This window comes from Somniosus microcephalus, chromosome 3 (assembly GCF_052327205.1).
Source record: "Somniosus microcephalus isolate GS21.2 chromosome 3, FLI_Smic_1.0, whole genome shotgun sequence".
In the NCBI taxonomy this organism is placed as follows: domain Eukaryota; kingdom Metazoa; phylum Chordata; class Chondrichthyes; order Squaliformes; family Somniosidae; genus Somniosus; species Somniosus microcephalus.
In genome coordinates this window covers 34,941,202-35,229,559 of record NC_140989.1, presented here as the reverse complement: position 1 = coordinate 35,229,559, position 288,358 = coordinate 34,941,202, and the positions used below count along the sequence as shown (strand labels likewise).

General features: G+C 47.5%; 1 protein-coding gene across 2 annotated transcripts; it reads right to left on the bottom strand.

The window, feature by feature from the left end:
- Nucleotides 1-136,697: 136,697 nt before the first annotated feature.
- LOC147120970 (proton-coupled folate transporter) lies at nucleotides 136,698-262,389 on the bottom strand. 2 transcript variants are annotated; one of them, XM_085980070.1, is made up of 6 exons: nucleotides 262,018-262,389; nucleotides 250,322-251,057; nucleotides 249,151-249,248; nucleotides 186,094-186,232; nucleotides 145,879-145,962; nucleotides 136,698-136,858 (listed from the first exon to the last, which is right to left on the bottom strand). In XM_085980070.1, exons 1-6 carry the CDS (start codon nucleotides 262,117-262,119, stop codon nucleotides 136,698-136,700), a joined length of 1,320 nt encoding a protein of 439 aa, XP_085836196.1. In that variant the 5' UTR covers nucleotides 262,120-262,389. The 2 variants fall into 2 exon arrangements, with proteins under 2 accessions (XP_085836196.1, XP_085836190.1); XM_085980064.1 differs by lacking the exons at nucleotides 136,698-136,858; nucleotides 145,879-145,962; nucleotides 186,094-186,232 and adding an exon at nucleotides 201,537-208,172 and having other exon boundaries at nucleotides 262,018-262,382.
- Nucleotides 262,390-288,358: the final 25,969 nt, after the last annotated feature.

Genomic DNA, 288,358 nt, shown 5'->3' with positions numbered 1-288,358 from the left:
TTACCCTTTAATCTATTTTCCCAATCCACTCTACTCAATTCCGCTCTCATACCTTCATAGTCTCCTTTATTCAAGCTTAGCATGCTTGTTTGAGATCCAACCTTCTCACCCTCTAATTGAATATGGAATTCAACCATGTTATGGTCACTCATTCCAAGGGGATCCTTTACTAGGACATTTTTAATTAATCCTGTCTCATTACACAGGACCAGATCTAAGGTTGCTTGCCCCCTGGTCGGTTCAGTTACATACTGCTCAAGAAACCCATCCCTAATACACTCAATGAACACATCCTCAAGGCAGCCCTGCCCAATTTGATTTGTCCCATTAATATGATAGTTAAAATCCCCCATAATTATAGATGTTCCCTTATTACAAGCCTCAATTATTTCCTGATTGATACTCCGTCCAACAGAGTTGCAACTGTTCGAAGGCCTATAGACTACGCCCACTAGTGTTTTTTCCCCCTATTATTCCTTACCTCCACCCAAACTGTTTCATTATCCTGATCGTTTGACCCAATATCATTTCTCTGTATTACAGTGATTCCTTCCTTTATTAACATAGCCACCCCACCTCCCCTTCCCTCCTGCCTGTCCTTCCTGATCGTTAAATAACCTGGTATGTTTAATTCCCAGGCATTGTCACCCTGCAGCCATATTTCTGTAATGGCCACAAGATCATACCCATATGTAGTTATTTGTACCATTAACTTGTCTATTTTGTTACAAATGCTACGTGCATTCAGATAGAGAACTTTCAAATATGTTTTGTGACACTTAGTTCCTGCTTTTGCCCTTTTTATTACTTTACCTTTTACTCCATACCTTCTGCCCCTTCCTGACACGCTCTAGTTTTTAATTTCCCCACTGCTACCTAAGTCTATGACCTTCTCTGTTGTCATTTCTATTATTTGCTCTCTAGGAACCTCCCCCCCACTAGTTAGTTTAAAGCCCTCTCTACAGCCCTAGTTATATGATCCGCCAGGACTCTAGTCCCAGCACTGGCCAAGTGAAGCCCATCCCAACGGAACAGCTCCCTCCTGCCCCAGTACTGGTGCCAGTGTCCCAGGAAGCAAAACCCATTTCTCCCACACCAGTCTTTGAGCCACGCATTTAACTCTCTAATTTTATTTTTCCTAGCCAAATTCGCTCGTGGCTCAGGTAATAATCCAGAGATTATTACCCTTGAGGTTCTGTTTTTTAATTTGACCCCTAGCTGCTCATACTCCTTTAACAGAACCGGCTTCCTAGTCCTATCTACTTCGTTTGTACCAACATGGACCACGACAACTGGATCCACCCCCTCCCACTGCAAGTTTCTTTCCAGCCCAGAGGAGATGTCCTTAACCCTGGCATCTCGCTCTCGGCTGCAGAGAACTCTATCTATCCCCCTAATAATACTATCCCATACCACTACAGCATTTCTATTTACTCCCCCCTCTTGAATGGCCCCCCGTTCCACGGTGCTGTGGCCAGGTTGCTCATCCTCCCTGCAGTCCCTGCTCCTGTCTCCACAGGGAGTAAGAACCTCGAACCTGTTGGACAAGATCAAGGGCTGTGGCTCCTCCAGCTCTACCTCTTGGATCCCCGTACCTGCCTCACTCGTAGTCACACCATCCTGTCCCTGGCCATGGGCTACATCTGAATTAATTAACTTCATAGGTGTGACCACCTCCTGATACACAGTGTCCAGGTACTTCTCCCCCTCCCTGATGTGTCGCAGTGTCTGAAACTCAGACTCCAGCTCATCAACACAGAGCTGGAGTTCCTGTAGCAGCAGACACTTGTCACAGACGTAATCACCGTGAGCCTCAATGGGGTTCACCGGCTCCCACGTCTCGCAACAGTAACACATCACCTGCTCCATTCTATGTAATTAATTAAATTTTTTATTGTTAGTTATGGACACCCTCTGCCCGATTTTAGATGCTAGTATCCCCTTTAATTAATTGGATTTAAATTAAATCAATCCCTCTAGTTACACCAGTTAAATGGTTTACCAACAGTCACTCTACACCAGAAAGGCCTTATTAACTACAACCCACAGAGTTAAAGTTTGAAAAGAGCACCTAACACCCCACTTACCCTAACTCACACTTACCCAAACTCACAGCACTCTTTGATGACTCGCACTAGGACTGGTCTTTTTATACTGTTTGTTTGTTTACAGCCAAATGAGTCACCCCTGCTGATTGGTTAGAAAACTGGTTTCCACCGCCTGCTGTGCCAATTTACTCCTACTGCAGTGTAACCTTGTTTTACTCTTCTTAAACCAACAGAATCCCAAATATTTAACTTTTCCCCTTTACTTAAACTGCTTAAGTAATCTTATCAAGAATGATTTAAAGAGAAATAACAATTAAAGAACTCTCACACTTACCCAAACTCAGAGCACTCTTTGATGACTCGCACTCATAACTTATCATCTGCAAACTTCTTAATCATACCCCCAAATTCAAGTCAAGTCAAGTCAAGATCATTGATATATACCACAAAAAGCAAGGGACCTAGTACTGAGCCCTGCAGAACCCCACTGGAAACAGCCTTCTGTAGGCGGGCATCCTTTACCTGGTTTACAGTAATTTACCTGGTCAGGCAGCCTTTGCCACTGCACTGTGACCAATTCCAATCAGCGGTTTCGAATCACTAAACCCACACCTCCAATTCTGACTGGAGGAACTTATAATTAATTATATATTAAAAACGGACAAATGGTCTCGATGCAAGAAAGTCAAATTTTATTAACTAAAGAAACTACGCCACACGATCAAAGTAATCACGGTAAAATTGCTTAAATAGGGGAGTAAAAACGGACACAACGAGGGAAAACGACTAAAATCGCAATTCTAACGAAATTCCCACTTTACTCCCACCCTTATGCCTATCCTAAGTTGCCTTGTGGAAGGCCAGAAAAATATATGCTCACCACTGCAATGCCAGCTCCGTGCCCTATGAACTTAGATCTTCACTGCCCCGAAGTGAAAAAAACACCCGTGTTTTAAAAGGAAACTGCTGATGTTTTACTTCTTCAGACAGACTCCACGCTGTAGAGGCACACGGAGGCAAGGCCAGAGAGAGAGATGCTTCTGGGAAGCTATCTTTTATACCCCTTTTTTTGAGGCCCTCCCAGATCTGATGTTTCTGGGTTAAAACAAAAGAGATCCAAACTGTCCACTTGTCTGGGATGGGTTTGGATAAAGTTGCAGTTAAATGTGTCCATTGTCTGTGATGGCTTTTGAATAAAGCTGCAGTGGTTTGAATGTGTTCTCCCATTCATTTAAACGGTTCCTCCTCAGTTTGGATGTGTCCACTTGATATACAAACAAATGCTAATAGCATTCAATTTCTTTGTAAACAAAGCATTGTCCTGTGGTCATCTGGAACCACAATTGATTGACAGTCTTGAGTGCTTAGCAAACAAAGTCTCTTTGTTCATGCTGGCAGTTTCAAGCACTTGATCGTAGAGTCAATTTCAGTGAATGGATGTGTGTAGACAACCCAGTGTGCTTGCTGTCCAATGATTGGCTGATTCAAACGGGCTACTCCCCAGTGTAAACAAGCAGCTTGTAGGTTACCAGACCCGCCCAATACCACTGGGTGACTGACAGCTCGGGCTCCATTCAAACTTACTACAGGGCGGCGCTGAGCTTTTCATATGCTAACAGCCTGTCTGTCCTCTTCTGCTGCCTTTTAAAATTCTGTTTCCATGAGGTCTGTTCAGCCATTTTTATGCCCTGGGCAAATTAAACAGTCCAAAACTCAAGAGTACATCTTTTAATTAAACTGTACAATCTTAAAGTGTGCGATTTTCACAAAGTTCTTTGATTCCAGTGTCCAAGTGCTGCCTAGCTTACGAGCTTTTTTTTAATGCAGCCTTTTGTGGTTCTGGGTATGTTTTAAAACATTGTCCAACCCAGAGGCAATTTAAATCACACAAGTCTTCGTCCACGATGTGGATTAATATTTCCCGATCTTCGGGGGCTGAGGGGATTTTGCGACCCCTACATTCCGCCTTTGGATACTTCCAATTTGCTTGTAGTATCCTCTTGAAGAAGTGAGCAAAATTTTCTGACCCCCCACAAACAATCATCCCCTGTATTTACCTATAGCTACCTGTCACTGATTACCCGGCCCATCTATTCCCCTCAAATCCGAGAAAAACCGTGGTACGGTAGGCATCTACAGATACATCAATTACAAAATGTTACAATAAGGGGTCTCATACCCCTGCACCACTTGTTACATTATAACATATTACAAAATGTTGCAATCTTGGTTATACAATGTAATCAAAATGATCCCAAGCACGGAGAGGGTCCTACACCTCTGCACCGCTTGGAACTGTAAAACAAAATACAAAGATCTTCATTAAACATGTGAAACAAAGTGCTGAAATAAACCCCGGCCACCCACTAATCCTTCCCAGCCACACTTACACTCTAACTTTGCCCGTGGGCCCTGGGTGAGTTCCTCCCTTCCCCGAACGCACCCACGTGACTCTTGGGTCTCCCCCTCCCCTTTACAATCTTTCCCGGGCCATCACCACCCACTCCCGGGGAACGCATCCCTATCTGACAAGGCGCCCGCGCTTCCCCACCCTGACTCCTCAATAGCGAGGTCTCCCGCAAATGAAATTCGGTCAGGATAGTGCTGGCCAGCTGGGGTCATCTCTTCCACGTAGGATGAGTAGGCAGGTTCCTCCGGTCCCTGTCCGGTTTCTCCAGAAGGTCGCTGCGGGGTCTTCTCCTGGATTTGTCCACTGGCAACGTGATCCCCAACATTCTGTATAACCATATCTTCATTCGATGCCCAGCTCGGGCTGGGCAAACAGGGCTGCTCCTTTGTCCACTATCCTGCAAAAGAACTTAAAAGGATATGCAGCCAGGTCTCTCCCTAACCTGCTGCCTTAGGTGGATATATGGTCGGGTCCCTCGACCTCGGACCAAAATACAAGCATTTGGCACACTTATTAACTTAAACTTTAAACTTAAACTCAAAACTACTAGTTACATTCTAAACTTAAAATTTAAACACCTTAAAAGTAAGCTATAAACATTGGTAACTTAACACAAAGCTATAATACAAATGCTGCCCGTCTCTGGATGGTCAGGCTAATCTCTGGTGTCACTGTTGCAGATTACTGCTGCCTGCAGCGAAGCTGGACTGCCTCCTGCTTCTAGTCCCTGGCAGCTTATGGCTGCTAGTTGGGGACCTCTGTGATCTGTTTCCTCCCGGGCTCGGGAGATTGCTCTTTGTGGCGGGTACTCTGGTGACCATCTTATCTTGGGCTTGCGGACCCGCTGAGACCTTCTGAGGGGCGTCTCTGTGGGGGAAACTTTGGCTGACGGACCCTGAGCCTGGGTCACAGCCCTAGCTGGCTGGGAACCTTCTCCCCCTGATGCAAACAGCCTGCACTGTTTAATATACCTGGCAGCCTGCCAGTAATCTGGATTTGTCTCCTTTTTCCTACCCACGCCCGTACTGGGGGCAGGTATCCCCTCACCACCCGCTGCTGGTGGCTGAAAATCTTCCTCTCCGGGTCTAAAACCTGGCACCGGCTCCTTCCATATGTCCCCTGCAAGAGGAATTGCTATCCCTTCCTCCCCAGAGTCCCACACCATAGGGGGAACCACTCTAGAAGTGGGCTGGGAAGCTTGTCCCTTTAAACAGGCGACTGCGCCTGCATGAACCTCCTCCCCGGAGTCCCACGGCAGAGGCTGTGAAACCTCTGTATTCAAACAAGCGACTGCGCTTGCGTGGGAAAACTGAAGAGGAGCCGCTGTGGTCACGGGCTGGGGAACTGCGCCTGCACAAACCTCCTCCCCGGAGTCCATGGCAGAGGCTGTGAAACCTTTGTATTCAAACAGGTGACTGCGCCTGCGCGGGAAAACTGAAGAGGAGCCGCTGGGGTCACGGGCTGGGGAATTGCGCCTGCGCGAACCTCCTCCCCGGAGTCCCACGGCAGAGGCTGTGAAACCTCTGTATTCAAACAGGTGATTGTGCCTGCGCGGGAAAACTGAAGAGGAGCCACTGTGGTCACGGGCTGGGGAACTGCGCCTGCGCGAACCTCCTCCCCGGAGTCCCACGGCAGAGGCTGTGAAACCTCTGTATTCAAACAGGCGACTGCGCCTGTGCGGGAAAACTGAAGAGGAGCCGCTGTGGTCACGGGCTGGGGAACTGCGGCTGTGCAAACAGGCCATTCAAAAGACTGGGGAATTCCTGTCTCCAGACCAGCGACTATGCATGCGCGGGCAGGCTCTTCAAAGGGTGGCTTCTCCCTAGAGCCCCCAAACGATTTTCTGTGAATGAACTCGCAGCAGCCTGCAGATTTCTACTCTCAGGCTACGGTTTCTCTGTTTCTGAACTAAATAACTGGTTCAAATTTAAACTTTGGCCAAAACTTAGGTCCCACTGGGGCGGTGAAGTGTCCCAATTGGTGGGCTGGACAACTTTTCCCTTGAAACAAGCCACAGCGCCTGTCTTTACAGCCTGTGAACTTGAACTTGTATGGTCAGATTTATACAATTTACATTGGTTGGCGTGGAACCACTTTGTGCACCGGGGTAGTTTTACTGCATAGACCATGGGGCTGGCCCTATCAACTATACTATAGGGTCCCATGTAGAGTGGCTCTAAACTTCCCACCCAGGCATAGTTTCTTACCATCACTAGGTCTCCTATCTCCCACTGGTGGCTCTTGCTCTCCAGCCATTGTGGGGAGGCAGAGGTGGGCGAGGGGCTGCAGCACCACTGATGGCTGCTACATTTCCCTGATTGGCCCTGAGGAAAGATTTTATCGACTCCATGACGGACTCGACTGTATCAGGAGGAGTTTCTGTCTCTGCCTTCTGAGTTGGGGCTGCGGGGGTCCTGGCTTTATCGTCTCTCCCAGGCTTTTCACAATCCCTGCGCCAGTGGCCATCCTCCCCGCACCTGTAACAAGTGACCTTGTTCTGGAAGGGGCGGCTCCCCTCTGGCGCCACTCTTTCTTGTATTGAGCCCCAGGTTTAACCTCGTGGACCTTACCCTTTTGCTGGGGGGTCCCACTATTCCTACCGTTCCTATATGCTACCGTGAGCTGCCGGATTACAGTCTCTTCGGTTGCTAGGGGGTCTCGGTGGTCAAACCAAGTATCAGTCTTTGCTTTTATCTGGGGCAGGCAATTGGACACCAGGCAACAAAACCATTGGGTCCGCTGCCGCTGGTTCAATGTGCCCTATCTTGTCCCCCTGTACACGTGCTGTTGTAGACTGGCCACAGCCTGTATGCAAATGCGTGTGGGGTCTCCCCTTCCTTCTGCAGTGTTTTCCCTATGTGATCGAACGGACTGCCGTCGTTCGCACCCATGGCTTCCAGTATTTCCTCCTTTAGGTCCTCAAAACCCTTCTGCCCTCTCTTAGCCTCATCTGAAAGGGTCTGATAGAGCTTACTATCTACAGAGAAAAGCAACATTTTGGCTTTCTCTTCATCATCACAGCCGTTAACACAGGCTGCCTGTTCTATCTCTTGGAAGTGGATTGAGGGGTCTCCCTTTTCGGAGAGCAGGGGAATATGTTTCAACAGGCCTCTGAGCTGTTGGGTATCATAGGGTACCAGATAGGTATGCTGAACAGCCCTGGGTCATTATCGTTCACGGGCGGACCGTACCTCCATTGTCGGAGGGGGTACACTGGTCCTGGTCCCCGCCTGCCTAGCGGGACCTGCTGGCGTTCTCCTACCACCCCATTGTCCACCCCTTCTTGCTGCCAGAGCTCCTCAAAACTCGGAGCTGTGGGCTGCGGTGTTGGGATCTCTAATTCCCTAGCCAGCTCTGTTCTGGGTGCTGCCTGTGGGGCGGTTTGATTTGGGCTGCTGGTACTGTCCGATGGACTTCGCTTCCGACTTATGAGACATATCATCCCTTTAGTCCTTAGTAACTCCATACCCAAACTCTCTATCTTTCTGTTACATGGGGTATGATCTGCTCCACTAAACCTTTAGTCGCAGGCCAGCTTTTAAGCTGCCTTTACCTCCCTAACCTTTTCCTCCTGCTCTGTTACTTCTGAGGTGAGGCGGGCATTCTCTTCCCGCAGTCTCATCTCGTTACTCTTTGCTTCTGTAATTTGGCACTTTAGGAACTCTATCTTGTGCCTCGCGGGGCTTTTGCCCTCGCTAGCTTCTTGGGTGAGGTGTGCGTTTTCCTCCTGTAGCCTCATCTCACTGTCCCTAGCCTCTGTGACTTCCTGCACAAGGGGCTCTATCTCTGCCTGGCATTTTGTGACCTCTAGTGTGAGGCGTGCATTTTCTTCCCACACTCTCATCCCATTATCTCTGGCCTCATTCACCTCTCTTCGCCTGGCATTTTTCAAATTCTGACTCCCGATTCTTGGCCTCTGTAACCTCCTCCCGCACCCTCATCTCACCCTTCTTAACCCAGCCACCTATACTATAATAGGTCAGCTTACATGCTGCTGCTAACTTCTGCAGGGCTACCCACAGACTGAAAGTGAGAAAAGCAAGTGCTGATGCTTTCTCCAGATCCAGACCACTTATCATATCAAAAACTGCCTCCAGTCCCTTCGTGGTTGCCAATTTGTAGGCGGGCATCCTTTACCTGGTTTACGGTAATTTACCTGGTCAGGCAGCCTTTGCCACTGCACTGTGACCAGTTCCAATCAGCGGTTTCGAATCGCTAAACCCATCCCTCCAGTTCTGACTGGAGGAACTTATAATTAATGATACATTAAAAACGGACAAATGGTCTGGATGCAAGAAAGTCACATTTTATTAACTAAAGAAACTACACCACACGATCAAGGTAATCACAGTAAAATTGCTTAAATAGGGGAGGAAAAACAGACACAACGAGGGAAAATGACTAAAATCGCAATTCTAATGAAATTCCCACTTTACTCCCACCCTTATGCCTATCCTAAGTTGCCTTGTGGAAGGCCAGAAAAATATATGCTCACCACTGCAATGCCAGCTCCGTGCCCTGCGAACTTAGATCTTCACTGCCCCAAAGTGAAAAAAAACCCCCAGTGTTTTAAAAGGAAACTGCTGATGTTCTACTTCTTCAGGCAGACTCCACGCTGTGGAGGCACATGGAGGCAAGGCCAGAGAGAGAGATGCTTCTGGGAAGCTATCTTTTATACCCCTTTTTTGGGGGCTTGCCCAGATCTGATGTTTCTGGGCTAAAACAAAAGAGATCCAAACTGTCCACTTGTCTGGGATGGGTTTGGATAAAGTTGCAGTTTAAATGTGTCCATTGTCTGTGATGGCTATTGAATAAAGCTGCAGTGGTTTGAATGTGTTCTCACATTCATTTAAATGGTTCCTCCTCAGTTTGGATGTGTCCACTTGATATACAAACAAATGCTAATAGCATTCAATTGCTTTGTAAACAAAGCATTGTCCTGTGGTCATCTGGAACCGCAATTGATTGACAGTCTTGAGTGCTTAGCAAACAAAGTCCCTTTGTTCATGCTGGCAGTTTCAAGCACTTGATCTTCGAGTCAATTTCAGTGAATGGATGTGTGTAAACAACCCAGTATGCTTGCTGTCCGATGATTGGCTGATTCAAACGGGCTACTCCCCAGTGTAAACAAGCAGCTTGTAGGTTGCCGGACCCACCCAATACCACAGGGTGACTGACAGCTCGGGCTCCATTCAAACTTACTACAGGGCGGCGCTGAGCTTTTCATATGCTAACAGCCTGTCTGTCCTCTTCTGCTGCCTTTTAAAATTCTGTTTCCATGAGGTCTGTTCAGCCATTTTTATGCCCTGGGCAATTTAAACAGTCCAAAACTCAAGAGTACATCTTTTAATAAACTGTACAATCTTAAAGTGTGCGATTTTCACAAAGTTCTTTGATTCCAGTGTTCAAGTGCTGCCTAGCTTACGAGCCTTTTTTTAATGCAGCCTTTTGCAGTTCTGGGTATGTTTTAAAACATTGTCCAACCCAGAGACAATTTAAATCACACAATTCTTCATCCACGATGTGGATTAATATTTTCCGATCTTCGGGGGTTGAGGGGATTTTGCGACCCCTACACTCCCAGTCACAAAAACACCCATCAACCATTACCGACTGCTTCCTGTCTCCGAGCCAGTTTTGTATCCAAATTGACACTTTGCACTGGATCCCATGGGCTTTTAAATTCATGACCATTCTGTCATGTGGAACCTTATCAAAAGCCTTGCTAAAGTCCATATACACTACATCAAATGCACTACCCTCATCTACCCTCCTTGTTACCTCCTCAAAAAATTCAATCAAGTTTGTCAGACACGACCTTCCCTTAACAAATCTATGCTGACTATCCTTGATTAATCCGTGTCTTTCTAAATGAAGATTTATCCTGGCCTTCAGAATTCTTTCCAATAATTTTCCCACCACCGAGTTTAGGCTGACTGGCCTGTAATTACTCGGTCTATCCTTTTCTCCCTTTTTAAACAAGGGTACCACATTAGCAGTCCTCCAGTCCTCCGGCACCACACCTGAAGCCAGAGAGGATTGGAAAATGATGGTCAGGGCCTCTGTTATTTCCTCTTTTGCTTCGCTTAACAACCTGGGATACATTTCATCCGGGCCTGGGGATTTATCCACTTTTAAAGCTGCTAAATCCCTTAATACTTCCTCTCTCACTATGTTTATTGAATCTAATATTTCGCACTCCTCCCCCGATAACAATGTCTGCTTCGCCCCTTTCCTTTGTGAAAACAGATGCAAAGTATTCATTAAGAACCCTACCGACGTCTCCCGCCTCCACACACAGATTACCCTCATGATCTCTAATAGGCCTTACCCTTTCTTTAGCTATCCTCTTACTCTTAATACATTTATAACACATCTTTGGGTTTTCCTTGATTTTACTTGCCAAGAATTTTTCATGCTCTCTCTTTGCTTTCCTAATATCATTTTTAATTGCACCCCTGCACTTTCTATACTCCTCTAAAGATTCTGCAGTATTTAGCCCTCGGTATCTGTCATACGCCTCCCTTTTTTTCTTTATCCTATCCTGTATGTCTCTAGACATCCAGGGGGCTCTAGATTCGTTAGTCCCACATTTTTTCTTTAAGGGCACATGTATGGTCTGAACCCTCTGGATCGCCTCCTTCAATGCCTCCCACTGCTCTGACACTGATTTACATTCAAGTAGGTCATTCCAGTCCACTATGGCTAAATCCCCTCTGAGCTTAGCAAAATTTGCTTTTCCCCAATTTAGACATTTTATTCCTGGTCTATCCTTGCCCTTTTCCATAACTGCCTTAAATCTAACAGAATTATGGTCACTAGCACCAAAATGCTCCCCCACTGATACGCCTTCCAGCTGCTCAGCTTCATTCCCTAAAATTAAGTCCAGAACCGCCCCCTCTCTTGTTGGGCTTGCTACATACTGGCTAAAAAAGTTCTCCTGGATGCATTTTAGGAATTCAGCACCTTCTATACCCTTCACACTAATATTATCCCAGTTACTACTGGGGTAGTTGAAATCCCCTACTATTACTGTCCTATAGTTTTTGCACTTCTCAGAAATGTGTCGAGATATTTGTTCTTCTATTTCCCTCTCACTGTTTGGCGGTCTGTAGTACACTCCCAGCAGTGTGATCGCCCCTTTTTTGTTTTTCAATTCGACCCATATGACCTCATTTGATGATCCCTCCAACATATCATCCCTCCTCACAGCTGTAATAGTTTCTTTAATTAATACCGCGACCCCCCCGCTTCCCTTTTTACCTCCTTTCTATCCCGTCTGAAAATCCTGTAACCAGGGATGCTGAGCTGCCATACCTGCCCCTCTTTCAGCCACGTCTCTGTAATAGCTATAATATCATAGTCCCAAGTATCTACCTGTGCCCTCAGCTCATCTGCCTTGTTTGCTATACTCCTTGCATTGAAGTATATACCATTTAGTAGAGGCAAACCTCCTTGTTGACTACTATCTAGCCCTTGATTCCTCTGTCCTTACAATTTACTTTCTACGTTTTAGTTTTCCAATTCTAGTTTTTCTTCCCTCCCTATTGCCATGCATCTGCCCAATCACCCAACCTGTCCAAATCATACTGGGGTTTCTCTGCATCCTCCTCACAGCACACACGCCCACTCAACTTTGTGTTGTCTGCAAACTTGGAGATATTACATCTAGTTCCCTCGTCTAGATCATTAATATATATTGTGAATAACTGGGGTCCTAGTATCGATCCCTGCGGTACCCCACTAGTCACTGCCTGCCACTCGGAAAAAGACCCATTTATTCCAACTCTTTGCTTCCTGTCTGCCAACCAGTTCTCTATCCAAGTCAGTACCTTACCCCCAATCCCATGTGCTTTAACTTTGCACGTTAATCTCTTATGCAGGGCTACCATCCTGGAGTCACGTCTGCGGCCGCAGAAACGCCTGTCTGCTCCCCTAACTATTGAATCCCCGATCACTATTGCTCTCCCTCTCCTCTTCCCCACCCCCTGTGCAGCTGAGCCTTCCATGGTGCTGTGGACTTGGCTCTGGCTGCACTCCCCAGAAGAACCATCACCCTCACCAGAACTCAGCACCGAATACTGGTTGGTGAGCAAGATGGGCTCAGGGGATTCCTGCACTACCTGCCTAGTTCTCCTCTTCTGTCTGATGGTCACCCATTGCCTCTCCGCCTGCGCATTCTTAAGCTGCGGGGTGACCACCTCCCGAAATGTGCTATCCACATAGCTCTCAGCCTCGCGGATGCACAGCAGTGAGTGCAACCTCCGCTCAAGCTCCGTAACCCCGTGCTCGAGCTGCTGTAGCTGGCAACACTTCCCGCACATGTGGTCGTCCAGACCATGGGAGGTGTCCAGGACTTCCCACATGGCACAGGATGTGCATTCCATGGGTGTGAGCTGCCCTGCCATACCTCTACTTAACAGACTATTTACTAACCTAGCTGGAATAAACGTAAAAACTTTAAGAAAGCCAAGTAAAAACACCAGATACTCACCAATCAGCCCCCTTCCCTTGTGCTGACGTCACTTTTGACTTCTGACGTCACTCTCTGAAAATTCTGCCGGTGCTGAGCTGGTACCGCCGCTGCCGCCTCAACGCTCCTCCCAGGTCCGCTCTGACGCCGCCGCTGCTGCTGCTGTGGGGCCTACCTGCGCCTCAGGCTCCGTTTATACTGCCGCTGCCAACTCGTCGCTCCTCCCAGGTCCGCTCTGCTGCTGCTGCTGCTGTGGGGCCTACCTGCACCTCTGGATCACTTTATACTGCCGCTGCCAACTCGCCGCTCCTCCCAGGTCCGCTCTGCTGCTGCTGCTGCTGTGGGGCCTACCTGCACCTCGGGATCACTTTATACCACCGCTGCCAACTCACCGCTCCTCCCAGGTCCGCTCTGACGTCGCCGCTGCTGCTGCTGTGGGGCCTACCTGCACCTCGGGATCACTTGATACCGCCGCTGCCGCCTCACCGCTCCTCCCAGGTCCGCTATGCTGCTGCTGCTGCTGTGGGGCCTACCTGCACCTCGGGATCACTTGATACCGCCGCTGCCACCTCACCACTCCTCCCAGGTCTGCTCAGCTGCTGCTGCTGCTGTGGGGCCTACCTGCACCTCGGGATCACTTTATACCGCCGCTGCCGCCTCACCGCTCCTCCCAGGTCCGCTCTGCTGCTGCTGCTGTGGGGCCTACCTGCACCTCGGGATCACTTTATACTGCCGCTGCCGCCTCACCGCTCCTCCCAGGTCCGCTCTGCTGCTGCTGCTGTGGGGCCTACCTGCACCTCGGGATCACTTGATACCACCGCTGCCGCCTCACCGCTCCTCCCAGGTCCGCTCTGCTGCTGCTGCTGTGGGGCCTACCTGCACCTCGGGATCACTTGATACCACCGCTGCCGCCTCACCGCTCCTCCCAGGTCCGCTCTGCTGCTGCTGCTGTGGGGCCTACCTGCACCTCGGGATCACTTTATACCGCCGCTGCCGCCTCACCGCTCCTCCCAGGTCCGCTCTGCTGCTGCTGCTGTGGGGCCTACCTGTGCCTCAGGCTCTCCTTATGCCGCCGCTGCCGCCTCGTCGCTCCTCCCAGGTCCGCACTGCCACCTCTGCTGCTGCTGCTGTAGGCAAACGTGACAACTAACTTGCATAAAGCATAAAGCATGTTGATTGAGGAAGAAATGATGGCCACTGCACCAGGAAAACTACTTGTTCTTCTCCAAATGTTACATATGTGTCAGAATGTTGTGGATTCAAGCTTCAGTGCAGTACTGAGGGAGTGCTACATTGTCAGAGGTGGTCATTTCAGATGAGACATTAAAGTGAGTCCCCATCTGCTCTCTCAGGTGGATGTAAAAGATCCCAGAGCACTATTCGAAGAAGAGCAGGGGTGTTCTCCCCGGTGTCCTGGCCAATATTTATCCCTCAACCAACATCACTAAAAAAACAGATTATCTGATCATTTACCTCAGTGCTGTTTGTGGGAACTTTCTGTGTGCGAATTAGCTGCCATGTTTTTCTACACAAAACCCTAGAAGTGCCAACTTGGAAGCCTCAGCCGAATGGCGACCACAGCGCGCCGATTTTATGTAGGTTAGGCCAGAGGCCCAATTACCAGCGAGCCGATGTCTGGGGGCATGTGTTCCAGATGCGATGGCCATTTTGTGCAGGCATTTCCTGCGCTCCATGGATTCCTCCCCCAGGACCCGGTGAATTCCCGGAACAATAAACCGCCGACAATTCAGTCACCTGTTAGTTTTTGTTTTATTACTATAAGCCAAGTTCCATAATATATCGTTGATATATTTACTGAAATTGTTAAACTGTGGTCATCTGTCATGGGTGGGAGGTGTGCAGCAACATAATGTAAATGAGCAGCACAATGCCAACACGGCGAGACATACGATATACACTACGGTTTTACCCGGTTAGGTTTCCAATGGGTTAGTCAGAACTTTGTGTGTATATTAAGGTGAAAGGTGATGTTACATAAATAACAGTAAGTGTAACAAAATGAAGCATATTGGGTACCTGGAAGTGATTAGATGGCAGTAACTATGAAAGAGTTCGAATCATTTCATAAATCTAGGCCATGAGGTTTGAATGGTTTACAACAAACATCTGAGCCCCAGGGTTGGATTGGTACTTTGAGACCACCCCAGGGTCTCTTCTGTCTCATTATTAATACCTTCTCTTCTTAGGCAGTCCCTCGGAACCGAGGATGACTTGCTTCCACATTAAAAATGAGTTCTCAGGTGACTGATGAGTCCAATGTGGGACCTACAGTCTCTGTCACAGGTGGGGCAGACGATGGTTGAAGGGGCGGGTGGGTGGGGTGCTTGGGTTGACGTGCGCTCCTTCCGCTGTTTGCGCTTGGCTTCCGCTTGCTCCCGGCGAAGAGACTCGAGGTGTTCGGTGCCTTCCCGGATGCTTCTCCTCCACTTTGTGTGGACTTGGGCCAGGGATTCCCAGGTGTTGGTGGGGATGTTACACTTTTTCAAGGAGGCTTTGACGGTGTCCTTGAAGCGTTTCCTCTGCCCACCTGGGGCTCTCTTGCCGTGTCGGAGTTCCGAGTAGAGCGCTTGTTTTGGGAGTCTCGTATCGGGCATGCGGACAATGTGACCCATCCATCGGAGCTGATTGAGCGTGGTCAAAGCTTCGATGCTGGGGATGTTGGCCTGAGCAAGAACACTGACGTTGGTGCGCCTATCCTGCTAATGTGTGAGGGTGCCAGTCAGTTCCTTCTGTAACCTCTAGATGGCACCTTCACTTGTTTGTGTCCTTTGTTAATTGTTTCTAGCCCTTTGTTAATTGTTCCTAGCCTCCTGTGTTAATTCTTAACGGCCTGTTAGCTGTTCATGGGTTTCACCTGGTTTTCTTGGTATATAAGTTCTGTGGTTGCTTTCCTCTGTGCTCAGTCCTAACCGGGGACTAGCCTTTGCTCTGTGGCTGCTGGCTTTGACTAGCTGGCTGCCATGGTTCTCAAGCTCTGTATTTAAGATGTATCTAAGTCTGTGTTCTTGTTGTTCTTTGTCTTGATAAGGTGCTGGGCTGGACTAGCGTGTTGCCATGTGGGCACTTGTCTTGAGCTCTGTATTGATAAGCCTTTACCCCTGTGGTAGCTTGTCTCGAGTCTCGTCTCGGCAAGCCGGTTGCCCTTGTGGTGGCTTGTCTCAGGCTCTGTATGGACAAGTGGGTTGCCTCATGGAAGCTGTCCTGAGTTCCTATCTTGACTAGCCATTTTGTAACTTGTCTCGAGTTCTTATGTATGTTGCTGTGTTCCTTGTGTGAATCTAGTTATGTGTGAATCTAGTAAAGTTCAAACAAAGTACTGTATATTTGCCTCTCGCCTCGTTTCTGCACTTGGGTCCAGAACCTACATTACCCGGAGAGCACGGCCCTGTATCTATACGGCCCCGTGGCTCCCCAACCCCATCACACAATGGATTTGCAGGATCTTGCGGAGGCAGCGTTGGTGGTACCTCTCCAGTGCTTTCAGGTGCCTGCTGTACATGGTCCATGTCTCTGAGGCATACAGCAGGGCGGGTATCACTGCTGCTCTGTAGAACATGAGCTTAGTGCTGGGTTTGAGGTCCTGGTCTTCAAATACTCTCTTCCTCAGGCGACTGAAGGCTGCACTGGCACACTGAAGGCGGTGTTGGACTTGGTCGTCGACGCCTGCCCTTGTTGACATTAGGCTCCCGAGGTATGGAAAGTGGTCCACGTTGTCCAAGGCCTTGTCGTGGATTTTGATAATCGGGGGGCAGTACTGTGTGGCGGGAGCAGGTTGGCAGAGTACCTTTGTCTTATGGATATTTAGTGTAAGGCCCATGCTTTCGTACGCTTCGGTGAAGGTGTTGATGATGGTTTGGAGTTCGACCTCCGAGTGAGCGCAGATGCAAGCGTCGCCTGCATACTGTAATTTAACAACAGAGGATGGGACGACCTTGGATCTGGACTGGAGGCGACGGAGGTTGAACAGTTTCCCGTTTGTTCTGTAAATTAGCTCCACTCCAGTGGGGAGCTTACTGAGGGTGAGATGGAGCATTGCAGCAAGGAAGATCGAGAAGAGAGTTGGTGTGATGACACAGCCTTGCTTGACCCCAGTTCGTACGTGAATTGGATCTGTGGTGGAACCATTGGTCAGGATCAATGCTTGTATGTCATCGTGAAGCAGGCAGAGGATGGTAACAAACTTTTGAGGGCAGCCGAATTTGAGGAAGACACTCCATAATCCCTCACGGTTGACAGTGTCGAAGGCCTTTGTGAGATCAAAGAAGGCCATGTACAGCGGTTGGTGCTGTTCCCTGCATTTCTCTTGTAATTGACGTGCAGTGAAGACCATGTGCATTGTGCCCCTTAGTGGGCAGAATCCACATTGCAACTCTGGGAGGAGCTCTTCGGCCACTGGGAGAAGGCAATTGAGGAGGATTCTTGCGATGACTTTCCCTGTGGCTGACAGCAGGGAAACTACTCTGTAATTACCGCAATCGGACTTGTCACCTTTCTTGAAGATGGTCACAATTATGGCGTCTCTGAAATCCCCTGGCATGCTCTCCTCCTTCCAGATAAGGGAAATGAGTTCATGAATTCGTGCCAGTAATGCTTCTCCACCATGCTTTAGTGCTTCGGCAGGGATTCCATCTGCTCCTGAGGCCTTGTTGTTCTTCAGTTGTCAGATGGCCTTTTCAACCTCATGCCGGGCTGGGCTTGTGCTGAGATGGTGGCGGGTAGCATGCTGTGGGATGAAGTTGAGGACACTCGTGTCGAAGACAGAGTCGTGGTTAAGGAGATCTTCGAAGTGCTCCTTCCAGCGGGCACTGACTGCCTCCCTGTCCTTGATGAGCACCTCTCCATTCTTGGCCCGCAGTGGGGTAGGGCCTTGGGTGCTTGGGCTGTAGGTGGTCTTGACTGCGCTAAAGAATCCACGCACGTCGTGGTTGTCGGCTAGCTGCTGGACCTCCTGCGCTTTCTCCACCCACCATCTGTTCTTTAGGTCACGAGTTTTCTGTTGGACCTCGGCCTTCAGGCTTCTGTAGAGCTGCTTTCTTGCTCTCGAGTTCTGTTGCTGTTTCCAGATCAGGAATGCCTTGCACTTGCGGCTTATTAGCTCCTGGATCTCCTGGTCGTACTCGTCGAACCAGTCTTGGTGTTTCCTGGTCGAGTGACCGAGCGTCTCTTCACAGGTGCTGTCTGATTATTAATACACTGTGAATTTTAATGAGTTGATTTTATTCAGATTGGGGCAGGTTTTTTTTTGTGCTATCGGTGCCAAAGTGACTGCTAGTGCGCTACAAGGTGGTCACACTGAATGCATTAATAATCAGGATATCATTCCTGCAAGGTTTAATTGGGAAATAGCTTACAGTTGATAAGTAGAGGGAGAAAAATACCTCTGGCCATTGTAGTGCATGAATGTATAAAGTTAACAGTGTCTCAGCAGTGTCAACGGTCTGATATATTGCTTGTAAATGTTTTGTGTTATCAATGCAAAATGCTAATCCAAAACTTGTATCTGAACAGATAAGCAGCCCCAGCTAAAAAAGTAATTGCTGTTTGATTTCCTCCAGATTTTTGTTTTTTTTGAAAGGAGAAATTATACAACATAAGCACAAATGCACGAGCCCCAGTTGAACAAGACAGTCATTAGCACTCTCTGACTTAGCATAAATTCTTCATTTACAGCAATGGTCTGTGGCGCGACATCAAACAAATACATCTTTCTTTTACTGATGCAGCGATTTTGGGTGCCAACTTCAAATAAAATTAATATCTCAATAGGAAGATTAAGTACCTCAATCCAAATTGTAAATATGTAACTGGAAGTGCAGGGTTTTGCTGATGGCGTATCTGTTTCAAGTCTCAATTTGTACAGGAAATGTGCCATGAAAAAGAGCTCTGAAGAGCTAATCTGCCAGCATGAATTTTATGAATAGAATTCTATGGGCCTGTTTGACAAGTTCATTGCCTGTGTATTTTTTTTAGTACAAGTCCATTTTGCCAGCTTTATTTTCTTGACTTATTGAGGCGAAGATTATCAGTGCTGTGGAACAAATGTTTTTCTCAGATTAGGCCCTTAGTGTCACTATCATGTCACAGGCCCAACTTCAAGAGAGAGAGTCTTCCAGTATCCCCTTTCTGAATTTTTCTTTTCATTTCCCAATCCTTTTTATCCTTTTCTCTGAATGCGTTTGACAATTACTGTTGGGTTAAAGGGAAATTGTGCTGAGGACCTGTGCCCTCCAGGGACTGGATTGATACCTGCCCAAACTCATTTCAAATGGCCCCCTACCAAAAGCAGACTCGGCTTGAGAGCAGGATTCAAATCCAGATCCCTGAGGTGAAAGGGCAGGGTGTTAACCCACTGCGCTACCCACTCAGACAGGGTTTTAAGTCAAAAACTGGTTATAGTAACTGTATACCATTGTGCTGCTCGTATTAGAAACACTAAAGAGCCGATTTTAACTCCTAGTGGGAGTGGTGGTCAGGGAGTCTTCGTTGGAGGCCTCATTTAACAGCCGGGCCTCAAATTTATATGAGAGTTTTTTGAGGAAGTAACTAGCAGGGTGGATAAAGGGGAACCAGTGGATGTAGTATATTTGGATTTCCAAAAGGCATTCGATAAGGTGTCACATAAACGATTGTAAGATAAGGGCACCTGGGAGAAATGTATTAGCATAGATAGAGAACATAAGAACATAAGAAATAGGAGCAGGAGTAGGCCAATCGGCCCCTCGAGCCTGCTCCACCATTCAATAAGATCATGGCTGATCTGATCCTAACCTCAAATCTTCTATCACTCTGCATCCACCCGAACCCATGTGATCTCCCGGGAGAGGCGAAAAACCAGATAAAGACCCAATGGTTAACCCAGAGGATTGGTTAACAGACAGAAAACAGAGAGTGTGGATAAACGGGTCATTTTCAGGTTGGCAGGCTGTAACTAGTGGGGTGCTGCAAGGATCAGTGCTTGGGCCCCACAATCTTAGTGACATAGATGAAGGGACTGATTGCAATGTATCCAAGTTTGCTGACGTTACAAAGCTAGGTGGAAAAGTAAGCTGTGAGGAGGACACAAAGAGATATTGGCAGGTTAAATGAGTGGGCAATAAGGTGGCAGATGGAGGGGGGAGGGTGAACAGCCAGAGGTCCATATTGGTATCAACAACATAGGTAGAAAGAGGAATGTGGTCCTGCAGGCAGATTTTAAGGAACTATAAAAGAGATTAAAAAGCAGGACCTCAAAGGTAGTAATTTCTGGATTACTCTCGGTGCCATGTGCGAGTGAGTATAGAAATAGGAGGATAGAGCAGATGAATGCATGGCTGGAGAGATGGTGCAGGAGGGAGGGCTTCAGATTCCTAGGGCATTGGGACTGGTTCTGGGGGAAGTGGAACCTGTACAGGCCGGACGGGTTGCACCTCAACAGGGCCGGAACCAATATCCTCGCGGGGAAGTTTGCTGGTGCTGTTGGGGAGGATTTAAACTAATTTGGCAGCGGGGTGAGCACCAGGATGTAACATCAGAAAGAGGAAATAAAGTGCTCAAAGGATTGGGAGAGGCAGAGAGCACTAAAGTAAGAAATAGTAAGGTATTAGGTGGGGTCAAACTAAGAGAGAATACAGGATGGTCTAAGATGGGTTTACAGTGTATGTATGTGAATGCACGAAGCGTAGTAAACAAGGTAAGTGAGCTGCAGGCACAAATAGCCACATGGGAATATGATGTTGTGGCAATAGCTGAGACCTGGCTCAAAAAAGGGCAGGATTGGGTATTAAATATTCCTGGTTATAAAGTGTTCAGGAAAGATAGGGAAGGAAAGAAATGAGGTGGGGAATGTTACAGTGCTGGAGAGAGAGGATGTCCTGGAGGGGTCAAGGACAGAATCTATATGGCTAGAGTTAAGAAATAATAAAGGTGCCATTACGCTACTAGGTGTATTCTATAGACCACCAAATAGTGGGAAAGATATGGAGGAGCAAATTTGCACAGAAATTACAGAGAGGTGCATGAACTATAGAGTAGTAATAATGAGAGACTAAAACTATCCTAATATAGACTGGGGTCATAATAGTGTTAAGGGCAGAGAAGGGGAAGAATTTCTGAAGTGTGTTCAAGAGAATTTTCTTGATCAGTATGCTTCTGGCCCGATAAGGGTGGCGGCATTGCTGGATCTGGTTCTGGGGAGTGAGGTAGATCAAGTGGAGCAAGTGTCAGTAGGTGAACATTTAGGGAACAGTGAGCATAATATCATAAGGTTTAGATTAGCTATGGAAAAGGACAGGGAGCAATCTAGAGTAAGAATGCTTAACTGGGGGAAAGCCAATTTCAGTGGGATGAGAACGGATCTGACCTGGGTAAACTAGAATCCAAGATTGGCAGGCAAAACTGTAATGGAACAATGGGCTGCCTTTAAAGAGGAAGTAGTTTGGGTACAGTCGAGGTATATTCCCACTAGGGGGAAAGGTAGGGCAACTCAAATCAGCGCTCCCTGGATGATGAAAGAGATAGAGAATATGATGAAGCAGAAAAAGAGCGTGTATGACAGATGTCACGTTGCAAATACATCTGAGAGTCAGGCTATATATAGAAAGGTCAGAGGAGAAGTGAAAAAGAAAATAAGTGGGGCAAAGAGGGGATATGAGAATAGAATGGCAGCCAACATAAAAGGTAATTCAAAAGTCTTCTATAGGCTTATAAATAGTAAAAGGGTAGTAAGAGGAGGGGTGGGGCCAATTAGGGACCAAAAAGGAGACCTACGCATGGAGGCAGAGGGTATGGCTGAGGTACTAAACGAGTACTTTCCATCTGTCTTCACCAAAGAAGAGGATGCTGCCATAGACATAGTGAAGGAGGAGGTAGTAGAGACACTTGATAGGATAAACATTGATAAAGAAGAGGTATTAGAAAGGCTGGCTGTACTTAAAGTAGATAAATCACCAGGAGCGGATGGGATGCATAGTATCTCTTTTGAGGGAATTGAGGGCGGAAATCACGGAGATACTGGCCATAATATTCCAATCCTCCATAGATACAAGGGTGGTGCCAGAGGATTGGAGAATTGCAAATGTTACACCATTGTTCAAAAAAAGGTGTAAAGATAAACCCAGCAACTACGGGCCAGTCAGTCTAACTTCGGTAGTGGGGAAGCTTTTAGAAACAGTAATCAGGGACAAAATAAACAGTCACTTGGATAGGTGTGGATTAATTAAGGAAAGCCAGCACAGATTTGTTAAAGGCAAATCGTGTTTAACCAACTTGATCAAGTTTTTTGATGAGGTAACAGAGAGGGTTGATGAGGGCAATGCGGTTGCCATAGTGTACATGGATTTCCAAAAGGCGTTCAACAAAGTGCCACATAATAGGCTTGCCAGCAAAATTGAAGCCCATGGAACAAAAGGGACAGTGGCAGCATGGATACAGAATTGGCTAAGTGACAGGAAACAGAGAGTAGTGGTGAACGGTTGTTTTCCGGACTGGTTCCCCAGGGGTCTGTTCTGGGACCACTGCTTTTCTTGATATATATTAATGACTTGGATGTGGGTGTACAGGGCACAATTTCAAAATTTGCAGATGACACAAAACTTGGAAGTATAGTGAACAGTGAGGAGGAGAGTGATAGGCCTAGAAATTCATTAAGGCGCTGCCAGCTTTGCGCCCAGTTAACGCCTAAAGAGTGATTTTGCGCCAGAAATGAGTTTGCGCAGATATTCAGCGCAGCGGTATTGGCGGCGGTAGCCGTTAGCGCTGCGCTGGCACCGATGACGTCATCGGTGTGCGCAGTGCCCCGGTTCCGCCCCGAAACCGGCCCGATCCCCATATTTAGTTGCGGCCGCCTCCTCCGAAGCGGCCGCAAACAGCGACCAGAAAACAGGGACGTCCTGCTGCCTTAGTGGGGCGCTTTAAAGCGGAAGGTGCGGCCGGCCGCTTGTTCGGCGGCCGCCTGCCCGCACCTCCTTCCCCGGCCTCCTCCACCCTCCTCCCCCCCGCGGCATTGCCGGCTGCTTTCCGCGAGCCCGGCACTTCTCCGTGGTGCCGGGCTCATTTGCCGGCACTATCCAGCGGCGATCTCCCCATTGCAGGCAGCTCCCCCTTAAGAGAAGGAGGAGGCCTGCAGTACCGCAGCCTGCCGCTCCGCAGCGGCTGGCGCAGCGGCGCCAAGAGCGCTGATATTCAGTGTCAGCGCCCCAAGCGGAGGCGGGCACACCCTGGTATAGCGCCCGGTTCCGAATTGGGGCGCTAACAATGAATATCTGACGATCGCTATAGGCTTCCCGCCCAACGCTAACTTTTGGGCGCTAGCCAGCTGGCGGGGCCATAGTGAATTTCTAGGCCATAGACTTCAGGAGGACTTAGACAGGCTGGTGAAATGGGTGGACACATGGCAGATGAAATTTAACGCAGAAAGGTGTGAAGTGATACATTTTGGTAGAAAGAATGGGGAGAGGAAATATAAACTAAATGGTACAAACCTAAAGTGGGTGCACGAACAGAGACACCTGGGGGTATGTGTGCATAAATCGTTGAAGGTGGCAGGGCAGGTTGTGAAAGCAGTTAAAAAGGATGACGGGATCCTTGGTTTCATAAATAGAGGTATAGGGGGAAAAATTTGGTTGCTTAGCGCCTCCCGTTAGCGCCCTAGCTAATGGGGCTCAACGCAACTAGCAACCGGGCGCGGCGACTGTAAAATTTGCATATTGATTTATCATTGGCCTGCAGGCATCTGTAAGGAATACCTATTATATTCACATGTGATCACATGCTGAGTTGTCATTGGCCTGCAGGCATCTGTAAGGACTGCTATTGTTTAGAAGACCCAGTAGGGGTCCGGACTCCATCTTGTCCACACGGTGCTGTACTGTTGTGAGTCAGAACAGACCTGATGCTTCATTAAAATAGTTTAAACTGTAATACTCCATTGCCCTGCAATTTATTAGTTTTGTACAAAGTGTGCAAAACAAGACATGGTGTCAGAACAGGGATTTGAAATGGACATCGTTGGAGCTCCCTTACCTCGAATGAATTGGGAATCTTTGAACTTACATAGAGAATGGCGCAAGTTCAAGCAACACGTGGAGTTGATGTTCTCGGGTCCGTTGAAAAGCAAAGGGGAGGAAGAAAGATGCAGCTACCTACTCTTGTGGATCGGAGAAAAAGGGAGAGACATTTTTAACACATGGTCTCTCACCGCGGATGAAGCAAAGGTACTGAAAAGTTATTTTGACCGTTTTGAAGCATATGTGATGCCCAAGACAAATACGATATTCGCTAGGTACAAGTTTCATGAGAAAGTACAAGGAGCTAGTGAGTCGTTTGAACAGTTCGTGACTGAGTTAAAACTGTTGGTAAAAGACTGTGTATATTCAGATAAAGATGAGATGGTCAGAGACCGTATCGTGTTTGGAATACATTCAGCTAAAGTGAGAGAGAAACTTTTGAATGTTGGGTCCGGGCTAACGCTGGACAAAGCTATAGACATAGCTAGATTGCACGAGATAGCCCAAGCACAGTTGAAAACCATAACTGGCGCCACGAGCAGCTCAAGTGAACAGAAAGTGCATGCAGTTAATAGACACACACCAAAGAACACTGCCCAGAGAGCGTGTTTCAGAACAGAAAGAACAGCGAGAGTTCTAAAAATGGGCGACACAGACATAAAACGCTTCAAAAACTGTGGATATTGTGGAAACAACTGGCATGGAGAAAAGGAGTACTGCCCCGCCAAAGGAAGGCAATGTACTAAATGTGGTAAACGGAACCATTTTGCTAAAGTTTGCAAGACTGTTTTCGGAAAAGCAGTACACACAGTGAGTGACAGCCAAATGCCAGATAGAGAGCCAAATGCAGAGGAACTGTTTATTGATTCTGTGTCACAGAAAAAACAGATTTCAGAGACTGAGCAAGCTTTTGCCGATATTGAGATAGGAAAACAGGGCAAAGAGCTTAAGTTTAAACTAGACACTGGATCTCAGGTTAATGTAATTCCTCTGAGTGAGTATCACAGCTTGAAGGATGAGTGTGAGCTACAGCCCACCTCATGCAGACTGACCAGCTATGGAGGTGAGCAGCTCATTGTAAAAGGCACATGCGTGATAAAATGCAAGTACAAAGAAAGTGACATGATGTTGGATTTTTACATTGTTGACACTCAAGCAGCTCCAGTGCTAGGTCTAAAGGCATGTTTAGACATGGACCTCGTCAAGCTAGTGCTATCATTGACAGCACCAGTTGAGAAGCAGACAGTCATGGAGGAGTTTGCTGACGTTATCAAAGGAATCGGACTATTCCCAGGTGAATGCACTATTCACCTTGACCCAGCAGCAACCCCTGTGGTTTGCCCACCGAGAAGGATACCCCTTGCTCTACATAGTCACCTGAAGGAGGAGCTGCAGAGCATGGAGAATACAGGAATCATCATCCAGAAAACAGAACCGACAGAGTGGGTCAACGCGTTAGTAGTGGTTGAGAAACCACGTACAGGCAAGCTCAGAGTCTGTCTCGACCCCAGAGATTTGAACAAGGCTATCAAACGCCCTCACTACCCTCTACCAACGCTAGATGACATCACACCCAAGCTAGTGGGAGCACGTTACTTCAGTGTAATGGACGCACGATCAGGATACTGGACTATCAAGCTCACGGAAGAGTCATCTAAGCTAACAACGTTCAACACACCATTTGGACGCTACCGATTTCTGTGGTTACCATTTGGTCTTATCTCAGCTCAGGATGAATTCCAGTGGAAGATCGACGAAACCTATGAAGGCCTCGACGGAGTAGTCGCAATCGTAGACGACATCCTCATCTATGGCAGGAATAGAGAGGAACATGACAGGAAGCTTCGTGCGATGCTACAAAGATCACAGGAGAAAGGTATCTGGCTCAACCCCGAGAAAAGCATAATCGGATCCAACGAGATCAGTTATTTCGGGCATCGCCTCTCAACTGATGGCATTAAGCCGGATCCAGAGAAAATCTCCGCCATCAAGAAGATGGAGCCGCCGAAGAACCGCGCAGAGCTAGAGACAGTACTAGGCATGGTTAACTACTTAGCCAAGTTTGCCCCGAGCCTCTCCGAAATCAACGCACCCATGCGTCAGTTGCTCAAGCAATCCAATGAGTTCCTGTGGGACAAACAACATGACACAGCATTTCAGAAAATGAAAGACCTAATCACCAGAGAACCAGGACCAGTTCTTGCCTACTTCGACCCCAACAAAGAGCTCAGACTACAAGCGGATGCATCAAAGTACGGACTAGGTGCAGTATTACTGCAAGAAGGAAAGCCCATCGGCTACGCTTCCAGATCTCTCACAGACAGTGAAATCAACTATGCTCAAATCGAGAAAGAGCTATATGCAATTCTGTTTGGATGCAAGCGTTTCCACCAGTACGTCTATGGCTGACAAGTCATTGTGGAATCCGACCACAAGCCCCTCGAATCAATCATGAGGAAACCACTAGCCGCAGCCCCACCAAGGCTACAGAGAATGATCCTTCAGCTACAGAAGTATGACTTCACAATCATTCACCGTCCAGGCAAAGACATTCCTGTCGCAGACACGCTCTCCAGAAAGTCTCTTAGCTACCTGGACAGCAGCCTCAGTGAAGGCATGGATGTGCAGGTGCACATGGTGTACAACAGCTTACCTGTGAGTGACTCAAAACTGAAGGAGATCCGAGCAGAAACAGAGAAAGATGCACAACTCACACTGCTGAGCAAAGTCATACATGAAGGATGGACTGAGGAAAGGAGGAAATGCCCTCAGAGCATATCTGAATTCTGGAACCACAGAGACGAACTGTCAGAAATCAACAGAATCATCTTCAAAGGGGAGAAAATCATCATTCCTACCAGTCTCAGAGAAGAGATGTTGACAAAAATCCATGCTGGACATATGGGCATGGAAAAATGCAAACAGAGAGCACGTGACATTATGTTTTGGCCCAGAATGTGCAAACACATTGAGGACATTGTCGGAAAATGTTCCATTTGTCTAGAACGCAGCCCATCAAATGTTAAAGAGCCCATGATACCTCACCGTATCCCAGACAGGCCCTGGTAGGTCGTCAGCTGCAAGCAAGTGCATGCAAAACGTGTACAAAGACAGCAACACCAAAAGAGATACTATGACAGGTCAGCTAGACTACTGCTGCTGCTGCACAATGGAGAATCCGTCAGAATCCAGGAGCATGACTACTGGAAACCAGCATTCATCATCCAGCCAGCTGACACTGAGCGATTGTATCACGTCTGCACCCCAGAAGGACAGGTGTACCGCCGCAATCGCAGGCACCTCCTGAACACCAAGGAACAACACCATCATTCCGACGAGAGGTCAAGCCTAGAGTTATCCTTGACTTGTGAACTATCAAAGGGTGTAGGCGGATCGCTGCCCTAAAAGAAACTGTACATCGTTATTGAAACGTTGAGATGTTTTCAGTGCTAGTTAAAAGTTGAGTTTATTACTTATATGTTGATGCTACTGAGAACATTATGTAGAAGAAAGGTTCAAAAGTAATGCACAACATTTTTCTTTTAAAAGAAAGGGGATGTAACATTTGCATATTGATTTATCATTGGCCCGCAGGCATCTGTAAGGAATACCTATTATATTCACATGTGATCACATGTTGAGTTGTCATTGGCCTGCAGGCATCTGTAAGGACTGCTATTGTTTAGAAGACCCAGTAGGGGTCCGGACTCCATCTTGTCCACACGGTGCTGTACTGTTGTGAGTCAGAACAGACCTGATGCTTCATTAAAATAGTTTAAACTGTAATACTCCATTGTCCTGCAATTTATTCGTTTTGTACAAAGTGTGCAAAACAAGACAGCGACGTTTGCGCCGCTCGCGAAATTGACCAGAGTTTTTGCGGCGGCACTAAACTCTACCGCCCTGATCTCCTGCGCCTGCAGGCCGTGACGTCAGTCAAGCGTGCAACGCCTCGGTGGCGCCCTGGATCTGATATTGAGTGGCGCCCCCTGCCTTACCGCCTGTCGCTAGCAACGACGGGGAGGCTGGAACATTTTCCAGTCAGTGAGGGGCTGGGGGGGCCGCTATTTAAAGGCGCCCTCTTCCTGCCTTTTTTTGTGGGAGACATTTTTGCGGCACTCATTCTCACAGAGAGAGATTCTGAGAGAGAGAGAATTCTGCAGAGAGTCAACGCTGTGTGAAGTAATTTTGGCTGCTGAGCATCACTTTTCAGGTTCTTTTGGATTTGACCTTCATTACTTCGATTGTCAAGAGACTATGGGGGCTGCACTGATTTGGTTCCGCTGTCTGGACCACTCAGGAGGAGCCCTGCAGTACTCGCCTGAGCGAGTCTCCCTCTTCATAGTTGTTTGCTGCATTCTTCATAACCTTGCAATCCCCAGGACCCAGCCAATGTCACCAGGCCTTGGTGCACCACTGGAGGAGGAGGAAGAGGAGGAGGAAGAGGAGGAGTATGATCAGCAGCAGCACCACCAAGGCGGGAGGGAGGCCCACAATGTTGAGACTGCAAGGGCCGCCCGTCAAAGACTGTTAACAAGCCGCTTCTAGGCCCTTACTCAGGAAATGGCTTCTGGCATGGAGAACAACATGATGAAAAGCAACCTGCAACCCCTATAGCCGGCCAAGGCAGCAATGATTCCAAAGGCCAAACATGTACATTTTGAATACAACTTTTTTATTTTACAAACTGTGTGTGTGTCATTTATTCATGACAAACTAATAGAAACAAACACAAAAAATCATTAATTAACGTAACTGGTTCTCACAACCTGGAGATAATGGCTAAAATACTAAACAAGTTATCAGACAAACCTTTTTTTTTATTCGTTTATGGGATTTGGCCAGCATTTACCGCCCAATCCCTAATTGTCTTTGAGAAGGTGGTGATGAGCCGCCCTCTTGAACCGCTGCAGTCCGTGTGGTGATGGTACTCCCACAGTGCTGTTAGGTAGGGAGTTCCAGGATTTTGACCCAGCGACGATGAAGGATCGGCGCTATACTTCTAAGTCAGGATGGTTTGTGACTTGGTGCGGAACTTGCAGGTGGTAGTGTTCCCATGCGCCTGCTGCCCTTGTCCTTCCAGGTGGAAGAGGTCGCGGGTTTGGGAGGTGCTGCCGAAGAAGCCTTGGCGAGTTGCTGCAGTGCATCTTGTAGATGGTACACACTGCAGCCGCGGTGCGCCGGTGGTGGAGGGAGTGAATTTTTAAGGTGATGGATGGAGTGCCAATCAAGCGGGCTGCTTTGTCCTGGATAGTGTCGAGCTTCTTGAGTGTTGTTGGAACTGCACTCATCCAGGCAAGTGGAGAGTATTCCATCACACTCCTGACTTGTGCCTTGTAGATGGTGGAAAGACTTTGGGGAGTCAGGAGGTGAGACACTCGCTGCAGAATATCTAGCCTCTGACCTGCTCTTGTTGCCACAGTATTTATGTGGCTGGTCCAGTTAAGTTTCTGGTTAATGGTGACCCCCAGGATGTTGATAGTGGGGGATTTGGCGATGGTAATGCCGTTGAACGTCAAAGGGAGGTGGTTAGACTCTCGATTGTTGGAGAAAGTTTAATAAAAATATTCCCAACATTTCGTCAGACCTCCTACTTTTTGCCCTTTGAGGGTGATCTGCTTCCCTTGCCCACTTGCCCCCTTCCCACCCTACTGCTCCTCCATTATGGGGCCCCAGTGGCTGCAGCAAGGCTGGTGGAAGGCTGCTGAGTGTCAGATCCTGAGACTACAGATACCCTTGAAGGGCGCCCTCGACCAGCTCTGGGCCTGGAGGGCCTGGCTGCAGACTGCACCAACTCTGCAAGGGTGGCAGCAGTCTTGGTTACAGGCGGTGGCAAGTGCTATGGGGAAGTGACAATGGTGGCAGCAGGAATGCTGTCCACTTGAGGGAGGACAGCAACTCCCTGCTCGACCAACACATTGGCACTCCCACGGGGCAGCACCTCAGCATCTGGAGCAATCTGCTGGAGCACAGGCTGCTGGCCTGCTGCGGCGCTGAGAGAGCCCCGGGGCAATGTGGCCGAACCAGCGACGATGGCCTCAATCTGAGACTGCATGAAAGCAGTCTGAGATTGGATCACGGCAGCCAGTGACTGAATTGCAGCACTAAGCATTTGCGTGGCGTCCACCTGTGCTGCAGCGTAGTGCTGCAGCGTAGCTCCTTGCCAGTGCATCAATGCTTTCGGGCATCCTTCCCACTGCACCCATGAGCTGAGTGTGCATGTCCACCGCCTGGGTGTTCATTTCAGCGATGAGCCGCTCCTCCTTTACGTCCAAAGCCAAGTTTGCAGTCGGAGGCGATAATTAGCGCCAGGTGCTAAACTTTGCGCTCGGCGGATAATTGCACCCCAAATGGGGTGATAATGAATTTCTCCCCCATAGGGTACAAAGTATGGAAATTATGATGAGCCTGTATAAAACGCTGGTTCGGCCCCAACTGGAGTACTGTGTCCAATTCTGGGCACCACACTTTAGGAAGGATGTGAAGGCCTTAGAGAGGGTGCAGAAGAGATTTACTAGAATGATTCCAGGAATGAGGGACTTCACTTACGTTGATAGACTGGAGAAGCTGGGATTGTTCTCTTTGGAGCCGAGAAGATTGAGAGGAGATTTGATAGAGGTGTTCAAAATTATGAAGGGTCTGGACAGGGTAGATGGAGAGAAACTGATCCCATTGGCAGAAGGGTCAAAAACCAGAGGACACAGATTTGAGGTGATTGGCAAAAGAACCAAAGGCGACGTAAGCAAAATCTTTTTTACACAGCGAGTGGTTTGGATCTGGAATGCACTGCCTGAAAAGGTGGTGGAGGCAGACTCAATCTTATCTTTCAAAAGGGAGTTGGATAAATATCTGAAGGAAAAAAAATTGCAGGGCTTCAGGGAAAGGGCGGGGGAGTGGGACTAGCTGAGCGTCGGCAGGGGCTTGACTGGTGGAATGGTATTTGATCGGGGAGGTCGGGGATCGGCAGGCAAGAGGGGATCGCAGGAGGAATCGTGATCGTGGTGGGGGGATCGGGGTCGGGATCATGCGGGGGAGATTGGGGATCACGTGGGGGCGGAGGGGGGCAGAGGATCGTGGCTGGCATCATCATCATCGTTGGGGGAAAGTCTCCGATCACGGAGGGTGGGCTAGGTAGGGACCCTGGATCCAGGAGGTGAGTATAAATCCAGCTACCTCCTGGATCCAGCAGTCCCCACCTCTGTTTAACTGCCGGGTTTCACGAACTGTATCAAACCCGTCCCCAGGCAGTTAAATTCAAAATGGACGGGGAAAAAAGGCTTCCAGTCTCATTATAATATTTAAATTACGGTGCCGTCCCCTGGGAGCGGGTTGGTCGCCTGCCCTCCGTCCCGCCTCCGGCAAAACCGAAAGTGGGCGGGTTGGAGACGGGATCAGTTCGGGAATCCCATTTATAACAATTTCACTACCCCCATGCTCCAAACCCACCCGTTTATTTTTATGGGAAAATTCCAGCCAGAGAGTTAGTATACAGGTACAGCAAGCAATTAGGAAGGCAAATGGCAAGTTGGCCTTTATTGCAAGAGGGTTAGAATCATAGAAACATAGAAAGTTACAGCACGGAAGGAGGCCATTTCAGCCCATCGTGTCCGCGCCAGCCAACAAAGAGCTATCCAGACTAATCCCACTTCCCAGCTTTTGGTCCGTAGCCCTGCAGGTTAGAGCATCCCAAGTGCACATCCAAGTACTTTTTAAATGTGGTTAGGGTTCCTGCCTCTACCACCCTTTCAGGTAGTGAGTTCCAGACCTCCACAACCCTCTGGGTGAAGAAATTTCCCCTCAACTCCCCTCTAAACCTTCCACCAATTACTTTAAATCAGTGCCCCCTGGTTTTTGACCCCTCTGCTAAGGGAAATAGGTCCTTTCTATCCACTTTATCTAGGCCCCTCATAATTTTATACACCTCAATAAGGTCTCCCCTCAGCCTCCTCTATTCCAAGGAAAACAGACCCAGCCTATCCAATCTTTCCTCATAGCTAAGATTCTCTACTCCCGGCAACATCCTTGTAAGTCTCCTCTGTACCCTCTCTAGTGCAATCACATCTTTCCTGTAATGTGGTGACCAGAACTGCAAACAGTACTCTAGCTGAGGCCTAACTAGTGTTTTATACAGTTGAAGCATAACCCCCCTGCTCTTGTATTCTATGCCATGGCTAATAAAGGCAAGCATTCCGTATGTCTTCTTAACCACCTTATCTACCTGGCCTGCTACCTTCAGGGATCTGTGGACATGGACTCCAAGGTCCCTTTGTTCCTCTACACTACTCAGTGTCCTACCATTTAATGTGTATTCCCTTTCCTTGTTAGCCCTCCCCAAATGCATTACCTCACACTTCTCTGGATTGAATTCCATGTGCCACTGTTCTGCCCACCTGACCAATTTATTGATATCTTCATGCAGTCTACAGCTTCCTTCTTCAGTATCAACCACACAGCCGATTTTAGTATCCTCTGCAAACTTCTTAATCATACCCCCTATATTTAACACAAGATCATTGATATATACCACAAAAAGCAAGGGACCGAGTACTGAGCCCTGCGGAATGCCACTGGAAATAGCCTTCTAGTCACAAAAACACACATCAATCATTACCCTCTGCTTCCTGCCTCCGAGCCAGTTTTGAATCCAACTTGACACTTTGCCCTAGATTCCATGGGCTTTTAATTTTGTGACCAGTCTGCCATGTGGAACCTTATCAAAAGTCTTGCTAAAGTCCAGATACACTGATGTAAGAAAACTACTAGGCACTTGGTCTAAGCGTTAAACAAAGCTTTAATCAACTGTTTTTCAACATGGAGATCTAGTTGTGTCCTTCACTAGTTCCTGTTAAAGAATGTCCTGAGCAAGCCGGGCCCATGCCAGAGTATTTATACTCTCCCTGAACAGCGCCACCAGCAGGCCACCCAGTATTATTTCATAAGTCATTTCCACATGAATGACAAGATTCATGTCATACACTACATCAAATGCACTACGCTCATCTACCCTCCTTGTTACCTCCACAAAAAATTCAATCAAGTTTGTCAGACACGACCTTCCCTTAACAAATCCATGCTGACTATCCTTGATTAATCCATGTCTTTCTAAATCAAGATTTATCCTGTCCTTCAGAATTGTTTCCAATAATTTTCCCACCACCGAGTTTAGGCTGACTGGCCTGTAATTACTCGGTCTATCCTTTTCTCCCTTTTTAAACAACGGTACCACATTAGCAGTCCTCCATTCCTGCGGCACCACACCTGAAGCCAGAGAGGATTAGAAAATGATGGTCAGGACCTCTGCTATTTCCTCTTTTGCTTCGCTTAACAGCCTGGGATACATTTCATCCAGGCCTGGGGATTTATCGACTTTTAAAGCTGCTAAACCCCTTAATACTTCTTCTCTCACTATGTTTATTTCATCTAATATTTCACACTCCTCCTCCCTGATAGCAATGTCTGCTTCGTCCCTTTCCTTTGTGAAAACAGACGCAAAGTATTCATTAAGAACCCTACCGATGTCTCCCGCTTCCACACACACATTACCCTCATGATCTCTAATAGATCCTACCCTTTCTTTAGTTATCCTCTTACTCTTAATATATTTATAAAACATCTTTGGGTTATCCTTGATTTTACTTGCTGAGAATTTTTCATGCTCTCTCTTTGCTTTCCTAATATCCTGTTTAATTGCACCCCTGCACTTTCTGTACTCCTCTAAAGATTCTGCAGCATTTAGCCCTCGGTATCTGTCATACGCCTCCCTTTTTTTCTCTATCCTACCCTGTATGTCCCTAGACATCCAGGGGGCTCTAGATTTGTTAGTCCCACCTTTTTTCTTTAAGGGCACATGTTTGGTCTGAACCCTCCGGATCTCCTCCTTGAATGCCTCCCACTGCTCTGACACTGATTTACCTTCAAGTAGCTGTTTCCAGTCCACTATGGCTAAATCCCCTCTGAGCTTAGCAAAATTTGCTTTTCCCCAATTTAGAATTTTTATTCCTGGTCTATCCTTGTCCTTTTCCATAATTACCTAATTCTAACTGAATTATGGTCACGAGCACCAAAATGCTCCCCCACTGATACCCCTTCCACCTGCCCAGCTTCATTCCCTAAAACTAAGTCCAGAACCGCCCCCTCCCTTGTTGGGCTTGCTACATACTGGCTAAAAAAAGTTCTCCTGGATGCATTTTAGGAATTCTGCACCCTCTTTACCCTTCATGCTAATTTTATCCCAGCTACTACTGGGGTAGTTGCAATCCCCTACTATTACTGCCCTATAGTTTTTGCACTTCTCAGAAATGTGTCTACATATTTGCTCTTCTATCTCCCTCTCACTGTTTGGGGGTCTATAGTTCACTCCCAGCAGTGGACACTCACCGGCAGCAGCAGCAGCGAGAGTGGCCCTAGGAGGAGCCTGAGCGACAGCAGGAGTATAAGGAGTGGGAGAGAGAGCGAGGCCCAGACTCACCGGCAGCAGCGAGAGCGGCCCTGGGAGGAGCCTGAGCGACAGCGGGGAGTATAAGGAGCGGGAGAGAGAGCGAGGCCCAGACTCACCGGCAGCAGTGAGAGCGGCCCTGGGAGGAGCCTGAGCGACAGTGGGAGTATAAGGAGCGGGAGAGAGAGCGAGGCCCAGACTCACCGGCAGCAGTGAGAGCGGCCCTGGGAGGAGCCTGAGCGACAGCGGGAGTATAAGGAGTGGGAGAGAGAGCAAGGCCCAGACTCACCGGCAGCAGTGAGAGCGGCCCTGGGAGGAGCCTGAGCGACAGCGGGAGTATAAGGAGTGGGAGAGAGAGCGAGGCCCAGACTCACCGGCAGTGGCAGCAGCAAGAGTGGCCCTCAACAGGCAACATTCGAAAGTGACATCAGAGATTAAAAGTGACGTCGGCACAAGGGAAGCAGCTGATTGGTGAGTAGTGGGTGGGTGGGTTTTTTTTTAAAGTTCAAAGCTTATTCTGTTAAGTTAGTTCTTAGTCTTTTAAATAATGGTTAGTACTTAGTCTTTTAAAGAGTCTGTTAGATAAAGGGATGACAGGAATGGCAGGGCAGCTCCGTCTAGCGGAGTACACATCCTGTGGCACGTGGAAAGTCATGGACGCTTCGCGTTGCATGCAGTAAGTGTCAGCAGCTGCAACGACTCGAGCGAAGGTTTACGGAGCTTGAGCGGCGACTGGAGTCACTGTGGTGCATCCGCGAGGCTGAGAACTACGTGGATAGCACGTTTAGTAAGGTGGTCACCCCGCAGCCTAAGAGAGAGTGGAGAGAGAGCAAGTGGGTGACCACCAGACAGAAGAAGACCAGGCAGGCAGTGCAGGAGGCCCCGGAGGGCATCTCGCTCTCCAACCGGTATTCTATTCTGAGTACTGGTGGGGGCGATGGTCCCTCTGAGGAGTGCAGTCAGAGCCAAGTCCTCGGCACCACGGGTGGCTCCGCTGCACAGGGTGGGAGAAAAACTAGTGGAAGAGCAATAGTGGTAGGGGAACCAATAGTGAAGGGAGCAGACAGGTATCTCTGCGGCCGCAGACGTGACTCCAGGATGGTATGTTGCCTCCCTGGTGCCAGGGTCAAGGATGTCACCGAACGGCTGCAGAGTATTCTGGGGGGAGAGGGTGAACAGCCAGATGTCGTGGTCCATATCGGTACCAATGACAGAGGTAGAAAGAGGGATGAGGTCCTGCAGGCAGAGTTTAGGGAGCTAGGAGTCAGATTTAAAAACAGGACCTCAAAGGTAGCAATCTCTGGATTACTCCCGGTGCCACGTGCTAGTGAGTCAAGAAATAGGAGGATAGAGCAGATGAATGCGTGGCTGGAACAATGGTGCAGGAGGGAGGGCTTTAGATTCCTGAGGCATTGGGACCGTTTCTGGGGGAGGTGGGACCTGTACAAGCCAGACGGGTTGCACCTCAACAGAGCTGGGACCAATATCCTTGCGGGGTGGGGGGGTTGTTAGTGCTGTTGGGAAGGGTTTAAACTAGCTTGGCAGGGAATGGGAACCTAAGAATAGAGTCAGTAGGGAGGGAAGAAAAACTGGAATTGGAAAACAAAAATGTAGAAAGTAAATTGGAAGGACAGAGGAATCAAGAGCTAGCTAGTAGTCAACAAGGATGTTTGCCTGTACTAAGTGGTATATACTTCAATGCAAGGAGTATAGCGAACAAGGCAGATGAGCTGAGGGCACAGGTAGATACTTGGGACTATGATATTATAGCTATTACAGAGACGTGGCTGAAAGAGGGGCAGGTATGGCAGCTGGTTACAGGATTTTCAGACAGGATAGAGAGGGAGGTAACAAGGGAGGGGGGTCGCAGTATTGATTAAAGAAACTATTACAGTTGTGAGGAGGGATGATATGTTGGAGGGATCATCAAACGAGGCCAATTGGGTCAAATTGAAAAACAAAAAAGGGGCGATCTGGTGTACAAGAGTAAGGAAGTCTTACTACAATTGTTCAGGGCTTTGGTGAGACCACACCTGGAGTACTGTGCAGAGTTTTGGTCTCCTTATCTGAGGAAGGATATACTTGCCTTGGAGGCAGTGCAACAAAGGTTCACTAGACTGATCCCTGGATTGAGAGTCCTCTGAGGAGAGATTGAGTAGATTGGGCCTATACTCTCTGGAGTTTAGAAGAATGAGAGGTGATTTCATTGAAACATATAAGATTCTGAGGGGGATTGACAGGATAAATGCTGAGAGGTTGTTTCCCCTAGCTGGAGAATCTAGAACTAGGGGGCATAGTCTCAGGATAAGAGGTTGGCCTTTTAAGACTGAGATGAGGAGCAATTTCTTCACTCAGAGGGTTGTGAATCTTTGGATTTATCTGCCCCAAAGAGCTGTGGATGCTGAGTCATTGAGTATATTCAAGGCTGAGATAGAGAGACTTGTGGACTCTAAAGGAATCAAGGGATATGGAGTTGAGGTTGAAGATCAGCCATAATCTTATTGGAAGGCGGAGCAGGCTCGAGGGGGCGTATGGCCTACTCCTGCTCCTAATTCTTATGTTCTTATTTGAATGCCGCCAGTCAGCTGCTCGCCCGTTTCAGGTGGAAACCAGCAGCTGGCCAGCTGGTTGGGGGGGTGGGGGGGTGGGAGGCTGGAGGAAAAAGTTCTGGTGGCCTGGAGGCTGCCTCCCAGCAACAAGAGAAGGTTGCCACAGCATGGTAAGTCCAGGTTTATGGGTAAGGGGGGGGCGATGGGGAGAGGGGGGGTTGCGGCGAGGGAGGGGTGGTGGTGGGTGACCGGGGGGGGGGGGGGGGGAGGTGGTGGATGCCTGGGGCAGTAGAGGCCTAGACTTTCCTTTTGGGGCCTGTAAGAGCGCTCTCACTCCTCCTGGCCTCACTGATTTCCTGACCTCTCCGGAACTGTTCAAAATGCATTCGGGATCACGTGTACGTGACTGGACCCCGATGTGCATTTGTTAATCAGACTCCCGCTGAAGTCCGGCTGGAGCCTCATCCACCACCAGAACCAGTGGGAATCAGCGGGAACAGAGTAGGAAAATGGAGACGCTCCATTTCAACTGCTCCACCGCTCCTTTCTGCCAACTAGGGAGATTTAAAATTCCCCCTGCTACCATCAATTTGATAAATATATGAGGTTGTGGCGGATCGCCACCTAAATGGGCGCAATCCACTTTTCTGTCCGTGGACAATAAATCGGGCACCTTGCCTTTAAGAAGCATGCTGCCTTTAAGGCATGACAAAGGAGCGGGCGTCGCCCTCAGTGTGTACTCAAAAGCGCGGGTGTCGCCCTCAGTCTGTTTTCAGGTTTAGCAGAGAGAGGAGCTGGGGCAGCCATCTCTCAAGAGAATGGAATAAAAGCCATGTGTCCCTCAGATCGGTTCGGCCTCCATTTGTGTTCCGCGGCAGCCGCAACATTGGTGACCCCGACGCTCAGAACGTATTCCGAGCACTACAATGGCGGACACGAACGCAGTTTCCGTGAAACTGCCGGAGTTTTGGGAAAACCAGCCCGAAGCCTGGTTCCTCCAAGCTGAGTCCCGATTCCGGCTGCGACACATCACCACAGATGGGACGAAGTATGACTACCTCGTCGCATCACTCGGTAGCTCCACAATCACGAAGGTCTGGATAGCGCTGCAGAACTCACCAGAGGAGAGCAAGTATGCACATCTTAAGGCCGCGCTCCTTAAAAAATTTACGACCTCGACATACCAGCGAAACTGCTGCCTCCTCGACCTTCCAGGCCTCGGTGACGCCTCACCGTCAGACCTCCTCTCCCACATGCTCTCACTTACTGACGAGAGCCCACCCGGGTCCCTCTTCCGCACGCTGTTCATCCGCCAGCTACCTCCCAGCATCCGCCCAGCGATCGTGGCATCCGGCCTCACGGACCTAGAAGCCCTGGCCGACGAGGCCGACAAGCTGCTGTCCGCTCACTCCAGCCGCGACGTCGCTCCGGACCTGGCAGCCACAGCCTGGGCGCGCCCCTCACCGGCCACCACGCGGCCACAAGGCCCAGCCACGGGGCCCACGGGGCCTTCGCGCCCCACAAACCCGGGCTACTGTTACTACCACGCACGGTTCGGCGCCAGGGCACAACGGTGCACACCTCCCTGCTCCTTCAAGTCCGCCCCCGTACCAGCCCCCACGATGGCCGTGGGCCACGCGGGCTCCCTGCTGTACGTCACGGATGACAAAACCGGCCGCCGGTTCCTGTGCGACACTGGAGCTCAGCACAGCATCATCCCGGCCTCCGCCCTCGACATCCAAAAGGGCGAACGAGGACAGGCGCTGGCTGCCGCTAACGGCTCGGACATCCGGACGTACGGCACCTGCACAGTCACCCTCGACCTCGCTGGTCGCCGCTACCGATGGGAGTTCATCACTGCCAAGGTACTCTCCCCTCTCATCGGCGCAGACTTCCTGTGCACCCACGGCCTACTGGTAGACATCCCTCGACACCGCCTCGTGGACATGAACACCATGTCCCCCATCCTGGGCGCCATGGCCCCCCGACAACCCGCCGACATGGCGTCACAGTGCCACGCCCGGGCCACGGATGACTACTCGGCACTCCTGGCCGAATTCCCGGCCCTCACCAACCCGACCATCTCCGCGGAGGTCGCCAAACACGGGGTGGAACACTTCATCCCCACCACAGGCCCCCCAGTGTACGCCCACGCCCGCAGGCTGGACCCGGCCAAACTGGAGATCGCGCGGACCGAGTTTGCCACTATGGAACAGCTCGGCATCATCCGCCGCTCCAACAGTCCCTGGGCCTCCCCACTCCACATCGCCCCCAAACCAGGCGGGGGTTGGCGCCCCTGCGGGGATTACCGCCGCCTCAACGATGCCACCACCCCTGATCGGTACCCCGTGCCGCACATTCAGGACTTCTCGGCTAGACTGGCCGGTCGCTCAGTCTTTTCCAAAGTCGACCTGGTGCGCAGCTACCACCAAGTCCCCGTCCACCCTGCGGACATCCCCAAGACGGCCGTAATCACCCCCTTCGGGCTTTTCGAGTTCCTGTGGATGCCCTTCGGCCTCAAAAATGCGGCCCAGGCATTCCAACGGCTCATGGACTTGGTCCTTCGGGACCTGAAGTTCCTGTTCGTCTACCTGGACGAGATCCTGGTAGCCAGTTCCTCCAAGCAGGAACACCTCGAACACCTTCGCATCCTGTTCAGGCGCCTCAGCGACCACGGGCTCATCCTCAGCCCAGCCAAGTGCCAGTTCGGCCTGGACAAGATCGACTTCCTCGGCCACCACATCACCCATGCTGGGGCCATTCCCCTGCCCACCAAGGTGCAGGCCGTCCAGCAATTTCCCCACCCCACCACCATCAAAGGACTCCAGGAGTTCCTCGGGATGGTGAATTTCTACAACCGCTTCATCCCCAAAGCGGCGTCCCTCATGAGGCCCCTGTATGAAGCCCTCCGGGGCAGGAGCGGCAAGATGGCGGTCGAATGGACGGCAGACGTATCAGCCGCCTTCAACTCCACCAAGACCGCGCTCGCCGACGCCACCCTGCTCGCGCACCCACGGCCCAATGCCAGAGTAGCGCTCACCACGGATGCCTCCGACCACGCGGTCGGCGCCGTGTACGAGCAGTGGGTCGACGGCGCCTGGCAACCACTTGCCTTCTTCAGCCGCCAACTACGCCCCCCCGGAGGTCAAGTACAGCACCTTCGACCACGAGCTCCTCGCGCTGTACCTGGCGGTCCGCCATTTTCGTTTTTTGCTGGAGGGCCACCCCTTCACTGCATTTGTCGACCACAAACCCCTGACATTCGCAATGGCAAAGAGAACCGACCCCTGGTCCGCCAGGCAGCAGCGCCAGCTCCCGGCAGTGTCCGAGTTCACCACGGACATCCAACACGTCTCCGGCCGAGACAACGTGGTAGCCGACTGCCTCTCCCGCCCCGCCATCCACGCCACACACCTGGCAGTCGACTACGCTCAACTCGCAGCAGACCAGCTCACGGACCCTGATCTGCTCTCCGCACCTACCAACCTGCCAGGGCTACGCCTGGCCGACGTCGCCTGCGGCCCGACCGCAGTCACGGTCAAGTGCGACATATCCCTATCTCAACCTCGGCCCGTCGTCCCAGCGTCCTGGCGCCACCGGGTATTCGAGATTCTCCACAACCTCTCCCACCCCGGCGCCTGCGCATCCATCAAATTGGTAGCCAACCGCTTTGTCTGGCGCGGCCTTCGCAAGGATGTGCGTACTTGGGCCAACTCCTGCCTAGCCTGCCAACGGGTCAAGGTGCAGCAACACACGAAAGCACCCCTCGAGGAGTTCACCGTCCCTTCATGTAGATTCGACCACATCCACGTGGACATCGTCGGGCCCCTGCCGCCGTCGCAAGGCCACACGCACTTGCTGACAATCGTCGACCGCACCACGCGCTGGCCCGAGGCAATTCCACTGACCTCTACCACCACCGCCGACATCGCCAGAGCCTTCGTCAGCACCTGGGTCGCACGGTTCGGCGTCCCCTCCGACATGACGTCGGACAGAGGTCCGCAATTTACCTCTGAACTCTGGACCGCCATCGCACGCAATCTCGGGGTGACCATTCACCGCACCACAGCGTACCACCCCCAAGCCAACGGACTGTGTGAGCGGTTCCACAGATCCTTGAAGGCATCTCTTCGAGCCAGCCTCCAGGACGGCGCCTGGACCGACCGACTCCCGTGGGTCCTCCTCGGCCTGCGCTCCGCGGTTAAAGAAGACCTCCACGCATCGGCAGCAGAGCTCGTGTACAGCCAGCCGCTGCACGTACCCAGCGAGTTCCTGCCCACCGCCACGACACCCTGGTCAGCCGACCAGCAACGCCACGACTTCGCCTCACCGGCGCTACAGTTCGCCCCGGTGCCCATTGCCCGGCACGGTGAATCCACCTCACACGTCCCGCTAAGCCTGCACCAGGCACGGTTCGTTTTCGTCCGGCACGATGCCCACCACGGACCCCTTCAACCCCCGTACGACGGGCCCTACAAAGTGCTACAGGCTGGGGACAAATTTTTCGACCTGCAAGTGGGCGACAGGACTGAAAAAGTGTCGGTTGACCGACTCAAGCCAGCACACTCGGAGCCCGGTGAGCAGGTCCCAGTAGCTCGTCCACCGCCACGCGGCCGACCTGCCCTCAAGCCAGTACACCCGGCTGCTCCACGCCCAGCCGTTCCACGTCCACCGGCGTCCTACAAGAGCCGCTCTGGCCGGCCCATCAGACCGCCGCACCGTCTTGTCCGCACCTCCTAAGCGGATTCTGGGGGGAGCTGTGTGGCGGATCGCCACCTAAACGGGCGCAATCCACTTTTCCGTCCGTGGACAATAAATCGGGCACCTTGCCTTTAAGAAGCATGCTGCCTTTAAGGCATGACAAAGGAGCGGGCGTCGCCCTCAGCATGTACTCAAAAGCGCAGGTGTCGCCCTCAGTCTGTTTTCAGGTTTAGCAGAGAGAGGAGCTGGGGCAGCCATCTCTCAAGAGAATGTAATAAAAGCCATGTGTCCCTCAGATCGGTTCGGCCTCCATTCGTGTTCCGCGGCAGCCGCAACAAGGTAAATATATATAGATATATTTTTTATTTTCAAAGCAGAAAAATGCTTATATTGACCTGCCATTGTAGATGGGCAAGCTAAGTGGGCTGTAACTGTGCATTACCTACCATTACCAGCCCAGTCCCATTCCACCAATGGTGTGTAGTTCAGTAACCGAGGGAGAGGTGAGCCTGTGAACCGTTCTTTCCCACCAATGTGGATGTAGAAGACCATGCGAGAGAGTGAGCTGTACAAGCAGGACTATTTTAAAAGTGAATCATTTTGAGAGAGAGAAAAAAAAATACTTGTAACTCATCTGGAGCCCACGCTTACCTCACGGAGTTAAGGCACTGTCCAGTATAGTACTAGACCAGCATAGACCAGAAAGCCTCACATTGCATCCCTGGTCTCTGCCCACTTAGCTCATCTCATCAGGGCACCAGTTGGGCTCCTGCAACTGGCTTCAGTGTTCCTGGGACTGGGGGGAGAGGAAATCATCCAGAGTTCCCTCTGTTGATCATTCTCTAGGGGGGGGATCATCCAGAGTTCCCTCTGTTGATCATTCTCTAGGGGGGGGAATCATCCAGAGTTCCCTCTGTTGAGTATTGTTTGGGGGGGGGGAATCATCCAGAGTTCCCTCTGTTGATCATTGTTTTGGGGGGGGGGAATCATCCAGAGTTCCCTCTGTTGAGTATTGTTTGGGGGGGGGAATCATCCAGAGCTCCCTCTGTTGATCATTGTTTGGGGGGGGGGGGGAATCATCCAGAGTTCCCTCTGTTGATCATTGTTTGGGGGGGGGGAATCATCCAGAGTTCCCTCTGTTGATCATTGTTTGGGGGGGGGAATAATCCAGAGTTCCCTCTGTTGATCATTGTTTCGGGGGGGGGGGGGAATCATCCAGAGTTCCCTCTGTTGATCATTGTTTGGGGGGGGAATCATCCAGAGTTCCCTCTGTTGATCATTGTTCATTGTACTGGAAAGCTGCCGTGGCCTGACAGCGTAGGGTTGCCTTATCTGGTTGGACGTGTTCCTGGGGGTTTCACTGTCCTGCAGTCCTCCCACCTCCAAAGGCCCTTGCACAGTCAAACAGCCTTTTTTTCCCCCCATTTCCAGTATTTCTATAACTAATGATGTTTCTCCTGTACCACTCGCAGCAGTGTCCTGGAGATTAATCCTCAATTCCTGGAGACTCCAGGGCAATCCTGGAGGGTTGGCAAGTCTATGACAGCAAGGTCAGGCTCATCAATGGTTTCTCCACGTAACCAAATGTCCTGCTGACAGTCACTGTTGAGGTTTACATGTGAAGGGTGGCCATTTAAGAACATAAGAACATAAGAAATAGGAGCAGGAGTCGGCCATTTGGCCCCTCGAGCCTGCTCCGCCATTCAATAAGATCATGGTTGATCCTCTACCTCATCTCCACTTTCCTGCACTATCCCCATATCACTTGATTCCATTAATGTTTAAAAATCTATCAATCTCTGTCTTGAATATACTAACGACTGAGCCTCCACAACCCTCTGGGTAGAGAATTCCAAAGATTCACCACCCTGAGTGAAGACATTTCTCCTCATCTCAGTTCTAAATGGCCGACCCCTTATTCTGTGACTGTGACATTGAAAAAACATAGAAAAATAGGCCCTTCGAGCCTATATGATCATGACTGATCTTCTATCTTCTATCTCAATACCATATTTGTAAAGTCTGTAGGTATTATGGCGAATTAATACACAGACTACAAGAGTAACTTTAACAGGACTTTACTATTCGAAGGTCAGGGCGAATCTGCCCAATAAATCCTGACACAGCACTTATATACCGGTGTGGTCACCGTCGGTATTACAGTATACAGCAGCCAAGATAAAGTAGTGCCACACCTAAAATAGTTCTCTTAAAGGTGGACGGTTACATACAATAGTTCTCTTAAAGGTAGAACAGTTACATACACTACAATCCTCCCTTTTTAGCTTACAACATACTTATTCCCCATTAACATAACATCATAACATATATACAACTTATGCAAAACAGTTCACAGATTCAGTCTCTCTGGAGGCTTCCTGACTCTGTCCGGATAACGCCTCGGTGGTGTAGTAGTTTTCGGCGGGGTAGTAGGTTCTTCTGGCAAGGTCGATTCGGCTTGAAGGACAGTGTCAGGTTCATCTGATTCCAGTATTACCAGATCGGAGGTAGGTGCTCTGGGTATCTCTGCTTCAACATTAGCCGTGTAAGGTTGTGGAGTAGGTTGGTCCTTTGTGGATGACCCTATGATCTGGTCAACATGGCGCCTTATTATGCTGTCACCAATGTCCACGGTATACATCAGCGGCCCTAGCCTTTTCCCAATAGTTCCAGGCTGCCATTTCTCGGTACGGTAGTCCCGGGCCAAAACTTGTTGACCTATCTGAAAGGATCTAGTTGGCCTTTCATTCATGCCCTGAAATTGCCGGTTCTCTACGTCCCTTCTGACGTTTGGCTTAATCAAATCCAGCCGGCATCTTAGTCTTCTATTGAAAAACATCATGGCGGGAGTTTGGTTTGTGACCGCATGTGTTGCATTCCTGTACGCCAACAAGAAGTTATCTACCTTATGTTGTAGGTTGATGTCTTCATTACCCATGGCCTTTATGGCCTTCTTGAAGGTCTGGACAAACCTTTCAGCTAATCCATTGGTGGCGGGATGGTATGGGGCTGACGTGTAGTGCTTGACCCCATTCCATTTTAAGAACTTCCTGAATTCTTCGGACACAAATTGCGGTCCATTATCAGAACAGATCTGTTCCGGCAGCCCATTCCTGGCAAATATGGTCCTTAATACTGTGATGGTTTTTTCCGTGGTGGTGGAGGACATCTTTATTACCTCCGGCCACTTGGAGTGTGCATCCACCGCGATTAGAAACATTGAGTCCATAAATGGACCAGCAAAGTCGACGTGTACCCTTTGCCAAGGAGATGAGGGCCACTCCCATGGATGCAGAGGAGCTTGTGGTGGCGCGTTTTGGACCTTCTGGCATCCTAGACAGCTCTTGGTTATTTCTTCGATGTCTCCATCAATACCTGGCCACCACACAAACGCTCTTGCTAGGTTCTTCATTTTCACTCCACCCAGATGCCCCTCATGAAGCTCCTTTAGCACCTTATGCTGAAGTTTGGGTGGAATCACCACTCTAGATCCACACATCAAAGTTCCTCGGCACACTGACAGCTGTTCTTTTCTTTGCGAAAATGCGGGCAGCGTTGGTTCGCCATGTGCTGGCCATCCCTCCACTGTTAAATTGTAGACTCGTGAGAGAGTCGGGTCATTTCTTGTTTCATTTTCGATCATCGAATTTGTTACTGGTAGACATTCCACTATGGATGAGTGGAACATCTCTACCGGGTCCACTGTAGCCGCCTCTTCTACTACTGGCAACGGTAGGCGCGATAACCCATCAGCATTTCCATGCTGTTTGGACCTTTTGTATTCGATGTCATATTGGCGTGCCCCAAGTAACACGGACCACCTCTGTAGCCTTTGCGCTGTCATAGTGGAAACGGCCTTGTTAGGGTTGAATATGGACACCAACGGCTGGTGGTCTGTCAGTAATGTGAACTTCTTGCCCTGCAGGTAATGATTGCATTTCTTTACTCCCCACACAAGGCTGAGGGCCTCCCTATCTATCTGAGCATAATTTCGCTCAGCGGAGGTCAATGATCGGGACGCAAATGCGACTGGCCTTTCCGAGCCATTTGGTAACTTGTGTGAAAGTACTGCTCCAATTCCATAAGGGGAAGCATCACAAGCTAGACGAAGAGGTAACGTTGGGTTGAAATGAGCCAACACTTCCTCAGAGGCAATCAACGCCTTGCTTCTGCGAAAGGCCTTCTTACAGTCCTCGCTCCACTTCCATGGTACTTCTTTCCACAACAGAGCATTCAGCGGATGCAGCACCGTGCATAGATTTGGCAGAAACTTGTGGTAATAATTAATCAACCCCAGAAACGATCTCAACTGTGATACATTTTCCGGAGCGGGGGCCTTCACGACAGCTTCTATCTTGTCAGGTGACTTGTGCAGCCCCTCTTGGTCAATGACATGGCCGCAGTACGAGATCCGTTTCTGGAAGAACTCACATTTCTGGCGATTAACTCGAAGGCCATATTCCTTCAACCTGGTGAGCACCAGTTTCAAATTTGTGAGGTGTTCCTCCTCGTCTTCTCCCGTAATCAGGATATCGTCCAAGTAACACTGCGTGCTTGGAATACCCTGTAAGACCTGCTCCATGGCCCTCTGCCAAATTGCTGGAGCCGAAGCTACTCCAAAAACCAGTCTATTATAACGATACAAGCCTCTGTGCGTGTTGATTGTGAGATACTGGCGCGACTCTTCCCCGACTTCCATTTGTAAGTATGCTTGTGCCAGGTCTATCTTGGTGAAGTGTTTCCCGCCAGACAATGAAGCAAAGATATCCTCAATCCGCGGAAGCGGGTAGTGTACCGTGTGAAGCACCGGATTAACTGTGATCTTGAAGTCTCCGCAGATGCGGACCTTTCCCGGTCCCCCTGGCTTGTTACTTGATGAAGACTTCATGACGGGAACAATGGGCGTGGCCCACTCACTCCAGTCCACCTTAGACAGTACCCCTGAACGTTCAAGCTCTTCCAGTTCTGCCTCCACAGCAGGTCGTATCGCGTAAGGTATCGATCTGGCTTTGAAAAATTTTGGGCTTGCATGTTCTGCAATCTTGATTTTTGCTTTAATTCCTCTCAGTGTTCCCAGTCCTTGCTGGAATACCTCTTTAGCTTCGTCCAATATTCTGGACAACCGTTCAGGTTTGACATCTTCCTTTCCGGAATCTACCGTCATTGTGTTTAGTGAATGCCAGTCTATCTTTATTTTCCTGATCCACTCCCGTCCCAGAAGTGGTGGACCTCCCTTGGGCAGCACATACATGTCCATCCCTTGGTGATCTTTGTCCTTGTATCTCACCTTGACTTCTATCTTTCCGATGGGGTATACTTTGTGCCCCGTGTATGTCTGCAATACTATCTCCGTATCCCGTAGGGGAATATGTTTGAATAACTTTTTGTAATCTTGCTTATTCATGACCGTCAACGCCGATCCGGTGTCCTCTTCCATCTTCACTTGGACTTTTGCAATCTGTAGTGTGACCCAGATAGTTTGTCGGTCAGCTTCTTTACTCACATTGTGAATCCTCAGACTACCCAGTTCCTTGCTGTTGGAGTCTGAGTCCGAATTCTGTTCATCTGGACTCTTCCCAGTCACCTTATGTACCTTTCTGCACTTCTTCTGCGGTGACTTATTATTGCTGGTCTTCTTTCCTGACCGGCATACCTTAGCTATGTGACCAAGCTTGCCACATTTTCTACATTCCTGGTTTTTAAACCAGCATTGGTTCTGGTCGTGTGTTGTCTTCCCACAACGATAACATTTTGTTGTACCCGAAGTCATTTGATCCACACTGAGTACCGCTGTCTTCCGCTGCATTTCCGCCGTGCCTCTCGCTGCAGCTTCGTGCGATGCTGCAATAAGGACAGCCTTATCAAGTGTAAGATCGTTCTCTTCGAGCAGTCGTTTTTGTGTTCCTTCCTTCGACATCCTGCACACGAACTTGTCTCTCAGTGCCTCTGTCAGATTTACCCCAAACTGACAGTATTTTGCTAGCCTACGCAGTTCAACCAGGTACTCCGCGTTGCTTTCCTCTTTTCGTTGCGTTCTCACGTAAAATTTAGATCGTTCCGCTAACATCAGCGGTGCGGGGTTAAAATGATCCTTCAGGACAGCAACAATATTAGCGAAAGACTGATCCGCCGGTTTAGCTGGTGATAGAAGATGCTTCAATAACCCGTATGTCTTCGCACCCATTGAGTTTAGTAAGGTTAGAGCTTTGTCATAATTTGCTATCTTATTGACCTTACAATATATCTCGATGCGTTCTACATACGTGGCCCAATCTTCCACATCGGAATCGAAACCGTTGATGTTACTACGCTTAGGCATCTTCACACTCTTCCTGAGAAACAACAACGAAATATTTCTTTAACTTTTTTTTTCAAAATGGCGGTTTCCCGCGCTTGTCTTCTTTCCCCGCCCACTTTCAAAATGGCGGTTTCCCGCTTCTGTCTTCTTCCCCGCCTACTGGCGGCTTCCCGGGTTTCTTCCCCTGGCGGGAGGGGTAAGCTTTTCCCTCGGGCGACGACCGCTGGCTTTCGGGGTTCGCAGCCTGCGCGTCGGCTTCAGTGCGTTCCTTGTTCCCTTTTCTCGGCAGGGCAACCGGCACTGGGTACAACCCATTGACGGCGAACAGTTTCAGCTGCTGGGCTGGATCTCGCTCAGTCTCCCTCGCTCGGGCTCTGTCTCTCCCGCTCGCTTGGGCTCTGTCTCTCCCTCAGCGGCTTCCAATCGCGTCTCCCAGCCCTCTCGCAGTCCGGTGCTTTCCTCCCCGGCTGCGGCTGAGTTCTCCGCGATTTATTTATTTTTATATCTTCCCGCGCCTTACGATCCCGGTCGCAGCGCTTCGTGGCCTCGGTCGCTGCCCGGCCTTTTTCACTCCAATCGCGCCTCCCAGCCCTCTCGCAGTCCGGTGCTTTCCTCCCCGGCTGCGGCTGAGTTCACCGCGGTTTATTTATTTTTATATCTTCCCACGCCTTACGATCCCGGTCGCAGCGCCTCGTGGCCTCGGTAGCTGCCCGGCCTTTTTCGCCGGTCGCGGTCTAGCTGTCTCACGACGCCGTTGCGTCTCCCAGCCCGCTTGTACCGCGGCTTCCATGCTCCACGCTGCCCCAGTCTCAGCGCCTCTGGGCCCGACTTCTGTCCGGCTCCTTTCCCCCCCGACCGTGGTCGAGTTCACCGCCCTTATCCTCCGTTTATTTATTTTTTTAATTTTCCCTTTACTCACAGTCACCGTGGCCGACTTGCTTCTCGTGCTGATCGGCTCACTCACCACCGTGGCAGAAGGGACAATCAGTGCCTGTTACTGATGGAAGGCTTCATGTCTGAATTCTTCCTTCTTCCTTGCTCTGCAGACTCGAGTTTTCTCTCAGCAGAACGACGAGGGTGGGTGCCTCTTCTCGACGCTCGTTAACTGCTTCGGAAGTATTGTTGCCGCAGGGTAAGATCGAACTCGTCGCCACTGTAAAGTCTCTAGGTAGTATGGCGAATTAATACACAGACTACAAGAGTAACTTTAACAGGACTTTACTATTCGAAGGTCAGGGCGAATCTGCCCAATAAATCCTGACACAGCACTTATATACCGGTGTGGTCACTGTCGGTATTACAGTATACAGCAGCCAAGATAAAGTAGTGCCACACCTAAAATAGTTCTCTTAAAGGTGGACGGTTACATACAATAGTTCTCTTAAAGGTAGAACAGTTACATACACTACAATATTCCCGCTCTCTCTCTTTACAGTAGAAGACACTAAGAATATCCCAACACTGGACAAACAGGGGGCTATAGGGGGGGAGGAGCTAAACACGATCAAAATCACTAAGAAAGTGGTACTCGGTAAAATAATGGGACTCAAGGCGGATAAATCCCCTGGACCTGATGGCTTACATCCTAGGGTCTTGAGGGAAGTGGCGGTAGGGATTGTGGATGCATTAGTAATAATTTTCCAAAACTCCCTGGACTCAGCAAAGGTCCTGGCAGACTGGAAAACTGCTAATGTAACACCCTTATTTAAAAAGGGCAGTAGACAGAAGGCTGGAAACTATAGCCTAACATCTGTGGTAGGTAAAATTTTGGAGTCCATTATTAAGGAGACAGTAGCAGAACATTTGGATAATCATAATTTAATAGGACAAAGTCAGCATGGTTTTATGAAGGGGAAGTCATGTTTGACAAATTTGCTGGAGTTCTTTGAGGAAGTAATATATAGGGTGGATAAAGGGGAACCAGTGGACGTAGTGTATTTAGACTTCCAAAAGGCAATTGACAAGGTGCCACACAAAAGATTATTGCTTAAGATAAAAAATCACGGGATTGGGGGTAATATTCTGGCATGGATAGAGGATTGGCTATCTAACAGAAGGCAGAGAGTTGGGATAAATGGTTCATTCTCAGACTGGCAATCAGTAACTAGTGGTGTTCCGCAGGGGTCAGTGCTGGGTCCCCAACTCTTTACAATCTATATTAACGATTTGGAGGAGGGGACCGAGTGTAACATATCAAAGTTTGCAGATGATACTAAGATGGGAGGGAAAGTAGTGAGTGAGGAGGACATAAAAAACCTGCAAGGGGACATAGACAGGCTAAGTAAGTGGGCAGAGATTTGGCAGATGGAATACAATACTGGAAAGTGTGAGGTTATGCACTTTGGCAGGAAAAATCATAGAGCAAGTTATTATCTTAATGGCAAGAAACTGGAAAGTACTGAAGTACAAAGGGATCTGGGGGTCCTGGTGCACAAAACTCAAAAGGTTAGTATGCAGTTGCAGCAAGTGATTAAGAAGGCCAATGGAATGTTGGCTTTCATTGCTAGGGGGATAGAATATAAAAATAGGGAGGTATTGCTTCAGTTGTACAAGGTATTGGTGAGACCGCACCTGGAATACTGCATACAGTTTTGGTGTCCATACTTAAGAAAAGACATACTTGCTCTCGAGTCAGTACAAAGAAGGTTCACTCGGTTAATCCCGGGGATGAGGGGATGGACATATGAGGAGAGGTTGAGTAGATTGGGACTCTACTCATTGGAGTTCAGAAGAATGAGAGGCGATCTTATTGAAACATATAAGATTGTGAAGGGGTTGGATCGGGTGGATGCGGGGAGGATGTTCCCGATGATGGGTGAAACTAGAACTAGGGGGCATAGTCTTAGAATAAGGGGCTGCTCTTTCAAAACTGAGATGAGGAGGAACTACTTCACTCAGAGGGTGGTAGGTCCATGGAATATGCTTCCCCAAAAAGCTGTATAAGCTACATCATTACATAAATTTAAAACAGAAATAGACAGTTTCCTAGAAGTAAAGGGAATTAAGGGTTACGGGGAGCGGGCAGGAATTTGGACATGAGTCTAGGTTCGGATCGGACATGGCCCTGTGGGTAGCGGAGCGGGCCCAGGGGCCGTGTAGCCTGATCCTGCTCCTATTTTGTGTGTCTAATTCTGTTAGATTCAGGAGATGGTTCTGTGATAGTAGATTGGCGGTTAGGATCAGATCAGCCATGATCTTATTAAATGGCGGAGCAGGCTCGAGGGGCCGATTGGCCTACTCCTGCTCCTATTTCTTATGTTCTTATGTTCTTATACCCCTTGATGCCTTTTGTGCATGGAAATCTATCTATCTCCTTCTTAAATATATTCAGTGACTTGGCCTCCACAGCCTTCTGTGGTAGAGAATTCCACAGGTTCACCACCCTCTGAGTGAAGAAATTTCTCCTCATCTCAGTCCTAAATGTCCTACCCCTTATCCTGAGATTGTGACCCCTTGTTCTAGACCCCCCCAGCCAGGGGAAACATCCTCCCTGCATCCAGTCTGTCTAGCCCTGTCAGAATTTTATACGTTTCAATGAGATCCCCTCTTATTCTTCTAAACTCTAGTGAATACAAGCCTAGTCGACCCAATCTCTCCTCATACGACAGTCCTGCCACCCCAGGAATCAGTCTGGTGAACCTTCGCTGCACTCCCTCTATGGCAAGTATATCCTTTCTTAGGTAAGGAGACCAAAACTACACACAGTACTCCAGGTGTGGTCTCACCAAGGCCCTGTATAACTGTAGTAAGACATCCTTGCTCCTATACTCAAATCCTCTTGCAATGAAGGCCAACATACCATTTCCCTTCCTAACTGCTTGCTGCACCTGCATGTTTGCTTTCAGTGACTGGTGTACAAGGACACCCAGGTCCCTTTGTACATCAACATTTCCCAATCTATCACCATTTAAATAATACTCTGCCCTTCTGTTTTTCCTACCGAAGTGGATAACTTCACATTTATCCACGTTATACTGCATCTGCCATGTATTTGCCCATTCACTCAACTTGTCTAAATCGCCTTGAAGCCTCTTTGCATCCTCCTCACAACTCACAATCCCACCTAGTTTCATGTCGTCAGCAAACTTGAAAATATTACATTTGGTTCCCTCATCCAAATCATTGATATATATTATGAATATCTGGGGCCCAAGCACTGATCCCTGTGGTACCCCACTAATCACCGCCTGCCACCCCGAAAAAGACCCATTTATTCCTACTCTCTGTTTCCTGTCTGTTTACCAATTTCCAATCCATGCCAGTATATTACCCCCAATCCCATGTGCTTTAATTTTGCACACTAACCTCTTATGTGGGACTTTATCAAAGGCCTTCTGAAAATCCAAATACACATCCACTGGTTCTCCCTTATCTATTCTACCAGTTGCATCCTCAAAAAACTCCAGTAGGTTTGTCAAACACGATTTCCCTTTCATAAATCCATGTTGACTTTGTCTAATCCCGTTGATATTTTCTAAGTAACAACAGAAAATGCTGGAAATACTCAGCAGGCTAGTATATTACCCCCAATCCCATGAGCCCTGCTTCTTCGCCAGCACCTCCCAAACCCGCGACCTCTACCACCTAGAAGGACAAGGGCAGCAGACGCATGGGAACATCACCACCTCCAAGTTTCCCTCCAAGTCACACACAACAACAAATTGTATTTATATAGCGTCTTTAACGTAGGCGCTTCACAGGAGGATTAAAAGACAAAAACAATTTGACACTGAGCCACATAAGGAGAAATTAGGACAGGTGACCAAAAGCTTGGTCAAAGGAGTAGCTTTTGAGGGGCATCTTAAAGGAGGAAAGAGAGGTAATGAGGCAGAGAGGTTTAGGCAGAGAATTCCAGAGCTTAGGGCCCAGGCAACAGAAGGCACAGCCACCAAAGGTTGAGCAATTATAATCAGGGATGCTCAAGAGAGCAGATTTAGAGGAACGCAGATATCTCGGGGAGTTGTGGGGCTGGAGGAGATTACAGAGATAGGGAGGGGCGAGGCTATGGAGGGATTTGAAAGCAAGGGTGAGAATTTTGAAATCGAGGCGTTGCTTAACCGGGAGCCAATGTAGGTCAGCGAGCACAGGGGTGATGGGTGAACGGGACTTGGTGTGAGTAAGGACATGGGTAGCAGAGTTTTGGATGATCTCAAGTTTACGTAGGGTAGAATGTGGGAGGCCAGCCAGGAGTGCATTGCAACAGTCAAGTCTAGAGGTAACAAATGCATGGATGAGGGTTTCAGCAGTGGATGAGCTGAGGCAAGGGCGGAAACGGGCGATGTTATCTAGGTGGAAATAGGCGGTCTTAGTTATGCTGTGGATATGTGGTCAGAAGCTCATTTCAGGGTCAAATATGGCACCAAGGTTGCGAACAGTGTGGTTCAACCTCAGATAGATATTAGGGAGAGGGATGGAGTCGGTGGCTAGGGAACAGAGTTTGTGGCGGGGACCAAAAACAATGGTTTCGGTCTTCCCAATATTTAATTGGAGAAAATTTCTGCCCTTCCAGAACTGGATGTCGGACAAGCAGTCTGACAATTTAGACACCATCCTGACTTGGAAATATATCGCCGTTCCTTCATCGTCGCTGGGTCAAAATCCTGGCACTCCCCACCTAACAGCACTGTGGGAGTACCTTCACCACACGGACTGCAGCGGTTCAAGAGGGCGGCTCACCACCACCTTCTCAAGGGCAATTAGGGATGGGCAATAAATGCTGGCCTTGCCAGCGACGCCCATATGCCATGAACAAATAAAAAGTCTATCCATGAAACTGTAATCCCTCATCCCTGGAACCATTCTAGTAAATCTCTTCTGTACCCTCTCCAAAGCCTTCACGTCCTTCCTAAAGTGTGGTGCCCAGAATTAGACACAATACTCCAGCTCGCGTCGAACTAGCGTCTTATATAGCTTGAGCATAACTTCCTGGCTTTTGTATTCTATGCCTCTATTTATAAAGCCCAGGCTACTATATGCTTTATTAACTGCCTTGTTAACCTGTCCGGCCACCTCTAAAGATTTGTGCACAAACATCCCAAGGCCTCTCTCTTCTTGCACCCCCTTTAAAATTGCACCATTTGGCATGTATTGTCTCTCCTCATTCTTCCTAGCAAAACGTATCAACTCTGTGCTGATTTTCATCTGCCATGACCAGCAAGTTGAAGGAATCAATAGTATTTATCGAGATCAGAGAAACCTAGATTCAGTGCTGACAGGATTTCCCAAGAGCAGATCAAACTGAAAAAAAAACGATACTCTTAGACCTAGTAATATATGGGCAACGTTCTTACTACAGGCAGTAAGGCAAAATGCCTGTTTGCACATCTCCCCCACTTACAATAAGTCTGCTGAGAGGAAAGTTTCTTTGGGGGAGAAATTCATTATAGCCCCATTTGGGGCTCTAAGTTTTAAAAGTTGAAAAAATTAGCGTCAGGCGCTAATGCTTCTCAACTTTTAAAAGATTCAATTTTGCGCTCCAGGAAGGAAGTGGAGCTTTAAATCAAGCGCTCCACTTCCTTCCTGGAGCGCAAGAGGAAGCAGGCGGGGCAGAAGTTGTGCAGCGCTGCACAATGGGCCGTGCAGCGCTGCCGTGTTGGAAAGCTCCTTCCCTCCCTTAAAGGGAAGGGCCATCGCTGCAGGCTCTGCAAGAGGAAAGCAACTTACCTGGTCCCTGAGGGCAGCCGCGATCCGGCCCGATCAGCTGCGGCAGAGTGCCGGGCTGATCGAGCACTGGGGGGAAAAGAAAAAAAGAGCATTTGATTATTTTTTCCCCTACCTCGGCCACCTCGCCTTTAAGTATCGCCCCCGAAGCGCCCAGCCTCCCGATGAACGCCTCCTGCAGCTGCCGGTGTGGTCGCCCGGCGATGCTGCAGGGGGCGAAACCGAAGTTTAGGTCTGAGGCGCAACCAGGGCAAGGCGCAGGGCGACGATGTCACAATCTCCGGGCGAAGGAGATCAAGGCACAACACAATACTGCCGCCGCAAACCTCCCGCTGAATTTCGCGGGAGGCGATAGTCTCGCCGCGCCCGGGATGTAAGTGGTTAGTGCCCAGTTATCACCCCTCCTCCCCCAGGAGGCGATAACGGGAGTCGCAATGGTACCCAATTTCTCCCCCGTACGTGTTCTAAAATATGCACATCCAACTTATCCTCTCTTAACTATTCCACATCCAAGTAAAAAATGAATGTTTAGCTTCAATTATATAATCTTAGATTTTCTTTCTAAAACTTGCATTTGTGACCCCAATCGGCACAAAAAGGGAAGGCAGATGGGCCGATAATTATACTTCAAAAATATTCTGCACGAGAAAGCAGTCTTGGGGCTGACATTTCTGGCATTTATTAATGACAAGGAAAATGTGTCCAAAAATAAATTTCCATCTATCATGTGGGGAGAAGAATAGAACTCTCCCCATCCATTACCACTTCTTGGCAAGAATTTCATGCTGCCATTGTGAAAAATTGCATTCTATTCATCTATTAAATTCAATTCAATTAGAACCACCCAGCCACTGCTGCAAAAGGTGGATAGTTGGAACAAAGCTACATTTTTTTTTGTTGGACCGGTTCCTCGAGATAGATGGGCTTGTACGTTCCACTGGTTTGAATCTGAGGCAAATTTTAACCGGCATCAGAGAAGACTGGCCCACAAAAACTGAGATGGATGTTTCATGCATGAAATGATCAATTATGTACACACTCTAATATTAGTTCTTTTATTTCTTCCTCCCTCCAATTCCCGACCTGGCAATTTTTTTTTTCACCTCAGATGCCATGTTCCAACCCACTGACAGCTCATCAGGAGGAGATGGCACTGCTCCTTGTCTGGCCCACCAAATGCACTGAAGGAGAGTGGGAGGGAATAGCTCAGTAACACTTCAATTATCTAGCATCTGTTCACAACCTCAGGATGTCCCGAAGCGCTTAACAGCCAATGAAGTAGTTTTGAAGAGTAGCCACTGTTGTAAACGTAGGAAATGTGGCAGATCTTTTAGCAAAGTCCCACCAACAGCAATGAGATGAACAACCAGATAATCTGTTTTAATGGTATTTGATGAGGAATGAATATTGGCCATGGGTACTGGGAGAATTCAACTGTTCTTCTTCAAAATATTGCCATGGGATCTCTTCAGTCCATCTGAGATGGCAGATGGGCCTCGGTTTAACGTTGCAGCCAATATACAGCACCTCTGACAGTACAGCACTCCCTCAGTACTGCACTGGAGTGCCAGCCTAAATTTTTGTGCTCAAGTCTCTTGATATGGTGCTTGAATCCACAACCTCCTGACTCAAAGGCAAGAGTGCTGCCACTGAGCTAAGGCTGACATCTAACTTTCCTTACATACAGGAACTATAAATATAGACTTGTAGCAGAGTATTTGATTCAGAGGCTTATTTTTGTAAATTATGTTTTCGTTGCTACAATTTTTCACAGCCAACTTTAAAAAAAATCATGATCCATTTAAAATGTCATCAGCTGAATATATTTTATTAAGGACTTTTTTCTTAATTTATTAAGGAATTGCCAAGGGCAACATATTACAGAGCTCAGTCCATCAGTTCATTTAACACACATTAAGGTGAAATGACATTCAATAAATCTACCAATAAAATGTTGCAGAAAACAGAATGAGCATTTTCAGACAGACATTCATCAGATATGGTTGTCTAGGATAACAAAAATCATTATGCATCTACTTGGACCACTTTTTAATAACTAATTGCTATTGAACAATCACACATGATAAGTTAGGTTCTTCATAGGGTTTTTCATTCAGTCAATGGGATCAATTTTTCACTAAAAGTGCTATTTCGTTTTCAGCATGTTATTTGCAGAGGGGAAAAAATGCAGTTGACATAGCATTACATAGAGTTTTACAGCACAGAAACAGACCATTCAGCCCAACTGATCTGTGCCAGTGTTTATGGTCCCCATAAGCCTCCTTCAACCTTACTTTATCTCACCCTATCAACATATCCTTCTATTCCTTTCTCCCTCGTGTGTTTCTCTAGCTTCCCCTTAAATGCATTTATCATAATCACCTCAACCATTCCATGTGAAAGAAAGAAAGAAAGAATGACTTGCATTTATATAGCACCTTTCACAACCACTGGACATCTCAAAGTGCTTTACAGCCAATGAAGTACTTTTTGAAGTGGGGTCACTGCTGTAATGTGGGAAACGCGGCAGCCAATTTGCGCACAGCAAGCTCCCACAAACAGCAATGTGATAATGACCAGATCATCTGTTTTTGTTATGTTGGTTGAGGGATAAACCAACATAACAAAAACAGGGATTGTTATGTTGGTAGTGGAGTTCCACATTCTCACACAAGTTTACTTTCTTTACTGGGATCTGCAAGTTTCTCCCCTCTCCAAAATGCTACGTTTCTATTATCTGCCTGTGGAAGGAATTCTGCGGATGAAATTAGTCCAATGGTTTCCTTTTTTTCTCCTCTCCTAAAGGCCATGACTCATACTGGGAGTGGCTCTATGGGTGCCAACAGTTCTCCAGAATCTCGCCCAAGAGGCCATTCTACACATAATCTGGAACAGTAAAGTGTCGACAGTCTCTTCAATCACAGGAAACAACACATCAGAAGCCAATTCCATCTTCACATCACAAATGCACAATGTCCAGCAGGAGATAATGACCGGATAATCCAGGTACATAGATCATTAAAATGTCATGAACAAGTACAGAAAATAGTAAAAAAGGCTAATGGGATGCTGGCCTTTATATCTAGAGGACTAGAATACAAGGGGGTAGAAGTTATGCTGCAGCTATACAAAGCCCTGGTTAGATCACACCTGGAGTACTGTGAGCGGTTCTGGGCACCACACCTTAGGAAGGATATATTGGCCTTGGAGGGAGTGCGGCATAGGTTTACCAAAATGATACTCGGACTTCAAGGGTTAAGTTACGAGGAGAGATTACACAAATTAGGGTTGTATTCCCTGGAATTTAGACGGTTAGGGTTGTATTCCCTGGAATTTAGAAGGTTAAGGGGTGATCTGATCGAAGTTTTCAAGATATTAAGGGGAACAGATAGGGTAGATAGAGAGGAACTATTTCCACTGGTTTGGGATTCTAGGACTAGGGGGCAGAGTCTAAAAATTAGAGCCAGACCTTTCAGGAGTGAAATTAGGAAACACTTCTACACACAAAGGGTGGTAGAAGTTTGGAACTCTCTTCCGCAAACGGCAACTGATGCTAGATCAATTATTAATTTTAAATCGGAGATTGGTAGCTTTCTGTTAACCAAAGGTATTAAGGGACATGGGCCAAAGGCGGGTATATGGAGTTAGGTCGCAGATCAGCCATGATCTCATTGAATAGCGGAAGCAGGCTCGAAGGGTTGAATGGCCTACTACTGTTCCTATGTTCCTATGATTAGAAACAGTTATCTTGGTTGCTTTCCCCTTTCCTAGCCCATGAGATGCTCGTTGCTATCATTTAGTTTGCTGGCTTTCATTGTCTACACTCACACATGATCTAGGCTGACACTTTAGTGCGGTACTGAGGGAGCGTCTTTTGGATGCGACGTTAAACCAAGCACCCGTCTTCCCTGTCAGGTGGGCGTAAAAGAGCCCACAGTACTATTCGAAGAACAGCATGAAAGTTTTCCCTGGTGTCCTGGCCAACATTTATCCCTCAACCAACATCTAAAACAGATGATCTAGTCATGTATTTCATTGCTCTTTGTGGGACCTTACTGTGTGCAAATTGGCTGCCGTGTTTCCTACATTACAACAGTAACTACACTTCATAGGAACAGGAGTAGGCCATTCAAATAGATCATGGCTGATCTCTATAAATAACTCCATCTACCCACCTTAGTTCCATAACCTTTAATATCCTGGCCTAACGAAAATCTCAGTTTTGACATTTTCAATCGACCCAGCCTCAAAAGCATTTGTGGGGGGGAGGAGGGGGGAGTGGAGAGAGTTCCAGATTTAATTGGCTGTAAAGCGCTTCAGGATGTCCTGAGGTCATAAAAGGTGGAAGTTCTTTCTTTCAGGGGGGATGGTCACTTTTGTGAAATTGGCAAATTACAGGCAACTCGCTGCTATAGATCTGTTCCCACTAGAAAGTGGATCGAGACCGCCTGATCCTAATTTTTCTTTTTTCAAATATTTTTTTTAATGGTTATGGATTCTGCTTCCTCCAATGCTTTTGATAAAGTATTCCATGCCCCTAGCAACCTACTGCATATAAAAAATCTCTCCTAATTTCTCCCTTCATTATTTTGGTGCTGATTTCAACTTTCTGCCCTCTAGCTACATGTGTTTAATCAGTAGTGAAAAACTGATGGGGAATAAGTTGAAGAATACACTGCTTCATTGCATCTCTCAGAGACACCCTGAAGTGCTTCACATACAATTAATTCTTTTGACATGGAAATGATTGTTGTTTTATAGAAAAATGCAACAGCCAATTTTGCACACATTGCAATTCCACAGACAACAATTGCATGAATAACAAATGAATCTCTTTTTGGTAAGGTTCTAATTGAGGGAGGAATGTCAGCCAGGAGACAAGGAGAACTTCCTGCCCCACTTTTAACATCCGTCGGATCCGACAGAACTTGGTTTAATGTCTCACCTGAAGGATGTCAGCTCTAAGCATTCCTGCAGTACGGCACTGGAGTACTGGTCGCGTTTCACATGCCTAAGTCCGCTTGAACCCGCAGACCTCCTGATTCCAAGGTGGAGTACTGCGAACTGAGCTAAGCTGGCACTCTAATAATATAGGAATGCGAACACAGAGCATTAATGTCACTCTCAGATCTGCTGATGGGAAATACCGCTCCACATTCATTGCAGACTGGCCCAAGAGTGCTGAATGGCACTGTTGTGTGAAGTATGCCTATTTACCATTACTTTTCCAGCCTATAATCAGTACAGCAGGTACGGAAAGACATTTGGCAGAAGTAACTTATTGTTTCTCTATAAAAATCTAGATTAATACACTAAGGTTACTGATGTGCCTCAATAAATCCGAGACTCAATGTTAGCGGAACAAAACAAGGCTTTTATTAACTTAGAAGGTAACACACAGTGGAGAGGTATCTTCCATCCAGAGGTCTGCTGTACTGGATGCGAGGCAGGCTGAGCCAGCTTACATAGGGGCCAGGTATGGGCGGAGCCCTACACACAATACATTACAATACAATACAATGGTGAAGGAACGGAACTGAGGTAAGGGAAATGAAACCGAAACTAAACCACAGTCACAGGCAGAGAATACTGTGAGTGATGAATGGCATATTTCATCACATTCACCCCTTCTATAGATTTAGTCTGTTCGGGGGTTTGATAGTCCTCTGTGACCGACGTGGCTGTTGTGGTGCCGCGGGTGTCGGCTGGGTGTCCCCGGTGGCCTCCTGGGTCTCTGCCGGGGGTGCCGCCAGGGTTGTTGAAGGGGTAGTTGGTGGGGGTACCGTTGGTCGATGTTCTTCCGGGGGTGATGAAAGAGTAGTGGGTGGGTAAGTAGTGGGTGGGTAAGAGTTGCTGTGATCGTTGTTGCTGCTGTTGTCGTGGTTATTGTCGTTACCGGCTGGGGCGACGTCTTTTATGGACACGGTGTCCTCCCTTCCGTCGGCGTGCCGGACATACGCGTATTGGGGGTTGGCGTGGAGTAGGTGCACTGACTCCACGAGAGGGTCAGTCTTGTGGCCCCTCACATGCCTTCGCACGAATACCGGAACTGGGGTAGAGAGCCATGACGGCATGGATACGCCTGAGGTGGATTTCCGGGGAAAGACAAACATTCGTTCATGAGGCGTGGCATTAGTGGCAGTACACAATAGCGACCGTATCGAATGGAGCACATCTGGGAGGACTTCCTGCCAGCGGGAGATAGGGAGGCCCTTGGTCCTTAGAGCTAGAGTGACTGCTTTCCATACTGTCCCGTTCTCTCGCTCCACTTGACCGTTACCCCGGGGGTTGTAGCTGGTGGTACGGCTCGTGGCGATCCCCCTGGACAGCATGTACTGGCGTAGCTCTTCACTCATGAAGGACGCCCCCCTATCCGTATGGATGTAGCTCGGCATACCGAACAGGCAGAACAGGCTGTTGAAGCATTTAATGACCGTGGCGCTGGTCATGTCTGGGCAGGGGAAGGCGAATGGGAACCGGGAGTATTCGTCCACAATGTTCAGGAAGTAAACATTGCGGTCGATGGACAGGAGGGGGCCCTTGAAATCTAAGCTGAGCCGCTCAAAGGGCCGTGTAGCTTTGATTAAGTGGGCTCTATCTGGGCGGTAGAACCGAGGCTTGCACTCAGCGCAAGTGCGGCAGTTCCTGGTCAGAGACCGAACTTCCTCAATCGAGTAGGGTAAGTTGCGGGACTTTATGAAGTGGAACAGCCGCGTGACCCCTGGGTGGCAGAGGTCGTTGTGGAGGGTCTGTAGCCGATCCCCGGTGGCGCTGGCACACATCCCTCGTGAGAGGGCATCAGGGGATTCGTTAAGGGCCCCTGGCCGGTAAATGATGTCATAATCGAAGGTGGAGAGCTCGTTCCGCCACCTAAGAATCTTATCATTTTTAATCTTCCCCCTCTGTTTATTATTGAACATAAACGCTACCGACCGCTGGTCGGTAAGTAGGGTGAAGCGTTTGCCGGCTAGGTAGTGGCGCCAGTGGCGCACTGCCTCCACGATGGCGTGGGCCTCCTTTTCCACGGAGGAGTGTCTGATCTCGGGCCCTTGGAGGGTCCTCGAGAAGAAAGCTACGGGCCGCCCTGCCTGGTTGAGGGTGGCCGCCAAGGCAAAGTAAGACGCATCACTTTCCACTTGAAATGGAGTATTCTCGTCCACTGCCTGTAGCGTGGCCCGCTCAATATCCTGCTTAATGCTTTTGAAGGCGGCGTGGGCCTCAGCAGAGAGCGGAAAAGAGGATGCTTTCAAGAGGGGGCGGGCTTTGTCGGAGTAGTTGGGGACCCATTGGGAATAATAAGAAAATAACCCCAGGCACCTTTTCAGGGCTTTGGGAGTGTTGGGCAGGGGCAGCTCCCGTAGGGGCGCAATCTATCGGGGTCTGGTCCGATTTCCCCATTCTCCACCACGCTGCCTAGTATGCAGAGGCGCGTGGTGTTGAAAACGCACTTGTCCTCGTTGTAGGTGAGGTTGAGTTTTTGTGCGGTTTTCAGGAACCTCTCGAGGTTCGAGTCGTGATCCTGCTGGTTGTGACCGCAGATGGTGACGTTGTCGAGGTAGGGGAAGGTTGCCTGCAAGTGGTGGTCATCGACCATGCGGTCCATCTCCCTCTGGAAGACCGAGACCCCATTCATCACCCCAAAGGGGACTCTGAGGAATTGGTAGAGGCGTCCGTTCGCCTCGAAGGCGGTGTACGGGCGGTCCTCTGGTCTGATAGGGAGCTGGTGGTACGCTGACTTGAGGTCGATGGTGGAGAACACCCGGTATTGGGCGATTTGGTTCACCATTTCTGATATGCGGGGTAGCGGGTAGGCGTCTAGTTGGGTGTACCTGTTGATCGTTTGGCTATAGTCGATCACCATCCGTTTCTTCTCGCTACCCCTTACCACCACCACTTGGGCGCGCCATGGGCTGTTGCTGCGTTCAATAATGCGCTCCTTCAGGAGCCTGTCTACCTCGGTCGCGATAACCCGCCTGTCCCCCCAGCTGTACCTCCTGCTTTTGGTCGCTATTGGCCGGCAGTTGGGAGTAAGGTTCGCAAATAGCGAAGGCGGCTTTACCTTCAGGGTAGCCAGACCGCACACTGTGAGGGGCGGCTGGGACCCACCGTACTTGAGCGTGATGCTTTGGTGGTTGCACTGGAAATCCAGGCCCAAGATCACGCTCGCACATAGATTCTTCATGATTAGTACTTTAAAATTATCGTATACAGTTCCGTTAACGGACAATTGTACCATGCAGTAACCCATAATGGTCGATGTCTGGGTTTTACCAGCCATAGAGATGGTACCCCGAGTAGGGACCACCTTTAGGGAGAGTTGTTGTGCCAGTTCAGGGTGGATAAAACTCTCCGTGCTTCCACTGTCAATTAACCATTTAACCCCGCACCCGTTTACCTCGATGTCCACCATTGATTTGGATAGCGGGTGCGGCCTGGTCTGGTCCACTGTGACCGATGCCACTGTAGGGCCCTGATCGAGACAAGATGGCATCCACGCTGTCTGCTCACAAGATGGCGGACCCCACGAGGTCGGGCAAGATGGCGTCCAAGATGGCCGCTCCCACGGCGCACACGCGGCGGTGGCGGGTTTTCCGGCGGGGTTCCCTCTGCACACCTTCCCGAAGTGCCCCTTCTTACCGCACTTAAAGCAGGTGGTGCCTTTCGCCGGGCACAGGTTTCTGGTGTGCTTCGGCTGCCCGCAGAAGTAGCAGTTGGGTCCCCGACGCGTCGCGGCTGTCGTAGGGCTTCTGGGGGGAGAGCGGGGCCCCGACGGTGTCGGGCTGCCGGGCGGGGAAGATGCCTTCCAAGATGGCGGCGCCCTTGGTGCACACGTGGCGGCGTGGACGGCGCGGGCTGAAGAGTAGGCGTCCGAGTTTCTCTGGGCCACATCCAGGGATCGCGCTGTGTCCACAGCCTGTTTCAAGTCCAATCCTGTTTTTTCCAGCAGTCTCTGCCGGATGTAAGTGGAGCTGAGGCCTGTGATAAAGGCATCGTGAACAAGCTCGTCAGTGTACACTGCGGCTTTTACATCTTGGCACTTGCAGTCTTTGTCAAGCATTTTCAGGGTGCCTAGGAACTCATCCAGCGATTCCCCAGGTCGCTGTGCGCGAGTAGCGAGCAGATGCCTAGTATACACCTCATTCGTAGGCTGCTGGTAATGTGCCTTTAAGATGTCGCAGGCGGCCGGGTACGTGTCGGCGTCTTGGATGAGGGGGTAAACCCGGTGGCTTACCCAATTCCGCAGGATTCCGAGTTTCATACTTGCAGCGTCCGTGGCGCCTTTGACGGCTGCGGAATTGTCCAGGAAGAATTCCATACACATAAACCAGTGTCCGAAGCGTGCCGATGCGTCCGAAGCATGCTGGTCCAAATCCAAACGTTCGGGTTTCAAGAGTTGATCCATTGTGTTGAAAAGTAAGTTAATAAAATTGATGTGCCTCAATAAATCCGAGACTCAATGTTAGCGGAACAAAACAAGGCTTTTATTAACTTAGAAGGTAACACACAGTGGAGAGGTATCTTCCATCCAGAGGTCTGCTGTACTGGATGCGAGGCAGGCTGAGCCAGCTTACATAGGGGCCAGGTATGGGCGGAGCCCTACACACAATACATTACAATACAATACAATGGTGAGGAAACAGAACTGAGGTAAGGGAAATGAAACCGAAACTAAACCACAGTCACAAGCAGAGAATACTGTGAGTGATGAATGGCATATTTCATCACAGTTACGATACCTTACAGGTTAGGAAAAGACAACTCCACCTTAATTATCGGTTCCTGACAGTCAGCTTATTGCAGTGGTGCAAGCCATCTGGCTTGATATACAAAACTGGTGTAAACTTTTACGTGCAAGGAATTAGTTACACACAATGTACTTTATAACCTGTACAAGTCTACCTTACATCACTGCATATATTTCAAATCTTTGCAGTGACACAGAAAACAAATTGCATTTACATATTTCAGTTGCAGTCATTTTGAGATCATAGCTCTTAAGATTAAAAGAAAACTTCCTCAGAGGGAAACGCACTGGAGAATTCACATATACATTAGTTTACTAGTGCATTCAAAATCACATCAAGCAACATCATCTTCAGACACCGACTTCACTCAATTCGGTTTCTAGATTTAAGACAGATAATAATGGTTGAAACTTTATAAAAAATATCAGCCTCGGTTCCATTCCAGACCAGTGCAGAGATAGCTACCGGGTACTGGAAAAAAAAATAACAAGTGTGACACATTCCCTCTACTCTACTGGTACAATATGCTACAGGAAACTCTCTGGTATCCGGCACCGACGGGACCGGGATGGTGCCGGTTGATTAAAAATTCCGGATGACTGAGAGGGTTATCTACCGAGGCTATTTTGAACAAACAAAGAGTCAGACTCCTGTTATTGAGGTGTTCGGACTTCTGACAGTGCCAAGAAGCCAAGTAGTGTCAGTTTGGAGAACTACCCCCACTGACTAACTTGGTCACTGCGGGAGACTCGGACTCGGACTCAGCAACATTTCCAGTTATTGAGGTGTTTTCGGAGTATGCATTTTGCCGGTTAATAGAGAATTCCGGATATTTAGGTGCTGTTTAAACGAGAGTTTCCTGTACATCAGTGAGTAATTTGAGACATGATATATGGCAAGTGTAGCATGCTTTGGAAGTGACTTTGGACCCAAGGTTCTCAAAACGTTCCCATTGATGGGGCTTTTCTTCACCTCACGTCTGGGTCTGTTGTAGACTGATTGATTGAGATTGAGTGCTGTGATTAGTCAACTGCTCTGTCATTGTTGGATCATGCGACTACCAGAATGGTAAAAGGTGAGCAAGATGGACCTTGGTCTTTTTTCATCTAGCATTTCCTACGTTCCTATCAGTCTACAACGTAGAAACAGTTTCTCAACTACAATTGAAAATTACTGGAAACACTCAGCAGGTCATGCAGCATCCGTGGGGAGTGAAAAAAACCAAAATTAACGTTTCAGGTCTGTGACCCTGTCAGAACTGGAAACAGTTAGAGATGTAACAGATTTTAAGCAGGTGCAGGGGCAGGGAAAGGGGGAGGGGTGGGGAGGAAAGAACAAAAGGGACGGTCTGTGATAGAATGGAAGGCAGGAGTGATTAAATGTTGCAAATGGGGGATGGCAGAATCATCAACAGCTGCCGCCTGAAAAAATAGGGGCAGAGGTTATAGTCTGAAATTGTTGCACTCAATGTTGAGTCCAGAAGGCTGTAAAGTGCCTAATAGAAAGATGAGGTGCTGAAGATCTGGTTTCTGGTTATGTTGAAGGAACTTTTCACTTCTTCCTTTGCATTGCTTCTGAATTTTGGACTAGATAACCAAATAGCAAAAGCTTCAAGTCTTTTCAATTTTGTCCCCTGTATTTTCGTCCAATTATTATGAAAAAATATATTCACAGAAATCACAGAAACCCCACAGTGCAGATAGAGGCCATTTCGGCCCATTGAGCCTGCACCGACACATATCCCACCCGATCCCCGTAACCCCTACACCAACACATATCTCACCCTATCCCCGTAACCCCACGTATTTAATCCCCCTAACACTAAGGGTCAATTTATCATAGCCAATCAACCTAACCCGCACATCTTTGGACTGGCCCGGAATTTCCTGGAAATTTCAGCATAACTGGGGCTCAAGAGTGGCATTGTGTCCTTTTTAACCAAGGAAATCTGCGCATAACTGATTTACGCTAAAACATTGTGCGAAGCCCCTCGATCGTTCGCGCTGCATCAGCGATATGTCCGCTGATTCCCTCTGTCGCTCATTTAAATCACTACGCTCCCACCCCCCTCCACCCACCCTAATGCAAAAAGCCATCTCATGCGAGTTTCCTGGATTTACAAGATTAATGAGCTGCCGAAGATTTACACAAACAATTTAGGAGTGGCATGGCCCGAAGTCACCTGACATCAGCGTAACGGATGTCTGGACTTTTATAGCGATTTTCTTGGCTCTATACTTAACCAAAGGGCTGTCAGTGCACTTGACATTTTTCAGAGCTCCACAGCCCCCCCACTCACTCAGGGCTGAAATCACCTTTCCCATGGGCATACCCCTGCTCTGCATATTAATGGAAGAGGAAGAGGGATGGAAGAAAGAAGAGGTTCCGAGAGTGAGGCGGCATGGCAGAAGACAGCAATCCACTTGCTATTATCCCTATTAGTGGCGGTGCATTTGAGCATGTTTTATGTTGGGTTTTTTTAACGTTTTGTAGCAGCAAGTGAGCTCCGCAGGAAATTTGGGCATTAATTCCTCGCAGAAATTGGCATAAATTATTGCAGAATTTCTGCACTAGTGTGATCCAGGAAATTCTGGGCCATTAACTTGTGTCTGCAACAGATGTTCTACTTCAGGAAGTCATGTAAAGGAACTTCCTGTGCACAACTCAGATAGTAAAATGGCTTCCTCCTGAAGTCCAAGAACCCAAGTAAACTACAAATAGCTTAACATATCAGCAGTTTGATCAGTCAACACATTCAATGACTCATACTGTGTTTTTACAGTGATATGTAGATTGGGAATCGTCTTTGAACACAATTAGTATATAGCAATAGCTTTAACATTCATAATTTCCTTGAATACTTAGCCTCAGTTTTTACGGTTGGAATAAGTTAGTTTATTCTTCCTGTATCTTCTGGGGACTTTATCCCTGTAACCTGCCACATATGTCGGCATGTGACTATTAGTTTCTTGTAATTTTGACTTCACATTATGATGCTGAGTTGCCAATGTGTACTGTAATTTATTACAATTGGCTTACTTGCTACTGCAGTTGATTTACTTAATGAAAAGAAAGAAAAAGAAAAGAAAGAAAAATAGAAAGACTTGCATTTCTGTAGCACCTCTCACGACCACCGGACGTTACAGCCAATGAAGTACTTTTTGAAGTGTAGTCACTGTTGTAATGTAGGAAACATGGCAGCCAATTTGCGCACATCAAACTCCCACAAACAAGCAAGCAATGTGATAATGACTAGATAATCTGTTTTGGTGATGTTGATTGAGGGATGAATATTGGCGGGGACACCGGGGATAAGATTTTAAGAGAAGGGAGCACCATCCGTGGCTAACTAAGGAAGTAAAGGATGGTATCAAATTGAAAACGAAGGCATACAATGTTGCCAAGATTGGTGGGAGACCAGAGGATTGGGAAATTTTTGAAAACCAGCAAAGGATGACTAAAAAAATAATGAGAGAGAAGATGAATTATGAGAGTAAGCTGGCAAGAAACATTACAACAGATAGTAAGAGCTTCTACAGGTATATAAAAAGGAAGAGGGTAGCTAAAGTAAACGTTGGTCCCTCAGAGGATGAGACTGGGGAATTAATAATGGGGAACGGGGAAATGGCAGAGACTCTGAACAAATATTTTGCATCTATCTTCACTGTAGAAGACACTAACAACATCCCAACAATGGATAATCAAGGGGCCACAGGGAACTAAAAAGACAATCACTATCACTAAGTAAATAGTACTCGGTAAAATAATGGGACTAAAAGGCGACAAGTCCCCTGGACCAGATGGCCTGCATCCCAAGGTCTTAAAAGAATTGGCTGCAGAGATAGTACTGGGCCAGAAATTCGGGTCAGAGGCATCCCACGGGTGCAAGCCCCCGACCTGCACTTACCTAGCGTGCCTGCCGTTGTGCTGTGGGCCCGCATGGGATTCCGATACTGGGCCTCCTCCAGCTGCCGACGCGCAGTGAACATAAGAACATAAGAAATAGGAGCAGGAGTAGGCCAATCGGCCCCTCGAGCCTGCTCCGCCATTCAATAAGATCATGGCTGATCTGATCCTAACCGCCAATCTACTATCACAGAACCATCTCCTGAATCTAACAGAATTAGACACACGAAATAGGAGCAGGATCAGGCTACATGGCCCCTGGGCCCGCTCCGCTTCCCACAGGGCCATGACCGATCCGAACCTAGACTCATGTCCAAATTCCTGCCCGCTCCCCGTAACCCTTAATTCCCTTTACTTCTAGGAAACTGTCTATTTCTGTTTTAAATTTATGTAATGATGTAGCTTCTACAGCTTTTTGGGGCAGCATATTCCATGGACCTACCACCCTCTGAGTGAAGTAGTTCCTCCTCATCTCAGTTTTGAAAGAGCAGCCCCTTATTCTAAGACTATGCCCCCTAGTTCTAGTTTCACCCATCATCGGGAACATCCTCCCCGCATCCACCCGATCCAACCCTCACAATCTTATATGTTTCAATAAGATCGCCTCTCATTCTTCTGAACTCCAATGAGTAGAGTCCCAATCTACTCAACCTCTCCTCATATGTCCATCCCCTCATCCCCGGGATTAACCGAGTGAACCTTCTTTGTACTGACTCGAGAGCAAGTATGTCTTTTCTTAAGTATGGACACCAAAACTGTATGCAGTATTCCAGGTGCGGTCTCACCAATACCTTGTACAACTGAAGCAACACCTCCCTATTTTTATATTCTATCCCCCTAGCAATGAAAGCCAACATTCCATTGGCCTTCTTAATCACTTGCTGCAACTGCATACTAACCTTTTGAGTTTTGTGCACCAGGACCCCCAGATCCCTTTGTACTTCAGTACTTTCCAGTTTCTTGCCATTAAGGTAATAACTTGCTCTACGATTTTTCCTGCCAAAGTGCATAACCTCACACTTTCCAGTATTGTATTCCATCTGCCAAATCTCTGCCCACTTACTTAGCCTGTCTATGTCCCCTTGCAGGTTTTTTATGTCCTCCTCACTCACTACTTTCCCTCCCATCTTAGTATCATCTGCAAACTTTGATATGTTACACTCGGTCCCCTCCTCCAAATTGTTAATATAGATTGTAAAGAGTTGGGGACCCAGCACTGACCCCTGTGGAACACCACTAGTTACTGATTGCCAGTCCGAGAATGAACCATTTATCCCAACTCTCTGCCTTCTGTTAGATAGCCAATCCTCTATCCATGCCAGAATATTACCCCCAATCCCGTGATTTTTTATCTTAAGCAATAATCTTTTGTGTGGCACCTTGTCAAATGCCTTTTGGAAGTCTAAATACACTACGTCCACTGGTTCCCCTTTATCCACCCTATATGTTACTTCCTCAAAGAACTCCAGCAAATTTGTCAAACATGACTTCCCCTTCATAAAACCATGCTGACTTTGTCCTATTAAATTATGATCATCCAAATGTCCTGTTACTGTCTCCTTAAGAATGGACTCCAATATTTTACCTACCACAGATGTTAGGCTAACCGGTCTATAGATTCCAGCCTTCTGTCTACTGCCCTTTTTAAATAAGGGCGTTACATTAGCAGTTTTCCAGTCTGCCGGGACCTTTGCTGAGTCCAGGGAGTTTTGGAAAATTATTACCAATGCATCCACAATCCCTACCGCCACTTCCCTCAAGACCCTAGGATGTAAGCCATCAGGTCCAGGTGATTTATCCGCCTTGAGTCCCATTATTTTACCGAGTACCACTTCCTTAGTGATTTTGATCGTGTTTAGCGCCTCCCCCCCTATAACCCCCTGTTTGTCTAGTGTTGGGATATTCTTAGTGTCTTCTACTGTAAAGACTGATACAAAATATTCATTCAGTGTTTTTGCCATCTCCATATTTCCCACCATTAATTTCCCGGTCTCATCCTCTAAGGGACCAACATTTACTTTAGCCACCCCTTTTCTTTTTATATAACTATAAAAACTCTTACTATCTGTTTTAATATTTTTTGCTAATTTACTTTCATAATCTATCTTCCCTTTCTTAATCAATCTTTTTGTTATTTTTTGCTGTCTTTTAAAGTTTTCCCAATCCTCTATCCTCCCACTAGATTTGGCTACCTTATATGCCCTTGTTTTTAGTCGAATACTATCCGTAATATCTTTACTTAGCCACGGATGGCTGTCTTTTCTTTTACACCCTTTTCTTCTCAGTGGAATATATATTTTTTGGAAGTTGTAAAATAACTCCTTAAATGTACACCACTGATCATGTATCGTCTTACCCTTTAATCTATTTTCCCAATCCACTCTACTCAATTCCGCTCTCATACCTTCATAGTCTCCTTTATTCAAGCTTAGCACGCTTGTTTGAGATCCAACCTTCTCACCCTCTAATTGAATATGGAATTCAACCATGTTATGGTCACTCATTCCAAGGGGATCCTTTACTAGGACATTTTTAATTAATCCTGTCTCGTTACACAGGACCAGATCTAAGGTTGCTTGCCCCCTGGTCGGTTCAGTTACATACTGCTCAAGAAACCCATCCCTAATACACTCAATGAACTCATCCTCAAGGCAGCCCTGCCCAATTTGATTTGTCCAATTAATATGATAGTTAAAATCCCCCATAATTATAGATGTTCCCTTATTACAAGCCTCAACTATTTCCTGATTGATACTCCTTCCAACAGAGTTGCAACTGTTCGGAGGCCTATAGACTATGCCCACTAGTGTTTTTTTCCCCTTATTATTCCTTACCTCCACCCAAACTGTTTCATTATCCTGATCTTTTGACCCAATATCATTTCTCTGTATTACAGTGATTCCTTCCTTTATTAACATAGCCACCCCACCTCCCCTTCCTTCCTGCCTGTCCTTCCTGATCGTTAAATAACCTGGTATGTTTAATTCCCAGGCATTGTCACCCTGCAGCCATGTTTCTGTAATGGCCACAAGATCATACCCATATGTAGTTATTTGTGCCATTAACTCGTCTATTTTGCTACAAATGCTATGTGCATTCAGATAGAGAACTTTCAAATATGTTTTGTGACACTTAGTTCCTGCTTTTGCCCTTTTTATTACTTTACCTTTTACTCCATACCTTCTGCCCCTTCCTGACACGCTCTGGTTTTTAATTTCCCCACTGCTACCTAAGTCTATGACCTTCTCTGTTGTCATTTTTATTATTTGCTCTCTAGGAACCTCCCCCCCACTAGTTAGTTTAAAGCCCTCTCTACAGCCCTAGTTATATGATCCGCCAGGACTCTAGTCCCAGCACTGGCCAAGTGAAGCCCGTCCCAACGGAACAGCTCCCTCCTGCCCCAGTACTGGTGCCAGTGTCCCAGGAAGCAAAACCCATTTCTCCCACACCAGTCTTTGAGCCACGCATTTAACTCTCTAATTTTATTTGTCCTAGCCAAATTCGCTCGTGGCTCAGGTAATTATTACCCTTGAGGTTCTGTTTTTTAATTTGACCCCTAGCTGCTCATACTCCTTTAACAGAACCGGCTTCCTAGTCCTATCTACGTCGTTTGTACCAACATGGACCACGACAACTGGATCCACCCCCTCCCACTGCAAGTTTCTTTCCAGCCCAGAGGAGATGTCCTTAACCCTGGCACCGGGTAGGCAACACAGCCTTCGGGACTCTCGCTCTCGGCTGCAGAGAACTCTATCTATCCCCCTAATAATACTATCCCCTACCACTACAACATTTCTATTTACTCCCCCCTCTTGAATGGCCTGTGCTGTGGCCAGGTTGCTCATCCTCCCTGCAGTCCCTGCTCCTGTCCCCACAGGGAGTAAGAACCTCGAACCTGTTGGTCAAGAGCAAGGGCTGCGGCTCCTCCAGCTCTACCTCCTGGATCCCCGTACCTGCCTCACTCGTAGTCACACCGTCCTGTCCCTGACCATGGGCTACATCTGAATTAGATAACTTCATAGGTGTGACCACCTCCTCATACACAGAGTCCAGGTACTTCTCCCCCTCCCTGATGTGTCGCAGTGTCTGAAGCACAGACTCCAGCTCATCAACACGGAGCTGGAGTTCCTGTAGCAGCAGACACTTGTCACAGATGTAATCACTGTGAGCCTCAATGGGGTTCACCGGCTCCCACATCTCGCAACAGTAACACATTACCTGCTCGCGTATCCCAGGGGCGCAGTTAGTTCAAAGTGTCCCCTGGAATCACGTGGGCCATGGAGAGCCAATCGTAGCAGGGAAGCTCTATTCATAGATTTGACAGGAAGACCTGTCAAATCTATGAATAGACATCGGCCCCAAAACCTAACTAAAACTTCAAATAAATTTTTTAAGAAACATCACATTTTTAAAATAACTATAAATTACATAAATAACTATTTTAAACAATAATTTAAATTTTTGAAAAAATGTATTACCGTTTTTAACAGGGCTAAAAATAAACTTACCTTTCTTTAAAGTATTTAAAAATAATAAACCTGCGGAAAAAATGTTTTAATTTTACTTAATTCACCACTTACCTTGTTAAAAGCAGGCCTTGCGACTGCTTTTTAAAAGCGTAGCTGCTGGAGACTTACCCTCCCGGAGAAACCTGTAAAGAAACCGGAAGTTCCAGGCATATGTGCTGCCTCTCCGGCGCATGCGTTCGACCTGTGAACCCCTTCCTTCAAGGGAACGGAAGATCCGGTTTCCCATGCATGTGCAGTGCATGCACGAAACCGGCACTTTCGTTGGCCCTACACATGAGTACCCAGCACGTACTCACCTGTGGGGACCCGAATTTCTGGCCCACAGTGGATGCATTGGTTGCAATATACCAAAATTCTCTGGACTCTGGAGAGGTCCCAGCGGATTGGAAAACTGCTAATGTAACACCCCTATTTAAGAAAGGAGGGAGACAGAAAGCAGGAAACTAAAGACCAGTTAGCCTAACATCTGTCATTGGGAAAATGCTGGAGCCCTTCATAAAAGAAGCAGTAGCAGGGCATTTAGAAAAACATAATGCAGTCAAACAAAGTCAGCATGGTTTTAGGAAAGGGAAATCATGTTTAACAAATTTGCTAGAGTCCTTTGAGGATGTAACAAGCAGGGTGGACAAGGGTGAGCCAGTGGATGTGGTGTATTTGGATTTCCAGAAGGCATTTGATAAGGTGCCACATAAAAGGTTACTGCATAAGAAAAGAGCTCACAGAATTGGGGGTAATATATTAGCATGGACAGAGAATTGGCTAACTAACAGAAAGCAGAGAGTCGGGATAAATGGGTCATTTTCTAGTTGGCAAATGGTAACTAGAGGGGTGCCACAAGGATCGGTGCTGGGGCCCCAACTATTTACAATCTACATTAATGACTTGGATGAAGGGATCGAGTGTAATGTCGCCAAGTTTGCAGATGATACAAAGATGGGTGGGAAAGCAAGTTGTGCAGAGGACTCAAAGAATCTGCAAAGGGATATAGACAGGCTAGGTGAGTGGGCAAACATTTGGCAGATGGGGTATAATGTGGGAAAGTGCGAGGTTATACACTTTGGCAGGAAAAATAAAAAAACAAATTATTATTTAAATGGAGAGAGATTACAAAATGCTACAGTTCAGAGGGACATGGGGGTCCTTGTGCATGAAACACAAAAAGTTAGCATGCAGGTTCAGCAAGTAATCAAAAAGGCAAATGGAATGTTGGCCTTTATTTCAAGGGGTTTGGAGTATAAAAGCAGGGAAGTCCTGCTACAACTGTACAGGGTATTGGTGAGGCCACACCCTGAGTACAGTGTACAGTTTTGATCTCATTATTTAAGGAAGGATATACTTGCATTGGAGGCAGTTCAGAGACAATTCACTAGGTTAATTCCAGAGATGAGGGGTTTGACTTATGAGGAAAGGTTGAGCAGGCTGGGCCTATACTCATTGGAATTTAGAAGAATAAGAGGTGATCTTATCGAAACATATACTGAGGGGGCACGACAGGGTAGATGCAGAGAGGATGTTCCCCCCCACGGGGAAATCTAGAACTTGGGGGCACAGTCTCAGAATAAAGGGTCGCCCTTTTAGAACTGAGATGAGGAGGAACAACTTCTCTCAGAGGATCATAAATCTGTGGAATTATCTGCCCCAGAGAGCTGTGGAGGCTGGGTCATTAAATACATTTAAAGTGGAGATAGACAAATTTTTGCAAGATAAGGGAGTGAAGGGTTATGGGGAGTGGGCAGCGAAGTGGCTTTGAGCCCAAGATCAGCCATGATCTTATTGAATGGCGGTGCAGGCTCGAGGGGCCAAGTGGCCTATTCCTGCTCCTATTTCTTATGTTCCCCTACTCTTCTTCGAAATAGTTTTTTTTTTTATTCGTTCCCGAGATGGGGGCATCGCTGGCAAGGCCAGCATTTATTGACCATCCCTAGTTGCCCTTGAGAAGGTGGTGGTGAGCCGCCTTCTTGAACCGCTGCACTCTATGTGGTGAAGGTACTCCCACAGTGCTGTTAGGGAGGGAATTGTAGGATTTTGACCCAGCGACGACGAAGGAATGGCGATATAAGTCAGGATGGTGTCTAAATTATCAGACTGCTTGTTCAACATCCAGTTCTGGATGAGCAGAAATTTTCTCCAATTAAATATTGGGAAAACTGAAGCCATTGTTTTCGGTCCCCACCACAAATCCGTTCCCTAGCCACTGACTCCATCCCTCTCCCTAACATCTGTCTAAGGTTGAACCACACTGTTCACAACCTTGGTGTCATACTTGACCCAGAAATGAGCTTCCGACCACATATCCACAGCATAACTAAGAGCGCCTATTTCCACCTCCGTAACATCGGAGAAACGGCGATATATTTCCAAGTCAGGATGGTGTGCAACTTAGAGGGGAACTTGCAGGTGATGGTGTTCCCATGCACCTGCTGCACCATGTCCTTCTAGGTGGTAGAGTTCGCGGGTTTGGAAGGTGCTGCCGAAGAAGTCTTACCAAGTTGCTGCAGTGCATCTTGTAGATGGTACACATTTCAGACGCGGTGCACCGGTGGTGGAGGGAGTGAATGTTTAAGGTGGTAGATGGGTGCCAATTAAGCGGGCTGCTTTGTCCTGGATGGTGTCGAGCTTCTTGAGTGTTGTTGGAGCTGCACTCATCCAGGCAAGTGGAGAGTATTCCATCACATTCCTGACTTGTGCCTTGTAGATGGTGGAAAAGCTTTGGGGTGTCAGGAGGTGAGACACTCACCACAGAATACCCAGCCTCTGACCTGCTCTTGTTGCCAGAGTATTTATGTGGCTGGGCCAGTTAAGTTTCTGGTCAATGGTGACCTACAGAATGTTGATGGTGGGGGAATTCGGCAATGGTAATACCGTTGAATGTCACAGGGCCGTGGTTAGACTCTCGCTTGTTGGAGATAGTCATTGCCTGGCACTTGTGTGGCGCATATATTACTTGCCACTTATCAGCCCAAGCCTGAATGTCGTCCAGGTCTTGCTGTATACGGGCATGGACTGCTTCATTATTTGAGGAGTTGCGAATGGAACTGAACACTGTACAATCATCAGCGAACATCCCCACTTCTGACCTTATGATGGAAGGAAGGTCATTGATGAAGCAGCTGAAGATGGTTGGGCCTAGGACACTGCCCTGAGGAACCCATGCAGCGATGTCCTGGGGCTGTGATGATTGACCTCCAACAACCACAACCATGGGATCTTTTACGTCCACCTGAGAGAGTAGACAGGTCCTCGGTTTAACGTCTCATCCAAAAGACATTAAAATACTTTGGTATTTTGTTTTTGTAAATGGAGGCAAGAATTGAAAATAATTACTTTTCCATAATTACACATACAGCCTAACCCCCCTCCTCCAATCTATATGTCACTAATTCATCCCGTATTATCAATTAATCTGTAAATATTTTAAGGCAATTTGGGATTTTACTGCACTATAATATTGCTGCAATTACCTTCTTATACAGATATTAAACAATCTTGATTTCAATGCAATTATTTCAGATACTACATTGATAAAGTTTATGACGGGAACACACGTTGGCCCAAATGTAGATAAAAGGAGAGGTATTCCTGAACTGTAATACTAATAATGCTACATTTTGAAATCCATGAAACAACAAAAATAAATTGCAACAATTTCTAGACGAATAGCATTGCTGCTATCCCATCATATCTGGATTAAAACTACCGGTACAGGCACGATGGGCCACATGGCCTCCTTCAGTGCTGTAAGATTCTATGGTTCTATGATACAGGGATGAAAATCTGCACCATTAACTCCAAATACAAGAGTAATTCTGGAGACAATTCTTCATTGGGCTGAAACATGGCGATTCTCACTGGTTGGCAAAAGACGATTCGAAAATGGCATTTCACTAATCCACCTGGGAAGCAAAGGGAAAGAAAGATCATTAGAGTGAGATCTGTATAAAAGCAGGAGAATACTCCAGCTTATTGTCTTATCTGATGTATTAAATATGTTCTTATAGGGTGTTCACTGACTGTTCACTTGATAAATACCCTGCATGGTTGTAGCATTGAGCCATACAGAGCCAGGAATGTCCCAGAATCAGCCTTTGGCTGATCCTGAGTTAGCTGGTCATGGCAGCGAGGGCAAATGTAGTCTCAGCACCTGTGGGCTCAGCATCTGTGAAAATCTCCCTGGGTTGCTGTTCCTGATCATAACCTAGTGCCGTAAGCTGCAACGTTTATGTAATTGGACAGCAGGTAAATACAAGATTGGGCACAGATGTGATGGTGCTTACAGTTTTAAAAACAAACCCTGCCAAAACTCACTGCCTTGGCTCGCACGTGAAGATGGCCACTTGAGACAAAGTACTGAGAAACGGAACACTCTTCCCACTTCGTTGCCAATGTCGGCATCAGGCAGAAGCCAGCTGTAGAGTAAAGCCCTATCTACCTTGCTTCAAACAATGTCTCAACTCAACCTCAAAATAGCACCTCTACTGCACCAGTGTGCTAGTTAAATTTCTTACACTAAACACACTCGCAGTCCTCTCAAGTGAAATTGCCAATTTAGTACCCATCAGTGCTCAATTATAGCTTGCTTTCTGCTGTGGAATCACATCTAGATGCCCAAGGAAAACCTTTCTTGTTAGCCTTAATATAGTCAGCATGTTATAGAACAAGATGCACATGAGCTCCTTATGATGAAAATCATACTGTACTTTTCCAGACACTCTTCCTTCTTTTGGATGGTGACAATTCAGTTCTGAACTCCCACTACTCTGATAAGAATGAAAAGATTATGTTACTGTGAAATCATCAGTTCTGCTTATAGTTAAGGTTGATCATCCATCTGATGGCTACCTCATGGCAAAGAGCCTAAGGGCTAGAAATTCATTATAGCCAAAAAATGGGCATTGTTTAGACTAAAAATGGTTAAGTAGCGCCAGTTGAAAATTGTCTAGGCTGCACGCAAAATTCGTGCTCACTCCTCATTAAAATTATTGCAGTCATGATTCTAGTCTAAAAGCTCGAGCTCATTGGTGTTACACTGAAAAGATGGACCAATATCGAGGGCAGTCTAAAGGCAAGTAATGATTGCCACAGGCTTTTTTCACTACTTAAAGGGGAGTTTCATTGATGCTGCAGCACCTCATTCTCAGCATTGTTGGGTGTGCAGCTGCCTCAACAACCATAAGGAGGAGGAGAAAGGGCACATATTTACAAATCCTGCTGGCAGATCGCTGCCCCAGGGAGAGAACCCGGAGGTTTTCCGATGAAGCTTTGGAGGCATTGGTTTTAGCGGTGGAGAGAAGGTGGGCAGTCCTGGATCCGTCAACTGGCAGGAGGCCCTCACCACAAGTTTGACAGACTATGTGGAGGGAGGTGTCACACCACGTCACGGGCAGCACTGTGGGCTCTAGGACCCACACAGAGTGCAGGAAGAAGTTTAATGAGCTCACACGGGTGGTCAGGGTGAGTGAAGGCTTCAACAAATGCTACATACCACCAGCTGTACCACAAGCTTCACACACTGCTCAATGCACCACACCCCCAGCACTCACCCACCAACAATCTCCACCTAGCAACACTCACACTCACATCTCCCACCTTGCACACAATGACAGCCATTCAACTGTGGCAGGCACAAGGGTGATTAGTTATTAGAATTCATGTGATGTGTGATATGTTTATAGATAAATTTATTGATTGTGTTTGGAATATTTTGTGGTCTCTCTCATTTCACCTTTGCGCCCAGGAGGACGCTGCGATATGGCACAAGACAGGGATTGTATGATGGGGACGTGGTGAACTAGGGGGATCTGGGGTTTCATTCATGCAAATCAGAGTCTGATGAGCCTGCCCTGAAGGCCGACTGTCTCGCTGCTTCTGCTCCCTCCACTGTAGATCCTGGAGGGCGAGGTCCACTGCCAGTGCAGCCCCCATGACTTTTAGCAAGTGTGTAAGTTGGAGCTTTTCAGAAATAATTATGGAGTTTTGTATTTGCCACACTCCCTGATACCAAAGAACCTTGAAATGAATAAAGAAAACTCTCCCAGTAGCAGGAAGCAGCACACAGCCACTCAAACTTCAAAAACCTGTCCGGTCCGAGTGATTGGTGATGATCTCTTTAAATAGCGTCGCTGGAGCCGGCTTGCTGCTGCGCGCCACCGCAACATGTCGTTGCCTTCTCCAGCCGGTAAGTTCAATGGCCAAAACGAAGTTGGAAGATAAGGCGTCAAGTGAATGTTGCACACTCACTGACGTCATGATCTCCGTGACTGCGATGTCCCTGGCGATCGTGTTTACCGGTAGCGCTACCGGCAAGACTGATATGACGTGCAGCACTGAAACCACCAGAAGCTGACGGTAGAGCTCTAAATGGCGTTTTAACGCCATCTCGCTAACCACATAAAATTCTAGCCCTAAGAATTTAAAAAATAATGTCCCATTCTCTCCCAAGCAATTCATAAAAATGGTTAGATTTCATAATTATTTTGTATCCCACAACTCTTGCTATCATAGAAACATAGACGATAGGAGCAGGAGTAGGCCATTCGGCCCCTCAAGCCTGCTCCGCCATTCAATGAGATCATGGCTGATCATCCAAATTCAGTACCCTGTCCCTGCCTTCTCCCCATATCCCTTGATCCCTTTAGCCTTAAGAAATATATCCAACGCCTTCTTGAATATATTTAATGAATTGGCCTCAACTGCCTTCTGTGGTAGAGAATTCCACAGGTTCACCACTCTCTGGGTGAATAAATTCCTCCTCATCTCTGTCCTAAATGGCTTACCCCTTATCCTTAGACTGTGACCCCTGGTTCTGGACTCCCCTGCCATTGGGAACATCCTTCCTGCATCTAGTCTGTCTAGTCCTGTTAGAATTTTATAAGTTTCAATGAGATCCCCTCTGTGCGGCATCAGCTGGTACAATTTGAATTCTTTCAGCAGATAAAAGGCATCCTTGAAACAAAATGTCCTTCATTTCAGAGAGTTCGTTTACCAACTCATTTTAAACAACTGCAGAAATATGCAGCTATAATGTGTACAGCGACACCACCAAAAGTCTACTTAACTCTAGCTGAAGAAGCAAGTTCGTGGGGAGGGGGGGCGTGGTGAGGGAGGGAAGGAGGGAAACAAAACACAAGATCTTCTTTCCACTCTGTGACATACCTCCTCCGTGCTAAGGAGGAGAGGCAAGATACCTGGCCCCAGCTACCTGCTGATAATGGTCCACAACCTGTTGCTGGGAAATGTGCAAGCATCAACTGTGGTGAAAGACACTCGTTTTCCAGTTCTGACGAAAGATCTTCGACCTGAAAACGTTAACTCTGTTTCTCTCTCCACTGATGCTGCCCTGGCCTGCTGAGTTTTTCCAGCATTTTCTGTTGTTATTTCTCGTTTTCTACTTCTGTCCGCAGGGAAGCAGAAAAAAATGCCACTCGATCCCTCTCTGCAACGGCACGGCTGAAATCAGAAAAGTCGCCAGGAAGGGGGAAATCGGTCCTGATGCCGCCGGTCCATGGTACGGTTTGTCGGATTTCCGCAGCATCAGGCCGGCAACCACCCTAAGGAGAGGACTATCCCAAAAACAGTATAATTGTAGAAACAGCAAAGCTATTCCTGGACAGACCAGTAACAGAAGCACCGCAACCCAGCTATGATGTCAAAGGGCTGGATTTTCATTGGGCCGTGGAGGCAGGATTGGAGGCGTGTGGGGGGTTAAAATCACGAAATCGGGGGCCACGAACCCATCCCGCCCCCAACCCGCCTCCATGCCAGTTTCAAAGGAGGCGGCTACCCGACCCACACTGGGACCCGCCTCCCTGAGGTGGGAAGGGGATTAGTGCCAACAGGTAGTTAACAGGCAGTTTTTAGCCTAATTCCTATTTTTATTAGTGAAGTGTGGGATTCCCGACGGCTCCAAACCACGCCAAGTTAGCGAGGCGGGCCGTCGGGATGAAGGGCTTGGAGGGGTCGAGATGTCCGGTGTTCAATGAGTGATGGGTGCATGAGTTCAGAGGTAAGTGTGTTTGGTGTGTGTAAAGTGTTTAAAGAAGTTTTACTTACCTTTACAGCCTTCCTTCCTTCAGGTCTCGGGAGTCCCTCATCTCATCGGCACAAAAAGCAGAATGGCCGCGATCTATCAAAATCTGCAGCATTCAGCTTTCTGTTCCGGAGAGATCTCTAAATCATCCTGAGAGGAAGGAATTAACTTAGAGTACAGATTGTCAGTGTTTGACAGCTTCAAACAGCTGTGAAACGCTGATATTTCATCTGTCAAAAGTTCTTGACAGATGAAATGTCAATCTGTGACGTCACCTGTTGCTGGGTGGCCCTTAATTGGCCTGCTGAGCCCACTGGGCGGGCTCAACAAGGTCAATCAAGTGAAAATCGCGTGGGTTGGCCACAACTCGATGGAGGCGGGACTACAACCCCGAAAGTTGTAGCCCCGCCTCCTACCCGCCTCCGCAATGAAAATCCAGCCCAAAGTCTCTCAGTTCAATGCTTTGGATGTTGCACGTTCTGGGAATTTCTGCATTATTTTGCTTTGGCTGGTGAGAGGATGTATAATACTCCTCAGAGTAATAATGGGCCAGAATTCTCTGCAGCATGGTGTTTGCCGTTAGACAGACTCGCCCCTCCACCAATGTTCCCTGTAATTTTTTCTTGGGCCCATTCAAAATACTGCGTGTGCATGGCTTTTTCTATCGCAGGTCCCCCGGAGCGCGGCGTGGCCACGCAGCTTACAGGGGGCATTGCCCTGCACCCTACAGCTCAAAAAAAAATTTGCCCACAAAGTTGCTGAAAAAGTGTGATCAGGGCATGTGGGACCCGAGAGAGCAGGGTATCCTCCTTAACCAATGAGATTCAAGGATTGGGAAAAAAACACAGGAAGGGTCAATGAAAGGGGTGAATTCAGTGTCAAATCAGGTACAGAAAGAGAGGGAAAGAAAGACTGGATTAAGAGAGAGAGTGAAAAAAAAGACAGAAAGAAAAAGTAAACAAAAAAAGCTAATTTAAAATTTGGCATTTTTTAAAATCGCCCCGACAAATTCAAAATCTGAAGGAATGAGACTCCACACTTGTAATAGTTAATTTTCAGTGCCAGAGAGGTTGATTGGCAGTAATTAATAACTATCACGTCATTAAAAGGCTATTTATGCTAATTACTAGCCCTAAATATCTGCCCTGGGTTTAGTTCGTATCTACCGCACAAATACAGCAACTTCATGACATTCCATGCATGTCAATGGTGAGGCAGGCAGCCAGATGCCGCTTTCGTGAAGGTAATGGCGGAGCGGCGCAACTCGGACAGCAACTTTTAGATATTCACATTTGCCGCGCATCTGCTCCTTGCCTGAAGTTGCTGTACCATTTACGCACAAATAACGGAGAGTGCCGTTACCCTCACCGTTGTTTTGGCAGCAAATTCTGGCCTAACAATAACCCTCAGAGGTATACTGTTTTGGAGCTCCAACTTGCTGCACCATTTTGTTGTGCATCCAGATCATACTTCTGAATCTATCCCATGTGGCACTACCACCGTGCTAAATGGGACAGATTCAGAACAGATCTAGCAACTCAAAACTGGGCATCCATGAGGCGCTGATGGCCATCAGCAGCAGCAGAATTGTATTCCACCACAATCTGTAACCTCATGGCCCGGCATATCCCTCACTCTACTATTACCACCAAGCCAGGGGACCAACCCTGGTTCAATGAAGAGTGTAGAAGAGCATGCCAGGAGCAGCACAAGGCGTACCTAAAAATGCGGTGCCAACCTGGGGAAGCTGCAACACAGGACTACATGCATGCTAAACAGTGGAAGCAGCATGCTATAAACAGGGGTAAGCGATCCCACAATCAACGGATCAGATCAAAGCTCTGCAGTCCTGCCACATCCAGTCATGAATGCTGGTGGACCATTAAACAACTAATGGGAGGAGGAGGCTCCATGAATATCCCCATCCTCAATGACGGTGGAGCCCATCACGTGAGTGCAAAAAACAAGGCTGAAGTGTTTGCAACCATCTTCAGCCAGAAGTGCCGAGTGGACGATTCATATCGGCTTACTCCTGAGGTCCCCACCATCACAGAAGCCAGTCTTCAGCCAATTCGATTCACTCCACGTGATATCAAGAAATGGCTGAGTGCACTGGATACAGCAAAGGCTATGGGCCCCGACAACATCCCAGCTATCGTGCTGAAGACTTGTGCTCCAGAACTAGCCGCGCCTCTAGCCAAGCTGCTCCAGTATAGCGACAAAACTGGCATCTATCCGACAATGTGGAAAACTGCCCAGGTATGTCCTGTCCACAAAAAGCAGAGCAAATTCAACCCAGCCAATTACCGCCTAATCAGTCTACTTTCAATCATCAGCAAAGTGATGGAAGGTGTCATCGACAGTGCTATCAAGTAGCACTTACTCACCAATAACCTGCTCACTGATGCCCAGTTTGGGTTCCACCAAGACCACTTGGCTCCTGACCTCATTACAGCCTTGGTCCAAACATGGACAAAGGAGCTGAAGTCCACAGGTGAGGTGAGCGTGACTGCCCTTGATATCAAGGCAGCATTTGACCAAGTGTGGCATCAAGGAGCCCTAGTGAAACTGAAGTCAATGGGAATCAGGGGGAAAACGCTCCAGTTGCTGGAGTCATACCTAGCACAAAGGAAGATGGTTGTGGTGGTTGAAGGTCAAACATCACAGCCCCAGGACATCGCTGCAGGATTTCCTCAGGGCAGTGTCCTAGGCCCAACCATCTTCAGCTGCTTCATCAATGACCTTCCCTCCAACATAAGGTCAGAAATGGGGATGTTCGCTGATGACTGCACAGTGTTCATCGCCATTCACAACTCCTCAGATAATGAAGCAGTTGATGCCCGCATGCAACAAGACCTGGACGACGTTCAGGTTTGGGCTGATAAGTGGCAGATAACATTCGCGCCACAAAAGTGCCAGGCAATGACTATCTATATATATAAATCGGTACTTCTGTCATTCTATCTGTCTATCTGTCTGTCATCGCGTGTGCGTTGCGGGTATGCACTCGAAAGTTACAGGGCGTACCTATGCGCGCGTTACCTCCAAAGAAAGCTTACGCTTCCGAGACGGTTTTAAGCGTATTTACGTTTCGGCCGGGCTAAAATTGCACCCGCGGTATCCCAAAAACCTTCAACATTCCGCTCATTAGCATCTCATTATCCGCTCATTAGCGACAGAGTGACCTCGAGCTCGACCAATCGTACGCCGGGTTGCTGGCGTGTGCCGCCGGGCCAATCGGTGCGCGTGTGGCCGGGCTTTATCGTTCTGAACCGAGGTGAGTCGCCGCCATCTTGATTCCAAACTTTTCCTTTTTCCCGCTTTCTGCGTCTTAAAAAAAAACGTTGCTTTTAAAACACATATTGTTTTTTAAAAAAATGATTTAGAAAGTAATTAACTTATCTAATCTCATTAATTTTCTTACCTTTCCCCGTTTTTCCAGGTAGGCCTAGAAGCCTCGGCGTCTCCTCCGCACCCACGCCCGAGCTAGGCACCTCCCGGCCCCACTCGAAGGCTGGAGGGCCGAGCCTCAGCCCAGCGCCGCTAGGGTGTGCGCGCAGCAGGAGCTGAGACGTCTCTCTCTGCCGGGGCTTGCTGAGCATCCAGCGTTACCCTGGCAACCGGGCCCGCCGGACGTCTCGCACAGCCGCAATCGGCGGTCTTCACCTCGGGGGGAGGGGGAGGCGGCCGCGACCCTCGGGGGGGGGCGCGACCCTGGGGGGGGGGGCCGCAACCCTCGGGGGGGGCCGCGCGCGCAGCAGGAGCAGCTGAAACGCGGCGTCTCTCTCTCTGGCTTGGTCAGCGTCACGGTTGCCCTGGCAACCGGGCCCGCCGGCCGAGAGAGACGCCGCGTCTCAGCTCCTGCTGCGCGCGCAATCGGCGGTCTTCACCTCGGGGGGGGGGGGGCGGCGCGACCCTCGGGGGGGGCGCCCCCCGCCCTCCATCCCCCCCTCCCCTCCCCCCGCCCTTCCCCCCCGCCGTCCCTTCCTCCCTCCCTTCCCCCCCCCGCCCTCCCTTCCCCGCCTTCCCCCCCCGCCCTCCCTTCCCCTCCCTCCCCTCCCCCCCGCCCTCCCTTCCCCGCCCTCCCCCCCCGCCCTCCCTTCCCCTCCCTCCCCTCCCCCCCGCCCTCCCTTCCCCTCCCTCCCCTCCGCCCTCCCTTCCCCTCCCCTGCCCTCCCTTCCCCCCTCCCTCCCTTCCTTCCCCCCTCCCCTCGCCCTCGCCCTCCCCCTTCCCCGCCCTCCCCCTCCCCCTCCCTCCCCTCCCCCCTCCCTTCCCCTCCCCTCCCTCCCCCCCTCCCCTCCCTCTCTTCCCCCCAGTCGCTCTCTCTCTTCCCCCCAGTCGCTCTCTCTCTTCCCCCCAGTCGCTCTCTCTCTTCCCCCCAGTCGCTCTCTCTCTTCCCCCCAGTCGCTCTCTCTCTCTCTTCCAACAACAACATGCCCTCGAAAAAGCCTCGGCACCGCCGGGCACTTCAGCTAGTCTCCAATAAGCGAGAGTCTAACCATCTCCCCTTGACATTGAATGGCATTACCATCGCCAAATCCCCCACTATCAACATCCTGGGGGTCACCATTGACCAGAAGCTTAACTGGCCCAGCCACATAAATACTGTGGCAACAAGAGCAGGTCAGAGGCTAGGTATCTGTGGCAATTGTCTCACCTCCTGACTACCCAAAGCCTTTCCACCATCTACAAGGCACAAGTAAGGAGTGTGATGGAATACTCTCCACTTGCCTGGATGAATGCAGCTGCAACAACACTCAAGAAGCTCGACACCATCCAGGACAAAGCAACCCGCTTGATTGGCACCCCATCCATCACCTTAAACATTCACTCCCTCCACCACCGGTGTACCATGGCTGCAGTGTGTACCATCTACAAGATGCACTGCAGCAACTCGCCAAGGCTTCTTTGGCAGCACCTCCCAAACTCACGACCTCGTCCACCTAGAAGGACAAGGGCAGCAGGCGCATGGGAACACCGCCACCTCCAAGTTCCCCTCCAAGTCACACACCATCCTGACTTGGAAGTATATCGCCGATCCTTCATTGTCGCTGGGTCAAAATCCGGGAACTCCCTCCCTAACAGCACTGTGGGAGTACCTTCGCCACACGGACTGCAGCGGTTCAAGAAGGCAGCTCACCACCACCTTTTCAAGGGCAATTAGGGATGGGCAATAAATGTCGGCCTTGCCAGCGATGCCCACATCCCCTAACGGAAAAAAAATACTTGCGATTCCCCCCACCCGATGACTTTCCAGCCATGCCATTACGGGGACACGGTGCGGAGACTGGCAAGTCTCAGGCTCTGTTTGTAGCAGGTCTTCAATCCAGTAACTGGTAGAATTTCAATTTATTGGCTCCTTCTTGCAGAGATTACAAATTCTGAGCCCATGCTATGGCATTAGTGTGTAGGGCCATGTGCTTTTTGGAAGGGGAGGTAATGATGCTATCAAGTCACAGGTCAGTCATTGACTAAGCATGCGAGCCAAGATTCAAGAGAGACATTAGCATTGTAAAACTGTGGAAAAATTCTGCAGCTGGTTTCCTCAACCTTGATAATTGAAATAACATAACTAGATCAAAACGACAAGGACCTGAAAGGAGTCGGCAGTAGAGGAAGCAGAGAATAAAGAGTGCGGGACACGAGGACAGTACAGACCTGGAAGGAGTCGGCAGCAGAGGCGGCAGTACAAATCCAGCGAACTTCAACACAACAGCAAAAAGTAAGGAGTGATGTCACTGGACAGCAGGTAAATGATTGGTGGGTGAGTGTTAGTGTTCTTTTTCCTCTCTGAATTAATTAAATAAACTAATTAATATAATTATAAATAATCGTTTGAATTAAGACTGTCACTAAGAAAGCAAGAGAAGTGGCTGGAGATAAAGGTAGGCCCAACTTTTAAGACTCTGAGGGCTAGAAATTCATTATAACCCAGGAATGGGTGGTGCCATTAGAAAAGATGGAAAATTAGCGCCAGGCGCTAATGCTTTAGGCTGCACACAAAATTCAACCTCACTGCTCAAAAAAAGGATTGGAGTCCGAATTCAAATCTTAAAGCCCAAACTCATTGGCATTACACTCAAAGGGTGGACCAATATCAGGTGCAGCCTAATCGCAAGTCATGATTGCCACAGGCTTTTTTCACTACTAAAAGGGTTCACTGATGCCGCAGAACCTCATTCTCAGCATTGTTGGCTGTGCAGCTGCCTCAGCAAGCAGAAACAGGACAAGGAGAAGGAGCCAGAGGACTGAAGCAGCTGTGCTCATGGCAGATCCACACCCCGGGGAGAGAGCCCGCAGATTCTGCGATCAAGCATTGGAGGCAGTGTTCGCTGTGGAGAGATGGAGGGCGGTGCTCTACCCAGCAAGTGGCAGGAGGCCCTCGACTCAAGTCTTCCGCGCCATGTGGAGGGAGGTAGCACAGCATGTCTCAGGCAGCACTGTGGTCTCCAGGACCCACGCACAGTGCAGGAAGAAATTTAACAATTTCACTCAGGTTGTCAGGGTGAGTGAATGCTTCAACAAATGCTACATACCACCATCTATACCACAATCTTCACATACTGCCCAAAGCACCACACCCCCAGCACTCACCCACCAACAATCTCTACCTACCAGCACTCACACCCACATCTCACACCTTGCACACAATGAGAGCTATTCAACTATGGAGGGCACATCACCCAAGCACATTGCTCCACACTCACTCACACACTTTCCTTTCTCCTGCAGGTCAAGGTGGCTCACAACAGGATGGAGCAGGAGCGCACAGGCAGGTCACAAGCAGACACTCAACCACTGTCTGCTCTGGAGAATAGGGTACTGCAGATTATTGGGCACCAGGTGGTGGGTGCCGTGGCCACCGGCGACGTTGACTCCCTTGGGGACAACAATGGTATGTTCATCCTTACGACTCCTTCTCACATCCCACTTCCCCCTCATCCCACAAACGTTTCACAGTTTCCAGCTAATCATGCTGTATGCATGCATTTCTCCCTTCTTGCCCCACTCCCCTCACCTTAATCCAACTCTTGTGCCTTTATGCTTTCAGATAATCAGCAAGCACCTGAGTGGCCTGAGGGCACCGTAGAGAGCGAGGCGAGAGAAGAGGAGGAGGAAGAACGCACCGCGTCACTGCATGTCTTAGCCGCAGGCACGAGCTCAGATATTGGCACTACGCGTTCTTTAGAGACTAGTATGGTAGTGGGATCTGCACAGGGTGAGGCACCGGGGATGAGTGGGCTGTGACAAGGCCAGGGGGAAAAGGGTAGCTCGGGGTCCAGCTCCCCGGAGGGCGAGGTCGTGCGTGAGTTCTGCTGCACAGAACTCAGATGAGGACCTCGATGGGGAGGCCTTTAGAAGAAGGGTGATGGGCATGCACATGGAGATGATAGATGAAATGGCAAGGGTGCCCGAGAGCCTCTCGGCAATGGTAAGATGCGTACAGGAGCCCGCCTCCAACATTGCACAAGCCTCTGCGCACACCATGAAGCCCATCATTTCCAGTCTGCAAAGGATGGTAGACTCCCAGAGAGACCATGGCGACCCAGATCTCTGATGCCGCGTGTGCTGGGTGATCTGGCACCTGCCATTGCAGCACAAGCGGAAGCAACGCAACGTCTTAGTGCTGTAATGCAGTCTATGCTTGGTGGCATCCAATCTCAGACTGTTCTCATGCAGTCTCAGCTTGATGCCATGCAAGCTCTGACTGCTGCCATCGTGGCTGGGTCTACCACCATTGACTGGGGCTTTCACAGTGTCGCAGCAGGCCAGCAATCTGTGCGCCAACAGAATCATAGATAGTTACAGCACCGAAGGAGGCCATTTGGCCCATCTTGTCTGTGCCTAGCTATCCACCCTAATCCCACTTTCCAGCACTTGGTCCGTAGCCTTGTAGGTTACAGCACTTCAAGTGCATATCCAAGTACTTTTTAAATGTGATGAGGTTTTCTGCCTCTACTACCCTTTCAGACAGTGAGTTCCAGACCCCCACCACCCTCTGGGTGAAAATATTTCTCCTCAAATCCCCTCTAAACTGCCTATCAATTACTTTAAATCTATGCCCCTGGTTATTGACCCTTCTGCGAAGGGAAATAGTTCATTCCTATCCACTCTATCTAGGCCCCTCATAATTTTATACACCTCAATTAGGTCTTCCCTCAGCCTCCTCTGTTCCAAAGAAAACAACCCCAGCCTATCCAATCTTTCCTCATAGCTAAAATTCACTAGTCCAGGCAACATCGTCGTAAATCTCCTCTGTACCCCCTCTAGTGCAATCACATCCCTCCTGTAATGTGGTGACCAGAACTGCACGCAGCATTCTAGCTGCGGCCTAACTAGTGTTTTATACAGTTCAAGCATAACCTCCCTGCTCTTATATTCTATGCCACGGCTAATAAAGGCAAGTATCCCGTATGCCTTCTTAACCACCTTATCTACCTGTCCTGCTACCTTCAGGGATCTGTGGACATGCACTCCAAGGTTCCTCTGATCATCTGCATTTCTCAGTGTCCTACCATTTATTGTGCATTCCCTTGCCTTTTTAGCTGTTCCCAAATGCATTACTTCACACTTCTCCAGATTGGATTCCATTTGCCACTGTTCTGCCCACCAGACAAGTCCATTGATATCTTCCTGCAGTCTACAGCTTTCTTCTTCATTATCAACCACACAGCCAATTTTTGTATCATCTGCAAACTTATTAATCATACTTCCTACATTCAAGTCCAAATCATTGATATATACCACAAAAAGCAAAGGACTCAGTACTAAGCCCTGCGGAACCCCACTGGAAACAGCCTTCCAGTCACAAAAACACCCTTCAACCATTACCCTTTGTTTCCTGCCTCTGAGACAATTTTGGATCCAACTTGCCACTTTGCTTTGGATCCCATGGGCTTTTACTTTCATGACCAGTCTGCCATGCAGGACCTTATCAAAAGCCTTGCTAAAATCCATATAGACTACTTCAAACGCACTACCCTCATCGACCCTCCTTGTTACCTCTTCAAAAAACTCTATCAAGTTAGTCAGACACGACCCTTCCCTTAACAAACCCATGCTGACTGTCCCTGATTAATCTGTGTCTTTCTAAATGAAGATTTTTCCTGTCCCTCAGAATTTTTTCCAATAATTTTCCCACCACCGAGGTTAGGCTGGCTGGCCTGTAATTACTCAGTCTATCCCTTTCTCCCTTTTTAAACAACAGTCCTCTGGCACCACACCTGTAGCCATAGAGGATTGGAAAATGATGGTCAGAGCCTCTGCTATTTCCTCTCTTACTTCTCTTAACAGTCTGGGATATATTTTATCCAGGCCTGGGGATTTATCCACTTTGAAAGATGCTAAACCCCTTAATACTTCCTGTAGTGTATGTACCCGTCTACTTTTAAGGGAACTATTGAATGTAACCGTTCACCTTTAAGGGAACTACTTTAGGTGTGGCACTATTTGTTTGGCTTCTGTATACTGTAATACCGATAGTGACCACACCAGTATATAAGTGTTGTAGCAGGATTTCTGGGGCAGATTCGCCCGGACCTTCGAATAGTAAAGACCTGTTTGTTTGTTACTTCTGAAGTCTGTGTATTTATTAACTGCACAACCCACAGGCTTTACAGTGGCGACGAGTCCGATCGTACCCTGCGGCAAGATTACCATAAGCAATGAAGAGCGTCGAAGAGAGACAACCGCCCTCGTCGTGCTACCAAAAGAAAACACGAGGCTGCAACAACAGAAAGCAGGAAGACTAACAACAAAAGCTGTATCAGCAACAGGCACTGACTACCCTTCTGCCACGGTGCGGAGTGAGCCGACCAGCAAGAAACAAGGCGGCCGAAGAGACTGTGAGTAGGGGAAGGTGTAGAGGCATCCGGAGGATAAGGGCAGAGCACTCGACCTCGGTCGAGGGGGAGCTGTGCCGGCCAAAAGTCGGGTCCAACGGCGTCGGGTGACAGCCGGACCGCGATCGGCGGGACAATCGGGGCAGCGACCGCAGCCACGAAGCGCTGAGCCTGCGAGTAGGCGCGGGAAGAGAAACCCAGCCGCAGCCGGGGAGAGAAACACCGGTCTGCGAGAGGGCTGGGGAGGCGAACGGGAACCGTGTGGGTGAGAGCCGGGTGCGGAGAGAGAGACTGCGAGGAGCCGGTCCAGCGGCTGAGCTGTTCTCCACCAACGGGGTAATCAGAGCCGGCAAAACCGAACGTGCGGGAGTGGGTGAGAGACACAGCCGAAAACGGGGTGAGAGACTGCGCAAGAGCCAGTCCAGCGGTGAGCTGTTCTCCACCAACGGGGTACCCAGGGCCGGTAGCATCGAACGTGCAGGTGAGAGAGACAGAGCCGGATACGGAGAGAGAGACTGCGCGAGAGCCAGTCCAGCGGCTGAACTGTCCTCCGCTAACGGAGTGTACCCAGCGCCGGTAGAGCCGTGCGGGCGGGAGGAAAAGACATAGCCGAGTAAGGGGAGCTGTGCGGTAGCCAGCCAGCGGCTGAACCTGTCCGCTGAGGGGGAAGCGTACCCCTTCCACCGGGAAGAAACGCGGGAAGCCGCCATTAGGCGGAGAAGACGCCAGAAGCGGGAAACCGCCATTGAAGTGGGCGGGGCGAGAAAGGAAGAGCGGGAAACCGCCATTTTCGCGGGAAAACCGCCATCTTGATTGACATACCGCCATTGAAGTGGGCGGGGAGAGAAGGAAAGAGCGGGAAACTGCCGATTTCGCGGGAAAACCGCCATCTTAGAAACAAATAAATAAATAAGAAATACTGGTGCTGCTCCCAAGGGAAGAAAGATGCCTAAGCGAGGGAATATTAACGACTTTAATTCTGAAATAGAAGACTGGGCCACGTACGTGGAACGCATAGAGATCTATTGCGAAGCCAACAAAATAGAGGAAGACGACAAGGCGATAACATTGCTAAACTTGATGGGGGCAAAAACATACGGGCTCTTGAAGCATCTAATAGCACCAAATAAACCAGCGGATCAGACCTTCGAAGAGATTGTGGCTGTGCTGAAGGACCACTTGAACCCCACACCGCTGATGCTGGCTGAACGATTCAAATTCTACGCAAGAACGCAGAAGAAAGACGAAAGCAATGCGGAATACTTGGTCGAACTGCGTAGGCTAGCGAAATACTGCCAGTTCGGAGGGAATCTGACAGAAGCGCTGCGGGACAAGTTCGTATGCGGATTGTCCAAAGAAGGGACGCAGAAGCGACTACTGGAAGAGAATGACCTCACACTGGACAGGGCTGTCCTTATAGCTGCATCGCACGAAGCCGCAGCGAAAGGAACGGCGGAAATGCAACTAAAGGCGGCGGCACTCGGGGTGGACCAAATTACTTCAAGCACAACAAAATGCTACCGTTGTGGGAAGACAACGCATGACCAGAATCAATGCTGGTTTAAGAACCAAGAGTGTAGGAAATGTGGCAAACTGGGTCACATCGCGAAGGTATGCCGGTCCGGGAAAAAGATCAATAGTCAAAGGAAGCCACCACCAGAAAAGTACAATAAGGTACACAAGGTGGCTGAGAAGAGTTCAAACGAACAGAATTCAGACTCAGACCCAAACAACCAGGAGCTGGGTAGTCTGAGAATCCACAATGTGGGTAAAGAAACGGATCTACAGGTCATCTGGGTCATACTAAAAATAGCTGGAGTCCAAATAAGAATGGAGCTGGACACTGGATCAGCTCTATTAGTCATCAACCGAAGGGATTACCACCGGCTATTCTCTCACATACCTTTAAGAAATACCAAGTTCGTATTACAGACATACACGGGGCATAACGTATACCCCGTGGGGAAAATAAGAGTCAAGGTGAGAGATAGGGGTAAAGAACACCCAAGAATGAGCTTGTACGTATTACCTGAGGGAGGACCACCACTTCTAGGACGGGAGTGGATTAAGAAAATAGACATGGAATGGCATTACCTAAAAGCCATAAGGAGGGTGGACTCGGTGCAAGCTATTAGCTCAGATTCTGAAATGGATGATGATAAGACCAAGTCGAAAACGAAGACAGGCAGAAGGACTTATGGTACCAAGAAGAATAAAGCTGCAGAGCAGAACTCCAGGTTGACAGAGAATTCTGAGCCTGTTCAAGCAAAGGATTCATCCATGACGGAAGAACACCGAGCTCGGACGCAAACTTATGTCAAAGTACGACAACAATTAGAACAGTTGAGTGATCGTCTCGTACAGGAGATGAAAAATATGGAAAAGTTCTGGGACACCGAATGGGGGAACCTGGAAAGACTACAGAGACAGCTAGCTCAAGCAGAGAGCGACCATAGAGCCATCATGGTCAAATACCAATCACATTCCCCTGATGCTGTTCAGGAACTAGAATATTTACAGAATGAACCAAAGGAAGAGGAATCTTCAGGGAGCCAGGATTTTATTCCAGTTCTTCTTTACGACTCCTTACAAGCAGAGTGTGAGAAGTTGAAAGAACAGTATGAACAGGCCCAGGCTACAATTCAGAAGGGGGTTAACTCGGCAGCCTCCGAAAAGCTAGTTTCAGTAGAAGCATATGAACAACTAAAGGTTGAACATGAGCAAGAAGTCCAAAGGCTGCAGGAAATTCTTGATGAGCTCAAGGCCAAGACAGACTCATCGATAGAAGCTCCATCCATAGATGAGCAAATAGAGGTGAAAATCATGGCAGAGCATGAAAGACAGGATGTCCAAGAACTTATAAAAACATTGAAGGACACCCAAGACAAATATGAGGCAGCAATGTCTGAGGTTCAACAACTTGAAGAACAGATTCAACTGGGAATCCTTGCAGTGGAAGAACAGGACACTGTAAGAATGGTCCCTGAACATGAACTAGAGAGCATCAGGGCGCAACTTTTCCGAGCGCTGAAAGCCAAAGTTCAAGAGGAACGTAAGGTGGAAGTATTGGAGAAAGAGGTGGATGAAATGGAGAAGACTCTGATCCACCGTGTTCCCAGGGAAGAGTTAACGGTCGGCCAACTCCTTCATATGCTGAAGGACAAGACTCTACAAGGGGAACAATCTGAACACGAGCTTCAATCTTCAGGGGGAACGAGTTCGGAGCTCTCAAAAGTCACGGAGATAGCTGAGGTGGCAACACAAATTTTACAAGGATGCCAAAAGTACGTTGAATCATGTCAAGGTGAACAGAAGAAGGTGGAAACCGTTACTTCAGTAGAAGGGTTAAATAGCCTGATAACGCAATTACCGGTGGAAAGGAAAGTATTGAACTCACAAATGAGGTCCGTCGTGAAGGAATGGCAGATAACCCAGGAAGAGCGGGATGAATGTGAATGCATGAAGAAGGCTTTTCAAGAAAGATGTTTAGGGAAGGAACCACCATTAGCTAACGTCCAGACGGGTGAGGAGGAAGAAGAAGTCTCTCTCGCTGGCCTAACTCAGGACGAACCTGAATATTACCATGACCTGTTGAGTGACACTGAATATTATGAGGATGTGGTCTGCCCAGCTTGTGATGAAAACTCTCAAAGTGCTGAAATCCGGATGAAGCACTTAAGGTCTAAGGAACATAGAGAGTTGGTGGCGCTACAGCTGGCAGCCGAGAAAGGAGCTCCGAGAGTTTCAAAAAGGCAGAAAAGAAAAAGAAGAAGCAGAAGATAATAACTGTCTAAAATATTAGCACTTCTACCATTCCAGGCGGGACATTGCGAAAGGAGCTAAATTAGTTGAAAAACTGGTAAATGTCAAGACAGCCAGTTGGTTGTCAAAGTCCGCACTGCTGGTTCAACAGGACGAAAGTTCAAGCTGCTACGTCAAGAAAAAGGCTATGGAGGAGTCACGCTAGCCAGGTGAACCGGCTACCCCAAAGAAATGTTGTTCGGAACGAGTCAAGATCAGAGACTGGATCTATGAACTGTTTCCGCAGAGACGGAACCTGTGAACTGTTTCCACCGAGATTATATTTGTAAATTGTTTTATATGACATTGACTCCACCGAGATTATAGCTGTAATTTGTTTTATAGGAAGTTGAAGATATGTATGTTTAACGGGGACTCTGTAAGTAATAAGCTAAAAAGGGAGGATTGTAGTGTATGTACCCGTCTACCTTTAAGGGAACTATTGAATGTAACCGTTCACCTTTAAGGGAGCTACTTTAGGTGTGGCACTATTTGTTTGGCTTCTGTATACTGTAATACCGATAGTGACCACACCAGTATATAAGTGTTGTAGCAGGATTTCTGGGGCAGATTCGCCCGGACCTTCGAATAGTAAAGACCTGTTTGTTGTTATTTCTGAAGTCTGTGTATTTATTAACTGCACAACCCACAGACTTTACACTTCCTCTTTCACTATGTTTATTTCATCTAATATTTCACACTGCTCCTCCCTGATTGCAATGTCTGAATCGTCCCTCTCTTTTGTGAAAACGGATGCAAAGTATTCATTAAGAACCATACCCATGTCTTCCGGCTCCACACACAGGTTACCTTTATGGTCCCCAATAGGCCCTACTCTTAGTTTAGTTATCCTCTTGCTCTTAATGTACTTATAAAACATATTTGGGTTTTCCTTGATTTTACTTGCCAATATTTTTTCATGCCCTCTCTTTGCTTTCCTAATTTCCTTTTTGATTTCACCCCTGCACTTTCTATACTCCTCTAGGGTTTCTGTAGTATTGAGCCCTCGGTATCTGTCATAAGCTTCCCTTTTTATCTTTATCCTTCCCTGTATGCCATATGACATCCAGGGAGCTCTAGATTTGTTAGTCTCACCCTTTTCCTTTGTCGGGAACATACTTGCTCTGAACCGTGAATGCCTCCCACTGCTCTGACACTGATTTACCTTCAAGTTTCTGTCTCCAGTCCAATTTGACTAAATCATATCTCAGCTTAGTAAAATTAGCTTTTCCGCAATTGAGAACTTTTATTCCTGGTCTATCCTTGTCCTTTGCCATAACTACTCTAAATCTAACTGGATTATGATCACTACCACCAATATGCTCTCCCACTGATACCCTTTCCACCTGCCCAGCCCTGCCCAGCCTCATTCCTTAAAACTAGGTCCAGAACCGCCCCCTCTCTTGTTGGGCTTGCTACATGCTGGCTAAAAAAATTCCCCCGAATGCATTTTAAGAATTTTGCTCTCTCTATACCTTTCACACTAATTTTATCCCAGTTAATATTAGGGAAGTTGAAGTCCCCTACTGCAGTATTACTGCCCTATTTTTGCACGTCTCAGAAATTTGCTTACATATTTGCTCTTCTATCTCCCTTTGACTGTTTGGGGGTCTATAGTACACTCCCAGCAGTGTGATTTTCACTTTTTTGTTTTTTAGTTCAACTCATATAGCCTCATTGGATGATCCTTCTAAGATATCATCCCTCCTCACAGCTGTAATTGTTTCTTTAATCAATATCGCGACCCACCCCCCCCTCCTTTTTTATCCCCCTCTCTATCTCGGCTGAAAACCCTGTAACCAGGAATGTTGAGCTGCCATTCCTGACCTTCTGATGCTCCTCAATAACTTCAAGGCTCAAAGTTAACTGGATAAAACAAGGCTTCTGGGGGGAGAGCAGGGCCCCAACACCGTCGGGGCCCTGCTCTCCCCCCAGAAGCCTTGTTTTATCCAGTTAACTTTGAGCCTTGAAGTTATTGAGGCGCATCAATTTTATTAGCAAACTTTCAATGATGGATCAACTTTTGAAACCGGAACGCTTGGATTTGGACCCGCATGCTTCGGATGCATCGGCACGGTTTGGACACTGGTTCCAGTGCTTGGAATTTTTTATGGCCAACTCCGAAGCCGTCACAGCCTCTAAAGCCACCGGAGATGTGAAACTCGGGATCCTGCAGAATCAGGTAAGCCACCGGGTTTTTCCACTCATCCAAGACGCCACCACCTACCTGGATGCCTGCAACATTCTAAAGGCCCACTATCAGCGGCCTACCAACGAAGTGTACGCCAGGCATCTGCTTGCTGCCTGCACACAGCGACCCGGAGAGTCGCTAGAGGACTTTCTAGTCACCCTAAAAGTGCTTGGCAAAGACTGCAAATGCAAAGACGTGAAAGCCACGGTATACACAGACGAGCTTATTCGGGATGCCTTTATCGCAGGCCTTAGCTCTAATTACATCCGGCAGAGACTGCTAGAGAAAACGGGCCTAAATCTGACACAGGCTGTGGACACAGCGCGATCGCTGGATGTGGCTCAGAAGAACTCTGACTCCTACTCTTCAGGCCGCACGACCCACGCCGCCTCTGCTTCCCCGCCCGGTAGCCCAACACCGTCGGGGCCCTGCTCTCCCCCCAGAAGCCTTGTTTTATCCAGTTAACTTTGAGCCTTGAAGTTATTGAGGCGCATCAATTTTATTAGCAAAGAAAGATGCCTGTGTCTTCACCTAGCTTCACCTAGCATTCTGCTGTTCTGCTGCAAGACAAGCCTGGGCTTGTCTTAAGTAGGGCCAGGTATGGGCGGAGCCGACACACCCAATGGGGAGAAAGGGGGCGGTGCACTATATACAATACAAGGTAAAACACAGGAGCAGGCAATACAAACACAGGAGCAGGCAATACAATATATGTAGCTAAATACAGAGTCTGATGAATGACATATTTCATCACACCTTCTTTCAGCCATGTCTCAGTAATAGCTATAATATATTCCCACGTGTCTACCTGTGCCCTCAGCTCATCTGTTTTATTCCCTAGACTCCTTGCATTGAAGTATATACCATTTAGCACTGCCAAACTCCCTTGTTGTCTATTTTCTAGCCTTTGTTTCCTCTGCCTTCCAAACTCACTTACTAATTTTTTGCCTTCCATTTCCAGCTTTGCTTCTCTCTCTTCTGAATCTACTATCAGATTCCCATCCCCCTGCCAAACCAGTTTAAACCCTCCCCGACAGCACTAGCAACCCCCGCCATGAGGATATTGGTCCTGGTCCTGTTGAGGTGCAACCTGTCCGGCTTGTCCAGGTCCCACCTAGATTGCTAGGGATGCTGAGGTGCTGCCCCGGGGGAGTGGCAATGGGTCAGTGGAGCAGGAACCTGCTGTTCTCTCTCAGGATGACAGCATTCCTGCTCCCACCACTGCCACTCTGCCACTGCCATTGCCATCTGCTAGCCCAGATGCTGCCGCCCATGCTGAGGTGGTACAGTCTACAGTTGGGCTCTTCCAGGCCCGGAGCTGGTCGAGGGCGTCCTGCAAGGCCATCTGAAGGCTCCTGCACAGACACTCAGCAGCCTTCCACCAGCCGTGCTGCAGCTACTGGGCCAACACATCGAAGGAGCACTAGAGTAGGCAAAGGCATAGTAACGAGAGGCACTAAGGGATTGCACAAGGGTGAATAGTTAATATTTTTGTTGTAAATGTGTTCACTGATTTTTGATAAATTTATTAATTCAGTTTGGATTCTTTTGTGGTGTCTCATTTCAGCTTTGCGCTGTGATATGGCCTGCGACAGGGATGGAATGATGGGGATGTAGTGAGCAACGGGGATCTGGGGTTTAATTCATTCGAACCGCAGTCTGATGAGGCGGTCACGGACCGTCCTTCCGGAAGGCTGATTGTGTGGCTGCCTCCTCCCTCGCTCCTGTTCCTCTTCCTCTTCCTGAGATGGTCCCGCAATCCCTGGTGCCAAGGGCTGAACCATCATTATGGTCAAGCTGTGGAGCATGCAGCAGACCACCATGAAATGGGACACCCATTCAGCCGAGTACTGGAGGGCTCCTCCCTCGCTTCTGTTCCTCGTCCTCCTCATCTTCCTCTTCCTCCTATCCCTCCTCCTCCTCCTGAGGTGGTCCCGCAATCGCTGGTGCCAAGGGCTGGGCCCTCATGATGGCCAAGTTGTGGAGCATGCAGCAAACCACCACAAAATGGGACACCCGCTCAGCCAAGTACTGGAGGGCTCCTCCCGAGCGGTCAAGGCAGCAGAACTGTTGCTTCAGCAGGCTGATGGTCTGCTCGATGATGTTCCTGGTGGCAGCATGGCTCTCATTATGAGAGTGCTGGGCAGGAGTGTTGGGGTTGCGGAGGGGAGTCATGAGTCAGGTGGAGAGTGGATAGCCCTTGTCTCCGAGTGGCCAGCCGTGAGCTTGACGTAGTGGCTGGAAGAGTGCTGGCACACCAGTCTGGCGCAGGATGAAGGCATCGTGGCTGCTGCCAGGATAGCGGGCATAGACATTGAGGATTCGCTGTCTGTGGTCACACACCAACTGCACATTAAGTGAGTGGTAGCCTTTGCGGTTACGGAAGATCTCAGGATTGTTACGCGGTGCCCACAAAGCCACGTGCGTGCAGTCAATGGCATCCTGCACCATGGGGAATCCTGCTATCCTGGCAAAGCCACATGCACACTTGTCCTACTTCTTTCTGGTGATGGGGAAGGAAATGTAGTCCCTTCTCCTACTGTAGAGAGCCTCTGTGACCTCCCAGATGCAGCGATGGACGGCAAACTGCGAGATGTTAGCGATGTCTCCTGTTGCAGACTGGAAGAAATTGAGGGTGACGGTGACCTTGACTGCCACTGGGAGAGCTGGGGTCATCCTGATCAGAGGCTGGAGGTCTGGTTGCAGGAGGTGGCAGAATTCTGTGACCACCTCCTTGATGAAGCTGAGCCTTCTAATACACTGCTCCTCACTTAATTGGAGGTAGGAGAAGTGCTCTTGGAATACTCTGAGTAAGGCCTCCTTCTGGTTACATGTTCCAGTCTTTCTTGCTGCCTCCATTCCCTTCACCGTAGATCCTGGAGGGTGAGGTCGAATGTCATTAATGTAACCAAGTGTAGCAGTTTGATTTTTTTAAGAATAAATGTAGCTACTTTTTAGTAGCCACAACACTCCTGATACAAAATAACCTTGAAATTACTGAATTAAACTGTTGGACTATGTGAAACTGACAAGAAACGACTGAAACTCCACTAACCTGACAGCTGCTAGTCATTACTGATGATCTCTTTAAATAACATCCCTGGAGCTGGCTTCCTGATGCTTCATGCCAACTCTCCCTGTTGCTGTTTACTCTAGGCACTAAGGTAGGTGGCGACAATCGCAGATCAAGCAGTCAGTGAGCGTTGCACATTCACTGACATCACGATCCACCTGGCGTTGAGGCTCCCGGCGATAACCATTACCGACGGCGCTACGGGGGGACGGGATTTGCCATGCGGCTCTGGATCGCCTCATCCCAGCAATAATATTCTAGTGCCCCATTAGCGCCATCTGCTGGCACCAGCAGGCGGCGCTAAGGGGATGAATTTTTCTCCTTTAGTCTTAACTTTATTTCTGCAAGTTAGTTAATAGTTGAACAAATAGAACCATGGCAGGGCACCTCAGTCCTGTGGAATGCACATCTTGTGCCATGTGGGAACTCCAGGACGCTTCCAGTGTCCTGGACAACCACATGTGCAGGAAGTGTCATCAGCTGGAGGAGCTCAAGCTTCAGGTTTCGCAGCAGCTGGCATCACTGCGGTGCATCCGTGAGGCTGAAGGCTACGTGGATAGCATGTTTCAGAAGGCAGTCACCCTGCAGAGTAAGAGTGTGCAGGCAGAGAGGGAATGGGTGACCTTCAGACAGACAAGGAGGACCAGGCACGTAGTGCAGGAATCCCCTGAGTGCATCTCACTCTCTAACCAGTACTGGTGAGGGCGAAGGTTCCTCTGGGGAGTACAGCCAGAACCAAGTCGACGGCACAACGGGTGGCTCAGCTGTATGGGGGGGGTTGGGGTGGAGGTAGATTGAGAAAGCAATAGTGGTAGAGGATTCAATAGTGATGGGAATGGATAGGCGTTTCTGCGGCCACAGATGTGATTCCAAGATGGTATGTTGCCTCCCTGGTGCCAGGGTCAAAGATGTCACTGAGCGGTTACAGAAAATTCTGAGGGGGGAGGGCGAACAGCTAGAGGTCGTGGTCCATATCAGTGTCAACAACATAGGTAGAAAGAGGGATGAGGTCCTGCAGGCAGATTTTAGGAAGCTAGGAAAGAGATTAAAAAGCAGGGCCTCAAAGGTAGTAATTTCCAGATTACTCCCAGTGCCACGTGATAGTGAGTACGGGAGTAGAAGAACAGAACAGATGAATGCGTGGCTGGAGAGATGGTGCAGGAGGGAGGGCTTTAGATTCCTGGGACAGTGGGACCTCTTCTGGGGGAGGTGGGACCTGTACAGGCCAGACGGGTTGCACCTCAACAGAGCTGGGACCAATATCCTCGTGGTAGGGGGTTTGCTAGTGCTGTTGGGGAGGGTTTAAACTAATTTGGCAGGGGGGTGGGCATCAGGATGTACCATTAACAGGGGGGGGGAAAGTACACAAAGGATTGGGAGAGACAGATAGCACTAGAGTAAGAAATAGTACGGTATTAAGTGGGGTCAGACTAAGAGAGAATACAAGAAGGTCTAAGATAGGTTTACAGTGCCTGCGTGTAAATGCACGAAGTGTGGTAAATAAGGTTGGTGAGCTGCAGGTGCAAATAGCCACATGGGAATATGATGTCATGGCGATAACGGAAACCTGGCTCAAAAAAGTGCAGGATTGGGTATTAAATATTCCTGGTTATAAGGTGTTCAGGAAAGATAGGGAAAGAAAGAAAGGATGTGGAGAGGCAGTATTGGTTAAAGATGTTACAGTGCTGGATAGAGAGGGTGTCCTGGAGGGGTCAAGGACAGAATCGATTTGATTAGAGTTAAGAAACAATAGAGGTGCCATTACACTACTAGGTGTATTCTATAGGCTGCCAACTAGTGGGAAGGATATAGAGGAAGAGGAGCAAGTTTGCAGGGAAATTACAGAGAGGTGCAAGAACTATAGAGTTGTAATAATGGGTGACTTCAACTATCCTAATATAGACTGGGATAGTAATAGTGTAAAGGGCAGAGAGGGGGAAGAATTTCTGAAGTGTGTTCAGGAGAACTTTATTGATCAGTATGTTTCCGGCCCAACGAGGGAGGAGGCATTGCTGGATCTGGTTCTGGGGAATGAGGTGCGGCAAGTGGAGCAAGTGTCAGTAGGGGAACATTTAGGGAACTGTGTTCATAGAATCATAGAATGGTTACAGCACGGAAGAAGGCCATTCGTCTCATCGAGCCCATGCCGGCTCTCTGCAAGAGCACCTCAGCTAGTCCCACTCCCCCGCCCTTTCCCCGTAGCCTTGCAATTTTTTTTCCCTTCAGATACTTATCCAACTCCCTTTTGAAAGATACGTTTCAGTCTGCCTCCACCACCCTTTCAGGCAGTGCATTCCAGATCTTGCTGTGTAAAAAAGCTTTTTCTTACGTCGCCTTTGGTTCTTTTGCCAATCACTTTAAATCTGTGTCCTCTGGTTCTCGACCCTTCTGCCAATGGGAACAGATTCTCTCTAGCTACCCTGTCCAGACCCCTCATGGTTTTGAACACCTATCAAATCTCTTCTCAATCTTCTCTGCTCCAAGGGAACAACCCCAGCTTCTCCAGTCTATCAAGGTAACTGAAGTCCCTCATTCCTGGAATCATTCTCGTAAATCTTTTCTGCACCTTCTCTAAGGCTTTCACATCCTTCCTAAAGCGCGGTGCCCAGAATTGGACACAGTACTGCAGTTGGGGCCGAACCAGTGTTTTATACAGGTTCATCACAATTTCCACATTTTTGTACTCTATGCCTCTATTATGAAGCCCAGGATGCCGTAAGCCTTTTTAACTGTTTTCTCAATCTTGCCCTGCCACCTTCAACGATTTGTGCACACATACCCCCAGGTCTCTCTGTTCGTGCACCACAGTTAGGATTGTACCATTTAGTTTTATATGTCCTCTCCCCATTCCTTCTACCAAAATGTATTACTTCACACTTTTCTGCGTTAAATTTCATCTGCCACGTGTCCGCCTATTCCACCAGCCTGTCTATGTCTTCCTGAAGTCTATCCCTATCCTCCTCACTGTTCACCATAATTCCAAGTTTTGTGTCATCTGCAAATTTTGAAATTGTGCCCTGTACACCCATGTCTAAGTCATTAATATATATCAAGAAAAGCAGTGGTCCCAGAACCGACCCCTGGAGAACACCACTGTATAACTTCTTCCCGTCCAAAAAACAACCGTTCACCACTACTCTCTCTCTTTCCTATCACTTAGCCAATTTCGTATCCATGCTGCCACTGTCCCTTTTATTCCATGGGCATCAACTTTGCTGCCAAGCCTATTATGCGGCATGTTGTCGAATGCCTTTTAGAAGTCCATGTATGCTACGTCAACTGCATTACCCTCATCAACCCTCTCTGTTATCTCATCAAAAAACTCAATCAAATTGGTTAAACATGATTTAAGAACATAAGAAATAGGAGCAGGAATAGGCCACTTGGCCCCTCGAGCCTGCTCTGTCATTCAATAAGATCATGGCTGATCTAGCACTCAAAGCCACTTCCCAGCCCGCTCCCCATAACCCTTCACTCCCTTATCTTGCAAAAATGTGTCTATGTCCACTTTAAATGTATTTAATGACCCAGCCTCCACAGCTCTCTGGGGCAGAGAATTTCACAAATTTACAACCCGCTGAAAGAAGAAGTTCCTCCTCATCTCAGTTCTAAAAGGGCGACCCTTTATTCTGAGACTGTGCCCCCGAGTTCTAGATTTCCCCACGAGGGGAAACATCCTCTCTGCATCTACCTTGTCGAGCCCCCTCAGTATCTTATATGTTTCGATAAGATCACCTCTCATTCTTCTAAATTCCAATGAGTATAGGCCCAGCCTGCTCAACCCTTCCTCATAAGTCAAACCCCTCATCTCTGGAATTAACCTAGTGAATCGTCTCTGAACTGCCTCCAATGCAAGTATATCCTTCCTTAAATGAGGAGACCAAAACTGTACGCAGTACTCAAGGTGTGGTCTCACCAATACCCTGTACAGTTGTAGCAGGTCTTCCCTGCTTTTATACTCCAACCCCTTTGAAATAAAGGCCAACATTCCATTTGCCTTTGATTACTTGCTGTACCTGCATGCTAACTTTTTGTGTTTCATGCACAAGGACCCCCAGGTCCCTCTGAACTGTAGCATTTTGTAATCTCTCTCCATTTAAATAATAGTTTGCTTTTTTGTTTTTCCTGCCAAAGTGGATAACCTGACACTTTCCCACATTATACTCCATCTGCCAAATGTTTGCCCACTCACTTAGCCTGTCTATATCCCTTTGCAGATTCTTTGAGTCCTCTGCACAACTTGCTTTCCCACCCATCTTTGTATCATCTGCAAACTTGGTTACATTACACTCGATCCCTTCATCCAAGTCATTAATGTAGATTGTAAATAGTTGAGGCCCCAGCACCGATCCTTGTGGCACCCCTCTAGTTACCGTTTGCCAACCAGAAAATGACCCATTTATCCCGACTCTCTGCTTTCTGTTAGTTAGCCAATTCTCTATCCATGCTAATATATTACCCCCAACTCCGTGAGCTCTTATCTTATGCAGTAACCTTTTATGTGGCACCTTATCGAATGCCTTCTGGAAATCCAAATACTCCACATCCACTGGCTCACCCTTGTCCACCCTGCTTGTTACATCCTCAAAGAACTCCAGCAAATTTGTTAAACATGATTTCCCTTCCCTAAAACCATCCTCACTCTGTTTGACTACAGTATGTTTTTCTAAATGCCCTGCTACTGTTTCCTTAATGAAGGACTCCAGCATTTTCCCAACGACAGATGTTAGGCTAACTGGTCTATAGTTTCCTGCTTTCTGTCTCCCTCCTTTCTTAAATAGGGGCGTTACATTAGCAGTTTTCCAATCCGCTGGGACCTCTCCAGAGTCCAGGGAATTTTGGTATATTGCAACCAATACATCCACTATCTCTGCAGCCACTTATTTTAAGACCCTGGGATGCAGGCCATCTGGTCCAGGGGATTTGTCGTCTTTTAGCCCCATTATTTTACCGAGTACTATTTCCTTAGTGATAGTGATTGTCTTTAGTTCCCCACTCCCTGTGGCCCCTTGATTATCCATTATTGGGATGTTATTAGTGTCTTCTACAGCGAAGACAGATGCAAAAATTTGTTCAGAGTCTCTGCCATTTCCCCGATCCCCATTATTAATTCCCCAGTCTCATCCTCTAAGGGACCAATGTTTACTTTAGCTACGCTCTTCCTTTTTATATACCTGTAGAAGCTCTTACTATCTGTTTTAATGTTTCTTGCCAGCTTAGTCTCATAATTCATAATTTGCCTTTAACAAATCCGTGTTGGCTTTTCTTAATTAATCCACACCTATCCAAGTGACTGTTAATTTTGTCCCTGATTACTGTTTCTAAAAGCTTCCCCACTACCAAAGTTAAACTGACTGGCCTGTGGTTGCTGGGTTTATCTTCACATGCTTTTTTAAACAATGGTATAACATTTGCAATTCTCCAGTCCTCTGGCAGGGATGAGGGACTTCAGTTACGTGGATAGACTGGAGAATCTGGGGTTGTTCTCCTTAGAGCAGAAAAGGTTGAGAGGAGATTTGATAGAGTTATTCAAAATCATGAGGGGTCTAGACAGAGTAGATGGAGAGAAACTGATCCCATTGGCAGAAGGGTCGAGAACTAGAGGACACAGATTCAAGGTGATTGGCAAAAGAACAAGTACCTGAATGAAAAAAAATTTGCAGGGCTACGGGGAAAGGACGGGGGAGTGCTCTTGCAGGGAGCTGGCACAGGCTCGACAGGCCGAATGGCCTCTTTCTGTCCTGTAACCATTCTATGATTCTACAACAACTTGCCTTTATAATGAAACATCCCAAGGAGCATCATAAGAATTAGGAGCAGGAGTAGGCTATAGGGCCCTTCGAGCCTGCTCTGCCATTCAATAAGATCAGGGCTGATCTTTGAACTTAACTCCACTTTCCCGCCCAATCCCCATATCCCTTAATTCCCCTAGAGTCCAAAAATCTATCTATCTCAGCCTTGAATATACTCCAACAACTCAGCATCCACAGCCCTTTCGGGCAGAGAATTCCAAAGATTCAGAACAAAGTGAAAAAATTCCTCCTCATCTCAGTCTTAAATGGCCGACCCCTTATCCTGAGACTATGCCCCCTGGTTCTAGACTCTCCAGCCAGGGGAAACAACCTCTCAGTATCTACCCTGTCAATCCCCCTGAGAATCTTATATGTTTCAATGAGATCACCTCTTATTCTTCTAAACTCCAGAGAGTATCGGCCCAATCTACTCAATCTCTCCTCATAGGACAACCCTCTCATCCCAGGGATCAATTTAATGAACCTTCGTTGCACCGCCTCTAAGGCATGTCTGTCCTTTCTCAGATAAGGAGACCAAAACTGTGCACAGTACTCCAGGTGTGGCCTCACCAAAGCCCTGTACAATTCTAGTAAGTCTTCCTTACACTTCAACCCCCTTGCAATAAAGGCCAACATGCCACTTGCCTTCCTAATTGCATGCTAACTCTGTGTTTCCTGTTCGAGGACACCTAAATCTCTCTGATCACAGGAATGTAATCAGACAAAAATTGACACCAAACCAAAGAAGGAGATATTACGTCGTCAAAGTGTTTTAAGGACCCTCTTAAAGGTGGAGCGAGAGAGGGGGAGATGTTTAGCGATGGAATTCCAGGGCTTGGGGCATAGATGACTGAAGGTACAGCCGCCAATGGTGGGGCGAAGTAATAATCAGTTGTGACTAACTCTTCAGATGTTTTCAAAATACATTGGGGTAAAAATTGGGTAGCGCCCCCTTTGGCGCGCTCCCTTTGGCACGCCCCCTTTGGGACGCTACCTTTGCCGGTCGCTAATTTGAACGCCCCGAAAAATTTAGCACCACCGCAGCCGATTTTCCCAGGTAGCACCCCGAGAGGGAGGAGGGGCGCTACTGGAAGCGCCCCGCCTCCCTCTTGGGGCGCTGCAAGGCAATATCGCGGTGCTACGTGCCGCGGTACTGCAACCCTTCCTCCCCTTATTAAAAGGAGGGGCCTGGCGCAGCGCGTCCCGGCGCCCACTGGGCCACCAGGGATCGGAAGTGCCGGCAAACGAGCCCTGCACTCAAGAGGAGTGCCGGGCTCACGGAGAGCAGGGGGACTTCATGGGGGTCGGGAACAGCAACGGGGGAAGGTGCTGGCAGGCGGCCAGCAACAAAAATAGCCGCCCGCCACCTCCCCTTTAACTAGCGCCGCCCCGGCCGCAGGTAGGTCCCCCTGACCCCGGCGGACATAGCGTCCAGCCCTAAGTCGGGGGGCGCGAGCGGGGCGCTGCGCACAGCGATGAAGTCATTGCCGGCGGCACAGCACCACGCAGCGCTAACAATTAGTGCCGCCGCTAACCTCCCGCCCTCTTAGGGCGCTAACGGGAGGCGCAAATCAACCCAATTTAGCCCCCATTATCTTTCTGCCTTGCCAAGCATATTGCATGGACAGTGTTCTTGCTTTCAGTCCACATAACCTGTATTTCCAGATTATGAATAAAATGGCCATGGACCAATTCTCTCAAACCTTCACATAAAAGGAGCCTGAGGGAAAACATGAGCAGCCAGTGTAGCATTTTCTTCTGCTTAGCGCATTTTAAAAAAAATGTGCACATTTTTGCCTGTCTTTCAAAAGCACATGTTACTTGTTTTTAAAGCAGGTGTTTACAATCACCTGTGGTTTTCCACAATGCACTGGGCCAGTCAGGTGCAATATGAAAGCAACTTGTTAGAATACATTTGGAAGCAATCGGCACCCAAATGGGCCACTTCTGCACCGAATCTATTGCAGCATAGGAGAAAATGATACATAGCAAAATTGGTAAATGCACCTTCTGGTACGGTGCAGACTCGGAAGGTTCCACGTTTGGTCTCTGGCCTGTGCCTAGTTCACAGGGGACAACTGACACATGTGTCCCGTGGAGGGCTGGGAGGGATACGTCAGCTGCGGTTCAAAAAATTTTGCTGGAAACTGTAGGTGTGGACTGTGATAAAAATAGAACGTTTGCCCTGTGTGTATTTCTTGCATATGTATAATTGTAAAGCTGTGGTGGCCTTAAGATAGACCCTGAGCACTTCACTGAAAGAATGGCTGCTCAGAGACAAATTTTCCGTCTCGGAGCCTCCGCTGTGGCTCCCACCATTTAATTATCAGTTGCCTTTTAAAGGAGATAATGTGTTTTTAGAAGCTAATTATGCGATCAGTCACACTGATGCTGTTTGCAACCGGATAAATAATGCAGGCAAGGGGGTATGCTCGTGGCTGTGAATTAGCTGCTGGATTCAGAAGGCCCTTTGTCCCATAACCGCTAAGCAACTGAGGATGGTATGTAAAGCATAGCTTACAACTGGCGTCATTGCCACAGGGTTAAGGCACCATTGTTGGTCTTGCTGCTCAAAACTGATGGGTAATAGCAACTTCAAGGAATGTGCTTGAACTTCAGATGGAAAACATGGGTATAATCCAGGGACATTCTCACCAGAAACACCAATCTTTTTAAGAACTTGCTTAGAGATGCTGGAAGAACCTCTGACTTTTTAAAAAAAAAATAAAGCTGTTGAGCCAATTTGTATGTAGTGCACGTTTAATTATTGTACTGCATAATATCTTTTGTATATTATTTTATATGTAAATAAATGTGGGCAGCAGCTTAGCCTGTATGATAGAAACATAGAAAAATAGGAGCAGGAGTAGGCCATTCGGCCCTTCGAGCCTGCTCCACCATTCAATATGATCATGGCTGATCCTCTATCTAAATGTCATATTCCCGCTCTCCCCCCATACCCCTTGATGCCTTTTGCATCTAGAAATCTATCTATCTCCTTCTTAAATATATTCAGTGACTTGGCCTCCACAGCCTTCTGTGGTAGAGAATTCCATAGGTCCACCACCCTCAGTGAAGAAATTTCTCCTCATCTCCGTCCTAAATGTCCTACCCTGTATCCTGAGACTGTGACCCATCGTTCTAGACCCCCCCAGCCAGGGGAAACATCCTCCCTGAATCCAGTCTGTCTAGCCCTGTCAAAATTTTATACGTTTCAATGAGATCCCCTCTCATTCTTCTAAACTCTAGTGAATACAGGCCTAGTCGACATAATCTCTCCTCATACGACAGTCCTGCCACCCCAGGAATCAGTCTGGTGAACCTTCGCTGCACTCCCTCTATGGCAAGTATATCCTTTCTTAGGTAAGGAGACCAAAACTGCACACAGTACTCCAGGTGTGGTCTCACCAAGGCCCTGTATAACTGCAGTAAGACATCCTTGCTCCTGTACTCAAATCCTCTTGAAATGAAGGCCAACATACCATTTGCCTTCCTAACTGCTTGCTGCACCTGCATGTTTGCTTTCAGTGACTGGTGTACAAGGACACCCAGGTCCCTTTGTACATCAGCATTTCCCAATCTATCACCATTTAAATAATACTCTGCCTTTCTGTTTTTCCTACCAAAGTGGATAACTTCACATTTATCCACGTTATACTGCATCTGCCATGTATTTGCCCACTCACTCAACTTGTCTAAATCGCCTTGAAGCCTCTTTGCATCCTCCTCACAACTCACAATCCCGCCTAGTTTTGTGTCGTCAGCAAACTTGGAAATATTACAATTGGTTCCCTCATCCAAATCATTGATATATATTGTGAATAGCTGGGGCCCAAGCACTGATCCCTGCGGTACCCCACTAGTCACCGCCTGCCACCCCGAAAAAGACTCATTTATTCCTTCTCTCCGTTTCCTGTCTGTTAACCAATTTTCAATCCATGCCAGTATATTACCCCCAATCCTATGTGCTTTAAGGTTGCACACTAACTCTTATGTGGGACTTTATGTAATACATCAGCGTGGCATTTCCCCCCCTGAGGTGACAGGAGAACGATGTAGGCATCCCACATAGTCTCTAGAACATTAATTGTTATGTCTGCTACTGTGACCCATACCTGGCAGAGAATAAAAATGCTGGTTTCGCTTCACAAAAGATTCAGTCTGTGCAATGGGCAATGCCAGCCAACTGTAAAAATGAGGAAAGATGGGGAAAAACCCAAACTATAATAAGGACACCGGGCTCAGCTTTAGTGTTGTCCCATGGGTGAACAGCCTGCCACCACATGGCATTCCAGCTCACACAAAGAAAGACCATTTGGATTTTGGCTAAGGAGCTATGAGTGCATCAGCACGACCTTGGACAGGTTGGGTGATTGGGCAGATGCATGGCAGATGCAGTATAATGTGGATAAATGCGAGGTTATCCACTTTGGTGGCAAAAACAGGAAGGCAGATTATTATCTGAACGGCAATAGATTGGGAGAAGGGGAAGTGCAACGAGACCTGGGTGTCCTTGTGCACCAGTCGCTGAAGGTAAGCATGCAGGTGCAGCAGGCAGTTAAGAGGGCAAATGGTATGTTGGCCTTCATAGCGAGAGGATTCGAGTACAGGAACAAGGATGTCTTGCCGCAGTTGTACAGGACCTTGGTGAGACCACACCTTGAGTATTGTGTGCAGTTTTTGTCACCTTATCTGAGGAAGGATGTTCTTGCCATGGAGGGAGTGCAGCAAAGATTCACCAGACTGATACCTGGGATGGCAGGAATGACGTATGAGGAGAGATTGGGTCGATTGGGCTTACACTCGCTGGAGTTTAGAAGAATGAGAAGGGATCTCATTGAAACTTATAAAGTTCTAACAGGACTAGACAGACTAGATGCAGGAAGGATGTTCCCGATGGCGGGGAGTCCAGAACTAGGTGTCACAGTCTAAGGATAAGGGGTAAGCCATTTAGGACAGAGATGAGAAGGAATTTCTTCACCCAGAGAGTGGTGAACCTGTGGAATTCTCTACCACAGAAGGCAGTTGAGGCCAATTAATTAAATATATTCAAGAAGGAGTTAGATATATTTCTTAAGGCTAAAGGGATCAAGGGATATGGGGAGAAGGCAGGGACAGGGTACTGAGTTTGGATGATCAGCCATGATCTCCGAATGGCCTACTCCTGCTCCTATCTTCTATGTTTCATGATGGGGACTGGGGAAGAGAAAGAGAGGGCGGGGAAAGTAAATTGATTCATTAGTCTATCAAGACATCTTTAAAAAAAAAACTCTAAATAACTAACAGTTCAGTTTTGTTCTTCTCAATTTTGCTGAATATTTGTACTTAAACAGCAAATGTCAAGAATCATCAGTGGTACTGTCTTGGAAAGGTTAATGAGCCTGCCAGTGTGCAGGAACTAAGCTACAGTATACAATCAATGCTGAGGAAGCACTTCGGCTAATGACTGTATCGTTACTGATGTGCACTTCCATCACACTGTCCACCTCATTCACTATATCATCACAAACATGAACAGAAATGGAGGGATGAAAATTATATTAAACATAATTCAGATTTTTTTTTAAATAAGGGGCTTTTATGGGGAGACTCCTTTAATATATAATACATTACAGATATAATTAGGGCTGGATGAGATGGGGATCTGGGCGACACACTGAGCCGAGTATTGGTATTTCCCTCTGAAGACTGGGTTGAAATCCAGATTGATGGAATGAAAATCTCCTAAATATGCTGGTTATAAGGGTCCCATCACAAGTCTAAGGGAGCTCCTTGTGGTTGCGAGCACACAGCACAGTACCGCCTCTATTATTATATCAATAATCTATATTTCAGATTATCTGGTCATTATCACATTGCTGTTCGTGGGACCTTGCCATGGACAAATTGGCTGCCGCGTTTCCTACATTACATCTGTGACTACATTTCAAAAGTACCTGATTGGCTGTAAAGCGCTTTGGGATGTCCTAAGGTCATGCAAGGTGCTATATAAATTCAAATCTTTCTTTCTTACTTGACACCTCTTCCAAAGAAACCAGAAGAATGGTTAAAGTGGAGAATAGAAAAATTACCTTCAAAAAGTGGGACTGAGGCACATGGCAGGGGAGATTAAACCCTGCAGTTAGCCGCTGGACCCGTCAGTACTCAATATTGGCATAGTAATAGAACTTGTAAAAGTGTTCCATTCCCAACATGAACAACTTTCACCTGGAATACAAAGTTTGCTCAATTGGTTATTTTTTAATACAATTTTTGTGAAAGGTGTTGTATACACTGTAGGATTAAAGGAGCCGTGTTTCCTATTTGTTGGTGGAATTCCCCCTAGCAGCCTATACAACTGAGGGATTCAACGTAAAGGAGACACAAAAGGAAGTACCATTTGTGCTGCTTGGCCGACAAACCACTCCCCCCCTCCTATACTTAATCTTTTCAGTGCATATCAGCTGCACGCTCACCTCCATCCCTCTATAACATGAACCCATTTCTCAACCAAAACTAAAGAGACAGATGTGATTGGTTCACTATTGCATCTGTTACTGTGCCTGACCCTAAAAAAAAAATCAATTAGGCCAGTGGAAACAAATAAGCAGCACGATACTTTACAAGAGTCAAAATGTTAACAAAATCCAACCATATATTTTCTTTTAAAGGGGGGGGGGGGGGAAATTAGGCCGTAGCCCCAGGTTGAGGACCCTTCCGTGGAGTCCAAAGGCGTAAAATTTGGTTACGACCCTTTTGGGGGCGGAAACCGAGTTAAGGCCGGACATTTAGGGCAGGATTTTCATCGGGTCGTTGAGGCGGGATTGGAGGCGTGTGGGGGGTTAAAATCTCAAAATCGGTGGGCACGAACCCATCCCGCCCCAACCCGTTTCAAAGGCGGCAGATACCAGACCTGTGATGGGAGCCGCCTCCCTGAGGCGGGAAGGGGATTAGTGCCAATTAACTGCCTGTTAACAAGGTCAATCAAGTGAAAATCGAGTGGGTTGGCCACAACTCGATGGAGGCGGGACTACAACCCCGAAAGTTGTAGTCCCGCCTCCTGCACGCCTCCAGTATCAAAATCCAGTCCCATGCGTCTGACGCAGAAGTACCGCCCCGGGCTGCTAAATTCAGCTTACCGCCCCGCACAGAAAGTGGAGCGCAATCTCAGGCGCTCCACTTCCTGGTGGGGCGGTAACCGAGGCGATATCGGCGCATGATCAGCGCTGCCACATTTCAACGCCCCTCCCCTTCAGTTAAAGGGAAGGGCCGCTGTGCATTCTGTCAGGCCTCCGATGGCCCACGCTAGGCCACCAGGGCGGCGTGGTGATGCAGCCACAGCCCGGGACCGAGACACAGTGCCGGGCTGCGCAATGGTGGCCAGGATCATTCCACGGCCCACCAAGGAGGACGGACCTGGAGGTCAACCAAAAAAAAAGAAAAAACAGCGGCGCTTTAAATGCCGCCCCGCGAGCGGAGGTCGGCCCAGTTTGTGACCCACGAGGCTGGCGCGGACATCACCCGCGGCAGCCTCGCGGGGTGCAGCTGAATTTTTGCTGCGGGGCGCTAAGGGGTCGCGGCGCACGGTGGTAATGTCATTGCCGGCAGCGCAGCGGCCCAGGGTGCTACCGGCGGGGACGTGCCGCTACCGGATAGTACCTCAGCAACACTCCGTCTAATTTTTTGGGAGGCGCTTTTTTTTGCTACCCCCCCACCCTCCCCCCACCCCAGGCGATAAGCCCTTTGCGCCCCCTGGAGGCACTAACGGCAGGTGCAACGGAACCGAATTTCTAGCCCGCAGAGTTTAATTATTTAATGGAAGCTGGTGTATTACGGATTGATTGCTTTGATGTTGATAAATTGCACATCCACTTGAGCTCAGTTGTGTTCGCTGTTACTTCATTTTTGAACCTCTTGCTACCAGGTTCTGTGGTTGATTAGCAAAGAACAGGATGAAACACAACAGCATCTCCCCACCCCACCCCACCCCTATTCCATAAATATGGAATACCAGACAATAGCCAGGCCATTGGGTGGGGGTAAAGGGGTAGGAGGCAGCAAGGTACTTTCACAGAAGGAAGGAAGAAAACATCTTTTTGTTTTTTGTATGGAGGGGGAATCAAAAGGTGCATCAATCTATGCCACCCTAGTGATGAGAGAAGGGAGGAAAGAGAAGGGGAAAAGGGAGGAAACAGACTAAAGAATAAAATGAGTGTTCAAGAGAGATTACTGAATGGATTTTTCAGTACAGTTTGCAGTGGTGACATTCTGCAGACATCCTAGTGCCATTTATTCTAGCCCACACCGCAGTGATAATTGCTCTGGCCATTATCCTTTCCAATAATACCTCTTTCTCTACCCGCATGGTAATGTGTAATTAGAGAATCTCGAAACTACACAACACATCACTGCCAAATGCCACTTCCTAAAGAGGGTGTAATTTGTGCTGTCAATGTTGTGGTTAATTACACATCAGTTTCACTTTGGCATTTTATCACTGCACTGTGGAATTAGGGACATTTCTTATGGCAGACCTAGTAACCAAGGCAGGATTTATTGCCATTTTAAAAAGGGAGGTTTTATTTGAGTGTTTGTTAGTTATTGCCATTACCTTTTAATTTGGAACTTGGAAGCCAACATTATTGCACACTTCAGTGAATGATAAATTCTATATTGTTCGTCAAATCCCCAAGTCTTCTGCACTCCACATCACTTCTAGAATAAGATCAACTAACCTGCCCCCAGAAGTCTATTGTTGTCCTGTACACAGCCTGTTTCCATCTTCTAACTTCTATTTGGCTCAACCAGTCCGTGTCAGTGTTTACCCTCCACACGAGTAAATAGACCTAATCACATTTACCCACTCTGTTCTCATAATCCCTTCATCCACCAATCCCGTCTAATTTTGAATGCTGACATAGGGGGTCAACTTCCTTGGGGTTTCTCCTGCTACCGCTAGCAGAAACCACATCTATGCATGTAAACTGGGTCTACCGCCGAAGTCACGACGACGTAGCCTGGGAAGCGCCGAGGAAATTCACTCCCACAGTTTCTGCCTCAGCCACTAACCCTGCAAGTGAACTCCACAGCCTCACAACTCTCTGTGGTAAAGAACTTCCCACTGCTCTCGGTTTGAAATCTTTGCATTTTACTCGTAAGAAAGAAAGGTTTTTTTCCACCTGCATCATGCTTTTTACAGACAAGTTGATCTGGGGCGGGGGGGGGGGGTCATCTCTGCATGCCTACAGATGGCAAAATCTATTCACCTAAAGCTACACAAAAACACACAGGGTCCACCCATAATTGAATTTCTCTTATCACTCTGTCAACACATTTTTAACATTCTGTTGCGCACTTCTCTCCCCCCTCCCCACCACGCCAAAACAAAACAACAGTACAAAGCTGCCGAGCTCCACTGAATGCTGCGTGAGAAGATTTGTTCTGTTGCCAAACCAGGTTTGATAAAAATGAATGCTGCTTTACAGTGAAGGACTCCATCTATGTTTAAAAAAAAAACAGAGCTGCAGCTTCAGGACAAATGCGGTCCTGTTTACGCTGCCATATTTGCATGAACAGGTCACAACCGTGGCCCCCAAAAACGGTACGACCACCATGTATTTTTACAGAAACCCTCAAGTAGAAGTACATCCCGGGAGATTGCATGACGACTAGCGGGAGGGAACACTGGGAGTTGCACCATGACCGGGACAGACTCGATGGACCAGGCAGTCTATTCCTGTCCGTCTTGTCGTACGCTTGTATCTCAGGTTGCTCTATGAGAGGGCAAGGAGAACTCGAAGGAGGAAATAGGAAGCGGGGGTGAAAGTGTGCTCAAAGAGATAGGGTTGGCAAGTGGGTTTAACATAGAAACATAGAAGATAGGAGCAGCAGTAGGCCATTCGGCCCTTCGAGCCTGCTCCGCCATTCAATGCGATCATGGCTGATCATCCAAATTCAGTACCCGGTCCCTGCCTTCTCCCCATACCCCTTGATCCCTTTAGCCTTAAGAAATATATCCAACTCGTTCTTGAATATATTTAATGTATTGGCCTCTACTGCCTTCTGTGGTAGAGAATTCCATAGGTTCACCACTCTCTGGGTGAAGAAATTCCTCCTCATTTCTGTCCTAAATGGCCTACCCCTTATCCTTAGACTGTGACCCCTGGTTCTGGACTCCCCTGACCATCGGGAACATCCTTCCTGCATCTAGTCTGTCCAGTCCTGTCAGAATTTTATAAGTTTCAATGAGATCCCCTCTCATTCTTCTAAACTCCAGCGAGTACAAGCCCAATCGACCCAATCTCTCCTCATACGTCATTCCTGCCATCCCAGGTATCAGCCTTGTGAATCTTCGCTGAACTCCTTCCATGGCAAGAACATCCTTCCTCAGATAAGGCGACCAAAACTGCACACAATACTCAAGATGTGGTCTCACCAAGGCCCTGTATAACTGCAGCAAGACACGCTTGTTCCTGTACTCAAACCCTCTCGCTACGAAGGCCAGCATGCCATTTGCCTTCTTAACCGCCTGCTGCACCTGCATGCTTACCTTCAGCAACTGGCGCACAAGGACACCCAGGTCTCGTTGCACTTCCCCTTCTCCCAATCTATTGCCATTCAGATAATAATCTGCCTTCCTGTTTTTGCCACCAAAGTGGATAACCTCACATTTATCCACATTATATTGCATCTGCCATGCTTTTGCCCAACCTGTCCAAATCATCCTGGAGTTTCTCGGCATCCGCCTCACAGCACACACGCCCACCCAGCTTTGTGTCGTCTGCAAATTTGGAGATATTGGCCTAGAAATTCAGTATAGCCACTTTTGGGGCGGAAAAGTCGGGCGGCCGGTAAAGTTTGCGCCCGGCGCAAAATTGAGGCCACTTCGCCGATATTCAGTAGCTTCGCCCTAAGAGTTTGCTCGAGCGCTAAAACTGGCGTTACACAACTATCTTTAGGCGCAAAGCCGGCGGTGCTGAGCTAAACCGCCGAGGCCGGGCGCAGCACAGGTGCGGTCATTTCTTGATTGACAGCAGACACCCTGGCGCCGGCCAGCTCTTAAAGGGGGAAGGGTTGAGTTCGTCTGCTGCCACGCCCTGGACACTGCAGCCCTCCAGCTAGGCCTAAACACTGCTGCTGAACAGAAATAGCGCCGGGAAAGATGCAGAAGGCCCGTGAACGAGCGCAGCGCTTCACTGGCCATGATTTGAGGGTGCTGGTTAGGGCTTTGGAGAGGAGACGCAAACTCTTGTTCCCGGACAGTGGCAAGAAGCCTGCCACCAGCGTCTACAGGAAAGCCTGGAGGGAGGTCGCCCACAGGGTCACATCCAACAGCGAGGTCCCCAGGACTGGTGTCCAATGCCGGAAAAAGTTCAATGACCTCACAAGGATTGTCAGGGTGAGTCCCCTTTCCAGTGTCCTCCTCATCCTTGCATGTGCACCTCACATTATGGGCAAAGGGACCTAAAAGCCCTAATGGCCAGCCCTCATCCAGCAGCTATGGGACTGGCATGAACATCAATTGCACATTCATCACTTTACACACTGGCCAAGCTATTCGACCATGGGAGGCAGTGCACACAAGATCAGGGCACCACACTGGCCAAGCTATTCGACCATGGGAGGCAGTGCACACAAGATCAGGGCACCACACTGGCCAAGCTAATCGACCATGGGAGGCAGTGCACACAAGATCTGGGCACCACACTGGCCAAGCTATTCGACCATGGGAGGCAGTGCACACAAGATCTGGGCACCACACTGGCCAAGCTATTCGACCATGGGAGGCAGTGCACACAAGATCTGGGCACCACACTGTACTTAGAGGCCGTCCTTTCTCTTGCAGGCCAAGCTGGCACACAATCAGAAGAGCCGGACTGTGACCGGGGGAGGCAGTCCCCAGATCCAGCAGCTCAGTGACCTTGAAGAGCGCGTGGGTAGCCTCATGGGTGCCCGGGTGATTGGCCCCGTTGCATCTGGAGATGCCGACCCTGTTCTGGGCACCAATGGTAAGGACATCACCTTTTGGACCTCTCTCATCCCACTTGCGCTTCAGATCTACATCCTTTGCCACTGTCCGACCAATACGCTGAATGCCACCACTCATGCCTCCCTCGCTGACGCCCTCTCCTCACTCTAAAGCTACTCTTGTGCCTTCCTGCTTTCAGATGGTGAGGAGGAGGTCCCTGAAGCTGCCAGTGACAGCCCCTCGGAAGAGGAGGAGGAGGAGGAGGAAGAGGAAGAGGAAGGCGGCCCATCAGGGGAACCCTCAGCCGCGCCAGGGGATGCCAATGGAGGGGACACGTCTTCCCTGGAGGACAGCCAGGGGGAAGTGTCGCAGGGGAGTGTAGCTCCTGTGCCCAGTGGCGTGCAGCAACGCGGGAAGGGTCGGGCAGTTCGGCGGCCTTCTTCCCAGAGGGGGGAAGGGTCGCAGGGGAGTGTAGTTGCTGGGCCCAGTGGCATCCAGCAACGTGGGAAGGGTCGGCCAGCTCGGCGGCCTTCTCCCCAGAGGGAGAGTCCGGCCTCCAGTCCGGAGACGGTCCTCGCCAAGGAGGTGCGCCTCCTCGATCAAATGTCCGTGGACTCGGATCGCCGGCACACCGAGTTCATGGGGGTTGTGGCCATCGAGTCCCTGGCTCATAGTGTGGCCGATTTCGGTGCCTCACAGGCCAGGAGTTTCGAGCAATTCGAAGCAGCACAGGCCGCGAGTTGGGCCGAATTCGGGGCAGCACAGGCCGCGAGTCGGGCCGAATTCGGGGCAGAACAGTCCGCGAGTCGGGCAGAATTCGGGGCAGAACAGTCCGCGAGTCGGTCCGATTTCAGGGCAGAACAGTCCGCGAGTCGCCAGGTAATCAGTGGTGCCGTGCAGTCACTGGCTGGTCTGATGCGGGCACAGACCAGGGCAGTACGGGCACTCACTGCTGCCACACTCGCTGTGTCAGCCAGGCATCACCAGGGCACCCGCCGCGCTGCAGCAGCACAGCGGTCTGTCCTTCAGCAGATTGCTGCACATGCTGCAGTGCTGGCCCGGGCGAGTGCCAGTGTCTCAGGCGAGCAGCGAGCACCTGCCATCAGCCAGCTTGCCCCCATTCCTGCAGCCGCCACTGCCACTCCCCCAGTGGAGCTGCGACGAGCTGCTGGAGAGACTGCTGCTGCCCAGCCACAGCTGCAGCAGTCACCAGCCGGCCCCTCGAGGGCCAGAGCTCATCTAGGCCGACCCCCAAGGGCATCTGCCGTCACGCCATGTGCCCCTCAGGAGCCTTCCCCCAGCCTTGCAGTAGCCACTGGGCACACTTTGAGGAGCAGCAGGGCGGCCAGGGGCCGCAAAAGGCTGGTCAAGGAATCGCCCTCGCGGGCCACAAAGTAGAGGGTGTGGGCAAATGTGTTTTTATATGGGGATGGTTGTTTTTATATGGGGATGGTTGTTTTGTTTATGGGGATGGTTGTTTTTGTAAGGCTGAGGATGAAGGCCATTTTTGTGGAAATGTTTTGTTATTCCTCCCCAGGTTGTGGGAGTGAGTCATGTGTGTGACAGTTTTTTGGGTGTGTTGTCTGTTTTTGGGTTTCATGTGTGAAGGGCCCTGAGTTTGTTCAATAAAGCATTTTATTTATTCAGCTTGTCCATGTTTGATGTTTGAAGTGGTTGTTGCCTTAACCGGCTGAGGGCTTGCGGAGCGGCTGCATTCAGGTCCCTTCATTGCCACAAGCCATTCCCTGACAGGGGGCCTAGAAGTGACGTTCAATAAGCCGCCGACGGGCGGCCCTTGGACCTTGTGCCTCCCTCCTGGGCTGGTACTCCTCCTCCTCCTCATGCTCCTCCTCCTGAGGTGGTGCTCCAGCGTGAGGTGGCAGTGCCTGAGTCCTGCGGATAGCCAGGTTGTGCAGCATGCAGCAGACGACCACGACCTGGGAGACTCTCTCCGGCGAATACTGCAGAGATCCTCCGGACCGATCCAGGCAGCGGAACCGTTGCTTGAGGACGCCAATCGTTTGTTCTATGATGTTCCTAGTGGCTTGATGGCTTTCGTTGTATGCCTCCTCAGCAGGGGTCCTGGGCGCGCGGAGCGGGGTCATGAGCCAGGTACACAAAGGATAGCCTTTGTCCCCGATAAGCCATCCTCTTGGGGGAGGCTGTGCCTGGAACATGTCAGCCACAGTAGTCTGTCGCAGGATAAATGCATCGTGGCTGCTGCCTGGAAAGCGGGCATTGACAGCTAGGATGCGCTGCCTGTGGTCACACACCAGCTGTACATTGAGGGAATGGTAGCCCTTCCGGTTGCAGTAATCCTCGGCATTGTCGATAGGTGCCCGCAAAGCCACATGCGTGCAGTCAATGGCGCCCTGCACCATGGGGAAGCCCGCTGTTCTCGCAAATCCCACTGCACGCTGCTGCTGCTTCTCCAGGGTCATGGGGAAGGAGATGAATTGGTGTCTCCTTCTGAAAAGGGCATTGGTCACCTGGCGGATGCAGCAATGCACGGCGAACTGGGATATGTTAGCAATGTCCCCAACAGCGGCTTGGAAGGAGCCGCTTGCATAGAAGTTCAGAGCCACCGTGACCTTCACTTCCACCGACAGAGACGTCCTGCACCTCAGCTGTGGGCGCAGATCTTTGTGAAGCAGCTGGCAGATCTCTGCAACCACCTCTCTTCTGAAGCGCAGCCTCCTAACACACTGCGCGGCAGTCATGGTGAGATAGGACACCTGCTGGCGGTATTCCCTGAGTGGGTAAGGCCTAGGTTGCCGACGCCTGTTGCCCCCTCTGCGCCTAGCCAGGGCTGCCCCTCTCACACAGCGTCTGCAAGCCCTTCGCACATAATGCTGAAACTGAGGGTTGGCACCCCATGCAGCCCCCATAATATACTGGCAAACAATGACCTCACAATGAAGGCGAATTGCCAAGCTCTGGCCTGAAGCCAAAAATACCTCTCCTATGTTGGGCCAAAGCAGTAAGCTCTCTTCCTTGGTCTCTGTCCAGAAATCCGTTGCACAAGAAGAAATTGACTCAGAGACTAAGGTCCTGAATTTAAACAAGGGGAATTATGATGCCATGAGACGGGAACTGAGTAGGTCTGATTGGACAACGTTCCTGGGAGGACTGGAGGTAGATAAACAATGGCAAACATTTAAAGATAGAATGACAAAATTGCAAAAATTGTTTATACCAATCTGGCATAAAAGGAAATCTAAAAAGGTGACTCAACCGTGGATAACAGGGGAAATTAGAGACAGCATAAAATCCAAAGATAGGGCGTATAAAATAGCCAAAAAAAGCGCCAGAGCGGAAGATTGGGAACAGTTTAAGATAGAGCAAAGGAGGGCAAAGGGCATGATCAAGAGGGGCAAAATAGCTTACGAAAACAAGCTGGCGGAAAATATAAAAACTAACTCCAAAAGCTTTTATAAATATATCAAAAGGAAAAGACTGGTGAAAACCAAAGTTTGTCCATTGCAGTCAGATACGGGGGAATATATAATGGGAAATAAGGAAATGGCAGATCAACTAAATGCATACTTTGGGTCAGTCTTTACGAAGGAAGACACAAAAAACCTCCCTGGGATATCAGGAAAAATAGGGACATTGGCAAAGGAGGAACTGACGCAAATCAATATCTCTAAGGATATGGTGTTAAGGAAGCTAAAGGGATTGAAGGTGGACAAATCCCCAGGGCCTGATAACATGCATCCTAGGGTACTGAAGGAGGTGGCCCTAGAGATAGCGGATGCACTAAGGATGATTTTTCAGAATTCATTAGACTCGGGAACAGTGCCGATGGATTGGAGGGTAGCTAACGTTACCCCACTATTCAAAAAGGGGGGTAGGGAAAAAGCAGGTAATTACAGACCTGTAAGCCTTACATCAGTTGTGGGCAAAATGCTGGAGTCCATCATTAAGGATGAAATAGCGGAGCACTTAGCAAATGGGGACAGGATAGGACAGAGTCAACATGGATTTACAAAGGGTAAATCGTGCTTGACTAATCTATTGGAATTTTTTGAGGGAGTAACTGGTAGAATAGATGGGGGAGAGCCAGTAGATGTGGTGTACCTGGACTTCCAAAAGGCCTTCGATAAGGTCCCACATAAAAGATTAGCATGGAAAATTGAGGCTCATGGGATAAAGGGGAAAGTTTTGGCGTGGATAGGGAACTGGCTGTCAGATAGAAAACAGAGAGTTGGAATAAACGGCTCATTTTCTGAATGGCAGGCAGTAACAAGTGGGGTACCACAGGGATCTGTCCTGGGCCCCCAGCTGTTCACAATTTACATTAATGACCTGGATCAGGGAGTCGGATGCAGCATTTCCAAATTTGCAGACGACACTAAACTAGGAGGGGGGGTGGGCTCAGAGGAAGAGACCAGGAAGCTCCAGAGCGATTTGGACAGACTGGGCGATTGGGCGGATAAATGGCAGATGCACTATAATGTGGACAAGTGCGAAGTTATCCACCTTGGGTGCAGGAACGGGAGGGCAAATTATTATTTAAATGGCAATAGATTGGGAGAGGGGGGAAGTACAGAGAGACCTGGGTGTTCTTGTACACCAGTCACTGAAGGCGAGCATGCAGGTGCAACAGGCGGTCAAGAAGGCAAACGGTATGCTGGCCTTCATAGCAAAAGGGTTAGAATACAGGAACAGGGATACCTTGCTGCAGCTGTACAGGGCACTGGTGAGACCACACCTCGAGTACTGTGTACAGTTTTGGTCGCCTCATCTGAGGAAGGATGTTCTTGCCATGGAGGGGGTGCAGCGGCGATTCACCAGGCTGATACCAGGAATGGCGGGAATGACCTATGAGGAGAGACTATGTAGTTTAGGGATGTACACACTGGAGTTTAGAAGATTGAGAGGGGACCTCATAGAAGTGTATAAAATTCTGACAGGTCTAGACAGACTGGATGCAGAAGGAATGTTTCCCTTGGCGGGTGAGAACAGAACTAGAGGACATAATTTAAGGATAAGGGCTAAACCATTTAGGACAGAGATGAGGGGGAATTTCTTCACTCAGAGAGTGGTGAACCTGTGGAACTCATTGCCACAGAGGGCAGTGTACGCCAGCTCATTAAATATATTTAAGAGGGAATTAGATATATTTCTACGGGCAAAAGGGGTTAAGGGTTACGGAGAGAAGGCGGGGACGGGATACTGAATTAAAGGATCAGCCATGATCTCATCGAATGGCGGAGCAGGCACGAAGGGCCGAATGGCCTACTCCTGCTCCTATCTTCTATGTATCTATGTATCTATGTAAGAGTGATTGCTGCAAAATGGCTGGCCTTTATAGTTCAGGGTAAGTGCCCTTTAATTTGCGCTCCCCGCGGCCCGCATGGCCTCTGCTGCGTTCCAGTTCACAGTTCATAGGAGCGCCACGCCCACATTGGGCGGGCGCGACTGAAGTTCCGGATTGGGGCGCACAAAGGGCGTTGCACGAGGAAATGACGTCATAATCTGCGCGCGCAGCTGAGCGCGCGCAAACACTTTGCGCCGGCGCTAAATGTCTACTGAAGTTGGCCAAGGCGCAGATCGCGCTGCGCCCGGCCGCTAAGTGCCTAGCGCTCGAGATCTACTCCTCCTAAGGCGCTAACGGCTGACGCACGCAACTGAATTTCTAGGCCATTACATCTAGTTCCCTTGTCTAGATCATTAATATATATTGTGAATAGCTGGGGTCCAAGGACCGATCCCTGCAGTACCCCACTAGTCACTGCCTGCCACTCGGAAAAAGACCCGTTTATTCCAACTCTTTGCTTTCTGTCTGCCAACCAGTTCTCTATCCAAGTCAATACCTTGCCCCCAATCCCATGTGCCTTAACTTTACACGCTAATCTCTTCTGCGGGACCTTATCGAAAGCCTTCTGAAAGTCCAAATACACCACATCCACTGGTTCTCCCTTATCTATTTTACCAGTTACATCCTCAAAAAATTCCAGTAGATTAGTCAAGCACGATTTACCTTTTGTAAATCCATGTTGACTTTGTCCGATCCTGTCACTGTTTTCCAAGTGCTCTGCTATTACATCTTTTATAATGGACTCTAGCATTTTCCCCACTACCGATGTCAGGTTTACCGATCTGTAATTCCCCGTTTTCTCTCTACCAACTTTTTTGAATAGTGGGGTAACATTAGCTACCCTCCAATCCATGGGAACTGTTCCAGATTCCATCGAATGCTGGAAGATGATCAGCAAAGCATCAACTATTTCTAGGGCCACTTCCTTAAGTACCCTAGGATGTAGATTATCAGGCCCTGGGGATTTATCGGCCTTCAATCCCATCAATTTCCCTAACACCATTTCCCTACAAATACTGATTTCTTTCAGTTCACAGAATCACAGAATCACAGAATCTACAGTGCAGATAGAGGCCATTTCGGCCCATCGAGCCTGCACCGACACATATCCCACCCTATCCCTGTAACCCCACGTATTTAATCCCCTAACACTAAGGGTCAATTTATCATAGCCAAATCAACCTAACCTGCACATCTTTGGACTGTGGGAGGAAACCGGAGCACCCGGAGGAAACCCACGCAGACACAGGGAGAATGTGCAAACTCCACACAGACAGTCGCCCGAGGCCAGATTTGAACCCGGGTCCCTGGCGCTGTGAGGCAACAGTGCTAACCACTATGCCACCGTGCCACAAGTTCCTCCCTTTCATCAGACCCTATGTTCCCCGGCATCTCTGGGAGGTTATTTGTGTCCTCCTTTGTGAAGACAGAACCAAAATATGTATTTAATTGGTCTGCCATTTCTTTGTTCCCCATTATAAATTCCCCTGATTCTGACTGCAAGGGACCTACGCTTGACTTCACCAATCTTTTTCTCTTCACATATCTATAAAAGCTTTTACAGTCAGTTTTTATGTTCCCTGCAAGCTTACTCTCATATTCTATTTACTTGGAGGAGAGAAGCAACAGCAGCAACAACAACTTGTATTTATACAGTGCCTTTAACTTAGTGAAACATCCCAGTGCACTTCACAGGAGCGTTTTAAATCAAAATTTGAGACCGAGCCACATAAGGAGGTATTGGGGCAGATGACCCAAAGCTTGGTCAAAGAGATAGGTTTTAAGGAGCATCTGAAAGAAGGAAAGAGAAGTCGAGAGGCAAAAAGGTTTAGGATGGGGATTCCAGAGCCTTTGCAGTTGACGGCCCGACCACCAATAGTGCAGTGATTAAAATCAGGGATGCTCAAGAGGCCAGAATTGGAGGAGTGCAGACATCTCGTAGGGCTGGAGGAGATTACAGAGATAGGGAGGGGGCAAGGATGAGAATTTTAAAATTGAGGCTTGGCTTAACCAGGAGCCTGGGGTGATGGGCGAACGGGACTTGGTGCAAGTTAGGACACTTCTAGTAGGTTTAACGGAGAGAAGCAAGGTAACAAAGCAAAGTGATTCTGGAAAGAGTCTTAAAGAAGGAAAGAGAAGTCAAGAGGCAAAGAGGTTTCGAGAGGCAATTCCAGAGCCTTGGCAGCTGAAGGCCCGGCCACCAATAGTGGAGTGATTAAAATCAGGGATGCTCAAGAGGCCAGAATTGGAGGAGTGCAGCGTTCCAAAGAGTGGGCGGGGGGGGGGGGGGGGCGGAATCATAATACAAACCAACTTTATGTACATTTAGTGAAACATTGAAAGGCTACATTGAGAGTTTGAGAACTTGCTTACGCAAGGAAGAGACAAGTAAAAGTATATCCTAAGCATTCAAAATGATCTGAACGGTAATGTAGCCTACTTCTGGTGAAGGCTGCTTTGAAACATTGCAGCACTTGGAGCCAGGCGGAGGGGAAACTAGTAGAAGGAAGAAGTGAGTATTTTACATGCTCTGAACCAGACCAGGGCCTTGTTAAATTAATTAAATATTGTTAAATCTCTATCTCTATACACATATTGTAGAATGAAGGAATGGCCAGTGATGGAGGAGAGGAGGAACTGAGGAACAATCATCAGGGGAGTAAGGGTGCAAGCAGGGGGCAGATGTCTGGAGGACATCACTCAGGACGTGACCATGGAGAGACCTGAAGATGAGAATCTTGACATCAATTTGGTGGGGACAGCGAATTCGTGCAGCTTGGCAAGAACAGGTTGGATAGTCATGTAGGACTTTAGAAAGAAAGATTTGAATTTTTATAGCAGCTTTCACGACCTCAGGACTTCCAAAGTGCTTTACAACCAAGAAGTACTTTTGAAGTGTAGTCACTGTTGTAATGTAGGAAACGTGGCAGTCAATTTGCGCACAGCAAGCTCCCACAAACAGCAATGTGATAATGACCAGATAATCTGTGTTAGTGATGTTGATTGAGTGAGAAATATTGGCCAGGACACCAGGGAGAACTTCCGTGCTCTTCTTCAAAATAGTGCCACGGAATCTTTTATGCCCACCTGAGAGGACGGACGGGGCCTCGGCTTAAGGTCCCATCCGAAGGGCGGCACCTCCGACAGTGCAGCCATCAGAGAAATCAATCTCGTTAAGTTTAATTGGGTGGACAAGATGCAAAACAGTCAAAACTGTAACAGAGCACAAGGTTACAACACAGCATGGTCACAACATAAAAAAAATTGTATTTTTATTAAACTTTGCCAGTGATCAGATATTGCTGAAGAGAAAACAATTTGAAATTTCATGCACATTTATGCCACATCAGCGGTTTTACTTGTCACTAGTCATTTACCCAGACAGTATTTCTGTGACTTTGCGCCATTGCACAATTATGCTACCAAACAAAAAAGGAATAGATGAGAAAAAAAAATAGGGGCAACCATTTCTATCTAACCTTCACATACACAATGGCCCATAATTTCCGATAGGAGGCTTCCTGCGTGCAGATGCCTCCTATCGGAAAAAAATCTACCAACTTACTTGAGGGCTCCCGAGGTCCAGACACTTCCGCTCCTGGGCCTCTCCACAGTCGAAATGCGCAGGGCCCACGTATCCCAGAGGCACATGCGGCTCGCAAGCATCACGGGGAGCACGTGGGCCAGGCCAGCCAATAGGAGAAGGGAATCTCCCTTCATACTTTTGACAGATAGACCCGTCAAAAGTATGAATGGAGATCACCCCAAAAAGACACTAAAACATTAAATAATTTATTTTTTAAATCACCTTTTTAAAATGAGTTAAAATTACATGAAATTAAATATCTTAAACAAAAATTTAATTTTTTGAAAAAAAATTAAACTTTTTTACGGGGCTAAAAATAAACTTACCTTTTTTAAAAGTATTTTAAAATTGTAAATGAGTGGAAACATTTTTTTAAAAACTTTTTTCAGCTCTTCTGCTGGTAAAAGCAGGCCTTGCTGCAGTTGTACAGGGCCTTGCTGAGACCACACCTTGAGTATTGTGTGCAGTTTTTGTCACCTTATCTGAGGAAGGATGTTCTTGCCATGGAGGGAGTGCAGCGAAGATTCACCAGGCTGATACCTGGGATGGCAGGAATGACGTATGAGGAGAGATTGGGTCGATTGGGCTTATATTCGCTGGAGTTTAGAAGAATGAGAGGGGATCTCATTGAAACTTATAAAATTCCAACAGGACTAGACAGACTAGATACAGGAAGGATGTTCCCGATGGCGGGGGAGTCCAGAACCAGGGGTCACAGTCTAAGGATAAGGGGTAGGCCATTTAGGACAGAAATGAGGAGGAATTTATTCACCCAGAGAGTGGTGAACCTGTGGAATTCTCTATCACACAACGCAGTTGAGGCCAATTCATTAAATATATTCAAGAAGGCATTAGATATATTTCTTAAGGCTAAAGGGATCAAGGGATATGGGGAGAAAGCAGGGACAGGGTGCTGAATTTGGATGATCAGCCATGATCTCATTAAATGGCGGAACAGGCTCGAGGGGCCGAATGGCCTACTCCTGCTCCTATCTTCTATGTTACACCTGCTTTTACCAAGTGTAAAATTTCTAAGGGTTTTCAGCGGGCGGAGGTTCTGCAGAAGGCGGAACTCTCTGCCCGCAGAGGCCCTTCTCCAGGGCAGGCGTCCGATCTGTCAAGAGGATTCGCTTGGCATGCCTGAAGCCGGCATTTCTGATGTCCCTATGGGTGTGTACACAGCTCGTACACGCCCGTAGGCATCGGAAAATATGGGCCAATAGGTCTAAACTGTATTAGAAGTCAGAATATCAAATTAAGCTCACAAAACAAGAGTGCGTGCAGTGTTTCACACCAAGAGACGGGAGTCTAAGGATATTCCAGCCCCACCATTACTGTCAAATTCTGTTGATAATACTCCTGTGACGTGCTTTGGGATGTTTTATTATGTTAAAGGTGCTATATAAATGAAAGGTGTTGTTGTTGTTGATGACGTAGCCCATGAATTTCTACCTATCTTCTTTGAACAAGAGTCAGGGTGATCTCATCATTCTACAACCTCCACCGCCCCACTTTAAATTGTCAATGTTGTTACTGCAGTGGACATAGTTATTCAATATTGGAGTCATTCCCTTGCCTAGACCACAAACTGCAATTATGCTCAGGTCGTCTCCAGTACATAATCGCTGTCAACCCGGGAACACCTTTGTGTTGTACATTGCAGGTGTAACAGATATCACAAGCACAAAGATAACTTAAAAAAGGAGATATCTAAAAGTGGAAGTTGGAATGGTATGTTTGGAAAAGATCATCAGTGTTAAAGCAATGGGAGTGGGGGGTGGGGCGGGGGGGAAGAGAGGAAAACAAACAACTCATCAAAGATTAACATTTACAGAGTTAAGCTGTTTGTGCAATGTATTTCAATTGTATCTGATTCTAAAGTGATCTTATAGATTTCACTGAAGAACATCGTTTATGAAATCACATGCATGCTTTGTGTGCAGTATCTTCTGTTAACGCTTTGCCACAGTTCCAACTGATAAAAGGTGCTCAAGTGAAACAGAAATTTTACTGAATTACTTTTTTTTTTAAATCAGCTGAAACATCTTGGGTGATCCTGTGGGTTACTCCCACCATCCTACATTAGGATCACAAAAGAACAAAAGCCACAATCTTCTGCCATTTCGTGATGAACCGAACTACAATGCATAGAATTACATAGAACGTGAAGCACAGAAAATGGCCATCCGGCCCAACTGGTCCATGCCGGTGTTTATGCTGGACATGAGCCTCCTCCCACCCCTCTTCTTCTAACCCTATCAGCATCGAGAGTGTTCAACTTTCCTTCTAACAGAAGGCTCACGATCTAGGAATATAGGGCAAATTGCTCAAAATCCTCTGCTCTACCTAGCAACACTACAAAGGATGTGCTTACATCATCAGAAACATACAGGGCAAGGGATTCCCCATCTTGCTGCAATGTAATAATTTGCACTTTCTTAAGAGTAAGGTTATTTTCCTTCTTGGTCTCTGTTCTCCCAGCCATACAGGCCCCTAACTTGACCACTACTTCGACGATGCAGAAACCTGGTTTAAAAACAATCTTCCTAAATTTCGAAACAAGCTGAACAAAGTGCCACAAATAATCCCACTAAATGGCGATAAAGAAGTTGCTAACACTAGAAAGAGGGATTACGGTCTCAGGCTGGCCTGAGGGGGTGGGGGGAGCCTCCCAGTCTCGGGCCGTGCGCCGACGGCACACCATGGGTTGTGCGGCCGGAAATGGGCCATAACTTAGGGTATTGAACAAGTTGAGCAGCACCTATATTTGGGAAAAGTGTCCATGGTTGATGGAAGGAATAGGCTCGAGAGCGCAATGGTCTTTTTTCTTCCGATTCTTATTTTCCGTCCAGCCCCACTCTCCAAAAAAAAATCCAAATTTTTGGCTCTTATCATAAATTAAGCTAAGTCAGCTATATCATTATTGAGCTTCACAAGATAATATAGAACAAGAAGTCTATTTGAGCCTTCAAGTCCATTACTTTCAAGGCTACTGACTACTCGTAAAATGTAATTAATCTCTGAGAGAAGTGAAGAATTGCAGGTACAACCTTAAGAAGATAAAACCGTGAAACATGGCCCTGGCTCCATAGTATTCTAGTGAAAAATTCCAGGATATCTAACCAACATTACAACCTATATTGTTCAACCAGTCGTATTACACAGATGACATTTCAATGGTCCTACTAGTACAGAAACCATTATATTTTTACAGTATTTGGTCATCAATCTACTTTTATACTTAATAGTTTTGAATCCCATTCATTAGTAGGTACTGCATAATCATGATCTCGTTGAATAGCAGAGCTGTCTCGAGGGAACTCCTGTTTCATAAGATCCTTTTTAAAAGGAATTAATACAGCATTTATTGCCTTTGCTGAGTGTGTACTCTATTAAATTTACTGCTCAGAGGAGAAAGTCACCCATCATTCTGAATAAAATTGGTGAGGCACAAATTAATGTGTGTGTTGGGAGGGGGGGAGAAAGAGTAGGGTGGCCAGCTTTGGTTGGACGTATTCCTGGAGGTGTCATCACATGACCTCCTGCCTCCAACCACCCCGCCCCACACTCCTGCCATTGGTCGTCCAACATGTCCATACTCGTGGTGCACCGCCTTCCCAAGGCCAATTGGAAAGCGGTTAGACTCTTCAGGTGCGATCTTGCCAGCCCTGGGGAGGCGGGACGGCCAGGAAAATGACAGAATCTGGGTGCCAGGAGGCGGGTAGCCGACCCGCGCCGGGTCCCGTCTCCTTGGAGGCGGGTAGGGGATTAGTTAACAGGCAGATAAGAGGATTATCCCCATTTTGCCCACACAAGTGCGGGCTTCCCGAAGGCTGCGAACCCCGCCAGGGTCACCGAGGCGAGCAGTGGGTCTGCGGGGGTCGGAGGGGTGCAAAAGTGCGCTGTGAAGATAAGTGATGGGTGCAAGTGTGGAGAGGTGAGTATGTGAGGTAAGTGGAAAGTGTTAGTAAAAGTTTACTTACCTTTGTTTCTTCCTGCAGGCTTCAAGAGTTGGGTATGAGGAGAGTCTCGCACCTCCGTGGCAGAGATGACAGATGGCCGCTGCATTCTCCAATGCAGCAACCATCTAATTTCTGCTAAAGAAAGAGGTTTGATGAGTCTTGAATTCAAGAACTCATCAAACTACAGAGAAGGTCAGTGTTTAACAGCTTCACAGAGCTGTCAAACGATGACAATTCATCTGTCTAAAATTTTTGACAAATGAAACGTCATACGTTGACGTTCTCTGTAACCGGCTTTCCCTTAATTGGCCTGCTTATCCCGCTGGGCGGGCTTAACAAGGTCAATCAAGGGAAAATAGCCTGGGTTGGCCAGAAGTTGATGGAGGCGGGACTAAAACCTGACAAGTGGGAGTCCCACCTCCAAAAGCTCCCCATTGGCAAAATCCAGCCCTTCATTACCTGATTGGATGATTCTTGACTGTCAGTCAAACAGACTTTTTACCCCCCGCCGTGCCCAATATTTTTATAACTCGTAAATAAAAGTGTTCAAAGAAAATTTTTTTGAAACAATTTTTAATTGCCTCTATGATTTTTTTCCAGGGTTGCTCCTGGAGATTAGTCTTGAACTCATGGAGACTCCAGGGCAATGCTGGGGGATTGGCAACTCTATTGGGGGAGGGGGGGATGTGGCGGTGTTGGGTTGTGATATAATATTAACAGATACATGGCTCGGACTATGGCAGGACTGGCAACTAAACATTTCTTAGTTACAAAATATTCAGGATAGATAGCAGTATTATCCAAAGTTAACATGGGCCAGAATAATGGGTGACTTAAGTCTCCAAAAGGCAGACTGTAGTAAAAATATGTAAGTGGAAAAGAAGGTTTCTACAATGTGTCCAAGACTGATTTCTGGACCTGTATGTTTTTAAGTTCAACAAGAAGGGAAGCAGTGTTGGATATAGTTTGAAAGAACGGAGACATGTAGGTAATGTAAGGGTAAGGGAATAGCTAAGAACCAATAACCATAACATTATTAGATTCAACGTAAAAAGCAAAAAGACGAGAAATAAAGATAAAAGGTACTTGACTGGGGGAAAAAAAGACATTTTCTATTAGACAAAGCCCAGCTAAATCGGAAAGAAAAACACAGCAGATAAGACAGTTGTCAAACAATAGGAAACTTTCAAACAGGAGATGAATAAGGTACATGTTAGTCCTATTCTCACAGGTAGTAAATGGGGTGCAGCAAAAGCAGGTGTTCCATGGATGAAAAATTCCCTAGAAATTCAGTTGCGTTCGCCAGCCGTTAGCGCCTTAGGAGGGGTAGATCTCGAGCGCTAGGCACTTAGCGCCCGGGCGCAGGACGATCTGCGCCTACGCCCAACTTCAGTAGACATTTAGCGCCGGCGTCATTTCGTCATGCAACGCCCTTTGTGCGCCCCAAACCGGAACTTCAGTCGCGCCCGCCCAATGTGGGCATGGCGGTGTTAAGAACTGTGAAGTGGAACGCAGCAGAGGCCCTGCGGGCCTCGGGGAGCGCTAATTAAAGGGCACTTACACTGAACTATAAAGGCCAGCCATTTTGCTGCAATGACTTTTCTGCAACGGATTTCTGGACAGAGACCAAGGAAGAGACCTTACTGATTTGGCCCAACATAGGAGAGGTATTTTTGGCTTCTGGCCAGAGCTTGGAAATTTGCCTCATTGTGATTTCATTGTTTGCAAGTATATTATGGGGGCTGCATGGGGTTCCAACCCTCAGTTCCAGCATTATGTGCGAAGGGCTCGCAGACGCTGTGTGAGAGGGACAGCCATGCCTAGACACAGAGGGGGCATCAGGCGTCGGCAACGTAGGCCTTACCCACTCAAGGAATACCGCCAGCAGGTGTCCTATCTCACCATGACTGCCGCGCAGTGTGTTAAGAGGCTGCGCTTCAGAAGGGAGGTGGTTGCAGAGATCTGCCAGCTGCTTCACAGAGATCTGCATCCACAGCTGATGTGCAGGACGTCTCTGTCAGTGGAAGTGAAGGTCACGGTGGCTCTGAACTTTTATGCAAGCGGCTCCTTCCAAGCCGCTGCTGGGGACATAGCTAACATCTCCCAGTTCGCCGTGCATCGCTGCATCCGGCAGGTCACCGATGCCCTTTTCACAAGGAGACACCAATTCATCTCCTTTCCCATGACCCTAGAGAGGCAGGAGCAGCGTGCAGTCGGATTTGCGAGGATCGCCGACTTCCCCATGGTGCAGGGCGCCATTGACTGCACGCATGTGGCTTTGCGGGCACCTATCGACAATGCCGAGGATTACCGCAACCGGAAGGGCTACCATTCCCTCAATGTACAGCTGGTGTGTGACCACAGGCAGCGCATCCTAGCTGTCAATGCCCGCTTTCCAGGCAGCAGCCACGATGCATTTATCCTGCGCCAGACTACTGTGGCTGACATGTTCCAGGCACAGCCTCCCCCAAGAGGATGGCTTATCGGGGACAAAGGCTATCCTTTGTGTACATGGCTCATGACCCCGCTCCGCGCGCCCAGGACCCCTGCTGAGGAGGCATACAACGAAAGCCATCAAACCACAAGGAACATCATAGAGCAAACGATTGGCGTCCTCAAGCAACGGTTCCGCTGCCTGGATCGCTCCGGCGGATCTCTGCAGTATTCGCCGGATAGAGTCTCCCAGTTCGTCGTCGTTTGCTGCATGCTGCACAACCTGGCTATCCGCAGGACTCAGGCACTGCCACCTCACGTTGGACCACCACCTCAGGAGGATGAGCAGGAGGACCATGAGGAGGAGGAGGAGTACCAGCCCAGGAGGGAGCCACAAGGTCCAAGGGCCGTCCGTCGGCGGCTTATTGAACGACACTTCTAGGCCCTCTGTCAGGGAATGGCTTGTGGCAATGAAGGCACATGAATGCAGCCGCTCTGCAAGCCCTCAGCCGGTTAACGCAACAACCACTTGAAACATCACACATGGACAAGCTGAATAAAGAAAAAGCTTTATTGAACAAACTCAGGGCCCTTCCCACATGAAACCCAAAAACAGACAACACCCCCAAAACACAGTCAAAAACATATCTCACTCCCACAACCTGGGGAGGAATAACAAAACTTGTCCATCCAAATGGCCTTCATCCTCAGCCTTAGCAAAAGAACCCCCCCCATAGACAACACAACCACCCCCATATAAAAAAACATTTGCCAACACACTCTACTTTGTGTGCCGAGAGGGCGAGTCCTTGTCCAGGCTTTTCCGGCCCCTGGCCGACCTGCTGCTCCGCCTCAACCTGGGCCCTGTGGGTGCTGCAAGGCTGGGGGAAGGCTCCTGAGGGGCACATTGCGTGACGGCAGATGCCCTTGGGGGTCGGCCTAGACGAGCTCTGGCCCTCGAGGGGCCGGCTGCTGACTGCTGCAGCTGTGGCTGGGCAGCATCAGTCCCTCCAGCAGCTCGTCGCAGCTTCGCTGGGGGAGTGGCAGTGGCGGCTGCAGCAATGGGGGCAAGCTGGCTGATGCCAGGCGCTCGCTGCTCGCCTGAGACACTGGCACTCGGCCGGGCTGGCACTGCAGCAAGCGCAGCAATCTGGTGAAGGCCAGACCGCTGTGCTGCTGCAGCGCGGCGGGTTCCCTGGCGATGCCTGCCTGACACAGCGAGTGTGGCAGCAGTGAGTGCCCGTACTGCCCTGGTCTGTGCCCACATCAGACCAGCCAGTGACTGCACGGCACCACTGATCAACTGTCCACTCGCTGCCTGTGCTGCCCTGAATTCGTCCCGACTCGCGTCCTGTGCTGCCCTGAACTCGGCCCGACTCGCGTCCTGTGCTGCCCTCAATTCGGCCCGACTCGCGTCCTGTGGTGCCCCGAATTCGGCCCGACTCGCGTCCTGTGATGCCCCGAATTGTTCGAGACCCCTGGCCTGTGCTGCCGCGAGTTGTTCGAAACCCCTGGCCTGTGAGGCCCCGAAATCGGACACACTATGAGCCAGGGACTCAATGGCCTCAGGCAACCGTGCCACAACCCCCATGAACTCGGTGTGCCGACAATCCGAGTCCGCGGACATTTGATCAAGGAGGCGCACCTCCTGGGCGAGGACCGTCTCCGGACTGGAGGCCGGACTCTCCCTCTGGGGAGAAGGCAGCCGAGCTGCCCGACCCTTCCCGCGTGGCTGCACGCCACTGGGCCCAGCAACTACACTCCCCTGCAACACTTCCCCCCTCTGGGGAGAAGGCAGCCGTGCTGCCCGACCCTTCCCGCGTGGCTGGACGCCACTGGGCACAGGAGCTACACCCCCCTGCAACACTTCCCCCTGGCTCTCCTCCAAGGAAGACGTGTCCCCTCCATTGCCATCCCCTGGCGCGGATGAGGGTTCCCCCGATGGGCCGCCTTCCTCTTGCTCCTCCTCGTCCTCCTCTTCCGAGGGACTGACACTCACAGCTTCAGGGACCTCCTCCTCACCAGCTGAAAGCAGGAAGGCACAAGAGTAGCTTTAGAGTGAGGACAGGGCGTCAGCGAGGGAGGCATGAGTGGTGGCATTCTGCGCATTGGTCGGACAGTGGCAAAGGATGTAGATCTGAAGCGCAAGGGGAACGAGAGAGGTCCAAAAGGTCATGTCCTTACCATTGGGGCCCAGCACAGGGTCGGCATCTCCAATTGCAACAGGGCCAATCACCCGGGCACCCATGAGTCGACCCACGCGCTCCTCCAGGTCACTGAGCTCCTGGAACTGGGCACGGCCTCCCCCGGTGACATTCCGGCTCTTCATATTCTGGGCCAGCTTGGCCTGCAAGAGAAAGGACGGCCTCTAAGTACAGTGTGGTGCCCTGTTGTTGTGTGCACTGCCTCCCATGGTCGAATAGCTTGGCCAGTGTGGTGCCCTGTTGTTGTGTGCACTGCCTCCCATGGTCGAATAGCTTGGCCAGTGTGTAAAGTGCAGAAAGTGCAATTGATGTTCATGCCAGTGCCATAGCTGCTGGATGAGGGCTGGCCATTAGGCCTTTGAGGTCCCTTTGCCCATAATGTGAGGTGCACATGCAAGGATGAGGAGGACACTGGAAAGGGTACTCACCCTGACAATCCGAGTGAGGTCGTTAAACCTTTTCCGGCATTGGACAACAGTCCGGGGGACATCGCAGGTGGCTGTGACCCTCTGGGCGATATCCCTCCAGGCTCTCCTGTACACCCTGTTGGGAGGCTTCTTGCCACTGTCCGGGAACAAGATATGGCTTCTCTTCTCCAAAGCCCTAACCAGCACCTTTAAATCATGGCCAGAGAAGCGCTGCGCTCGCTCACGGGCCCTCTGCATCCTTCCTGGTGCTATTTCTCTCCAGCAGCAGTGTTTAGGCCTAGCTGGAGGGCTGCAGTATCCAGGGCGTGGCAGCAGACCAAGTCGACCCTTCCCCCTTTAAGAGCTGGCCGACGCCAGGGTGTCTGCTGTCAATCAAAACATGACCGCACCTGCGCTGCGCCCGGCCTCGGCGGTATCAGTCTGCACCGCCGGCTTAGCGCCTAAGGATAGCCGTGCATCACCAGTTTTAGCGCTCGAGCAAACTCCTTGGCCAAAGCTACTGAATTTCGGCGAACTGCCCTCCACTTCCCGGCGGGCGCAAACTTTAGCGGCCGCCCGACTTTACCGCCCCAAAAGTGGCTATACTGAATTTCTAGGCCTATATGACAAATCTAGGGTTAATCATACAAAAGACAATCAAGCAGAGTATAGAAATATATAATGGTGAAGCAAAAAAAGATTAGAAATGCTAAGAGGGCAAGGAGAAAAAGAAAATTGCAGGGAACTTAAGAGGAAAATAATAATAGAATTTATAAACAGAAAATTATTTTTTAAAGTTTGAAAGAGAAAAAGGAAATCTTTCATGGTAGATGAAAGAATATTGATGATATTAAATGAGTATTTTGTCTCTGTTTTCGCAGAAGATAGTGGAAATTAATGGGTACAAGAGGATGAGGTGGAGCTGAACTAGAACAGCTTAGTCAGAGGAACAGTTAGATGTGGTTTGCAGGTCTTCAGAACTACAGCTCAACATCGGGTGAGGGTTGGCAGCTACAGGCCATAATGGGGACAAGATTACTCACTTAGAAAGATCGAAGTTAATTAAGAATAGCCGGCATGGATTTGTAAAAGCCAGGCCATGTGTGACAAGGCTTTTCTTTCAGAAACTAATAATATGTTGAGAAAGGAAATACGATGGATGCGGAGGATATGGATTTGCTACTGGCAACATAGGATGTTTGTTGATAAGCTTAAGGCATGCGGCATTAAAGGGGAAGTATTGAAGGGACCGTCACTTTCCATTTTGTTATCAATTATTTTATCTGGGAGAGTTATTCACATACATTATATATTATACATACACAGGGAAGCTCATGAAAATAATTAGTTACTTACTGTACAAGGATCAATACAATCACTTGGAAGCCTGCCATCACAATGAAGCAAAATCCAGGCAGTGATGAGAGCGTTTGGGGATAGAGTGCATCAAATGTAGTTGCCCCAATTATAACAGAGATTGTTTCCACAGAAGCCATGTAAGAAAACATTGCACCTATTCATAATATAAAAAAAGTATATGAAATATCAAATTTTAGGTTACAGAACTAATATTCAGTACCAGGTGAACACACAGCAGCTGAAATATCACCATCTTTTAGCCTCTGTGGATAGTGCACAATTAAAATTAGAATTCAGATGAGCAGAACAGAAGAACCTGTAACAAAGACTGAATATTAAAATATTGGCAAAAGTACAAAAACTGGTTCATAATTGTTGCATAAGAGTCAAAAGATCATCTGCTCCACTGCTGTAGCTGTTCATTGCAGATACTGATAGTGGCAATGCAAATAGCTGGATAGTTAAATAGCATTTTCAATGATGAGATGACTGAGAGAACATAGTGATCTGTGGTATATGAGCCAAAATAGAAGAAAACCAAAGATCAACATGGAAGAGAAAATAAAACATATGAAAACAGAAGATGAGGTTACGAACCGATATCAATAGACGCAAACGTTTATCTTAGTTTGACTGAAAACAGTCTGATAAGTCTACAGAAAGAGTAACAAAGCATTTCAGGACATTTGTACATGATACACTATCAACAACACCAAAGACTACGAGTTGAACTTATACGAAGTAAGCTTTTATTGACTAAGAACTGGAGCATGCCTCTGCTAGTGGATCCATCCTAAGAGCTCCCGGGGGAAGGGTGGTGAGTCACCTTTATACCCGGGCTTAGGGGTGGAGCCAGGGGCGGGGACATGCCCAGACCTGTACAGAGTTAACAGTGGTTTACCACACAGACATGTACAGAGTTAGCAGTGGTTTACCACATTCACCCCTCGTTTAAAAAAAGAGTCCGGCGGGGTGAAGTGTTTCAAAAGTTCGTATACGAAAGTCTCTCCGGGGGTCTTGTCTGCCGTAATGATCTTCGTGGTGCCGGTTGCGGCGGTTCTTTGCCCGCGGCCGCTTCTCGCGTGGGACGGAGCACTGGCGTGTCGTCCTCTCGGGGTAGGGATGGCACCGGCATGTCGTCAGTTCGTGGTAGACAACCCGGTGGTGCGTCGTGGGTAGTGGTGGTGGGTGGAGGTAGTGGATGGTGATCGATGGTGTTTCGGGTGGTACCTGAGGGTGCAAGGTCTCGAATTGAGACTGTGTCCTCCCGCCTGTCAGGATACGCCACGTAGGCGTACTGTGGGTTGGCGTGGAGGAGGTGAACCTTTTCGACCAGGGGGTCCATCTTATGGCTCCTCACGTGTTTCCTGAGCAGGACGGGTCCCGGAGACGTCAGCCATGGCGGTAGTGGTGTCCCCGAGGTGGATTTCCTGGGGAAGACGAACATCTTCTCGTGAGGGGTGGCGTTTGTGGCAGTACAGAGCAGTGATCGTATGGAGTGGAGCACATCGGGGAGGACATCTTGCCAGCGGGAGATTGGGAGGCCCTTGGATTTTAGGGCGAGCATGGCGGTCTTCCACACCGTTGCATTCTCCCTCTCTACCTGTCCGTTACCCCGGGGGTTGTAGCTGGTAGTCCTGCTCGTGGCTATGCCCTTCTCGAGCAGGTACTGGCGCAGCTCGTCGCTCATGAACGATGAGCCCCTGTCGCTGTGGATGTAATTGGGGAAGCCAAATATGGCGAACAGTTCGTTGAGGCACCTGATGACTGTGGCGCTGGTCATGTCTGGGCAGGGGATGGCGAAGGGGAAACGGGAGTACTCGTCAATAATATTGAGGAAGTACGTGTTGCGGTCAGAGGAGGGAAGGGGCCCCTTGAAATCGACGCTGAGACGTTCGAAGGGGCGGGTGGCTTTAATCAGGTGTGCCCTGTCTGGCCTATAAAAATGCGGTTTGCATTCGGCGCAGACCTGGCAGTTCCTGGTCATGGTCCTGACCTTCTCGATGGAGTAAGGCAGGTTGCGAGCTTTAATAAAATGGAAGAACCTGGTGACCCCCGGGTGGCAGAGATCATTGTGGAGGGTCTGTAGCCTATCGACTTGTGCGTTGGCACATGTCCCACGGGATAGGGCGTCTGGGGGCTCATTAAGTTTCCCGGGCCGGTATAAGATATCGTAGTTGTAGGTGGATAACTCGATCCTCCACCGCAATATCTTATCATTTTTGATTTTCCCCCTTTGTCTGTTGTTAAACATAAATGCTACTGACCGTTGGTCAGTGAGCAGGGTGAAACGTTTACCGGCCAGGTAATGCCTCCAGTGCCGTACAGCCTCCACTATCGCCTGGGCCTCCTGCTCGACTGAGGAGTGTCAAATTTCGGGGCCCTGGAGGGTCCGTGAAAAGAAGGCCACGGGTCTCCCCGCCTGGTTAAGGGTTGCGGCTAGGGCGAAGTCGGATGCATCGCTCTCCACTTGGAAAGGGATGGACTCATCCACTGCGTGCATTGTGGCCTTCGCAATGTCCTCTTTTATGAGGGTGAAGGCCGCACGGGCCTCTGTCGTCAGGGGGAAGGAGGTTGACTTGATGAGGGGCCGGGCTTTGTCCGCATAGTTGGGCACCCACTGGGCGTAGTAAGAGAAGAACCCTAGGCATCTCTTCAGGGCTTTTAGGCAGTGGGGGAGGGGTAGTTCCAGGAGGGGGCGCATTCGGTCGGGGTCGGGGCCGATGACTCCGTTTTCCACCACGCAGCCAAGAATAGCGAGGCGCGTGGTGCGGAACATACATTTTTCTCTGTTGTATGTCAGATTCAGCCGTTGGGCCGTACGGAGGAATTTTTCTAGGTTGGCGTCGTGGTCATGCCGGTCATGGCCGCAGATGGTGACATTGTCTAGATAGGGGAAGGTGGCCTGCAGCGCGTTCTGGTTAACCATCCGGTCCATCTCCCTTTGGAAGACCGAGACCCCGTTGGTGACGCCGAAGGGGACTCGGAGGAAGTGGTAGAGGCGGCCGTCAGCCTCGAAGGCCGTGTACTGGCGGCCCTCAGGCCTGATGGGGAGCTGGTGGTATGCCGACTTCAGATCAATCGTCGAGAATACCCGGTATTGTGCTATCTGGTTGACCATGTCAGATATGCGGGGAAGTGGGTATGCGTCTAATTGCGCGTATCAATTGATCGTCTGGCTGTAATCAATAACCAGGCGCTGTTTTTCGCCAGTCTTCACTACCACCACTTGGGCTCGCCATGGGCTGGTGCTGCCCTCGATAATCCCTTCCCTCAGGAGTCTTTCTACTTCTGATTTAGTAAAGCTCCTATCCCCGGCACTGTACCGCCTGCTTTTAGTAGCAATTGGCTTGCAGTCTTTGGCGAGGTTAGCGAACAACGGGGGGGGGGGGGGGGGTTTGACCTTCGGGGTGGACAGGCTGCATACTTTGCGCGGCGCCGTGTTTAAATTCTGTCGGCTGCAGACTGTAAGTGGGGGCAGGGGCCCGCCATATGCCATCGTGACGCTCTCCAGATGGCACTAGAAGTCTAATCCTAGCAGTACGGGAGCGCAGAGCTGTGGCAGGACGAGGAATTTAAAATCTCTGTACTCCACGCCGCTCACTGTCAGAGTCGCTACACAGTGGCCGCCGACGTCCGCCGTATGGGACTTTGAGGCCATAAAGACCTGGTGGCGTGTGGGCATAACCGATAGGGAGTAGCGTCGCACCGTGTCGGGGTGGATGAAGCTCTCTGTGCTTCCGCAGTCGAAAAGGCAATTTGTGGCATGGCCATTTACCTTTACGTTCATCATGGACCTGGCTAGTTGATGGGGCCTAGATTGGTCCAGGGTGATGGAGGCCATCGTCGAGGTCGGTGGGTCGCTGTAGTATTCGCCCGCGCCGGGGGCCTGGTCCCGAAATGGTGTCCAAGATGGCGGCTCCCCCGCGGCTGGTGGTGCCAAAAATGGCGGCCCGCACGGCTCACACGTGGTTGGTGGGGTCCAAAATGGCAGCCTGCACGGTTCACACGCGGCGCTGCTGGAATTGGGGGTCGATTTCACCCTGCACACTCTCGCGTAGTGGCCTTTCTTGCCGCATTTGGAGCAGGTCGCGTCCTTTGCTGGGCATTGCTGTCTGGGGTGCTTGGCCTGGCCGCAGAAGTAGCATTTCTGGCCTCTGGTCATTGCAGCTGTAGTTGGGCTGCTGGCGGCTTGTGGCCTTACCGGGTCCCAAGATGGCTGCTCCCGTGACATCCACGTGGCCATCCGGTCAGGGGGGTAGGCGTCCATGTTCTGGAGGGCCACGTCTAACGAGTTAGCGAGGGCCACCGTCTTCTGCAGGTCGAGCCCCCTCTGTTCCAGCAGCCTCTGCCGTGTATAGTTGGACCTGATGCCGGCTACGTAGGCGTCTCGGATCAGGTCTTCCGTGCATTCCTTGGCCGTCACTGCTTTGCAATTACAGGCCCGGCCGAGGACTCTCAGTGCCAGTAAATATTCGGCGCCCGATTCCCCGGGGCGCTGTTTTCGGGTAGCCAGGAGGTGTCTGGCGTAGACCTCGTTAACAGGCCTCACGTATTGTTCCTTTAGCGTCGCGATGGCGGCCGCGTAAGTTGTGGCGTCTCGGATGATCGAGTAGACTCGGTGGCTCACCCGTGAGTTCAAGACAAGCCGTTTCGCGTCATCTGTAGTGACGGTAGTGCTGGAGGCCTCCAGGAAGGCTTCGAAACAGCTCAGCCAGTGTTCAAAGTTATTGGCTGCATCTGCTGCTTGAGGATCCAGGTCTAAACATTCCGGCTTCAAGATTTGCTCCATGTCGAAAATTTAGTCAATAAAATTGATACACTATCAACAACACGGCAGCACGGTGGCATAGTGGTTAGCACTGTTGCCTCACAGCGCCAGGGACCCGGGTTCGAATCCGGCCTCGGGCGACTGTCTGTGTGGAGTTTGCACATTCTCCCCGTGTTTGCGTGGGTTTCCTCCGGGTGCTCCGGTTTCCTCCCACAGTCCAAAGATGTGCGGGTTAGGTTGATTGGCTATGATAAATTGACCCTTAGTGTTAGGGGGATTAAATACATGGGGTTACGGGGATAGGGTAGGATATGTGTTGGTGTAGGGGTTACGGGGATCGGGTGGGATATGTGTCGGTGCAGGCTCGATGGGCCGAAATGGCCTCTATCTGCACTGTGGGGTTTCTGTGATTCTGTGATTCTGTGTGAACACCAAAGACTACGAGTTGAACTTATACGAAGTAAGCTTTTATTGACTAAGAACTGGAGCATGCCTCTGCTAGTGGATCCATCCTAAGAGCTCCCGGGGGAAGGGTGGTGAGTCACCTTTATACCCGGGCTTAGGGGTGGAGCCAGGGGCGGAGACATGCCCGGACCTGTACAGAGTTAACAGTGGTTTACCACACAGACATGTACAGAGTTAGCAGTGGTTTACCACAGTACATAAATGGAATGGACAACCTACTGGGAAAACCTCTGGCTTTCTACTAAAGGGGTCAAAGTATAAGACCACCTTCTCAAAGGGACTTTACCTTTGTGTAGTTTTGGCAACAACGAACTAATGTGGCTGTATTGCCATTTGTCTACAGCACAACAGAAAGCAATTGCCCATATCTTTCCCGGAGTTGCTTTGTAAGATTTATAAGGAAGTATTAACTGCTTGTGAAAGCTTTCGTGCTTTAATGTTACAGAAGTGAGATTAGGATCATGTTTTAAACCATAGAAACATAGAAGATAGGAGCAGGAGTAGGCCATTCGGCCCCTCGAACCTGCTTCGCCATTCAATGCGATCATGGCTGATCATCCAAATTCAGTACCCTGTCCCTGCCTTCTCCCCATATCCCTTGATCCCTTTAGCCTTAAGAAATATATCTAACTCCTTCTTGAATATATTTAATGAATTGGCCTCAACTGCCTTTTGTGGTAGAGAATTCCACAGGTTCACCACTCTCTGGGTGAAGAAATTCTTCCTCATCTCTGTCCTAAATGGCTTACCCCTTATCCTTAGACTGTGACCCCTGGTTCTGGACTCCCCCGCCATCGGGAACATCCTTCCTGCATCTAGTCTGTCTAGTCCTGTTAGAATTTTATAAGTTTCAATGAGATCCCCTCTTATTCTTCTAAACTCCAGCAATTATAAGCCCAATCAACCCAATCTCTCTTCATACGTCATTCCTGCCATCCCAGGTATCAGTCTGGTGAATCTTCGCTGCACTCCCTCCATGGCAAGAACATCCTTCCTCAGGTAAGGTGACCAAAACTGCACACAATACTCAAGGTGTGGTCTCACCAAGGCCCTGTACAACTGCATCAAGACATCCTTGCTCCTGTACTCGAATCCTCTTGCTATGAAGGCCGACATACCATTTGCCTTCTTAACCGCCTGTTGCACCTGCATGCTTACCTTCAGCGACTGGTGCACAAGGACACCCAGGTCTCGTTGCACTTCCCCTTCTCCCAATCTAGTGCCATTCAGATAATAATCTGCCTTCTTGTTTTTGCCACCAAAGTGGATAACCTCGCATTTATCCACATTATACTGCATCTGCCATGCATCTGCCCAATCACCCAACCTGTCCAAATCATCCTGGAGTTTCTCAGCATCCTCCTCACAGCACACACGCCCACCCAGCTTTGTGTCATCTGCAAACTTGGAGATATTACATCTAGTTCCCTCGTCTAGATCATTAATATATATTGTGAATAGCTAGGGTCCTAGCACCGATCCCTGCAGTACCCCACTAGTCACTGCCTGCTACTTGGAAAAAGACCCGTTTATTCCAACTCTTTGCTTCCTATCTGCCAACCAGTTCTCTATCCAAGTCAGTACCTTACCCCCAATCCCATGTGCTTTAACTTTACACGCTAATCTCTTATGCGGGACCTTATCGAAAGCCTTCTGAAAGTCCAAATACACCACATCCACTAGTTCTCCCTTATCTGTTCTACCAAGTTACATAAGAACATAAGAAATAGGAGCAGGAGTAGGCCATACGGCCCCTCAGGCCTGCTCCGCCATTCAATAGGATCATGGCTGATCTGAATCTAGACTCACGTCCACTTCCCTGCCCTCTCCCCGTAACCCCTAATTCCCTTATCTGCTAGGAAAATGTCTATCTCCATTTTAAATTTATTTAATGTTGCAGCTTCCACAGCTCTCTGGGGTAGCAAATTCCATAGATTTACTACCCTCTGAGTGAAGAAGTTTCTCCTCATCTCAGTTTTGAAAGGGCAGCCCCTTATTCTAAGATTATGCCCCCTAGTTCTAATCTCACCCATCAGTGGAAACATCCTCACCGCATCCACCCGATCAAGCCCCCTCACAATCTTATATGTTTCGATAAGATCGCCTCTCATTCTTCTGAACTCCAATGAGTAGAGTCCCAACGTACTCAACCTTTCCTCATACGTCAACCCCCTCATCTCTGGAATCAACCGAGTGAACCTTCTCTGAACCGCCTCGAGAGCAAGTATATCTTTTCTTAAATATGGAAACCAAAACTGCACGCAGTATTCCAGGTGTGGCCTCACCAATACCCTGTATAACTGCAGCAAGACTTCCCTGTTTTTATACTCCATCCCCCTTGCAATAAAAGCCAAGATTCCATTGGCCTTCCTGATCACCTGCTGCACCTGCATACTAACTTTTTGTGTTTCATGCACCAGGACCCCCAGATCCCTTTGTACTGTAGCATTTTGCAGTTTCTCTCCATTTAGATAATAACTTGCTCTTTGATTTTTTCTGCCAAAGTGCATAACCTCACACTTTCCAACATTATATTGCATCTGCCAAATCTCTGCCCACTCACTTAGCCTGTCTATGTCCTTTTGCAGGTTTTTTATGTCCTCCTCACTCACTGCTTTCCCTCCCATCTTTGTATCGTCGGCAAACTTGGATATGTTGCACTCGGTCCCTTCCTCCAAATCGTTAATATAGATTGTAAAGAGTTGGGGTCCCAACACTGACCCCTGCGGAACACCAATAGTTACTGATTGCCAGCCCGAGAACGAACCATTTATCCCAACTCTTTGTTTTCTGTTAGATAGCCAATCTTCCACCCATGCCAGTATATTACCCCCAATCCCGTGATTTATTATCTTGATCAGTAATCTTGTGTGGAACCTTGTCAAATGCCTTTTGGAAGTCCAAATACACTACATCCACTGGTTCCCCTTTATCCACCCTGTATGTTACATCCTCAAAGAATTCGAGCAAATTTGTCAAACAGGACTTCCCCTTCGTAAAACCATGCTGACTCTGTCCTATTAAATTATGTTTATCCAAATGCTCTGTTACTGTATCCTTAATAATGGACTCCAACATTTTGCCAACCACAGATGTTAGGCTAACTGGGCTATAGTTTCCAGCTTTTTGTCTACTTCCCTTCTTAAATAAGGGTGTTACATTAGCAGTTTTCCAATCTGCCGGGACCTTTCCTGAGTCCAGGGAGTTCTGGAAAATGATCACCAATGCATCCACAATCCCTACCGCCACTTCTCTCAAGACCCTAGGATGTAGGCCATCAGGTCCGGGGGATTTATCCGCCTTAAGTCCCATTATTTTACTGAGTACCATCTCCTTAGTGATTTTAATCGTCTTTAGCTCCTCCCCCCCCCCCCCCATTGCCCCCTGTTTGTCCAGTGTTGGGATATTTTTAGTGTCCTCTACTGTAAAGACTGATACAAAATATTTGTTCAGCATCTTCGCCATCTCCATGTTCCCCACCACTAGTTTCCCAGTCCCATCCTCTATGGGACCAACGTTCACTTTAGCCACCCTTTTTCTTTTTATATAGCTGTAGAAACTCTTGCTATCTGTTTTTATATTCAAAAAATTCCAGTAGATTAGTCAAGCATGATTTACCTTTTGTAAATCCATGTTGATTTTGTCCGATCCTGTCACTGTTTTCCAAGTGCTCTGCTATTACATCTTTTCTAATGGACTTTCCCCACTACCGATGTCAGCCTTACCAGTCTATAATTCCCCGTTTTCTCTCTACCACCTTTTTTTGAATAGTGGGGTAACATTAGCTACCCTCCAATCCATGGGAACTGTTCCAGAGTCTATAGAATTTTGGAAGATGACCAGCAATGCATCTACTATTTGTAATGAATGCAAGTCAAATTGAATTATAACAAAATCATTACATTTAATTATTTCACAAGCAAATCTGCAATATTGACCTTGTTCATTCCGTTCCACGATACTGGATGCCACAGATTGAAGCACAGCCACAGTGAATCCAGAAAGACTATACATTACAGCACCTGAAAGATTAATATATCACATACATGATCAATGTTATTTTGTTAATTTTCACACACAAATCAATTTTACTTAGATCTACACATGTGGACCACGGAGAAAGAAAGAAAAATACTGGACTTACATATCACCTTTTTGATTTCAGGATGTCCCGAAGCACTTTACAGCCAATTAAGTACTTTTGGAATGTAGTCACCGTTTTAATGCAGGGAAACACAACAGCCAAATTAAGCACAGCAAGACCCAAACAAAAATGAGATAATGACCAGATAATCTGATTTAGTGCTGCTGATTGAGGGATAAATATTGACCAGGACATCAAGGAGAACTCCCCTGCTCTTCTTCGAATAGTGCTATGGGATCTTTTACGTGAGAGGGCAAACAGGGCCTCTGTTTAACATCTCATTCAAAAGACACACCTCCGACAGTGCAGCACACGCTCAGTATTGCACTGGAGTGTCAGCCTAGACTTTGTGCTCAAGCCCCTGGACTTGGGACTTGAACCCACAACCTTCTGGCTCTGAGGCAAGATCCTTACTAAGGTAAGGCTTTTGTAAACTGTCTAAACCAACTAACATTTTGAGATTTTTAACTATGGAAGGGGTTTATAGTTTTAATTTAGGTCATGGTTTTGATGCAGTCAGATTCAAAGGATTAACTCCCAGAGATACACAAGCCATTCAGAATGTTGATTGGGGTAGCTCCCAAGATGGGATACCAGACAAGCCAGCCACCACAGACGTCAGATCGTTTATACCTGCATCTGCATATCAGAAGGCGATTAAGAGCTTAACGTATCACCTGCCTTTATTTCAGAATAGTTTTCATTCATTATGGCCAGCAGGATGCTTAACTGAGCAGACATACTGGAAGAGATCTTAGCTCCATCTGCCCAGCTGTAGCAGAGTTAAAATGGAGGTGCTGGATCTCGTTCCCGCTCTGCCACCATTTTTCCCCAGCGGCTTCCACCGGATGACCGCCTGAATCTGACGGCAGCCTCATTAATCTCTGCAAATCGAGGCCCTATCACGTACACAGGACCCCAATGCCATTTTAACTGCCTACCTCAGTGAAACCTGACCGTACAGCAGAGGAGGCCCAAAAAGGTTAGTGTTAGAATTAGTTTTGTGGGGGCCTCGAGGAGCAGCAGTGGGTGCCTGTTTGGTACCTATGGCATGCCCTCAAAATGGAATGGACCTCCGGCCGGCACTATCGGGCAATCGCGACATGCTCCACTGGTCAGCCACCCGACAGTTAAAATCTACCGAAGCTTCCACACCAAGGGGCAGCTTTTCATGCACGATAGCAACTTTAATCGGTAGCTCAGCAAAGCCAATCCTCAGCTCCTAGAATTGAAGTAAGGGTGACGTAAGAAAACTACTAGGCACTTGGTCTAAGCGTTAAACAAAGCTTTAATCAACTGTTTTACAACATGGAGGTCTAGTTGCGTCCTTCACTCGTTCCTGTTAAGAATGTCCTGCACAAGCTGGGCCTGTGCCCGAGTATTTATACTCTCCCTGGACAGCGCCACCCATAGGCCGCTCAGTATTATTTCATAAGTCTTTCTTTCATGAATGACTGATTCATGTCAAAGGGTATTATTTTTTTCGCCCTTCCCCGATGGACAAACAGTCAGAAATTGTCGGAGGCAGAGATCGCTCACTCTCTTAATCAGCCCGGGAGATTGGGGCACCATGTAGGAATGGACAGGTCTTGTAACAGTGGAAATCAGGTGCCAATTAGCTTAAGGACAGGTAATGCATTTAGCCTGCAATAGTGCTAGAGTTGTGTATTTTGTTATTTTATGGTATGAAGAGCAGTAGGGGAATTGAATGTCACGGTGAAAATTGTATTGTTTACTCACATTTTTCATGTAAAATAAAGTTGGTTTACAATTGGTCTCATGTCACTAGAGTGAAGACAGGAGAACTCACACGAGAGCCTGTATGAGATTATAGTATCCAGTACTTGCAACAAGAGGTCTACGTTTGAATCCCCCCAGGTCATACTATTGGTAAACTAGATATCGGGCAATAAAAATGTACTACTGATCAGAGAGGGCACGAGGTCTGCTAATATGAGTGATGCGTGTTACTGAGCCTGCGAGAACATCTGCCGTAACGCCACCAAAGATCCAAATGTATAGCAACAATTTTAAGTTTACATCCTGCCGATCCAGATGTAAAATACTGGAAAGTAATTGCTTTTAATGATTAATAGAGGGGAGACTGTTCATCTGCTCTAAAGTAATGTTGGATTATCATCAAAAAATTTTAGCTCATTAAACACAAGTTCGTGCATGAAGATTCAAGTGTCTGCAACATATTGGTGGAACAAAAAACTTGGCTATACTATGCACTATAGCTCTCTATTTTAGAGTTTACAAGCCAAGAATTCCTGGTGATGCTACATAAATTTTACTTTATAGCACAGGGATAGGTTTAATCTATGAGCCCATTCCTGTAATATAATCATTAGGTTTCCAAATACACTCCCTCCTTCTCCTTGAGCGGGACGAGTAGCCATCTGCACCGTAGCACACATTTGACCTCCTATCCCTGAAGAAGTCCATGAAGCATTTTATTGGTTACGTAAGAAAATTATTCATGGCCACTGTCTAACCTCAATGTTTTCTAACTTCATTCTTGGCCTGTGCCAGAATATCTTCAAAGTGTAACTTTTCATGTATCACACTATCAAGTATCTGCAGGTTTGCCTTTCCTGAATTTTCACTGCACCAAGTTTTAAGTAAATTTAATCCATGCCAACTGACTTCCAGTACATGCCGTTATAATAACAGGCTTAATCGGAAGAGGTTCTTTATTAGGTTCCAACATATCTCACAGCACACCATCCAGAACATTAGCGGGCAAGCAGCATTACATAGGAAGTGGGTTGGATTTGTCCACGACAAAGTTTCATAATCAGCCTTCTGTTTCAACATCTAGTCACCTTGGCACAGGAACCTATAACGTATGTAACGATCGGCAAAGCATATGTAATGCTAATTAATGCAAAGGAATTACAACCCTCCAAGAGCTCTGCGCTCCTCCAATTCTGGCTTCTTGCAGAGCCCCGATTTTAAATCGCTCCACCATTGGTGCCTTCAGCTGCCTAGGCCCTAAGCTCTGGAATTCCCTCCCTCAACCTCTCCCCCTCTCTACCTCTCTTTCCTCCTTTGAGACGCTGCTTAAAACCGACCTCTTTGAACAAGCTTTTGGTCACCTGCCCTAATGTTTCCTTATGTGGCTCGGTGTCAAATTCTGTTTGATAATCGGCTTCTGTGAAGCACCTTGGGACGTTTTACTATCTTAAAAGATGCTATATAAATGCATGTCATTGTTTGTCTACAGAACACCTGCTCCAGATGGGGTCCCTCCTAGAATCAGCAAGGAAGACTCAATAACCACGGAAGCTGTTCTTGAGGACAGGAAACAATATCCAAAATTAAATAAAAAGGAGCGATGCATGAACTCAGGAATTATAAATTCAGTAGCCTCAACATCCATAGTGGGAAAAATATTAAGAGCATTTATGTATAATCCTATCAATGTTCATCTAAAGAAAGCATAGACCTTCTGGTATTGATTGAGGGATGAATATTGATCAGGACACCAGCACTCACTGTCCTTCAGACTTGCAAGGCTCCGCTGCTAAATGTGAGTAACTGTTTTTTGGAACAGTTAACAAGCCAGTAATTAATTTAGAACAACTGCACTGCAACTGGCTGTTAACTGTTCCAAAAAAGCAATTACTCACATTTAACTTGTGCTCCAGAACTAGCGGCGCCTCTAGCCAAACTGTTCCAGTACAGCTACAACACTGGCATCTACCTGACAATGTGGAAAACTGCCCAGGTTGTGCCCTGTCCACAAAAAGCGGGACACATCCAACCCGGCCAATTACCGCCCCATCAGTCTACTCCCAATCATCAGCAAAGTGATGGAAGGTGTCATCGACAGTGCTATCAAGCGGCATTTACTCACCAACAACCTGCTCACCGATGCTCAGTTTGGGTTCCGCCAGGACCACTCAGCTCCAAACCTCATTACAGCCTTGGTCCAAACATGGACAAAAGAGCTGATTTCCAGAGGTGAGGTGAGAGTGACTGCCCTTGACATCAAGGCAGCATTTGGCCAAGTGTGGCATCAAGGAGCTCTAGTAAAATTGAAGTCAATGGGAATCAGGGGGAAAACTCTCCACTTGCTGGAGTCATACCTAGCACAAAGCAAGATGGTTGTGGTTGTTGGAGGTCAATCATCTCATCCCCAAGACATCGCTGCAGGAGTTCCTCAGGCCATCATCAGCTGCTTCATCGATGACCTTCCCCTCCATCCTAAGGTCAGAAGTGGGATGTTTGCTGATTATTGCACAGTGTTCAGTTCCATTCACAACTCCTCAGAAAATGAAGCAGTTCATGCAGCAAGACCTGAATGACATTCAGGGTTGGGCTGATAAGTGGCAAGTAACATTCACGCCACACAAGTGCCAGGCATTGACCATTTCCAACAAGCAAGAGACTAACCACCTCCCCTTGACATTCAACGTCATTACCATCGCTCAATTCCCCCACTATCAACATCCTGAGGGTCACCATTGACCAGAAATTTAACTGGACCAGCCACATAAATACTGTGGCAACAAGAGCGGGTCAGAGACTGGGTATTATGCAGCGAGTGTCTCACCTCCTGACTCCCCAAACCCTTTCCATCACCTACAAGGCACAAGTCAGGGGTGTGATGGAATACTCTCCACTTGCCTGGATGAGTGCAGCTCCAAAAACATTCAAGAAGCTCGACACCATCCAGGACAAAGCAGCCCGCTTGATTGGCACCTCATCCAACACCTTAAAACATTCACTCCCTCCACCACCTGCGTACCGTGGCTGCAGTGTGCACCATCTACAAGATGCACTGCAGCAACTCGCCAAGGTATCTTCGGCAGCACCTCCCAAACTCACGACCTCTACCACATAGAAGGACAAGGGCAACAGGCGCATGGGAACACTACCACTTGCAAGTTCCCCTCCAAGTTACACACCATCCTGACTTGGAAATATATCACATTTCCTTCATCATCGCTGGATCAAAATCCTGGAACTCCCTCCCTAACAGCACAGTGGGAGTACCTTCACCACAAGGACTGCAGTGGTTCAAGAAGGCGGCTCACCACCACCTTCTCAAGGGCAACTAGGGATGGGCAATAAATGCTGGCCTTGCTAGTGTAACATTTGCATATTGAATTATCATTGGCCCGCAGGCATCTGTAAGGAATACCTATTATATTCACATGTGATCACATGCTAAGTTGTCATTGGCCTGCAGGCATCTCTAAGGACTACTATTGTTTTGAAGACCCAGGCTAGGTGTCCTAATGCCAGGCTTTTCCCCACTAGTGCTGCTATGAGTAAGATCACAGACCTAATGCTTAATAAAAGAGTTAAACTGTAATACTCCATTGTCCTGCAATTTATTATTTTTATACCAAGTGTGTAAAACAAGACATGGTGTCAGAACAGGGATTTCAAATGGACATCGTTGGAGCTCCCTTGCCTTGAATGGATTGGAGATCTTTGAACTTACCTGGAGAATGGCGCAAGTTCAAGCAACACATGGAGTTAATGTTCTCGGGTCCGCTGAAAAGCAAAGGGGAGGAAGAAAGATGCAGCTACCTACTCCTGTGGATCGGAGAAAAAGGGAGAGACATTTTTAACACATGGTCTCTCACCGCGGATGAAGCAAAGGTACTGAAAAGTTATTTTGACTGTTTTGAATCATATGTGATGCCCAAGACAAATACAATATTCGCTAGGTACAAGTTTCAGGAGAAAGTACAAGGAGCTAGTGAGTCATTTGAACAGTTCGTGACTGAGTTAAAACTGCTGGTCAAAGACTGTGAATATGCAGATAAAGATGAGATGGTCAGAGACTGCATCGTGTTTGGAATACATTCAGCTAAAGTGAGAGAGAAACTTTTGAATGTTGGGTCCGGGCTAACGCTGGACAAAGCTATGGACATAGCTAGATCGCACGAGATAGCCCAAGCACAGTTGAAAACCATAACTGGCGCCACGAGCAGCTCGCGTGAACAGACAATGCACACAGTTAATAGACACACACCAAAGAACACCGCCCAGAGAGCGTGTTTCAGAACGGAAAGAACAGAGAGAGTTCTAAAAATGAGCGACACAGACATAAAACGCTTCAAAAACTGTGGATATTGTGGAAACAAGATGCATGGAGAAAAGGAGCACTGCCCTGCCAAAGGAAGGCAATGTGCTAAATGTGGTAAATGGAACCACTTTGCTAAAGTTTGCAGGACTGTTTTTGGAAAAGCAGTACACACAGTGAGTGACAGCCAAATGCCAGATAGAGAGCCAAATGCAGAGGAACTGTTTATTGATTCTGTGTCACAGAAAAAACAGATTTCAGAGACTGAGCAAGCCTTTGCCGATATTGTGATAGGAAAACAGGGCACAGAGCTTAAGTTTAAACTAGACACTGGAGCTCAGGTTAATGTAATTCCTCTGAGTGAGTATCACAGCTTGAAGGATGAGTGTGAGCTACAGCCCACCTCATGCAGATTGACCAGCTATGGGGGTGAGCAGCTCATTGTAAAAGGCACATGCGTGATGAAATGCAAGTACAAAGAAAGCGACATGATGTTGGACTTTTACATTGTTGACACTCGAGCACCTCTAGTGCTAGGTCTAAAGGCATGTTTAGACATGGACCTCATCAAGCTAGTGCTATCATTGACAGCACCAGTTGAGAAGCAGACAGTCATGGAGGAGTTTGCTGACATTTTCAAAGGAATCGGACTATTCCCAGGTGAATGCACTATTCACCTTGACCCAGCAGCAACCCCTGTGGTTTGCCCACCGAGAAGGATACCCCTTGCTCTACGTAGTCGCCTGAAGGAGGAGCTGCAGAGCATGGAGAATACAGAAATCATCGTCCAGGAAACAGAACTGACAGAGTGGGTCAATGCGTTAGTAGTGGTTGAGAAACCACGTACAGGCAAGCTCAGAGTCTGTCTCGACCCCAGAGATTTGAACAAGGCTATCAAACGCCCTCACTACCCTCTACCAACGCTAGATGACATCACACCCAAGCTAGTGGGAGCACGTTACTTCAGTGTAATGGATGCACGATCAGGATACTGGACTGTCAAGCTCACGGAAGAGTCATCTAAGCTAACAACGTTCAACACACCATTTGGACGCTACCGATTTCTGCGTTTACCATTTGGTCTTATCTCAGCTCAGGATGAATTCCAGCGGAAGATCGACGAAACCTATGAAGGCCTCGACGGAGTAGTTGCAATCGTAGATGACATCCTCATCTATGGCAGGAATAGAGAGGAACATGACAGGAACCTCCGTGCGATGCTACAAAGATCACGGGAGAAAGGTATCCGGCTCAACCCCGAGAAAAGCATAATCGGATCCACCGAGATCAGTTATTTCGGGCATCGCCTCTCAACTGATGGCATTAAGCCGGATCCAGAGAAAATCTCCGCCATCAAGAAGATGGAGCCGCCGAAGAACCGCGCAGAGCTAGAGACAGTACTAGGCATGGTTAACTACTTAGCCAAGTTTGCCCTGAGCCTCTCCGAAATCAATGCACCCATGCGTCAGTTGCTCAAACAATCCAATGAGTTCCTGTGGGAGAAACAACATGACACAGCATTTCAGAAAATGAAAGACATAATCACCAGAGAACCAGGACCAGTTCTTGCCTACTTCGACCCCAACAAAGAGCTCAGACTACAAGTGGACGCGTCAAAGTACAGACTATGTGCAGTATTACTGCAAGAAGGAAAGCCCATCGGCAACGCTTCCAGATCTCTCACAAACAGTGAAATCAACTATGCTCAAATCGAGAAAGAGCTATATGCAATTCTGTTTGGATGTAAGCGTTTCCACCAGTACGTCTATGGCTGACAAGTCATTGTGGAACCCGACCACAAGCCCCTCGAGTCAATCATGAGGAAACCACTAGCCGCAGCCCCACCAAGGCTACAGAGAATGATCCTTCAGCTACAGAAGTAAGACTTCACAATCATTCACCATCCAGGCAAAGACGTTCCTGTCGCAGACACACTCTCCAGAAAGTCTCTTAGCTACCAGGACAGCAGCCTTAGTGAAGGCATGGATGTGCAGGTGCACATGGTGTACAACAGCTTACCTGTGAGTGACTCAAAACTGAAGGAGATCTGAGCAGGAACAGAGAAAGATGCACAACTCACACTGCTGAGCAAAGTCATACATGAAGGATGGCCTGAGGAAAGGAGGAAATGCCCTCAGAGCATATCTGAATTCTGGAACCACAGAGACGAACTGTCACAAATCAACAGAATCGTCTTCAAAAGGGAGAAAATCATCATTCCTACCAGTCTCAGAGAAGAGATGTTGACAAAATTTCATGCTGGACATATGGGCATGGAAAAATGCAAACAAAGAGCACGTGACATTATGTTTTGGCCCGGAATGTGCAAACACATTGAGGACATTGTTGGAAAATGTTCCATTTGTCTAGAATGCCGCCCATCAAATGTCAAAGAGCCCATGATACCTCACCGTATCCCAGACAGGCCCTGGCAGGTCACGGCAAAGGATCTGTTCACATGGAACAACGAGGACTACATAGAGACTGTTGATTACTGCAGCAGATTTTTTGAACTGGACAAGGTTCACAGCACCACATCTGCAGCTGTGATCCACAAGCTAAAGGCAGCCTTTGCCAGGCATGGCATGGTAGAGACTTTAGTCTCAGACAATGGCCCCCAATACAAATCAAAAGAGTTCGAGTCGTTTGCCAAGGCATGGGATTTCACACGTCACATCAAACCCACATTACCCTCAAAGTAATGGCCTTGCTGAAAAGACTGTCCAGATTGCAAAAACACTCATGGACAAAACCAAAGCAGACAAAAGAGACCCCTACATCAGTCTCCTCGAGTACCGCAACACTCCGGTTGACAACTTCAAGTCACCAGCACAGCTGTTGATGAGCCGCAGACTTCGCTCAATCCTTCCAAGCACCAACCAGCAGCTGCAGCCAGAGGTCATCAGCTGCAAGCAAGTGCATGCAAAACGTGTACAGAGACAGCAACACCAAAAGAGATACTATGACAGGTCAGCTAGACTACTGCCGCCGCTGCACAATGGAGAATCCATCAGAATCCAGGAGCATGACTACTGGAAGCCAGCAGTCATCATCCAGCCAGCTGACACTGAGCGATCGTATCACGTCCGCACCCCAGAAGGACAGGTGTACCGCCGCAATCGCAGGCACCTCCTCAACACCAAGGAACAACACCGTCATTCCGACGAGAGGATCAGTTCAACAGAGTTTGATGAACAGAGCAATACACAAAACACATCATACTTACCTGAACCTAAACCTGAACCTGAATTGTTGACCGATTCAGGAGCATGCTCAGTTTCACACCACACAAGATCGGGATGAGAGGTCAAGCCTAGAGTTATCCTTGGCTTGTGAACTGTCAAAGGGTGTAGGCGGATCGCCACCCTAAAAAAAACTGTACATCGTTATTGAAACGTTGAGATGTTTTCAGTGCTAGTTAAATGCTGAGTTTACTTATGTTTATGCTACCGAGAACATTATGTAGAAGAAAGGTTTAAAAGTAATGCATAACATTTTTCTTTTAAAAGGGGATGTAACATTTGCATATTGAATTATCATTGGCCCGCAGGCATCTGTAAGGAATACCTATTATATTCACATGTGATCACATGCTGAGTTGTCATTGGCCTGCAGACATCTGTAAGGACTACTATTGTTTTGAAGACACAGGCTAGGGGTCCTAATGTCAGGCTTTTCACCACTAGTGCTGCTATGAGTAAGATCACAGACCTAATGCTTAATAAAAGAGTTAAACTGTAATACTCCGTTGTCTTGCAATTTATTATTTTATACAAAGTGTGTAAAACAAGACCGCCAGCGACATCCACATTCCGAAACTAATTTTAAAAAACTTGCATCAAAACAGTGAAATGTAAAAATCCAGAACAAATACAAAAATAAAAGCAAATAGTTTTAGAAATGAAAGCTGGCTGGGAACTAAGTTAGTTTGACATTTTTTTTTAAAGAGTAAATTAACCAGGAATAACAAGCTGTGTGACATATTACAGACAGTATTTGTTTAAGGGCTCCCAGTTAGCATAAGATAGCCATTCGTTTCTGAAATTTCCCCTCTCCTCAAAAAAGCAAAGATTTTTTTTTAAACTATTTCTTTTCTTTTTAATTGGGAAAAATACTAAACCTGGTAATAAATCTAAAAATGGTTTGTATTCCAATTACACATTAGGAAAAATAAATTCTGATTCAAACCCAGATAGCCCCAAGATAGGGTAGCTCTGGAGGCTGCCTGCAGTGCTGCTATTGATGCCGAGGAAAAACGCGAGCCTGTGCAGGCCATTGCTTGCAAATTAAACAGCTCGAATCCCTTGGCATACAATATCACTGCCCTCTCAGAACACAATCTGCAGGCACAGTGTAGGCTAATTAAAAAAAACACATATCTGCTAATTCACAGAAGGAGTGCACGATAATGCAAAAACAAAAGCAAGCATGCTGGGAGAAGAAGGCACTGCAAAAAGCAGAGACCAGAGAACAGAGGGAGCAAAACCAATTTTCCATTTGTTTTGAAAAACATTTTAAGATCCTACAGACCGAAACATTTTAAGTTGGGATTCCCAGGCACGATCCCTATAGGTATCTTGGAATATAACATGCAGCTGTAGGGGTATTTGATGCATCCTCTACATCATCTTTATTGGCTTTAGCCTCACAGAAGCATCAGCAACGTGGCTATGCCAGCACCATTTCCACTTTTCCGCAACTACCTTCACTCCTAACTCAACTTTCTATCCATTCCATCTGCCGGTTGAGATTTTTTCATACTGCAGTACCAGGGGGTAAACTCACCATCCACCTACAATACCTTTCCCAGTAAATGTTCAAAACTAGTTTTGGGCAGGGGAAATCAGCAATTCCTGGTTGTTCTGCAATGGCTCAGTGACAAATGCACAGCAATGGTGTGAGACCAAATAAAGCTGGGAACTCCCAGGTTTAGCTCTAGGTATGTGCTACGTTAGCTAGCTTCAACCAGAATGACCAAGGGGGAACTGCAATTGGCCTTTACGTCCTCCAATTAGGGAATAAGACAGATAAAATGACCATAGGTTCCCACTCCTTTTACTACCCAGTAACCCCCCTGCTGGAAAGTGGACATCAGAATGGGATTATCTAGGCCAGGGGTTCTCAACCTGTGGGTCCGTGGCCCGCTAGGGGCCCACGAGAAAGTTTCAAGGGGTCCGCTGACTCTGAGGAACTTCGCAGAAGATGATGAAAGCGATGCTCCTAGATCTTGGAGTCCTGGTGCTAACTCAGTCCAGCCCTGCTCCTCCAGGGTCATACATTGGAGCTGTCGCTGGTAAATTTCTCCAATCTCTCAGCAGCCAGTGTTTGGACAGTTTTATTTTTAAACTATTTTATTCTCCGTTTGAATGTCACGGTGTGATTGGTTGAATGATGATGATTGTGGGATTGTAAGAAAGACTGAAGAATTTAATTGAACCAGTTCCACAGGTAGATCCTGCAATTATTCAGTGACTACCTGAGCAGGTAAAGGGAATAGTGGGTGTCGGGCGCTGATCCTCGAACATATCAGCAATAAAAGCACAAATTGCTGGCCGATGCGGAGTTGGCGGATCTCAGCCAGAGCATTGACCCAGTTGGGAGACTCTGTTATTGGCCTCAATACCCAGGTACTCCAGAGGGAAAGCTCACAGTTGCTGCTCCCGATCACTGCTACCTGTTGTAAAATGAGAGCGTGCAGACTCTGTGTGAGGACAGGGTCGGGAGCTCCTTCAGTCCCTTTCCCCCACACTCACTGTCTAGTCTCACAGATGAAGAATGGTGAATTGGGAGCAATACCGGAAGTGTCTGTGGAACCGGTCCCCAGACAGGAGTCAGCTTTTCATAACAAGAGGGGAGGAATGGGATCAAAATGGTTTTAAAATAGTTTTTTTTTAAATTAGAATAATTCTGCAGCATTTATATAGATTGGGAGGTGAGAACACGGACCAAGTAGAGGAGGCAAGCGATGAAATGATCAATTGTCAGTCGCTGGGTGTCAGTTTGACTCAGTTGGGAATTGAGTGAACAAGTTGTGGGTTGGTGCCCCACTCCAGTACAGGCAGCCCAGCACTGGGGGAGTGTTGCACTGTTAGAGGTGTCATGCTGTGGATGAAACATTAAACGGAGACCCCGCCTACCTGTTCATGGGGTAGGAAACATCTGGTGGCATTATTTGAAGAGCTAGGAGTTCTCCCGGTGCCTTGGCCCAACATCATACTCTCAACCAACATGACCAGAGGCTCCTCATCCTATCAAATCTCATTTGCTTTTTGTGGCACATTGCGGTGAGTAAATTGGCTGCCGCGTTTCCTACAAAACTGTGTCGGCACTTCAGAAACAATCCATGGTCTGTGAAACACTTTTGACGCTTCTGGAGACGGGAAAGGTTCCATATAAACGTCAGATCTTTCTTTTCTTTGTCTCCAGTCTCAGTTAGTGGGTGTGGTGGGCTCCATTCTGCGGAAAACCGCTTGGGCTACCCTTCAGGACAGAGGGAGCCTGTACAGGTCGGGGGGAGGGGTACTGGTGTGAGCCTCAATATATATGTTCAACTGTATAACTCATTTTTATACAGAAAAAATACTTGTGTTGTGTTACAGGGGGGACAGGGGGGTCATGGAATTTTTATAACATGGGAGAGGGGCCTCGGAAGCAAGAAGGTTGAGAACCCCTGGTCTAGGCTACGATGGCCCCATAGACCAATAACTCGTTGACGCTCACTAGAGGTGGCTACACTAGAACTGCAATAAAAGGTTCACTCCTGCTTTTGGAAGTGGATGCTAGCATGAAGTGTCACCCTTGGGGGATTAAAAAAAAAGATAAAAGGAGAAAAATAGCAGTGTAGTTGGAGGCTGGATCTAACTGTACTGACTTAGCAGGTCTGATTTGTCTCTCAATGGAATGAATATGATGCTTGGTGAATCACAGAAACCCCACAGTGCAGATAGAGGCCATTTCGGCCCATCGAGCCTGCACCGACACATATCCCACCCGATCCCCGTAACCCCACGTATTTAATCCCCCTAACACTAAGGGTCAATTTATCATAGCCAATCATCCTAACCTGCACATCTTTGGACTGTGGGAGGAAACCGGAGAACCCGGAGAAAACCCACGCAAACACGGGGAGAATGTGCAAACGCCACACAGACAGTCACCCGAGGCCGGATTCGAACCCGGGTCCCTGGCGCTGTGAGGCAACAGTGCTAACCACTATGCCACCGTGCTGCCTGCTGTTGCTGTTGCCACTGGACCGTCTGACATACTTCTGAGTTCCCAGTAGAGGAGGAGACTAGCCCAGTAATTATTACTAGCGTGGAGAACTCACTGTTGGAAGTAGTCAGTGCCTGAGGAATCTGGTCTGCAGTACACAAACTCCTATCACAGAGCCTCTCTCACTTGCATTATTTTCCCTCATGTGATAGGAGTTTGTGTACTGCAGACCAGATTCCTCAGGCACTGACTACTTCCAACAGTGAGTTCTCCACGCTAGTAATAATTACTGGGCTAGTCTCCTCCTCTACTGGGAACTCAGAAGTATGTCAGACGGTCCAGTGGCAACAGCAATATTTTCCCAACTCAGAAAACTCTCAACAAACTAATTTATCTCCTTGGAAATATTGCTGTTCCCATCCACAGCCACTCCAGCACCCTTATAGTTTGAAATGCCCATATTAACAAACGTAGTCCCCCGACCTTCTATCTCAGGTGCCCAGCTAATAGCCTTCCTTGGCCACACAGTATCACTGACTATACCTCTAAAGGCAACATCTCAGAACAAAGCTTGGTGTATTCCGCTCCTTTAGTTCAATTGTGGTACTGACACTCATCATGTCTACCCTCCCCTCCTCAGGAAAAGGAATAGTTGCTTCCCCCCGTCTAGTATGTTGTCCATTATCTCAATAAACATGCAAATGCATGCTCAGAAGTATCCCAAGCTATTTCAAAACAGAATTAATATTAAACGATGAAACATAATTAGATTGATAGTGTTTTGAAGATCACTAGCAAATAATAAAATTGGAAAACATCATCCTAAGTTATTCCTATAGCCATTAAGCTGTTGCTAAATTTTTAATTATTAAACCATTCATTTTTCAATTCGTTAGAAGTTGCACTGGGGCTCGAGTCACTGCAGGTCAGCACAGGCATTAGTCTAGAATCACTTCCTTCTTAAAAAAAAATGTTTTTGTTCTCTTTGTGCTGCAGTGTTTTACAAGCTTACAACTGATGCGCATTGCTCAGCTAAGCCCCTTTCACTGTAAAAGTTATTGCAGAGCACTGTATTCAGGAGTCACCCTGGATCAACTAGGGGTCATAGAAACATAGAAGATAGGAGCAGAAGTAGGCCATTCGGCCCCTCGAGCCTGTTCCGCCATTTAATGAGATCATGGCTGATCATCCAAATTCAGTACCCGGTCCCTGCTTTCTCCTCATATTCCTTGATCCCTCTAGCCTTAAGAAATATATCTAACTCCTTCTTGAATATATTTAATGAATTGGCCTGAACTGCCTTGTGAGGTAGAGAATTCCACAGGTTCACCACTGTCTAGGTGAAGAAATTACTCCTCATTTCAGTCCTAAATGGCTTACCCCTTATCCTTAGACTGTGACCCCTGGTTCTGGACTCCCCTGCCATCGGGAACATCCTTCCTGCATCTAGTCTGTCTAGTCCTGTTGGAATTTTATAAGTTTCAATGAGATCCCCTCTCATTCTTCTAAACTCCTGCGAATATAAGCCCAATTGACCCAATCTCTCCTCATACGTCATTCCTGCCATCCCAGGTATCAGTCTGGTGAATCTTCGCTGCACTCCTTCCATGGCAAGAACATCCTTCCTCATATAAGGCGACCAAAACTGCACACAATACTCAAGGTGTGGTACAACTGCAGCAAGACATCCTTGCTCCTGTACTCGAATCCTCTCGCTATGAAGGCCAACATACCATTTGCCTTCTTAACCACCTGCTGCACCTGCATGCTTATCTTCAGCGACTGGTGCACAAGGACACACAGGTCTCATTGCACTTCCCCTTCTCCCAATCTATTGCCGTTCAGATAATAATCTGCCTTCCTGTTTTTGCCACCAAAGTGGATAACCTCACATTTATCCACATTATACTGCATCTGCCATGCATCTGCCCAATCACCCAACCTGTCCAAATCATACTGGAGTTTCTCGGCATCCTCCTCACAGCACACACGCCCACCCAGCTTTGTGTCGTCTGCAAACTTGGAGATATTACATCTAGTTCCCTCGTCTAGATCATTAATATATATTGTGAATAGCTGGGGTCCTAGCACCGATCCCTGCGGTACCCCACTAGTCACTGCCTTCCACTCGGAAAAAGACCCGTTTATTCCAACTCTTTGCTTCCTGTCTGCCAACCAGTTCTCTATCCAAGTCAGTACCTTACCCCCAATCCCATGTGCTTCAAATTTACACGCTAATCTCTTATGCGGGGCCTTATCGAAAGCCTTCTGAAAGTCCAAATACACCATATCCACTGGTTCTCCCTTATCTATTCTACCAAGTTACATCCTCAAAAAATTCCATTAGATTAGTCAAGCACGATTTACCTGTCACTGTTTTCCAAGTGCTCTGCTATTACATCTTTTATAATGGACTCTAGCATTTTCCCCACTACCGATGTAATTCCCTGTTTTCTCTCTACCACCTTTTTTGAATAGTGGGGTAACATTAGCTACCCTCCAATCCATGGGAACTTTTCCAGAGTCTGTAGAATTTTGGAAGATGACCAGCAATGCATCTACTATTTCTAGGGCCACTTCCTTAAGTACCCTAGGATGTAGATTATCAAGCCCTGATTTATCAGCCTTTAATCCGGTCAATTTCCCTAACACCATTTCCCTACAAATACTGATTTCACTCAGTTCCTCCCTCTCATTAGATCCTATGTTTCCCGACATCTCTGGGAGGCTATTTGTGTCCTCCTTTGTGAAGACAGAACCAAAAGCATGGGGGAGAAATTCGGTACCGCCCATTTTGAGGTGCGAATATCGGCCGGGTGCAAAGTTTAGCGCCCGGTGCAAATTATCGCCGCCGACTGCAAAATTCGTCTCCATCGCCCCTGGAGGTGATTGGAGCACTAAATCAGGCGCTACACAACTCTCTTAAGGCGCTAAGCCCGAGGAGCGAGGCGCTACCTCAGAGGGCGGGCGGAACGCAGGTGCTGTCAGTTAGCGATTGCACACAGACACACTGGCGCCAACCAGCTCTTAAAGTGGAGGATTGATCTTGATTTGCAGCCGCACCCGACTCATTGGAGCCTTGAATCTCGGCCTGGACAGACCTGTGGTGAAATCTTCCAGCCAAGGACTATGGAGGGGGCCAGGGAGCGAGCACAGCACTTCAGCGAGTGTGCCTTGAAGGCTCTGGTTGGCGCGGTGGAGCGCAGAAGATCTCTACTGTACCCAGAGAATGGCAGGAGGCCTCTGCCAAGCGAATACAGAAAAGCGTGGAGGGAGGTGGCTCACAGAGTGACCTCAAGCAGCATGTTGCCTCGGACCCCCGTGCAATGCAGGAAAAAGTTCAACGACCTCACTCGGGTCATCAGGGTGAATGCCTTTTTTCAAAACCTCTTCATCCCTCCATCTCCGCCTCACTTTATGGCCAGAGGGTCTTGAAAGCCTCAATGCCCAGCACTCATCCAACACCTATGGCCCTTTCATGAAACACAAACGCACATTCCACACTTTGCATACAGTAAGGGCTATTCAACCATGGGAGGTATTTCAGGCAAGATCATGGCTGCATACAGTAAGGGCTAATCGACCATGGGAGGCATTTCAGGCAAGACCATGGCTGCATATTTACTCAGACGCCGTCCTTTTTCTTGCAGGCCAAGCTGGCTCATAATAGGAGACAGCAGCAACAGACCGGTGGAGGGCGGCCCCACCTTCAAGCCCTCAGTGATCTTGAGCAGTGCGTCCACAGGATTGTGGCAAGCCGGATGCTTGGTCCCGTCGCCACTGGAGACGCCGACCCCGTTCTGGCCAGCAATGGTAAGGTCATCACCTTTTTGTCCTCTCTCCTTCCACTTGTTCCTCACAACAGCAGCCTTTGACACTTTCAATCCAAATCAGTGCATCGCTGCACTCATACCTCCCTTGCTGCCACCCTGTCCTCACGCTAAAGCCATTCTTGTACCTCCCTGCTTTCAGATGGTGATTCACCAGGTGAGGAGACGGGCTCACAAGCTGCAATTGGGAGTGAAGCTGAAGGTGAGGAGGAAGAGGAAGCCGGACCATCAGCGCAACCCTCTGCCGAGGCAGCCCATGCTCATACTGGGGTCACGCCTTCCCTGGAGGGGAGCGGGGGGAATGGTCTGATGAGGGTGAAGCTCCAGGACCCAGCAGACTGCAGCAATGCGAGGGGGTTAGGGAAGCTCGGGGGCCTTCTCCCCGGAGGGAGAGTATGGCCTCGAGTCCTGCTGCACTGAACGCAGATGAGGAGCGGATCCTCGCTGAAATGAGCACCCAGGTGGAGCAAAGGCACACTGAGCTCCTGGCTGCAGTGGCAAGGATTCCCGAATCCATTGAATCACTGGCAAGGAGTGTGGAGCACTTCGCTGTAGCACAGGCGGCTGCCACGCAAATGCTAAGTGCTGCAATGCAGTCAGTGGCTGGTCTCATGCAAGGCGCAGATTGAGGCCACGCGAGCACTAACTGCTGCCACCCTCGCTGGATCGGGCAGATTTCCCCGGGGCTCTCACCGCACCACAGCAGGCCTGCAATCTGTGCTCCAGCAGATTGCTCCGGATGCTGAAGTGCTGCCCCGTGGGAGTGCCAGTGTGTCGGTCGAGCAGGGAGTTGCTGTCCTCTCTCAAGATGACAGTATTCCTGCTGCCACCACTGGCACTTCTCCACTGCAGTTGCCACCACCTGTAGGACAGACTGCTGCCGCCCATGCAGAGTTGGAGCAGTCAGCAGCCGGGCCCTCCAGGCCCAGAGCTGGTCCAGGCCATCCCTCAAGAGCATCTGCAGTCTCAGTTTCTGACACTCAGCAGCCTTCCCCCAGCCTTGCTGCAGCCACTGGGGTCCCATTACGGAGGAGCTGCAGGGTGGAAAGGGGGGAATTTCGCAAGGGAAGGAGATCACCCTCGAAGGGCAAAAAGTAGGAGGTGTGGCAAAATGTATTTCATTGTTTTATTGACGGCCAAGATTCGTGGTCAAATTTTTGTTACTGTTTTGGACATTGTCTCCAGGTTGTGAGAGCCAGTTATGTGAATGACTGCTTTTTTGTGTGTTTCTTTCTATTACTTTGTCATGCAGAAATGAGACACAGTTTGTGAAATAAAGAAGTGTCTGTATTCAAAGTGTGCATGTTTGGTCTTTGCACTCAGTGTTGCCTTGACCGGCTTAGGGGTTTGCGGGATGGTTTCTGTAGTGTATGTACCTTGAAGAAGGAACTATCGGCTGAAAAGTCAGTAGCCTTAGCGCCTCATTTGAGGCGCTAGAGGGCCTTGCGCCGGAGTTATGGCCAGTAGTGAAATTCCCTGGGGCCCTAAATCGGCGTTGCTCCGGTAGCGCTGCGCCGGCACCGATGACGTCATCGGTGTGCGCAGCGTCCCGGTTGCCGTGGTAACCCGCCCGAACTCCGAAATTGAGTTGCGGCCGCCTCGCCCGTGGCAGCCGCAACCAGCGTTTTGTCAGAGGTGCCTTACTGCAGTTAGCGCCGGCGCATTAAAGGCCCCGCGGCGGCCGGCCGCTTTCCCGCCGGCCGCCTGCCCGCAGCTCCCTCCCCGGACTTCTCTCCCCGCCCCCCCCGGAACAGATGCAAGCCCGGCACTTGTCCAAGGTGCCGGGCTCATTTTTAAGCAGATTTGCGCGGGCCGCGGCCGGGTGCAGGCAGCTCCTCCTTAACGGAAGGAGGAGGCCTGCACTTCCCCAGCCTGCCGCACCGCATCGGGTGCCGCAGCGCCGGAATTGCGGCGCGAAACGGCAGTTAGCGCCCTTTTCCAGGCGCTAAGACCCTTCAGTAGCGCCGGCAGCCGTTTGGGCGCGGCGCCACTGAATTTTTGGCACGCGCAGGGGACTTAGCGCCGGCACTAATTTCCGGCGCTAAAGCCCTGGCTAAGCCAAAACCCAATTTCTACGCCTATATTACATAAGAACATAAGAAATAGGAGCAGGAGTAGGCCAATTGGCCCCTCAAGCCTGCTCCGCCATTCAATAAGATCATGGCTGATCAGATCCTAACCGCCAATCCACTATCACAGAACCATCTCCTGAATCTAACAGAATTAGACACACGAAATAGGAGCAGGATCAGGCTACACGGCCCCTGGGCCCGCTCCGCTACCCACAGGTCCATGACCGATCCGAACCTAGACTCATGTCCAAATTCCTGCCCGCTCCCCGTAACCCTTTATTCCCTTTACTTCTAGGAAACTGTCTATTTCTGTTTTAAATTTATGTAATGATGTAGCTTCTACAACTTTTTGGAGCAGCATATTCCATGGACCTGCCACCCTCTGAGTGAAGTAGTTCCTCCTCATCTCAGTTTTGAAAGAGCAGCCCCTTATTCTAAGACTATGCGCCCTAGTTCTACTTTCACCCATCATCGAGAACATCCTCCCCGCATCCACCCGATCCAACCCCTTCACAATCTTATATGTTCCAATAAGATCGCCTCTCATTCTTCTGAACTCCAATGAGTAGAGTCCCAATCTACTCAACCTCTCCTCATATATCCATCCCCTCATCCCCGGGATTAACCGAGTGAACCTTCTTTGTACTGACTCGAGAGCAAGTATGTCTTTTCTTAAGTATGGACACCAAAACTGTATGCAGTATTCCAGGTGCGGTCTCACCAATACCTTGTACAACTGAAGCAATACCTCCCTATTTTTATATTCTATCCCCCTAGCAATGAAAGCCAACATTCCATTGGCCTTCTTAATCACTTGCTGCACCTGCATACTAACCTTTTGAGTTTCGTGCACCAGGACCCCCAGATCCCTTTGTACTTCAGTACTTTCCAGTTTCTTGCCATTAAGATAACAACTTGCTCTACGATTTTTCCTGCCAAAGTGCATAACCTCACACTTTCCAGTATTGTATTCCATCTGCCAAATCTCTGCCCACTTACTTAGCCTGTCTATGTCCCCTTGCAGGTTTTTTATGTCCTCCTCACTCACTACTTTCCCTCCCATCTTAGTATCATCTCAAACTTTGATATGTTACACTCGGTCCCCTCCTCCAAATCGTTAATATAGATTGTAAAGAGTTGGGGACCCAGCACTGACCCCTGCGGAACACCACTAGTTATTGATTGCCAGTCTGAGAATGAACCATTTATCCCAACTCTCTGCCTTCTGTTAGATAGCCAATCCTCTATCCATGCCAGAATATTACCCCCAATCCTGTGATTTTCTTTCTTAAGCAATAATCTTTTGTGTGGTACCTTGTCAAATGCCTTTTGGAAGTCTAAATACACTACGTCCACTGGTTCCCCTTTATCCACCCTATATATTACTTCCTCAAAGAACTCCAGCAAATTTGTCAAACATGACTTCCCCTTCATAAAACCATGCTGACTTTGTCCTATTAAATTATGATTATCCAAATGTCCTGTTACTGTCTCCTTAATAATGGACTCCAAAATTTTACCTATCACAGATGTTAGGCTAACCGGTCTATAGTTTCCAGCCTTCTGTCTACTGCCCTTTTTAAATAAGGGTGTTATATTAGCAGTTTTCCAGTCTGCCGGGACCTTTGCCGAGTCCAGGGAGTTTTGGAAAATTATTACCAATGCATCCACAATCCCTACCGCCACTTCCCTCAAGACCCTAGGATGTAAGCCATCAGGTCCAGGTGATTTATCCACCTTGAGTCCCATTATTTTACCGAGTACCACTTCCTTAGTGATTTTGATCGTGTTTAGCTCCTCCCCCCCCCTTTAGCCCCCTGTTTGTCCAGTGTTGGGATATTCTTAGTGTCTTCTACTGTAAAGACTGATACAAAATATTCATTCAGTGTTTTTGCCATCTCCATATTTCCCACCATTAATTTCCCGGTCTCATCCTCTAAGGGACCAACATTTACTTTAGTCACCCTTTTTCTTTTTATATAACTATAAAAACTCTTACTATCTGTTTTTATATTTTTTGCTAATTTACTTTCATAATCTATCTTCCCTTTCTTAATCAATCTTTTTGTTATATTTTGCTGTCTTTTAAAGTTTTCCCAATCCTCTATCCTCCCACTAGATTTGGCTACCTTATATGCCCTTGTTTTTAGTCGAATACTATCCTTAATTTCTTTACTTAGCCACGGATGGCTGTCTTTTCTTTTACACCCTTTTCTTTTCTCAGTGGAATATATATTTTTTGGAAATTGTAAAATAACTCCTTAAATGTACACCACTGATCATGTATCGTCTTACCCTTTAATCTATTTTCCCAATCCACTCTACCCAATTCCGCTCTCATACCTTCATAGTCTCCTTTATTCAAGCTTAGCACGCTTGTTTGAGATCCAACCTTCTCACCCTCTAATTGAATATGGAATCCAACCATGTTATGGTCACTCATTCCAAGGGGATCCTTCACTGGGACATTTTTAATTAATCCTGTCTCGTTACACAGGACCAGATCTAAGGTTGCTTGCCCCCTGGTCAGTTTAGTTACATACTGCTCAAGAAACCCATCCCTAATACACTCAATGAACTCATCCTCAAGGCAGCCCTGCCCAATTTGATTTGTCCAATTAATATGATAGTTAAAATCCCCCATAATTATAGATGCTCCCTTATTACAAGCCTCAACTATTTCCTGATTGATACTCCGTCCAACAGAGTTGCAACTGTTCGGAGGCCTATAGACTACGCCCACTAGTGTTTTTTTCCCCTTATTATACCTTACCTCCACCCAAACTGTTTCATTATCCTGATCTTTTGACCCAATATCATTTCTCTGTATTACAGCGATTCCTTCCTTTATTAACATAGCCACCCCACCTCCCCTTCCTTCCTGCCTGTCCTTCCTGATCATTAAATAACCTGGTATGTTTAATTCCCAGGCATTGTCACCCTGCAGCCATGTTTCTGTAATGGCCACAAGATCATACCCATATGTAGTTATTTGTGCCATTAACTCATCTATTTTGTTACGAATGCTACGTGCATTCAGATAGAGAACTTTCAAAGATGTTTTGTGACACTTAGTTCCTGCTTTTGCCCTTTTTATTACTTTACCTTTCACTCCATACCTTCTGCCCCTTCCTGACACGCTCTGGTTTTTAATTTCCCCACTGCTACCTAAGTCTATGACCTTCTCTGTTGTCATTTTTATTATTTGCTCTCTAGGAACCTCCCCCCGACTAGTTAGTTTAAAGCCCTCTCTACAGCCCTAGTTATATGATCCGCCAGGACTCTAGTCCCAGCACTGGCCAAGTGAAGCCCATCCCAACGGAACAGCTCCCTCCTGCCCCAGTACTGGTGCCAGTGTCCCAGGAAGCAAAACCCATTTCTCCCACACCAGTCTTTGAGCCACGCATTTAACTCTCTAATTTTATTTGTCCTAGCAAGATTCGCTCGTGGCTCAGGTAATAATCCAGAGATTATTACCCTTGTGGTTCTGCTTTTTAATTTGGCCCCTAGCTGCTCAAACTCCCTCAGCAGAACCCCTTTCCTTGTCCTATCTATGTCGTTGGTACCAACATGGACCACGACAACTGGATCCTCCCCCTCCCACTCCAAGTTTCTCTCCAGTCCAGAGGAGATGTCCTTAACCCTGGCACCGGGCAGGCAACACAGCCTTCGGGACTCTCGCTCTCGGCTGCAAAGAACTCTATCTATCCCCCTAACGATACTATCCCCTACCACTACAACATTTCCTTTAACTCCCCCCACTTGAATGGCCCCCCCGCTCCACGGTGCTGTGGCCAGGTTGCTCATCCTCCCCGCAGTCCCTGTTCCCATCCTCACAGGGAGTAAGAGCCTCGAACCTGTTGGACAAGTGCAAGGGCTGCGGCTCCTCCAACACTACCTCCTGGATCCCCGTACCTGTATACTGCAGTACCAGTAGTGACCACCCCTGTATATAAGCCTGTGTAGTAATTTTGTATAGTATCACAGATCACAGAGCACAGAAACCCCACAGTGCAGATAGAGGCCATTTCGGCCCATCGAGCCTGCACCGACACATATCCCACCCGATCCCCGTAACCCCTACACCAACACATATCCCACCCTATCCCCGTAACCCCACGTATTTAATCCCCCTAACACTAAGGGTCAATTTATCATAGCCAATCAACCTAACCCGCACATCTTTGGATTGTGGGAGGAAACCGGAGCACCCGGAGGAAACCCACGCAAACACGGGGAGAATGTGCAAACTCCACAGAGACAGTCACCCGAGGCCGGATTCGAACCCGGGTCCCTGGCGCTGTGAGGCAACAGTGCTAACCACTATGCCACTGTGCTGCCTATAAAGTAGTTCCAGTTTTGTCTCCATTCAGTAAACACCTGTTATAACCAACTTCTGCAGTCCATGTCTCAATTACACACGGACGTTACACTGGCGACGAACAGATCCGAACTTACCTACAGTTCTGCACCACCACACGGGGATCCATCCCTGAAGCGAAGTTGTTAGAGGTCGAGGCCAGAAGGAAGGTTCGCATCTGTGGGGACTTCAAGCTGACTGTGAACCCAGTCCTTCACACAGTACAGTATCCTCTTCCGAGGATAGAAGATATTTTCGCCTCACTATCTGGAGGGAAACGTTTTACAAAAATTGACCTAGCACAAGCATATTTGCAGATGGAGGTTGAAGAATCCTCTAGGAAATATCTCACGATAAACACTCACAAAGGTCTTTACCAGTATAATCGACTGGTATTCGGAGTTGCATCAGCTCCGGCTATATGGCAAAGAGCGATGGAACAAGTCCTGCAAGGGATTCCGGGGACTCAGTGTTACTTGGACGACATCCTAGTGACGGGTGAAAATGACAGTGAACACCTTGCCAACCTAGAGCAGGTGCTCACTAGACTAAGAGAACATGGGCTACAAGCCAATCGCCCCAAGTGTGAGTTTTTTAAGAAACAAATATCGTATTGTGGCCACGTGATTGATGAAGAGGGGTTACATAAGTCCCCTGACAAAATTGAAGCGGTAGTTAAGGCTCCAGCGCCTGAAAATGTGTCGCAACTGAGGTCCTTCCTCGGATTGGTGAATTACTACCATAAGTTTTTGCCGAATTTGTCCACAATTCTGCACCCACTGAATGCCCTGCTACAAACTGGAGTAGCATGGAAATGGAGCGATGAATGTAAGCAGGCCTTTCAGAAGTGTAAAGGCCTGATCACTTCAAGAGAAGTATTGGCTCACTACAACCCATCACTACCGATAAGACTGGCGTGTGATGCGTCTCCCTACGGCGTTGGAGCGGTACTGTCGCATAAATCCCTTGATGGTTCAGAGAGGCCGACAGCTTTCGCGTCACGCTCGTTAACTGCAGCCGAGCGTAACTACACCCAGACAGAAAGGCCCTCAGCCTGGTGTGGGGGGTGAAGAAGTTCAATCACTACCTGCACGGACAGAAATTTACTCTACTAACTGATCATCAACCTCTTGTCTCCATTTTCAACCCTAAGAAGGGCGTCCCGATAATGACAGCACAACGGCTACAGAGGTGGTCCCTTTTCCTAGGGGCACACCAATATGACATCGAGTACAAAGGAACTAAACAGCATGGGAATGCTGATGGATTGTCACGCCTACCGTTGCCGACGGTGGAAAAAGCACCTGCAGTGGATCCTGTGGAGATATTCCACTCGACCATAGTTGAATGTCTACCTGTGACGAATGCAAACATAGAAAAGGAAACACGAAATGACCCGACACTCTCCAGGGTCTATGATTTAACGGTGAAGGGATGGCCAGCACATGGCAAACCACTGTTGCCAGCATTCTCACCGAGAAGAGAACAGCTGTCAGTGTGCCGAGGAACCTTGATGTGTGGATCCAGAGCAGTAATTCCACCCAAATTGAAGGATAGAGTGCTCAATGAGCTTCATGTGAGTCATCTGGGAGGGGTAAAAATGAAGAACTTAGCCAGAGCGTTTGTGTGTTGGCCGGGAATCGATAGAGAAAGCGAAGAGATGACCAAGAGCTGTACAGGATGCCAGAAGGTCCAAAACGCCCCACCACAAGCCCCTCTACATCCATGGGAGTGGCCCTCATCTCCATGGCAAAGGGTACACATTGATTTTGCTGGTCCATTTATGGACTCGATGTTTTTAATTGCGGTGGATGCACATTCAAAGTGGCCAGAGGTAATAAAAATGTCCTCAACCACCACAGAAAAAACTATCACAGTCTTACAAACCATATTCGCCAGAAATGGGCTGCCTGAACAGATTTGCTCCGACAATGGACCACAGTTTGTGTCTGAAGAGTTCCGGAGGTTCTTAAAGAACAATGGTGTTAAGCATTACACATCCACCCCATATCATCCAGCCACCAATGGATTGGCTGAGAGGTTCGTTCAAACATTCAAGAAGGCTATCAAGGCAATGTGTAATGAAGACATACCCCTACAACACAAGGTGGATAACTTCTTGTTTGCCTACCGGAATGCGACACATGCGGTTACCAACCAAACTCCAGCCATGATGTTCTTCAATCGAAGACTAAGATGCCGCTTGGATTTGGTTAAGCCAAACATCAGAAGAGATGTGGAGAACAGGCAGTTTCAGAATATGAATGAAAGGCCAACCATGAGTTTTAAGATAGGTCAACCAGTTTTGGCCCGGGACTACCGCACAGAGAAATGGCAACCAGGAACGATCTGCACACGGCAAGGACCTCTAATGTATACCGTGGACGTTGGAGAGAGCATTGGAAGACGCTATGCTGACCAGATTCTAGAGTCACTGGAAAACGTCAAATCTACACCACGATCCTATACACCTGGTGATGAAACCGAAGTACCAATTGCATCTACCTCAGAATCGGTGATATTGGAAGCAGACGAACCAAACAACGACGTTGATCCTGAATCAACTTTGCCAGAAGAACCTGATACCCCAAAGAGGCGTTACCCGGACAGAATCAGGAAGCCTCCTCAAAGACTGAATTTATAATTGATTAACTTCAGCTAATGTATATAGCAACTGTAATTGTAAATATGTTATTTAATTATTAATCGAATGTTATGTACTGTTTAGCTAAAAGGGGAGGAATTGTAGTGTATGTACTTTGCAGAAGGAACTATATTCTGCAGCCCCTGTATACTGCAGTACCAGTAGTGACCACCCCTGTATATAAGCCTGTGTAATAACTTTGTATAGTAGTTCCAGTTTTGTCTCCATTCAGTAAACACCTGTTATAACCAACTTCTGCAGTCCGTGTCTCAATTACACATGGACGTTACAGTTTCATTCAGGTTGTTTGAATGGCAGAAGCCATTCCCTCAGAGGGGGCCTAGAAGCGACTTGCTATGAGACTTTGACGGACGGCCCTTCCAACTTTTTGCCTCCCTCCCACCTTGGTGCTGCTGATGATCATCCTCCTCATCCTCCTCCTCCTCCTTTGCTGGTGCTCCAATGTCTGGTGGCATTGGCTGGGTTCTGAGGATTGCCAGGTTATGCAGCATGCAACACACAACAACGAAGTGGGAGACTCGCTCAGGCGAGTACTGCAGGGCTCCTCCAGAATGGTCCAGACAGTGGAACCATTGCTTGAGCACACCGATTGTGTGCTCAACGATGTTCCTGGTAGCTTGATGGCTCTCGTTGTATCGTAGCTCAGCAGGGGTGCTGGGCGACCGGGGCGGTGTGTCATCAACCAGGTGCACAGAGGATATCCCTTGTCCCCGAGAAACCAACCTCCTGGGTGATGCGGTGCCTGGAAAAGGTCTGCCACAGAAGTCTGGCGCAGGATGAAGGCATCGTGGCTGCGGCCTGGAAAGTGGGCATTGACAGCGAGTATCAGCTGTCTGTGGTCACAGACCAACTGGACGTTTAAGGAATGGAAGCCCTTTCGGTTGTGGAAATCCTCGGCATTCTCTTGCGGCACCCACAAAGCCACATAGGTGCAATCAATAGCGCCCTGCACCATGGGGAAGCCCGCTATCCTAGCAAAGCCCATTGCGCGTTCTTGCTGCTTGTCCGGGGTCATGGGGAAAGAGATGTACTCTCGTCTCCTTTTAAAGAGGGCATTTGTTACCTGACGGATGCAGAAATGTACCGCGAACTGGGAGATATTGGCGATGTCCCCAGTAGCGGATTGAACCGAGCCGGTGACATAAAAGTTGAGAGCCATTGTTATCTTCACTGCCACCGACAGAGACGTCCTGCTCCTCAGTTGAGGCTGCAGATCTGGCTGAAGCAGGTGGCAGAGCTCAGTGACCACCTCCTTGCTGAATCGCAGCCTTCGCAAACACTGCTCCTCAGACATGTTAATGTAGGAGAACTGTTGGTGAAAAACCCTGGGAGGGTAAGATCTCCTGTACCGACGCCTGTTGGCCCTCCTCTGTCTGGCCATGATTGCCACTCTCTCTCTGCATCTCTGTGCCCTCTGAATGTGACGGAGAAGGACGACGTTCCCATCCATTGCAGCCCCCATAGTATCTGGGCAATCAAAGTTATGACGGTCAAAAAGCAAAGTACCTGCAAAGTTATGGTCAGAAGCCAAAACTACCTCAGACAGCGTTGACTCAATGCAGAAGTCTCTCCTTCTCTCTTTGTCTCTCTGCAAATCTCTCTCTCTCTCTCTCTCTCAGAACGAGTGGTGCAAAAATGGCTACCACACAAAAGCCAGGAAGAGGCCCCCTTTAAATAGCACCCCCCCAGCGACTGGGAAGCATTCCAGTCAACCTGTCGTTGGTAGTGCCAGGCAGAAAGGAGGGGGGCGCCACTGAATTTCCAGTCCGGGGCGCCCCAAGAGCGTTGTACTCTCAAATGACGTCAAAATCTGCGAATGCAGGAGATCGGGTGGTATTGTTTAGCGCCGCCGCAAAATGTCCACTCAATTTCACGAGAGGCACAGGTATCGCCACGCCCAGGCGCTCGTTGGTTTGCACCCCACTTAGTGCCCTCTTAAGGTGCTAACGGGTGGCGCTACCAACTGAATTTTTCCCCTATGTATTTAATTGGTCTGCCATTTCTTTGTTCCCCATTATAAATTCCCTTGATTCTGACTGCAAGGGACCTACGCTTGACTTCACCAATCTTTTTCTCTTCACATATCTATATAAGCTTTTACAGTCAGTTTTTATGTTCCCTGAAAGCTTACTCTCATACTCTATTTTCCCCTCTTAATTAATCCCTTTGTCCTCCTTTGCTGAATCCTAAACTGCTCCCAATCCTCAGGTTTGTTGCTTTTTGTGGCCAATTTATATGTCCTCTCCTTGGATCTTATGCTAACCCTAATTTCCCTTGTTAGCCACAATTGAGTCACCGTTTTTGTTTTATTTTTATGCCAAACAGGGATGAACAAATTCTGTAGTTTATCCATGCGATCTTTAAATGTTTGCAATTGCCTATCCATCGTCAACTCTTTAAATAACTTTCCCCAATCAATCCTAGCCAACTCATGCCTCATACCATCATATTTTCCTTTATTTAAATTCAGGACCCCAGTCTCTGAGTCAACTACTTCACTCTCCATCTCAATGAAGAATTCTATCATATTATGATCACTCCTCCCCAAGGGGCCTCGCACAACAAGATTACTAATTAATCTTCTCTCATTACATAATACCCAGTCTAAGATGGCCTGATCTCTAGTTGGTTCCTCGACATATCGGTCCAGGAAACCATCCCGTATACACTCTAGGAATTCCTCCTCCACAGTATTGTTACTAATTTGGTTAGCCCAATCTATATGTAGATTAAAGTCACCCATGATAACTGCTGTGCCCTTATTGCACGCATCTCTAATTTCCCGTTTAATGCCATCCCCAACCTCAGCATTACTGTTTGGGGGTCTGTATACAACTCCCACTAACGTTTTCTGCCCCTTGGTATTTCTCAGCTCTACCCATACAGATTCTACATCATCAGAGCTAATATCCTTCCATACTATTTGATGCGCTATCGATTCTAATAAAAGGCCGAGTAGAGTTCAGAACAACAGGCTTTTATTAACTACTGAATGCAACTACAAACAGATCAGGACTATGCCTCTAGTGGACGACCGAATGGCAGAGAGCTGCCGTGCAGCTGTCCTTATACCAGGTAGCCAAGGGCGGAGTCAGCTGAGGCATAGTCAGGTATAACAGTGAAACAAGAGTGAACGACAACAACAACAACAACAATAGTGAACACAGTGAACGACAGTGGTTTACCACATTCACCCCTCGTTTAAAATTAAGTCCGGCGGGGTGAAGTGTATCAAAAGTTCGAGTAGGTGAGTCTGTCGGGCGGCCTCGTTTGCCGTCGAGATCTTCGGGGCGACGGTTGAGATGGTACAGCTTCCAACGACGCATCTTGAACGGGATCGAGCACCGGCGTATCATCCCCTTTGGTGTTGGGTGGGCGAGTGGACTCCGGTGGGTCCTGGGGTCGCGGCATGCCGTCTACTGGGGTGGAATGGACAGGGGTGAGAATTGGGTCTACTGAATTTTGGGCCATGTCGGAGGGGGTCGTGGTGGAGGGCAATGGTGACGGGTCAGTGGACCCCGAGGGTGCCAGATCTCTAATGGAGACTGTATCCTCCCGCCCGTCCGAGTATGCCACGTAGGCGTACTGGGGGGTTGGCATGGAGGAGGTGAACCTTCTCTACCAGGGGAGCCGTTTTGTGGGACCTTACATGCTTCCTCAGCAGGACGGGCCCTGGGGACGTCAGCCAGTGTGGTAGTGAGGTACCGGATGTGGACCTCCGGGGAAAAACGAACATTCGCTCATGGGGGGTGGCATTGGTGGCAGTACACAGCAGTGACCGGATGGAGTGGAGCGCATCAGGTAGGACATCCTGCCAACGGGAGGTCGGAAGGCCCCTAGATTTTAAGGCTAGTAGGGCCGCCTTCCAGACCGTCGCGTTCTCTCTTTCAACCAGTCCGTTCCCCCGGGGGTTGTAGCTGGTGGTCCGGCTTGAGGCAATACCTCTCATGAGCAGGTACTGACGGAGTTCGTCGCTCATGAAGGACGAGCCCCGGTCGCTATGAATATAGCTGGGAAAACCGAACAAAGCAAAGAGGTTGTGCAGGCATTTAATGACCGTAGCGGTGGTCATGTCCGGGCAGGGGATGGCGAAAGGGAAACGGGAGTACTCATCAACTATGTTGAGGAAGTACACATTACGGTCAGAGGAGGGGAGGGGCCCTTTAAAGTTGACACTCAGGCGCTCAAAGGGGCGGGTGGCCTTGATCAGGTTTGCTCTGTCAGGCATATAGAAGCGCGGCTTGCACTCTGCACAGACTGGGCAGCTCCTGGTCATGGTCCTGACCTCCTCGATGGAGTAAGGCAAGTTGCGGGCCTTGATGAAGTGGAAGAACCTGGTGACCCCCGGGTGGCAGAGGTCGTTGTGGAGGCCCTGTAGTCTATCGATCTGCGCGTTGGCGCATGTGCCTCGCGATAGAGCATCTGAGGGTTCGTTGAGTTTCCCGGGCCGGTACAAGATGTCGTAATTGTAGGTGGAAAGTTCAATTCTCCACCTCAAAATCTTGTCATTTTTGATTTTGCCCCTCTGCTTATTATTGAACATGAAAGCGACTGAACGCTGGTCAGTAAGCAGGGTAAATCGTTTTCCAGCCAGGTAGTGCCGCCAGTTGCGCACCGCCTCCACAATGGCCTGGGCCTCCTTTTCCACAGAGGAGTGTCTGAGTTCGGAGCCCTGGAGGGTTCGTGAAAAGAAGGCCACGGGTCTTCCCGCCTGGTTAAGGGTAGCGGCCAGGGCAAAGTCGGATGCATCGCTCTCCACCTGGAAGGGGATGGACTCGTCCACCGAGTGCATGGTGGCCTTGGCAATGTCATCTTTTATACGGTGAAAGGCTGAGCGGGCCTCCGCCGTCAGGGGAAAGGAAGTGGACTTGATAAGTGGACGGGCTTTGTCCGCATAATGAGGGACCCACTGGGCGTAATAGGAAAAGAAGCCCAGGCACCTTTTGAGGGCCTTGAGACAGTGGGGCAGGGGAAGTTCCATCAGGGGGCGCATCCGGTCAGAGTCAGGACCGATGGCTCTGTGTTCCACCACGCAGCCAAGGATAGCGAGGCGGGTTGTGCGGAATATGCACTTTTCCTTGTTGTACATGAGGTTTAGGAGTTGGGCCGTGCGAAGGAACTTATCAAGGTTGGCGTCATGGTCCTGCAGGTCATGGCCGCAGATGGTCACGTTGTCCAGGTAGGGAAACGTGGCCTGTAACGCATTCTCGTCGACCATCCGGTCCATCTCCCTCTGGAAGATGGAGACACCGTTGGTGACGCCGAAAGGAACCCTGAGGAAGTGAAAAAGACGGCCGTTTGCCTCGAAAGCTGTGTACTGGCGGTCCTCAGGGCGGATAGGGATTTGGTGGTATGCTGCCTTGAGGTCAATGGTCGAGAAAACGCGATATTGCGCTATCTTATTAACCATGTCGGCTATGCGAGGGAGAGGGTATGCGTCCAACTGGGTGTACTTGTTGATTGTCTGGCTGTAGTCGATGACCAGGCGCTGCTTGTTGCCGGTCTTAACGACTACCACCTGAGCTCGCCAGGGGCTGGTACTACCCTCAATAATCCCCTCCTTCAGGAGCCGCGTCACCTCAGATCTTATAAAGGATCTGTCCCCGGTGCTGTATCGCCTGCTCTTTGTGGCGATAGGCTTGCAGTCGCGGGTGAGGTTAGCGAACCGGGGGGGGGGGGGTGATTTTGAGGGTGAAGAGACTACAGGTGGGGCGGGGTGGGCAATTTAATAACTGCTGGTTGCAGACAGTGAGTGGGGGAAAAGGTCCACCGTATGTCAAGGTGACACTCTTAAAGTGACAATGAAAGTCCAACCCCAGCAGAACGGCAGCGCAGAGATGTGGCAGGACGAAGAGCTTTACATTTTTATAGACGGAGCCCCTCACCGAAAGGGTCACTACACAGTAGCCGCCGACGTCTGCTGAGTGAGATTTTGAGGCCATGGAGATCCGATGGCGCGCTGGCAGGACCGAGAGGGAATAATGCCGTACCGTATCAGGGTGTATGAAGCTCTCCGTGCTCCCGGAATCAAAAAGGCAAGTTGTGGTGCGGCCATTTACCTGGATGTCCATCGTGGACCTGGCTAGCTGATGGGGTCTGGATTGGTCCAGCGTAATGGAGGCCACTGTGGAGTCGGGAGCGTCGCTGTAAAACCCCGGTGAGGCGGTGGGTGAGTCGGGGGCCCGTTGGCAAAATGGCGGACAAAATGGCGGCGTCGGAGAAGAAGGACAAAATGGCGGCGCCCATGATGATCCCGATCCCCACGAGGCTGGAGGAAGGCAAGATGGCCGCTCCCACGAATCACAAGCGGCGCTGCTGAAGGTAGGGGTCTTCTGACTTCTGCAGACGCCAGCGTAGTGTCCCTTCTTACCGCAAGCAGAGCAGACAGCGTTTTTCGCCGGGCAGCGCGCCCTGGGGTGTTTGGTTTGGCCACAGAAATAACATTTCTGGCTCGGGCGGGACATCGCTGCAGCAGTTGGGGCCGGGGCCCGGGGCGGCGCCACGTCCCAAGATGGCGGCGGCCGCGACATCCACGAGGCGGCCGCGCGGTCCGGGGAGTAGGCCTCCATGTTCCGATGGGCTACGTCCAACGAAACGGTGAGTGAAATCGCCTTCTTCAGGTCGAGCTCGCTACTTTCCAGCAGTCGCTGCCGTGTGTGAGTGGACCTGAGGCCCGCAACGAGGGCGTCCCGGATGAGCTCCTCTGTATGTTCCGTGGCTGATACTTGCTTGCATTCGCAGGCTCGGCCGAGTTCCTTCAGCGCCCATATGTATGCTTCTGTGGGTTCCCTGGGCTGTTGTTTGCGGGACCCCAGGAGATGTCTTGCGTAAACATAGTTGACCGGGCGTGCATATTGTTCCTTTAAAATGTCGATAGCCCCCTGGTAGCTCGTAGCGTCCCGGATAAGGGCAAAAGCTCGGTGGTTTACTTTCGAATTCAGCACCCTGAGCTTGTCGGCGTCGGTGGCAACGGTCTCGCCGGATGCAGCCAGAAAAGACTCAAAACAGTTCAACCAGTGTGAGAACTTAGCAGGCGAGTCCGGTTCTTGCGGGTCGAGTTCCAGGCACTTGATCTTAAGTATCTGCAGCATCGTTATTTTTTAATTTTTTTTTTTCAGTAGTTAATAAAATTGATGCGCTATCGATTCTAATAAAAGGCCGAGTAGAGTTCAGAACAACAGGCTTTTATTAACTACTGAATGCAACTACAAACAGATCAGGACTATGCCTCTAGTGGACGACCGAATGGCAGAGAGCTGCCGTGCAGCCGTCCTTATACCAGGTAGCCAAGGGCGGAGTCAGCTGAGGCATAGTCAGGTATAACAGTGAAACAAGAGTGAACGACAACAACAACAACAACAATAGTGAACACAGTGAACGACAGTGGTTTACCACACTATTGTGTTAATCTCCTCTTTAACCAGCAATGCTACCCCACCTCCTTTTCCTTTTTGCCTGTCTTTCCTGAATATTGAATACCCCTGGATGTTGAATTCCAAGCCTTGGACACCCTGGAGCCATGTCTCCGTAATCCCAATTATATCATATCCGTTTGTGCAGCTAATTCATCCACCTTATTACGAATGCTACTCGCATTAAGACACAAAGCCTTCAGGCTTGTTTTTTTAAACACTCCTAGACCAGGTCATTGTGAACTGACAATTGAATTAAATTTGAAGAAACCATGAAAACAATTATCCCATTTATTTTCATGTCAGAATACATCTTTAGCAGGAGAAAACAACAGAAGGCTAATCTGAAATAAAAACAGAAAATGCTGGAGAAACTCAGCAGGTCAGGCAGCATCTGTGAAGAGAGAAAGATAGTTAACGTTTCAGGTCGATGACCTTTCGTCAGAACTGGAAAAAAAGCAGGAAATGGAACAGATTTTTAAGCAAGTGAAGAGGCTGGGAAAGGGAGGAGGGGATGAAAGAACAAAAGGGAAGGTCTGTGATACGATGGAAGGCGGGAGAGAGTAAGAGACATTAAGAGATATTCAAGGCAAAAGGAGATGGTAATGGAACAGGTTAAGAAACAAAGGATGGCTCTAGATGAAGTGTAAATTGTGCTGGCAGGATGAAAGACAGCTGCCATGTGGGGGAGAAGAAAAAAATACACAGACAAAAAGTGTGGATAAAATATATATAATATATATATATAATATAGATATATATATAAAATAGGGGCCGAGGTTATGATCTGAAATTGTTGATCTCTATGTTGAGTCCGGAAGGCTGCAGAGTGCCTAATTGAAAGATGAGGTGCTGTTCCTCGAGCTTACGCTGAGCTTCCGTGGAACAATGCAAGAGGCCGAGGACGGTGAGGTCTGAGTGGGAATGGAGCGGTGAATTAAAATGACAGGCGACCGGAAGCTCGGGGTCCCCCTTACAGACTGAACGGAGGTGTTCCGCAAAGCGGTCACCCAATCTGCGTTTGGTCTCCCCAATGTAGAGGAGACCACATCGTGAGCAGCGAATACAGTATACTAAATTGCGAGAAGTACAAGTAAATCGCTGTTTCACCTGGAAGGGGTGTTTGGGGCCCTGGACAGTGGGAAGGGGGGAGGTATAAGGGCATGTGTTGCATCTCCTGCGCTTGCACGGGAAGGTGCCAGGCAAAGGGGAAGGGGTGCTCGGGGTGGTAGAGGAGTGGACTAGGGTGTCTTGGAGGGAGCGGTCCCTACAGAATGTTGAAAGGGGAGGTGAGGGGAAGATGCGTTTGGTGGTGGGATCACGCTGGAGGTGGCGGGAATGGCGGAGGATGATCCGTTGAATGTGGAGGCTGGTGGGGTGAAAGGTGAGGACAAGGGGAACTCTGTCGTGGTTCCAGGAGGGGCGGGCAGGGGTGAGGGCAGAAGTGCGGGAGATAGAACGGACACGGTCAAGGGCCGTGTCAACCACTGTAGAGGGGAATCCTCGGTTGAGGAAAAAGGAAGACATGTCAGGAGCACTGGTATGGAAGGTGGCATCGTCAGAGCAGATGTGGCAGAGACGGAGAAACTGGGAGAATGGAATAGAGTCCTTACAGGAGGCGGGGTGGGAGGAAGTGCAGTCCAGGTAGCTGAGGGAGTCAGTGGGCTTGTAGTGAATGTTTGTCAATAACCTATCCCCAGAGATGGAGACGGAGAAGTCGAGGAAGGGAAGGGTAGAGTCGGAGATGGACCATGTGAAGGTGAGGGAAGGGTGGAAATTGGAAGCAAGGCTAATCTGCATTTATTCTTTTAAGAAAGTACTCCTACTCCAGATTTGAGTTACTGGAACAGACAAGCAAAGCCAACTTATAAATGTGGTGGCACAGACACTAACATTTCTCGTAGTTAATAAGCGTTTGCATTGTACCCAGGGATTTTACAAATGGAAATTTCAGAATTCAAAACCGCTTCTATTTAAGGCACGACATTACTTCAACACCCAGTTAGCCAACATCTATTTGGTCTTAAATTTGCAGTGTCAAATTAGGCTTTAAAGTAAAGATTTTTCACATATACATAGAATAAGCTGGTTTTCCAACTATTCCCCATTGTCTATCTATTTATTTAGCACTGCTGAAGTCTTCACCTACTGAATACATCAAAACGCTGCTTGCTCATTAGGGTGAAAGTTCACACACGCTAAATGAATAATGAAAACATCTTCCATTTCTATGCGCTTCTAAAGTCAAGGGGAGGGTGACCAATAACACTCAACAGATCATCAAAGGGATCATCCAAATTAACAGGTAACTGGCATTGTGCCAGTTGGTGCAAATTTGCACATTGGTAACACACATATACAGACATATACATATATATGCACAAACGATGCAAGGAATTAAATGACAGGCGATCGGAAGCTCAGGGTCATCCTTATGGACTAAATGGAGGTGTTCCGCAAAGCGGTCACCTAATCTGCATTTGGTCTCCCCAATGTAGAGGAGACCACATCGTGAGCAGTGAATACAGTATACTAGATTGCAAGAAGTACAAGTAAATCGCTGTAAATCTCCTCTACATTGGGGAGACCAAACGCAGATTGGGTGACCGCTTTGCGGAACACCTCCGTTCAGTCCGTAAGGATGACCCCGAGCTTCTGGTCGCCTGTCATTTTAATTCACCGCCCCATTCTCACTCAGACCTCACTGTACTCGGGCTCTTGCATTAGAGTCATAGAGTCATAGAGTTTTACAGCACAGAAAGAGGCCCTTCGGCCCATCGTGTCTGCGCCGCCCATCCATCCCTGTCCAGTCTAATCCCATTTTCCAGCATTTGGTCCATAGCCTTGTATGCATTGGCATTCCAAGTGCTCATCCAAATGCTTCTTGAATGTTGTGAGGGTTCCTGCCTCTACCACCCTTTTGGGCATTGAGTTCCACATTCCAACCACCCTCTGGGTGAAAAAGTTCCTCCTCAAATCCCCTCTAAATCTCCTGCCCCTTACCCTGAATCTATGCCCCCTTGTTATTGACCCCCCTACTAAGGGGAAAAGTTCCTCTTTGTCTACCCTATCTATGCCCCTCATCATTTTGTATACCTCAATCAGGTCCCCCCTCAGCCTTCTTTGCTCCAAGGAAAACAACCCCAGCCTGTTTAGTCTTTCTTCATAGCTGAGGCGCTCCATCCCAGGTAACATCCTGGTGAATCTTCTCTGCACCCTCTCCAAAGCAATCACATCCTTCCTATAGTGAGGCGACCAGAACTGCACACAGTACTCCAGCTGTGGCCTCACCAGCGTTTTGTACAGCTCCATCATAACCTCCCTGCTCTTATATTCTATGCCTCGGCTAATGAAGGCAAGTATCCCATATGCCTTTTTAACCACCTTATCTACCTGTTCCGCTGCCTTCAGGGATCTATGTACATGTACACCAAGGTCCCTCTGACCCTCTGTACTTCCTAGGGTCCTACCACTCATTGTGTATTCCCTTGCCTTATTTGTCCGTCCAAAATGCATCACCTCGCACTTTTCAGGATTAAATTCCATTTGCCACTTTTCCGCCCATCTGACCAACCCGTTTATATCGTCCTGTAGCCTGAGGCTTTCCTCCTCGCAATTTACCACCCCACCAATTTTCGTGTCATCTGCGAACTTGCTGATCATACCTTTTACATTCTCATCCAAATCATTTATGTAGATCGCAAACAAGGGACCCAGCACCGATCCCTGAGGTACCCCACTGGACACAGGCTTCCAGTCACAAAAGCAACCTTCGACCATCACCCTCTGCCTCCTGCCACTCAGCCAGTTTAGGATCCAACGCGCCAAGGCACCCTGGATCCCATGGGCTCTTACCTTCTTGACCAGTCTCCTATGCGGGACTTTGTCAAAGGCTTTACTGAAGTCCATGTAAACCACATCCACAGCATTTCCCTCATCCACCCCCCTAGTCACCCCCTCGAAAAATTCAATCAGATTTGTCAGACATGATTTACCCTTGACAAAGCCATGCTGACTATCCCTGATTAATCCTTGCCTCTCCAAGTGGAGACTAATTTTGTCCCTCAGAATTTTTTCCAATAATTTCCCTACCACAGATGTTAGGCTCACTGGCCTGTAATTCCCTGGTTTATCCCTGCTACCCTTCTTGTATAATGGTACTACATTAGCTGTTCTCCAGTCCTCTGGTACATCCCCTGTGGCCAGAGAGGTTCTGAAAATTTGTGTCAGAGCCCCTGCAATCTCCTCCTTTGCCTCCCACAGCAGCCTGGGATACATCTCGTCCGGGCCTGGGGATTTATCCACTTTTTGGCCTGCTAGAACCGCTAGCACCTCCTCCCTCTCGATGCTAATATGTTCAAGTATGTCACAGTCCCCTTGCCCGATTTCTATGTCTGCATCGTCTTTCTCCATAGTGAACACAGATGCAAAAAATTCATTTAAAACCCCGCCTACATCATCTGGCTCTACACACAGATTGCCACTTTGGTCCCTAATGGGCCCTACCCTTTCCCTGGTTATCCTCTTGCCCTTAATATACTTATAAAACATCTTAGGATTTTCCTTTATTTTGCTCTCCAGTGTTATTTCATGGCCCCTCCTCGCCCTCCTAATTTCTTTTTTAAGTATGCCCCTGCACTTTTTATACTCCTCTAGGGCTTCTTCCGTCTTTAGTCTTTTGTAACTGCCAAAAGCCCCCCTTTTATTTCTAATGCATTTTTGTATATCCCTTGTCATCCAAGGTTCCCTTTGCTTGTTGGTCCCACCCTTGACCTTTACAGGAACATGTTGGCGCTGTACTCTCTCTATTTCCCTTCTGAAAGTCTCCCACTGTTTTGATGTGGATTATCCTAAAAGTAGCTGCTCCCAGTCCACTTTGGCCAGATCCTGCCTTATCATATTAAAATCGGCCTTCCCCCAATTTAGAACCCTTATTTCCGGGCCGTCTTTGTCTTTTTCCATGACCACCTTAAATCTCACCGAATTATGGTCACTGTCGCCAAAATGCTCTCCTACTGATACTTCCACCACTTGCCCGGCTACATTCCCCAGAATTAGGTCCAGTACCGCCCCCTCTCTTGTAGGACTTTCTACATGTTGGCTCAAAAAGCTCTCCTGGATGCACTTTAAGAATTTTGCACCCTCTAAGCCTTTCACACTCTGACTATCCCAATTTATATTGGGGAAGTTGAAATCCCCCACTATTATTACCCTATTATTTTCGCACTTCTCTGAGATTTGCCTACATATCTGTTCCTCTATCTCCCCCTGACTGTTTGGGGGCCTATAGTACACTCCCAGCAAAGTGCTTGCCCCCTTTTTGTTTTTAAGTTCTACCCATATGGCCTCATTAGAGGAACCCGCTAATATATCGTCCCTCCTTACAGCAGTAATTGACTCCTTAATTAATATTGCAACACCCCCTCCCCTTTTACACCCCCCTCTGTCTCGCCTGAAGATTCTATACCCCGGAATATTGAGCTGACAGTCCTGACCCTCCCTCAACCATGTCTCCGTGATAGCAACAATATCCACGGAAGCTCAGTGGAAGCTCGAGGAACAGCACCTCATCTTCCAATTAGGCACTTTACAGCCTTCCGGACTCAATATCGAGTTCAACAATTTCAGATCATAACCTTGGCCCCCATTACATTTTTACTTATATTTTTTATCCTCACCTTTGTTTTGGCCCTTCCCCCCACCCCCCTTTCTTTCTGTCCCACATGGCAGCTGTCTCCCATTCTGCCAGCGCACTCTACACCTAATCTAGAGCCGTCTTTTGTCTCCACTAGTCCTATCACCATCTCGTCTCGTTTTGAATACCTCTTAATGTCTCTTCACTTCTCTTTTGTTCTCTCCCAACCCCCATACTGGCCTTCTAATCTATTTCATTTCCTGTGCTTCTTCAGCCTTGACAAAGGGTTTTGACCCGAAACGTTGACTCTATTTTCTCTCCACGGATGTTGCCTGGCCTGCTGAGTTTTTCCAGCATTTTCTATTGTTATTTAGGTACACATTTTAGTTGCATTTCAAGATTTCTATATCAATTTCTGTGAATGGGGCATTTGCAATAGCAGATATAAACAAATATACTTAAATGTCTGATAATCCTGACAAAAGTGGTTTGATGATGATGATACTGTTTACACAAGTACAATATATGAGAGTAGAGATCCAAGTCTGAAAATTACACTGGGCAATATTATTGTATGAATGTTTAATGCATTTTATCAAATCCCTTTGCCTGCTACTTTAACAGGAGGTGTGAAAGTATGTAAAATGAAAATGTTTTTAAAAGCTCAGCTCAGTTAAAATAACAGACAGAGAAATTTGATACAAATGTGTTGACATTTTCAGACAAACATATCGCACACCATGATTTCCAGACTCTAGTTTTGGAAGGTTTACTTACTCAGAAATACCATCCAGGTATGTGTGGAAAAGGCCAGCAGGACATAAGACACCAGTCTCATCAACACCCCCACTTTGGCTAATGTCATTTCTTTGGTGCAGCGCAACATAAATGGAAAGAGGCCAATCAAGGTAGCTCCCTGTGGAGAGATGATGTTATTTAGTGCTGAGTTTTTTTTGAAAGCTCAATATGCTCTTGAAAAATATATTTTAAAACAATAAATAACCCTTCTACAGCATTTAAACCACACATTGTGATATAATGATCCAAATAATACACACGTTCTTATTTTTTTTTAAAGTTTTTGCATTGAAAGGGTTGAAATGAACGCCTACAGAACGCACTTTTCAAAAATACTTAGGGGGGTGACGTAAGAAAACTACGAGGCACTTGGTCTAAGTATTAAACAACTGTTTTTCAACATGGAGATCAAGTTGTGTCCTTCACTAGTTCCTGTTAAAGAATGTCCTGAGCAAGCTGGGCCCATGCCCGAGTATTTATACTCTCCCTGGACAGCGCCACCAGCAGGCTGCCCAGTATCATTTCATAAATCATTTCCACATGAATGACAAGATTCATGTCAGGGAGCAAATTGTAAGAAAAACACTTAGTGCTGAGATAAAGGGGTTGATTTTCAGTGTGCCGCGAGGCGGGCTTTTAGGTGTGCGGGGGGCTAAAATCCCGAATTCGGGGGTCCCGACACCATCCCGCCCAAAACCCGCCTCCATGTAAGTTTCAAAGGAGGCGGGTACCCGGCCCGCGCTGGGACCCGCCGACCCGAGGCGGGAAGGGATTAATGCCAATTAACTGCCTGTTAACAGGTCGTTAACAGGCAGTTTTTAGCCTAATCCCTATTTTGAGGGGTGTCGTGTGAGATTCCCGACGGCTCCAAACCACACCAGGTTAGAGGAGTTGGGCCGTCGGGTTGAAGGACTTGGAGGGGTCGAGATGTCGGTGTTCAGGTAAGTGATGGGTGCATGAGTGCAAAGGTAAGTGTGTTTGGTGTGTCTAAAGTGTGTAAAGAAGTTTAAATTACCTGCACTTACCTTTACAGCCTTCCTTCCTCTAGGCTTCAGGAGTCCATCATTCAGCCGGCACAGAAAGCAGAATGGCTGCGAGCTGTCAAAAGTGGCAGCCTGCAGCTTTCAGTGCCGGTGAGATTTCTAACTGAGTCTGCGTTGAAGGACTCAGGTTAGAAGTAAGATTGTCAGTGTTTGACAGCTTCAAGCAGCTGTGAAACACTGATATTTCATCTGTCAACACGTCTTGACAGATGAAATTTCAGTCTGTGACGTCACCTGTTGCCGGGTGGCCCTTAATTGGCCTGCTGAGCCCGCTGGGCGGGCTCAACAAGGTCAATCAAGTGAAAATCGCGTGGATTGGCCCCATCTCGATGGAGGCGGGACTACAACCCGAAAGTTGTAGTCCCGCCTCCTTCCCGACTTCTGAATGAAAATCCAGCCCAAAGAGTTTTGAAAAACTAGCTGATCACTGGGTCTCAGAATGTCAAAACATATGGGAAGCAGAGGAGTAGATGTGGTCGGAGCAGAGGAGTTTCCCTGCAGTACAGGCAGAGGAGCTGGGAGATGCAAAACTGGCAGGAGGGTGTAAATACAGTGCAATAAGTGTACAGAGGCAGTTTCCACTATAAATGTGGGATAAAGGTAAACAACTGACAAAAAGGTACGGTTTTGTAAACAGGAAATGTGCACAGATGTTTAATGTACAATTGATCTCCTATTGTGTTACACACTAGGCGGGGAAGGGGGGGGGGGCGGGCAGCATGGCACTGAACCAGGACTATTTTCTTCAATGGTGAGGTTGATAAAAATTTAAAAAAAGAGGACATAGAGGAGGCAAACAGAAGGTGAAAAAGAGAATGCAATGGTGGATGGAGAAGCCAATTTTCTTCTCCAATGTGGTGGTTGGGGAGGGGGGGGGGAAGAGATTCGGGGGGGGGGAAGTGGCAGAGTGTCAGGGCTCAATTCCTGTAGGGGTAGAGGGAAGAGATTTTTCTTCTCACATGGGGCAGGGCAATGTCAGTGAGTGGGTGTTTGGTTCGGGGTGCGGGTGTGGTTACTTCTGGGTGAGGAACTAGAAGAGGCAATAGTTGCTTTTCAGCAGGTTATGGGGATATATTTCTGCTTGTTGGATGGGGGCGTTACTGCTCAGAGGAAAGAAATAGGTCTGAATTTTTACATTGTGGTGGTGGTGGTGCTAGCTTCAGTACAGTGGAGAGGGGAGCAGTTTGTTCTTGGTGTCAGACACTTGGCTCAGTGGTAGTTCCCTCATCTCAGTAAGTAGGTAATGGGTTCATAATCCAACTCTCAGAGATTTGAGCACATCATTTAAGCTGAAGGTTGCTACATTGTCAGAGGGGCCTCCTTTCACATGAGGCATTAAAGCAAGGCCGCATTTGCCCCCGCAGATGGACATGAAAGATTCCATGGCACTGTTGGCCTGGTCAATATTGATCCCTCAACCAGAATCACTGAAAAACAGATGATCTGGTCATTATCTCATTGCTGTTTGTGGGTTCTTGCTGTTGTTGCTGCTTTATTACTAGCAAATAAAGCTGTGGCTCAGTTGGTAACACTGTCGCCTCAGAGTCAGAGCGTTGTGGGTACAAATCCCACACCAGAGAGACTCGAGCACAAAAATCAAGGTCGTCAACCCAGTGCAGTATTGAGGGAGTGCTCTGCATTGTCAGAGGTGCTGTCTTTCGAATGTGGCGTGGAGTAGACGTGGAAGATCCCCAGGGCACTATTTCGAAAAAGAGCAGGGGAGTTCTCCCCGGTGTCCTGGCCTCAACCATCATCACTAAAACAGATTATCTGGTCATTATCACATTTCTGCTAAGTGAAGGGGGGGGGGGGGGGGGAGAAGGTTAGTAACTTAATTTCTGTACCGTGGGTGTTTTTGCTGGTGGCATTTCTGTTCAATGGGAGGGGCTTAAGTAATGATTTCTAATCAGTGGTGGAGGCACCCTAATTAAAGTTCAGTGGGGCTGGGGTGGCTGTGGCCGAATGGCGGGTGAGTGTGAGCTGTTGGTTTGCTTCTCACTGCTCACTGGGTCGGTGGCTGCTCAATTGGGGGGGGGGGGTGGGGGAAGGGGGTGGTGGTGATGGTGATAACTGGTCAGCTGCGGTGGGGAGCTATCATCCTGCAATTTCTCGTCACAGGGATGGTGCACTCCAAGTTCAGGTTATTGGCTCAGAAATTCGGGTCCCCACAGGTGAGTTCGCGCTGGGTACTCACGCGTAGGCCCAATGAAAGTGCCGGTTTCGTGCATGCACTGCGCATGGGCGGGAAACCGGAACTTCCGTTCCCTTGAAAGAAGGGGTTGACAGATGGAACGCGTGCGCTGGAGAGGCAGCGCGTGCGCATTGAACATACGTTTTTTTGCAGGTTTCTCCAGGAGGGTAAGTCTCTAGCAGTTACACTTTTAAAAAGCAGGCGCAAGGCCTGTTTTTAACAAAGTAAGTGGTGAATTAATTACAATTGAAACATTTTTTCCACAGGTTTATTATTTTTAAATACTTTAAAGAAAGGTAAGTTTATTTTTAGCCCCGTTAGAAAATGTAATTAATTTTTTCAAAAATGTAAATTATTGTTTAAAATAATTGTTTCATGTAATTTATAGTTATTTTAAAAATGTGATTAAAAAAAAAAATTATTTGAAGTTTTAGTGATGTTTTGGGGCTTATAGTATTTATAGGTTTGACAGCTCTTCCTGTCAAATTTATGAATGAAGCATTCTCTGCTACCATTGGCTCTCCATGGCCCACGTGATCCCAAGGGCCACTTTGAACTAACTGCGCCCCTGGGATACGCGAGCACTGCGCGCCGGCAGTTGGAGGAGGCCCAGGATCGATATCCCACGCGGGCCCACAGCTCAACGGTCGGCGCGCAAGGTAAGTGCAGGTCGGGGCTTGCATCGCAGGAAGCCTCCGACCCGAATTTCTGGGCCATTGTCTTTTGTGCTCTTACTGCCCCATAGGAACAGGAGTAGGCCATTCATCCCCTCGAGCCTGTCCCGCCGTTCAATGAGAACATGGCCGATCGTTGTTGTGTGGTTAAAAACGGGGTTAAGATACTTGTGCCCTAATTTGCTCAATCTTTTATGGCGAAAACCAGCATTACGCCGTATTTGCACCATTGTTTCGGCGCAAGTTCTCAGGAAATTGCTGGCCAATATTTTCCACCAGAATGATCATCGTCAGCTAAAGGGAGTTACCAACTGCAGCTGTGCTCTAGTTCTGATGGAGCTACAGTCTGAGCATGTGCAAAGTTTTACACGATTGGTCAGTAGGTTTGAGTATGGCTGGAAGGAAGTTTCTCTTCAGCTTGCAGCCAAATATATCCATTTGCTTTTTAACTCCCCCCCCCCCCGCAAATGATTTGACAAAAAGCTGGAGAATTAATTTTATTAGCTAGTTTCAGGTTTAAACTATTAATTTATACTTTTAAAACTTCAGAAATATTTCTCCCCCCTCAATTCAGTTTGGGAGACACCTGCAAATGAATGTCCCAATAGGTAGGGTGGTCCTAGCTAGATAACTGGCAGAAAGCTACTCTAAATTGCTAAGCTGCGGGTCCCCACCACTCTCAACTTGGATTCAAGTTCCCTGAACTTGAGTAAGTGGTATCCCCTCACATGGAGTGAATACTCACTCACATACTAGGCAAGCACTTGGTTTGGAGATTCAAACAGGAAGGTAGGTTTCTGCCCAGTTCAGACACTCTGCTGACCAAATCTTTTTTCCCCCAAAGAGCCAACAACTACATCTGTGTCTGCAATTCCCAATCTCAAGCCATGGACAATTTCCCAGTATACATTAGCATGGCACTCCTGATGTAACAACTACAATAAATTGCATTTATATCGCACCTTTAACATAGCAAAACGTCCCAAGGGGCTTCACAGGAGCGATTATCGAACAAAATTTGACTCCAAGCCACATAGAAACATAGAAGATAGGAGCAGGAGTAGGCCATTCAGCCCTTCGAGCCTGCTCCGCCATTCAATGAGATCATGGCTGATCATCCAAATTCAGTACCCTGTCCCTGCCTTCTCCCCATATCCCTTGATCCCTTTAGCCTTAAGAAATATATCCAACTCTTTTTTGAATATATTTAATGAATTGGCCTCCACCGCCCTCTGTGGCAGAGAATTCCACAGGTTCACCACTCTCTGGGTGAAGAAATTCCTCCTCATTTCAGTCCTAAATGGCTTACCCCTTATTCTTAGACTATGACCCCTGGTTCTGGACTCCCCGGCCATCATAAACATCCTTCCTGCATCTAGTCTGTCCAGGCCTGACAGAATTTTATGAGTTTCGATGAGATCCCCTCTCAATCTTCTAAACTCCAGTGAGTATAAGCCCAATCGACACAATCTCTCCTCATACGTCATTCCTGCCATCCCAGGTATCAGCCTGGTGAATCTTCGCTGCACTCCTTCCATGGCAAGAACGTCCTTCCTCAGGTAAGGTGACCAAAACTGCACACAGTACTCAAGGTGCGGTCTCACCAAGGCCCTGTACAACTGTAGCAAGACATCCTTGTTCCTGTACTCGAACCCTCTTGCTACGAAGGCCAACATACCATTTGCCTTCTTAACCGCCTGCTGCACCTGCATACTTACCTTCAGAGACTGGTGCACAAGAACACCCAGGTCTCTTTGCACTTCCCCTTCTCCCAATCTATTGCCATTCAAAAAATAATCTGCCTTCCTGTTTTTGCCACCAAAGTGGATAACCTCACATTTATCCACATTATAGTGCATTTGCCATGTTTCTGCACAATCACCCAATCTGTCCAAATCGTACTGGAGTTTCACGACATCCTCCTCACAGCTTACCCTCCCACCCAGCTTTGTGTCGTCTGCAAATTTGGAGATATTACATCCAATTCCCTCGTCCAGATCATTAATATATATTGTGAACCGCTGGGGTCCTAGGACCGATCCTTGCGGTACCCCACTAGTCACTACCTGCCACTCGGAAAACGACCCGTTTATTCCAACTCTTTGCTTTCTGTCCGCCAACCAGTTCTCTATCCAAGTCAATACCTTGCCCCCAATCCCATGTGCCTTAATTTTGCACGCTAATCTCTTATGTGGTGTGGCGGAGCCACCAAGAGACACTGAGCAATCTGTAATCATTCCTTTAACCACTCTGTAGTGCAGTTTTGGACTGCACCTTTAAGCTGTGTGTAGGTTCTTGTATTTCCACGTGATGACGTCATGACGCCGATCACGTGACCCCCAGTTGGCGCGGAAAACGTGATGACGTCATGACGTCGGTTTCCAGTATTTAAGGGCAGTCTGAGAAAGGCTGGGGACCTGGACAGACCTGCTGACCTCTGCTCTTGTAGTTATCAATTAAAGTATTTTGTTTATTAAAGTTTAATTATTTCGTTTCACTGCGTTGGACTTCGTTATTCGGATAGGAACTTCCGTTCCTACATTGGTGACCCCGAGCTCGTTGGACAACTTTCTTCGAGATATTCATAATGAACACGAACGCCGTTGCCCTTAAATTGCCGCAGTTCTGGGAACAGCAACCAGAAGCATGGTTTTTCCAAGCAGAAGCCCAGTTTGCTATCCGGGACATTACAACGGATTCAACCCGTTATTATTACGTGGTTTCCGCTCTGGACAGCGCCACGGCTTCACGGGTCATCAGCATCCTGGGGAATCCACCGGCAGAGGGCAAGTATTCAGCTTTAAAAGATCGTTTACTACAAGTGTATGGTCTAAGTCAGAGCGTGCACGCAAGCTTATCGCAATGCCGGGTCTTGGGGACTCAAAACCATCAGAATTGATGAGTCAAATGCTCACGCTTTTGGGTTCAGAGCTCCAATGTTTTTTATTTCGAGAGCTTTTCCTCTGCCAGCTACCCGAGCCAGTTCAGGCAGTCTTGGCCAGTTCTACGATTACGGACTGTGCCGAGCTGGCTGCGGAGGCAGATAAGTCTTTTATGGTCATACAGCAGAGTTGCGCAGCTACGAGGCGTCTTTCCCCTACACGAGCAAAGTCCAGCCCTCCTCCATCAGGCTTGTGTGTGTACCATGCCCGTTTTGGCGCCAAGGCTCGACGCTGCCGTCCACCCTGCAGTTGGGTTGAAAAAAAGTCTCCAGCAGACTCACAAACTTCGAAGAAGACAGGGGCTGACAAAAACACCCAGTTCACCATGGCAGTCGGTTCAGCAGGAAAACTCCTCTATATTACTGATTCCGGAACAGGGCGACGATTCTTGTGTGATACTGGTTCTCAGTGCAGTATTTTGCCAGTCTCAAAGCTGGATCTACAATCCGGCGGTCACGGCCCTTCCCTTGAGAGGGCCAATGGTGCGGCCATTCGCACGTTCGGTAAACGGACAGTTAATTTAACTCTTGGAGGTCAACGTTTTGTATGGGAATTTATAACGGCTAAAGTATCACAGGCCATCCTGGGGGCTGATTTTTTTTGTGCCTATGGTTTTCTGGTCGACGTCCAACATTGTCGACTCATTAATGCATCTACCTTCCATGCGGTGCCTTGTCACCGCAGTACTGCTGTCTCCTGGTCGGTTGCCTGTGCGGTTCCATCGCAGGAAGGGTTTAGGCGCCTACTTGGCGAATTCCCGGGGCTCACCAGGCCTACATTCTCAGCAGCAGTTGCGAAGCACGGTGTGGTGCATTATATTACCACAACGGGATCGCCTGTTTACGCCCGGGCACGAAGATTGGAACCCGGAAAGCTTATAGCCGCAAAGGCAGAGTTTCAGATTATGGAGCGCCTTGGGATTGTCCGACGCTCCGACAGTCCTTGGTCTTCCCCATTACACATTGTACCCAAACCAGGTGGCGGATGGAGGCCTTGTGGGGATTACAGACGCCTTAACGAAGCCACTATGCCGGATAGGTATCCAATACCGCATATACAGGATTTTTCGGCTCATTTGGCCGGCAAAACAATATTTTCCAAAGTAGATCTCGTCCGTGGATATCATCAAGTTCCTGTGTACCCTCAAGACATCCCCAAAACGGCGGTCATCACACCGTTTGGCCTTTTTGAGTTCCTTCGCATGCCGTTTGGATTGAAAAATGCAGCTCAGGCTTTTCAGCGACTTATGGACTCTGTGTTACGGGACCTTCCTTTCATTTTCATTTACTTGGATGATATTCTTATTGCTAGTAAAGATAAGGAAGAGCATATGGCTCATTTACGTACACTCTTTGCCCGTCTCAGCCAACATGGCCTCATTATAAATCTAGCCAAATGCCAGTTTGGGTTAACCAACATTGACGTTCTAGGGCATAGGATCACCTCAGAAGGCGCCGTCCCACTGGCCACTAAGGTAGAGGCAGTTACGGCATTCCCGCGGCCGCATATACTTAAATCTCTTCAGGAGTTCCTGGGGATGGTGAATTTTTATCACCGTTTTGTCCCCAGGGCAGCCCAATTAATGCAGCTGCTGTACGAAGCACTTAAAGGGAAGTCGGGTAAAGATGTTATCATTTGGACACCACAGATGGACCAAGCATTCCTGGACACCAAGGCGGCATTGGCAGATGCAACTATGCTTGCACACCCACTCCCGGGCGCGACCATCGCCCTTACTACCGACGCCTCCGATTACGCCATCGGGGCAGTGCAGGAACAATGGGTTGACGGGACTTGGCAGCCATTGGCCTTTTTTAGCCGCCAACTGCGTATAAATGAGCGAAAATATAGCACTTTTGATAGGGAGTTGCTGGCCTTGTTTTTGGCCATCCGGCATTTTCGTTTTCTTCTGTAGCAAAACATCCTTGTTTGGAGATATTGGCCTAGAAATTCAGTTGCGCTCGCCAGCCGTTAACGCCATAAGAGGGGTAGATTTCCAGCGCTAGGCACTTAGCGCCCGGGCGCAGGCCGATCAGCGCCTACGCCCAACTTCAGTTGACATTTAGCGCCGGCGCAAAGTGTTTGCGCCCGCTCAGCTGCGCGCGCAGCTTATGACGTCATTTCGTCGTGCAACGCTGTTTGTGCGCCCCAAACCGGAAATTCAGTGGCACCCGCCCAATGTGGGCGTGGCGCTGTTAAGAACTGTGAAGTGGAACGCAGCAGAGGCCCTGCGGGCCTCGGGGAGCGCTAATTAAAGGGCACTTACACTGAACTATAAAGGCCAGCCATTTTGCTGCAATGACTTCAGTGCTTTGGATTTCTGTACAGAGACCAAGGAACAGACCTTACTGATTTGGGACAACATAGGAGAGGTATTTTTGGCTTCTGGCCAGAGCTTGGAAATTTGACTCTTGTGATTTCACTGTTTGCAAGTTTATTATGGGGGCTGCATGGGGTTCCAACCCTCAGTTCCAGCATTATGTGCGAAGGGCTCGCAGACGCTGTGTGAGAGGGGCAGCCATGCCTAGACGCAGAGGGGCCATCAGGCGTCGGCAACGTAGGCCTTACCCACTCAGGGAATACCGGCAGCAGGTGTCCTATCTCACCATGACTGCCGCGCATTGTGTTAAGAGGCTGCGCTTCAGAAGGGAGGTGGTTGCAGAGATCTGCCAGCTGCTTCACAGAGATCTGCGTCCACAGCTGATGTGCAGGACCTCTCTGTCGGTGGAAGTGAAGGTCACGGTGGCTCTGAACTTTTATGCAAGCGGCTCCTTCCAAGCCGCTGCTGGGGACATAGCGAACATCTCCCAGTTCGCCGTGCATCGCTGCATCCAGCAGGTCACCGATGCCCTTTTCGCAAGGAGACACCAATTCATCTCCTTCCCCATGACCCTAGAGAGGCAGGAGCAGCGTGCAGGCGGATTTGCCAGGATCGCCGACTTCCCCATGGTGCAGGGTGCCATTGACTGCACGCATGTGGCTATGCAGGCACCTATCGACAATGCCGAGGATTACCGCAACCGGAAGGGCTACCATTCCCTCAATGTACAGCTGGTGTGTGACCACAGGCAGCGCATCCTAGCTGTCAATGCCCGTTTTCCAGGAAGCAGCCACGATGCATTTATCCTGCGCCAGACTACTGTGGCTGACATGTTCGAGGCACAGCCTCCACCAAGGGGATGGCTTATTGGGGACAAGGGCTACCCTTTGTGTACATGGCTCATGACCCCGCTCCGCGCGCCCAGGACCCCTGCGGAGGAGGCATACAACGAAAGCCATCAAGCCACAAGGAAAATCATAGAGCAAACAATTGGCATCCTCAAGCAACGGTTCCGCTGCCTGGATCATTCCGGCGGATCTCTACAGTATTCGCCGGATAGAGTCTCCCAGTTCGTCGTCGTTTGCTGCATGCTGCACAACCTGGCTCTCCGCAGGACTCAGGCACTGCCACCTCACGTTGGACCACCACCTCAGGAGGACGAGCAGGAGGACCATGAGGAGGAGGAGGAGGAGGAGGAGGAGTACCAGCCCAGGAGGGAGCCACAAGGTCCAAGGGCCGTCCGCCGGCGGCTTATTGAACGGCACTTCTAGGCCCCCTGTCAGGGAATGGCTTGTGGCAATGAACGCACCTGAATGCAGCCGCTCCGCAAGCCCTCAGCCGGTTAACGCAACAACCACTTGAAACATGACACCTGGACAAGCTGAATAAATAAAAAGCTTTATTTAACAAACTCAGGGCCCTTCCCACATGAAACAGAGAAACAGACAAGACCCCCAAAAAAGTGTCAAAAACATATCTCACTCCCACAACCTGGGGAGGAATAACAAAACTTGTCAATAACATTTGCCTTCATCCTCGGCCTTCCCAAAATAAGCCCCCCCCCCTCCAGAACACAACCACCCCCATATAAAAAAACATTTGCCTTCATCTTCGGCCTTCCCAAAATAAGCACCCCCCCAGAACACAAACACCCCCATATAAAAAAAAGTTGGCAACACACTCTACTTGGTGTGCCGAGAGGGCGAGTCCTTGTGCAGGCTTCTCCGGCCCCTGCCCGACCTGTTGCTCCGCCTCAACCTGGGCCCTGTGGGTGTGGCAAGGCTGGGGGAAGGCTCCTGAGGGGCACACTGCGTGACGGCAGATGCCCTTGGGGGTCGGCCTAGACGAGGCCCGGCCCTGGAGGGGCCGGCTGCTGACTGCTGCAGCTGTGGCTGGGCAGCATCAGTCTCTGCATCAGCTCGTCGCACCTTGGCTGGGGGAGTGGCAGTGGCGGCTGCAGCAATGGGGGCAAGCTGGCTGATGCCAGGCGCTCGCTGGTCGCCAGAGACACTGGCACTCGGCCGGGCTGGCACTGCAGCAAGCGCAGCAATCTGGTGGAGGCCAGACCGCTGTGCTGCAGCAGGGCAGCGGGTGCCCTGGCGATGCTTCCGTGACACCGCGAGTGTGGCAGAAGTGAGTGCCCGAACTGCCCTGGTCTGTGCCCACATCAGATCAGCCAGTGTCTGCACGGCACCACTCATGAACTCGCGACTCGCGTCCTGTGCTGCCGCGAGTTGGTCGACACCCCTGGCCTGTGCTGCCGTGAGTTGGTCGACACCCCTGGCCTGTGAGTCCCCGAAAGCGGCCACACTATGAGCCAGGGACTCAATGGCCTGAGGCATCTGTCCCACAACCCCCATGAACTCGTTGTGGCGCCGCTCCGAGGCCGCGGACATTTCATCAAGGAGGCGCACCTCCTGGGCGAGGACCGTCTCCGGACTGGAGGGCGGACTCTCCCTCTGGGGAGAAGGCCGCCGAGCTGCCCGACCCTTCCCGCGTGCCTGGACGCCACTGGGCCCAGGAGCTACACCCCCCCTGCAACACTTCCCCCGGCTCTCCTCCAGGCAAGACGTCTCCCCCCCATTGCCATCCCCTGGCACGGATGAGGGTTCCCCCGATGTGCCGCCTTCCTCTTGGTCCTCGTCGTCCTCCTCTTCCGAGGGACTGGCACTCAGCTTTATGGACCTCCTCCTCGCCAGCTGAAAGCAGGAAGGCACAAGAGTAGCTTTAGAGTGAGGACAGGGCGTCAGCGAGGGAGGCATGAGTGGTGGCATTATGCGCATTGGTCGGACAGTGGCAAAGGATGTAGATCTGAAGCGCAAGGGGAACGAGAGAGGTCCAAATGGTCATGTCCTTACCATTGGGGCCCAGCACAGGGTCCGCATCACCAATAGCAACGGGGTCAACCACCCGGCCACGCATGAGTCGAGCCACGCGCTCCTCCAGCTCACTGAGCTCCTGGAACTGGGCACGGCCTCCCCCGGTGACATTCCGGCTCTTCATATTCTGGGCCAGCTTGGCCTGCAAGAGAAAGGACGGCCTCTAAGTACAGTGTGGTGCCCTGTTGTTGTGTGCACTGCCTCCCATGGTGGAATAGCTTGGCCAGTGTGGTGCCCTGCTGTTGTGTGCACTGCCTCCCATGGTCGAGTAGCTTGGCCAGTGTGTAAAGTGCAGAAAGTGCTATTGATGATCATGCCAGTGCCATAGCTGCGGGAGGAGGGATGACCATTAGGCCTTTGAGGTCCCTTTGCCCATAATGTGAGGTGCACATGCAAGGATGAGGAGGACACGGGAAAGGCTACTCACCTTGACCAACCGAGTGAGGTCGTTGTACTTCTTGCGGCATTGGTCACCAGTCCTGGGGACATCGCTGGTGGCTGACACCCTGTGGGCGATTTCCCTCCAGGCTCTCCTGAACTGCCTCCTGGGAGCCTTCTTGCCACTGTCCGGGCACAAGATCTCTCTTCTCTTTTCCAAACCCTTAAGCAACACCCACAAAGCAGGCTCTGAGAAGCGCTGCGCTCGTTCACGGGCCTTCTGCATGGCTTCAGGCGCTATTTGGGTCCACCAGCAGTGTTGAGGCCTAGCTGCAGGGCTCCACTATCCAGGGCGTGGCAGCAGACAAAGTCGACCCTTCCCCCTTTAAGAGCTGGCCGGCGTCAGGGTGTCTGCTGTCAATCAAAACATGACCGCACCTGCGCTGCGCCCGGCCTCGGCGTTATCAGTCCGCACCGCCGGCTTAGCGCCTAAAGATAGGAGTGCAACGCCAGTTTCAGCGCTCGCCCAAACTCCTTGGCCAAATCTACTGAATTTCGGCAAAGTGGCCTACACTTTCCGGCAGGCGCTAACTTTAGCGACCGCCCGACTTTAGCGCCCCAAAAGTGGCGCGACTGAATTTCTAGGCCATTACATCCAATTCCCTCGTCCAGATCATTAATATATATTGTGAACTGCTGGGGTCCTAGGACCGATCCTTGCGGTACCCCACTAGTCACTACCTGCCACTCGGAAAATGACCCGTTTATTCCAACTCTTTGCTTTCTGTCCGCCAACCAGTTCTCTATCCAAGTCAATACCTTGCCCCCAATCCCATGTGCCTTAATTTTGCACGCTAATCTCTCATGTGGGACCTTATCGAAAGCCTTCTGAAAGTCCAAATACATCACATCCACTGGTTCTCCCTTATCTATTTTACCAGTTACATCCTCAAAAAGTTCCAGTAGGTTAGTCAAGCATGATTTACCTTTTGTAAATCCATGTTGACTTTGTCCGATCCTGTCACTGCTTACCAAGTGCTCTGCTATTACATCTTTTATAATAGATTCTAGCATTTTCCCCACTACCGATGTCAGGCTTACCGTTCTATAATTCCCCACTTTTTCTCGACCACCCTTTTTGAATAGTGGGGTAACATTAGCTACCCTCCAATCCATGGGTACTGTTCCAGAGTCTATCGAGTTCTGGAAGATGACCAGCAATGCATCTACTATTTCCAGGGCCACTTCCTTAAGTACCCTGGGATGTAGATTATCAGGCCCTGGGGATTTATCGGCCTTTAGTCCCATCAATTTTCCTAACACCATTTCCCTGCAAATACTGATTTCTTTCAGTTCCACCCTTTCATCAGGCCCTATGTTCCCCGGCATCTCTGGGAGGTTATTTGTGTCCTCCTTTGTGAAGACAGAACCAAAGTATGAATTTAGTTGGTCTGCCATTTCTTTGTTTCCCATTATAAATTCCCCTGATTCTGACTGTAAGGGACCTACGCTTGACTTCACCAATCTTGTTCTCTTCACATATCTATAAAAGCTTTTACAGTCAGTTTTTATGTTCCCTGAAAGCTTACTCTCATATTCTATTTTCCCTTTCTTAATTAATCCCTTTGTCCTCCTTTGTTGAATCCTAAACTGCTCCCAATCCTCAAGATTATTGCTTTTTCTGGCCAATTTATATGTCGTCTCCTTGGATCTTATGCTAGCCCTAATTTCCCTTGTTAGCCACGGTTGAGTCACCTTTTTTGTTTTATTTTTATGCCAAACTGGGATGAACAAATTCTGTAGTTCATCCATGCGGTCTTTGAATGTTTGCCATTGCCTATCCACCGTCAACCCTTTGAGTGCCATTCCCCAATCAATCCTACCCAACTCGCTCCTCAGACCATCGTAGTTTCCTTTATTTAAATTGAGGACCCTAGTCTCTGAGTCAACTACTTCAATCTCCAACTTAATGAAGAATTCGATCATATTATGATCGCTCAGACCCAAGGGGCCTCGTACAACAAGATTGCTAATTAATCCTTTGTCGTTACATAATACCCAGTCTAAGATGGCCTGATCTCTGGTTGGTTCCTCGACATATTGGTCCAGGAAACCATCCCGTAAACACTCCAGGAATTTCTCCTCCACAGTATTGTTACTGATTTGGTTGGCCCAATCTATATGTAGATTAAAGTCACCCATGATGACTGCTGTGCCCTTATTGCACGCTTCTTTAATTTCCCTTTTAATGCCATCCCCAACCTCCGCCTTACTGTTGGGAGGTCTATATACCACTCCCACGAATGTTTTTTTCCCCTTAGTATTTCTCAATTCTACCCATACAGATTCCACATCATCAGAGCTAATATCCTTCATTACAATTGTATTAATCCCTTCTTTAACCAGTAATGCTACCCCCACCTCCCTTTCCTTTTTGCCTATCTTTCCTGAATATCGAATACCCCTGGATGTTGAGTTCCCAGTCTTGGCCATCCTTGAGCCACGTTTCCGTAATCCCAACCAAATCATATTCGTTTACCTCTATTTGCGCAGCCAATTCGTCCACCTTATTACAAATGCTCCTCGCATTAAGACACAAAGCCTTCAGGCTTGTTTTTTTAACGCTCTTAGACCTATTAGAGTTATTATTTACTGTGGCCACGTTTGATTTAAACCGTTGATTTCTCTGACTGCCACTTTTGTTTTTCTCCTTCCTATCTTTTGCTTTTATCCCTGTTTCCCTTTCCTCTGTCTCCCTGCGCAGGTTCCCAACCCCCTGCCATTTTAGTTTAAACCCCCCCGAACATTGCTAGCAAACCTCCCCGCAAGGATATTTGTCCCGCTCTGGTTCAGGTGCAACCCGTCCGACTTGTACAAGTCCCACCTTTCCCAGAAGCAGGCCCAGTGATCCAGGAAACTAAAGCCCTCCCTCCTGCACCAACTCTTTAGCCACGCATTCATCTGCTCTATCCTCCTATTCCTATACTCACTAGCACATGGCACCGGGAGTAATCCAGAGATTACAACCTTTGAGGTCCTGCTCTTTAATCTGCTACCTAGCTCCCTAAATTCTTGCTGCAGGACCTCATCCCTCTTCCTACCCATGTCATTGGTCCCAATGTGAACCACGACCTCTGACTGTTCACTCTCCCCCTTCAGAATGCCCTGCAGCTGTTCAGTGACATCCTGGACCCTGGCACCAGGGAGGCAACAAACCATCCTGGAGTCACGTCTACAGAAACGCCTATCTGTACCCCTTACGATAGAATCCCCTACCACTATTGCTCTCCCACTCTTTTTCCTCCCTTCCTGAGCAGCAGAAGATATTAGGATAGGTGACCAAAAGCTTGATCAAAGAGGTAGGTTTTAAAGAACGTCTTAAACGGAGGAGAGAAGAGACAGGGAAGCTGAGGGAGGGAATCCCAGAGTTTAGGGCCTAGGCAGCTGAAGGCATGGCCGCCAATGAAGAGGCGAAGAAAATCGGGGATGCGTAAGAGGCCAGAATTGGAAGAGTGCAGAGATCTTGGAGGGTTGTAGGGCTGGAGGTGGTTAGAGATCAGGAAGGGCGAAGCCATGGAGGGATTTGAAAATAAGGATGAGAATTTTTTTTTTAAATATATAAATTGAGGCGGTGACGGACCAGAAGCCAATGTAGGTCAGCGAGCACAGGGGTGATAGCTGAACCAGTCTTTCCTCAGGCTATAGAAATGATAATGAGTTTGTTTTTTCCAAATTATTTCAAAATAAGCTGGAGCAGGAATTTTAGAGGCAAGGTCCAATAGGAAAACATTTTTTTTTTTTTTTTTTAATTTGTTTATGGGATGTGGGCGTCGCTGGCAACACCAGCATTTATTGCCCATCCCTAATTGCCCTCGAGAAGGTGGTGGTGAGCCACCTGCTTGAACCGCTGCAGTCCGTGTGGTGAAGATACTCCCACAGTGCTGTTAGGTAGGGAGTTCCAGTATTTTGACCCAGCAACATACTTCTGAGTCAGGATTGTGTGTGACTTGGAGGGGAACTTGGAGGTGGTGGTATTCCCATGCACCTGTTGCCCTTGTCCTTCTAGGTGGAAGAGGTCGCAGGTTTGGGAGGTGTTGCTGAAGAAGCCTTGGTGAGTTGCTGCAGTGCATCTTGTAGATGGTACACACTGCAGCCATGGTACACCGGTGGTGGAGGGAGTGAATGTTTAAGGTGGTGGATGGGGTGCCAATCAAGCGGGCTGCTTTGTCCTGGATGGTGTCGAGCTTCTAGAGTGTTGTTGGAGCTGCACTCATCCAGGCAAGTGGAGAGTATTCCATCACACTCCTTGCTTGTGCCTTGTAAGATGGTGGAAAGGCTTTGGGGAGTCAGGAGGTGAGACACTTGCCATAGAATACCTAGCCTCTGACCTGCAGTGTTGCCACAGTATTTATGTGGCTGGTCCAGTTAAGTTTCTGGTCAATGGTGACCCCCAGGATGTTGTTGGTGGGGAATTCAGCGATGGTAATGACGTTGAATGTGAAGGGGAGGTGGTTAGACTCTCGCTTGTTGGAGATAGTCATTGCCTGGCTTTTCTGTGTCGCGAATGTTACCTGCCACTTATCAGCCCAAGCCTGAACGTCGTCCAGGTCTTGCTGTATGGGGGCATGGGCTGCTTCATTATCTGAGGAGTTGTGAATGGCGCTGAACACTATGCAGTCATCAGTGAACATCCCCATTTCTGACCTTATGTTGGAGAGAAGGTCATTGATGAAGCAGCTGAAGATGGTTGGGCCTAGGACGCTGCCCTGAGGAACTCCTGCAGCGATGTCCTGGGGCTGTGATGATTTTAAGTGCATGTTTTGAAAAGAAGAAAGATGCAGGCAGACAAAGTGATTACAGGACCTGACTTTCTTTTGCTTATAGTGAGAATTCAAAAACAACCATTGTTTACATCAGTGGTATATATTCATTTTCTTTACTGCAATGGATAAAGAAAACACTAATTTTCATTTTCCAACAACAGTGAAAAAAGCAAAGTTTGATTCTAACAGTGTTATCCTTCATCGCACGTCTTCCTGTGTCACACTTCAGTATTATATATGCATAGGTGTGAACCAAGCCATTCAGAAAACAGTAACAAAATTACAACTGGTCAGGTTGGGATTATACAAATGAGAAAGGTAGGAAAGTGGACAGGTGAACAAACTTTCAATGAGGAACTACGAAGGACATATGAATATGAATGAAACACAGCCAGTCAGCAAAAGCTGCCAAGAAAGGAAATAAATTAAATTCATTCCAACAATTTTTTTGAATATATTTTTGGCTGCCATCATGCTTTTTCCACTAAATTGGAGGACTTACAAGCAATAATTATTATTTAAATGTCTTTATTATTTCAATAAGATTTGCAAGAAAATAATTAAAACATAATCGCATTTTCTGTTTTGAGATTCCTGTAAACAATTTGTGCCTACAGTGGTTAGGACCTGGAATGCACTGCCTGACAGGGTGGTGGAGGCAGATTCAATCGTGGCTTTCAAAAGGGAATTGGATAAGTACCTGAAGGAAAAAAATTTGCAGGTCTGCGGGGAAAAGGCAGGGGAGTGGGACTAGCTGAAGTGCTCTTGCAGAGAGCCGGCACGGGCTCGACGGGCCGAATGGCCTCCTTCCGTGCTGTAACCATTCTGTGATTCTACAAGGGAAGCCTGAGTCTTGAGCTTGTGTATGTTCCCAGACCCATCACTGTTAGCTGACGCGACTCGTGCTATCGGTCTACAGCTCCCACCATACACCTGCATCTATTTCTTCCAGAAACTTTTAAGGATTGACAGCAAAGTTGACCCCACTCCTTTCTGCATTCTGGTGCATCAGTGAAAAATTACTGAGAATGCAAAGTTATGCTAAACCGTTATAAATCACTGGTTAGGCCTCAGCTAGAGTACTGTGTCCAAATCTTAGCACCATACCTTAGGAAGGATGACAAGGCCTTGGAGAGGGTGCAGAGGGAGATTTACTACAATGGTACCAGGGAGGAGGGACTTTGGTTATGTGGAGAGACCAGAGAAGCTGGGAATATTCTCCTTAGTGCAGGGAAAGTTAAGGGGAGATTTAATCGAGGTGTTCAAAATCATGAAGGGTTTCGATAGAGTAGATGGGGAGAAACTGTTTCCACTGGCAGGAGGGTCGATCACCAGAGGACACAGATTTAAGATAATTGGCGAAAGAACCAAAGGGGAGAAGAGGAGAATTTTTTTTTTTTTTTTTTTTTTTTTTTTTTTTTTTTAATGCAGCGAGCTTTGATCTGGAATTCACTACCTAAAAGGGTGGTGGAAGCAGATTCAATAGTATCTTTCAAAAGAGAATTGGTATATACTTGAAAAAGAAAAAATTGGCAGTGCTATGGGGAAAGAGCAGGGATGTGGGACTGATTGGTAGCTTTCGAAGAGACGACACAGGCATAATGGGCCGAATGGCCTCCTTCTGTGCTGTAAGAATCAGAGAATCATCTATAAAACCAGGGACGTCAATTTCTGGAGAATTAAGCAAAACAAACCTTCTTCAGCGTGTATCCTTTAACATGGTTGGCCACATCATCATTCTCCTCCATTGTCCAGCTAAGAGGGACTGCCTTTGCCTGGTCCCACTTTTACCTATCCAGGCATAGCTAGGGAATCTCCTGCAATGACTTCTATTCTCATTCCTGCACCATTACCTCTGGAGTCCCTCAAGGATCTATCCTTGGCCCCCTCATTTTTCTCATCTATATGCTGTCCCTCAGAGACATCATCCGAATACATGATGTCAGTTTCCCCATGTACGCCGACGACACCCAGCTCCTACCTCACCACCGCCTTTCTTGATCCCTCCAGTACTGGAGGAGCTGCACTTTCCTCTAATTAAACATTGGGAAGGTTGAAGCCATTGTCTTCAGCCCTTGCCACAAACTCCAGTCCCTCACCACCAATTCCAACTCTCTCCCTGGCCACTGTCTCAAGCTGAACCAAACTGTTCAGAACCTCAGCATCCTATTTGACCTGAAGCGGAGATTCAGACCCCATATCCTCTTCATCACTAAGACTGCTTAATTTCACCTCTACTATCGCTCGTCTCTGCCCCTGCCTCAGCCCATCTGCTGCTGAAACCCTCATCCATGGCTTTGTTACCTCGAGACTTGACTATTCCAATGCTCTCCTGGCCAGCCTCCCATCTTGCACCCTCCATAAACTTAAGCTCAACAAAACACTGCTGTCCGTATTCTAATCCACACTAAGCCCTATTCACCCATGATCCTGGTCCATGAATGCCTCAATGATCCTGGTCCATGAACGTCTCAACTTTACCTCATCCTCGTGTTCAAATCCCTCACCCTTCTCTATCTCTGGAACTTTCACAAGCCATACACAACCCTCCTAGGGTTCCTCAGACCCTAGACTTTTGTGCATTCCCCCACTCCCTTCGTCCCAACATTGGTGGCCACGCCTCCAGCCATCTAGGCCCCAAGTTCTACAAATCCCTCCCTAAATCTTTCCATCTCTCCGCCTGTCCCTCCTTTTAGACCCTCCGTAAAACCTACCTCTTTGGTCAAGCTTTTAGTCACCTGTCCATATATCTACTTCTTTGGCTTGGCGTCAATGTATGTCTTATTATGCTCCTGTGAAGCACCTTAGGATGTTTTCCTATGTTAAAGATGCTATATAAATGCAAGTTGTTGATCTTCATCTGACAAAAAGGATATTGAAGCACTGGAGAGAGTGCAGAAAAGATATACAAGGATTGAGAGGAATCCAGAAATGACTGAGCAGGCTGGGGTTCTTTTCTCTGGAAAGGAGAAGACCACGAGAAGACCTGATATAGGTCTTTAAATTTACGAAAGGGTGCGATAGGGTGGATGTGGAGAAACTCTGGGTGGCTCCAGAATAATACAGCATTAATACAAGAGAGTCGCCAACATCAAATAACTAATTTAGGAGGAATTTCTTTACACAGACAGAGAGTGGTTAAAACATGGAATTCACTGCTACATGGAGTGGAGGGACTTCCGACTGGGAGGAGGGGAGCCGAGCATGGCGGCCAGAGGCCGAACCGTGAGAGGGAGAAGCAGGCCCCAGGCCGTCGGACCGTGGAGCCGGCGATGGTGAGGAGGAGGCCGCGGCGACCGGAGCATTCACATCCCGACGATGTGTTAGGCGAGTCGAGCGGAGGCAGCGCAGCGCAACGAGCAGCAGCAGCAGCCACGACGACCCGCTGCAGCACGTCGGCCGGCAGCTCCATGGCGGGAAGCTCGCAGTCCGATTGGGAGGAGGGGAGCCGGGCATGGCGGCCAGAGGTCGGATTGTGAGCGGGAGAAGCAGGCCAGCACTTGGAGCTGGCAACAGTGAGGAGGAGGCCGCGGTGACGAGGAGGACGGAGCGGCTGAGGGACATCGTGCTCCCACTGCCACTGGAAGCCATTGTATTGACTTTCTGAACACGGCACTGTAAGAATAGCTGACGTGTCCCAACGGGGAGTAAGCATTCCATTGTAATTGTACTTGTACTGGTTACATATGGCAAATAAAATTGAATTGGAGTGGATTACTAGTGAAGCAGATAGCTTTTAACAAGAGGCTTGAAGCATACACAAGGGATGAGAGAATAGGGGCAGGGTGGTAAGAAGTAAGTAGACTAGGAGAAGGCTCATGTAGACCATAAACAGAATAAAACAACTGGCTTGAATGGCCTGTTTCTGTGCTCTCGATTCTATATAATTCTATGCAATTTAATGTTTCAGTTCCTTTGCGGCATTGATGTGATCCTGAATGTGCTACTTAAAGGAGGCAGCAAGGGAGGTTGAGGGGTGTCTTTATGGGTGGGCAGGAGAGAAAGAGAAAAAAAATACATGGATTGATTCCACATCTCCCAGCAGCCAGCAAAGAGCTATCCTGGCAGCAAGCTGGGAGCAGGTTAAACACCTGGGTGGCCCTGGGGGGGGGGGGGGGGGGGAGGCTGATCAGAGGGATACTTATCCATTTATTATTTTTATTTAAAAAGTATCAGACACTCAAAATATAAAAAATAAAAATCCTTCTTATACATTATGGATGTTGCCACTTGATTTGCAATTCGAATACTGAATACTTCTGCGAGTGAAAGTACTCTGAGTGAAAGTACAAGTGCTGGGTTTAAAAAAAAACAATCCATTAAATGATTCCTGAAGTGCATAAGTTATGCAGCAGTGTAGTTTAAGTCAAAGCAGATTTTGTACTGTGTATATGTCTGAATTTTCTTGGTTTTCATCACATCACAAAGAATCAATGAAAACATTTCTCCATCACTGGTACCAGTAGTTTTGAACTCTTGGGGGGTGGGGAGAGATCATTTTTGACGCAAGTTTTTTTCTCCCCATTAAACTCCTATTTAAAGCACATTTCACTAAACCACTGTAAAAGTCATAAATATCTACATGTGGTTTTGCCTGTACTTTTAATTTGTTCTTTATTCAATATGCTATTAAACTTCGACAAATAAGCTTTAAAAACTAGGAAGATTAATGACTGGAACAATGGATTTTCAATCATTCAGAAGGGTGGACCCACTGAAATCAGTTACTCTTTTGCTTCATCATCAAAAACAGGCATTGGCTAATCTATCCGATAGCAATTCCATTTTCAGTGTCGTGGTCTTCACTTCTAAAAAAAATTTGCCTGGGTCAGCTTATTTAAATGCGAGGACTCCAGATTAACATCAACTTGTTGCTCCAAGAAACTAACTAAAGTAGAATCATAGAATGATAGGCCATTCGGCCCATCATGTCTGTGCCGGCTCTTTGCTAGAGCTATCCAATTAGTCCCATTCCCTTTTCCCCATAGCCCTGTAAATGTTCTCCTTTCATGTATTTATCCAATTCTCTTTTGAAAGTTACTATTGAATCTGCTCGCCGACAGTGCATTCCAGATCATAACAAATCGTGGTATTAAAAAAAAATGTTTCCTCATGTCGCCTCTGGTCCTTTTACTGATTACGTTGAATCTGTGCGCTCTGGTTATTGACCCTTCTGCCACTGGAAACAGTTTCTCCTTATTTACTCACTCAAAACACTTCATGATTTTGAACACCGCTATCAAATCTCCTCTTAACCTTCCCTGCTCCAAGGAGAACAACCCCAGCTTCTCCAATCTCTCCACATAACTGAAGTCCCTGATCCCCGTTACCATTCTGGTAAATCTCTTCTGCACCCTCTCTAAGGCCTTGATATCCTTCCTACAGTCGGGTGCGCAGAATTGAACACAATACTCCAGCTGAGGCCTAACCAGGTTTTTTTTGGGAGTTCTTTGAGGATGTAACTAATGAAGTAGACAAAGGGTAGATGTGGTGTATTTGGATTTTCAGAAGGCCTTTGATAAGGTTCTACACAAGAGGTTGGTGAACAAAATTAGGGCACATGGAATTGGGGGTAATATACTAGCATGGATTGAGAATTGGTTAACAGACAAAAACAAAGAGTAGGGGTAAACAGGTCTTTTTCAGGATGGCAGGCTGTGACTAGTGGGGTACCGCAAGGATCGGTGCTTGGGCCCCAGCTATTCACAATCTATATCAAATGATTTGGATGAGGGGACTAAATGTAACATTTCCAATTTGCTGATGGCACAAAGCTAGGTGGCAGTGTCAGTTGCGAAGGGGATGTGAAGAGGCTTCAAGGGGATCTCGACAGGCTTAGTGAGTGGGCGAGAACATGGCAGATGGATTATAATGTGGATAAATGTGAAGCTATCCACTTTGGTAGAAAAAACAGAAAGGCAGAGTATTTCCTAAATGGTGAAAGATTGGGGAATGCAGATGCTCAAAGGGACCTGGGTGTCCTTGTATATGAGTCACTGAAAGTGCATGTGCAGCAAGCCATTAGGAAGGCAAATGGTATGCTGGCCTTCATTACAAGAGGATTTGAGTACAGGAGTAAAGCAGTCTTACTCCAATTATATAGGGCCTTGGTGAGACCACACCTGGAGTATTGTGTACATTTTTGGTCTCCTTACCTAAGGAAGGATATACTTGCCATAGAGGGAGTGCAACGAAGGTTCACGAGATTGATTCCTGGGATGACGGGGCTGTCATATGAGAAGAGATTGAGTAAACTAGGCCTGTATTCTCTTGAATTCAGAAGAATGAGAGGGGATCTCATTGAAGCATACAAAATTATTACAGGGCTTGATAGGGTGGATGCTGGGAGAATGTTTCCCTTGGCTGGGGAGTCTAGAAACAGGGACCACAGCCTCAGGATAAAGGGTAGGCCGCTCAGGACTGAGATGAGAAGACATTTCTTCACACAGAGGGTGGTGAATCTTTGGAATTCTCTACCCCAGAGGGCTGTGGAGGCTCAGTCATTGGGTATATTCAAAACAGAAGTCGATAGATTTCTGACTAGTAAAGGCATCAAGGGATATGGCGATAGGGCCGGTGAATGGAGTTGAGGCAGAAGATCAGCCATGATCTCACTGAATGGCGGAGCAGGCTCGAAGGGCCGAATGGCCTACTCCTGCTTCTATTTCTTATGTTCTTATGTTCTTACTTCGCAAAACCCTTCTTTGCACTGTTTTCAATAAACTTTCAACAGGTTTTTATTTTTAAAAGGTGTTATGCGACCTAGCATGTTTACCAGGCTGTGTCAGCACCCTGCCATTCCTGCAGGTCAGCTGAACACACACATACCTGAAAACCTAGAAGAATTCATGCTTGCAGCCCAGCAGACTCTTAAGCTACACGCCTCAGGAATCTAACTGGAAACATACACGGTAAGTGGGATTTTGTTATTTTTGGATTCATATTTAACTAATGGGAGATTGATATTTCGTACCAGTTGTGGGCATTTCCCTTCTGTTTTTGCTACATTTAATTCCACTGATCCTGCAATGTTTGCAGATCACAGAGGCCACAATAAGGGTGGATTTCTCCAAACGCACACACCCAGCTGTCAAGATTGGTTTGAAGAATGTAGAAATGAGCTGGACAGATTAGTAAACTTTCACATTTTCACTTGCCAATTTAAGAAACTAATATAACTCTGAAAGAGTAAGGTGAGGGGGTGGGGTGGGGCAGGCTTTATGTCTTAGTTTTCTGCAATTGGTATTATTGTAATTCTTGAAATATAGCTTGGTGGCAAACAAAAGTCCCTGAAAGTACATTTCTGATACTAATAACAGGTTAGTTTGCAATTCTTCACTCTGATCTTTTAGCAAAAGCATTAGCTCATTTCTTTTACCCAGGTTAACATCTCTTAAAATAGTGTGGAAGGGAATTTCAGACAAAAATGTTAGAATATTCATACCCGATTAAGTCCCACATAAGAGACTGTTAACTAAGGTAGAAGCCTTCTATACACAAAGGGTGGTAGAAGTTCGGAACTCTCTTCCGTAAACGGCAATTGATGCTAGATCAATTGTTAATTTTAAATCGTAGCTTAATAGCTTTCTGTTAACCAAAGGTATCAAGGGATAATGGCCAAAGGCGGGTATATGGAATTAGGTCATAGATGAGCCATGATCTCATTGAATGGCGGAGCAGGCTCGAGGGGCTGAATGGCCTACTCCTGTTCCTATGTTCCTATCCAACAATGACATTTCAGAGACAGAGAGGATCTATGTAGAAAGAAGCACTTGTTTATTGCTGCCTCATCACTTGTTTATTTCTGCTTTGTCCCTTCAAAATAAAATGCAACATGATCCGTCAAAGCCTTCCCAGAATTTACAAGGCTCAGGTCAGGAGCATGATGGAATACTCAATGTTCCCTGTAATTTTATTTTCCATGCGCGTGCCCTTTAACTGGCTGCACGGCCCATTCAAATCTTCTCACATGTGTGGTTATTCCCATTAAAAAGCCAGTGAGCAGCCTGCACGGGACCTCCAGACTGCTGCGTGGTCACTTAACGGGAACAATGCTCACCTGGATGGGGATAACTGCATTGCTCAAGAAGCTCAGCACAATCCTGGACAAATCCGTCTACCTGATCAGTGCTCCTGCCACTGAACTCAATATCCACGTGTTCACCAACACACTGTGGCTGCTGTACATAGCATCTATATGATTCGGTACAGCAACTTGCCCAGCTTACACTGACAGCGCCTCCCAGCCCTGCAATATCTACTACCATGAAGGTCAAGAGCAGCAATGTCATGGGAACACCATCATCTGCATGCTTCCCTCCAAGTCACACACCGTCCTGGTTTTTGTATACACACCATTGGCTTTTCATCACCAGTGGGTCAAAATCTTAGAATTCCTGAAAACGCCATCACTAGATCACCATAAGCACAAGAACTGCAGCGGTTCAAGGCGGCGGCCTACCACAACTTTCAGAGGATAACTAGGGATGAGCAATAAATGTGGCCTTGCTAGAGTCGACCATATACCAGGAACAAACAAAAACAAAGTACACAAATACACAACTCCTCTGCCTAAAGTTGGTACAATAGTATTGTAAACAATTGGAAAACAATGCAGCACAATTACTTGTGTTGATTGCACCACCACCGCCCCCACCCACCCCCACTAGTGTGGGGATGTTGGTGAAAATCGTAGTGCTCTTGCCAATTCCCCAACTATAAATCAACAAACATAACACAGAACAGAGATTGAACCTGAAACCTACTTGGTTTATGTGGCACAGTAAAATATTGCATGGTTCATCTTCCCCACAGAACCATCTGAGGAGCACCTAATGGATTCTTAATGATAGCAACTTAACTCAGTAAGGAAATCTTAGAATAGGAGTTCAATTGATGAAAAATACCACCAATCGTGTATATCAGGAAATATTCCACAGAAATGTAGTCAGAGTTAATGTCTTGGATAAACTCAAACAGTGGCCTGTCACTATAACATCCTTCACTATAAAACTACTACTTCTCAGATCGCAATGTTTTCCTTTGATCTGTATCCATTACAGCTGCTACTGCTCCTCCTTCCCTGCTACCTTGTTTAGTCTTGGGAAAAAAAAGACATTAGATTTTATGAAATTCAATCATTTTCCGGTTGGGTTGTGAAGCCATCCTATTTATACTTTGGATAATTTCTTAAGCCAACAGATGTGGGTGGAGTATAACCAAAGAAAAGTTTGCTGTTCCCACCCTTGCCTTACCCTCTCAGGGTAGATTTCCCCCCAGGTATCAGCTTTGGCGCAGTGGTAGCACCCTCATCGGAGCCAGAAGATCATAGGTTCAAGCATCACTAAAGAGATTTCAGCACAGGCTGGCAATTCAGTGCAATACTGAGGGAGTGCTGCACTGTCAGAGGTGCCATCTTTCAGGCAAGACATTAAACATAGGAACAGGATTAGGCCATTTAGCCCCTCAAGCCTGTTATGCCATTAAATTAGATTATGGCTGATCTGTGACCCAACTCCATATACCCGTCTTTGCCCCATATCATTTAATACCTTTGGTTAACAGAAATCTATCAATCTCAGATTTAAAATTAACAACTAACCTATCATGTGGTGCCCAGAACTGAACACAGTACTCCAGGTGTGGTCTAACCAGGGCTTTGTATAGCTGTAGCATGACTTCTAACCCCTTGTATTCTAGTCCTCTAGATATAAAGGCCAGCATTCTATTAGCCTTTTTGATTATTTTTTGTAACCGTCCATGACATTTTAATGATCTATGTACATAGACCCCCAAGTCTCTTTGGACCTCCACTGCTTCTAGTTTTTCACCATTTATCTCACACTTGCCTAAATTGAAATCCATTTGCCACAGTTTTGCCCACTTAATCTATTAATATCTTTGTAATTTAATGCTTCCATCTACACTGCTTACATTGTCGCCTATCTTTTTGTCATTAGCAAACGTGGATATGTGGCTCTCTATCCCGTCATTTAAGTCGTAATAAATACACAGTGAATAGTTGAGGCCCCAACACAGAACCCTGTGGGACACCACTAGTCACTTCCTGCCAATTAGAGTACCTGCCCATTATCCCTACTCTCTGCCTGCTGCCGTTCAGCCAATCTCCTAACCAGGTCAAAAATTTGCCCTCAATTACATGAGCTTCAACTTTAGCTAACAGTCTCTTTATGAGGGATTTTATTGAATGTCTTCCGGAATTCATATCAATAACATCCATAGACATTCCCCTGTTCACTACTTTAGTCACTTCTTCTAAAAAAAATTCAATCAGGCATGACCTACCTTTTACAAATCCAAGCTGGCTCTCTTTGATCAGCTGAAAATTTTCATGGTGTTCAGTCACTCCATTCTTAATTATAAACTCCAGTAATTTCCCAACAATAGATGTTAGGCTAAATGGTCTATAATCCCCTGGTTTCCCTCTCACCTTTCTTAAATAGCGGAGTGACATGTGCAATTTTCCAATCTAAAGGAACGCTTCATGAAATCAAGAGAACATTGGAAGATCATAGTTGGGGCATCTGCAATGTGCTCACCTACTTCCTTTAAAACCCTGGGATGAAAACCACTGGGCCCTGGGGATTTGTCACTTGAAAGCCTCAAAGCCGCATCTGCCTTCTCAGGTGGGTGCAAGATATACCACGGCACCATTGAGAGAAGGACATGTGAATTCTCCCGGTGACCTGGCCAATATTTATTCCTCAGCCAACATCACTAAAATAGATTATCTAGTCATTTATCTTATTGCTGGTTGTGGGACATTGCTGTGTGTAAATTGACTGCCGTGTTTCCTTACGTTACAAAAGGGACTACACTTCAAAGGCTACTTCATTGGTTGTGAAGCATTTTGGGACATCCAGAGGTCATGAAAGATGCTATATAAATGCAAGTTCTTGGTGATAAATGGGTAGGAATGTAAGACGCTTGTTAATTTTCTTGGTTTATCTACAACTCTCAATCATGCCAATTCCTGCGGTGACACAATTCCACATGTGCAGTCACCCTCTGCTACCTTACCAGACTAGCCATTCTTCATTGGAGAGTCTGGACTATTAAGAAGGGAAGGCATCAAATACAGGAAAAAGCAACGGGAACAAAAAACATGCAAACTGCTGAATTATCATAAAACCCAACTAACATCATTCAGCAGCCCTACCCGGTCAGGCCTAAATGTGACTCTAGTCCCACACTATGTGGTTGGCTCTCAATGCCTTCAGGACAACTATGGATGGGCCATAAATACTGCCTAGACACTGTGTTGCCCACATACCAAGAAGAATACACAGACCCCCACCACTTGCAGCAAGGGTCACTGGATAGCAATCAGAAGTGAGCACACTGGCTCATTTCCCCCACCTAGTGTTTCAGGGCACTGGTCCAAATGTAGCTCCCCTACTGTAATGTGTATGAGCATCCTCAGTTTGCTCTGGCCTAGTAAAGCAAGCACATGCACTAGCAACTTATCGTGTCTCTGTCCTTCATTTGTTCTACCCACATATATTACATTTTGGGACGAGGATGGGATCCCAAAGTCATTTTTAGGGATCATGGAAAGACACAGGGCTGGATTTTATCAATGGAGGCGTGTAGGAGGCGGGACTCCCACTTTTGGGGTTGTAGTCCCGCCTCCATTGAGCTGTGGCCAACCCACTCGATTTTCCCTTGATTGACCTTGTTGAGCCCACCCAGCGGGCTCAGCAGGCCAATTAAGGGCCACCCAGCAACAGGTGACGTCACAGATTGACATTTCATCTGTCAAAATCTTTTGACAGATGAAATATCAGCGTTTAACAGCTCTTTGAAGCTGTCAAACACTGACAATCTGTATTCTAAGTTAATTCCTTCCTCTCAGGCTGATTTAGAGATCTCTCCAGAACAGAAAGCAGAGGCTGCACATTTTGACAGCTCGCGGCCATTCTGCTTTCTGTGCCGGTGAGATGAGGGACTCCCGAGACCTGAAGGAAGGAAGGCTGCATTATTAAGTAAAGGTAAGTAAAACTTACTTAAACACTTTACACACACCAAACACACTTACCTCTGCACTCATGCACCCATTACTCACCTGAACACCGGACATCTTGAACCCTCCAAGCCCTTCAGCCCGACGGGCCGCCTCGCTAACTCGGCGTGGTTTGGAGCCGTCGGGAAGCCCACACTTCGGGATAAAAATAGGGATTAGGCTAAAAACTGCCTGTTAACTACCTGTTAACAGGCACTAATCCCCTTCCCGCCTCGGGGAGGCGGCTCCCAGCACAGGTCGGGTACCCGCCTCCTGTGAAATGGGCATGGAGGCGGGTTGGGGGCAGGATGGGTTCGTGCCCCCCGATTTCACGATTTTAACCCCCACATGCCTCCAATCCCACCTCAACGGGCCGATGAAATTCACGCCCACAGTGTTCAACCTTCGAGTGGACAAGTTTAAGGTGAATTTGTGACACCTAAACTGAATTTGAGATGTTTTACTGTTAATGATCATGCAGAATTGTCTGTGCTTCACCTTCGTGTGCAACAGCGGTGTTTATTTTCACAGGTACACAGGTAGCGTGCGGAGTCACTGTTCGACCGGATCAGGACAATCATGGTTGCACCTATGTGATTCATTGGAAGTCTCGGCATGTATGACTGAGCTTGCAAACCATTCAGTTCTTACATTGAGCGGCTGGAGATTTTTTTTTTTTTTTTTTTTTTTTTTTTAGGGACAATAACATTATTGAGACCGAAGGTGTGGATGAGAATGTTCAAGCATTAAATAAAGTAATTTGTGAATGGAAAAAAGCAATTTCTCTAACAGGCATGGGGCCAGATGTCTACGAAACACTGACAAACCTACTCGCGTCAGGGAAAGCGAAGGATGCATCGTTTGAAGACATTGTCGAGCAACTTGGACAAAGCAGCTGAATTCCAGAGGTGAGGCGAGAGTGACTGCCCTAGACATCAAGGCAACATTTGACCGAGTGTGGCATCAGGGAGCCCTAATAAATTTAAGTCAATGGGAATAGGGGGGGGGAAAACTCTCCACTGGCTGGAGTAAAACCTCGCATAAAGGAAGGTGGCTGTGGTGGTTGAAGGTCAATCATCACATGCCCAGGACATCACTACAGGAGTTCCTCAGGGCAGTGTCCTAGGCCCAACTATCTTCAGCTGCTTCATCAACGACCTTCCCTCCAGCATAAGGTCAGAAATGGGGATGTTCGCTGATGACTGCACAGTGTTCGGCGCCATTCACAACTCCTCAGATAATGAAGCAGTTCATGCCCACATGCAACAAGACCTGGACGATGTTCAGGCTTGGGCTGATAAGTGGCAGATAGCATTCGCACCACACAAGTGCCAACAAGCGAGAGTCTAACCACCGCCCCTTGACATTCAATGGCATTACCATCACCGAATCCCCCACCATCAACATCGACCAGGAACTTAACTGGACCAGCCACATAAATACTGTGGCAACAAGAGCAGGTCAGAGGCTATATATTCTTCGGCGACTGTCTCACCTCCTGACTCACCAAAGCCTTTCCACCATCTACAAGGCACAAGTAAGGAGTGTAATGGAATACTCTCCACTTGCCTGGATGAGTGCAGCTCCAACAACACTCAAGAAGCTTGATGCCATCCAGGACTTGCTTGATTGGCACCCCATCCACCACCTTAAACATTCACTCCCTCCACCACTGGTGTACCGTGGCTGCAGTGTCCACCATCTACAAGATGCACTGCAGCAACTCGCCAAGGCTTCTTTGGTAGCACCTCCCAAACCCGTGACCTCTTCCACCTAGAAGGACAAGGGCAGCAGGTGCATGGGAACACCACCACCTCCAAGTTCCCCTCCAAATCACACATCATCCCGACTTAGAAGTATATCGCCGATCCTTCAGCGTCGCTGGGTCAAAATCCTCACGGACTGCAGCGGTTCAAGGCGGTGGCTCACCACCACCTTCTCAAGGGCAATTAGGGACGGGTAATAAATGCTGGCTTTGCCAGCGACGCCCACATCTCATAAAAACAAATTTTAAAAAACTTAAGGACCATTTCGACCCAAAGCCGTTAGCTTCTGAGTGCTATAAGTTTGGTACCAGAAACCAAAAACAAAGTGAAACCATCAGTGAGTACATTGTAGCTTTTAAGAACCTACAGTCACAAAGCCACTGGGAAACATAAAGCTGTGAGACCGAGTCAAAAGCATGTTGAAGAGAGCAGTTCAGTGAATTGTTATTGCTGCAATGGAAATCACTCACCACAGTCCTGCCAATACAGAAATGCAAAGTGTTTCACTGCCAGAAGCAAGGCCATATTTCAACAGCTTGCAGAGCTAGATCTAAAGCAGGAAGTAAGAACCATTCTACTGGCAATGCAAAGCAGCGACAACAAAAACGGAGGAGCTCACAATATTGAAGTGAACACACCAGATGTTGAAGAAGTAGGCAACTCCAGTATCTTTGCCAGTAGCAGCAACGCTTGCAGTCATGAGAAAGACTTCCATTCAGAACTGGAGCAGTACATTGATATGTGTATCGACACAGCGGCAGACTGCTCTATCATGAGTAAGGACACGTATGAGAGAGTAAGTTTAATCAAGTACCACTTACAAAGAGTACCATAGAGTTAAAAACCTACTCCGGGGAAATTCTAGAGACATAAAAATCATAGAATGGTTACAGCACGGAAGGAAGCCATTCGGCCCATCGAGCCCGTGCTGGCCATGTGGCCAAATGGAATGTACATAGAATCATAAAATGGTTACAGCACAGTAGGAGGCCTGTCGAGCCTGTGCCAGCTCTCTCCAAAAGCAATTCAGCTAGTCCCAATCCCCCGCCCTTTCCCCGTAGCCCTGCAAATATTTTTCCTCAGGTACTTATCTAATTTCCTTTTGAAAGCCACAATTGAATCTGCCTCCACCACCCTTTCAGGCAGTGCATTCCAGATCATAACCAGTTGCTGCATAAAAATGTTTTTCCTCATGTCGCCTTTGGATCTTCTGCCAATCATCTTAAATCTGTGTCCTCTGGTTCTCAACCCTTCCGCCAATAGGAACAGTTTCTCTCTATCTACTCTGTCTAGACCCCTCATGGTTTTGAACACATCTATCAAATCTCCTCTCAACCTTCTCTGCTCTAAGGAGAACAACCCCAGCTTCTCCAGTCTATCCACATAACTGAAGTCCCTCATTCCTGGAATCATTCTTGTAAATCTTTTCTGCACCCTCTCTGAGGCCTTCACATCCTTCCTAAAGTGCGGTGCCCAGAATTGGACACAATACTCCAGTTGCGGCTGAACCAGTGTTTTATAAAGGTTCATCTTAACTTCCTTGCTTTTGTACTCTATGGGCTCGAATTTCCAAGCCCCGTGGAGGCGGGGGTGGGGGGAAAATTGCAGAATCGGGTGGCACGAACCCTTCCCGCCTCCATGCCCGTTTCCCAGGAGGCGGGTACCAGACTTGTGCAGGGAGCCACCTCCCCGAGGCGGGAAGGGGATTCGTTCCAATTAACTGCCTGTTAACAGGTAGTTAACAGGCAGTTTTTGGCCTAATCCCTATTTTTAGCCCTGAAGTGTGGGCTGCCTGACGGCGCCAAACTACGCCAAGTTAGTGAGGCGGACCCGTCGGGCTGAAGGGCTTGGAGGGTTCGAGATGTCCGGTGTTCAGGTGAGTGATGGCTGCATGAGTGCAGAGGTAAGTGTGTTTGGTGTGTGTAAAGTGTTTAAATAAGTTTTACTTACCTTTACTTAATAATGCAGCCTTCCTTCCTTCAGGTTTCGGGAGTCCCTCATCTCACCAACACAGAAAGCAGAATGGCCGCGAGCTGTCAAAAGTTGCAGCATTCTGCTTTCTGTTCTGGAGAGATTTGTAACCGAGTCTGTGGAGAAGGACTCAAGTTAGAAGTCAGATTGTCAGTGTTTGACAGCTTCACAGAGCTGTCAAATGCTGATATTTCATCTGTCAAAAGCTCTTGACAGATGAAATGTCAATCCCTGACGTCACCTGTAACCGCTGGGCGGGCTCAACAAGGTCAATCAAGGGGAAATCGCGTGGGTTGGCCACAAATTGATGGAGGTGGGACTACAACTCAAAAAGTGGGAGTCCTGCCTCCATCACATCCCCATTGACAAAATCCAGCCCTATGTCTTTATTTACAAAGCCCAGGAGCCTGTATGCTTTTTTAACCGCTTTCTCAACCTGCCCTGCCACCTTCAACGATTTGTGCACATATACCCCAGGTCTCTTTGTTGATGCACCCACTTTAGAATTGTATCCTTTAGTTTGTTGCCTCCCCTCGTTCTTCCTACCAAAATGTATCACTTCGCACTTTTCTGCATTAAACTTCAACTGCCGCATGTCCGCCCACCAACCGGTCTTGAAGTCTATCCCTGTCCTCCTCATTGTTCACTATACTTCCAAGTTTTGTGTCATCTGCAAATTTTGAAATAGTGCCCTGTACACCTAAGTCCAAGTCATTAATATATATCAAAAAAAGCAGTGGTCCTAGTACCGACCGCTGGGGAACACAACTGTATACCTTCCTCCAGTCCAAAAAACAACCATTCACCACTACTCTGTTTCCTGTCACTTTCGTATTCATACTGCCACCGTCCCTTTTATTCAACAGGCTTCAACTTTGCTGGCAAGTACAGTTCAACACAATGGTCAGTCAGTAAAGCTGCCTATTATTGTAGCGAGCTACAACATTCCAACTCTCATGGGCAAAAACTGGTTGAGAAAGTTGAAACTAGGCTGGAAAAACATCTTCAGTCTAGATGCTTCAAAGCAGCAACTCAACACAATGCATAACAAGTATGAAAGCATGTTCATTGACAATTTTGAGGGCATATCCGCATCAAGTCCAATGCAAAGCCTGTCTATTGTATGGAGGAAGAGCTAGCGAAGCTCAGAGAGAACGGAGTGCTAGTAAAAACTGAAAAGTGAATGGGCTACCCAGATTGTGGTAGTGCTCAAAGCAGACAAAACTGTATGCTTGTACTGTGACTGCAAAGTTACTATCAACCTAGCAGCTAACGATGAACAGTACCCTCTACCTACATTGTAAGATTTGTATGCAGCACTCTCTGGGTCAAAGATTTTCTCCAAGCTTGACCTGTCGCATGCTTACGCTCAGCTGAATGTTGACAAAGAGAGTCAACAGTATCTCACCATCAACACACACAAGGGACTGTACTCATACACCAAGCCGTCATATGATGTAAAATCCTCCCCCCAAATCTTCCAGGCTACGATGGATAACATTTTGCAAGAAGTTCCAAATTGCTAATGCAATCAAGATGATGTGCTGATCGCAACAAGTAGCGAGGAAGAGAATCTAGAACAGTTAGATATAGTGTTTCAAAAGATTGAATGCCCACAATGTCAAACTGAAAAGGAGCAAATGTGCTTTTGTGCAGCCCAAGGTTGTGTACCTTGGTCTGAAAGTTGATGCAAATGGCTTGCAACCAGTTAAGGAAAAGGTTGATGCGGTCATCAATGCTCCAAAGCCACAGAACGTATCTGAATTAAGATCTTTTCTTTGAATGGTCCAGTACTACACGTTTCTTACCCGAGTTAGCGACCATGTTAGCTCCATTGCACGAGCTCAAGAAGAACTGGACAAAACTCAACAGGCAGCTTACGACGCTTGTAAGAGAAGTCTCTCTAGCGACACAAAGTGCGAGATTAAGTTAGCATGTGATGCTTCTAGCTATGGTGTGGGAGCTACGTAATGGATGACAGCCAAGAGAAACCAATCATGTTCACATCGCAAACCCTCACAAAGAGCGAAAGAAACTACGTGCAAATTGAAAAGGAAGCACTCGCCATGGTGTTTGGAATCAAGAAATTCCAACAGCTCCCGATTGGCAGAAAGTTTATCCTGATAACCGATCACAAACCACTCCGAGCAATATTAGGGCCCAAATCTTGCTTCACTGCAATGGCCGCATCAAGAATGCAACATTGGACAGTGTTGTTGTCACAATATGACTACATACACTATTGAATATCGCACTTCAAAGCAAAACGCAATCGCAGATGCCTTGTCCATGTTGCCACATGTTGGGAGTGAAGGTGCGAGTTTCACGCCAGGTGCAGTTGACAAAGACTTTCCCATGAATGCAATGGAGTTGCAGATGAAACTCAAAAGGACTCAGTACTGAAAAGAGTGTATCAAAACACCTTGAATGGATGGACTGATCAGTGTATGGACACAGAATTGAAACCATTCCACACCGTCATACTGAATTTTCTTGTGAACAAGTGGAGAAACAGAGTGGTAGTACCTACTTCTTTGAGAGATAGAATTCTGGCTGAACTTCATACTGAACATCCATGGATCGTCAGTATGAAATCAATTGCAAGAAGCTTTGTTTACTGGCCTGGATTGGACAGTGATCTTAAACCACTTGATCATAAGCACATACATGAGTGACTCAATTCAGATTCAGTAACTGATGTACCAGGTTCAAACAAGTCTGAGATAGAAACAGAATCATCTTTGAGTTTGGAACCAAAACAAAACAGCCCGAAAATTGGTTCAACACCAAAACCTACTTTAAGGAGATCAGGAAGGCTCCGCAAACCTGTTACTAAACTGGATTTGTAGTTTATATGTATTTCATTTAAAAGAAAAAAAGCATGGAGTTTTGTTATGTGGTACATGTTGCTGGGAAAGGTGGGACCATAGTTTTGTTGTATTTGAGAGGAGAATACATACATTTTTTTTTTTTTTTTTTTTATAAAAGGGGGAAAGCAGTGTAATATATTATCACATGGTTTGGTATGAGCATGCTCACTTCGCTCTGGCCTAATAAAGCAACCACATGGACCAGCAACTCATCATGTCTCCGTCCTTCATTTGTTCTACCTGTCATAAATCGCAACTTCTACAAGAAGTAACTCAGGAAGTACTACTGAACGGCCAGCTGAGGGCGCCGTCCGAGTATAAATACTCGGGCGTGGGCCCAACTTGGCCAGAGACAATCTGGAAACAGGAAGCTAGTGACTACTAACTAGACCTCCATGTTTTGTTCCAAGTCAATTAAAGCCTTGCTTTATGTACAACCAAGTGCGTAGTGAGTCTTTGTTACATCAATTTAGTCGACTTGTTATCGTCTCCACGCCTTGGGTGATTCGGAACAACCAGCTGCAACTCGAACCGCAGAAAGGGACTTGGGCAAGAAACTGATCCATCATGGAAAAACTCCTTAGACCCGCTTGTCTCGGCCTGGACCCGAATGCACCTGCGGCAGCGAAGGTATGGAAGCATTGGTTTCATACCTTTAGCAACTTTCTGGAAGAATGTGGGGCGGGTGCCTCTAAGAAGTTACAAATGCATATTAACTACGTATCCCCTCATGTGTATGATTATATTGAGGACTGTATAGACTACGACGCTACTATCCAAATTTTACAGCAGCTATATGTCAAGTCCCCGAATGAAATCTTTGCTCGACGCCTACTGGCCACAACTTGGCAACAGCCTGGGGAATCACTCGATGAATTCCTCCAGAGACTTCGCAAGCTCAGCAAAGATTGTAACCTTAAAGCGGTTACAGCTGAACAGTATCAAGAGGAACTAATCCGCGATTCCTTTATCAATGGGATTGCATCCCCTTTTATACGTCAGCGCCTGCTGGAAAATAAAACTCTCAATTTACGGGCTGCTTATGACCAGGCGTGTTCCCTGGACTTGGCCAAGAAGAATGCAGACACTTATCTCCCACCACATGCACGGGCGGCAGCTATCACCTCTAATAAGTCTTTCGATAGGTTTCGGGTGGATGCCCCCGCTGATGATGACTCTACTCTAACGGACGACAACCCTACCCTAGAGGCCTTTGCTGATGATGACCCCGCCCTAGCAGCATCTTGGCAATCAGGAAGGAAGTGTTTCTTTTGTGGAGGTACGTTCCATTACAGAAAATTTTGCCCGGCTCGTAATGCAACCTGCAATCATTGCAGCAAGAAAGGACACTTTTCCAAGGTATGCCAGTCACCTTCCTTTGCTAACAAGAAAGGCCGCTCCTCTAAAGTATACTGGTCGAGAGTCCCTGTTAGCTTCACAGCTGCTATCTATGAAGCTGCTCCTCCCCGAAGAACCACTGCTAAGGCTACAGCTGCCGAAGGAAAAATTACCCCTCCTCCCATCACAGCTGTTTTTCCCCAAAGTTTGTCCCATGCAGCCACGAAGGTTTCAGTAAATGGGCACACTCTAAGTGCGTTAATCGACTCCTGCAGCTCTGACAGCTTCATTAGTAAGCGGGCTGTCAGCCGGTTAAAACTGCGCATTCATTCCTCGGACAGGGAGATTGCAATGGCTCTGATGACTCTGACCACCAATTCTTCTGGCTTCTGTCTTGTCAACCTCATCCTCAATGGTTGCACGTATCCCTCCACCCGGCTCAGAGTACTCAAAAACTTATGCAGCGATGTGCTTCTGGGGCAGGACTTCCAGAAGCAGCACAAAAGACTCACTTTTGAGTTTGGAGGGTTGAAGCCAGAGCTTACCATTTCTAAGGTGCCGTTTTGTGCGCCCTCGGCGGCCTTACTCGGTGAGCCCTCCCTGTTTGCCAATCTCTCCCCCTGCTGTAAACCCATAGCCACCAAATCACGACGCTTTAGCCAAGACGACCGAGCATTTATCGAGGCAGAAATCTCTCACCTTTTAGCTGACGGTATTATCGAGCCGTGTTCATCTCCCTGGCGGGCTCAAGTCATTGTTGTGAAAAACCCTTTAAAACAACATAAGAAATGTCTGTGTATTGATTATTCGCAGACTATTAATCAATATACCGATCTGGATGCCTACCCGCTACCACGCATAGATGACATGGTCAACAACCTTGCCAAATACAAGGTATTTTCAACCTTCGATTTAAAGAGTGCGTACCATCAGGTACCGCTGAAAGACTCTGACAAAAAGTATACGGCCTTTGAGGCCAATGGTCAGCTTTATCAGTTTCGTCGCCTTCCATTTGGGGTCACCAATGGGGTGGCCATCTTCCAACGGGCAATGGATGGCCTAGTCCAGCAAGAGAACTTGACGGATACCTTTCCGTATTTAGACAATATCACTATTGCTGGCCATGATCAAAAGGAGCATGACGCCAATCTTGAGATTTTTTGACGTTCTCCGTCGTCGCCACTTAACGTTAAGCGAATCCAAATCGGTGCCATCAGTGAACATTCTCGGCTATTGGGTGGGCAACGGTGTTATTAGACCGGACCCAGAGCGACTTCGTCCACTTCAGGAGCTCCCTCCCCATACAAATCTCGGCTCTCTTCGTCGGGCACTTGGCATGTTTGCTTATTACGCAAAGTGGATACATCACTTCTCCGATAAAATACAGCCCCTGCTTCATGCAAAGTCTTTTCCATTGGAAGCAACGGCTATTTCTGCCTTCAACCTCCTCAAACGACAGCTGGAGAAAGCCACGCTCCGCTCCATTGACGAAAACCTTCCTTTTGTGGTCGAATGCGATGCATCGGAGGTGGCGATCTCGGCTACCTTGAATCAAGGTGGTCGACCTGTGGCATTCCTATCCAGAACCTTACAGGGTAGCAAGCTCCATTACCCCCCCCCCCCTGTCGAGAAGGAGGCTACAGCCATCATCGAGGCTGTACGCCAATGGAGTCATTTTCTTGCTCAGCGTCATTTCACGCTCATAACTGACCAGCGCTCCGTGGCCTTCATGTTGGATAACCGGAAGTGCACGAAAATCAAAAATAATAAAATTCAACTCTGAAGGATGGAGCTGGCCGCCTTTGGATATACTATCCGCTACCGACCCAGCAAACAGAATGTGGCCCCAGATACCTTCACACGGGCATTTTGCTCTTCACTGTCAATGTTGACTCTGGCGGATCTGCATGTGGACTTATGCCATCCTGGCGTTACCCATATGTTGCACTTTGTGCGTGCCAAAAATCTACCATTCTCAACGGAGGATGTAAAGAAAACATGCTCCTCCTGTAGGATTTGTGCAGAATTGAAACCACAATTCTTCCGCCCATCAGATGACTTACTCATACATGCAATGCAGCCTATGCAGAGGCTCAGCATAGACTTTAAAGGGCCATTGCCTTCGTCGACGTGGAACACCTACCTACTTACGATGGTAGACGAGTATTCACGCTTTCCCTTTGCCTTCCCCTGTCCTAATATGCTTACCTCTACGGTAATTAAATGCCTCGATCAGGTCTTTTCCCTTTGCGGGATGGCCAATTTCATCCATACGGATTGGGGTCCCTCCTTTATGTCGAGTGAACATAAAAGTTCTCTCTCCCAACGGGGAATCGCCTCGAGTAAGACAACACCATATCACCCAATCGGCAATGGGCAGGTTGAACGATACAACGCCATCACCTGGAATATTGTCCGTCTGGCACGGAGGTCACGCAACCTACCAGACCAGCAGTGGGAAACTGTGCTCCCCGACGTGTTACACTCTATCAGGTCTCTTCTCTCCACGTCCGCTAATGTCACACCTCATGAGCGATTCTTCCAAGTTCCGGCGTCGCTCTACACATGGGACATCTCTACCGTCAGGCCCTGTGCTACTCCGGAGGTTCGTCCGGTCTGCCAAGAACAACCCTCTCATTGACGAGGTGGAGTTAACGGAGGTAAACCCCACGTATGCGCACGTGCGGTACCCCGATGGCCGGGAGTCCACTGTCTCACTCAGAGATCTGGCTCCCTGCCCAACCAGTCACACGGGCCCGAATGATGAAGGATCCCACGATGATGATGTCAACACTCTGCACCCCTATGAAGATGACACCCTACCTGGGACATCGAGGGATCTGCCGGCAGTGCTACCGGATCAACTCAGGGAGCTGAACGCTCCCCGTAGGATGGCCACCTGAAATCAGGATGCCGGACAATCTCTGGCTACGACCCAGGATGAGGCCGGCTCTGCGCCATTGGGGACCCACATCCGGAGTCATGATATTCCCAGGCCTCCACAGGATGATCAAGACGACGCGGACTCTACCGACTTACCGGTACGGGTCAAGCGACCCAGGGACCAGGACACGGTCCGGGGAGACGTGCCTTCCAGTCACAAGCGGAAAGCTAAACGACTACAGCTATTTTTGGTCCACCTAGTCCATTAAAGGAAGACTGGACTTCCAAACCTTTTAGGGAGGAAGAATGTCATAAATCGCAACTTCTACAAGAAGTAACTCAGGAAGTACTACTGAACGGCCAGCTGAGGGCGCTATCCGAGGAGTATAAAAACTCAGGCATGGGCCCAACTTGGCCAGAGACAATCTGGAAACAGGAAGCTAGTGACTACTAACTAGACCACCATGTTTTGTTACAAGTCGATTAAAGCCTTGCTTTATGTACAACCAAGTGCGTAGTGAGTCTTTGTTACGTCACTACCCACATATATTACACCTACTGCCAACCCAGCCAGTGTCAGGTGACTGAGCACAGACCATAATTTGAAGCTGAACCTTCTGATCAGTGAGGCTCAATTACATTGAGCCTTTACCAATAGAGGATGCAGGGAGCTTCCAGACCTTCTTTAAAACTAGAAATATACAGTATCCAGTTGCATGTTTTTGCAGAATGGTTTTCTGTACTCGCCACCAGGTTGGCTGAGGTCTCAGAGCCCAAAATGCACATCAAATTCATATTTATCTGTAGTCTTACAGGTAGCTCGGAGGACCTAGCACGCCTTTCGTAACTACTGTTCCTTAAGTCCACATCACCTCTGACAAGCACGTCTCTCAGTGGCTCACGGTATACATTAATTTCTCCATCTGTGTCCTCCAGAGCAAACTCTCCTCTCCAGCTTTACATGCATCACAGCGAGTTGCTCCATTCCATCTATCCTGTCCAGAGCAATTCCTTTTACAAGCACAAATTACCATCACACCTTTGTAGCACATGGGCCTGACAAAGTGTTAACATGACAGGAGCTCACTGTAGCCACTCCCTTCTCCCTGAAAACACACAAAATCAGGCATATCTTACTAAATATTTATAGCATCCAAAAATGAATTGTCTGAATATCCTCTTCTATACTATATTATGCATGCATAACAGCATGGGATTTATTGCACAGAAACTTGAGTTAATGTTTTTATAGACCTGTATAAATAAAATGGAGAGAAGGCATTTTTTGTTACAGCATCTTTTCACTTAAACTAACTGCAGTCAGTGGTCTCCACTTTCCTCCAGAACTTCAACTGCAAATAGCGGAGCATGCTCGAGGGGCCGAATGGCCTACTCCTGCTCCTATTTCTTATGTTCTTATGTTTCTTATAAATGTACAGCAAGATGTTTCACGTACTTGCCCACACAAGTATAGTGACATTCCGAGCTTTGGACAAAAGCCAACAGCTGCATGCTGTACTTTCCAGAGCAGGGTTACTGATCTGGATGACTTGAGGAGGGGGTTGAAATGGGAAGGTGGCTTAAAAGTGCATTATGTTGTAAGATGGTGTCCATGGCCCCATGTCATCTCTAGATGCTAAAGGAGAGTTCCCAGTACTACCCTAGCAGCAGGCCATCTAAACAAAATGGGGTCGATTTTCATTGACCCGTGGAGTCGGGATTGGAGGCGTGTGGGGGGTTAAAGTCCCGAATTCGGGGGTCCCGACACCATCCCGCCTCCATGTAAGTTTCAAAGGAGGCGGGTACCCGCCCCACACTGGGACCCGCCTACCTGAGGCGGGAAGGGATTAGTGACAATTAACTGCCTGTTAACAGGTAGTTAACAGGCAGTTTTTAGCCTAATCCCTATTTTAAAGCTTGAAGTGTGGGATTCCCGACGGCTCCAAACCACGCCAAGTTAGAGTCGTTGGGCCGTCGGGTTGAAGGACTTGGAGGGGTTGAGATGTCGGTGTTCAGGTGAGTGATGGGTGCATGAGTGCAAAGGTAAGTGTGTATGGTGTGTCTAAAGTGTGTAAATAAGTTTAAATTACCTGTACTTACCTTTTCAGCCTTCCTTCCTCTAGGTTTCGGGAGTCCATCATTCAGCCGGCACAGAAAGCGGAATGGCTGCGAACTGTCAAAAGTGACAGCCTGCAGCTTTCTGTGCCGGAGAGATTTCTAACTGAGTCTGTGTAGAAGGACTCAGGTTAGAAGTAAGACTGTCAGTGTTTGACAGCTTCAAACAGCTGTGAAACACTGATATTTAATCTGTCAAAACGTCTTGACAGATGAAATTTCAGTCTGTGACGTCACCTGTTGCCGGGTGGCCCTTAATTAGCCTGCTGAGCCCGCTGGGCGGGCTCAACAAGGTCAATCAAGTTAAAATCACGTGGATTGGCCGCATCTCAACGGAGGCGGGACTACAACCCCGAAAGTTGTAGTCCCGCCTCCTTCCCGACTTCTGAATGAAAATCACCCCCAATGAGTCTCACTGAGGATGATGCTAACCAAACCAAATCAGAGCTTTTATTTAACATAGAAGATAGGAGCAGGAGTAGGCCATTCGGCCCCTCGAGCCTGCTCCGCCATTTAATGAGATCATGGCTGATCATCCAAATTCAGTACCCTGTCCCTGCTTTCTCCCCATATCCCTTGATCCCTTTAGCTTTAAGAAATATATCTAACTCCTTCTTGAATATATTTAATGAATTGGCCTCAACTGCCTTTTGTGGTAGAGAATTCCACAGGTTCACCGCTCTCTGGGTGAAGAAATTCCTCTTCATCTCTGTCCTAAATGGCTTACCCCTTATCTTTAGACTGTGACCCCTGGTTCTGGACTCTCCCGCCATCGGGAACATCCTTCCTGCGTCTAGTTCTGTTAGAATTTTATAAGTTTTAATGAGATCCCCTCTCATTCTTCTAAACTCCAGCGAATATAAGCCTAATCTCTCCTCATACGTCATTCCTGCCATCCCATGTATCAGTCTGGTGAATCTTCGCTGCACTCCCTCCATGGCAAGAACATCCTTCCTCAGATAAGGCGACCAAAACTACATTTAGGGGATGTGGGCATTGCTGGCATGGCCAGCATTTATTGCCCATCCCTAATTGCCCTTGAGAAGGTGGTGGTGAGCCGCCTTCTTGAACCGCTGCAGTCCGTGTGGTGAAGGTATTCCCACAGTGCTGTTAGGGAGGGAGTTCCAGGATTTTGACCCAGCGACTGTGAAGGAATGGCGATATATTTCCATGTCAGGATGGTATGTGACTTGGAGGGGAACTTGGGGGTGGTGGTGTTCCCATGCGCCTGCTGCCCTTGTCCTTCTAGGTGGTAAAGATCATGGGTTTGGGAGGTGCTGCCGAAGAAGTCTTGGCGAGTTGCTGCACTGCATCATGTAGATGGTACACGCAGTAGCCACGGTGCGCCCGTGGTGCAATGTGCTCTGATTTTATATTCCAAACATATTAAATTCAGCACAGAATTCCTCATATAAATGAAGGCATAATAAGTTCCCTTGTATAAAAGTCAGTGTACTAAGCCTACTGATCAAAAGCAAAAACACCAATTCAATAATGCTGAGAAAGGAAATATGAAGTGATATATACAGAGTGCATCACTTCCTTGTGGCAAATCCTTCTCAAAAAGGAGTTCTTGCTCAAAGGTCCCCTTGGATCTTAATGAATAACATATTTACAATACCTTTCCAGGACCGTAAAAGGACACGGCACATAACCAATCAGGTGATTATATTAACCATGTGGAAATCAAACATCGTTAAGGACTACGGCAAAACGATTTGTAAAAACTTTTGGGCAGTTCTATGAAAATATTTGTTTCTGCATTCTTTGTGAATTGTGTTAACTGTTAAATATAGCACTGAAAGATCCAGGTATGGTCTGAAATCCTAATTTACAGGCCAAAAGCCTCTTGAGGACTGAACAACTCTGCTACCCAAAATATTTGGGGGAAATCTAGGTGGATTTTCCCGGCCAACTACAGCAACAATGACTAATCAGAAAAATTCTACATTTCTGTTGGTTTAAAGAGGAAGGCTCCTCCACCACTAAAATAGCTATATTGAACCGACGTAAGCAAAACCTTTTGTCCAGTGTTATGAACAGTGTGGTATGAAAACCCAGATTGCAACACTGTTCTTTTCATCACTGGGGGAGGTAACATTTTTAATTTCTAGGCATGTTCCCGTTAAGGATGGTCCCAGATAGGATACATTGTTCAAAGTACTGTACCAACTTTCAAAAACACTGCTGCATTCAAGAATTTCAAGTAACGTGTCCCACCGAGGACCATTGTTTGACTGGAAAATGAAATCGGCCCATAAGTAGAACAGAAGCAAAAGGCAAAAAATCATCCGGGTGAAGAAAATTAGTTTGGAGTTGGATTTTTCCACCGTGCAATTTAAAAATGCAAAGAAAGACAAATTTTGATCAGGGAAGTTTGCATTTGAGGCCACGTCCTCCTCTTTCTCTCCCCCAGGTCACACACACACCAACTGCTGCCACTAGACCTGGTCATGGTGAATGCCCATATTAAGAAGTAGGCAAGGATTCTCACTAGCTTTTCCTTCTGAAGGAAGCATTTGCCTTCTACTTGGTCCTTTCTCACAGTGACAATGTCAAAAGGTTTGTGCTCTGACTGACAAGAAAATGGAGGTGCCGATTTATTGTGGGGGGGGGGTGTGACAATGTGCAGAGAATCATAGAATCACAGAATAGTTACAGCACAGAAGGAGGCCATTCGGCCAGTTGAGCCTGTGCCAGCTCTCTGCAAGAGCACTTCAACTAGTCCTAATCCCCCGCCTTTTCCCTGTGGCCCTGAAATTATTTTTCCTTCGGGTACTTATCCAATTCTCTTTTGAAAGCCACGATTTAATCTGCCTCCACCGCCCTTTTAGGCAGTGCATTCCAGATCCTAGCCACTCGCTGTGGAAAAACATTTTTCCTCATGTCGCCTGTGGTTCTTCTGCCTATCACCTTAAATCTGTGTCCTCTGCTTCTCGACCCTTCCGTCAATGGGAACAGTTTCTCTCTATCTACTCTGTCTAGACCCCTCATGATTTTAAACACCTCTATCAAATCTCCTCTTAACCTTCTCTGCTCCAGGGAGAACAATCCCAGCTTTTCTAGTCTATTCATGTAACTGAAGTCCCTCATCCCTGGAACCATTCTCGTAAATCTTTTCTGCACCCCCTCTAAGGCCTTCACATCCTTCCTGCAGTGCGGTGCCCAGAATTGGACAATACTCCAGTTGAGGCCGAACCAGTGTTTTATAAAGGTTCATCATAACTTCCTTGCTTTTGTACTCTGCCTCTATTTATAAAGTCCAGGATCCCGTATTCTTTTTAAAACCGCCTTCTCAACCTGCCCTGCCACCTCCAACAATTTGTGCACATATACCCCCAGATCTCTCTGTTCATGCACCCACTTTGGAATTGTACCCTTTCGTTTATATTACCTCTCATAGACATAGAAACATAGAAAAATAGGAGGAGTAGGCCATTCGGCCCTTCGAGCCTGCTCCACCATTCAATATGATCATGGCTGAGTTTCTATCTCAATACCATATTCCTGCTCTCTCCCCATACCTCTTGATGCCTTTTGTGTCTAGAAATCTATCTCCATCTTAAATATATTCAGTGACTTGGCCTCCACAGCCTTCTGTGGTAGAGAATTCCACAGGTTCACCACCCTCTGAGTGAAAACATTTCTCCTCATCTCAGTCCTAAATGTCCTACCCCGTATCCGGAGACTGTGACCCCTTGTTCTAGACCCCCCAGCCAGGGGAAACATCCTCCCTGAATCCAGCCTGTCTAGCCCTGTCAGAATTTTATACGTTTCAATGAGATCCCCTCTCATTCTTCTAAACTCTAGTGAATACAGGCCTAGTCGACCCAATCTCCCCTTATACGACAGTCTTACCATCCCAGGAATCAGTCTGGTGAACCTTTGCTGCACTTCCTCTATGGCAAGTATGTCCTTTCTTAGGTAAGGAGACCAAAACTGCACACAGTACTCCAGGTGTGGTCTCACCAAGGCCCTGTACAATTGTAGTAAACATCCTTGCTCCTATACTCAAATCCTCTTGCAATGAAGGCCAACATACCATTTGCCTTCCTAACTGCTTGCTGTACCTGCACGCTAGCTTTCAGTGACTGGTGTACAAGGACACCCAGGTCCCTTTGTACATCAGCATTTCCCAATCCATCACCATTTAAATAATACTCTACCTTTCTGTTTTTCCTACCAAAGTGGATAACTTCACATTTATCCACGTTATACTGCATCTGCCACGTATTTGCCCACTCACTCAACTTGTTTAAATCGCCTTGAAGCCTCTTTGCATCCGCCTCACAACTCACAATCCCACCTAGTTTCGTGTCGTCAGCAAACTTGGAAATATTACATTTGGTTCCCTCATCCAAATCACTGATAAATATTGTGAATAGCTGGGGCCCAAGCACTGATCCCTGTGGTACCCCACTAGTCACCGCCGCCTGCCACCCCGAAAAAGACCCATTTATTCCTACTCTGTTTCCTTTCTGTTAACCAGTTTCCAATCCATGCCAGTATATTACCCCCAATCCCATGTGCTTTAATTTTGCACACTAACCTCTTATGTGGGAATTTATCAAAGGCCTTCTGAAAATCCAAATACACTACATCCACTGGTTCTCCCTTATCTATTCTACCAGTTACATCCTCAAAAAACTCCAGTAGGTTTGTCAAACTCTCCTCGTTCTTCCTACCAAAATGTATCACTTCACACTTTTCTGTGTTAAATTTCATCTGCCACGAGTCCGCCCATTCCGCCAGCCTGTCTATGCTCTCTTGAAGTCTATCACTATCCTCCTCATTGTTCACTATACTTCCAAATTTTGTGTCATCTGCAAATTTTGAAATTGTGCCCTGTACACCAAGTCATGACTAACATACAAACAATTATACCAACATACTAAACAATTGCTTAAATTAATTTAAGGGCTATTGCAACCTTGATGAACAGAGGATAGTCCATCAACTCTGTCCTAGTTGAAAATCAACGTCTGCTCCAGTAGGGAAAGTACCGTATTGCAATACACTGTACCATCCAATCCCCTGGAAGAAATTTATTAATAGAACCAAATAGACATGCTTGTGTAGCGGTAATTGTAGTGTATGTACCTTGAAGAAGGAACTATATTCTGCAGCCCCTGTATATTGCAGTACCAGTAGTGACCACCCCTGTATATAAGCCTGTGTAGTAACTTTGTATAGTAGTTCCAGTTTTGTCTCCATTCAGTAAACACCTGTTATAACCAACTTCTGCAGTCCGTGTCCCAATTACACACGGACGTTACATTGGCGACGAACAGCTCCGAACTTACCTACAGTTCTGCACCACCTCACGGGGATCCATCCCTGAAGCAAAGTTGTTAGAGGTCGAGGCCAGAAGGAAGCAATCCAAAAAGAAAAAAAAACAGAAGAAACGGGCGTCGACCGTGGGCAACCGCCCTCTGATTCATCGAATTCGAAGATTTGCAGGAGAGGCTGTCGAGAGCTGGGCTTGGTTATCCAGTCTATGGTGTTCCAGCTAATCGGGCTGGTGGCAGGTAGTACACTGATCCTTCCTCGGCTGCGGCGGGCTAGAGCTCGATCGGGTGGCTTTTCAACAGGGCCGAGCAGCGTTGTCGGGAAGAGGAGAGAGAGAGAGAGAGAGAGGGTGTAGCCGGTGCTACAAAGCCGGGCAGCGTACAGACCCGAGAAGAGGGAGGAAAGTGTCCCATAGGGTCTGCTCTGATGACGGGAACAGTAATTAAAATAAAAGAAATTAGAAGTGCAGAAAGCCGCGAGGAGCTGCAGTTTACCACGGGGACCGCGGAGAGCGGCGTTGGCAGCAGCGCGGGGGGAAGTGCGCGAAGACCATAGGGCGTCGCCATCAAGACATAAAAACGCCAGCAACAGCGCTGGCAGCAGCGGAAAAGACAGAAAGCGCGGGAGGCGCCATCTTAATCCAGCGGGGAAGAAGGCAAAGCGCGGGAGGCACCATTTTGTTCAATCGGGGAAGAAGGCAAAGCGCGGGAGGCGCCATCTTAGATCTCCAAGATGCCGAAGACTGGCAATATCACTGCCTTCGATAATGCAATAGAAGACTGGACCACGTATGTGGAAAGAGTCGAAGTATATTGCAAGGCAAATAAAGTAGCCGATGAGAAAAAGGCATCGGTACTACTAAACTTAATGGGCGCAAGAACGTACGGCCTATTGTGGAACCTGATCACTCCAGCCAAACCGATGAAGAACATAACATAAGAACATAAGAAATAGGAGGAGTAGGCCAATCGGCCCCTCGAGCCTGCTCCACCATTCAATAAGATCATGGCTGATCTGATCCTAACTTCAAATCTTCTATCACTCTGCATCTACCTGAACCCATGTGATCTCCCGGGAGAGGCGAAAAACCAGATAAAGACCCAATGGCCAATTTGGGAGAAAAAAATCTGGGAAATTCCTCTCCGACCCATCTAGGCGATCGAAATTCTTCCAGAAGATCACTCTGTCCCTATATTTTCTACAGTACTTACCTTCTGTAAAGGCGATCTCCACCCCAGCCAGGAACAGGAATAAAACCATCTCCTGAAATCTAACACAGAATTTGAACACAGTAGGAGCAGAACCAGGCTACACGGCCCCTGGGCCCACTCCACTACCCACAGGGCCATGATCATTCCGAACCTAGACTCATGTCCAATTTCCTGCCCGCTCCCCGTAACCCTTAATTCGCTTTACTTCACAGAAATCACAGAAACCCCACAGTGCAGATAGAGGCCATTTCGGCCCATCAAGCCTGCACCGACACATATCCCACCCTATCCCCTGTAACCCCACGTATTTAATCCCCCTAACACTAAGGGTCAACTTATCATAGCCAATCACCCTAACTCGCACATCTTTGGACTGTGGGAGGAAACCGGAGCACCCGGAGGAAACCCACGCAAACACGGGAAGAATGTGCAAACTCCACACAGACAGTTGCCCGAGGCCGGATTCGAACCCGGGTCCCTGGCGCTGTGAGGCAACAGTGCTAACCACTATGCCACCGTGCTTCTAGGAAACTATCTATTTCTGTTTTAAATTTATTTAATGATGTAGCTTCCACAGCTTTCTGGGGCAGCAAATTCCACAAACCTACCACCCTCTGAGTGAAGAAGTTTCTCCTCATCTCAGTTTTGAAAGAGCAGCCCCTTATTCTAAGATTATGCCCCCTAGTTCTAGTTTCACCCATCATTGGGAACATCCTCACCGCATCCACCCAATCAAGCCCCTTCACAATCTTATGTTTCAATAAGATCGCCTCTCATTCTTCTCAACTCCAATGAGTAGAGTCCCAATCTACTCAACCTCTCCTCATATGACCACCCCCTCATCCCCGGGATTAACCGAGTGAACCTTCTTTGTACTGACTCGAGAGCAAGTATGTCTTTTCTTAAGTATGGACACCAAAACTGTCCAAAGAAGAGTTTTAACGAAATTGTTGATATCCTACAGGAACACCTAAATCCTACACCGCTGCGGATAGCAGAAAGATTTAAATTCCACAAGAGAAATCAGCATAAAGGTGAGAGCAATGCTGATTACCTTACGGAACTACGCAAGCTATCAAAGCACTGCCAGTTCGGAGCAGGACTGGCAGATACCCTACGGGACAAATTTGTCTGTGGACTCCTGAGTGAAGGGACCCAGAAGAGGTTACTCTCGGAGAAAGAGCTGACGCTAGATAAGGCTTTCAGCGTGGCAGTATCGTACGAAGCAGCAGCAAGGGGAGCTGCGGAAATACAGCAAAAGCCACAGAAATACGGCACCCATGAAATGACACGGGGATTTGAAAAATGTTATCGCTGCGGCAGAACAACCCATGACCAGAAGGACTGCTGGTCCAAGGACAAATCATGCAGGCAATGCGGAAAGATGGGACACATTGCACGAGTTTGCAGGTCCGGGAAGAAGACTAACGACAACAAAAAGACTACTAAAGGAAAAGTACAGGAAAGTACAAAAGATGACGGACAGTAGTTCCGAAGACCAGAAGAGCGATAGTGAATCCGGGAACAAGAGACTAAGCTGTCTGAAACTACACAACGTAATCACAAAAGAGGACCACCGAACCATTTGGGTCACCCTCACGATAGCAGGGTCCCAAGTCAAAATGGAATTGGATACAGGATCAGCCCTGACCATCATGAATCGACGAGACTACGAGCGGCTATTCTCACATACCCTTGAAAGACACATCCATTGTCTTGAAGACATATACGGGGCAGAAAGTATACCCCAGAAGGAAAATAAGGGTGCCTGCCGAATACAACGGCAAGGAAATACAGAAATTGTATCTGTACATACTGCAAGATGGTGGACCACCGTTGTTGGGACGTGAATGGATCAGAAAGATAAGTTTCGACTGGCACTCCATTCAGGCGCTGACTGTAGCTAGTAAAAAGGATGACGACGTCACACCTGGACGATTGTCAAAAATCTTGGCTAACGCTAAAGAGGTATTTCAACAAGAACTGGGAACTCTTAAAGGCGTAACTGCCTCGATATAAATAGAAGAGAATGCAATTCCCAAGTTTTTCAAAGCAAGACCGGTACCGTCTGCAATTTGCCCAGCCGTCGAGGCAGAGCTGGAGAATCTGGAGAATGCAGGCGTGTTATCTAAGGTAGACTGGAGCGAGTGGGCGACACCCATCGTTCCTGTCATGAAGAAAACGTTAAACAATAAGTCTGAGGAGCCAAGGAAGGTTCGCATCTGTGGGGACTTCAAGGTGACTGTGAACCCAGTCCTTCACACAGTACAGTATCCTCTTCCGAGGATAGAAGATATTTTCACCTCACTATCTGGAGGGAAACGTTTTACAAAAATTGACCTAGCGCAAGCATATTTGCAGATGGAGGTTGAAGAATCCTCTAGGAAATATCTCACGATAAACACTCACAAAGGTCTTTACCAGTATAATCGACTGGTATTCGGAGTAGCATCAGCTCCGGCTATATGGCAAAGAGCGATGGAACAAGTCCCGCAAGGGATTCCGGGGACTCAGTGTTACTTGGACGACATCGTGACAGGTGAAAATGACAGTGAACACCTTACCAACCTAGAGCAGGTGCTCACTAGACTAAGAGAACATGGGCTACGAGCCAATCGCCCCAAGTGCGAGTTTTTTAAGAAACAAATATCGTATTGTGGCCACGTGATTGATGAAAAGGGGTTACATAAGTCCCCTGACAAAATTGAAGCGGTAGTTAAGGCTCCAGCGCCTGAAAATGTGTCGCAACTGAGGTCATTCCTCGGATTGGTGAATTACTACCATAAGTTTTTGCCGAATTTGTCCACAATTCTGCACCCACTGAATGCCCTGCTACAAACTGGAGTAGCATGGAAATGGAGCGATGAATGTAAGCAGGCCTTTCAGAAGTGTAAAAGGCCTGATCACTTCAAGAGAAGTATTGGCTCACTACAACCCATCACTACCGATAAGACTGGCGTGTGATGCGTCTCCCTACGGCGTTGGAGCGGTACTGTCACATAAATCCCTTGATGGTTCAGAGAGGCCGATAGCTTTTGCGTCACGCTCGTTAACTGCAGCCGAGCGTAACTACGCCCAGATTGACAGAGAGGCCCTCAGCCTGGTGTGGGGTGAAGAAGTTCAATCACTACCTGCACGGACAGAAATTTACTCTACTAACTGATCATCAACCTCTTGTCTCCATTTTCAACCCTAAAAAGGGCGTCCCGATAATGACAGCACAACGGCTACAGAGGTGGTCCCTTTTCCTAGGGGCACACCAATATGACATCGAGTACAAAGGAACTAAACAGCATGGGAATGCTGATGGATTGTCGCGCCTACCGTTGCCGACGGTGGAAGAAGCACCTGCAGTGGATCCTGTGGAGATATTCCACTCGACCATAGTCGAATGTCTAACTGTGACGAATGCAAACATAGAAAAGGAAACACGAAATGACCCGACACTCTCCAGGGTCTATGATTTAACGGTGAAGGGATGGCCAGCACATGGCGAACCACTGTTGCCAGCATTCTCGCCGAGAAGAGAACAGCTGTCAGTGTGCCGAGGAACCTTGATGTGTGGATCCAGAGTAGTAATTCCACCCAAATTGAAGGATAGGGTGCTCAATGAGCTTCATGAGGGTCATCTGGGAGGGGTAAAAATGAAGAACTTAGCCAGAGCATTTGTGGGGTGGCCGGGAATCGATAGAGAAATCGAAGAGATGACCAAGAGCTGTACAGGATGCCAGAAGGTCCAAAACGCCCCACCACAAGCCCCTCTACATCCATGGGAGTGGCCCTCATCTCCATGGCAAAGGGTACACATTGATTTTGCTGGTCCATTTATGGACTCGATGTTTTTAATTGCGGTGGATGCACAAAGTGGCCAGAGGTAATAAAAATGTCCTCAACCACCACAGAAAAAACTATCACAGTCTTACGAACCATAATGGGCTGCCTGAACAGATTTGCTCTGACAATGGACCACAGTTTGTGTCTGAAGAGTTCCGGAGGTTCTTAAAGAACAATGGTGTTAAGCATTACACATCCGCCCCATATCATCCAGCCACCAATGGATTGGCTGAGAGGTTCGTTCAAACATTCAAGAAGGCTATCAAGGCAATGTGTAATGAAGACATACCCCTACCACACAAGGTGGATAACTTCTTGTTTGCCTACCGGAATGCGACACATGCGGTTACCAACCAAACTCCAGCCATGATGTTCTTCAATTGAAGACTAAGATGCCGCTTGGATTTGGTTAAGCCAAACATCAGAAGAGGTGTGGAGAACAGGCAGTTTCAGAATATGAATGAAAGGCCAACCAGGAGTTTCAAGATAGGTCAACCAGTTTTGGCCCGGGACTACCGCAAAGAGAGATGGCAGCCAGGAACAATCTGCACACGGCAAGGACCTCTAATGTATACCGTGGACGTTGGAGAGAGCATTGTAAGACGCCATGCTGACCAGATTCTAGAGTCACTGGAAAACGTCAAATCTACACCATGATCCTATACACCTGGTGATGAAACCGAAGTACCAATTGCATCTACCTCAGAATCGGTGATATTGCAAGCAGACGAACCAAACAACGACGTTGATCCCGAATCAACTTTGCCAGAAGAACCTGATACCCCAAAGAGGCATTATCCGGACAGAATCAGGAAGCCTCCTCAAAGACTGAATTTATAATTGATTAACTTCAGCTAATGTATATAGCAACTGTAATTGTAAATATGTTATTTAATTATTAATCGAATGTTATGTACTGTTTAGCTAAAAGGGGAGGAATTGTCGTGTATGTACCTTGAAGAAGGAACTATATTCTGCAGCCCCTGTATACTGCAGTACCAGTAGTGACCACCCCTGCATATAAGCCTGTGCAGTAACTTTGTATAGTAGTTCCAGTTTTGTCTCCATTCAGTAAACACCTGTTATAACCAACTTCTGCAGTCCGTGTCCCAATTACACACGGACGTTACAGTAATAAAACTGAAAGTGTCAGGTTTACTGCATGCAAACTAATAACCCATGGGTACATTGTATAGAGACACAGACAGGGGACCCTATGTAGGTACAAGACAAAGTTGTAGATGGAAAGGATGTTAATCTGAGATATCCACATGCTTGGACTCTAATGTCTGACATTTTTAAATAGTGTTCTGTTAATGCAATGTTGCCAACCATGTTACTAATGTGTTCTTGAACTGCTTGGAAAATTGAAAATGTTTTGAGTTGCCTGGGGTAACAGGGAACCTGAACTCTAGTAATGAAACCTCAGCAAGGAAGTGCTCCAAAAGGGCTGATCAGCAGCACCCTACTGGATCAAGTGGGGGAAATGTTAGGGAGATGAAAGCGTGAGATGGCCCTACGCGCACCAGAGTGACCAAGTCTGATAACCTATATAGAATTCTGAGAATTGCTCCGGGTTCTTGGCTTTAGATAACAGAAGTGTTGCATTGGTAAGACTCGCTCTGGTAGCTGGTTACAGGCTCTCTTCGTATTGTGCATATCTGCTTCCAACTATTTGCTTGGGATAACAACAGAAAATGCTGGAAAAACTCAGCAGGTCAGGCAACATCCGTGGAGAGAAATTTAAGTTGACGTTTCGGGTTTGACCCTTCTTCAAAACTGGAGAGAAAAGGAACTAGATCGAAGGCAGGGCTGCGATCGGACAAAAGAATAAAAGAACCAAAAGAAGTAAAAGAGATTAGAAGCTAGACGAGATGGTAATATGCTGGGATTAGGTGTAAAGTGTACTGGCAGGGCAAAAAATAGCTGCCAGGTGTGAGAGAGAAACAAAAGGAAAGGGGGGGGGGGGGGGGGAGGAAAGGAGTGGAAAAATATAAGTTTCTCTCCACGGATGTTGCCTGACCTGCTGAGTTTTTCCAGCATTTTCTGTTGTTACTTCGGATTTCCAACATCTGCAGTATTTTGCTATCGTACTAGTATTTGCTTGGGATGGTTGGCAATTAGCAGGCCAGAACCCCCGGATAGGATTAGAGAATCATGTTCCTTGGAGTTAATATTGGTTTGCTTGAATTATTATAGTAGCTTTTATTAGTTAAACTACTGAATAAAGTGCTTACTGAAGCTTGAGCTAAGTCTTCAACAAATCTGGGGCTCGCAACTATTTTAGGTCACACACGGCAGACTAAGGGACCTACTGAGAGGTAGTTGCAACACAACTCGTATACCTAGATCTGTCAGAGGACAGTTGCGGTCAAGGTAGTGAAACATTTGGTGCCCAAACAAGGACCCTCAGGAAAAGAAAGAGGGAGAAAATAAAGGCAAGAATGCACTGATCCATACACATGTTACATCTAACCTTGGTGACTAATGAAAAGGAAAAGGTTCCCACTAAAACTGAAAATGAAGGGGGTCCAAAGGTACAGACAAAAAGTAGTAAAAGGGATAAAAAAAAGAGGTATTTAGTCTATAATGATCAAACCATTTAGAAATGAATAAAGAGACAAAGAAGCTAGGCTGCAAGCCTCCGGATGGAGACCAAACAGAATTGGAAGAGGATTGAAAAAGTTGTGGGGAGAGTGAAAGTGAGTATGAACTTGAACTGGGGAAAGAGCAGAGTGAAATAGTGAAAACAGAAGATAATGCTCCCACAGAGCCTATTACTATAATAACTAATCATCCAGAGCTCAAAGAAAGGGTGTGTAAAAAACTGTAGAACACTACCACCTTCTCACGGCAACTAGCTTGGGCATTGAATGAAGTCTTTTCAATGTCACCCACATTGCAAGAATAATAACCATTCTAAACAGACAGTATTGCTAACCCTGTTTGTGGTGTATGTAACCTGTTCCACCTTAAGAGAACTTAAGCCTGTTCCACCTTAAGAGATGTACTACTTTCTCTGGCTGCTGTATACGTAATACCGGTGGTGACCACCGGTATATAAGTACTGTGTAGTGATATTGCTGTTAGTATAGCCCTGACCTCCAACTAGTAAAGACCTGTTGAAACGTTATTCTTGTAGTCTGTGTCAGTAATTAATCTTAAATACAACTAGAACACACAGACTTAACAGTGGCGACGAGTCCGATTCTTACCCTGTGGCAGTTTATATCCACGGCGGCTTCGTCCACAGAACGGGCGTCGAAGAGAGGCATCCACCCTCATCACCCTGCTGGAAGACACGTCGCGCGGCAGGCATCGAGAACCCGGAGTGCAGAAGATATCCTGAACTCGAAGCCTCCATCAGCGGCAGTCAGCTATCTTCCTTCTACCTCGGTGGTGGGTAAGCCGGTCAGCGACGCGAGCAGAAAGTCGGCCGCGTTGGCTGTACAGACGGGGAGGGAAGATGGAGGAATAAGGGCGGTGAGATCGATCGCGACCGGAGATAAGGGCCGGGCCGCATTCGGGCCAAAAGGCGCAGCGCGGGGACATCGATCGCAGCTGGTGATAAGGGCCGGGCCGCATTCGGGCCAAAAAGACGCAGCGTCTGGGGCGACTGAAGGCGCGAGAGCCACGGTGAAGGCGAACGCAGCCGGTGCTAATAACCGGGCTGCAAGAAGGGCTGCGAGGCGCGACATCGGGGAAGCGCGAATGCCCGAGGGAGCCGCGGTTAAGCGGAGACAGCGTCGGGGGAGTTACTAACCGCTGGGAAAGGGGAGCAGCAGCGGCACGCCAAACGCCATTGCAGCCAGCGGGTGAAGAAGGCGAGCGCGGGAAAGACCGCCAAGCGCGGGAAACCGCCATTTTGTAGGCGGAGGACGAAGACAAGAGCGGGAAGCCGCCATCTTAGAAAAAGGGAAATCACTAAAAAAAATTGCAACGATGCCTAAACATGGGAACATTAATACCTTTGATAGCGACATCGAAGATTGGGCCACGTATGTAGAACGCATACAAAATTATTGTAAAGCAAATAAAATCCCAGATGATGAGAAAGCACTAACTTTATTAAGCTTAATGGGTGTGAAGACATACGGGCAATTGAAACACCTTTTATCACCAGATGAACCGGCGGAGAAGACATTCGAGGAGATTGTTACTGTCCTGAGAAATCATCTAAACCCCACGCCGCTGATGCTAGCGGAACGATTTAAATTTTACAGCAGAAAGATGAAAGCAATGCTGAATATTTAATGGAATTGCGTAAGCTAGCAAAGTACTGTCAGTTTGGAACCGGACTAACAGATGCGCTAAGAGATAAATTTGTGTGTGGATTATTAAAAGAAGATACACAAAAGCGACTGCTCGAGGAGAATGAGCTGACGCTTGAGAAAGCGGTCACTATGGCAGCATCACACGAAGCCGCAGCGAGAGGCACGGCAGTAATGCAGCTACGGTCACCGGAACTCCGTACAAATCAATTGGTTTGGAGTACTGTAAAATGTTATCGTTGTGGAAAGACAACGCACGATCAGAACCAGTGTTGGTTTAAAATCCAAGAATGCAGAACGTGTGGCAGGCTTGGCCACATAGCTAAAGTATGCCGGTCAGGAAAGAAGACCAGCAACAAAAAGTCACCGCAAGGAAAATACATAAAGGTACACAAGGTGACAAAGAACAGTTCGAACGAACAGAAGTCAGATTCAGGCGCCAGCAGTAATGAACTGGGTAGCTTAAGAGTACACAACGTTGGTAAGGATGCAGATCTCCAGACAATTTGGGTCACTCTTCAGATAGCAGGAGTCCAAGTAAAGATGGAATTGGACATTGGATCAGCATTGACGGTCATGAATAAGAAAGATTACAAAAGGTTATTCCAACATATTCCCCTACGGGATACGGAGATTATATTGAAAACATACACGGGGCAAAGAGTGTACGCCATCGGAAAGATAGAGGTAAAAGTGGTCCACAAGGGCAAAGAAAGCCAAGTAATGGACTTATATGTGCTACCTGAAGGAGGTCCACCACTACTGGGACGGGAGTGGATTAGGAAAATGAATATGGACTGGCACTCCTTGAAGGCACTAACGGTAGATTCCGGGGAAACAGATGTCAAACCTAAACGATTGTCCAGAATATTGGATGATGCTAAAGAGGTGTTCCAGCAGGAACTGGGAACACTGAGAGGAATTACGGCAAACATCAAGATTGATGAACATGCACACCCAAAATCTTTCAAAGCCAGACCGGTACCCTATGCAATACGACCTGCTGTAGAAGCGGAACTGGAAGCGCTAGAACGTTCAGGTGTACTGTCTAAGGTAGATTGGAGTGAGTGGGCTACGCCCATTGTTCCGGTTATGAAACGTCCTTCGAGCAACAAGCCAGGAGAACCAGGGAAGGTTCGCATCTGTGGAGACTTCAAGATCACCGTTAATCCGGTGCTTCACACGGTGCAGTATCCGCTTCCGCGGATTGAGGATATTTTTGCTTCGTTGTCTGGCGGGAAACACTTCACCAAGATAGACCTGGCGCAGGCGTACTTGCAGATGGAGGTTGAAGAAGAGTCACGCCAGTACCTCACAATCAACACGCATAGAGGTTTGTACCGGTATAATAGGCTGGTTTTTGGAGTGGCATCGGCTCCAGCAATTTGGCAGAGGGCCATGGAGCAGGTATTACAGGGAATTCCAGGCACACAATGTTACCTGGACGATATTCTGATTACAGGAGATGGTGATGAAGAACACCTCGCAAACTTGGAACTGGTGCTCAACAGACTGAAAGAGTATGGACTTCGAGTTAATCGGCAGAAATGTGAGTTCTTTCAGAAGCGGATCTCGTACTGTGGTCATGTCATTGACCGGGAGGGGCTTCATAAGTCTCCTGACAAGATAGAGGCAGTTGTAAAGGCTCCCGCTCCGGATAATGTCTCTCAGTTGAGGTCGTTTCTAGGATTGATTAACTATTACCATAAGTTTCTACCGAATCTATCCACGGTACTGCACCCACTGAACGCTCTTTTACAGAAGGGGGTACCATGGGAATGGAGCGAAAACTGTAAGAAGGCATTTCGCAAAAGCAAAGAATTGATCACCTCAGAGGAAGTGTTGGCTCACTTCAACCCGACACTGCCTATTCGGTTGGCTTGTGATGCTTCTCCATATGGTATTGGGGCAGTACTCTCACACAAGTTGCCAAATGGCACGGAAAGGCCAGTCGCGTTTGCATCCAGATCATTGACCTCCGCTGAGCGCAACTATGCGCAGATCGATAGGGAGGCTCTCAGCCTTGTATGGGGAGTGAAGAAGTTTAATCATTACCTGCAGGGCCAAAAATTCACACTTCTGACAGACCATCAGCCGTTGGTATCCATTTTTAACCCTAAGAAGGGTGTTTCAGTGATGACAGCACAGAGACTCCAGAGATGGTCCCTTTTCCTAGGGGTACATCAATATCAAATAGAATTCAAAGGTACAAAGCAGCATGGCAATGCTGATGGGCTGTCGCGCCTGCCACTACCTGAAGAAGAGACGATGAAAGTTGAGCCTGTTGAGTTATTTCATTCGACCATCATCGAGTGTTTACCAGTCACCAATGCAAGTATTGAAAGAGAAACCAGGAATGACCCGACACTGTCCCGAGTCTACGAGGTGACAGTGAAGGGATGGCCAACACATGGTGATCCTCTGTTACCGGCATTCTCGGCAAGGAGAGACCAGCTGTCCGTCTGCCATGATACTTTGATGTACGGGACAAGAGTGATTATTCCTCCCAAGTTAAGGGAAAGAGTTCTAAAGGAACTGCATGAAGGTCATCTGGGGGGAGTTAAGATGAAAAGTCTTGCTAGGGCTTATGTATGGTGGCCGGGTATTGACCAACAGATAGAGGAGTTGACGAAAAGCTGCGTTGGGTGCCAAAAAGTGCAAAATGCACCTCCGATCGCACCGCTACACCCATGGGAATGGCCTTCAGCCCCATGGCAACGCGTACATATTGACTTTGCTGGTCCATTCATGGACTCCATGTTCCTAATTGCGGTGGACGCACATTCCAAATGGCCAGAAGTGATCAAGATGAATACCACTACTTCAGAAAAGACAATTGCGGTGTTAAGAACAATATTCGCAAGGAACGGATTGCCAGAACAGATATGTTCGGACAACGGACCACAGTTCGTGTCGGAAGAATTCCAAAAATTCTTAAAGAAGAATGGGGTGAAACATTATACCTCTGCCCCATATCATCCGGCGACAAATGGGTTGGCCGAGAGATTTGTCCAAACATTCAAAAAGGCAATAAAGGCCATGAACGATGATCAGATTCTGCTACAACACAAGGTGGACAATTTCCTAATGGCATATCGAAACGCCGCTCATGTAGTGACTAACCAAAGTCCTGCCATGATGTTTTATAACAGGAGGTTGCGGTCCAGGTTGGACTTGTTAAAACCAAATGTGCGGAGGGAAGTGGAAAACAAACAGTTCCGGCATATTAATAACAAGACCACTCGAAGTTTCGACGTAGGACAACCAGTGTTGGCAAGGGACTATGGAAACGAAAAATGGCAGTCCGGAACAATTCGGGCCAGACAAGGACCTCTGATGTACACAGTAGATATTGGTAACAATGTGATAAGGCGTCATGCGGATCAACTGGTAGAATCGAGAGCAAGGGTCGAACCCATGGTTGCGACAGAGACAACTGTGGAAGACGTTAATGAACCTGAAGCATCTACCTCGGCAGGGAATGTACCTGATGATGACGTCCAATACATAGGAAACCAACTAGAGGAGTCACCTCAGCAACAAGAATCAGAGACCACTGAAAGGTGTTATCCAACCCGAATCAGAAGGCCTCCTGAGAGACTGAACCTTTGAACTGTTTATACCTGAAGTTATATATGTATATATGTTATTATGTTATGTTAAATGGGGATATGACTGTTAAGCTAAAAAGGGAGGATTGTGGTGTATGTAACCTGTTCCACCTTAAGAGATGTACTACTGTCTCTGGCTGCTGTATACGTAATACCAGTGGTGACCACCGGTATATAAGTACTGTGTAGTGATATTGCTGTTAGTATAGCCCTGACCTCCATCTAGTAAAGACCTGTTGAAACGTTATTCTTGTAGTCTGTGTCAGTAATTAATCTTAAATACAACTAGAACACACAGACTTAACACTGTTCACTCCTTTTTCCAAGTGAAACCAGAGCTTCCAATGGTTCAGTGGGCAAATACACCACATAGTATGATATTGAGTCTTGTAGACTAGAAAGGTCCCCAATTTTATCTCTGATCTGTGCATAAGCCAGTTGGAGTACTACAATATCTTTATACCAGAAAGGAGGGAAGCGAGAACAAGCAGGATTGTTACTCCTGATCTCCATCAGTTAATCTGCTGGAAAGTGCATGTACGTAATCATTGGGTTATGCCAGAATTGGACTCCACTGTGATTCCCCCCCCGGCCCCCATGGTTCAAAGAGTCAGCACCTTCAAGAAAGGAAGGGAGAAAAAGGGGACAAAAAACACATGGTGGAGTTCATCGTTAAGCAATCAACAAAAGGCAGTGAAGCCAAATAATCAAGGTGTTTGGCTAGTATGAGGCAGGCCAAAGATGATGCTGGGCATCAAAGTTAATCTTAGCTGGTAAATACTGTCTTCTAGTTAACATTTACAAGTACTTTTTGGGTTTGGTGATGGGAAAATTCACAGTGGGTTTAAATAGCGCCTTTCACAACCTAAGGACGTACCAAAGTGCTTCACTGCCAATTAGGTATTTTTGAAGCATAGTCACTGTTGGCAGCAGCCAATTTTCATGCACCATGATCCCATAAACAGCAACGAGCTAATTAAACAATTAATTTTATTTTTAAGTGATGGTGGTGGAGGGATAAATGTTGATCAGGGCACCAGGAGAACAAACCTTACTCTTCTTCCAGTTATAGCACAGAAGGAGGCCATTCAGCCCATGCCAGCTCTCTGCAAGAGCACTTCAGCTAGTCCCACTCCCCCGCCCTTGCCCCGTAGCCCTGGAAAAAAAATTCCTTCAGGTACTTATCCAATTCCCTTTTGAAAGCAATGGTGCCATGGGATCTTTTATATTGACTGGAAGGGGCTGATGGGAACTTGGTTTAATGTCCCATCTGAAAGATGGCATCTTGGACAGTACAGCACTCCCACAGTACTGCACTGGAGTGTCAGTTGAGATTTATATGCTCATTGCTGGAGTGGGGGTGAGGCAAGAGTGCTACCACCGAACCAAGGCTGTTACCTACAAACACAAATGCTTCAGAATGCAAGAATACATGCAACCATACATGAATTATGTTTTTCGTGCAATATTTAACACATAGAAATACATAAAAGTTACAACACGGAAACAATCCATTCAACCCAACCAGTCCATGTCAGCACTTAACCCTCCATGAGAACCACTAATAAAGTACAGGAACAAGGATGTCTTACTGCAGTTGTACAGGGCCTTGGTGAGACCACATCTTGAGTACTGTGTGCAGTTTTGGTCGCCTTATCTGAGGAAGGATGTTCTTGCCATGGAAAGAGTTCAGCGAAGATTCACCAGACTGATACCTGGGATGGCAGGAATGACGTATGAGGAGAGATTGGGTCAATTGGGCTTATACTCGCTGGAGTTTAGAAGAATGAGAGGGGATCTCATTGAAACTTATAAAATTCTGACAGGACTGGACAGACTAGATACAAGAAGGATGTTCCCGATGGTTGGGGAGTCCAGAACCAGGGCTCACAGTCTAAGGATAAGGGGTAAGCCATTTAGGACAGAAATGAGGAGGAATTTCTTCACACAGAGAGTGGTGAACCTGTGGAATTCTCTGCCACAGAAGGCAGTAGCGGCCAATTCATTAAATATATTCAAGAAGGAGTTGGGTATATTTCTTAAGGCTAAAGGGATCAAGGGGTATGGGGAGAAAGCAGGGACAGGGTACAGGAAACTTTCGATTTACCGGCACCTAAATAACCGGAAATCTCGGTTAACCGGCAAAATTCAGGAGTAGGTTCAGGTAAGTATTACTTCATATTGTACTTGCCTTCCTCGGATCTGTTGCTGTGCAAGGGTGTGGCTGCAGCTGTTGCTAAGCTACAGAGATGCTTGGAACTTGTGGCCATTGTTCTGCACTACAGGGTTTGTTGCTTTATACGGAGCTGTCAGCTCTCCGTATCTTTTACTATAGCTTTCAGTTATCTGGAATTTTTGATGAACCGGCACCACGTCGGTCCCGTCGGTGCCGGATAAAAAAAAGTTTCCTGTACTGAGTTTGGATGATCAGCCATGATCGCATTGAATGGCGGAGCAGGCTCGAGGGGCTGAGTGGCCTACTCCTGCTCCTATCTTCTATGTTTCTATGTATGTTTCTAAATCTAAACCAGCAATGGGAGAATAAAATGTAATATGCAAGGGAAGTATGCAATGTGCAGCCTTGGCAGATATGCCTGGTACTTACTCCAAGAAACATCTTAACTGCATTGTATACTCCATATAGTTGAACTGAAAAGTGTTGTGGTGGGTACGTCAGAAATAAAATCATAATAGACATTTCACCTGCAAAATAAAAATATTCAAAACAATTTAAAACATAGAATATTATGATATTTTTGGACAACCAATTGTCCATTGCCCTGTAGTGGGACAATATTTTGTGAGTGAGGAGGAGAAAGAGAGCAATTTCAGGTACAATAGTGGACAAAAGTCTTGGAATCATTTAAGAAACAAGGATGCCATGAAGGGACGACCAGGTGGGAACACTGGCCTTCCTCGTCCATGTTTATCTTGTGAAAAAAAATTGTTTTATTTTAAAACTTTAAAAAAAGGATACATCTTAACTTAAGGGCTTCGTTCTGCAAAAGGACCTTGTATTGTGTATGAAACAACTGCATTTTACCCATGCACAGACTATTTGGGAAGGTGTTCAATTAATGCAAAAGATCGGATTTGAATTTGGCTTTCTGCATCAATAGTCTCTACAACATTATCCATGGTTAGGTAATTCCTGGCTTAGTAACAGCCTTTACTGCACACTAGCACAATGACAACTTTTTGTTTATAATTTGAAATTCCTCCACAAACGTATCAACTTCCTTGCTTTACTTAGCTTACAGACTTTGCCACAAATCTTGCCAAATGCAATCCTGGATTGACTAACAGAAGCCGTTCTTTTAAAACAAGATAGAACAGAGGTCAAAAAGTTCCTTCCTCAAAAACACAGCCAAAGTAGAATTATTAAACATCCCAGGCTGGAAAAGAACCAATTTAAAAAACAAAAAAAGGTTTTGTTTTTTTTTTAAATTTAAAAATCAGTTGAGAGTTAGCAGGCTGATGAGTTCAGTGTCAGTAGCCATAAAAACTCATACGATAGCAAAATACTGCGGATGCTGGAAATCTGAAATAACAACAGAAAACGCTGCAAAAACTCAGCAGGCCAGGCAGCATCGAGGAGAGAGAAACGTTAACTCTAACCTGCTGAGTGTTTCCAGCATTTTCTGTTGTTATGCCGTAAAAACTCAAACCATTAGATTCTGATACTAGGTCAGTAGGCCATCTCAAACAAAAATTATATTATATTTTATTATATATACACAACTTACCATATATATATATATATATTTGCAACTTACCTGTAGAGCAAACATACGTCAAGAAGGCACAGAGGAAAATGAGGTAGAGCTTGAATCGATCGTGTCCTCCTCGCACCTTTGAAAAAGTTTCCCATGTTCTTGAGACATATAAAAATAAAGTTTTTTTCAGGATCCCATCACTAGCTGCGGGAGGTATTTCATCAGTTAGGTGCATCCGTTCAGTGGTACGATTCGACTCCTGCAGCCACAGCAGTATGTAGAAAATAGACACCGCTTGGCAGCCACAATACACACCAAACACATGTGTAAAGGTAAAATTCTGAAGCAGCCATCCACTTAACAGATACCCAACAGTTCCCCCAATAAAGGACATTGACTGTACAATGCCAATACGCATGGTACGGTTCTCGTTATTAGTGATGTCAACCATATAACTGAAGACACTGAGGGAAATGGCAGCATAATTTCCAAAGATCCCCATTAATGCAGAGGCAAAAATGCACCAGTAGACAGACATTTCCTTAACCTGCACCATCACTATCAATATAGCCCCACCAATTGATGCACCAATACTGGGTAATATCATGCCAAGCTTGCGGCCTGCTTGATCGGACCAGGCGCCAAGCAACATTGGCATAGGTATGGACAAAATGGTCAACACAATACTGTAGAGAAGCTGAATGTAGGCGGCTTTGCTCTGGATAACTAGAGACTCTTCCTGATGGCGTGAGAGATCAGCACACACATCCTCTTTATTATATAGCTCTTCACAAATCTGAAAAACAAAGACACTTTATCTAACTATTCAACATTATGCTTAGGTAGCTAAACCAAACTGAATATATTTTATAGATCTACACAATGGAAAGTAATGAGAACTTTAAAAAAAATAATTCTATTGACATAATGCAGCTCCTTGCTGAACAAGCAATCAGTCTTATTGGAAAGAATGAAATAATTTTCAAAGAAAGCAGATTTTTGCATTCAGCCATGTGTATACATCATAACCATAGTAATTATATTACTTTCCAAAGCACTAAATAATTAGATGCAAGGACAAAACATTGCATATTATTTCTTTTCAACACTTAACGTATCACTATGCTCTGATGCACTACTGTACTTAATTGCTTTTTACACCTTGCTCTATGGATAAGTCAGAATTTCTGTGCAATGTGCTTAGCAATTCCTTGCAAGTTGCTATGTATCCATCTCCTGTAATGGTTCTGACAGACTGGGTTGTTTTCTGTGCCGGTTATGATTTTTAGGTTTTAAAAGCAGGCAATAATATTGCTAGCTATGGAGCTGTTGGTACATCATGGCTAGTGCGATAACTTTTATACTACACTTAATGTGGATGTTATATTTTTGGGTCTTCTCTCACTCTAGATTATTTCAACTCTTGTATCTTAGCTTACTCTCATAGGTGAGTTTCAATTCCCCATACCTGCAGGAGCATCCAGCCTTGCTTCCCCTTGAGATCTAGGTAAACTTTCAGTAATATGCCCAAGTAAGCCAACATCTAATCCGGTTCGGTAATTGATTTTAGTTACTGGGCTATTTTATGCCTCCATATGAGAGCTCATGATTTTCAAAAATATGCAGACTTTGTTACTGGTTTAGTTTGTATTTAATTGCTGGTTCTTTTTTGAATTTGTTTGGCTAGTTAATTAAAATTCACAAAATCTTGGCTACAAAAAACTAACAATTCTGTCCAGAGAAGGCAAGAGGTTGCTTGAAAACTTTGAGACAATTGATATTCCTGTAAAACGAAATGCTGTGTGTAACTGAAAGTTATCAACCGATTTGGCATGGCGAGAGAGAGTAGAGCATATCAAAAGCAGTGGCGCATATCAAACCTTGTTTAAAATATGAAGCAAATTATTATTATTCATTATTTGTGTTAGTGACAAATCTAACAGTGACATTATAGATTTACAGTAGAAAGCCTTCATTTAACTTGCTTAGACAAAATAATAAAGAGATTGCAACTCTCTCGAGCCATGCCAAATCGGTCAATTAAGTTTCAGATACACACAGCATTTCGTTTTACAGGAATATCAACTTGTCTCAAAGTTTACAAGCAGCCTCTTGCCTTCTCTGGATGGAATTGTTAGTTTTTTTGTATCCAAGACTTTGTGAATTTTAAATAGCCAAACAAATGCAAAAAAGAACCATCAATTAAAGACAAACTAAACCAATAACAAAGTCTGCAACAACAACTTGATATAGCACCTTTAACATAGTAAAATGTCCCAAGGCGCTTCACAGGAGCGTTATAAAACAAAATTTGACACCGAGCCACAGAAGCAGAAATTAGGGCAGGTGTCAAAGTGGTAGGTTTTAAGGAGAGTCTTGAAGGGGGAAAGAGAGGTAGAGAGGCAGAGAAGTTTAGGGAGGGAATTCCAGAGCTTAGGGCCTTGACTGCTGAAGGCATGGCCACCAATGATTGAGCGATGCTCAAGAGGCCAGAATTAGAGGAGCACAGATATCTCGAGGCTGGGGGGTTGCGGGGCTGATGGAGATTACAGAGAAAGGGAGGGGCAAGGCCATGGAGGGATTTGAAAACAAGGATTAGAATTTTAAAAATCGAAGCGTTGCTTAACCAGGAGCCAATGTAGGTCAGCGCGCACAGGGGTGATGGGTGAACGGGACTTGGTGCGTTGCGACATGGGCAGCCGAGTTTTGGATGATCTGAAGTTTACACAGGGTAGAACGTGGGAGGCCAGCCAGGAGTGTGTTGGAATAACAGAGGTAACAAAGATATGGATGAGGGTTTCAGCAGCAGATGAGCTGAGGCAGGGGCGGAGTCGGGTGACGTTACGGAGGTGGAATTAGGCAGGCTTAGTTATGACGCAGATATGTGGTTGGAAGCTCAGTTCGGGGTCAAATATGACATCAAGGTTGTGAACAGTCTGGTTCAGCCTCAGACTGATGCTAGGGAGAGGGATGGAGTTGGTGGCTAGGGAATGGAGCTTGTGGCGGGGACCGAAGACAACAGCTTCGGTCTTCCCAATATTTAGTTGGAGGAAATTTCTGCTCATATAGTACTGGATGTCAGACAAGCAGTCTGACAATTTAGAGACAGTGGTGGCGAGGTAGAACTGGGTGTCGTCAGCGTACGTGTGGAAACTGACGCAGTGTTTTCGGATGATGTCGCTGAGGGGCAGCATGTAGATGAGAAATAGGAGGGGGCCAAGGATAGATCCTTGAGGGACACCAGAGGTAACGATGCGGGAGCGGGAATAGAAGCCGTTGCAGGTGATTCTCTGGCTATGATTAGATAGAGAAGAATGGAACCAGGCGAATGCAGTCCCACCCAGCTGGACGACAGTGGAGAGGCATTGGAGGAGGATGGAGTGGTCAACCGTGACAAAGGCTGCAGACAGATCGAGAAGGATGAAGAGGGATAGTTTACCTTTGTGACAGTCACATAGGATGTCATTTGTGGCTGGTGGAGTTTTAAAGATGGCCACTAAATCAAAACTTATGCAAAAATTACCAACTTCATGACAATGACTTGGATATATATATTTTATTATAAAGATCAAGACAGAAGCAGTTTTCACTTGCTCGAGTACAGGATGTGAGCCACAGCCCAGCTGTCTGCCAGTTACAGGCAGTCCTGTTGATCTGCAGATAAACCAGGAAGTTGAAGTTTGGTCCTACAGCTAATCAGATTAAGCATGGTTGAAATATCAACTGTGTGTGCAAAAGGCCTGGATGAGTTACTAAGTGATTCTAGGCACCAAAAGCACCACTGTGTCTTTGAGCTGGCTTGATTGATCGTTCATTCTTGGGCTTGCTGAGCTGGAAATAAATACTTCTGTCTTTCCTGTACTTTTTAGTTCACTTCGAAGTGAATTTGTAGATCGCAAGTTATGTCTGACAAATTTAAACAGTTCTTTGAAGAAATAATGTACTGTTTTGATAAAGGAAGTGCAGTGGATGTTGTGTATATGGACTTGCAAAAGGTCTTTGATAAGGTGCCACATAGAAGGCTAGTTGATAAAATTAAGGCACATTGTACTACATGGGAGTGTGGCAGCATGGATAGGAAGTTGGTTAAAGGATCAAAAACAGTAGTGGTTAATGGAAGTTTTTTGGACTAAATAGATTTAAAAAGTGGTGTTCTCAGTAAAAAGTATTGGGACCATTGCATATATATGCAATTTGGTTTGGGGTAAAAGGGATACAATATCAAAATTTACAGATAACAGAAATAGAAAGTAGATTATCTGTGGACTTTAAGTAACTTAGGAGGACATACTTAGGAGGCAGTCGATATTAGATGAATTTTAATACAGAGACGTGTGAAGTAATACATTTTGGGAGGAAGAATAAGGAGAGGACATGTACACTAAATGGTAAAATGTTAAAAGGAGTAAAGGAAGACACACAGTTAGGGGTTCTGATACATATCTTTAATATTAGGAAGGCAAGTTGATAAAACTGTTGGGGGAAAAAAGCCACGTGGATCTTTGCTTTTATAAATAGGTACATGGAGTACTAAAGCAAAGCAGTATTGCTAAACCTATACAAATTATTGGTTAGGCAAGCATTTAGAATATTGTAACCAGTTTTGGGCTCCTTATTTTAGGAAAGGCATCAAAGTGCTGGAGAAACTGCAGAAGAGATTCTCTAAAAGGATATCAAGGATGAGATCCTTTAGCTTTAGCTCTGAGGAAACTAGAAAAACTGGGGCTCCTTTCATCAGGGAAAAGAAAGTTAAGAGGAAATCTGATAGACTTGTAAACAGTAAATGCTGGAAACACTCAGCAGGTCAGGTAGCATCTGTGGAGAGAGAAACAGATAATGTTTCAGGTTGATGACCTTCCATCAGGACTGGGATGAATCTGAGAAGACTTGTTCAAAAAATAAAAGAAGTTTTGATAAAGCATATGAGGGAGAACTATTTCCACTGGTTGGTGAGTTGGCAATTAAAGGCATAAGTTTCAGATCATCACCAAAGGAACAATGGAAAAGTATAGGAGAAATATTTATTTTATATAAATGCAGAGGGTCATTAGGACATGAAATAACCTAATGGAAACCATGCTGGAAGCAGAATCCATAACAGCATTCACAGGAAAGTGAATAAATCTCTTCTCCTTCTTCTTAGGCAGTCCCTCGGAACCGAAGATGACTTGCTTCCACATTAAAAATGAGTTCTCAGGTGACTGATTAGTCTAGTGCGGGACCTACAGTCTCTGTCACAGGAGGGGCAGACGGTGGTTGAAGGGGCAGGTGGGTGGGGTGCTTGGGTTGACGTGCGCTCCTTCTGCTGTTTGCGCTTGGCTTCCGCTTGCTCCCGGCAAAGGGACTCGAGGTGTTCGGCGCCTTCCCGGATGTTTCTCCTCCACTTTGTGCGGTCTTGGGCCAGGGATTCCCAGGTGTCGGTGGGGATGTTGCACTTTTTCAAGGAGGCTTTGAGGGTGTCCTTGAAGCGTTTCCTCCGCCCACCTGGGGCTCTCTTGCTGTGTCGGAGCTCCGAGTAGAGCACTTGTTTTGGGAGTCTCGTATCGGGCATGCGAACGATGTGACCCGTCCATCGGAGCTGATCGAGCGTGGTCAAAGCTTTGATGCTGGGGATGTTGGCCTCCAGCCTCGAACAATCCCTGTCCCAAGTCCCAACGGGTGACAAGCTGAGCCTCCTTGGCGACTTTTACGCCAGAGTTGGAAAGGACCCAGACCTCTGGGGAGGTGTGATCAGCAGAGAGTGGGTAGGGAAAGCCAACTCCAACGGTACCCTCCTCCTGACGAAATGCTTAGAACATGGCCTTGTCATAACCAACACCTTGTTCCGGCAGAGAGACAAGTACAAGGCTTCATGGCAGCACCCTCGCTCCAAGCACTGGCATCTGCTGGACTACGTCATCGTCAGAGCGAGGGACCGCAAGGACATCCGCATCATGCCATGACAGGAGCGGACAACTGCTGGACAGACCACCGCCTAATCCGCTCTGTCATCTCCATCAATGTAGCCCCAAAACAGCGGCGGCAACAGAAACAATGCCGCAGGAAAATCAACGCTGGAGCACTCAAAGACCCCGCTAAAAAAGCCCTATTCAGCCTGCGCCTCACAACCAACCTGACGACTCCCAGTGATGCAGAGACACAGAGTGCCCACAGCACCTGGTCTGCACTCAAGGCCTCCATAATCAGCACCTGTGAAGAGACACTCGGTCACTTGACCAGGAAACACCAAGACTGGTTCGACAAGAACGACCAGGAGATCCAGGAGCTAATAAGCTGCAAGTGCAAGGCATTCCTGATCTGGAAACAGCAACACAACTCGAAGCAAGAAAGCAGCTCTACAGAAGCCTGAAAGCCTGGGTCCAACAAAAAACTCACGACCTAAAGAACAGGTGGTGGGTGGAGAAAGCGCAGGAGATCCTGGTCAAGTGACCGAGTGTCTCTTCACAGATGCTGATTATGGAGGCCTTGAAAAATGATCTCAAAAGAGAGTTTCAGCTTAAGGCAGCCACATAAAACTGAGTCAGTAGTTGAACTGAATGCTGGTAATTAAAACTAACTAAAACCAAGAAGATTTCTTTAACTAAAACATCCCTTACCAGTGATAAAGAGGCAACACAAGTACTGTGCACAGGAATAGCTTATTAGGGCGGAGGGTGAGGGGTGGGGGTGGCAGGTATATATCATGCCTTAGCTGGTCCTGTGCAGGACACTTTGTTAAAGAAAAGACTGAGAAATTGATGGAGTAAAAGTGGAATTTGGCATGCCTAGGTATTCAGACCTCATTAGCATGAGATTTTCCAGGACATGTGACCGTTCGATGTGATTGACACCAAAAGAAGTGAACCCTTCTACCACTGTGTCACTCAGAATGGTGAACTGAATGGAAAGGATTTTCTTTTTCAGCTCAAGATATTTAAGTGGGTACTTTGCACACCTCTCGGCAGATTTTCACAGATTCTCTTAGCTAGCTAGAAGATTATTCTCTTTTTCTTTTCTAGTCTTCTTCTGCAGTAATCTTTACCTAGTAGATGTACCTTTACAAGTACAAAATATATTTAGGAAAGAGACTAGGAGAGGTTATATGAGTTAAATGATTGGGCTATACCAGTTACAGGCAGAAATAAGTGTGTCACGTAGAAGTTGTCCGAGATCAAAGAAGGCGAGAGTTAAGCCAGCTAGATCAGATACTGTCACTCGTGCGCAAGGTGGGCTTAGCCAGAATAGAAGATCAGAGTGGAACAGATAACCCCGCTACCCAAAGGGCTCATCAACTTGATGTTCCAGAACCTAACATCATTGTCTCAACTGAGCATGATCAACCTGACCATGCTACTCAGAAGGACAAGGTCGTATATGCTCCAAAAACATTGTTAAGTACCAGCACATAGCTAGTCTATCGTATAGATTAGAGTCTATCTAACGCTGTTAATTTGTCAGCTATCTAAGACATTAATCCTAATTTAATCTCACCAATTCATAACAGGCTCAGATACAGATTTCAACTATGATTTAATAAGCAGCAATCTAGTTAATGCTGAATTACAGTAATACACTGAACTGCCTTTACAACCTCTGTTACTCATTTTGTTAAGTAACTCTGTCTGCTGATTATTTGTTATTCAAACAGCTATCTGACCCTGTCTACAACTATTTGTATCTATTAATGGTTTGTATACTTAACGAGTTAGTGCATGATTTGTTGTCCGACTTCTTTGGTTAAGGTGATAAGGTTAATACCTTCACTCATAGCTTATGGGTATCCTAATTGAGGGTTGCCAAGGTAAATTCATTCAATCTTAACGGAGTGATGCAATACAGATCAGCGAGGCAAATTTAGGCAGTAACCACTCCCATAGTGGGAGGTATCCCCCAGGCAGTTCATTATTGAGGAACTAAGGTGAGGGGTTAAGGATTCCTTGACTTATTTGTCAGGATATTGAAAGGTAAGGAAACGTGGCAGAATGGATTAGAAGTAGACTAAAGGGCAGAAAACAGATAGTAGTAATTAATGGATGTTTTTTTCCAGACTGAATGGACATAAACAGTGGTGTCAACCAGTTCAGGAGGACACAACAGGTTAGTAATTTGGGTACACAAATCTTTAAAAGGTGGGAGGACAAAATCATAACGCTGTTCTTGTTAAAACAAAAAGTGTATAGGATCCTAGATTTTATAAATAGAGCTATATCGTACAAAAGCAAAGAAGTAATGCTAAACCTGTAGAAATCATGTTTAGGCCATGGTTAGATTATTGTCCTGTTTTGGGAACCCACTTCAGAAGGATGGGAAGGATGTAGAAGAGATTTACTGAGGTGATTATCAGGGATCAGATGCTTTAATTAAGGGTAGAGATTAAGGAAACTGGGGCACTTTTCACTAGAACTGGGAAAGTTGGCAAGAGATCTGATAGAGATGGTCAAGATTACAAAAGGTTTTGAAGAGGTAGATTGGGGAAAAACTATTTCCACTGATTGGTTGAGACGGTAACTAGAAGGTTACGATGGGAGAGGTTAAAATAAATTATTTTACACAGAGAATCCCCCATCAGAACAATGGTGAAAGCTGAATCAACAACATCTTTCAAAATAGATAAAGTATTTTGAAAGAGAATAAAAAGGGCAGGGGAACGGAACTACATGTAAAACTCCTTCAACGAGCCAGCTCAGGCATGGCGGGCTGAATGGCCTCCTTCTGTGCAGTAAAACACTGACTTAAGTGTTGGGAGGTAACCCAAATCCTAATGATTAATGGCAGCTAAAGTGGGATAAATAAAACTTGTAAACTAAACAGGTTATTTAAAATCTAAATTAAAAGTAATTTTCAGAAGCAATACAGTAATAATGACGAGTACCAGATCTCTAATACACATGGACAGTTAGAATTGGTTCGACTGGCAACAGAGGACAAGGCCAGAGTGCTTAAAATGGAGGCTGGAAAGCAGCACAGGTATAAGGCTGGAGAAAAGGTGCGACAATACCCAAAGAAGGAAGAGGACTACCCACTACCAATATAAAAGTGAAGAAAAGAAACACCAGTTCAAGCAGGAGGAGGCAGTGTAAATCGTAAGAAAAAAGGAGCATTAGTACCTGCATGAGCTGTAGCAGCTCTAACATTTAGGTGGAAGAAACTGAGAAAAAAGTACTGGGGTGCACTTGAATTTACCAGTCTTATTAACTATGAAATCAGTGACGGGGGGGGTGGAGGCAAAATGATTCAGCCCACAAGTTTGTGCAAGACAACTTTTAAGAATTAGGAGCAGGAGTCGGCCATATGGCCCCTCGAGCCTGCTCCGCCATTCAATAACATCAAGGCTGATCTTTTACCTCCTCTACTTTCCTGCCCGATCCCCATATCCCTCGATTCCCTTAGTGCCCAAAAAATCTATCGATCTCAGTCTTGAATATACTCGTCGTTGGAGCATTCACAGCCCTCTGGGGTAGAGAATTCCAAAGATTCACAATCCTCCGAGTGAAGAAATTCCTCCTCATCTCAATCTTAAATGGCCGACCCCTTATCCGGAGACTATAGCCGTGATTTTGCCGGCGCTCAGAGGGCGGGTTTGGAGGCGGGTCAAAGGGTAAAGTCGTTTTGATTGACGGCGGGTTGCGAACCCGCTGTCAACCCGCCTCCAAACAATTTTCCCAAGTGTCGGGTCCCCGATTTGCGCATGGACCCGACACCTAGTGCCGAGAAGAGGATTAAAGGCAATTACCAGCCTATTAAACAGGTAGTTGCTAGTAGTTGACAGGCTATTTTTGAATTTTGCCGCTTCTGCCTTGGGTTTCCCGATGTCCAGACACCACGCCAGGTAAGTGTGGCATGTTGTGAGTCTGCTGCAATGTTTCTGGATTGATGACAGCTGCAGAAGTGGTGTGAAGGATCCAATGTTGCACTGGTGAGTCTCAGAGGTAAGAAAATGTTGGGAAATGCATTTTTAATACATTTACACATTTCTTTAGGTTACAAGTTTTGAAGTCCCTGTCCAGTGCCACCTCACTAGGAGAACCTCTCTCGCCAGTGACAGATCACTTCTGTCACCTAACCTGCAGCTGCCATCTAATCCAGCCTATGGAGGGAGTCATTGGAGAGCCTGGGTGTAAGAGGTCACCTTTGTGCAGTGATTGTCAGTGTTTGCAGCACCTCAATGCTGTCAAACACTGAGAAATCAACTGTCAAAATAAAATTGTGCGTGGTCCCTTTAAGAAAACCGGCAGATGACGCGTCATCAAATGAGGTCATCTGACCCGCTTCCTCTTAATTGGCCGGCAAGCCAATTAACAAGGTCTGAACAAGGTCAATCAAGGCAAAATCACATCTGTGGGCCGGATACAGATGGGGGCGGGACTGGAAGCCGGAAACCACCTGCCCGCACCCAACCCGCCTCCATTGATAAAATCGCAGCCTTTATCACCCAGTTCTAGACTTCCCGCCAGGGTAAACAACCTCTCAGCATCTACCTCAGCAATCCCCCTCAGAATCTTATATGTTTCAATTAGATCACCTCTCATTCTTCTAAACTCCAGAGTGTATAGGCCCAATCTACTCAATCTCTCCTCATAGGACAACCCTCTCATCCCAGGAATCAATCTAGTGAACCTTTTGTTGCACTGCCTCCAATATCCTTCCTCAGGATAAGGAGACCAAAACTGCAATATTCCAGGTGTGGTCTCATCAAAGCCCTGTACAATTGTAGTAAGATTTCCTTACTCTTATACTCCAACCCCCTTGCAATAAAGGCCAACATGCCATTTGCCTTCCTAATTACTTGCTGTACCTGCAAGCTAACTCTGTGTTTCTTGTACTAGGACACCTAAATCTCTCAGAACACCAACATTGAATGTTTTTTAAAGGGTGAGAAACCATTCTGTTTTTTCTATTCTTCCTACCAAAGTGAATAACCTCACATTTCCTCACATTATACGCCATCTGCCACCTTATTGCCCAAATCTGACCTTAATTCAAATTTTAAGGGCCCGTCACAGGCAGTTTCTCAAGGGCTTCTGATGGTTAGCAACCCACCGTAAGTGGGATAGAGAAGTATGGACTGGTAACGTCACTAAAGTGATAAAGCGATCAATTTATTTGTGAAAAATACAACTTATGTACAGGCCAGATTGAGGTTGTAAAATGAGTGGTTCTGCAGCTTTGGATCCAATTCCAGAAGCTTGCAGGCGTAAATTAAAAAAGTTAGACAGCTCAGGATTGTCATAAAGAGAAAACAAATGATAGAAATGAAAATGCATAGAAACGGAAGTTAAGGGGGAGGGGGAAAAAAAGACATACAATATTATGAAAACATCAATTATTAGAGATCATTTTCTGGACATGTTTCTAGATCATTTAAGGTGTGGTTGCGTGAGCAAGAGGGCAGTACCCCAAAAATGCTACAGTGACACATGGAACTGCCGACAGCTGTGAGGTGGCTCTGAATTCATGGCATTTTCACCTAATTTGACCTAATCAGGTAAACAATTGAAAGCTTGCATAATGTGGCCTGTAAACTCTCACAGATACAGCCACAACTAAGGTAGCCCTGTAATAGTAAAAGGCACCATTAAAGTATTTTTAACACTTGATTTGCAGGGGATTGTCGATCCTCGCTGGAGAAACAATACAAAATACCTGCACTGGTTAAAATTAACTTGCAAATTCTTTCACCAACTGACAGAACCCTTCCCCCCCCACAAAAAAACCCCACAGAATTTAGCAGAAAATTACGACACTTATTAAAAGATGTTCTGTCGCTTCTAACTCACCTTTACCAATAAGAACCGCTGGAAAGCGAACGTAAATAAAAAAATCGAGGCCAGGTACAGAAACATTACCGGCTCCACCGTGATGATGGCCCTCAGATCCATTTGGCTGCTCGAGTAGATTAAAATGTGAAACAAAGTTGGGGGAAAGAGAGTTAAAATTATAAAGCCAACTAAAGCGAAGTGGTTGCAACTAAACCGCCCATCGAGTCACATGATATCGGAGGGGATTGCTCTGCAAAAGTTCAATGCTCTGACAAGTCAATCCCGCCGATCGATTCGCGCAGCATGTAAGTGGCGCGCGGACAGGTGAACCGGGTTAACACCTGTGTGTGCGCGGACAGATGAGGCGGGTTAACGCCTGTGTGCGCGCGGACAGGTGAGGCGGGTTAACACCTATGTGTGCGTTTTGAGGAGGGAAAGAACCAGCAATGTCCTGGAGATTAATCTTTAATTCCTGGAGACTCCCGGGCAATCCGGGAGGGTTGGCGACCCTAGTTTGTAACAATGGTCCGAACTACATCTTTTTTTTATGCAAATTACATAATTGCATCAATGTCCACAAAGCTTGCCAACTGACACTTCAGGGACAATGGTGCCCTTCATTTGAAAGGAAAGGTTGATGGCTGCAAATGCATGCATTAGGCAAGGCACTTGAAGACCACCCCTCAATGTAGTCATCAATCATCATTTTTGCAAGATTTCGATAGAACTATTGATCTTCTTTTGATTTTCTGTCCATCTAATTGTCTCACTGCTTATCTCCTTAAATTATTTCTGTCTCCCTCTTTCAGTGTGTTTGTCTTTCACTCTGTCTCAGTATGCCTACCATATTTTGATTATCTCTGTATATCTTTCTCGCTGCCTTTTTCTGTAAGTGTCCTCCCCTCTATCTCCTTGCTCTCTCTCTTTATTTCTCCTCTTTATGTCTCTCACATACTTTCTTTATGTTTCTAAATATTTCTCTCCCTCTTTTTTGTGGAGCTCACCATTGTCAAGCAGCGCCTGTGATCTTCTGATAGTTGCAGCAATTAAATGATCTTTCCCTCGTTATGAAGAAAGGAGTGGGGCTGATAATATTGGGGCCAGTATGAAATGTGGTCGGGAGGCTGGGGACTGGGGAAAAAGTGAACCACCCACTTTTTAAAATTTATATGTAGATTATAGTATAATATTGGGCAGGAAAAAAACTTTTTTCTCTGTTAGGATCTTGTAAAGTTAAACTGAATTTAAAGATCTTAAATGTGCAACAACTGAAAGAGACAACAATCTTCAGCTGCCTTTCCCTAGTTGAACCCTGAGCTCTCTGGACATGTTCAAACAGCAGCTGGTCTTTTGTAAAGTATCTGCAGCATCTTCCTGGGTCGCTGGCGAGAGTCTGGAGCAAACGCCCATATAGTTTGGTGCAGTTAGCACTGTTTTGTTGAATTACTCAGCACTTCCTCTCCCTACTTATGAAACTTCAGGCTTCCACATTTTGATCACAGCTTCACAAATACCTTCTTCTCTACATAGCCAGACTGAGCAGAAATAATGAAGAGGGGGCTGGGTTGCTAGGTGAAAGTGGGCATGAGGAATCCTTCATTACAGTATAATACTTTGGAGGGTGACAGAATGGGAAGCAGGACAGTGCAAAGTCTGTATTGTGAGTGGGCCACTTCTTTCAATGCATGGAACTTGCTGTGGAGCTCCAGAGGAGATCACCACACTTAAGAGCACAGTTCATAACATTGCTGCGTTCTTCACAAAAATGGGGAATCACTAGAATCATTGCCCTTGAATCAGCCATTCTCAAGTCATGAGCAAGTGGTCTTAGCAAGTCTCATTCAATAGTTTCACACCCAAACCCACTTGTCAAGAAGTGGCAAGATGTCTGCGTTAAACGGCATATGTAATTACTTGTGTACTAACCAGAGGTCTTCCTTGCAAGTGGAATAATAAACAGAATTATTAAAAATGTTAATGATCCATCATTAAATCGGCAGAGAATTCTAAAACAGCCAATCTACCTCATGGTTTAAGGAACATGTCAGTGTGCTTTATCTTGCTGTATAGGAGCTCAACTGCTTAAAGTATTTCACTATACCTCATATTTCCTATTCTAGTGTAGAGCTTGCTACAATATTCATTATAGCCATATTATCATAGATGTTAACAGTAGGTGCATGGCAGCTATGTGGTTCTAGTTCAGGAGTAGTAAACCAGCATCTCAAGAAATGTGTAGCTCTTTCGTGATTGAAGTAAGGCTCTTTGCACCTATTCATGAACTCAGTGTGATGCAAGCGATGCAGATTTGCTACAGTAAAGCCAACAGCACCACCCCCCCCTTCCATTCTGACCCAAGTAAAACAAAATATGTTTTGAATTAATCAGAATATCAGTTAGCTAATCTTAGCCTGAATGCATCACCCTATCTGGCACGAATCCTACAATCAACATTTGGTTTTTAACCAGTTGCAGAACAAGCTAGGATTGGCATTGCCATTAACACCACAAACACAAACCTGCAGGATACTACACTCTGCAGCAAACAAAAGCTGGATGATGTTGACTAGAATTTGTAGTTTATGGAATAAGCCACCATAAATAACTATCTGAGCGAGGAGTGCAAGACTGAGGGGGGAAAAAAGGGGGAATGAGGGATAGAACAACAATAAATTACATTCCTATTGCAATCAATACATAGAACAGTAGATAGTGAGTGGATACCGAGCAGGAGGGAGAAACGGAAGAATAAAAGTACAGTCGAAGAGAAAGGACTTATGAAGCTTTTGAAGAGATAGGTGTCCTAGATAGAAGCTGACAATGCACACCGAGACATATATTTTGAGATATGGGTGGATAAGCCAATGGAGCTATTTGAAGGCGAGAACAAGAATCATAAAGACCAAAATGGCACTAACCAAGGTTGTCTGTGGCTCCCACAACAAATTCTTTTTCTGGTTTTCTTTTTGTCCTGTACTATCTTCTTCAAATGTAAGAAGTCACACAACACCAGGTTATAGTCCAACAGCTTTATTTGAAATCACAAGCTTTCGGAGCGCTGCTCCTTCGTCAGGTGAAGTGGAGAGATGCATATAGGCACAGCATATATAGTCAGAGAATACTGCCAGTTGATTACAGGTAATCTTTCTAACTGCCCTTGCTGTGATTACCTCTCTGCCGAGGTGTGATAAAGGGCAGTTAGAAAGATTACCTGTAATCATCTGGTAGTATTCTCTGACTATATATGCTGTGCCTATATGCATCTCTCCACTTCACCTGACGAAGGAGCAGTGCTCCAAAAGCTTGTGATTTCAAATAAAGCTGTTGGACTATAACCTGGTGTTGTGTGACTTCTTACATTTGTCCAACACAGTCCAACACCGGCATCTCCACATCATATCTTCTTCAAGGTGGTGACTCTTGCTGGGCAACAGTTTCAAGGGCACCAGCAGCTCATTACCTCACCCAAGTGGTCATTCTTGTTTTTTTATTCATTTCAGGATGTGGAAATTGCTGCCTAGGCCAGCATTTATTGCCTATCCCTAGATGCCCTCGAGAAGGTAAGCCGTCTTCTTGAACCGCTGCAGTACATGTGGTAAAGGTACTCCCACAGTGCAATTAGGTAGGGAGTTCCATGATTTTCACCTAGCAACGATGAAGAAAGGATGATACTTGTCCAAGGAAGGATGCTGTGTGACTTGGAGGGGAATTGGAGGTGATGAAGTTCCCGTGCACCTGCTGCCCTCGTCCTTCAAGGTGGTGGCGGTTGTGTGTTTGGGAGGGGCTGTCAAAGAAGCCTTGGTGAGTTGCTACTGTGCATCCTGTAGATAGTACACACATTTGTGAGTGTTAGCAGGTTAGTTAATCATAGGAGGCATCACAGCCGAGCCCAATCGCAATGTCCACTGGATAACAATCAGGAATGGGAAACTTGGAGGATTTTTTTTTTTGCATCCCCTCCTAGCCCAGAAGTGCTGAGGCAAATTGTAGCTCATTTTGAAAGATTAAGTACACCTTGTTGTATTTGGTGAAGTTAAAATATGCTGACATCAATCAGAGCCCTCATTACAGTTGTGCCCTTGATGTTGTGAAATGTGTGTTTATCACCCCACACACATGAAGTTGCATGTGGCATCAGCATTCAATGGGCAGTGGATTATTCCATATTCTTATTCCAATTTATCATATGATGCTGTGGATTGGCTTTGGGTGCATTTGAACTTCAGTGAACAAGCTCTTTCGATTGTTTAGTGGGTAAATACTTGGCGTGATGTGGCTCTGAGCCATACAGACCAGAGGGCCCCACATTCGATCTCTGATCTGTGTTGAGTTAGCTGATCAATGCCTGGGCGGCAGCCAGAAAGCTACAATTGGGCTCTGTGCCTCTGGGCTAGGGAAGGGACAAATCTTTTTATAAAAATTCAACCCCAGTTGATTACTATCTAATGATCTCTCCTGGGAAATGAGTATTATGGGGTAATTTTCAACTTCAGCTGGGGTAGGAAACTGATGATGGCAGAGCAGACCGGCCACACATTATACACCCGGCTTGACTTTCCTTTCCACTGAAGTCAATGCGTGGCGACCCACCAAAGATCAAAAATTATCCCCTTTGTGAATCATCATCAGGCTCGCCTGTGATGCCCTCCATAGTCAATTAGCCTATCAGCACTCACTGTTTAGGCCACATAAAGGATGACTACTTGCATCAGGCACCTGCATTATCAATGTAAAATACATAACAGCTAGATGATTAAGTTCAGTCAATGACCTCTGCCAAATGGGCGGAATACTTAATTTTTTAAAAGGTACTCAATTTAGTTGCTGGGCGAAGCCATCCCGTTTTTGGAATATAATTACCCCAGTGTCTGTACCACAGTCCCGGTGAGAAATCATAGCCATGATTGGATACAGCCTTGTTTACTATTTGGCCTATTAGTAACAGTTTATAAATTGTCAGAAGCTGCAACGTTAGTGAGCAATGATAGATGGGCCTGAAGGCCATGTCTATTTGTGTAATGAAAATGTACGATTTACATGCAGAAACTGCCGTCAGTTGTCAACAAGACAGACATTGTCATAGAGTCATAGTCGTAGAGTCATAACGGCACAGAAGGAGGCCATTCGGCCCATCGAGTCCGTGCCGGCTCTCTGTAGAGCAATCCAATCAGTCCCATTCCCCCACTCTATCCCCGTAGCCCTGCAAGTTTATTTCCCCTCAAGTGCCTATCCATTCTCCCCTTGAAAACATTGAGGCCTAGAAATTCACTTTGGGCGCGCCAGCTGGCGTGCGCCCAAAAGTTAGCGCTGAGCGCGGAGCCAGTTGCGCCCGTCAGATATTCGTTTTTTGCGCCCCAAGTCGGAACCGGGCGCTATTTCAGGGTGCGCCCGCCCCCGCTTGGGGCGCTGAAACTGAATTTCAGCACTCTAGGCGCCGCTGCGCCACCCGCTGCGGAGCGGCAGGCTGCGGTACTGCAGGCCTCCTCCTTCTCTTAAGGGGGAGGTGCCTGCAACGGGGAGATCGCCGCTGGATAGTGCCGGCAAATGAGCCCGGCACCACGGAGAAGTGCCGGGTTCGCGGAAAGCAGCCGGCAATGCCGCAGGGGGGGGGGGCGTGGAGGAGGCCGGGGAAGGAGGTGCGGGCAGGCGGCCGCCGAAAAAGCGGCCGGCCGCACCTCCACCTTAAAGCGCCCCACTAAGGCTGCAGTACAGCCCCGTTTTCTGATCGCTGTTTGCGGCCGCTGCGGAAGAGGCGGCCGCAACTAAATATGGCGGTCGGGCCGGTAGCGGGGCACTGCGCGCACCGATGACGTCATCGGTGGCGGCGCAGCGCTACTGGCTAACGCCGCCATTACCGCAGCGCTGAATATTGGCGAAAGCTCAGCAAGTGGCGCAAAAGCCCTCTTTGGGCGAAAACTGGGCGCAAAGCCTACTGAATTTCTAGGCCTGAGTGTCTCTGCTTCCACCACTTCCGTCGGCAATGTGTTCCAGGTCCTCACCACTCGCTGCGTAAAAAAGTTTTTCCTCACGTCCCCCCTGTATCTCTTGCCCAAAACCTTAAATCTATGTCCCCTAGTCCTTGTACCATCAACTAGTGGGAACAGCCTTTCCCCGCCTAGCCTATCCAAACCCGTCATAATCTTGTACACCTCTGTCAAATCACCCCTCAACCTCCTTTGCTCTAATGGAAACAAATGCAGCTTCTCCAACCTGTCCTTGTAGCTAAGATCCCCCATCCCTGGAACCATTCTAGTAAATCTCCCCTGCATCCTCTCAAGGGCCTTCACATCCTTCCTAAAGTGTGGTGACCAGAACTGGATGCAATACTCCAGTTGTGGCCTAACCAGCCTTTATAAAGGTTCAGCATAACTTCTCTACTTTTGTACACAATAACTCTAATTATGAAGCCCAAGATCCCATATGCTTTGCTAACCACTCTCTCAATATGTCCCGCCACCTTCAGGGACCTATGCACATTAACTCCCAGGTCCCTCTGTCCCTGCACACTCTTTAAAACTGTGCCATTAAGTGTATATTGCCTCTCCCTGTTCCCTCTGCCAAAATGCATCACCTCTGTATTAAATTCCATCTGCCAATTGTCTGCCCATTCTGCGAGCCTTTCTATGTTCTGTTGCAGTCAATTGGTATCATTCTCACTGGTTTTATTGATGTGCCTGTAAACTATTTTATTATTTTGTTTTATGTTCCTGGATAATTTAATTTCATAGTTCCTCTTTGCCTTCCTAATTGTTTTTATGACTTCTCTCCTAATCTCTTCGTACTCTCCCTTATCATGCCCTCCCCTGCACTTAATATATGCCTCTTTGCTTACCCTCAATTGTTCCCTTATACTTTATTCATCCATGGAAACTCATTCGTGTTTAGTTTGTTCTTTCCTTTTAGCGGAATATATTTTTCCTGCACTCTGTTGAACACCATTTTAAATGTTTCCCATTGCTGTTCTACATTGTTGTTTGCCAATATTGTTGCCCATTTTATTTTCCCAAGTTCTATTCTCAGCCCCTCAATCAGCTTTTCTCCAATCTATTACCCTAGTTTTCATCATACTTATGTCCTTCTCAATTATCATCTTAAAGCGTATTATATTATGGCCATTATTGTCTAGATGTTCCCCTACTTTTACTTCTCTTATCTGCTCTGGTTCATTACCCATTACTAGATCCAATAGCAAATCCTCCCTTGTTGGGCTTTTTACATACTGGGTTAGAAAGGAGTCCTGTACACATTGTAGGAACTCCATTCCTTTAGCCCCTTTACCTACCACTTCTGTCCAATTAATATCGGGGTAGTTGAAATCCCCCATTATTATTATTCTATGTTTTTTACTCATTTCCCCAATTTGTCTGCATATTTCTTCCTTCACGCCCCTTCCACGATTAGGTGGTCTATAGACTACACCTATTGCTGTGATTGATCCTTTAAAATCTTTTATCTCTGGCCATATGGGTTCTATTTTTGTCTTGCTGATAGCTGCGTCATTTTTTTCTACTGCCATTATGTTATCCCTAATAAGTACAGCTACTCCACCTCCCCTTTTTTCCTCTCTATCTTTTCTAAATATGTTATACCCTGCAACGTTTAATTCCCCGTCCTGATCTTTCTGTAGCCATGTCTCAGTAATCTCTACTATATGTCTGGTTCCTCGCAACGCATGATTGCCTCCAGTCCCCCTGTTTTATTACGGACATTGTGTGCATTTCTGTACAGACAGTTTAACTCATTTTTAATAGGATTTCCTCTCACTTTATGTTTAACTATCTTTTTAGACTCCTGGGGGGAAAAATTAGGTATCGCCCCATATGGGGCACCATTATTGGCAGTGCGCAAAGTTTAGCGCCTGGCGCTAATTATCGCCTCCGACAGCAAACTTGGCTTTTTTTCGCCCCTGGAGGTGATTGGAGCACTAAATCAGGCACTACACACCTCTCTTAAGGCGCTAAGGCCGAGGGGCGAAGCGCTACCTCAGAGGGCGGGCGCAGCGCAGGTGCTGTCAGTTAGCGATTGAACACAGACACACTGGCGCCAGTCAGTTCTTAAAGGGGAGGGTCGATCTTGCTCTGCAGCCACACCCTGCTCATTGGAGCCTTGAATCTCGGTCTGGGCAGACCTGTGGCTAAATCTAGCAGCCAAACACTGTGGAGAGGGCCAGGGAGCGAGCACAGCGCTTCTGTGAGTGGGCCTTGGAGGCTCTGGTTGGCGCGGTGGAGCGCAGAAGATCCATTCTGTACCCAGAGAGTGGCAGGAGGCCTTTGCCACGCGAGTACAGAAGAGTGTGGAGGGAGGTGGCTCAGAGAGTCTCCTCAAGCAGCATGGTGCCTAGGATCCATCTCCAATGTAGGAAAAAGTTCAACGACCTCACACGGGTCGTCAGGGTGAGTGCCTTTTTTTCAAAACCTCTCCATCCCTCCATCTCAACCTCACTTTATGGCCAGAGGGTCTTAAAAGCCCCAATGCCCAACACTCATCCAACACCTATGGCCCTTTCATCAAACACACACGCACATTCCACACTTTGCATACAGTAAGGGCTATTCAACTGTGGGAGGCCTTTCAGGCAAGACCATGGCTGCATACAGTAAGGGCTATTCAACTATGGCAGGCATTTCAGGCAAGACCATGGCTGCACACAGTAAGGGCTGTTCAACCATGGGAGGCATTTCAGGCAAGACCATGGCTGCATACAGTAAGAGCTATTCAGCTATGGGAGGCATTTCAGGCAAGACCATGGCTGCATACAGTAAGGGCTATTCAACCATGGGAGGCATTTCAGGCAAGACCATGGCTGCATATTTACTCCGACGCCGTCCTTTTTCTTGCAGGCCAAGCTGTCTCATAATAGGAGACAGCAGCAATGGAGCGGTGGAGGGCGGCCTCAGCGATCTTGAAGAGCGCATCCACAGGATTGTGGCAAGCCGGGTGATTGGTCCCGTCGCCACTGGAGATGCCGACCCCGTTCTGGACAGCAATGGTAAGGTCGTCACCTTTTTGTCCGCTCTCCTTCCACTTGTTCCTCACAACAGCAGCCTTTGACACTTTCAATCCAAATCACTAAATCGCTGCACTCATGCCTCCCTTGCTGCCACCCTGTCCTCACGCTAAAGCCACTCTTGTACCTCCCTGCTTTCAGATGGTGATTCACTAGGTGAAGAGACGGGCCCTCAAGCTGCCAGTGGGAGTGAAGTTGAAAGCGAGGAGGAAGAGGAAGCCAGAGCATCAGCGCCACCCTCTCCCAAGGAAGCCCATGCCCATACTGGGAACACGCCTTCCCTGGAGGGGAGCAGGGGGGGAATGGTCTGATGAGGGTGAAGCTCCAGGACCCAGCGGGCTGCAGCAACGCGATGGGGGTAGGGAAGCTCGGGGGCCTTCTCCCCGGAGGGAGAGTATGGCTTCGAGTCCTGCTGCACTGGATGCAGAGGAGGAGCAGGTCCTCGCTGAAATGAGCACCCAGGTGGAGCACAGGCACACTGAGCTCATGGCTGCAGTGGCAAGGGTGCCCGAATCCATTGAATCACTGGCAAAGTGTATGGAGCACTTCGCTGTAGCACAGGCGGCTGCCACGCTAATGCTTAGTGCTGCAATGCAGTCAGTGGCTGGTCTCATGCAGACGCAGATTGAGGCCACGCGAGCACTGACTGCTGCCACCCTCGCTGGATCGGGCAGATTTCCCCGGGGCTCTCACCGCGCCGCAGCAGGCCAGCAATCTGTGCACCATCAGATTGCTCCGGATGCTGAAGTGCTGCCCCGTGGGAGTGCCAGTGTGTCGGTCAAGCGGGGAGTTGCTGTCCTCTCTCAAGATGACAGTATTCCTGCTGCCACCACTGGCACTTCTCCACTGCAGTTGCCACCACCTGTAGGACAGACTGCTGCCACCCATGCAGAGTTGGTGCAGTCAGCAGCCGGGCCCTCCAGGCCCAGAGCTGGTCCAGGCCGTCCTTCAAGGGCATCTGCAGTCTCAGTTTGTGACAATCAGCAGCCTTCCTCCAGCCTTGCTCCAGCCACTGGGGTCCCATTACGGAGGAGCTGCAGGGTGGGAAGGGGGGAATTTCGCAAGGGAAGGAGATCACCCTCGAAGGGCAAAAAGTAGGAGGTGTGACAAAATGTTTTTCATTGTTTTATTGAAGGCCGAGGTTTGTGGTCAAATTTTTGTTACTGTTTTGGACATTGTCTCCAGGTTGTGAGAGCCAGTTATGTGAATGACTGCTTTTTTTTGTGTTTCTTTCTATTACTTTGTCATGCGGAAATGAGACACAGTTTGTGAAATAAAGAAGTATCTGTATTCAAAATGTACATGTTTGGTCTTTGCACTCATTGTTGCCTTGACCCCCTTAGGGGTTGCGGGATGGTTTCATTCAGGTTGTTTGAATGGCAGAAGCCATTTCCTCAGAGGGGGCCTAGAAGCGACTTGCTATGAGCCTTTGACGGACGGCCCTTCCACTTTGTACATTGTGTGCCTCCCTCCCGCCTTGGTGCTGCTGATGATCATCCTCCTCATCTTCCTCCTCCTCCTCCTCCTCTGCTGGTGCTCCAATGCCTGGTGGCATTGGCTGGGTCCTGAGGATTGCAAGGTTATGCAGCATGCAGCACACAACAATGAAGTGGGAGACTCGCTCAGGTGAGTACTGCAGGGCTCCTCCAGAATGGTTCAGACAGCGGAACCGTTGCTTGAGCACGCCAATTGTGTGCTCAACGATGTTCCTGGTAGCTTGATGACTCTCGTTGTATTGTAGCTCAGCAGGGGTGCTGGGCATACGGAGCAGTGTGTCATCAGCCAGGTGCACAGAGGATATCCCTTGTCCCCGAGAAGCCAACCTCCTGGGTGATGCAGTGCCTGGAAAAGGTCTGCCACAGAAGTCTGGCGCAGGATGAAGGCATCGTGGCTGCTGCCAGGAAAGTGGGCATTGACAGACCAACTGGACGTTTAAGGAATGGAAGCCCTTTCGGTTGCGGAAATCCTCGGCAGATTCCTGCAGTGCACGCAAAGCCACATGCGTGCAGTCAATGGCGCCCTGCACCATGGGGAAGCCCGCTATCATCGCAAAGCCCGTTGCGCATTCTTGCTGCTTGTCCGGGGTCATGGGGAAAGAGATGTACTCTCGTCTCCTTTTAAAGAGGGCATTTGTTACCTGACGGATGCAGCAATGCACCGCGAACTGGGAGATATTGGCGATGTCCCCAGTAGCTGATTGAAATGAGCTGGTGGCATAAAAGTTGAGCGCCACTGTTATCTTCACTGCCACTGACAGAGATGTCCTGCTCCTCAGTTGAGGCTGCAGATCTGGCTGCAGGAGGTGGCAGAGCTCAGTGACCACCTCCTTGCTGAAGCGCAGCCTTCGCAAACACTGCTCCTCAGACATATTAATGTAGGAGAACTGTTGGTGAAAAATCCTGGGAGGGTAAGGTCTCCTGTACAGAGGCCTGTTGGCCCTCCTCTGTCTGGCCATGATTGCCACTCACTCTCTGCGTCTCTGTGCCCTCCGAATGTGATGGAGAAGGACGACGTTCCCATCCATTGCAGCCCCCATAGTATCTAGGCATCTCTATGCCCTCCGAATGTGATGGAGAAGGACGACGTTCCCATCCATTACAGCCCCCATAGTATCTAGGCAATCAAAGTTATGAAGGTCAAAAAGCAAAGTACCTGCAAAGTTATGGTCAGAAGCCAAAACTACCTCAGACAGCGTTGACTCAATGCAGAAGTCTCTCTTTCTCTCTTTGTCTCTCTCAAAATCTCTCTCTCTCTCTCTCTCTCAGAACGAGTGGTGCAAAAATGGCTACCACACAAAAGCCAGGAAGAGGCCCCCTTTAAATAGGGCCCCCCAAGCCCCACAGCGACTGGGAAGCGTTCCAGTCAACCTGTCGTTAGTTGCGCCAGGCGGAAAGGAGGGGGGGCACCACTCAATTTCCGGTCCGGGGCATCACAAGGGCATTGCACTTTAGAATGACGTCAAGATCTGCGTGCGCAGGAGATCGGGCGGTATTGTTTAGCGCCACCGCAAAATGTCCGGTCAATTTCGCGAGAGGCGCAGATATCGCTGCGCCCGGGCGCTAGTTGATTTGCGCCCCACTTAGCGCCCTCTTAAGGCGCTAACGGGAGGTGCTACCAACTGAATTTTTCCCCCCATTCTACAACTCTATTTATTCCCTTGCCATTAATGTCCTCTCTTATTTTATTCTTTCCTATGCTCGCTTTTCCTGTTTGGTTTATAATTAGGCTGGTTATCACAGAATCTACAGTGCAGATAGAGGCCATTTCGGCCCATCGAGCCTGCACCGACACATATCCCACCCTATTCCCGTAACCCCACGTATTTAATCCCCTACCACTAAGGGTCAATTTATCATAGCCAAATCAACCTAACCTGCACATCTTTGGACTGTGGGAGGAAACCAGAGCACCCGGAGAAAACCCACGCAGACACAGGGAGAATGTGCAAACTCCACACAGACAGTCGCCCGAGGCCAGATTTGAACCCGGGTCCCTGGTGCTGTGAGGCAACAGTGCTAACCACTATGCCACCGTGCCTCGTAGATCTCTCCCTGCATCTTACTAGTTTAAAGCCCTTGCCACCTCCCTATTTACCCTTTCCGCTAGGACACGAGTCCCATCCCAGCTCCTTCCTGTCCCAGAACTGGTGCCAGTGTCCCATGAAAAGGAACCCCTCTTTCCCACACCAGCCTTTTAGCCACGTGTTAATTCTTGTGATCTGTCTGCTTCTATGCCAATTTGCATGAGGCTCAGGCAATAATCCAGAGATTATTACCCTCGAGGTCCTGCTTTTTCATTTAGAGCCTAATTCCTGATACTTTTTCAGCGGGACCTCCTCCCTGTTCCGACCTATGTCTCTTGTCCCAACATGGACCACGACAACTGAATTTACCCCGTCCCTTTCCAAGTTCCTCTCCAGCCGCCATGAAATATCCCTTACCCTAGCACCTGCTAGGCAACGCACACTTGGGGATTCTCGTTCTTGGCTGCAGAGGATGCTATCTATCCCCCTAATTATAGAGTCCCCTATCACTACCACATTTCTATTCAGCTCTTCCCCGCCCCCCCCCCCTCCACCCCCCTGGGACAGCATTCTGAGCCACGGTGCCTTGGTCTGCATGGTGGCTGTCCCAGAGGAAACGCTTCAAGGACACCCTCAAAGCCTCCTTGAAAAAGTGCAACATCCCCACTGACACCTGGGAATCCCTGGCCCAAGACCGCACAAAGTGGAGGAGAAGCATCCGGGAAGGCGCTGAACACCTCAAGTCTCTTCGCCGGAGCAAGCGGAAGCCAAGCGCAAACAGCGGAAGGAGCGCACATCAACCCAAGCACCCCACCCACCCGCCCCTTCAACCACCATCTGCCCCACCTGTGACAGAGACTGTAGGTCCCGCATTGGACTCAGCAGTCACCTGAGAAATCATTTTTAATGTGGAAGCAAGTCATCCTCGGTTCTGAGGGACTGCCTAAGAAGAAAAAGACTTTCTCCTTGGAGGGTGCGAGCCTGGGTGGGGTAGAGGAGCAAAGGGATCTCGGTTCTAATACACAAATCACTAAAAGTAGCAACACAATTTAACAAGGCCATAAAAAAAGCAAACCAAGCACTAGGTTCTATTTCTAAAGGGATAGAATTGAAAAGTAGTGAAGTTATGCTAAACTTGTATCGCACCTTGGTTAGACCACACTTGGAGTACTGCGTACAGTTCTGGTCGCCATATTATAAAAAGGATAGAGAGGCACTGGAGAGGGTGCAGAGAAGATTTACAAGGATGATACCAGAAAAGCGAGGGTATACATATCAGGAAAGGATGAACAGGCTGGGTCTCTTTTCTCTTGAAAAAAGAATGCTGAGGGGTGACCTAATAGAGGTCTTTAAAATTTTGAAAGGTTTTGATAGAGTGGATACAGAGAGAATGTTTCCACTTGTGGGGAAGAGCATAACTAGAGACCATCAATATAAGATAGTCACCAAGAAATCAAATAGGGAATTCAATTCAATTCAAATTGCTTTATTGGCATGACAAGGTACATCTTATGTTGCCAAAGCACCGAAAAAACATTTATGGTTGAACACATAAACGCAGATCTATCCATACAGTGTATAAACAGATATATCCCTGTGTGTATAAATATACACTCATATAATTTGCATAGAATCTTTTCTTGGGTTTACTGGTTGTCCCTCTGCTTATGGCAAGCTGTAACATAGTTTGCTGCTAAGGTTACACAATTTCTCTGTTCCCCTAATAGGTATGGGAGTTTTTGGTCTTCATTCAAATTTTTGAATTCAGGGCATATTTTTATGAATTTTGGGTAGAAATTCCCCCTTATGTCCTGATAGTTTCCACAAGCTGTGAGGAAGTGCATCTCTGTCTCCACCACTCCCTGACTGCAGTGAGAGCATATCCTGTCCTCTCTTGGCAGACAGGTCTGTCTGTGTCTGCCTTTTTCGATGGCGAGGCTATGCTCACTAAGTCTGTACATAGTCAAGGTTTTTCTTAATTTGCTATCTTTTACCGTGGTCAGGTATTCGGCCATGGTGTATTGGCTGTTTAGGGCCACAAGAAACTTCTTTACCCAGAGTGGTGAGAATGTGGAACTCGCTACCAGAGGGAGTAGTTGAGGCAAATAGTATAGATGCATTTAAGGGGAGGCTAGACAAGCATATGAGGGAGAAGGGAATATAGGGTTATGCTGACAGAGTTAGATGAGAAAAGACGGGAGGAGGCTCCAGTGGAGCATAAACCGGCATGGACTGGTTGGGCCGAATGGCCTGTTTCTGTGCCGTATATTTCTTCTCTCAGAGGGTCGTGAATCTTTTGGAATTCTCTACCCCAGAGAGCTGTGGAGGCGGAATCATTGAATATATTCAAGGCGGAGATAGACAGATTTTTGAAAAACAGTGGAATCAAGGATTATGGGAGCGGGCAGGGAAGTGGAGTTGAGGCCAAGATCAGATCAGCCATGATCCTATTGAATGGCGGAGCAGGCTCGAGGGGCCGAATGGCCTACTCCTGCTCCTATTTCTTACATTCTTATGTTCTTATATCCTATGTAATAATTCCTAGTCATATTTCTCTATTTCTGCAACTCCTGTAGTTAGCATAAATTATTTTGTAAAACTCCAGAGTCCATAACCCTCCCCCTCAAAGCCCAATTTCCTAAGGACAAATGATAATATATTAGCCATGGCATCTTCCAGTAATGAGCGGGGAGAAACAGAAAATCCTACAAATGCATAGGTGATCGATCAATACTTATTGAGAATTTCAAAACTGAGATTGATAGATTTTTGTTAGGCAAGGGTATAAAGGGTTACGGAACCAAGGCGGGTAGATGGCGTTAAGATTCCGTGATCCAACTGAATGGTGGAACAGGTTCGAGCGGCTGAATGGCCTACTCCTGTTCCTACATGCCTATGAATGGGGAAAATGAATTGTTGGAGTGTGTACCATTCTGATGGCTGAAAGATTCTACCAGCAGCACAGAGTGGACATTGTCCAGACAGGAGGAGTCAAGGCAAGAATTGCCACAAGAAGCTTATTGCACATAAATCACCGGGTGAAATATAAAGATTAATGAAATTTAAAAAACAGCAGATGAAAAAGCAACATTACTTGAGAATTGCTGATGCAAAAGCCATTAACATTCAACAGTTTTGTAGGAATCATCTATCAAGTTCAATTCTTGTAAGGAAATTTTTTAAAAACAAGTCTGGAACAGGACAGTCAGCTGCAGTCACATAATACTGAATATAAATTTTTTTAAAAACATATATATCCTTTGAGACAATACTGTACTGAGAAACTTTCAACAAGCGTCGCCTATGAATATTTCAGATCCTTTTGTCCCGAACGATTTTCACAGAAGCTGGAGCAGCAATGATACTTTCTTCCCCCGGCAGTTGTTTTTTCTTTAAAATGCTAAGGGCTGGATTTTCTCAATGGGGGCGCGTTGGGGGCGGGGCTGCTGGTTGTCGGGTTTCAGTCCCGCTCCCAACAATGTCTGGCCAACCCACGCTATTTTCCCTTGATTGACCTTGTTAAGCCGGCCAATTAAGGGAAAGCCGGTGACGGAGGACGTCAGCGTATGACAGTTCCTCTGTCGAAAATTTTTGACAGATGAATTGTCAGCGTTTGACAGCTTTGAGAAGCTGTCAGACACTGACGGTCTCTGCTCTAAGGTGAGCCCTTGCACAAAGACTCACCAAAACCTCGTTCCTCAGCAGAAATCAAATGGCTGCTGCATCTGAGAGTGCAGCAGCCATTCTGTCATCTCTGCCGTTGAGATGAGGCACCTCCAAATCCCCAAGGGTTGAAGCCTGCAGGAAGAAGCAAAGGTAAGTAAACTTTTTCTAACACTTTACACTCACCTCTCCACACTTGCACCCATCACTCACCTCTACAGTGGACCTTTCGATCCCTCTCACCCCCGCAGACCCACTGCTCGCCTTGCTGACCCTGGCGAGGTTCGCAGCCGTTGGGAAGCCCGCACTTGCAGGCGTAAAATGATGATAATCCTCAAAGCTGCCTGTGAACTACTTGTTAACAGGCAGTTAATTGGCTCTAATCCCCTTCCCGCCTCGAGTTGGGGACCTGCCTCCCGGGGAGATGGCACGGAGGCAGGTTGGGAGCGGGTTCGGTACCCACACCCAGTTTCTGCCATTTTCCCGGCAGTCCCGCCACCCCGGGGCTGGGAAAATTATCCCCTAAGTGTTTGTAGTTAATTATGCAGGCAGAACTATAGGAAATGCAACATACAAATACATTAAGTGGAGAGTACAAGGCAGCAGGTTTCGTTGAGATGATGTTATAAACCATGTGAGCAAAGTGGTTTATAGCCATCCTCTTGAATACCCAAGATTAGATTATCTGCTTAGTAATCACTGCAGGAGATGTATTTTAACATTTTATGGAGTGGATTTGCTTAGCCTTGAGTCAGTTTTGATGTCAACAACTGCTGCCGGAGCATATTGGCCTTCAGTGTCAAGACTATGTCATTGAAGTGCAATGGCATTCACACTGAAAGATTAACAATAGTGATACGACAGATTTATTCAGAAATAATTTACAATTGATTGTGGAAAATGCCATGTAAAGTTATAGTATAAATGAATAATCTAACTATTGTAATTTACATTCCTCCACCACCACCCCGACTCCATGACCCATTAGAATGAGGTGCAGTGTAAGTCCTGGTAGTCTGAAGGAGGAGATTTTACCTTCAATATGTGGAGAATGGAGAAAAATGGCATTGGATTAGACTTATGATTGTATCTCGCCATGTCTTGTTCAGTGTCCTTATTCATCCTGGACACAATCACTGACTCGCAACTTACAAAATAAATGTTCAGCCAGGTGGGATTTTTACATCTGTAGACAAAGGTTCACTTTAATTTTTTGGGGGTGCACGGCCCCTTTAGAACGGCGTGCCGGCCCATTCAAATTCTCGCGCGAGCACAGTCTTTCCTATTGGCCCAGAAATTCGTGTCGGGGGCTTCCCGCGGGTGCAAGCCACCGACCTACACTTACCTAGCGCGCCGGCAGTTGAGGCCTGGGCCTGCGTGGATTTCCTGTCTGTGGCCCGGTCCAGCTCCCGGCGCGCTGTTCTTGCGTGATCCAGCGGCGTAGTTAGTGCAATGCGTCCGCTGGGATCACGTGAGCACTGGGCAACCAATCAGAGGAGGGAAAAGTCCATTCATGAGTTTGACAGTAAGAACTGTCAAACTCATGAAAACTCCGGGCACCCAAAACAGTACTTAACCTTAAAATAAATTTGAAAAAAAATCACACTATTTAAATCAACTATAAATAACATTAAATAACTATTTTAAACAATAATTTAAATTTTTGAAAAAAATAATTTTATAAAAAATCGGGGCTAAAAATACACTTACCTTACTGTAAAGTATTTAAAAATAATAAACCTGTGGAAAAAAGTTCTAATTTTAATTAATTGACCACTTACCTTTTAAAATGAAGCCCTTATGCCTGGTTTTTAGATGTGCAAAAAGTAGAGGCCTTCATGCACGGGCAAACCTGTTAAAAAAAAAGGAAGTTCAATGTGCACGCGCAGACTCCTGCGCGCACGCGTTCGACCTCTGAACCCCAGAGGATCGGAAATGCCGGTTTCCCGTGCATGCGTAGTGCATGCAAGAAACCGGCACTTCCATCGGGTCCACGTGTGAGTACTCCGTCCGTACTCACGCGTTGGGACCCGAATTTCTGGGCCAATGTAAAACCAGCAAGCGTCCTGTGCGGGAGCTCCAGACAGCTGTGCAGGCCCACTCAGCTTAAAGGGAACGTTGCTGTAGATGCCAGGATTTAGGGGAGAGCGTGGGAGAGAAATAATGAATGTGATGGGCAATACTTTACTGAGCATACGTAGCTCTTTTTTTTTAAAGCTTTATTTTCTATTTGTAACATTAGCTTTTACTTCAGACTAACATCTTTCTTGTGCCTATTGTGTCTTAAACCTTGAATGCAAGGTTATTATGTGCCTGCATAACTTACTTTTCTTGTATCTGACCCATGTTTCATTTCAAAAGTGGAGTGCTAATCTTGCTAATTAAAAAGGCTATTCTAGGTAGGATTGCTCTATACTAGCCAAACTCCACCAGAAAGCTTTTTACTGCAAAAATTTCATACATCTCTTTGCAGTAGAAAACACCCATATATAACTAGGTGGTTCAAGTCCCAATTCAAAGACTTGAGTACATAATCTAGGCTGATCCTTCAGTACAGCACTGAGGGAGCGCTGCACTGGAGGTGCCATTCTTCGGCTGAGACGATAAACCAAGGCCCCGCCTGTCCTCTCGGGTGGCTGTAAAAGATCCCCATGGCACTGCTCGAAGAAATGCAGGGGAATCAACATTTATCCCTCAACCAGCATCACTAAAACAAGTAATCTGGCCATTTATCTTATTGCTGGCTGCGAGACCTCGCTGTGCACAAATTGGCTTATGTATTTCCTACATTACAATAGTGACTACACTTCAAAATTGCCTGTGAAATGCTTTGGGGTGTCCTGAGGTCAGGAAAGGTGCTATATAAATGCAAGTTCATTCTTTATGAAAATTTTCTCTGGTTACCCGAAAGCTTGTGTTGATGGAAGTTGATGTAAGAAAACTACTAGGCACTTGGTCTGAGTATTAAACAAGGCTTTAATCAACTGTTTCACAACATGGAGGTCTAGCTGTCCTTCACTAGTTCCTGTTTACAAAATGTCCTGAGCAAGCTGGGCCCGTGCCCGAGTATTTATACTCTCCCTGGACAGCACCACCAGCAGGCCGCTCAGTATTATTCCAGAAGTAATTTCTACATGAATGGTAAGATTCATGTCAGAAGTTACTTGTGTTATAAGATGAGCTGAAAGTGAAGTCAGTGGAAGCATTCTGCACTGCCACCCTGAAACACTGACCACAAATTAGTGACACATTGTTAGTGCAATTAGGAATTCAGTAACAATATAATGTTCCGAAAAGTGCCTTTTTTTTTAAACAAATGCTTTTTCACTTATTCTAACAAAAGCTGTATTCAATTATCTTCGTTATCCCTCTCTGATCACTTGCTGACTTATTTTCAGTGCTTCACTGGAGAAAGATTATGGTAATAAGTTCTTTGTCACCTTCTTGAAGGTAAGACTCTTCTAAAGGCCAGCCTTGCTTACAGTTTATTCAAATTGCACACTGAGTCTCATCAAGTCAAGAACACTACAATATTTTATGTAGGACACGTATGCCATACAAATACTCAGTGTCAATTTGTGCAATGCTGCTACATGAACTTGGACAAGCATCTCTTATTTATGATCTCTCCTTTACTGGGTTAGCATAGTCAGTACAAGCATGTGGCTTTTAAGCACCATGAACTACAATCTATCTGAAAGCTGTTCACTGTGCACATACGCCCAGAACATTGGGGTAATTTTCAATTTTGCTGTTTGACCAGCAACCTGGCAGAGCAGACCGCCCACCCATTGTAGAACCCACCCAATTTTCATCCCTCAACCTTCCGGTTTCTCCTAGGTTTCTTTCTCCTGTGGCAATTATCCTTCACCTTATTTGCTACGGTGGTTGTCCAGTCATGCTTCTGGCTAATAGAATACTTTCACCTCCATCAACTCCAGTTATGACCGAGTTCTTGAACCTACATTTTCATTAGTTCATTAGTTAGTGGTTACTTGTTTTTATTTTTGGTTGATTCTCACCTAACGCCACCTCAGGCACCCGTTGACATTTTCTGGAGTGTTGTCCACATTAGTCATCAAGTATCTGTTTATAATTGACTTCACAGGCCAAGTTAGAGTTACTTGATAGGATAAGCATCACACAACATACCACTCGGGTGCATTTCAGTTTGGGCATGCAAAACTAGCTACCAGCTAAAGGTGCATTAAAGTACAACTTTAGCACTAGTACAAAGCTAAAGTTGTAGTGTAAATCCAGAGTCAGGACCCAACCTGACACTGGAGAGAAGTAGAGCAAGTCTCCTTGGAGGGTTAACCTCCTTGTGCTTTACATTGATACCACACAGAGTACAACTCCAGTGTAGTGTCATGTATATATTAGTTCCTGTCTTTTTCCTTTATCTCTTTGCAGGGATTGTTTGTTTTCACAGATAGAAGAGTGGGACAGGTCTCCGCTTATTACTTTTCAGTGGCTCCTCAAATCAGCATAGCCCTTCATTAAACCAATTTGTTCTGTTTGGACGTACAGTCCCTCTACACCTCCATCCCCCACCAGGATGGCCTGAGGGCGCTCCACTTCTTCCTTGAACAGAGGCCCAACCAGTCCCCATCCACCACCACCCTCCTCCGCCTGGCTGAACTTCTTCTCGCATTGAACAACTTCTCCTTTAACTCAACTCATTTCCTCCAAATCAAAGGTGTTGCTATGGGTACCCGCATGGGTCCTAGCTATGCCTGCCTTTTTGTGGGATATGTGGAACACTCTTTGTTCCAGTCCTACTCAGGTCCCCTCCCTCACCTCTTTTTCCGATACATTGATGACTGTATCGGTGCCGTTTCCTGCTCTCGCCCCGAACTAGACAATTTCATTCACTTTGCCTCCAATTTCCACCCTTCCCTCACTTTCACATGGTCCATCTCTGACTCTTCCCTTCCCTTCCTCGACTTCTCTGTCTCCATCTCTGGGGATAGGTTATCGACCAATATTCACTACAAGCCCACTGACTCCCACAGCTACCTGGACTACACTTCCTCCCACCCCGCCTCCTGTAAGGACTCTATTCCATTCTCCCAGTTCCTCCGTCTCTGCCGTATCTGCTCCGACGATGCCACCTTCCACACCAGTGCTTCCGACGTGTCTTCCTTTTTCCTCAACCGAGGATTCCCCTCTACCATGGTTGACACGTCCCTCGACTGTGTCCGTTCTATCTCCCGCACTTCTGCCCTCACCCCTGCCCCTCCCTCCCGGAACCACGATAGGGTTCCCCTTGTCCTCACCTTTCACCCCACCAGCCTCCACATTCAACGGATCATCCTCCGCCATTTCTGCTACCTCCAAAGTGATCCCACCACCAAACGCATCTTCCCCTCCCCTCCCCTTTCAGCATTCCGTAGGGACCGCTCCCTCCGAGACACCCTAGTCCACTCATCTATCACCCCCAACAGCCCTTCCCCTTCACCTGGCACCTTCCCGTGCAAGCGCAGGAGATGTAACACCTGCCCCTATACCTCCCCCCTTCCCACTGTCCAGGGCCCCAAACACCCCTTCCAGGTGAAACAGCGATTTACTTGTACTTCTTGCAATCTAGTATACTGTATTCGCTGCTCACGATGCGGTCTCCTCTACATTGGGGAGACCAAACGCAGATTGGGTGATCGCTTTGCGGAACACCTCCGTTCAGTCCGTAAGGGTGACCCCGAGCTTCCGGTCGCCTGTCATTTTAATTCACCGCCCCATTCCCACTCGGACCTCACCGTCCTTGGCCTCTTGCATTGTTCCACGGAAGCTCAACGTAAACTCGAGGAACAGCACCTCATCTTCCGATTAGGCACTTTGCAGCCTTCCGGACTCAATATCGAGTTCAACAATTTCAGATCATAACCTCGGCCCCTATTACATTTTCACTTATAATCTTTTTTCCACCCCTTTGTTTTGGGTTTTCCCTTCCCCCCCCCCCTTTCCTTTTTTTCCTCTCTCCCACATGGCAGCTGTCTCTCATCCTGCCAGTACACTTCACACCTAATCTGAGCCGTCTTTTGTCTCCACTGTCCTATTACCATCTGGTCTGGTTTTGAATACCTCTTAATGTCTCTTTACTTCTTTTGTTCTATCGCAGCCCTGCCTTCGATCTATTTCATTTCCTTTCCAGTTTTGAAAAAGGGTTTTGACCCGAAACGTCGACTCTAATTTCTCTCCACGGATGTTGCCTGGCCTGCTGAGTTTTTCCAGCATTTTCTGTTGTTCTGTTTGGCATGCTGACTCGGTTTTTAACTGGTCTCAGAAGTGATTTGGCATACCACAGTGTGATACTTTATCTCAATTCCCAGACAAGTAAAGACATTTATTTCATACTGTGAACATGAAGCATTTTGTTTTGTTTTTAAGATTACTTTCACACACATTCTCTCCATTTTTTTATAACCTCTTGGGCTACACATGGTGGAGGACCAGATATATTGATGTCTCCACCACTCACTCTTTCCGTGGTGCCTCTCTGCCAACTGGTATGGGTTATTGAAGTGTAACTCCACGAGTTTTTTCTGCTCAGTCCCTTAACTCTGTGCTTTATGTTACAGTCTAAGATTAGGGACTCATAGTCTGGAGAAAGCCTGAGTGCAAAGGTTCTTTGTGAGTGGCAGGCAGCCTGGGATGTGACCTTTGCCCTCAAGCTGTTTTGAGAAAACAGGTGTTACATAGCCTGTCTTAAAATTAAACATTTCTCGAGTAATGTATTGCAACAATGCTTTATTGCTGCTGCTTGCCCTTTGAAACCATATATACTGCTGCACTTGCTGATACGAAATTGTACCATTAGGTTTTAACTTGTTTTTTGCTGCCTTTCTCAGAGTGCCCTTTGCCAGTTTATACATGCACACAAGTTTCTTCCAGCCCTTTGCCCTACCCTCTTACTGCCAAGAGAAAAACCTTGACCGTGTAATTAGGGAAGCTGAAGTTTTTAAAAAATGGACTGTTACTACCACCATTACTGTGTCAGATAGTCATGGAGCTACTAAAATGATAGAAAATACCTGAGTGAAACTTAGTGCCAAGCTTTTAGTTGCAACAGGAGTGTCAGGATCAGCTACAGACAGCGCTTGACCAACCAACTCAAGAGATAAAAAAGGAAAAATACTGGAACTACTGAAGAACTGAAATAAAACCGAAACTACTGGAAATACACAGCAGGTCTGTCAGCTGTAACAAGAAATGACCGATTAACAGTTTGGGTGTAGATCCCTTTTCAGTTCTTCTCGGTGCTCAACCTGGACTAGTAATATAACACAATAGCATGTTGTACATTAAAGGAAAAATTAACACATCAGATAGAGGTCAGGTGGCACCTAAGTGAAGGTACTGATGGTAGAAAGGCAGCACCCATTCACACCTGTGATTTACCACAGTAGTGCTCCAGTGTGGTGGGGGAGCACTTGGATGGCAGAAGCTAAACTGCTGCCCACCATTGGTGCAACTCTTTGTATTGCCTAGGCAGACTGAAGTCTCATCCATAAATACTAGGTATCACTAATCTTGCATATTAGGTCAAATATATCCAGGTAGGGGACTAGTTTTTGAGGGAAATAGAGTGTCAAAATTTAATTTAACACTCCAAAATGAATTCCAGGTCTTCAGCTATTCTTGTAGTTAGAGAACTTTATTAATAATAATTCACCTATTGTCTCTCAATATTTGTAATAAAATATTCATTCTCAATAGATTAGTTTTCAATTCATCATCAAGTTATTCAGGGTCAGAACATTCAGCAATATATTTCGATACTGCTTTCCATTTATTGCCTATTCCATTTAGTCTATGCAAGTTAAACGGCTAGTATTACAATCCCCATACAGTTCATAGGGACTTATTGTATGTGCAGGGCTTCATGATCATATGAGACTGGCATCTAAAATTGAAAAAAATATGTTTTTTAAAAACTACCACTAAATACTGATCAGTGTAATCAAAATCTGAGCCTGAAAATTCCTAAATCATTTAAAGCAGCTCTGAGCTGCAATTAGGAGCAAGGTAATCGCATAAAACAACACTGAAAAAAGCAATGCTAGATGATCACTTGTTGAATTGTTGTCGATGTGGGTGTTACTGAGGAAAAATCACTTTGATTAGCAAGGAACTGCAAGGACTCGGGCAGAGAAGGCACACATTTAAAGGGATTAGACATGAGAACATAGCTTAAAGCTAGCCAATTAGCCACCACAGTACCGGATTGGCTGACACATCCAGGTCTCTGCCAGTGAATAAACCAGGGAGGTTTACAGCCACCAGAAACCCAGCAGGCTGCCAGTGGAACTTACCTCATCTACATGGTATCGCTTAGATGGATTAGTAGATTGTGTGTCACACATCTGAAACAAAGCACAAAGGAGCAGCATTGTGCCAACTCATGCTCCCAGCATTCAAACCTTACACAATAAAGGAAATACATAACCTGCATGCGTCAGCAACATTGTGCTGAGTATTTGTCATTGTTTACAGGATAGCAGGAGTCAAGTATATAAAATAATAATAGATGGTATTTGAAGAACTGTGTATGTAAGTGTAGGACAAGGCAGTTGGTGCTCAGATACTTGGCAGATATTACTTGTACCGCTAAAAAGGTATCTGTGGCACTCCTTGAAAAGTATCTAGAATTAGCACCAAACTCACAAGTCCTCCTTGCTGTATTCCTAGCACCGCTGCTAATTCCTCACTGGCACTTTCACCCTCTTATTCTGCCATTGCTTTGCTATTCTGGTCATTGAGATGCACACCTAGATAGGTTGTACAACATGTGGCAGATTACAAATTATTCTAGAGATGTTGGGGAGCGGGTCAGGAGGTTGTACTATAAGGCTGCCCAATCAGTCCAGAATTGTCAATTGATGCTTGAATTACTAATGATATATTTAATCGTTCTGATGGTTGCATAAGTTTCTGGAGCCAGCGTTTTGCTCCTGTACATGACTGGAGCATAGAAGTCATGAGCCATGGCAGCATTGGGTGGCCTAAGTTTTACTGGTGCCATCCTTCTACTCTTGTTCCCTTTCACGTAATGGTGGCACATTTGGTTGCCTTAAGGCATCGTGCCTGCTTCCTGTAAAATGGGCACTGACCTGCACAATGTAGTATTGCTGCTCACTAATCAGCTGCGCATTTATTGAGTTGAAACTCTTTCTGTTCCTGTCGACGTTGTGCTGGGGATGGGCGGGTGGTAGAATGGCCACATGGTGCCAAGCTAAGCCCTCCTGTACTTTGGGAAATCCTACAATGCACTGAAATTGAAGTTCCATGTGAAAGAACACACCACACATGGGCAATGAAGTTAGAAAATAATACAGGCTGTGAAGTGGGCGAGAAGCTTTGTGATTCTTCTGCCCACCACCACCCCCCCCCCCCCTTGCCTGGTTCCCTTTTGCTGGCAAGAAATTCTAGGCTATGAATATTTTTACGTTTCACTTGATATCGTGTTGTGAAAACATGGAGCTCCGCATAGTTAGATGCTGTTCTTTTCGGGAGCACGTTCAGTTACTTTTCAGCTTTCAAGGGGCATTGAAAATAAGCGCATGTTCTGCCAGCACTCTGGCAATTAGACATGGACTTTTAGCTCTGCAGAGAATTGGACAAAATTTGGTACAGCGTTAATACAAAGTACTTTGTGTTACTGTAACCACCATCCTACACAGCTCGCATAATGTTAAGTACAATGAGTGTGGCAATCAAGCTGTTGGTTGGATGTACTCACCCAAGGAGGTATAAATAAAATGAAACACTTGGCAGCCGTGCTCTCGCTCTATAGCAGGATGGTATCCGGTGGCGACAAATCAATAACCAGAGCGGTCAGTGAACAAGGGGCCAAAAGGTGACCAAGGGAATAATTGGTGATAAATATGCATTAGGGAACTGCTCGTGTTTGGTAAGAAGCATTTTATATTTTCGATCCAAATGCTGAGAACAACTGAACACAAAAAGTGAGTTTTATTCAGTCTTTGGTACCCTGTATCTTTTACAGAAGGACGCAGCAACAGCTCAAATACTAGAGCCCCGATTTTAACTGGGGGGACAGTTTACTTCGGGTGGGTTTTGGTGTCAGTTCAACACTCCACCGTTGTGGCAAAAAGGAGGCCTCGGGGGGGTATTTGAACTCGTTTAAATGCCGCCTTTGTTGGAAG

Bases quoted from the DNA above. Each gene is read 5' to 3' on its own strand.
- LOC147120970 (XM_085980070.1), bottom strand. From the start codon at position 262,119: ATGGATCTGAGGGCCATCATCACGGTGGAGCCGGTAATGTTTCTGTAC. The intron at 251,058-262,017 runs GTGAGTTAGAAG...TTTGTTTTTCAG, and splicing joins AGCGGTTCTTATTGGTAAAG to ATTTGTGAAGAGCTATATAA. The intron at 186,233-249,150 runs GTAAGTACCAGG...ATCTCTCCACAG, and splicing joins CAGTTAAGATGTTTCTTGGA to GGAGCTACCTTGATTGGCCT.